Source organism: Schistocerca nitens, chromosome 9 (assembly GCF_023898315.1).
Source record: "Schistocerca nitens isolate TAMUIC-IGC-003100 chromosome 9, iqSchNite1.1, whole genome shotgun sequence".
NCBI lineage: Eukaryota > Metazoa > Arthropoda > Insecta > Orthoptera > Acrididae > Schistocerca > Schistocerca nitens.
This window is the reverse complement of record NC_064622.1, coordinates 352,965,186-353,253,543: the sequence shown is the minus strand read 5'-3', so window position 1 is coordinate 353,253,543 and position 288,358 is coordinate 352,965,186. Positions and strand designations below refer to the sequence as shown.

The 288,358-nt window shown below is 42.4% G+C and overlaps 3 protein-coding genes and 1 non-coding gene across 5 annotated transcripts; 2 read left to right on the top strand and 2 right to left on the bottom strand.

Annotated features, from left to right (window-relative positions):
* Window positions 1-22,433: 22,433 nt before the first annotated feature.
* Window positions 22,434-63,963, top strand: LOC126203884 (trypsin delta-like). Its single transcript, XM_049938266.1, has 2 exons — window positions 22,434-23,024; window positions 63,417-63,963. Exons 1-2 carry the CDS (start codon window positions 22,626-22,628, stop codon window positions 63,813-63,815), a joined length of 798 nt encoding a protein of 265 aa, XP_049794223.1. The 5' UTR covers window positions 22,434-22,625; the 3' UTR covers window positions 63,816-63,963.
* Window positions 63,964-89,177: 25,214 nt separating this feature from the next.
* On the bottom strand, window positions 89,178-247,688 carry LOC126203886 (uncharacterized). Of its 2 annotated transcripts, none has more exons than XM_049938268.1 (2): window positions 247,237-247,688; window positions 89,178-89,773 (listed from the first exon to the last, which is right to left on the bottom strand). In XM_049938268.1, exons 1-2 carry the CDS (start codon window positions 247,652-247,654, stop codon window positions 89,466-89,468), a joined length of 726 nt encoding a protein of 241 aa, XP_049794225.1. In that variant the 5' UTR covers window positions 247,655-247,688; the 3' UTR covers window positions 89,178-89,465. The 2 variants fall into 2 exon arrangements, with proteins under 2 accessions (XP_049794225.1, XP_049794226.1); XM_049938269.1 differs by having other exon boundaries at window positions 89,181-89,523; window positions 246,987-247,688.
* LOC126203885 (trypsin delta-like) lies at window positions 184,415-228,867 on the top strand. The gene is made up of 2 exons (XM_049938267.1): window positions 184,415-184,993; window positions 228,319-228,867. Exons 1-2 carry the CDS (start codon window positions 184,595-184,597, stop codon window positions 228,715-228,717), a joined length of 798 nt encoding a protein of 265 aa, XP_049794224.1. The 5' UTR covers window positions 184,415-184,594; the 3' UTR covers window positions 228,718-228,867.
* A 17,959-nt stretch (window positions 247,689-265,647) lies between the features above and the next one.
* On the bottom strand, window positions 265,648-265,719 carry Trnam-cau (transfer RNA methionine (anticodon CAU)). Its single transcript has one exon. It is a non-coding gene; the product is annotated as a tRNA-Met (tRNA).
* Window positions 265,720-288,358: the final 22,639 nt, after the last annotated feature.

The window sequence follows — 288,358 nt, the reverse complement described above, 5'->3', positions numbered from 1 at the left end:
ACCATGCCCGTGATAGGATGTAAGTATTAATCAGTTGGATTCGTTGATGGAGGTCGAGTCGTCGATCAGCGTGGCTCACGCAAAGTCCTCTGATGCGCGTGAGAAGCCGCCTCCACGTGAGTGTTAACATGCGCTGCGGACAGGCAGTCACCTCAAGGCCCAAGATACGTTGTTCCCCCACAACTCGGTACCATGGGCGTTCGATGGTCAATGATCGTGGTCCTAGCGGGATCAGCACCGTTTTGTTGGAATTTAACATGGCACCGGATGCTCGTTGAAACACGTATGTTGTGTGGCGGCGATGGCGAGGCATTGCAGAGTCTCTGACCAGAGAGCTATTTGTCGTTCCTAGTCTGCGCTTGACTGCGCGAGAGTGCAGTTCAGTTGCGAGGCAGTTGCGCTCGAGTTGCGAGACAGTGCAGTTGCGGTCGAGTCGTAGTAGAGTTCAGTTGCATGTAGGGAGTTAGCTGTTGTGTGAGGAGTCGGCGGGCGTCGACATGGCACTCTGGTCAAGATTCGGGACAAGGTATATATTGCGCACATTTGATAATGTAATGTAAATTAACTGTAACTAATTTGTTCAAGAATCGCCCCAATAATAATTTGCTTTCAAACCAAGCATTTTAACAAAAGAAACATTTTATTGAAAGAAATATTTCCCTTGGTATTCCTTAAAGAAAAGTTTCCCTTAAATTCAAAATTTTTGCAATGCATTTCCTTCGAGCTATGGCGAAAAATAAGAGCAGATGCAGTTTTACTGAGGTAAGAGTTTGAGTTTAATTATTGAACAGGGCCTAAAGATCGACATTTCGGTCTATTTGCATTTTTTATTGCGACTGAGATTTCATTATCATTGAATTGACTTTCATTTTTTGTGGGGAGTTTATACCTGGGTCAGATTGCTAATTTTTATTTAATTGTCATTGTCATTAAATTTATTTGCTGGAAGGTTACACTAGGTTCTATTCTCGTTAACATTCAAATATTGACTTTCAAATTTCTGTAGGGAGGTTACACTTGGCACCGTTTTCATTAACATTGTTCATCAAATTTCTGTGGGGAGGTTACACTTGGCGACATACAGTCCAGGATCGTATTTCGTTGAGAATCTTCTGAAACGTAGCCAGATATCTGCTCTTATTTGTTTAAATATAATTAGCATTTGGCGCAACGCTTTTACTAATTTTGTGACTTTCTTTCCTCAGGTCATCGGCAATTCGTTGCTCTGTTGTATTTGTGTTTGTTGCTTTTTGCATTGTGCTTATTTTATTTGTGAATAATTGTGACTATAGTAAAAATGCCGCGAAAGACTGTGAATAGTGTATCGCGAGGTATTATGAACGAAATAACCGACTTAAACAACTTCACCGATAGTACTTGTGACACGCAGTGTAATGATGACAATCCTGCGTTCACTGACAATCAGTGCGCGCCAACCATTAATAATGATGTAGACCTTAATGATGAACAAACGAACTCGATTGTGTCTTCTATTAATTTGACGACAATTGACGACGCGGGGCGCACTATTGTAATGAGCGCTGCCCAGCATAACACACCCGGTTTGGAAAATTCAAGTAACGCACAGACAAATTTTTCTAATGAGAATGGACAGTGTACGGAAAGTACGACGGATTTATTTAATTCGGAAATAGTGACTGACAGTGTACATTCGACTGGCAAACCTTTTTGTAAATCACAGAATAACCAAATGGTTACAGAAAGCGAGACAATTCCAGATCCACCATTAAACAGCACAGAGAATAGAAATGCTAATTTTGTGTCGGATCCAATTATGGCATTGTTGCTACAAATGAGTAAACAACTTAATGAAAATACCGAAGTTAACAAACAACTTAGTGAACAGGTCAAACAACAGAACGAAAAACAAGACAACCTTAATGAAAAATTAGACAACAATTCCAGACATCTTAATGAAAAACTAGACAATAATAACGAAGATGCCAAACAACTTAGTGAACAGGTCAGACAACAGAGTGAAGATAACAAACAAGATAACGAAAAACTCAAACAATAGTTTAATGAAAAATTAGACAGCAATTCGAGACAGCTTAGTGAACAAATTAGAGCCGTTGCCGAGCAGTGCCATGACACTAAGGAACAGTTACGCGTGGAAATTGAGGCCTGTTCAAAGAAAAGTAGCGAAGAAATTAGATCTGTTTCGCAAGAATTAAGGGATATGCAAACAGCTGCAACAGAAACACTTAGAGAGGAAATTAGCGGAGTCGCTAAACAATGCTCTGAAAAAGCTACACAATTACGCGACGAGTTTAAAGCAATGACGGTAGAACTTTCGCGCACAATGGACGCAAAGATAGACGTGAAATTCGAACAACAGAACACTCAGATTGACGAACGTTTTAATCTCCACATACAAAACAGTGATACGCGTTTCCGTAAATTTATTCAGGATCAAAATAAAGTAAAACGTCAAGTAATGGAAACAATCACAGCACAGAGACAAGAAGACAAACGTAAAATGTTTGCGAAGGCGAAGACATACGTAGACAACAATATCACTGCAGTGTCCGATGAAATTAATACCATCAAACAGTCGAACACAGAATTACGTGACGAAATTTCGGATCTTAAATCGAAAACAGACACATACCGAACAGATTTTCAAACAGTGACCGACAGACTCGAACAATTAGAACTAACACAGGATTGTGATGTCGTCAAAGCTGACGTTAAAAATCTGAACGAAACTACACGTAAATTGCAAAAACAGATTAATGCCTCAGATTCTAAAACCGATGATCAAGTTAAAATACTGACTGAAAAATGTGATGAATTGGCCAGTCGTATTGATATTAACGAAAGTACTAATGACAATAAATCAGACGATACTGCACAGATTTCGTTTAACCAAACACCTGAATTCCAAAATTTACAGCAGACAATTAACGAGATCGATTCATCTAATAACACGTTGCGTAGAAAGTTGTCAAGTTTACAACAAGAAGTAACAGAGATGAAAAGTATTTCAGTTAATAACACATCACAGCAGACGCCACTTTGCGAACATTTGTCAGACTCGCGCAGCGCGTATAATTTGGGTAATCTACAGAGGGTACGGGACTTAGATTCCGAACAACCACAGTTCAACAGATTCTCTTACAATCCTGAACCTGTTCCATCACACAGAGACGATAATTTCGATTACAAACATTTTCTGTCAGTAAGAAGATTTAAAGTGTTTAAGAATGACCGAACACAGATTCACTCACTGGATTGGATTCAACAATTTAGCTTTGCTTTTCCACCGACTTGGCCCGTAACACACAAACTTGAATTTATTTGCAGCTTTTTGAAAGGCGAACCGGCAACTCGAATGAGACCGATCGCGAGACAATGCTATTCGGTAGAAGAGTTTCAGAATGCTTTTCTATCAGCGTATTGGTCGAAGACGACACAGCGCGGAATTAAAGATCAGTTAATTAGTTTACCGAATTATGAGAACACAAATTTTCCCAGTGTCACGCAATTTTTTGAGCACATGGTGCAACAAAACCAGTACCTAAGTGAACCATACAGTGAATCTGCACTTATACAATTATGCATTTCTAAACTACCACGGTCATTAAGAGTGTCACTTCTAACGGGTCAGCAGAAGGAAAACACTTCAGCATTCAGAGATCTATTGCAGCTTTTAGAAGTGCAGCAATCGGATTATTCCTTCGTAAACAAAAAATTTTCGTATAATAACAAAGGTCAACAAACATACAGCAATTATGATCAGACACGTAATTTCAATAGGAAAGGTAACACGCTTTAGGAACGACAACCACCAGAACTTTAATAGCAGACAAAATTTTGACTATCAATATCGTCAAAATTTTCAGCAACAGGAACCACATTTTAGTAACAATAGACGTTTTTCACTACAACAGCATGAAAGTCACACGGTTAGCATACCAAACCAACAATGTAATGCACAAGGTCAACCCAACTTTAATGTTTCGCCGCGTGGACGTATAGTCCCTGATACAACAAATAGTAACGCACGGCAGCAAAGAAACAACTACGTACAGAAGACACAGTATTTTAATTCCAATCGCAATGCACCGTATAGGAATGATTATCACGACAGACGTAAAAACAATGAGCACAATTATCAGCGTACGTTTAATAACAGTAGGTCTACCAGCAGCAAAATGATCAGCAACAACATATTCTGATGAATGAACCCGACAGTAGGTATCATCCAGAGCGTAATACGTCTGGAAGAAATAATAGAACAGTTCAAATAGTCGAAATGCCACAGAATCGTCCTGACAATAATAACACGTCAGATAGAATTTGACTAGATACAGTACAGATCGCGTCTTGCAGTAACACAAGCGCTATTTTAGACACGCAGAATATTGTTCACGAAAATGTAATTACTTTTGACGATATCAGAGACACTCTTTTGCAGGAAAGACCAGTTGTTCAGAAAACTATTTCACATCCTGTCATCGAAATTAAAATTGGTTCATCGAAATTTTCAGCAGTAATCGATTCTGGATCACCTATGTCAGTTATAAATGAGGAGACATTCAACGAATGTAATACGTATCCTACATTACCATTAGGCAAAACGAAAGTGAAAGGAGCAGTATCGTGTAAAGGTGTAGACGTTACAGATGCATTTATCATTTTGTATTGCAGGTCACACATTTCATTCAAATTTTTGGATTGTTCCTTTATTGACAACAGACGTTATTTTAGGTACTAATTTTCTCGTACAACACGACGCAGTGGTTGATTTTCAAAATTCCTATTTAATGTTGAAGGATGAAAATGTGCAATTGGCTTTAGAGTTTCAGCATTCATTATCTGCGGAAGAACAAACAATTAACCGCACAGAGGTCATTTCCGCAACACGTAACATAGACTGTAATCCCACATTGTTCACAGACACGTACGTACATAACTATAATACTCCAGACGAAGCTGACTACGACGTAATGCAGATGATTTCTGATAAAGTTAAGCAAAGCAGTGCAAATACAGACGACGAACGAACGCAATTTACACAAAATTCTTTTACAGCAAGCTCCAGTTTTTGACAACATTCCTGGTACTATGTCCGGATTTATGTATGAATTTCAAGTCAAACAGCACGACACACTTAAAGCTAAGCATTATCCTATTCCATATATTCATAGAGAACAGGTTAAGAAAGAATTGCAGGATATGCTTGACCAAGGAATTATTGAACCGGCAGTTAGTCCGTACATAAACCCGCTACATATTGTTAAGAAAAAAGATGGCTCACTTCGCCTCGTACTTGATTCACGTCACATTAATGACATTATTATTAATGAAACAGATCGACCACAGACTTTAAACTACTACAGAAATTTCATGGTACGGCTATTTATTCTACATTAGATTTGAAATCGGGATTTTGGCAAATTCAGCTCCATCCGAATTGCAGAAAATACACAGCATTTCTCTGTTTTGGCGACTGTTATCAATTTTGCAAATTACCATTCGGCTTAACTATTTCTTCTGCAGCTTTTATTCGCGGTTTGAACACAATACTTCCGACAGGACTTAAGGACAGAATTACGACGTACGTAGACGACATTCTTATCGCAGAAGCTAACTGGACTGAACATAATCTGATTCTTGAACAACTGTTGCAAACTTTTCGTGCACAAGGACTCACAGTTAATCTCAGTAAATCGCATTTTGGCAAAACTTCTATAAAATTTCTTGGACACATAATTTCAGCAGAAGGCATTGCGCCTGATCCGGAAAAACTTCAGGCTCTACGTGACATTACTGTTCTTACAACGAAGAAACAACTACGCAGTTTTTTGGGCTTAATTAACTTTTTTCGCAAATTTATTCATCACTCTGCTTTAGACACACCTAGATTATGCCAATTAACAGGTAAAAACACTATTTGGTCATGGGATAAGCAAGCACATTCTGAATTTGTGAACTTGAAAGAAGCCTTGTTGAATGCTCCACTTTTATCGCACCCAGATCTCACCAGAAATTTTTCCATTGCCACCGACAGTTCCAACACAGCTTTAGGCGTAAACATTTTTCAGGAAATTGAAGGAGATGGCTCTACAGTAATTAAAAACATCGCATTTGCAAGTCGCATTCTGTCACCTGCTGAACGAAATTATTCCGTTACAGAATTGGAAACGTTATGTGTTGTATGGGCTTTTACGAGATTTCGACACTTTCTTTATGGCAGACATACCACCGTTTACACAGACCATAGAGCTATACAATTTTTACTTTCGGCTAAATTTACTCACGACAGTTAAGTAGATGGAAGCTTTATTTACAGGAATTTAATTTTACGATTGTTCACATTCCCGGCACACAAAATGTTGTAGAACATGCATTATCTCGTTCTCTCACCAACAATCAGCAAGACGTCGCAACCAACTTCTGCAAAGCAAATTTCAGCGTCATGTACATTCAGCAAGTTGCATTTGAAAATTTTATTTCGTCGTCATTACAGGACATAGCAAAAGAGCAAAATAAAGACAACGTGTGGAAAGAAATTAAACACCTTTGGCAAGATAAAAATAATGTTACGATTAGAAACCATTACACTGTACGCAATGACATTCTATTTCGCCGCTCTCATCCTGACAGCAACAATTGGTTATTATGCATTCCTGACGAACTGGTTAACAAATTAATATGGTATACTCATTTAAGTTACGCACATTACGGAGGCAGAAAATGTTTTCTTATACTGAGACAGAACTGTTATTTTACCAACATGGAAAAACGTATACGACGAGTTTTAGCGTCATGTAAAATTTGCCAGAAAGCTAAGTCAGACACCACTTCACACATTCCTCCATTATATCCCATTGTACCTGTTAAATTAAGACATATGGCCGCAGTAGACAATTTTGGTCCAATTCCGAGAACTAACAGAGGTTTTTGCTACGTTTTTGTCGCTGTTGAACTCACTTCAAAATTTGTTACTTTCACTCCGTTACGCGAAGCTACTGCTAAAACTGTTTCGAAAGCATTTGTAAAACATTTTCTATTTCATGTAGGGCATGTGGTGAAAGTAATTTCCGATAATGGATCACAATTTCGTTCTGCTATATGGACACGCATGTTACGAGCTAGAAACATTTCTCCGATCTATATATCCAAGTACCATGCTTCTTCGAACCCTTGTGAACGATTAATGAAAGAAATTGGTAAACTGTGTAGAATATACTGCCACAAAAGACATATTGATTGGGACACACACATATTCTCATTCCAAGATGTAATTAATTCCATTCCAAATGAATCCACTATGCTATCTCCGTCTGTTATACTGAAAAACGTTGAACCACCAAACAAAATTAAAGAATTAGTAAACTTTCCTACATCTCGTCGATTACGACACCACGAAATAATTGACATTGCGCTGAACAACATCAAACGTGCCGCAGAGCGCCGGAGAAGACAGCAAAAACAGGTTTGTACGCGCCGAGACTTTCACGTTGGACAGAAGATATTAGTACGAACACACTATTTATCCAATAAAATAAAAGGTAAGTGCAGTAAATTTGAACTTCTATACGCAGGTCCATATCGGATTCGCAGCATTCCTCACCCCAATGTTGTACACGTCGAAACTCTGAGAACCAGAAAATGGAAAGGAAACCACCACTTATCCAACATAAAACCCTTTATTGAGTGAACATACTTAACGATTTATCCCACTGTAATGCTATTTACTAATTTTTATGATCATTTATGCAATTATATTTATGTGACTAATTATTGATGACAATCGTATTTTTTCTTGGCAAGTGCCCGGCAAGGTAAGGTTAGCAGGTTGCTCTTCTTGTCGTTACACATCAGACCGTGCATATTTTCCAGATGAACTTACACATTTTATGACCACTTATGCAATTATATTTATGTGACTAATTATTGATGACTATCGTATTTTTTCTTGGCAAGTGCCCGGCAAGGTAAGGTTAGCAGGTCGCTCTTCTTGTCGTTACACATCAGACCGTGCATATTTTCCAGATGAACTTACACATTTTATGACCACTTATGCAATTATATTTATGTGACTAATTATTGATGACTATCGTATTTTTTCTTGGCAAGTGCCCGGCAAGGTAAGGTTAGCAGGTCGCTCTTCTTGTCGTTACACATCAGACTGTGCATATTTTTCTAGATGAACTTACGCATTTTATGAATTATGCAATTCTATGTAGTGACGTATTAATTTTATCAAATTCTCTCTCCATTAAAGTCTTTAATTCTCGCCTCTATTAACTACACTACATACAAGCTGAACACAACGAACGTCACATTTTGTCTTTTTTATGTACGATTGTTTTCATGTTTTGTTTGTATGCACTGTGAAATAGTTAAGGTATAACACACCATTTGACTTTGACATTTTTTGCCCTATGATATCTCAACATCGTGACTATTTTACATTTTTCTTTTTTTTTCTGCTGCATTGTGATATTCTCTGTACATTTTTGCCTCTGAACACTGTCTATGCCTTTGACATATTACGTTTTCTGTCATGTTATGCAGTGTGCTTAATTATGTCACCATTAACCAGTCATTATTTAGTGGGTATATGATTTAAATGCAAGGCATTAATCTTTGTTCATCAATTTCAGAAAGAAATGATACGTAAAGGACATAAATTAAACAAAAATCGGAATTTCACATACGGAATAAACGAAAGAAGATGCAAAAACCTTATGAGGAAGAGTAAATGGATCAGAATTAACAAGCATTAACAAGAATATACTATGCACATCGTAGAATAGCAGTCTTAACTAATTTTTTCTTTCAGAATACAAGGCGATTGATGCAGGCTGTCAGACAGAACTACACATCTTAGTTTTAGTGATGAAATATGCTAGAGATAAGGAATAGTTGTGTAATGAATAATGAAGTGATTTTTTTGCAGATGATAATGAATGCTGATGAAGAGTAATGATGAAGAATATGCTACTATGAATAATGAAGTTTTTCTTTACAGGTGATGATAATAATGAAGTTATGATAATATGGATAATGAAGTTTTTCTTTACAGATGAGGATGATGTTGAAGTTTATGTATTTATGCTATATAGTTATTTAAGTATTTGTTGCAGTTTGTTTTGACAGTATGTTTTATTTCGTATGGTATGATGACTGAAGGTTTTGGAAAGGACAGCTATGGAACACATTTTTAATACACATTTCACTACCTGTTAATTCGAAGTTCACTACTTTTCAGCATAGTCTGCGTTTCTTCTTTCAGCTCAATAATCCATCTTGTATTTTTTCAGGAGAAGCCTTTCATGATATTTACTAAACTCGTTACTTATTAAACCTATACTAGTACTTGCATTTTTTTACCCACTTGTGTCACAACCTTGCTACAGCTGACTCATGACGAATGACGTTACACATTTTTCATTTACAGGAACAACCCAGAAGCAAATTTTTTTCTTTTTCTCTTCTTGCTTTCCCTTATAATTACCCAAAGCAATATATTGCTAACAAACAACCACCAGTTCCAAATAATGCTACCCATTTAAGAGAGTTCTGAATAATACTGAATGATGAACAATGTTTTATACTATTCAATACTTGCTGGCCATTGAGTGCCAATAATTAATGTAACTAAATAAATTATTTTATTAATTATGCCATTAATTAGCTACTGTTTTCAATGATGACTTTTCATGTTTTGGTAACTGGCCAATGAGTGCCAATAATCTGTATAAATCAATGAATTATGTTAGTGCTATGCTAATAATTGACTCTCCTTTTCAATGATGACTTTTGATGAACATTATTCTGTCATACTAAATATGCTTTGTAACTGGCCAAGGATTGCCACTGTTTATTGTAATACGATTACCCATGATGCCAATAATTTAATTTTATGAACATTATTCTGTAATACTAAACACATGGTACAGAAATGTTCAATAACTGGGCTATGAATGCCGCAAACTACTAATGTAATTCCTAATCAAGACTAGTCTGTGACTTAATGTCCTTCACCTTCTGACCTAACTACCTGGAATTACTGTAATATCCATTTGTCCTGTCCATCCTCATGATCATGGAGCACTATATTTGGTTTTTGCACTAATTCTACGTTGGTGTGCCTTGTCAGAGCGTGGTGTTGACACGACATGCTGTCCACCATCGTGAGCGACGAAGACGTTATTATGGTCCCACTGTTTGGTGTACCTGATGTACTGCCAAAATGATAACAGGAAATATTACTACGACATTTCAGTGTCTTGGATACGCTGATAAATACTTCTGGGAAAAGAACTGCAAATTGTCTCACATGGTGTTGTACTCCTGTGGAAAGATATGGACTTTCAGTGCAGCTGCGTGCAACCTATGTGCTACAACCATGATGCAATCCTTCCTATCCCTTCCCTAATTCTTGTAAAATGAAAAAGTCATATACAGTGCGTGTGCACTTCCTTTCTTTTGTTAATAAGATCAGTTATCCTGAAATTACTAAAGACTTCTATAGTGCATGTGCACTTTATTACACTCCTTGATTTGTTTGTTTGTTGTAGGAAAATACTAGAGAGTACTACAGTCCGTGTGCACTTTCGTCATTTGTCAATATGATTTGTACTCATTAGGTTTATTTGTCGTAAAAATATTAGAGAGTTATTCAGTGCGTGTGCACTTTATGCCATTTGTACTCATTCGTATATATTTTGTGACTTTCCGATATGCTCTGTACTACAGTGCGTGTGTATTTTTGCCCTTTATTAATATATATTCTGATTTGCTGATATATTCTCAACTGCACTGCATGTGCACTTATGTCACTTGTCAAAATGATTTTTTTTTACCTTTGCGTTTTTTTTTTGTTATGAAAATGCTAAAGAGTTTTTCAGTGCATGTGCACTTATGTTATATGTTAATATGTTTTCTACTGAACTTCAGTGCCTGTGCACTTTTCTCATTTTTCAATATGATTTGTACTCATTCTGTATACTTTTTATGATTTCCTGATATGTTCAATACTTCAGTGCGTATGCACTTATGTCATTTGTTACTCATTGTATATACATTTCGTCATTTGCTGATATGTTCTCAACTGCAGTGCATGTGCACTCATGTCACTTGTCAACATGATTTTTTGGCATTCTGTTTATTTGTTCTGAAAATGCTAAAGAATTTTTCAGTGCGTGTGCACTTTTGTCATTTTTGTAACATGATTTCTACCCATTCTAAGTACAATTCTTTTGATTTGTTTTGAAGTACAGTATATGTGCACTCTTGTCATTTATATTGTATATACATTTTATGATTTGATGATTTTTTGCTATTACATTTATTTGTTGTGAAAACGTTGAAGAATTCTTCAGTGCTTGTACACTTATGTCATGTGTTAATATGTTTTGTGCTGAACGTCAGTAACTGTGCACTTATGTCATATGTTCTGTACTCATTGTCATTGTCTGAAATGTTTTGTACTCGGTGCATGTGCACCACATTTAATTCATGTACTACATCTGTATATATGCTGTAATTGTAAATTTAATTAGTTAACAAAAAATTTTGCCGCGCTTGGCAAGTCCAAATGACTCACCATCGCTGCCAAATTTTTGCCCCCCCCAGTGGAGGGTTATGAAACACGTATGTTGTGTGGCGGCGATGGCGAGGCATTGCAGAGTCTCTGACCAGAGAGCTATTTGTCGTTCCTAGTCTGCGCTTGACTGCGCGAGAGTGCAGTTCAGTTGCGAGGCAGTTGCGCTCGAGTTGCGAGACAGTGCAGTTGCGGTCGAGTCGTAGTAGAGTTCAGTTGCATGTAGGGAGTTAGCTGTTGTGTGAGACGTCGACATGGCACTCTGGTCAAGATTCAGGACAAGGTATATATTTTAAATAAGGTAACGAAGCAGCATTGCGCACATTTGATAATGTAATGTAAATTAACTGTAACTAATTTGTTCAAGAATCGCCCCAATAATAATTTGTTTTCAAACCAAGCATTTTAACAAAAGAAACATTTTATTGAAAGAAATATTTCCCTTGGTATTCCTTAAAGAAAAGTTTCCCTTAAATTCAAAATTTTTGCAATGCATTTCCTTCGAGCTATGGCGAAAAATAAGAGCAGATGCAGTTTTACTGAGGTAAGAGTTTGAGTTTAATTATTGAACAGGGCCTAAAGATCGACATTTCGGTCTATTTGCATTTTTTATTGTGACTGAGATTTCATTATCATTGAATTGACTTTCATTTTTGTGGGGAGCTTATACCTGGGTCAGATTGCTAATTTTTATTTAATTGTCATTGTCATTAAATTTATTTGCTGGAAGGTTACACTAGGTTCTATTCTCGTTAACATTCAAATATTGACTTTCAAATTTCTGTGGGGAGGTTACACTTGGCACCATTTTCATTAACATTGTTCATCAAATTTCTGTGGGGAGGTTACATCGTTCATAAACGTTGAGAACTCGGCGAACTGAATCGATGTCCCTAGCGTTTGCGACGAACACACCGACATCATCCGCGTATGCCGCACTGCGGAAGGTGACGCCTGGGAGAGCGACACCATCGACCATCCGTCCGATGTCACGCAGCATGGGGTCCAGCGCTAAAGCGAACAAATACATTGACAAGGGACACCCTTGTCGAACTGATCGTCTGATGGGAATTGGTCGTGATCTGCAGCCGTTCACAACGATTGTGGAATTTGCTCCATCCAAGAAGTGCCGGATGATTCTTATGAAGCGCTCGCCAAAACCCATCCGCGACATAACGGCCAGCAGGTAAGGGTGGGAGACCCTGTCAAAGGCACCGGCGAAATCTAGGGAGAGAATTGCAGCCGGGGTTCGAGTGTCGGCGGTGAGTAAGACAGCATCACGGTATATAGAAGCGGCGGTGAAGATGGTTCGATTCGAAACGCCACATGATTGAGTGGGGCAAAGTACCTTATTCATTACCTGTTTAAGACGAGAGGCCACGCTTCGTGCCACCAACTTATAATCAGTGTTAAGAACGGTGATAGGACGGAGGTCTTTAGCTTGACAGTGACTTGTGACCTTTGGGATAAGGGCAATACGTCCAGCTAGAAATTCGGCGGGTAGTTCGCAACCAGCAAAAATCTCCTCGCACATTTTGCAGAAGCGGTCTCCTAACAGGTCCCAGAATTGTTGGTAGAATTCATAAGGGAGACCGTCGGGGCCAGGTGATTTTTGTCCCGGACAGGCACGGAGGACAGATGTGAGGTCAGCGAGTTAGAGTGGCTCGGTTAAACAGTCGCGGTCTCGATGATCCAATGAAGTTGGGACCCCACCGATAAGTGCTCGTTGGGCGGCGACGTCTACCGCAACATCCTGGAAGAGGTGCGTATAATGGTCTGTTAGGTGTTTGAGAACTTCACGATGGTCTGTGAGGCGCGTACCATCGTCTGTTTTAAGGCGTAGAATGATGTTCTTCTTTGCATGATTCCTTTCAGAGGCAAGGTGATAGCTGGATGGCCTCTCGCCCTCAATCAGGGATGTGGAGCGGCACCTCACCACCATCCCCTCGGCCTTCTCCCGAGAGAAGCGAAGGATTGTCGCTTTAATTTTGTTGAGGCGCATGCGTAGCTGGTCATACCTGTCAGCAGGAAGGGTTAGTGCATCGTTTAGACATTGTTGATAGAAGTCTAATGTGCTACGCTTCCAGTGTGCGACTTCGCGACTATGTTGCTGGATACCACGTCGCAGCCGCGGCTTCGCACAGCGGAGCCACCAAACTACAGTGGTAGGGTACTTTGATGCAGTAGCGATGCAATCCCGCCATGTTTTCGTGACAAGAGTGCGTAGTTCGGGCGTTGGGAGATGTAGTGTATTCATCTTCCAATAGGTGCCCCGAGGAACCGGGGTTGGACCTGTGATATGCAAGGAGCAAGAGTACGCACAGTGGTCACTAAAGGCCACAGGAATGACTTGGACGGCACAAAGGGCAGGAGGCAAATCAGCAGAGACATAAACACGGTCAATACGGCTTGCTCCAGTGGGGTAGATGTGAGTAAATTGTGTGTAGGCGGGATGAAAGTGGCGCCACGTATCATTAAGGTCAGCCGCCTGAAGGAGTGAAGCGAGTGCTTCACACCTCATAGGCGTTGGGACCTGATCAGCATCGGCTACCACACAGTTAAAATCTCCGCCAAACACGATAAGACGACGAGCTGTCAAGAAAGGGGCGATATCTGACGTAAAAAGTGTTCTTCTGTCATGCCTGTGATTAGCTCCTGAAGGAGCATAGACGTTAATAAAAAGTACATCCCGAATGATAGACGCAAGAACGCGACCATTGGGTAGTTTTGTAACATTGGATGGAGTTAACTCTGATCTGTATAGCAAAGCAGTGCCCCGCCTGGCGTCAGGGTCGATGTTATATAGTGCCTCATAACCAACCAGGTCAGAGAGAAAGGGGGCACAAACCTCCTGGAGAAAAACCACATTAAATGCACCAAGGCGCAGAAAGTCCTTCAGAGAACGTAGTTTTACTGGGTTGGAGATGGAGTTGATATTTACTGTTAAAAGGGAGAGGGCTCCCGGCTGACGGTCAATTGCAGGCATGAGAAAACAACATAGAGAAAGTAACGTCAGATGAGGTCATGGTCGTATGTAAGCAGGTGCGTAAATATCGAAACTGTAACCCTGCTACTTCACCCCGGATGTTAAACACAAATACCAGACAGCTCATGTGGAAACGAGCCCACTCAATCACGCATTTCGTCGTCTTCGTCGTCAGCCCAGTTCAGTCTTCCCCCATCGGCGGGATAGTCCGAACCAGGCGGCGCAGACGGCTCAGTCGCAGCGGTATGTGAGAGGGTGCGAGTGCGCTGCAGCGGCTGTTCGCTACCCTGTTCATTTTTACGTTTTGCGGGAACTGCTCCCCGATCTCGTGATGAACTAATGAGTGCTTCTAATTGGCGAGCAGTTTTCCGCATACCGTCCGAGCGGTCAGCGGAAACAGAGCGTGTAACTGATGAGGCCTGAGATTCAGCTCAGCCTCACTGCTGCTCTCAGGAGGGGGACGTATGACGCCCTCCTCCTCCGCCTGCTGTTCTTGGCTCGCCTTCTTGCGCCTATGACGACGCCGTGGGGACTTAGCGTCATCTGCCGGTGGGGGTGGGGTAGCAAGAACTACCTCCATCTGTTCTACGGTGACAACATCACTAGTCGCCGCCGGCGGTACTGCCACTACGGGCGTCTGGTCCGAGACAATCTCAATAGGGCTGTCAACAGATGCACTAGGTACCGGTTTCACCTCTCCTGACGGACCCGGGGTCGATTCGTCAGTTCTCTCAGCGGTTCGGTGGGCAGCACCCGCCACAATCTCGCTGAGAAGAGGCACAAGGTTGTCACCATCAGTGCGTTCCCGCGGCAGTTGCACAGGGCGTCTGAGCGGGCATTCGACGCGTAGATGCTCCGTAGATTGACAGAGGGAGCATGTCTGTGGTTGCCCTATATAGGTAACCTGTGCCCTTGTACTGGCAATATTTAAATGACAGTATGTGCTGGCGGAGGTCCATACGAACACTACGGACTCCGCTGTTGCCCTGGAAACGGTAGGCACTGCCCCATTTTTCATTCGTGATGCTAAGCACCTTGCCATACCGCGACAGGACACGGCCGATTACTTCATTGGGACACTCAGGGGGTACGTTAAATACCCGCACAGTCCGTATCCCAAAGCCAGATGGCACTATATGCACTGTTCCGACTGTTCCATCGAAGTAGCGGAACGGATGTTCGCCCGCGAGTGCCAGGCCATACTTTTCGTATTTCTCTTGGTCGAGAAATTTCACGAATAACGAGAATAAGACAAAATCCAGTTGAAAGGTGTCGACGTCATTTTCCGGTACTTTCAGATCACCAAATATCCATTCCTGTATTTCAAAGGCCGTTGGCCGTCTCGCTGCTCTGTCGAATACGCATTGAATACTGTTCGACCGGTTCGACATATTCACCGTTAAAATATCAACGCTGCAAAAACCGAGAACAAACGAAAACGACCACGACCACGAAACGCGACTCGCGACCCGCTACAGAGCACAACGGACTGCTCCGACCGCGGGGTGCTTCTTAGCTGCGCTTCGTTGGCAGAACACTTAGAAGATGCGACAAGCCCACTAAAAAGCCTACATTACACTTGTCCATCCTCTGCTGGAACATTGCTGTGCGGTGTGGGATCGTTACCAGGTGGGATTGACGGAGGACATCGAAAAAGTGCAAAGAAGGGCAGCTCGTTTCGTGTTATCACGCAGTAGGGGTGAGAGTGTCACTGATATGATACGCGAGTTGGGGTGGCAGTCACTGAAACAAAGGCGGTTTCCTTGCGGCGAAATCCATTTACGAAATTTCAATCACCAACTTTCTCTTCCAAATGCGTATTTTGTTGACACCCACCTACGTAGGGAGGAATGATGATCATAATAAAACAAGAGAAATCAGAGCTCGAACGGAAGGTTTAGGTGTTCCTTTTTCCCACGCGCCATTCGAGAATAGTAGAGAAGTAGTATGAAAATGGTTCGATGAACTTTCTGCCAGGCACTTAAGTGTGAATTGCAGAGTAACCATGTAGATGTGGATTTAGATGAAGATGCAATTCAGTATTTTTTTCAAGGATATTTATTTACATTTAACAGTTTCATATAACAAGAGAAAACAAACTCATTTTAAAAGTAATTATATAGCCTACATTGAAGAGCCAAAGTTGCTGCAACACGACGTGGCATGGATTCACGTAATGTCTGATGTAGTATTGGAGGGAACTGACACCATGAATCCTGCAGGGCCGTCGAAAAATCTGTAAGAGTACGAGGGGATGGAGATCTCTTCTCAACAGCAAGGTGCAAGGCGTCCCAGATATGCTCGATAATGTTTGTGTCTGAGGAGTTTGGTTGCCGGCGGAAGTGTTCTAAACTCAGAAGCATGTTCCAGGAGCCACTCTGTAACAATTCTGGACGTGTGGGGTGTAGCATTGTCCTGCTGGAATTGTCCAAGATCGTCGGAATGCACAATGGACATCAATGGATGCAGATGATCAGACAGAATCGTTACTTACGGGTCACCTGTCAGAGTCGTATCTAGACGTATCAGGGGTCCCAGATCACACCAACTGCACGCGTCCCACACACAGAGGCTCCACCATCTTCAACAGTGCCCTGCTGACAATTGTATCCTCTCGATACAATTTGAAACGAGACTCATCCAGCCAGGCAACATGTTTGCAGTCATCAACAGTCCAATATCGGTGTTGACGGGCCCAGGCGAAGTGTAAAGCTTTGTGTAGTGCAGTCATCAAGGGTACACGAGTGGGCCTTCAGCTCCGAAAGCCCATATCGGTGATGTATCGTTGAATGGTTCGCACGCTGACATTTGTTGATGGCCAGAATTGAAATCTGCAGCAATTTGCGGAAGGGTTGCACTTCTGCCACGTTGAACGATTCTCTTCAATCGTCGATGGCCCTGATCTTGCAGGACTTTCTTCCGGCCGCAGCGATGTCGGAGATTTGATGTTTTACCGGATTCCTCCTATTGACGGTACACTCGTGGAATGGTCGTACTGGAAAATCCCCACTTCATCGCTACCTCGGAGATGCTGTGTTCCATCGCTCGTGCGCCGACTATAACACCACGTTCAAACTCACTTAAATCTTGAGAACCTTTCATTGTAGCAGTAGTAACCGATCTAACAACTGCTCCGTGCGCTAGTTGTCTTATATAGGTGTTGCCGACCGCAGCGCAGTGTTCTGTCTGCTCTTACATCTCTGTATTTGAATACTGATGCCTTCACCAGTTTCTTTGGCGCTTCAGTGTGCATTATAACACATTCACATTTCAGTCTGTTGCACGGAAATCTGCAAGAAATTGTCCATTGAGTTATTTTTTAGATGACACGTTTGTAGAATTCACATCATATTTCTTTTTTTTTGTGTGTGTGGGGTTGCATCTCAAAACATTATGGTAAGCTTTACACACTGGAATCTTGAGAAAATTCGCGTACGTAAGTCTGTATTTAGGATGATCAGTTACTTTCTCGTATTCATCCCTGAAGTATGCCAGGTACTGTAAGTTGTCCGTTAATTTAAATCTAAGAATGATATGAATTGTATGTACTATGATCTATGGCTCTGATTTTGGAAATGATTTCCATTTGGGTATCATGGCGTTAGAAACCAATATATTGCGTATGTCCATTCTATTAATCAGTCGAATCATGCCCCTTGCTGTGTGCAATATCGCGACAAATTTCTGACACTCAAAACGGTGTTCGATCGTGTCCTCCGAATTGCAATTTCCACGTGCGGATAACGGTTTTAAATGAATGGAGTAAAGCTTGCAGTTGGTCGCTAATGTCCGGTTTATCATTTTGTATCAAGTCGATCTGCCGCTTTTTGGTATTATTTTCATAAATTTTCCCACACGATTTTCCAGTTGAGCTGTGACAGTCGCAGCTCCCATTTATCAGGAATTGGTATTCCTTTGACAGCAATGGCCATGTAACGAACTTTCTCTTGTTTTAAGAGATCTGTCGGTCGTAGGTTTCATTGAGTTAATAATTTCGGTAAAAGTTCAATGAGTGTGGGATTCTGATAATATTAACTGGCGCTAGCTCTGATGTCGGGCGATATTTGTGAAACATTACAACAGTTGTCGAGTGTGGTCACTTTTCTCTTACACACTTAGTTCTGTTGACGAATACTGCCGTTTAGTCCCAGTTCATCCTTATTTAAGCTGAGGGTGGAGGTGTGAAGAGGAACCTAAATGATTTCATCCCTCCATATAAACCAGTATATCGCTTGTTCTATAGACTCCTTTTTTCTTTTTTTTTTTCCAACTGGAGGATATGAGCAAAGTATCACACTTTTGTGAGTATTAGTGTGTTGCACTGCTTGACTTTTTTTGTCATAGCATAGCTTAAGAGGTTGAGGCCGTTAGCTAATTATCTTGGCAGCCATCATTTTGAGGCTACATCCAATATTGGCCGAATCAAATGCAGTTTTCGAAGCTTTTAATGAGAAAATTAGATCTCGTAGTGGTGTCTGTTTTAGTTCTATTTAACGCAGCTATTACGTATTGCTCTTGTCTTTAAAGATTTTGATGTGTTTGTAAGGGATCCGTGAACCCACGAATATAGATATTAGTATCCGACACCCAGGTCGATAGCAGACAGGAGTCGATTGTCGAGCGCTGCAGGAGGCAGTGAGACGAGTGTTGAGTGAGAAGTGGTGCTGGAGAGACGGGCAAGAATGGTGGTCGAGTGAGTAGTAAACGGTAAATTCACCGGAGTATGACAAATGAGCGCGTCCCCCTGGTCGTTGTGGGGTGGACCCTAATCGATACCGATTCGAGAGTCATATGAAACCAAAAGTGACAAGTGCCGAATTACGTGTTTAGCGTCAACCGCGTCGGCCAGCAAAAACCATGGATTGCAGTGAGGATTGTTGTGAATGTTAACCATCATCATTGCGTGTGACGAACTACTTAAAATCAGCAACCAATAAAAAGATATAACCATAATTAAACGTGTAAGGCAAAGGTAGCAACTGCCTCAGAATTTGTGTGTTATTATAGAAAATACATATCAGTTTGTACATCGCAATCTTTATAGTCTTTAATAATAGACAAACTTTCAGTCATTAACAATTCCGTCTCAGAACAGCCGCACTTGACTGAAATATCCCAGAAACCACAGCAGAAAAACCGGTAGCCTTTCATCCATTAAGCACACGGTCATATAATCATAATAATTAACTGTTTGGCGGCTTCGGTAAATCACACGCAAAATCTAATAAAAGAATTTAAACGGGGGTGTTTCATGTTGCGGACAGGTTTTCTGTATTGAGCATTAGAATAGTTGAAACTGTAGTGGGTTATGAGAAGGGCGTTGCTTTTCAAAGTTGCTGCCTGTAACTATTGTAATTTATTTTGCCGTTTAAGGAGGTTATTATTCTATATGTTCTGCTAAATTAATGATATTCATTTTATATGTTTTAAAAGTTGGGTAATTCTGAACTTAAACTTTCAGGCAATTTTAACAGATTTTGTTTTTAAATTGAACATTCAAATTTCATTCCTCTGTAACTAAAACTTTAGGCGTTCTTAATTGATCTTTGTGGAGGTTCTGTCAAACGGTAGTAGTTGTTATTATTTATTTATGGTAAATAAATTGACGTTGGTTTTGTCGCTGTGTGCGGCCGTGAGAGATCAGTGATAGGCCGCCATTTGTGTAGACTTTCTGCCGTCCTGCTATCGCAGTCCGTTGCCCGGGATCTATGCGACTCACCAGCCTGTGACTGTGGAGTACCAGAAGAGAACGTCCGCCATATTATTGAGGAATGCCCCTTAAGAAAATACGCCGGACCTGTCTCTGAGGTTATATATGTGAAACCCTCTGCTTTGGAATGACTGTGCAATCTAGATATTGCGCTTTAAATACACTCCTGGAAATTGAAATAAGAACACCGTGAATTCATTGTCCCAGGAAGGGGAAACTTTATTGACACATTCCTGGGGTCAGATACATCACATGATCACACTGACAGAACCACAGGCACATAGACACAGGCAACAGAGCATGCACAATGTCGGCACTAGTACAGTGTATATCCACCTTTCGCAGCAATGCAGGCTGCTATTCTCCCATGGAGACGATCGTAGAGATGCTGGATGTAGTCCTGTGGAACGGCTTGCCATGCCATTTCCACCTGGCGCCTCAGTTGGACCAGCGTTCGTGCTGGACGTGCAGACCGCGTGAGACGACGCTTCATCCAGTCCCAAACATGCTCAATGGGGGACAGATCCGGAGATCTTGCTGGCCAGGGTAGTTGACTTACACCTTCTAGAGCACGTTGGGTGGCACGGGATACATGCGGACGTGCATTGTCCTGTTGGAACAGCAAGTTCCCTTGCCGGTCTAGGAATGGTAGAACGATGGGTTCGATGACGGTTTGGATGTACCGTGCACTATTCAGTGTCCCCTCGACGATCACCAGTGGTGTACGGCCAGTGTAGGAGATCGCTCCCCACACCATGATGCCGGGTGTTGGCCCTGTGTGCCTCGGTCGTATGCAGTCCTGATTGTGGCGCTCACCTGCACGGCGCCAAACACGCATACGACCATCATTGGCACCAAGGCAGAAGCGACTCTCATCGCTGAAGACGACACGTCTCCATTCGTCCCTCCATTCACGCCTGTCGCGACACCACTGGAGGCGGGCTGCACGATGTTGGGGCGTGAGCGGAAGACGGCCTAACGGTGTGCGGGACCGTAGCCCAGCTTCATGGAGACGGTTGCGAATGGTCCTCGCCGATACCCCAGGAGCAAAAGTGTCCCTAATTTGCTGGGAAGTGGCGGTGCGGTCCCCTACGGCACTGCGTAGGATCCTACGGTCTTGGCGTGCATCCGTGCGTCGCTACGGTCCGGTCCCAGGTCGACGGGCACGTGCACCTTCCGCCGACCACTGGCGACAACATCGATGTACTGTGGAGACCTCACGCCCCACGTGTTGAGCAATTCGGCGGTACGTCCAGTCGGCCTCCCGCGTGCCCACTATACGCCCTCGCTCAAAGTCCGTCAACTGCACATACGGTTCACGTCCACGCTGTCGCGGCATGCTACCAGTGTTAAAGACTGCGATGGAGCTCCGTATGCCACGGCAAACTGGCTGACACTGACGGCGGCGGTGCACAAATGCTGCGCAGCTAGCGCCATTCGACGGCCAACACCGCGGTTCCTGGTGTGTCCGCTGTGCCGTGCGTGTGATCATTGCTTGTACAGCCCTCTCGCAGTGTCCGGAGCAAGTATGGTGGGTCTGACACACCGGTGTCAATGTGTTCTTTTTTCCATTTCCAGGAGTGTATATGAATGAGTTTCTAGTCAGGTTTGCCAAGCTTTTAACGTGTAATTATTTTGTCTTGAGTGTTTGTACTTTATCCTTTTGTGCTATTGCTTGTTTTTTACACATGTACTATTTACACATTGTTTTGTTTTATACATTTCTTTTACATATTGTTGTACTTATATAAAATATTGTCGCTATATTGCCATACGCGAAATAAAATAAATAAATAAGTAAATTGACGTTGAAAATATATTTGTATTTAAATTGCGTCCAGAACCTTACCACTCCACCACCTAACTGCCCACCATCATCATTAAACTTCCGTTTATAAAATAGATGATACCTTGACATTAAAGAGAAGTTACGGGGAGTGGAAGATTAAAGCCTTCATTAAGTTGTCATTTACTAAATAAATGAAGTCCTTAATACCTTGACATTAAAGAGGAGAGCTGCAGTAAATAAAATATCAGTTATCTTCATGATATTTTGATTTATCTTATCGTAGTGATACGTAGGCCTTGATATTAGAAGGTTAAGTGACTAGTAGATAAGAATGAACACTTCATTGTGTTTTCATCCACCTACTTTAAGGTTGGTCGGTTTTTTGGAGATACGATCTTGTGATGTGTAAGCTTCTGTGTATGAGCGCAGTCATTATCAGCTCTGATAACTCCCAGCGGCCATTGTTCGAGCTCGATTGACATATTCCCGCACAGGAAACAAGGTTGAAGGCCAGCTCCATTTTCTGCATTTCGGCGTTATAAGAGCACGCGATGACATGAGCGTGCTGGATTCACCGGTCGTCGCCATGCTGCGCGCTGTGGTTGCCTTGCTCTGCCTGCAGGCGTGCGCGCTTGCGGCGCCCACAGGCGGGGCGCCGTGGTCCGCCAGCGGCCACGGACGCATCATCAACGGCACCGACGCCAGTATCGCCGACTTCCCGTGGATGGTGTCGCTGCAGCTGGCGGGCGACCACTGGTGCGGCGCCTCCGTCATCGGCGACAGCTGGGCGCTGACGGCCGCGCACTGCGTCTTCCGGCACGAGGTGGCCAACATGAGCATGAGGGCGGGCACGTCCACGCGGGGCAGCGGCGGGGTCGTCCTCAACGTCTCGCAGGCCATCATCCACGACGAGTTCAGCATCATTTCTGCCGAATACGACATCGCCGTTGTACAGGTGGGCCACTACATCTGCTGTTTCATAATACACTACTGGCCATTAAAATTGCTACACCAAGAAGAAATGCAGGTGATCAACGGGTATTCATGGGACAAATATATTATACTAGAACTGACATGTCATTACATTTTTACGCAATTTGGGTGCATAGATCCTGAGAAAATCAGTACCCAAAACAACCACCTCTGGCTGTAATAACGGCCTTGATACGCCTGGGCATTGAGTCAAACAGAGCTTGGATGGCGTGTACAGGTACAGCTGCCCATGCAGCTTCAAGACGGTACCACAGTTCATCAAGAGTAGTGACTGGCGTATTGTGACGAGCCAGTTGTTCGGCCACCATTGACCAGACGTTTTCAGTTGATGAGAGATCTGGAGAATGTGCCAGCCAGGGCAGCAGTCGAACATTTTCTGTATCCAGAAAGGCCCGTACAGGACTTGCAACATGTGGTCGTGCACTATTCTGCTGAAATTTAGGGTTACGCAGGGATCGAATGAAGGGTAGAGCCACGGGTCGTAACAAATCTCAAATCTAACGTCCACTGTTCAAAGTGCCGTTAATGGGAACAACACGTGACCGAGACACCAACCAATGACACCCCATACCATCACGCGCCAGGTGATGCGCCAGTATGGCGATGACGAATACACGCTTCCAATGTGCGTTCACCGCGACGTCGCCAAACACGGATGCGATCCTCTTTTTTTTTTGGTCATCAGTCTACTGACTGGTTTGATGCGGCCCGCCACGAATTCCTTTCCTGTGCTAACCTCTTCATCTCAGAGTAGCACTTGCAACCTACGTCCTCAATTATTTGCTTGACATATTCCAATCTCTGTCTTCCTCTACAGTTTTTGCCCTCTACAGCTCCCTCTAGTACCATGGAAGTCATTCCCTCATGTCTTAGCAGATGTCCTATCATCCTGTCCCTTCTCCTTATCAGCGTTTTCCACATATTCCTTTCCTCTACGATTCTGTGTAGAACCTCCTCATTCCTTACCTTATCAGTCCACCCAATTTTCAACATTCGTCTATAGCACCACATCTCAAATGCTTCGATTCTCTTCTATTCCGGTTTTCCCACAGTCCATGTTTCACTACCATACAATGCCTGTTCTCCAGACGTACATCCTCAGAAATTTCTTCCTCAAATTAAGGCCGGTATTTGATATTAGTAGATTTCTCTTGGCCAGAAACGCCTTTTTTGCCATAGCGACTCTGCTTTTGATGTCCTCCTTGCTCCGTCCATCATTGGTTATTTTACTGCCTAGGTAGCAGAATTCCTTAACTTCATTGACTTCGTGACCATCAATCCTGATGTTAAGTTTCTCGCTGTTCTCATTTCTACTACTTCTCATTACCTTCGTCTTTCTCCGATTTACTCTCAAACCATGCTGTGTACTCATTAGACTGTTCATTCCGTTCAGCAGATCATTTAATTCTTCTTCACTTTCACTCAGGATAGCAATGTCATCAGCGAATCGTATCATTGATATCCTTTCACCTTGTATTTTAATTCCACTCCTGAACCTTTCTTTTATTCCCATCATTGCTTCCTCGATGTACAGATTGAAGAGTAGGGGCGAAAGGCTGCAGCCTTGTCTTACACCCTTATTAATACGAGCACTTCGTTATTGATCGTCCACTCTTATTATTTCCTCTTGGTTGTTGTACATATTGTGTATGACCCGTCTCTCCCTATAGCTTACCCCTACTTTTTTCAGAATCTCGAACAGCTTGCACTATTTTATATTGTCGAACGCTTTTTCCAGGTCGACAAATCCTATGAAAGTGTCTTGATTTTTCTTTAGCCTTGCTTCCATTATTAACCGTAACGTCAGAATTGCCTCTCTCGTCCCATTACTTTTCCTAAAACCAAACTGATCGTCACATAGAGAATTCTCAATTTTCTTTTCCATTCTTCTGTATATTATTCTTGTAAGCAACTTCGATGCATGAGCTGTTAAGCTGATTGTGCGATAATTCTCGCACTTGTCAGCTCTTGCCGTCTTCGGAACTGTGTGGATGATGCTTTTCCGAAAGTCAGATGGTATGTCGCCAGACTCATATATTCTACACACCAACGTGAATAGTCGTTTTGTTGCCACTTCCCCCAATGATTTTAGAAATTCTGATGGAATGTTATCTATCCCTTCTGCCTTATTTGACCGTAAGTCCTCCAAAGCTCTTTTAAATTCCGATTCTAATACTGGATCCCCTCTCTCTCCTAAATCGACTCCTGTTTCTTCTTCTATCACATCAGACAAATCTTCACCCTCATAGAGGCTTTCAATGTATTCTTTCCACCTATCTGCTCTCTCCTCTGCATTTAACAGTGGAATTCCCGTTGCACTCTTAATGTTACCACCGTTGCCTTTAATGTCACCAAAGGTTGTTTTGACTTTCCTGTATGCTGAGTCTGTCCTTCCGACAATCATATCTTTTTCGATGTCTTCACATTTTTCCTGCAGCCATTTCTTCTTAGCTGCCCTGCACTTCCTATTTATTTCATTCCTCAGCGACTTGTACTTCTGTATTCCTGATTTTCCCGGAACATGTTTGTACTTCCTCCTTTCATCAATCAACTGAAGTATTTCTTCTGTTACTCATGGTTTCTTCGCAGCTACCTTCTTTGTATCTATGTTTTCCTTCCCAACTTCTGTGATGCGATCATCATGATGCTGTAAACAGAACCTGGATTCATCCGAAAAAATGAAGTTTTGCCGTTCGTTCACCCAGGTTCGTCGTTGAGTACACCTGTCTGTGATACAGCGCAAAGGGTAACCGCAGCCATGGTCTCCGAGCTGATAGTCCATGCTGCTGCAAACGAGGTCGAACTGTTCGTGCAGATGGTTGTTGTCTTGCAAACGTCCCCATCTGTTGACTCAGGGATCGAGACGTGGCTGCACGATCCATTACAGCCATGCGGATAAAACGCTTCTCATCTCGACTGCTAGTGATACGAGGCCGTTGGGATCCAGCACGGCCTTACTTATTACCCTCCTGAACCTACCGATTCCATATTCTGCTAACAGTCATTGGATGTCGACGGACGCGAGCAGCAATGTCGCGATACGATAAACCGCAATCGCGATAGGCTACAATCCGACCTTTATCAAAGTCGGAACGTGATGGTACGCATTTCTCCTCCTTACACGAGGCATCACAACAACGTTTCACCAGGCAACGCCGGTCAACTGCTGTTTGTGTATGAGAAATCGGTTGGAAACTTTCCTCATTTCAGCAGGTTGTAGGTGTCGCCACCGGCGCCAACCTTGTGTGAATGCTCTGAAAAGCTAATCATTTGCATATCACAGCATCTTCTTCGTTTCTGTTAAATTTCGCGTCTGTAGCACGTCATCTTCGTGGTGTAGCAGTTTTAATGGCCAGTAGTGTACACCCATTACACAACGCTGTTCGTTACGCTGATGTCCGCAGCTCTTGGTTTAGGGGCTAGTATTGCTGCCTCAGGATCACGGGGTCCCAGGTTCCCGGCTGGGTTGGGGATTTTCTCTGCCCGGGCACTGTGTGTTTGTGTTGTCCTCATCATTTCATGAACATCATCATTTGTGAGAGTGACTAGATTGGATTGTGAAAAGAAAATGGACTGTGTAAAAATTGGGACTGTGCACGCGCGCAGTTGAGCGCACGACAAGCCAAACATCATCATAATCATAATCATCATCATCATCATCATCATTAGGCTGAGGTGACAAAAGTCATGGGATAGCAATATACACATATGCAAATGGCTGTAGCATCGCATATATACCAAGCGAGGTGGCGCAGTGGTTAGCACACTGGACTCGTATTCGGGAGGACGACGGTTCAATTCTACGTCCGGCCATTGTGATTTAGGTTTTCTGTGATTTCCCTAAATCTCTCCATGCAAATGTCAGGATGGTTCCTTTGAAAGGGCACGGCCGACTTCCTTCCCCGTCCTTCCGTAATACGATGAGACCGATAATCTCGCTGTTTGGTCTCTTCCCCCCCTCCCCCCCCCCCACCCAAACAACCGAACCCCATCGCTTATACACTGTATAAAAGGACAGTGCATTCTACATCTACATCTACATCAACATCTACATTTATACTCCGCAAGCCACCCAACGGTGTGTGGCGGAGGGCACCTTACGTGCAACTGCTATTACCTCCCTTTTCTGTTCCAGTCGCGTATCGTTCGCGGGAAGAACGACTGCCGGAAAGCCTCCGTGCGCGCTCGAATCTCTCTAATTTTACATTCGTGATCTCCTCGGGAGTTATAAGTAGGGGGAAGCAATATATTCGATACCTCATCCAGTAACACACCCTCTCTAAACCTGGACAGCAAGCTACACCGCGATGCAGTGCGCCTCTCTTGCAGAGTCTGCCACTTGAGTTTGCTAAACATCTCCGTAACACTATCATGGTTACCAAATAACCCTGTGACGAAACGCGCCGCTCTTCTTTGGATCTTCTCTATCTCCTCTGTCAACCCGATCTGGCACGGATCCCATACTGGTGAGCAATACTCAAGCATAGGTCGAACGAGTGTTTTGTAAGCCACCTCCTTTGTTGATGGACTACATTTTCTAAGGACTCTCCCAATGAATCTCAACCTGGTACCCGCCTTACCAACAATTAATTTTATATGATCATTCCACTTCAAATCGTTCCGCACGCATACTCCCAGATATTTTACTGAAGTAACTGCATTGGCGAAGCTGACGTTTGTACTCAGATGATTCGTGCGAAAAGGTTCCCGACGGGATCATGAGCGTACGACGGGTACTAACAGACTTTGAAAGCACAATGGTAGTTGAAGCTAGACTGCTTGGGATATTCCACTTTGAAAATCGCCAGGGTATTCAATATTCCGAGATCCACAATGTCAAGAGCGTGACGAGAATACAATATTTCAGGCATTGCCTCCCACGGCGAACAACGAAATGGCCGTTAGCCTTCACTTAAGGACCGAGAGCAGCGGCGTTTGCGTCTAGTTGTCAGTCCTAAGTGACAAGCAACGCCGCGTGGAGTAACCGCAGAAATCAATTGGGACATACGACGAACGTATCCGTCAGGACGGTATGCTGGAATCTGGTGTTAATGGCTGCGACAGCAGACCACTGATGCTAGTGCCTTTGCTTGCAGCGACTCTCCTGGGCTCGTGACCGTATCGGTTGGACTCTAGACGACGGGAAAATTGTGGCCTGGTGATAGGAGTCCCGATTTCAATTGATGGTAGGCTGGCGCAGATCCCACGAAGTCATGGACCCAGGTTGTCAACAAGGCGCTTTACAAGCTGGTGGTGGCTCCATAATGGTGTGCACTGTGTGAACATGGAATAGACTGGGTCTTCTGGTCCATCTGAACCGTCCATTGACTGGAAATTTTTATGTTCGGCTACATGAAGACGATATGCTGTCATTCATGAACTTCATGTTCCCAAACACGTCACCGGTCCACAATTGTTCGCGACTTGTTTGGAGAACATCCTGGACAATTCGGTCTAATGATGTGGCCAGCCAGATCGCCCGACATGAATCCCATAGAACATTTATAAGACATAATCGAGAGGTCAGTTCGTGCACAGCTTTCAGTAACGGGTCCAGTACGTCTTGTACGAAGCTCAAGCATGTAGGATCAGTTAGCTTGAGTGGAAGGAGGTATGTCAGACGCTTTACCCATCTGAACTGAAACCGTCATAGTACGAAATCGGTTTGTTTCCAGACATGGGTTCCTATTCAAGATATTCTGTTCAAATGGTTCAAATGGCTCTGAGCACTATGGGACTCAACTGCTGAGGTCATTAGTCCCCTAGAACTTAGAACTAGTTAAACCTAACTAACCTAAGGACATCACAAACATCCATGCCCGAGGCAGGATTCGAATCTGCGACCGTAGCGGTCTTGCGGTTCCAGGCTGCAGCGCCTTTAACCGCACGGCCACTTTGGCCGGCAAGATATTCTGTATTCGCTCCCCTCTACAAGTCCTAGAAGTGGGTAACGGGAATTTCATAACAGCCTATGTAGCAAACATATTGAAACGCAACTGGCAAAATGATGTGGAGAAAGCGAATCTTGAGGAAAGTCAAGACAGAAAAAGATGGCGACTGAGGATAGAGAACCGGTGCCATCAGTAGATATCAGCAAGAAGAAGTAAAAGAATAAGTACTGAGAGGGATGGGGGTGGTGGGAAGGGGGAGGGAAGTCAAAAATATTACTGGGGCCCTTGGGCGCCATGTTAACTATCGCTTTTTGTTACCCTTAGCCGGCCGCGGTGGTCTCGCGGTTCTAGGCGCGCAGTCCGGAACCGTGCGACTGCTACGGTCGCAGGTTCGAATCCTGCCTCGGGCATGGCTGTGTGTGATGTCCTTAGGTTAGTTAGGTTTAAGTAGTTCTAAGTTCTAGGGGACTGATGACCACAGCAGTTGAGTCCCATAGTGCTCAGAGCCATTTTTTTGTTACCCTTATTGTGTTTAATTCTCGTTTTGGAATGTCCTTACAGCAGCTACACGTCTGCTCTTAACCTATACAGATTTTGCATGTACACAGAGAATGGAACTCTCTTAATACTGCTATTCTGATAATGCCACCCGAAATATTGATGGACCAAGGACTTTGAGGAAACCTAGACTTAAAATAATAGCGTGTAAGGGACATTGCTGACAGATTAATAAGACATCCTGAATAGATGGAAAGAGTAATTTATTGGAGATTCAGAAGACGATCTCACCATAAATGAGCAGCTACCGTCCAATAATGTACATCCAAGGACAGAAGAATCCAGCTTAAAGTAAATATTGAAGGTACTGACTATAAAATGGGGAGAAGGGAGCGAATCCACTGAACTACGAAGTTTATATGGTATCAAGAGAGAATTCGAAAAACTGAATGTACTGTGTCTAGTATTACCTACAAGCCAGCTCCATATGCAGAAGTATTCGGAGAACATTTGTGTGGATTCACGAATTATTGGTCAACAACAGATCATATTTGTCCTGAGGCAAATACATGAACAGAAATGAGAGAGTAAAACTGAGCTTCATAACCTCTACGTGGACTTCAGGCAGGCCATTGGGAGTGTTAACAAGGTTGCGATGATCCGTCCGGTCTCCCGCATGCCAGCCGGCCGCAAGCAACTGTGACTCCTGCAATGTTGGAACGTGCGGACACTCTCATTGGAGATGATCGATGGATCACAACCAAACGCCTAGTTGGTAGTTCTGGCACATTCGCCCACCAGTTGGGATACTCAAAAGTGTGTTCGTGCTGAGTTCCTCGCCGCCCAACAGAAGACCATGAAGAGCAACGAAGGACCATCTGTGAGGAACTGCCTGCGCGTTACGAGACCGATCGCGACAATTTTTGTCAAAGATCGTCTAAGGCGATGAAATACATGTTCACTACTTCGAACCGGAAACAAAACGGCAATCAATGGAGTAGCGGCACGACACCTCTCCTCCCAATAAAAAGTTGAAAGCCAGTCGGTAAAGCCACGATGACGGTCCTCTGGGACTCTGAAGAAGTCATTCTGTTTAATGTCATCCCTCTTGGTGCGACGATCAACTCAGAAATGTATTGTGCTACCCTCAAGAAACTGAATAATCGACTTCAGCGTGTTCATGGCCACAAAACTGCAGGCTCACTTCTCTACATCTACATCTACATACATACTCCGCAATCCACCATACGGTGCGTGGCGGAGGGTACCTCGTACCACAACTAGCATCTTCTCTCCCTGTTCCACTCCCAAACAGAACGAGGGAAAAATGACTGCCTATATGTCTCTGTACGAGCCCCAATCTCTCTTATCTTATCTTTGTGGTCTTTCTGCGAAATGTAAGTTGGCGGCAGTAAAAGTGTACTGCAGTCAGCCTCAAATGCTGGTTCTCTAAATTTCCTCAGTAGCGATTCACAAAAAGAACGCCTCCTTTCCTCTAGACTCCCACCCGAGTTCCTGAAGCATTTCCGTAACACTCGCGTGATGATCAAACCTACCAGTAACAAATCTAGCAGCCCGCCTCTGAATTGCTTCTATGTCCTCCCTCAATCCGACCTGATAGGGATCCCAAACGCTCGAGCAGTACTCAAGAATAGGTCGTATTAGTGTTTTATAAGCGGTCTCCTTTACAGATGAACCACATCTTCCCAAAATTCTACCAATGAACCGAAGACGCCTATCCGCCTTCCCCACAACCTCCATTACATGATTGTCCCACTTCATATCGCTCTGCAATGTTACGCCCAAATATTTAATCGACGCGACTGTGTCAAGCGCTACACTACTAATGGAGTATTCAAACATTACTGGATTCTTTTTCCTATTCATCTGCATTAATTTACATTTATCTATATTTACAGTTAGCTGCCATTCTTTCCTTTTGATGATAACGTAAGGCCTTACACAAGTGTGCCCACCCGAGATGAACTTACAGAACTTCATTGGACTGTTCTTCCTCATCAACACTATAGCCCGTATCTCGCACCTTTCGACTTCCATCTGTTTGGCCCAGCACTTTGCGGGGAGCAGTACGTAGATGAAGGGGAAGTTATTGACGCAGCAAGACGTTGCTTACACGTCGATCAGTGGAGTGGTACCATGTGCGCCTACAGGCCCTCCCAGTAATGTGGCATAAGGCCGTCGCATTGAACGGAGATTATGTTCAATAATAGGGTTTTGTAGCCAAAAGAGTGAGAAATAATATGGAGTATTGGAATCCTGAATAAAACTAACCCGTTCTCAGAAAAATAAGTGTTGTATATTTGAAACGGCAATAAAAACTAAACGAGCAGCGATAGAAATACACCGTTTGTTGCAATATGCTTGGGACAACAGTACATTTTCAGGCGGACAAACTTTCGAAATTACAGTAGTTACAATTTTCAACAACAGATGGCGCTGCAAGTGATGTGAAAGATATAGAAGACAACGCAGTCTGTGGGTGCGCCATTCTGTACGTCGTCTTTCTGCTGTAAGCGCGTGCTGTTCACAAAGTGCAAGTGTGCTGTAGACAACATGGTTTATTCCTTAGAACAGAGGATTTTTCTGGTGTTGGAATTCCACCTACTAGAACACAGTGTTGTTGCAACAAGACGAAGTTTTCAACGGAGGTTTAATGTAACCAAAGGACCGAAAAGCGATACAATAAAGGATCTGTTTGAAAAATTTCAACGGACTGGGAACGTGACGGATGAATGTGCTGGAAAGGTAGGGCGACCGCATACGGCAACCACAGAGGGCAACGCGCAGCTAGTGCAGCAGGTAATCCAACAGCGGCCTCGGGTTTCCGTTCGCCGTGTTGCAGCTGCGGTCCAAATGACGCCAACGTCCACGTATCGTCTCATGCGCCAGATTTTACACCTCTATCCATACAAAATTCAAACGCGGCAACCCCACAGCGCCGCTACCATTGCTGCACGAGAGACATTCGCTAACGATATAGTGCACAGGATTGATGACGGCGATATGCATGTGGGCAGCATTTGGTTTACTGACGAAGCTTATTTTTACCTGGACCGCTTCGTCAATAAACAGAACTGGCGCATATGGGGAACCAAAAAGCCCCATGTTGCAATCCCATCGTCCCTGCATCCTCAAAAAGTACTGGTCTGGGCCGCCATGTCTTCCAAAGGAATCATTGGCCCATTTTTCAGATCCGAAACGATTACTGCATCACGCTATCTGGACATTCTTCGTGAATTTGTGGCGGTACAAACTGCCTTAGACGACACTGCGAACACCTCGTGGTTTATGCAAGATGGTGCCCGGCCACATCGCACGGCCGACGTCTTTAATTTCCTGAATGAATATTTCGATGATCGTGTGATTGCTTTGGGCTATCCGAAACATACAGGAGGCGGCGTGGATTGGCCTCCCTATTCGCCAGACATGAACCCCTATGACTTCTTTCTGTGGGGACACTTGAAAGACCAGGTTTACCGCCAGAATCCAGAAACAATTGAACAGCTGAAGCAGTACATCTCATCTGCATGTGAAGCCATTCCGCCAGACACGTTGTCAAAGGTTTCGGGTAATTTCATTCAGAGACTGCGCCACATTATTGCTACGCATGGTGGATATGTGGAAAATATCGTACTATAGAGTTTCCCAGACCGCAGCGCCATCTGTTGTTGAAAATCGTAACTACTGTAATTTCGAAAGTTTGTCTGCCTGAAAATGTACTGTTGTCCCAAGCATATTGCAACAAACGGTGTATTTCTATCGCTGCTCGTTTAGTTTTTATTGCCGTTTCAAATATACCGGTCATTTTTGAAACACCCTGTATTTTGTCTAGAGCAATCGCCGAGCGAAGTGGCTAGGCGATAATACACTGAACTCGTATTTGGAAGGATGGCATTTCAAATCTACATCTACATCTACATCTACATGATTACTCTGCAATTCACATTTAAGTGCTTGGCAGAGGGTTCATCGAACCACAATCATACTATCTCTCTACCATTCCACGCCTGAACAGCGCGCGGGAAAAACGAACACCTAAACCTTTCTGTTCGAACTCTGATTTCTTTTATTTTATTTTGATGATCATTCCTACCTATGTAGGTTGGGCTCAACAAAATATTTTCGCATTCGGAAGAGAAAGTTGGTGACTGAAATTTCGTAAATAGATCTCGCCGCGACGAAAAACGTCTTTGCTTTAATGACTTCCATCCCAACTCGCGTATCATATCTGCCACACTCTCTCCCCTATTACGTGATAATACAAAACGAGCTGCCCTTTTTTGCACCCTTTCGATGTCCTCCGTCAATCCCACCTGGTAAGGATCCCACACCGCGCAGCAATATTCTAACAGAGGACGAACGAGTGTAGTGTAAGCTGTCTCTTTAGTGGACTTGTTGCATCTTCTAAGTGTCCTGCCAATGAAACGCAACCTTTGGCTCGCCTTCCCCACAATATTATCTATGTGGTCTTTCCAACTCAAGTTGTTCGTAATTTTAACCCCCAGGTACTTAGTTGAATTGACAGCCTTGAGAATTGTACTATTTATCGAGTAATCGAATTCCAACGGATGTGGATCACCTCACACTTTTCGTTATTTATCGTCAACTGCCACCTGCCACACCATATAGCAATCTTTTCTAAGTCGCTTTGTAACTGATACTGGTCTTCGGACGACCTTACTAGACGGTAAATTACAGCATCACCTGCGAACAACCTAAGAGAACTGCTCAGATTGTCACCCAGGTCATTTATATAGATCAGGAACAGCAGAGGTCCCAGGACGCTTCCCTGGGGAACACCTGATATCACTTCAATTTTACTCGATGATTTGCCGTCTATTACTACGAACTGCGACCTTCCTGACAGGAAATCACGAATCCAGTCGCACAACTGAGACGATACCCCATAGGCCCGCAGCTTGATTAGAAGTCGCTTGTGAAGAACGGTGTCAAAAGCTTTCCGGAAATCTAGAAATACGGAATCAACCTGAGATCCCCTGTCGATAGCGGCCATTACTTCGTGCGAATAAAGAGCTAGCTGCGTTGCACAAGAACGATGTTATCCGGCAATCTAAATATAGATTTCTTGTCGTTCCCTGAACTATTTTAGGCGAATGCTGTGATCTTTCCTTTGAAAAATATACGGACGATTGCGTGCTGTATAGTTCCTCTATCCGAGTTTGTGTTCCATCTCCAATGAACTCACTGTCGACTGGGCGTTAAACCACAGTCTCTCTTTCTCCCTCCCACCTCAACCTTCGTAATGACTCATGACAAATCCTGTCTCCAACCGACAAGCCGCCATCAACTGTCTTCCTACGTCCCATCTTGACTTTCGTTCTCACAATCACGTTCCATTTCCTCATTTTTTCCAGAGCTGACCATCTCAAGCGTGTCGAATACCACCAGTATAATCAAAGTGCAACATTAATGGCTAATTGACCCTTGCAGAAGATTTACATCTATACTTTGGGAACCATTGTGAAGTGCATGGCAGAGGGTACGTTCCACTATGCCAGTTATTAGGGCTTTTCTCCGTTCCAGTCACATGATGTTCTCCTCGCCGTGTCCGGCGACAGCGACTCCATCAGTCGTGCAGTCCGTATTGTGGCGGGATCGGATGTGGCTTGCAAAACCGAGCTTTGCTTTGAAGATCCGGTCGCACGAACTGCAATACAGTTGCCCAGTTGAGTTATACGCATAGATGTAATTAGGCTTGGGCTTAGATATGCGGAGATCATCGTCCAGGCGGATGTGCTCGAATTGTTCCACACTCTTGTGTACAGTTGACCGCCACTCTGGTCGGTGCAATGCAAGCTCCTCCCAACTTTTGCTCGGAATGCCACAGGCTGTGAGGTGGCGTTTGATGGTGTCTTTATATCGCAGGTGTTGGCCACCTTGCCGCCGCTTTCGACACGAGAGCTCTGAGTAGAACACCGCTTTGGGAAGTCTACTGTCGTCCATGCTTATGATATGGCCACTCCATCTCAGTTGGTGTTTCATTAAGAGAGCTTCAAAGCCAGGCAGTTTCACGCGACGCAAAATCTCCGTGTTTGGAACACGGTCTTCCCATTTCATGCGGAAAATTGATCTCAGACAGAGAAGATGAAAGGTGTCTAGCCTCCTAATGTCAGCTTTATAACAGCACCAGGTTTCAGTGCCGTAAAGTTGGTAATATTATTGCTTTGTAGACCGCAATTTTAGTTTGTAGTCTGAGATCATGTGATTTCCATGTGATTCAGTTTGCCGAAAACTGAGGCTGCATTGGCTATACGAACTGCAATTTCTGTTGTCGGGATGTTGTCGCTTCTAATTTGGCTGCCTAGATATTTAAAGTGTGACACGTTTTCCAAATGTTTGTTGTCCAACTTAATACTGCAGTCGTCTGTATTGGAACCCTTAAGTAGGTTCTTGAAGGACTTGCGTCTTGGTAATGCTTATGACTAAACAAAATCTTCTGCAGGAGTCATTTAGCGGGTTCATGTATGTTTGGAGAGATTCAGGAGTATTAGCCATCATACATACGTCATCTGCGTAAAGAATTTATAAGATAGATATTTTATTTAGGCGGCTTTTTGTTCTGAGGCGAGAGATGTTGTAGATAATTTTGTCTGTTCTCGAGTCAAGACCCATTTGGCCACTGCAGGCTTTGGTCGCATCTCTCGTAACGGCTGCGAAATAAAGTGAGAAGAGTGTGGGAGCCAGTACACAGCCTTGTTTTACACCGCATGTCAGGGGAAACTGGTCTGAAAGCTCCAGTCACATATTATTGTTTAAATGCCTCTATGAACGCTGTAATTCACCTAATCTTGTCTTTACTATCCATGTATGTACGGGGTTGTATATTCCTAAAATCATCATTGAAAATCGGTTCTCGAAATTTTGTTAGTACAGTTTCTCGGGTTAGTTTCCGTCTATCTATATCGGTTAAACACGACTGAACAACGCATATTGCCTTGTGATACGGCGTAATCACACGCTCGGTACGTGGCTGACTCGTGAAACTACAGAGAAAATGCGAAGGTGACACGTGAAAGAACAGAGAGATAAGTTTTCTCGTCTCTGATAGGCTTTCCTGGCGTCTAATTGGCTGAAAGGAGAACACCTGGACATCAACTTTCTGGTGTCACTTCAGCTCAATGGCTGTGGCATGGACATAGTGTAACAAAGCGTTTTTAATTCATGTGTAGTCATTGCTGTGCGATAATGACGAAATGTGGTGGCTCACATTGCACCACGGCAACAAAATACTCCGGCATCTCTAAAAATTACGAACGCGTTCAGCAGATTTAGAGAATCTTCGATTGTCGTACAGTCACAACGGGTGTAATCAGCGGACCAACGGCTGTGCGAGATCTTCTGCGAGAGAGACACAGCTATTACAGGTAGCTGGGTGAACAGACAGAACTTTTGTGACGTGTACCGTAAGTGAACACCTCCAACAACCGCTCCTTCGTGATATGTTAGGCTGTAACAACCAGTCCACATTGGCACCCTTCGAAAATAATTTCGAATGATAGTGCAACAATATCCCTAACAGCAACATATCAAGATAACCAGTTTTATTTGTGAATTTCATTCTGTATACATCAGCTGCAGTTGTTCTTGTTAATTATTCAGTAACCGATTTCGGTCTATACTGGATCATCGTCAGCCTACATAAAACATGATCAGCTGAGCATCACACAAAAGCCATATTTACAATGCGACCATGGCATATAACACTAACAAAAAATGAAAATTATGAAAATGAAATTGCAGTATGGCATTATTTGCTAGAAGATCCCATATGGGGTTGTTCGGCCTTTGTGTTGGCGATGAGATGGAGTGGTTAGGACAACGCAAACATCCATGACCCGCGCGAAGAAAATCGATCCAGCCAGGAATCAAACCGGGGGCACTGTGATCAAGAGGACTTGATGTTAGTCAGAAGACCACGAGCAGTGGACATGAAAACAATAAAATTAAGTCATGATTTTTACTGGCGCAACGTTCTCATAACGTTGTAAATATGCTATACAACTATTGTGAGAACATGCGACCATGTACATACGATTTTTGGCACGTTTTGAATGTGATGGGTAGCTTCTTCATTATACTCAGTTGATCATGTTTTACAACCTGAAGATGGTCCAGTATACGAAACAGGTTGCTGGGTAATAAATAACAAACAAGTGCATCTGCTACACCTAGAACCAAATTTCTTAAATATCCCATAGTTGTGAACGACCTCTTAGACAAATTACCACTACTCTTAGGTAATAAAAAATACGTTTTTTATTACCTAATTTTCCTCTGTTATTGTTCTCGTGCTATTGTACTCTTGGTTTCCAACATCCTCTGTTTGTAGCTCCTGTTTCAGTATGCTCTGATAATCACCGACTGTAGATCTGTCATTTGTTCTGTGTTACCTTTCTTTACTGCCATGTTATTTCCCTCAGTACCCGTGACAAATTTCTGCTTTATCTTTGTTCCTTCTATGTAGTAGTCAGATTCTGAATTAGCCACCCTGCAATAGTGCACATTTTACGTATCAGACGCCCAGCTCCTCAATACCAGTTTAACATACGCACTGCTACCTATCTTTACTTTCTTCTCTCTTTAAACTGCCTTCAACACATCTAAGATGAGCTCAGTGCAATGTTTCTAAATCACAAATCATAGTCACACATCAAAATATTCTCACATTTAATATTTAAGCAAAAATGTTGCCACCTGCTTTCCAGTCGAATACCGTCACATTGAGGAAAGCAAATTAGGAATGCGGGAGTTATATTTATTTTAAAGGATCACATAACTATAATCAGTGTAGGACAGGCGTTTAGTTCTGAGATTCAAATCAAGTCTGAAATTAGTAAGGCCTTTTTTTGTTACTTTAAATCTGGATGTTTACTACATGAAAATGACAGAAAAAATATTGCAACTACACTGACGGAAAAAAAATTCTAACACCAAAATAAAATAAATGTAGAATAATCAAATTTCGGTAATACATGTGTCTAGGTAACATATTTCAGTGATTAATACTGGCATAATACTAAGCGTGAGATAAGCCATTGCAAAAGCGAAATGCTCGTACATTAATAACCGGTGTAACCACCAGAAAGTTGAGTGTAAGCATACAAATGTGCATGCATTTTGCTGTGCAGGTACCAGATGTGAGTTTGTGGGATGGAGTTACATGCTTGTTCCACTTGGTCGGTCAGGACAGGGACGTTTAATGCAGTTTGTGCGAATGAAAATGTGTGTGAATTCCTAATGGACCGAACTGCTGACGTCATGGGCCCATAGGCTAACACACTACTTAAACTAACTGATGCTAAGAACAACACACACACACACATGCCCGAGGGAGGACTAGAACCCCCGGCGGGAGAGGCCTCGCAATCCGTGACATGGCGCCTCAAACCGCGCGACCCCAATCTGCGCAGCTGCTGTTTGTGGATGACGCTCGAGTTGTCCTCTGACGATGTCCCATACATGCTCGACTGGAGACAGATCTGTTGATCGAGTAAATCGAGGAAATGTGTCGAAACTCTGTAGTGCATGCTGTATTACAACAGCGGTATGTGGACGAACATTATCCTGTTGGAAAACACCCCTTGGAATGCTGTTCATGAATGGCAACACAACAGGTCGAATCACCAGAATGACTACAGGTTTGCAGTCAGAATGAGTGGAATAACCACGAGAGTGCTCCTGCAGTCATACGAAATTGCATCCCAGACCATAATTATAGATGTAGGTCAGGTGTGTCTAGCACGCAGACAGGTTGTTTGCACGCCCTCTACTGGCCGACTTCTAACCAACACACGGCCATCTCTGGCACCGAGGAAAACCAGCTTTCATCAGAAAACACAACAGACCTCCATCGTGCCCTCCAATGAGCTCTCGCTTGACACCACCGAAGTCACCAATGGCGGTGGGTTGTGGTCAGTGAAATGCTCGTTGCAGGGCGTCTGGCTCGGAGCCGTTCTTGAAGTAACCAATTTGTAACAGTGCGTTGTGCCACTATGATGCCAACTGCTGTTCATATTGCTGCTGCAGATGCAGTACGATACGGTAGAGCCACAGGCCGAACACGATGGTCTTCCCTCTCGGTATTGTATTGTATGTTAACCGGGGGCCTAGAAACGACGGAGAGGCCCCGTCCCCGCCGCAGCCGCAGTGGTCCACAACCCCACGACGAGTACCGCAGTCCACTTCACCCCTCCGCCACCCCACACCGAACCACTCTTTCAGGGTTATTGTGCGGTTCGGCCCCCGGTGGACCCCCCCCCCCCTCCCCCCAGGAAACGTCTCACACCAGACGAGTGTAACCCCTATGTTTGCGTGGAAGAGTAATGGTAATGTACGCGTACGTGGATAACTCGTTTGCGCAGCAATCGCCGACATAGTGTAGCTGAGGCGAAATAAGGGAAACCAGCCCGCATTCGCCGAGGCAGATGTAAAACCGCCTAAAAACCATCCACAGATAAGCCGGCTCACCGGACCTCGGCACAAGTCCGCCGGGCGGGTTCGTGCCGGCGACCAGGCGCTTTTTCCCAATCCGGAAAGCCGTGCATTAGAGCGCACTGCTAACCGGGTGGGGTTCCCTCTCGGTAGTGCCACGTCGTAGTTCGCAGCCCGGTGTTCTTGCGACCGTGCATTCTCGGGACTAGCACTGCCAGCAATGATGCACCTTTACTACATTCCGTTCACGTGTTTCTGTAATGCCGCAGAAGCAACATCCAGCTTCTTGTACCCCTATTATACGACTCCGTTGAAGCTCAGCGAGGTGCTGATAATGTTATCTTTGTCTTGTTAAAGGCATTCTTGATTAACATCGGCTCACAACGTCCACTATCAAAGGGAAGCATTACAGCGTTTATTTAAAGTAAACCTGATTTGCGTCCTCATATCTACATCTACATAGATACTCTGCAAATCACATTTAAGTGCCTGGCAGAGGGTTCATCGAACCACCTTTACAATTCTCTATTATTCCAATCTCGTATTGCGCGCGGAAAGAATGAACACCTATATCTTTCCGTACGAGCTCTGATTTCCCTTATTTTATCGTTCTGATCGTTCCTCCCTATGTGGGTCGGTGTCAACAAAATATTTTCGCATTCGGAGGAGAAAGTTGGTGATTGGAATTTCGTGAGAAGACTTCGTCGCAACGAAAAACGCCTTTCTTTTAATGATTTCCAGCCCAAATCCTGTATCATTTCTGTGACACTCTCTCCCATTTCGCCGGCCGCGGTGGTCTCGCGGTTCTAGGCGCGCAGTCCGGAACCATGCGACTGCTACGGTCGCAGGTTCGAATCCTGCCTCGGGCATGGATGTTTGTGCTGTCCTTAGGTTAGTTAGGTTTAAGTAGTTCTAAGTTCTAGGGGACTAATGACCACAGCAGTTGAGTCCCATAGTGCTCAGAGCCATTTGAACCATTCTCTCCCATTTCGCGATAATACGAAACGTGCTGCCTTTCTGTGAACTTTTTCGATGTACTCCGTCAGTCCTATCTGGTAAGGATCCCACATCGCGGACGAGTATTCTAAAAGAGGACGGACAAGCAATGTGTAGGCAGTCTGCTTAGTAGATCTGTTACATTTTCTAAGAATCCTGCCAATATAACGCAGTCTTTGGTTAGCTTTCCCCACAACATTTTCTATGTGTTCCCTCCAATTTAAGTTGTTCGTAATTGTAATACTAATGTATTTAGTTGAATTTACGGCTTTTAGATTAGACTGATTTATCGGGTAACCGAAGTTTAACGAGTTCCTTTTAGCACTCATGTGGATAACCTCACACTTTTCGTTATTTAGGGCGCTATTAGCGCACTATTATGCGATTGGCGCAAAATTTTAGTAGACATCAGGTGTAGAAACACGTCTACCAACTTTTATTTATCTCGCACAATTCCTTCTCGGTGTTGCGATTTTTTTTCAGTTAGTGTTAATGAAGATAGTCGCTCGTGACGTTGACTGAGAAACAACTCCAACTTAACAAGCGCGAAGTTGTCTAGAATAATGAATCACAAAGCTCTTTAAGGCTCAGTTTAATCATGAATGTTCCTCTACCAGTGAGATGACGCTCATCTACGTGGTAGGCTGCTTGGGAAACGCTATAAGCTTACCAACTCTGGGGGCTCGCAGATTCAAAGTTAACGAATCCAAGACCCGCTAAGTAATACAATGAATCGGGTAACTCAAGCTGCGTAGCAAGTCCTGCAAACTATGAGCTACCCAAAAAGTGGATAGCGCTGACGCAAACCGCAACAATTACTCAAAAATCAACAAACGTGCACCAGAAGGCGCCAGTCAGCACCGGATAGAGTCGGCTGAGTGGCGACAGAAAAAGGCTGCTCCTGCTGTCCCCTTGACCACAAGTACCCCAAACGGCTTCTGTGTGACAAGTGGCCAAAATTCTTCTCCTCTAACCCTAACTGCCGACTGCAGATGGAGGGGACGACACCGAGCCATTGTTACAGTGACAGCAAGAATTTAGGTTTATTTACGCGAATGCAGGGGACGCACGCCGAAATTTCCCATTCTCGTCTTACTGAATGCATTCTGAGCCTGCAGCCGCGGGCGACGCGGACATGTGCGTTTAGTTCTTTGCAGGGCCAGAGACAAACGCGTCGGATGTAACTTCAGCTCCGTTTTGTAAGTTGGAAGTTGCGGGCTTTCAAAATAAGTACGCATCCTGCGACTCAGAGTTGAAATATTGAAAGTTTGGGCTGGTTTCGTTGTCTATGGGCTGGGATACATAGTTGCCGTATTACAGGCCAAATACTGCTGAGTCTACAGTATACGATAAGAATATACACATGAATCGAATAGTCAAAGGTTTCTATCACTCGGGAGTTGCGAATTATGAAAGTATATAAATTTATAAATGAAAGATTGCAATTAAATAAAATCTGCAGGTACTATCTTAACGTCTTTTGAATACATTATGGGAGTGGCAGTGATTAATGTGTTACAGATATTTACTATTAAAAATAGTCTTGATCACGATTTATATTTATTTAGGTGACCGGTTTCGACCACTGCTGTGGTCATCTTCAGACCATTGAGCAGCAACCTCTTTCAGCTGGAGAATCACTACTGACTCTCCAGCTGAAAGAGGTTCCTACTCAATGGTCTGAAGATGACCACAGCAGTGGTCGAAACCGGTCACTTTAATAAATATAAATCGTAATCAAGACTGTTTTTAATAGTAAATACTATCTTAACGACTTTAAATGATGAGTACGATAGTAGAAGTACTTTTGAGAATGCGGTATAATTCTGCAAAACACTTACTGGTGTCGATTGTCCAGCAATTAAATAAAATATAAGTTGAATAACAGGGAAACAACAGATTCCTACTTCACGTAATTAGGTATGAACAACAACATATCTCGCGAGATATTCACTTCTGAACGCATACTATGTCTTCACTGCAGAAGCCACGGAAATCACACAAGAGCACAGGTCGGCACTCCGAAATATTTCTATCCTCCGCGACCACGCGCAAACTGGATTTGCATTTAAATAACTTGAAATTAAATAAATATTCCTACCGCTGGACCATAAACACGCTATAACACACATTATTAAATACATAAACAATTAAATAAACATATAATAAAAGAAAAGAAGCTAAAGGTAGGCCGGGAGCCTAATGTCTCCGTGCTTTCTGAAACACAGTAAATAATTGACCAGTTTCTTCATGAATAGCATATAGCGAATATTAACAAAGACATAGATGAATAAATATATTTATAAACATGCTGCTACAATTTTATCTTGTAACTGTGGAGTACTTATGAACTGACGCGATCGACAGTAATCGGCCACTTTGACCTCCAATAATTCATGTACTATTCAAGTTACATGCCTGTAATTCATATCAATTTAGGTTTACACTAATAGCTTTCTAAAGACACGGCGATCGACAAAATCTGGTGAAGCGTTTACATTTTTGAAATTCGTTGCTGGGTGTTACTTGTATAATTTACCGTCAGATACTAAACTTTAAACTAATAAAGATATTGAAAATCTGGTTACACCAACAGAATTATCGTGCAAATAATAATAATTTACATATTTCTTTTTTAGGTATCATGATTCATCTGGCTACTATTAATTTCTATACGAACTGTGAAATGTCTGCCATTAAGGCTTCACAAAGTCCGCCATCTTTGGCACTCCCGGCGTGTCTCCTTCATTGTCAAAAAGCACCGCCATCGTCACAGCGTAGTTCCCGGCCACGCGGCTGGACCACGCGCTGGGGCTACCTACTCCCCTCTCGTCCGGCTAACGTTTTCCACCACGTGTTTGCTGCCGGGGCCCGGCTTTGACGAGCGTCCTGTGAGGCCGCGACAAATTAGGATATTTTCAGGGCGCCACAATTCGCCCGTTAACTCATAAAGTCGCGATTTTCCCGTCGAATACTTTACTGTTGCTCCGCAACACCGTAAGCTGCTATTTTCCCGTCAAATCATTTTGTGTTGCTCTGGAACATCGAAGGCTGCTCTCTTCGCCGCTGGAACATCGGGAATCGCGTTTTTTGGGTCTTCCAATATAACTCACATTCTTACACAGATACCTTATTGTGGCAGCAGTTTTTTATGCATATTTCCGTGCTTGCGTGTGGAGCGCTGCTTCACGATAAACAACCCTCAGAAAATTTATCTATAAGTTTATTCTGCTTTTATAACGCTAAAGCGATTTTCACATTTCCTGCGTTATTTACGTTAAATATCAATTGAAATTCAACTGTAAAGTAAATTTTTCGTTTCCTTGTTACATTCCCATTATTCTGTCATTTCAACTACTCTGATTATCGAATAGAAAGGTCCCACGATATTGGATGTCAAAATCGGCAAATCACCTGCGGTTACAGGATTAACATGTTGTTGCGGTCTTCAGTTCTGAGACTGGTTTGATGCAGCTCTCCATGCTACTCTATCCTGTGCAAGCTTCTTCATCTCCGAGTACCTACTGCAACCTACATCCTTCTGAATCTGCTTAGTGTATTCATCTCTTGGTCTCCCTCTACGATTTTTACCCTCCACGCTGCCCTCCAATGCTAAATTTGTGATCCCTTGATGCCTCAAAACATGTCCTACCAACCGATCCCTTCTTCTAGTCAAGTTGTGCCACAAACTTCTCTTCTCCCCAATCCTATTCAATACCTCCTCATTAGTTACGTGATCTACCCAGCTTATCTTCAGCATTCTTCTGTAGCACCACATTTCGAAAGCTTCTATTCTCTTCTTGTCCAAACTGGTTATCGTCCTTGTTTCACTTCCATACATGGCTACACTCCATACAAATACTTTCAGAAACGACTTCCTGACACTTAAATCTATACTCGATGTTAACAAATTTCTCTTCTTCAGAAACGATTTCCTTGCCATTGCCAGTCTACATTTTATATCCTCTCTACTTCGACCATCATCAGTTATTTTGCTCCCTAAATAGCAAAACTCCTTTACTACTTTAAGTGTTTCATTTCCTAATCTAATCCCCTCAGCATTACCCGATTTAATTTGACTACATTCCATTATCCTCGTTTTGCTTTTGTTGATGTTCATCTTATATCCTCCTTTCAAGACACTGTCCATTCCGTTCAACTGCTCTTCAAGTCCTTTGCTGTCTCTGATAGAATTAACATGTAGGAATCAGAATTATATTAATATCTTCAGCTGACAACGGGCCTTGATATATATCATCGGGGACAGGTGAAAATGTGTGCCCCGACCAGGACTCGAACTCGGGATCTCCTGCTTACATGGCAGACGCTCTATCCATCTTTTTTTTTATCGTTGTGTTTGCTCTTGCGGACGTCACAGGGCATCCGTTTATTTGTTGATCCTTCTACTCATTTTTTTTATTACAGAGGCCAACCAGCTCTGAGCCACCGAGGGCACAGAGGATAGCGCGACAGCAGGGACTATCTCGCGCACGCCTCCCGCGAGGCCCACATTCTCACCTTGTCTGTCCACACACTACATTCGTAGTGTCCCACCCCAACACACTCATTACTCGTAGAAGACATTCTTACCAAGTCCCATCCGCACAGAAGAAGGTCATGGCCGGTGTTGCCAGAACTTTATACTTGTATGGATATGCTCCGAAAGAACAGACACAATATCCATTCAAGTATAACACGTAGGCGGCTGGTACTGGCTGCTAGGTGCTACCCATGTGTGACTCACTGATCGAGTCAAAAAAATGGCTCTGAGCACTATGGGACTTAACATCTAAGGTCATCAGTCCCCTAGAACTTAGAATTACTTAAACCTAACCTAAGGACATCACACACATCCATGCCCGAGGCAGGATTCGAACCTGCGACCGTAGCGGTCACGCGGCTCCAGACTGAAGCGCCTAGAACCGCACGGCCACACCGGCCGGCACTGGTCGAGTCCTTCACGCCTACAGACGGTGGCGGGCCAGACAATGAACATTCTCACGGTTGCCGAGTGCAGCCGTGTCGACCCGGTCTTGGACCTGCGTACAGTGAGGCGAATTCGGCACGCACAGTCATTATATTCCAGGCATTTTCAGTGGCCTAGCGGCAGCTGCCTTTAAAGGAGGAAACCGCATTCGCCGCCAAAACATATGGCAGGATCTTACCGCACCAGCTTCCGCGAACAGCTGTGCCCTTCCTCGGAGCCTCCTTGACGACGTCCTCTGATCAAGGCAGACGTTGTTCAGTGAAGCAAAGTAGGGCAAACCGTTATCACTAGTTTCATCCTATAGAATTTCGTTACCATAAATACGTTTGAAGTTCTCTTCCATTTCCAGTCTGGCAATCTAGTCACGAGAGACTATTTTGAAGGCTAGGTATTATATCTCGAGGCTCCTGCGGTTGATCATAAAAATAATACCTAAGTTAATAAAATATATGAACGAGATGCTTTGTATTTTCAAAATTATGTTCAGTTGTAAAATGTGTAGTGCTAACTGACACCACTGGCTAGTACACGCAGTTACCACCATGTACAACTTCAAAACATTATCCACTGCTTTTACAGTACTGGCCATTAAAATTGCTACACCAAGAAGAAATGCAGATGATAAACGGGTATTCATTGGAAAAATATATTATACTAGAACTGACATGTGATTACATTCTCACGCAATTTGGGTGCGTAGATCCTGAGAAATCAGTACCCAGAACAACCACCTCTGGCCGTAATAACGTCCTTGATACGCCTGGGCATTGAGTCAAACAGAGCGTGGATGACGTGTACAGGTACAGATGCCCATGCAGCTTCAACACGATACCACAGTTCATCAATAGTAGTGACTGGCGTATTGTGACGAGCCAGTTGCTTGGCCACCATTGACCAGACGTTTTCAATTGGTGAGAGATCTGGAGAATGTGTTAGCCAGGGCAGCAGTCGAACATTTTCTGTATCCAGAAAGGCCCGCACATGACCTGAAACATGCGGTCGTGCATTATCCTGCTGAAATGTAGGGTTTCGCACGGATCGAATGAAGGGTAGAGCCATGGGTCGTAACACATCTGAAATGTAACGTACACTGTTCAAAGTGCCGTCAATGCGAGCAAGAGGTGACCGAGACTTGTAACCAATGGCACCCCATACCATCAAGCCGGATAATACGCCAGTATGGCGATGACGAATACACGCTTCCAATGTGCGTTCACCGCGATGTCGCCAAACACGGATGCGACCATCATGATGCTGTAAACAGAACCTGGATTCATCCGAAAAAATGTTATTTTGCCATTCGTGCAACCAGGTTCGTCGTTGAGTACACCATCGCAGGCGCTCCTGTCTGTGATGCAGCGTCAAGGGTAACCGCAGCCATGGTCTCCGAGCTGATAGTCCATGCTGCTGCAGACGTCGTCGAACTGTTCGTGCAGATGGTTGTTGTCCTGCAAACGTCCCCATCTGTTGACTAAGGGATCGAGACGTGGTTGCACGATCCGTTACAGCCATGTGGATAAGATGCCTTTCATCTCCACTGCTAGTGATAGGAGGCCGTTGGGATCCAGCACGGTGTTCCGTATTACTCTCCTGAACCCACCGATTCCGTATTCTGCTAACAGTCATTGGATCTCGACCAACACGAGCAGCAATGTCGCGATACGATAAACCGCAATCGCAATAGGCTACAATCCGACCTTTATCAAAGTCGGAAACGTGATGTTACGCATTTCTCCTCCTTACACGAGGCATCACAACAACGTTTCACCAGGCAACGCCGGTCAACTGCTGTTTGTGTATGAGAAATCGGTTGGAAACTTTCCTCATGTCAGCTCGTTGTAGGTGTCGCCACCGGCGCCAACCTTGTGTGAATGCTCTGAAAAGCTAATCATTTGCATATCACAGCATCTTCTTCGTTTCTGTTAAATTTCGCGTCTGTAGCACGTCATCTTCGTGGTGTAGCAGTTTTAATGGCCAGTAGTGTAGTTGAAACCACCTGGTTTATTTTATATACGTAAGTTTTTAAGAAGTATAAAATAATAAATAAAATGATAATACATGTTGTCAATGCATCATACGTGTAAGGACGTTGCTGTAGATTGGTGTGACTTACACTGAAGCCAGCTGTGTTGTGATTGTAATCAGCGGCATCAGTGTGAAGAGTTCAGTAGGGACTACGAGCATATAAAATTCTCTTTAATGTTTTAACCTACATTTGTATCGTATTGTATGGAACTGGGAACCCAGAAACGACGGAGAGGTCCTCAGTGGTTGACAACCCCAGAACAGGCTACAGCAGTCCACTCACCCCACCGCCGTCCCACAGCGAAACCAGGGTTTTTGTGCGGTACGACCCCGATTGGATCCCCCCCCCCCCCCCCCGCCCCCCGGGGACGTCTCACACCAGAAGAATGTAACCCCAAATGTTTGCGTGGCAGAGTAATTATGGTATACGCATACGTGGAGACAGTGTTTGCGCAGCAATCACCGACAATGTAACTGAGGCGGAATGAAGGGAACCAGCCCCATTCGCTGAGACATATTAAAAACCTTCTTAAAAACCATCCACAGACTGGCCGGCACACCCGACCTCGACACTAATCCGCCGGGCGGATTCGTACCGGGGACGGGCACGCCTTCCTTTACTGCTATGTATTTTATGGCTGACTTACATTTAAAGATTATGCAACTGTACATTTAGTGGGTTCTAGGCGCTGCAGTCCGAAACGGCGCGACTGCTACGGTCGCAGGTTCAAAATCTGCCTCGGGCAGGGATGTGTGTGATGTCCTTAGGTTAGTTAGGTTTAAGTAGTTCTACGTTCTAGAGGACTGATGACTTCAGAAGTTAAGTCCCATAGTGTTCAGAGCCATTTTACATTTAATGAGGCATTCCGTTTCTAATATAGAGGACAAATAGCAATTACTGCACAGAATCGATAACAGCCGCCAAACGAATATTCTAGAAGAACTGGAAATTTACACACATTAGAAAAAATAATCCCTTATGCTCTTTTAAATGTAAAAAACTGGTTAGATCAATAAGAATTTAATCAAAAATTTTAAGACAGAAGGCACACAATATAACTGTTCCAATAGTCATATCAATACATCTGGCCTTAATTGTATAGTAATTCTATTAGCAACACTTTTTGTTTTGAGTCATCGGTCTTCTGACTGGTTTGATGCAGCCACGAATTCCCCTCCTGTGCCACCCTCTTCATCTCAGAGTAGCACTTGCAACCTGCGTCCTCAATTATTTGCTGGATGTATTCCAATCTGTATCTTCCTACACAGTTTTTGGCTTCTACAGCTCCCTCTAGTACCATAGAAGTCATTCCCTGATGTCTTAACAGATGTCCGTTCTATTTGTCGGTGTTTCCTTTCCTCTCCGATTCTGCGCAGATCCTCCTAATTCCTTACCTTATCAGTGCACCTAATTTTCAGAATTAGTCTGTAGCATATCTCAAATGCTTCGATTCTCTTCTGTTCCGGTTTTCCCACAGTCCATGTTTCACTACCATACAATGCTGTAATACAGACGAGCATTCTGAGAAATTTCTTCCTTAAATTAAAGCCTATGTTTGATACTAGTAGACTTCTCTTGGCCAGGAATGCCCTTTTTTCCAGTGCTATTCTGCTTTTGATGTTCTCCTTGCTCCTCTTCTATTTGGTTATTTTGCTGCCTCTGTAACAGAATTCCTTAACTTCATCAAATTTGTGACCATAAATCCCGAAGTTAAGTTTCTCGCTGTTCTCATTTCTGCTACCTCTCATTACTTTCGTCTTTCTACGATTTACAAGCATCCCATATTCTGTACTTATTAGATCGTTCGTTCCATTTAGCATATCATGTAATTCTTCTTCACTTTCACTCAGGATAGCAATGTCATCAGCGAATCGTATCATTAATATCCTTTTACCTTGAATTTTAATTCCACAGTTGAACCTTTCTTTTATTTCCATCACTGCTTATTTGATGTACAGGTTGAACACCAGGGGTGAAAGACTACACCCCTGTCTTACACCCTTATAATTCGAGCACTTCGTTCTTGGTCGTCCACTCTTATTATTCCATCTTGGCTCCTGTACATATTGTATATTCCTGTAGCTTACCCCTTTTTCTCTCAGTATTTCGAATGTCTTGCAACATTTTACATTGTCGAAAGCTTTTTCCGGGTCGACAAATCCAATGAAAGTGTCTTGATTTTTCTTTAGTCTTGCTTCCCTTATCAACCCCAAATTCGGAATTGTCTCTCGGGTATCTCTTTACCTTTTCTAAAGCCAAACTGATCGTCATCTAACGCATCCTCAATTTTCTTTTCCATTCTTCTGTATATTAACCTTCTTAGGAACATGGATGTATGGGCTGTTAAGCTGATTGTGCGATCTTTCTGGTACTTGTCAGCTCTTGTAGTCTTCGAAATTGTGTGGATGATAGTTTTCCGAAAGTCAAATGGCATGTCGCCAGACTCATACATTCCACACACCAACGTGAAGAGTGGGTTTGTTGCCACTTCCCCAAAGATTTTAGCAATTCTGATGGAATGTTATCTCTCCCTTCTGCCTTATTTGATATTCTTCAAAGCTGTCTTAAATTCTGATTCTAATACTGGGTCTCTTATCTCTTGTAAATCGACTCCTGTTTCATCTTCTATCACATCAGACAAATCTTCCCGTCATAGAGGCCTTCAATTTACCCTTTCCACCTATGCGCCCTCTCCTCTGCATTTAACAGTGGGATTCCCGTTGCACTCTTTATGCTGCCACCCTTGCTTTTAACATCACCGAAGGTTGTATTGACTTTCCTATATGCTTTGACTTTCCTATTGTCCTTCCGACAATCATTTCTTTTTCGATATCTTCACATTTTTCATGCAGCCGTTTCATCTTAGCTTCCCTGCACTTCCTATTTATTTCATTCCTGAGCGACTTGTATTTCTGTATTCTTGAATTTACTTTGAAATTTTTGTATTTCCTACTTTCATTGAGCAAATAAAGTATTTCTTCTGTTACCCATAGTTTCTTTGCAGTTACCTTCTTCCTACCCGGTGTTTTTCGTTCCAATCTCTGTGACTGCCCTTTTTAGAAATGTCTATTCCTCTTCAACTTTACTGCCTACTGAGCTATTCCTTATTGCCGTATCTACAGCTTTGTACAACTTGAAGCACGCCTCGTCATCCCTTAGCACTTCCGTATCTCACTTCTTGCGTATTGATTCTTCATTACTAATCGCAGCATCCTCGTCATCACTACTACATTGTGAACTGAGTCTAAATCTGCTCGTGGATACGCCTTACAATCCAATATCTGATTTTGATCACCTGATCTTTTCCAAGTATACCACCTCCTCTTGTGATTCTTGAACAAAGTATTCGCTATTACCAGCTGAAATTTATTACTGAACTCATCAGTCTTTCTCCTCTCATTCTTTCTCCCAAGGTCATATTTTCCTGTAACCTTTTCTTCTACTCCTTCCCCTACATCTGCATTCAAGTCCACCGTGACTGTTAGATTTTCATCTCCCTTTATGTACTGTATTATCCTTTCAGTATCCTCATATACTTTCTCTATCTCTTTATCTTCAGCCTACGATGTCGGCACGTATACCTGAACTGTCATTATCGGTGTTGGTTTGCTATCGATTCTGATAGAAACAACCCTATCACTGAACTGTTCACTGTAACACACTCTTTGTCCTACCTTTGTATTCATAACGAATTCCACTCCCGTTATACCATATTCTGCTGCTGTTGATACAGCTCTACATTCATCTGACCAGTAATTCTTGTCTTCTTTCAATTTCACTTCACTAACTCCTGCTATATCTAGATTGACCCTTTGCATTTCCATTTTTAGATTTTCTAGCTTCCCTACCACATTCAAACTTCTGACATTCCACACCCCGACTCGTAGACCGTTATCTTTTCGTTGATTATTCAATCTTTTTCTCATGGTCACCTCTCCCTTGGCAGGGCCCTCCCGGAGATCCGAATGGAGGCTATTCCGGAATCTTTTGCCAATAGGGAGATCATCCTGACACTTTTTCAGTTACAAGGCACATGTCTTGTGGGTACACGTTATATGTCTTTAATGCAGTGGTTTCCATTGCCTTCTGCATCCTCATGCCCTTTATCATTGCTGATTCTTACGCATTTAGGGGCAGTTTCCCATCCCAAGGACAAGAAAGTGTCCTTAACCTCTGTCCGCTCCTCCTCCCTCTTTGACAAGGCCGTTGAGAGAATGAGATTGACTAGTACATATTATCCAGCTAGCTGCTGATGTCTATCAAATAGTGGTAGCATTGTTTTTTTATTCTTTTTTTACATCTGCAAAAGTAATTGCTGTATCTGTAACGCGAAGTTACCCCACTGCACACAAGTTAAATTGGGCTTAGAAGCTTATTATTTCCAATGATCTGTTGTCATGTCTCTCTAGATAAGAGCTCTTATATGTCATAATATGAACAATTAGTGAGTTTAATTAGCTGATCACTTCATGAAACATGATCCGTATCTGTTACAACCTCCAGGTGGTCGTAGATTGCACGCAACTGCCGCTTTAGCGCGTTCATGTGAGATGCTGATATAACTATTTGTCCATGAAACTGAGTTTATTACTTCTGTTATCCTCCGTCCGACCAAAATGTGTCATGATGTCATCCTCAGCCCACAGGCGTCACTGTATGCGGAAACTGAGGGGAATGTGGTCAGCACACCGCTCTCCCGGTCATACGTAAGTTTCCGAGACCGGAGCCGCTACTTCTGAATCAAGTAGCTCCTCAGTTTGCCTCACAAGGGCTGAGTGCACCCCGCTTGCCAACAGCGCTCGGCAGACCGGATGGTTATCTGACGGGAACCGGTGTTACCACTGCGGCAAGGCCGTTGCCGTTACTTCTGTTATAGTATAATATATTTAGATAATTCGTATTTTATGTATCTGTACGACGTGTGCCATAAAAGCTACTGCACAACGGGGCAGTATACACATGAATGTGACTATAGCTCGTTTCACACTAGCGCCAACTAGTTCATGTAAGCATTTTGTTTTTTGTCACCGCAGCTGTGACTGTAACACGCGGAAATTCCTTTTAAATGTAACATATGGAACATCTGTTATGACTGTCACGTGTAAACGCCGACTACAGTTTTAACATGAATTTGTACAGTCCCTAGCATAGCATAGCAGTGATGTGACTCATTACAGAAAGCACAAATTGACTGACGACATAATATATATTACATCATGATGACAGCTAGGCTAACTGTAAAATTGTTAACCATTTACGTCTTTATGATATGTGCTTTTTGCAATGAGTCACAGTATTGTGTTACGGAGTACTTTAGTTTCCAGAGTATTATTTACAGTTTTATCACCTGACGATAATGACTTTATATTTCGCCTAACATGATGCTGTGAATACTTTTGTGTGAGTATGTGATATTCCATTGTGTGTGTTGGTGTTAACATTTACATCCGTTAACAGATTCGTGACAGTTTAAGCCTGTAACGTTATTCTATAACTACATCTACGTGATTACTCTGCTATTCACAATAAAGTGACTGGCAGAGGGTTTAGTGAACCACCTTCAAGCTGTCTCTCTACCGTTCCACTCTCGAACGGAGTGCGGAAAAAACGAGCACTTAAATTTTTCTTATTTTATCGTGATGATCATTTCTCCCCATGTAGGTGGGTGGCAATATGATGTTTTCGCCATCGGAGGAGAAAACTGGTGACTGATATTTCATGAGAAAATCCGGTCGCAACGAAAAACGCCTTTGTTTTAATGATTGCCACTCCAATTCACGTATCATGTCTGTGGCACTATCTCCCCTATTTCGCGATAATAGAAAACGAGCCGCCCTTCTTTGTACGTTTTCGACGTCATCTGTCAGTCCCACCTGATACGGATCCCACACCTTACAGCAATACTCCAGAACAGGGCGGGCAAGTGTAGTGTGAGAAGTCTGTTCCACCTTCTAAGTGTTCTGCCAATGAATCGCAGTCTTTGGTCGGCTCTACCCACAACATTATCTATGTGATCCTTCCAATTTAGGTTATTTGTAATTGTAATTCCTAAGTATTTAGTTGAATTTACAGCCTCCAGATTTTTGTGCCTTATCGTGTAATCGAAATTTAGCGGATTTCTTTTAGTACTCATGTGAATAACTTCACCTTTGTTTATTCAGGGTCAATTGCCACTTTTCACACCACACAGATATCTTATGTCAATCATTTTTCAATTCGTTTTGGTCATCTGACAACTTTATAAGATGGTAAATGACAGCATCATCTGCCAACAATCTAAGACGGCTACTGATATTGTCTTCTATGTCGTTAATATGGATCAGGAACAATGGAGGGCCTATATCACTTCCTTGGGGAACGCCGTATATTGCTTCTGTTTTACTCGATGACTTTCCGCCTAGTACTACGAACTGTGACCTTTCTGACATGAAATCACGAATCCAGTCGCACAACTGAGGCGATATTCCATAGGCACACAGTTTGGTTAGAAAACGCTTGTGAGAAACGGTGTCGAAAGCCTTCTGAAAATCTAAAAATATGAAGTCAATTTGACATCCTCTGTCGATAGCTCTCATCACTTCATGAGTATAAAGAGATAGTTGTATTCCACAAGAACGATATTTTATGAATCCGTGCTGACTGTGTCAGTAAATCGTGTTCTTCGAGGTACTTCAAAATGTTCGAATACAGTGTATGTTCCAAACCCCTATTGCAAATCGACGGTAGTGATATGGGCCTGTAATTCAACGGATTACTCCTACTTCCCCTTTTGGATATTGGTGTGATTTGAGCAACATTCCAGTCCTTAGGTGCGTATCTTTCTGTGAGCGAACGATTGTATATAATTTTTAAATATGGAGCTGTTGCATCTGCATACTTTGAAAGGAAACTGGCTGGTACACCATATGGACCGAAAGCCTTCCCTTTATTACACGATTTAAGCTGCTTTGCTACACCGAGGATAGCTACTTCTATGTTTCTCATCTTCGCAGGTGTTCTTGATTGGACTTCGAGAATATTTACATCGTCGTCTTTGGTGAAGGAATTTCGGAAAACCGCGTTTAATAGCTCTTCTTTGGTGGCACTGTCATCAGTGACTTCGCCGTTGTTATCGCGCAGTGAAGGTATTGATTGCGTCTTGCCACTGGTGTGCTTTATATACGATCAGAATCTCTTTGGGTTCTCTGACAGATTCAGAGTTTCGTTGTGGAAATTATTAAAAGCATCTCGCATTGAAGCACTCACTGTATTTCGAACTTCTGCAAAACTTTGCCAATCTTCGGGATTTTGCGTTCTTTTAAATTTGGCATGCTTTTTTCGTTAATTCTGAAACAGCGATCTGACCCGTTTTGTGTACCATGGGGCATCAGTACCATCAGTTATTAATTTATGTGGTATATATCTCTCAATTTTTCTGTCGATGATATCTCTTTGAAATCATTCCACATCTTTCTACGGTTACGTGATCAAATCGGAAAGAGTGGATACTGCCTCTTAAAAAGGCTTTAAGAGCATTTTATCACTTTTTTTTAAATAGATGTACTTTGCGTTTAAAGCGGTAATATAACATTTTTCAAACATATAAGAGATGTGGGGCACCACCTTCTCGAAATATACTGGCATGCATATTACCTTATTGTAAATTGTTCTTCACAAATTTTTTAGCACTGAAGATGGCCACACAGTGATCAAAATCTAGATATGCAATATACACCAATGTGACGGGATTGATGTACCGTTTACTATTTGAAGTGAATACAATAGCTGGGCACACCTGTTTACCGACTGAATCAAGTCTCACCAACTGCGACATGGTCGCGTATACAAACAGTGATCCAATACTGTCAAATGTTTTTTAATTCAGTCTTTGATCGCAATATGAATTCTTTAGACGATGACCGGTTTCATTCCGTAATGACCATCCTCAGATCTTTTTTACACAATGTCCTAAAGTGACTAGGCCATAATGGCATCGTCAAAACATATAAATATTGCCATTATGGCCTAATCACTTTAGGAAATGGTGTAAAAAAGATCTGAGGATGGTTATTACGGACTGAAACCGATCATCGTCTAAAGAATTCATATTTTGATCAAAGACAATTAAAAAACATTTGAATCAAGTCTGATAATGACAAAAAAACCATAAGTGCTCATGTGCTGTGTGGAGGACGAGGTAAGAGGCGTGTTTTTAAGTAAGTACCGTTTTGAATTTAAAAAAAGACGTGCTAAGATATCTCAATAATTTTATTTTTAGACGAAAGCCTGTACCTTAATCTACTTTTCTACATAATTTCTGTCAATATTGAGGCACTAGTTATAACGTTGTACCAGTTTTTGAATACCCTCCTCATAGAAGTCTGCCGCCTGACTTGTTAACCACTGCACCACCGCTGTTTTGACTTCGTCGTCGTCTTGAAGACGCTGACCGCCCAGGTATTTCTTCAAGTGGAGGAACACTGGGCGCAAGATCGGGGCTGAACGGATGATGATCTAGAGTTTCCCATCGAAAAGGTGTTATTAGATCTTTGGTCTGATTTTCCAGATGCGGACGGGCACTGTCTTGCAGCGAAACGATGCCCTTGCTCAACTTCCATGAACTGTTGCTTTGATTCTGGTGTGACGTAGGCCACCCATGTTTCATGGCCCGTAACAATGTGGCTAAAGAAATCATCACCGTCGTTGTGGTACCGCTCAAGGAAAGTCAATGCACTGCTTTGCGCACATCCGTCAACATTTTCGGTACGCAACGTGCGCACAATTTTCGGTAATTCAAGTGCTCGGTCACAATGCCATACAAAACACTACTGGAAACATTAGGAAAGTCATCCCGCAAGGAGGAAATCGTAAAGCGTCTGTTTTCTCTCACCTTATTGCCCACTTCGTGCGCTGAACTTTCATTAACGACCGAAGGACGCCCACTCCGTTGTTCATCATGCCCATCTTTTGCGGCCGTCTTTAAATGCTCTCACCCACTTTATTACCATTCCATCACTCATAATGTTTTCTCCGTAAACTGCACAGATCTCACGATGAATATCGATCGCTTTTATAGGCCTTTAGCACTAAGAAATCTTATAACAGCCCGTACTCCAGAGTCGGGCCGCGCGGGATTAGCCGAGCGTTCTTAGGCGTTGCAGTCATGGACTGTGCGGCTGGTCCCGGCGGAGGTTCGAGTTCTCCCTCTGGCATGAGTGTGTGTGTTTGTCTTCAGAATAATTTAGGTTAAGTAGTGTGTTAGCTTAGGGACTGATGACATTAGCAGTTAAGTCCCATAAGATATCACACACATCTGAGCATTTTTCACAGTCTGCGGAACTCACGATTATCGAAGGCATCTGAAACACTCAGTACACAACGTAAACGGAAAGTTCCAAACGATTGGAAAAGAGCACAGGTAGTCCCAGTTTTCAAGAAGGGTCGTCGAGCAGGTGCTCAAAACTATAGGCCTAAATCTCTGACATCGATCTGTTGTAGAATTTTAGAACATGTTTTTCGCTCTCGTATCATGTCATTTCTGGAAACCCAGAATCTACTCTGTAGGAATCAACGTGGATTTCGGAAACAACGATCGTGTGAGACCCAACTCGCTTTATTTGTTCATGAGACCCAGAAAATATTAAATACAGGCTGCCGGGTAGATGCTATTTTCCTTGACTTCCGGAAGGCGTTCGATACAGTTCCGCACTGTCGCCTGATAAAGAAAGTAAGAGCCTACGGAATATCAGACCAGCTGTGTGGCTGGATTGAAGAGTTTTTAGCAAACAGAGCACAGCATGTTGTTCTCAATGGAGAGACGTCTACAGACGTTAAAGTAACATGTGGCGTACTACAGGGGAGTGTTATGGGACCATTGCTTTTCAGAATATATATAAATGAACATAGCTGCTAAGGTTCTGAAGACGACGCTCATAGTAGCGTCTAAACCAGGTCAATTTTGACTTAATATTTGTGACTTAGTAGATAGTGTCGGAAGTTCCATGCGGCTTTTCGCGGATGATGCTGTAGTATACAGAGAAGTCGCAGCATTAGAAAATTGCAGAGAAATGCAGGAAGATCTGCAGCGGAGAGGCACTTGGTGCAGGGAGTGGCAACTGATCCTTAACATAGACAAATATAATGTATTGCGAATAAATAGAAAGAAGGATACTTTATTGTATGATTATATGATAGCGGAACAAACACTGGTAGCAGTTGCATCTGTAAAATATCTGGGAGTATGCATACGGAACGATTTTAAGTGGAATGATCATATAAAATCAATTGTTGTTAAGGCGGATGCCAGGTTGAGATTCATTGGGAGAGTCCTTAGAAAATGTAGTCCATTAACAAAGGAGGTGGCTTACAAAACACTCGTTCGACCTACACTTGAGTATTGCTCATCAGTGTGGGATCCGTACCAGGTCGGGTTGACAGAGGAGATAGAGAAGATCCAAAGAAGAGTGGCGCGTTTCGTCACAGGGTTATTTGGTAAGCGTGATAGCGTTACGGAGATGCTTAGCAAACTCAAGTGGCTGAGGCTCTCTGCATTGCGGTGTAGCTTGCTGTCCAGGTTTCGAGAGGGTGCTTTTCTGGATGAGGTATCGAATATATTGCATCCCCCTACTTATACCTCCCGAGGAGATCACGAATGTAAAATTAGAGAGATTCGAGCGCGCACGGAGGCTTTCCGGCAGTCGTTCTTCCCGCGAACCATACGCGACTGCAACAGAAAAGAGAGGTAATGACAGTGGCAGGTAAAGTGCCCTCCGCCACACACCGTTGGGTGGCTTGCGGAGTATAAATATAGATGTACATTGTTCACTTACTGCACTAAACTTTCATTAACGAGCGAAGGGCGCCCACTCCGTTGGTCAACATGCACATTTGTGCGGCCATCTTTAAGTGCTCTCACCCACTTTCGTACCATTCCATCACTCCTGTTTTCTCCGTAAACTGCACAATCTCACGATGAATATCGATCGCTATTATAGGCTTTTAGTACTAAGAAATCTTATAACAGCCCGTACTTCACAGTCGGCGGGACAAAAGATTATCCGAGGCATCTTGAACACTCAGTACACAACGTAAACTAGGAAGAATCAGACTAATGTCATCGGTGCGTAGATTAAGGTACAGGCTTTCATGTAAAAATTATTGAGATATCTTAGAACGTCTTTTTTTAATTTCAAAACGGTACTTACTTAAAAAACACGCCTCGTACCTTGTCCTTCATACAGCATATGAGCACTTACGGTTTTTTGTCATTATCAGACTTCATTCAAATGATTTTTATTTCAGTCTTTGATCACAATATGAATTCTTTAGACGATGACCGCTTTCAGTCCGTAATGACCATCCTCAGATCTTTTTTACACCTAAAGTGATCAGGCCATAATGGCATCGTCAAAACATATAAATATTGCCATTATGGCCTAATCACTTTAGGACATGGTGTATAAAAGATCTGAGGATGGTGATCAAAGACTGAAATAAAAAACATTTGACAGTATTGGATCACTGTTTGTATACGCGACCATGTAGCAGTTGGTGAGACTTGATTCAGTCGGGAAACAGCTGTGCTCAGTTATTGTATTCACTTCAAATAGTAAACGGCACATCAGTCCGTCACAATGGTGTATATTGCGTATCTAGATTTTGATCACTGTGTACATAAGGCTGGGAGAGCTACGGTAACTGAGTTGGTGGGTTAAACACAAAAGTAAACGCAAATCTCACCCTCATTTTCAGCAACCAGATTAGGTTAGGCGCAAATTGAGACGCGTATAGCACGTGTGACGTGACACGACACTACAGCGCGACACGCACGTGCCGCACGAGTCGCGCTGGTCCAGCGCATACTGCGGCGTGTACAATACTTCGCACGCGCCGACTGGCGACGCTCTGCGGTGACAGAACCGAAGCGCGCGAAACCTGTTATCTTTCTCAAACGATTTTACAGAAACTATTCACTGAAAATATATGATTTTTGCCTTACTTGTAGCGTTATATGTCAGCTTCGTGGTGAAGTGCCCATCACCTCGCTAATGACCATTCTTATTGTGATATACCGGGTGATCAAAAAGTCAGTATAAATTTGAAAACTGAATAAATTACGGAATAATGTAGATAGAGAGGTACAAGTTGACACACATGCTTGGAATGACGTGGGGTTTTAGTAGAACCCAAAAAATGCAAACGTTCAAAAAGTGTCCGATAGATGGCGCTTCATCTGATCAGAATAGCAATAATTAGCTTAACAAAGCAAGACAAAGCAAAGATTATGTTCTTTACAGGAAATCCTCAATATGTCCACCATCATTCCTCAACAATAGCTGTAGTCGAGGAGTAATGTTGTGAACAGCACTGTAAAGCATGTCCGGAGTTATGGTGAGGCATTGGCGTCGGATGTTGTCTTTCAGCATCCCTAGAGACGTCGGTCGATCTCGACACACTTGCGACTTCAGGTAACCCCAAAGCCAATAATCACACGGACTGAGGTCTGGAGACCTGGGAGGCCAAGCATGACGAAAGTGGCGGCTGAGCACACGATCATCACCAAACGACGCGCGCAAGAGATCTTTCACGCGTCTAGCAATATGGGGTGTTCCTTTTTTTTTGTTCTAATAAAACCCCATGTCATTCCAAGCATATGTGTCAATTTTTACCTCTCTATCTACATTATTCCGTTGTTTATTAAGTTTTCAAATTTATGCTGGCTTTTTGATCACCCGGTACACATTTTAGTAAGACACTAAGCAAAACTCAAAAAGTTTGCAACCAAAATTAGGGGTCGCTATGATTTTGCATTTCGTGCGTATTACACCATATGTTGCTGCGTATGAAATCTAGCTAACGTGCTGAATTTTTCTTTAGACTTGGGAGGAGGTCTCTATCTGCCTCCAATCTCGAGAAAATGGATCCCATGTAGTGCTCTCACTTCCGATCTCACGCCCTCGAGAATGAAATACTCGCAACATCTCTCATATCTCCTAAACCGCTCGAGACATCGAAACGTAAGTTTGGCGAATGATAGCAGTCAAGGAGGAGAGCGTTTTGGCAATTGTTAAATTTTTGTAACAGATCGTACAGATAGGCCAGCATACTAGGCAGCGAGAAGATAACCCTGTTTTTCTTTCCTGCCTTGATTCTTAGTCGTATGATTTTATAATATCGCTTGCTTCCTTATTCACTACCCTCTGTCCCTTCTTGCGATCTGAAAAACATCGCGGAGGCATATGATACAATTCCAGCGGCCAATGGCTCATCAGTTACTGAAGTATGCATTTTTCTTGACAGAAGAAAAACAATGCAAAACTATACAGATATACGAGGGCAGTTCAATAAGTAATGCAACACATTTTTTTTCTCGGCCAATTTTGGTTGAAAAAACCGCAAATTTCTTGTGGAATATTTTCAAACATTCCCGCTTCGTCTCCTATAGTTTCATTGACTTCCGACAGGTGGCAGCGCTGTACGGAGCTGTTAAAATGGCGTCTGTAACGGATGTGCGTTGCAAACAACGGGCAGTGATCGAGTTTCTTTTGGCGGAAAACCAGGGCATCTCAGATATTCATAGGCGCTTGCAGAATGTCTACGGTCATCTGGCAGTGGACAAAAGCACGGTGAGTCGTTGGGCAAAGCGTGTGTCATCATCGCCGCAAGGTGAAGCAAGACTGTCTGATCTCCCGCGTGCGGGCCGGCCGTGCACAGCTGTGACTCCTGCAATGGCGGAGCGTGCGAACACACTCGTTCGAGATGATCGACGGATCACCATCAAACAACTCAGTGCTCAACTTGACATCTCTGTTGGTAGTGCTGTCACAATTGTTCACCAGTTGGGATATTCAAAGGTTTGTTCCCGCTGGGTCCCTCGTTGTCTAACCGAACACCATAAAGAGCAAAGGAGAACCATCTGTGCGGAATTGCTTGCTCGTCATGTGGCTGAGGGTGACAATTTCTTGTGAAAGATTGTTACAGGCGATGAAACATGGGTTCATCACTTCGAACCTGAAACAAAACGGCAATCAATGGAGTGGTGCCACACCCACTCCCCTACCAAGAAAAAGTTTAAAGCCATACCCTCAGCCGGTAAAGTCATGGTTACAGTCTTCTGGGACGCTGAAGGGGTTATTCAGCCTCGGAGACGCTGTGTCCCATCGCTCGTGTGTCAACTATAAAACCACGTTCAAACTCATTTAATCTTCGTAATCTGCCATTGTAGCAGCAGTAACTAATCTAACAACGAGCCAGACAGTGGTTGTCTTATATAGGTGTTGCCGACCGCAGCGCCGTATTCTGCCTGTTTACGTAAGTCTGTATTTGAATACGCATAGCTACACCAGTTTCTCTGGCGCTTCAGCGTATATCAACAGCGAAAATGTAGTAAGCGATAAACTTCTTTCCTTTCATCATTTTGTGGGGAGCGACAGAAAGGAAAAGTTTTGTAAAGGTTTTAAATTACGCGTAAAGTTTGTTGGAAGTCACTAGGTGCTCTCATTCTGAAACAGTGGATGAATGAAGTCCAGGTATTTGCACGCCATCTATTACGCTGCCTCAAGAAAGACACATAGTTTTATTGCGTTAAACTTTTAAGATAAGACTGTGTGTGTTAATGAGTACATTATGTCCTTCCCCATGGTCAAACGATCAACTCTGAAGTGTACTGTGCTACTCTTCAGAAATTGAAGAAACGACTTCAGCGTGTTCGTAGGCACAAAAATCAGAACGAACTTCTCCTTCTTCATGACAACGCAAGACCTCACACAAGTCTTCGCACCCGAGAGGAGCTCACAAAACTTCATTGGACTGTTCTTCCTCATGCACCCTACAGCCCCGATCTCGCACCGTCGGATTTCCATATGTTTGGCCCAATGAAGGACGCAATCCGTGGGAGGCACTACGCGGATGATGAAGAAGTTATTGATGCAGTACGACGTTGGCTCCGACATCGACCAGTGGAATGGTACCGTGCAGGCATACAGGCCCTCATTTCAAGGTGGCGTAAGGCCGTAGCATTGAATGGAGATTACGTTGAAAAATAGTGTTGTGTAGCTAAAAGATTGGGGAATAGCCTGGTGTATTTCAATGCTGAATAAAACAACCCCTGTTTCAGAAAAAAATGTGTTGCATTACTTATTGAACTGCCCTCGTAAATAACAGAAAAGTGTAATTTACTATCGGAGAAAGCTGGAGCGTTTAAATGACGAAAAACGAAACACTACCCACAGGCAATAAAATTTAGTACACAGTGAGGCAAAATTTATCGTATGGGCAGTACTGCCACCGCTCATATGCGCCGTTCCGATGTGAGCATATGGCCGGGCTACTTTTCCGCTCCCCGCCTCAAATTTCCCACGGTGCTAGCGAGGCACGCGCGACGCGCGGCGCGAGAAACTGTGCCACAACCACAACGCCGCGCGACCTGGCGCAGGCGCGTGTCGCGTGCCAGTCGCGTCGCGTCGCAATTTGCGGGGTTATGTGTGCGACGCTTACGTTGTGCAGGTTTGCGAGCCCTTCCCGCTGGGCCCCACCGTGCAGCCCGTGGTCTTGCCCGCGGACGGCTACGACCCCCCGGCAGGGCTGCCGGTCACCGCCACCGGCTGGGGCTCCACCCGGGACGGCGGGGCGGCGGAGGAGCTGCAGAGCGCCGACCTCGAGGTGCTGCCGCGGTCCGAGTGCGAGGCGCGCCTGGGCGAAATCCACGAGGTGACGGCGAGCATGCTGTGCGCCGGCCACCCCAGCCGCGCCGTCTGCCACGGCGACTCTGGGAGCGCGCTCGTGCACGCCGGCACGCAGGTGGGCGTCGTCTCCTGGGGGAACCCCAGCTGCCTCAGCCCGGTCGCCGTCTACGGCAACGTGGCCAGCGCCAGGGCCTGGATCAGGGGCGCCACTGGAGTCTAGCGTGCCGCTTCCGCTCTCCAGCCCTTCGTGGCACGTTCCAGAGTTCAAACTGAAGTCCAGCTGTGTTGAATGGCTTTCTTTGTGTTTTTTTAAATAAATACTTATTTTCCGTATTGGACGATGTAAATCAAGGATATAAATCTATTAATAAAAAAAGGTAACTTTATTTTGTGAAGGCAATTCATGTAACTAAATGTCTAAAATCGTTACGCCCCAGTTACAGGTCCGCCTCTGAAGCGTAGCGGTAGCATTACTGCCTACCACGCAGGGGTCCCGGGTTCGATTCCCGGCAGGGGACTGGGTGTTGTGTGTCCCTCGTCATCACGGCTCGCCAGTCGCCGATGTGGCCCCACCTAAAAAGACTTGCGGTACGGCGGCCGAACTCCCCCAAATGGGGCCTCCCGGCCAACAATGCGATATGATCGCTTTATTTTTAGGTTGGCTTAGACAGCCACCAAAAATTTCATTTACGTTATTGAATTATTGACTGAATTTAAAAATTTGAAATGCTGTCGTAATCTACTCAAAAAGTAAACCTCCCAATTCCTTAAAGTAATTCTCATGAATAAAGCAGCTCCATACTTCTAATAACAGAGGCACGCCATTAAAATTGCTACACCACGAAGATGACGTGCCGCAGATGCGAAATTTAACCGACAGGAAGAAATGATTAGCTTTTCAGAGCATTCATACAAGGTTGGCGCCGGTGGCGACACCTACAACGTGCTGAAATGAGGAAAGTTTCCAACCGATTTCTCATATAAAACCGGCAGCTGACCGGCGTTGCTGATGAAACGTTGTTGAGATGCCTCCTGAAGGAGGAAAAACGCTTACCACACGAAATTCTCTTTCGTCCATTTTTTGACAATCACTCGATTTCCTTCCTTCACACGAATGCCAAACGCAAAGAAATAGACCAATATAGCTGAAACTTGGTGTGCGTTCTTTTCAAAGATGCTACTAACTAAACATGATCTCGATACGCGCTGGTGGTGCCATCTCTCGGACTTAGCACGGACTTTTCAAACGCCCCTCGTATGCCCTCCGCGAGGAGTCTACTGCAGCGTGCCACAGCATGATTGGCGTGGTACCATTTGCACTGATATTTGATGTGGGCACTCCAGTCGGACATTGCTATGTTACTGCGGAGGCAGCTACGTGCATGGGACAGGTCTGTGCATCCAAGAAGCTAGCGCTGCGCATATGAAGCTGGCCGGGGGCTGCGTGTGGCGGTAGGCACCGTGGTGTCGTCATGGATGATGCTACAGGTGTAACTCTCCTTCTGTTTTGAAACTCTGCAACTGGTTAGCCATCCAGGTACCCTTGGATAAACTTAACTCCTCTCACCATTCACTCTGCGAATATGATTTAGCCTCTTTATGTTGCTACAAAACCAGCAAACCGTTTTCGCTTGTTCCCATTTTTTTGATTGTACCCTACCATTTGAATAATGGTTAACGGCTTTATCGCCACTTCTCTCCACATTAATACACTATCCATAGTATGATGAACCCTAGATACTGTAACTTCCAAGAGCCATTTAGATACTCCCTATGTCTTTGTTCGTTCTAACCATCTTAACAATAATGTCTTTTCAGTTCCATTATCTTCACTGCAGTATGAACACTCTCTGCTATTATTATCTTGTATCACGCTTAACGCATTACAGATTTCAGACACTTGCCCTTTTCACTTCTCTATTTCCCTATGTTCTTCTACACGATTAGTGATTACTGTCATCTTCCCGTTTGGACACAGTACATGTCCATCCGCTTCAGTAGAAGCGTCTTTAATACATTCTAACAGTTCATTATGTATTTGGTCTTTTTGACCCACGCTCTCTTCGTGAATAACAATAATATTTGTATCAGTTTCCTTCTGAACTAAGTGTTTTATACTCCCAATCAACTTAGTGAAATTAAGAATATCCCGTTTCATCTGTAACTTTTCTTCTCTAGACTCGCGAATGCGATGATCTACCCTGGAATGCGTATTCGAAATCTGAGTGCTTAAGCTAGTTAGTTCAGAACTTGCCTTTAAAACCAGGTTTTATATTTCACGATTAGTTTCATCATTTCAGGTCTTTAAATCGGTTATCTCTATTCGAATACTGTCTAATTTCTGATTTATTTCTTCATTCGAGAGCTTTAAAATGATTAATTTATTAGTACTATCTAATTTCTACGATATTGCAATGCCTGTGTTATTCCGAATTACGATGTAAAGTTCCGTTGGACATGCACGCGTGTACGAAGGAACAGGCACTGTGGCGACTACAGCCGCCGGGAAATGTATGAAATGTATTCGCAATTGTGAGTATGGACTACCATCAGTTGTGTAATGGAATGCGGGCACGTGGCACGTGGTTGGCGAAATATGGACGTTTGGGTCATGGATGAGTCGTTCTCGGATAGCCAAATGGCTTCCATGCCCAGCGCCAGGAACCCTATGGCACGTAATATTTGTCACATTATGATGAGAAATCATACCCGGAATGTTGTGGAAAGCCGATATCCTATAGTCGCATGGACCTATGTCCTCATCGACACCTACGCTCGTGCGACCTGGTATCACGTTGTTAATGCCCGCCTGCTTAGGTGGGTGGCGCTGTGCTTGACGCTCATGCAAGGGAGCCCGGGTTTGATTCCCGGCTGGGTTGGAATTTTCTCCTCTCGTGGACTGGATTTTATGCTATCCTCGTCATCACTTCATCCTCATCATTGGCGCTCAAGTCGCCCAATGTGGCGTCGAATGAAATAAGACTTGCACATGGCGGCTGAACATCCTCGAATGGGGCCTCCCGGCTAACGATCCCATACGCTCATTTCCATTTTTGGTTCTTAATGGGAAATACATGACACAATTTCGTACACGCCATTAACATGGCAGATTCGCCGCTTTGCCCTCGTTGTCACACGCTTGGTACGGACGAACATCGACGTGTGGATCTTCTGCAGAGGTATGGCAGCTGATTCAGAAAATGCTTGTCCTCCTTCTACGTATGGTTCCCCATGCCATTACACCGAAGACACTTATGTTCCCAGATGAGACTTATTTCCCACGTACGAAGACCAACGTCGTGAACTGGATAAAAGGTCTCTCGATTTCTTATTTGTTCCATTAAGACGATAAGAGTGTTCTAGATTTTTGGACATTCTTGCAAGATCACTTTACTTTTCTCATGCACCATCCGAGGTACCTTGAGTACTCTGCCAAATTTTTGGTTGGTGCCTTCTTCGACTCCCCCCCCCCCCCCTGCAGTTGGGGCGCTCCGGCTATGAGAAGATGATTTCAGTGTGAGTGTGTAATACCAGGACTCGGTCCAGTGTACCGACAAAATGGAATATTCTTTGCGAAGACGTCGAACTTACCTGATTGTCTTAGGATTCGGAGTGCTTCAACCCCCAAGTTGGCGGGGCGCGGATGCCATTTTGTTTATTTTACCAGGAGGGTGTTTAAATTAAAAAAAAAAATGTGCAAATGGCTCTGAGCACTATGGGACTTAACATCTGAGGTCACCGGTCCCCTAGAGCTTAGAACTACTTAAACCTAACTAACCTAAGGACATCACACACGTCCATGCTCGAGTCAGGATTCGAACCAGCGACCGTAGCAGTCACGCGGTTCCGGACTGAAGCGCCTAGAACCGCTCGGCCACCGCGGCCGGTGGTGTTTTTAATTCCACTTTCGTTTTGTTATTGATGCTAATTGCACAGCACACTGGACTCGCATTCGGGAGGACGACGGTTCAATCCTGTCTCCGGCCATCCTGATTTAGGTTTTCCGTGATTTCCCTAAAATCGCTTCAGGCAAATGCCGGGATGGTTCCTTTGAAAGGGCACGGCCGATTTCCTTCCCCTTCCTTCCCTCACCCCGAGCTTACGCTCCGTCTCTAATGACCTCGTTGTCGACGGGACGTTAAACACTAATCTCCTCCTCCTCCTAATTGTACATCATTATTTTTCGCCTGGAGGGCATGCTATGCGATCTAAATAAATAAAAAAAGGGATATGATTTCTGCTTTGGAAAACAATGATGTTGAAGAAATATACTTATCAATGTTTTAAAAAATATTTTTAAAAATAAGGCGACCCCTCGCGATAAGCGGGAAATCCGTGTTCGACTCTCGGATAGGCACAAGTTTTTACTGTCGTCATTCCATTGTGCAGCTGATGGTCGTCCATATTCGCAACTGCGAATACATTTCATGTGCCTAATTCCTAGTTTATCGCTCTCTCCTACAAAGGCCATTGTTTCATATCCACTATACTGTCCGGACTACTATTAATTTAAAAGTCCGATCTTTTTATCATTATCACATACGGTTATAGTAACCCATAAGCCACACTGGCAAAGGTAAGTCTGTTTCTCCGACACAGTACGGTACACTTGTATTGTCTGTCAGTGTGAACTGCAATCACCCAGTAAGTTTCCACTGATGGAGAGCTGGCTAGTGGTGCAGACTGCAGCCCGCCGGTAGCTGTAGCGTCCTTCGTTTGTACTACCTGGTTAAGATGCGCAGGACTCGTTGCCAGCGAAGTCAGGTCGATGAAGGCGCCCAACAGGACGTGTCACTCGATGCTGGTGATGCGTGGGAGTTACCGCCAGGACGCGACGAGTCGGCGGCGGCCGTTCCCGGCTGCTGCTACGCAGTATGCTAAATTTCTCTATCAACAGCGCTGCGCTGCTACTGTACCACACGAACGCTGCGTATTGTGGTTCGTTACTCGCGACGTTGCTCGCCCTGCTGGTAGCACCAGGACACTGCGCACTGTAGCCGTTGTTCGTTGGCCAGACGACGAAACCGTGATCCTTCACTGGACTCAATCACTCTCCTCTCTAACTGTGCGTCAATCGACGTCGGTTCTTGCGTTTCGTGGTCACGGCCGCCACGAGTAGCTCCACGTGACCCTCTTTCTATTGTTTATTTTTTTTTTTACCATACAACACCGGTAATCAGTTACGCATGGTAATCCAGCCTAACCGTATCAGACTTTCTTCCCTGAGGGGTACGCGACAGTGAATCTGAATTACTTCAGTGAATTAATCAGATTAACTTTCTGCAGGTTCAATGTAGATAGAGACAAAATTTCAATAACTTGTACATCATCTGTTCCAAAAACTTCCGTACCTTCGAAAATTTAACAAAGTCAGTTTTTGTATCTGATCTTGACCTTCACGATATCGATTGCTGACTCATTCCACATACAGTCACGCGACACTCTCTGACGCATAAGTTTTTACCGTTTGATAGCTGTAGCGACACTAGCGTTCCAAGCGGTGGGAAAGCAAAGAGTCATATGTGTCGGGAGTATAATGTGTGCTCTTAATTATTTTCTGTTTAAGAAACGAGATAGTTGTTATATTTTTGCGTTCCGTGCGTTAGTAAATTACCAGGAGACAGGATTACCTTGAAATAAATATAAAAACAACCAAATCGCAGTGATTCAATGACATAAGTGACAACTTATTCACGCAGAAATACTTTCGAATACGTATATATTTTCAGCTTACTCCACTCAAAGCAAGAGAATATAAACACGTATTTCATGCATGAGAAGAATATATTTCTGTTGTTGTTTGCTGTTTTTATCATAGAAACTTTTCTTGTTATCTAAAAATTTTTGGGAGTCTAATGATTCGCCCATTTTTACACTTCACTCGATTTCCTAATACACGAATATTTTTGCAAGTGTAATTACTTTTGCTTCAAATGCGAATGTGCTGAAGATTCTTGCCGGTTGTGCCTTAGTTTTAGCAACAAGTGTGCAGTTGTGTTATTCTGTGTTGGGAAACAGTTTTATTACTTTTGATGACGTATTATTATCATACCTGTGTGGTTTTCCCTTAAGCTACTGGTGTGGTGGCTTATTTGGTACGTTAAATAATGTAGGTATTACATTCCATGTAAGTTTCCTAGGTTCCACATTCACTGATATGGCTAAAAGCGTAGCGAACAATAGTTTTCTGCAAAAAGACAGGTCTTTAGGTGTTAAATAGAAATTTTTTCCCAGAATCCTTAGGAGATTAAAGAATAAAAAATTTAGTGTCGTTTTTTAGTTATTGTCGATTTTTATTGCGCTATATACACTCCATATTGTAAAACAGATATTCGAAAAATATAAAAGAAACTGGTACACCTGCCTAATATCGTGTAGGGCCCCAGCGAGAACGCAGAGTTGCCTCAGCACGACGTGGCATGCACTCGGCAAATGTCTGAAGTAGTGCTGGAGGGAACTGACACCATGAATGCTGCAGGGCTATCCGTAAATGCGTGAGTACTAGGGGGTCGAGATCTCTTCTGAACAGCACGTTGCAAGGCATCCCAGATATGCTCAATACTGTTCGTGTCTGGGGAGTTTGGTTGGCGGCGGAAGTGTCTAAACTCAGAAGAGTGTTCCAGGAGCCACTCTGTAGCAGCTCTAGAGGTGTGGGGTGTCGCACTGTCCTGCTGGAATTGTCCAGGATGCTTATGTACTTGTCACTTGTCAGTGTCGTACCTAGACGTATCAGGGGTCTCATACCACTCCAAATGCACACGCCCCACACCATTACAGAGCCTCCATCGCTTGAACAGTCCCCTGCTGACATGCAGGGTCCATGGATTCATGAGGTTGCCTCCATACCTGTACACATCCATCCGCTCGATACAGTTTGAAACGAGACTCGTCCGACCAATCATCAACAGTCAAACGTCTGTGTTGACAAACGCAGGCGAAGTGTAAAGCTTTGTGTCATTCAGTCACCAAGTGTACACGAGTGGGCCTTCGGCTCCGAAAGCCCATATGGATGATGGTTCGCACGCTGACTCTTGCTGATGGCCCAGCATTGAAATCTGCGTCAATTTGGGGAAGGGTTGCACTTCTGTCACGTTGAATGATTCTCTTCAGTCGTCGATGGTCTTGCTCTTGCAGGACGTTTTTCCGGCCGCAGTGATGTCGGAGATTTGATGTTTTACCGGATTCCTGATATTCACGGTACGCTCGTGAAATTGTCGTAAGGGAAAATCAGCAGTTCATCGCTGCCTCGGAGACGCTGTGTCCCATAGCTCGTGTTCCAACTATAACACCACGTTCAAACTCATTTAATCTTCGTAATCTGCCATTGTAGCAGCAGTAACTAATCTAACAACGAGCCAGACAGTGGTTGTCTTATATACGTGTTGCCGACCGCAGCGCCGTATTCTGCCTGTTTACGTAAGTCTGAATTTGAATACGCATAGCTACATCAGTTTCTCTGGCGCTTCAGCGTATATCAACAGAGAAAATGTAGTAAGCGATAAACTTCTTTCCTTTCATCATTTTGTGGGGAGCGACAGAAAGGAAAAGTTTTGTAAAGGTTTTAAATTACGTGTTAAGTTTGTTGGAAGTCACTAGGTGCTCTCATTCTGAAACAGTGGATGAATGAAGTCCAGGTATTTGCACGCCATCTATTAAGCTGCCTCAAGAAAGACGCATAGTTTTATTGTGTTAAATTTTTAAGATAAGACTGTGTGTGTTAATGAGTACATTATGATAACATTTTAAATTCTCAAGTGTGGACCATAATTATGCGAGATATTGATACCAAATGTTTGTTTCCTCTGGATAAGCAACATGCAAGTGGTACAGAGATCCGGGTTCTGAGATAGTGGCCTAGAATTAAAGATAAAGTCTGTAATCTTAAAGGTTTAACACGTTAAGGCAAGTATTAAAGTTAGAAACTTTGTACATGTCTTGCAGCAGTATAACTGACAGGAGGCAAATTACCCAGACCGTATGGAACAACAGCACTTTGCGACTTCCAACAAACTTTGCACATTATTTCAAAGAATTTCTAAAAATTTTCTCGCTGGCACCCTCTTCAAAATAATGAAAGCAAAATAGTTTACTATATTCTAGCTGTTCACACAATAGTACTTCAGCATCAGGTATGATATTTTTCTTTATTACTTACTTGCTCCTAACTCTATTCTCAATACACTTTGTTGGCGGTGTCTACATATAGCACTGAATTTACTTTCAGAATAATATCACTGTGCAACACATAATTCGGGATATATGTTCTCATAAACATTGAACGTGTTTTAAACGTGGGAGTTCTATAAAGAATTAGAAGTTGGGTGGTCAAGAGACTCGCGTACGTAAACTCGAAAATGGCTGAATCTGATAACAATCTCAGACAGTACATACTGCTGTTGAAGGGGGGGAAATGACTGGTACATATGACAGTTATAATGCACTCAGAACATATCATTACGACACAGCTTTCGACTTCGTAGCAACTATGTATGGGACACGTAAATTTTCGATTACTTTCTTACAAGGATCTAGTTAACGAGTGGAAAAAGTTGAAGTATTAGACTAATCACATAGTCATCTACACTGCAGTTCGCTTAGAATTATTTAGATCCCTTTGAAATCCGGCAGTGACAGATCTATTCCACGTGGTGTGCAGTGTAAGACATATAAGACTGACAAAATACCGTTAGACTCCAAGAAGAATGTAATAATTTCAGTCCCAAAGAAAACAGTTTAATATGTCATGCTTGCAGGATATTTAAACGAATTATATACAGAAAACTGGGAAAAACCCCAGAGTGGTTAGTTAGGGTAATATAGGAACGTGCGAGGTAAAACTAGCCCTAGGAATTACTTTGGAAGAAAGAAGGAAAACAAACCTACTTCTGCAGCATTTGGAGACTTTTGACAATGGTGATTGGAATACAGTATTAGAAATCCTGAATGTAGCAGGGATAAAATACATCGAGCGAAAGATTATACACAACTTAGACAGTAGTTGAGAAGTGAAGGAGATCGGGTTGTAGGCTATTCCCGATGTTGTTCAGCTCGTACATTCAGCAGGCAGTAAAGGAAACCAAGGAGAAATGTGGAAAGATAAAACTAATAACAAGTTTAAAGTTTGCTGATGGCAACGTAATCCTTTCAGGGATGACAACGGATTCGAAAGAACAGTTCAAGAACATAGACACTGCCATGGAAAGAGGTTAGAAGATGAACATTAAGAAAAATTAAACAACAGCAATGAAAAGTAGTCGAATACTTACGGAATTTCCTTAGGAAATGAGACTGGAAGTAGTGGATGAGTTTTGCTGTTAGGGCATTAGAATAACTAATGATGGTCAAACTGAAGAGGATATAAAATGCAGACTAACAATAGTAAGTGAAGAATTTTTGAAAATGACAATGTTTGTTAACATAGGATATAAATTTGAATGTTATGAAGTCTTCTATGAAGGTGCTACAATTAGTCTCTAAAACGCATCCTACGCGAGATCGATGGGATTTAAGTCGGGGGAACGGGCAGACCCGTCCATTTGCCGAGTATCCTCCCCTTGAAAGAGCACCGCCACGAGCACAAGTCGATGAGGTCGCGCACTGTCGTCCATAGAAATGAATTCAGGGCCGGTGAAGCACTGAAAGGACGCACGAATGCTCTGGCTACATTATGTGTTACCATCTCTCAACATATGAGGGTACATAACGCAGTGACGAACGTTATCGAATGTGATCGTTTTGATGGCCCAGGTGGTATGGTGTGGGCAGGCAGAGTGTTGTGTTGGGGTACTGACCACATCTTTGAACGGTATACCCACCCATGAACGTTATTACAACACTGTACTCCTTCGCATTGTGTGTCTTGTCAGGGTTGCATTCGGACCTGACCTCTTTTTTATGGATGGCATTTCTACAACGTCTAATTTATCAGGAGTGAAACATTCCAGGGTGATGACAACTTAATAAGAAGTAGCTGCAACATCACAGAAACCTTGAGCACTAAGTATGGGGACGTAGCTAAACAAAATCGTCTTCAACCATAGATCATCTTTAAAGCGATACAGTGACTTAAGCACCTCAGAGTGTAGCACAACGAGAAATGATTTGGAAAAATTGAGAGGCACCCACTTGCCTTTCTCATACTGTGGCATCAAGCAGTCAGGCCTGCAAGATGGATGGTTTGCCAAGCGAGTGGGTTCTTCCTTAATTTATTGAGCAACATGAATTCTCGTATCTTACTATTTAGTTACAAATTATCCTCCTGCATGAATAATACGCAACGGAAACACGCATCTGACTATCAGTGATTTATAGAACTCTGACTGCACACTACGCACTGGCAATACCACACTTACTTTTTGTCTTTGATTTAACGGCTTTTATATAAATTCGGGACATTATGATAACATACAATTTAATGAAAAAGGCCACCAATCTCTTTCTATTCACTATTTGATTTATTCCTAAACACACAAATTCTACAACCTACAACAAAATTACAAGAGAAATTCCGCCCAGTGGGCATGGCTTTACGTTAGTGAATCTCTATACTATGGTCTCGTAATCTATTTACCGCAACAGTGCACTCCCTGGATCGGATGGTGGATCTTTTATTATACCTCACACTTCGCCTCTCACATTCATCCTCACGAAACTTTCCTCCAGATCGAGCGATACAGAAGGAACAAGCATAACCCACAAATCTTTCGAAACTACCTTGCTACTCCCATGCAAAACACACATACCCAAATTACAAGACATACACAACACAACAATATGAAATATTACACAACGAACGGTTACAACTTCATCACTTTCCGCTTTCCCACTTCAATCAATATCTATCCCAGTTTCACACGACACTGCCCCACTTTGTAATTTTACTTTCCTACTGTGAACTCTGGAGATAAATGCACATCTTCCTGTGCAATGCAAGCCAAGTGGCGTTGCTGGAAAAACGGCCGACTCACCTTGATTCTCTCTCAGAGTTTAAATTTAGTGTCACACGGAATGATATTTCTTAAATACTTCAACTTATGATACACACGCTATTTCTTAAATATTTCAGCTTATTGTACACACGCTATTAATTCTTAAATATTTCAGCTTATTGTACACACGCTAGTATCTCAACTTATAACTACACGTGGTCTCATTGTGACCGTTGGTTTACTACAATCCCCTTAAAATTACCTGCCTCACTTTGTAATTTTCCCCACAAAAGTTCCTAGGAAAGAGAAATGATTAGTTCTAACTACTCTTAAATATTCCACATCCATACCATGCCTCCACACTTTCATTACGGAGCACAACAAAAAACAGGTCTTTACAGCAGAAGGTTCAGCGCCAGAGTGCCGAAAACATGGCCGTATTCCGGTTCTCTCGCACCTCTGTCGAAGTGGGAGAAGCACCTTGCTACCTTATTGGTCAGCCCCATTTCAGACGCTCAAAAGCTCTGGTAACTTCCATCTCTTTGGTCTCACCAAAGGTAGCCAAAGGATCGACTCAAAGATGATCATATATTCCGATTCACTATCTGTGGTTAGCAGACGACCATACATTTATTCATTTCACAGATCTCACCAAACTGGATGTAGGGATTTATTTTGAGGGAGTGCACATGTGATCAATTAAATAAATAAATTGTCATTCTTTCCCACACTGGTATCCGGCTTCGCTGTATTAATTGAAATTGAGTTACTTTTACACAAAAAATGTGTTGTTCTGACAAGAATTTCGTACCTATTTTCAATGTTGGGCGGTACTGTACCCTTTCACCACCGGCTACCCATGCAGAAAAAAATGGCACGGTACTATCCTTGCAATGCGAGGGTAGTTCCGAACATTTTTTTAAGAAAACTGTATTAAAACAAACGTAGCAATTCATCAAAATAACCAGGAGGAGACCTTAGCCCCTGGTGACCTCAAATAGACGAACAAATTATTGGCAGTTGTTGCATTATTGTACTCTCCACAATCCGGAGTAACGTACACATACAAATATATAACAGTCCACATGACAAATAAAACATCACATCATAGCAATGAAAAAATAATATTGAGATAAAAATTTACTTTAGTTACTGGGATCTTCGTTATTTTTATGAGTAATGCAAATTTCAATAATTCTACAACAAATAAAAAAAGTACTAATTGTACTCGTGAAATTTTAAACAGCTCACCGTCCAAACACAGAGCAAGTAATCTGACATTCATAAATTGCGCTGTAAAAACCCTTACACAGCAAAGTCTAAATACAAAACAAAATCAACAAAAGAAAAAAAATTCGTACACTAGTTACACATAGAATGTCAGGCTCCATACCATTACTCTAAAATATACCTCAAACCTACAGAGAAATAAAAACTGAGAAGAAAAACAATGAAATATACCACAAGTTACATACTGGTTACGTAATATAGTTTGTCTAAGACATCATGTCATACCTCATTAACTATCATCACCTAAGCAATTGCCACAACTACTCGACAGTGAGTTTAGCCTTATCTTTGTCCATCAGTACAAATACCTGCTGCTGAGCTAGTCAGTTCATCAACTTTGATCAATACACGCAGTAAATAATTTAGCAATAAGTGCTTGAATCCACCAGTAGCTCTCTTATCTTACTCTACTGTTCATTTCTCTGTTGTCACACATATAGACGACAAGAACTTGCATTTCGACTAGCCTTCGTTACACTTTAATGTGAAATATCACCACTGTGATAATAAAAATAAGTGGCTTCAGTCAAAACACCAACAAGATTATTACTATGCACGACATCAAAATACATCAGTTAATTCCGATATTTGTTGTGCAATGCAAACTCTTGTCCCCTGTGACAATCTTACTGATCAATGCTACATGAACCGCTACGTTAGTATTATGCCACTGGCTTATAATTAGAGCATCATTGTACCAAATATTCTAATAAACATGCTACGTGAACTTGATAACCCAGAACAGACAAAAAACAAATACTAACTATTCTAAACACAAATATTAATAAAATACAATTACGCTTGCTGTCCCTTCAGGAATAAAACATATAAAAAAAAACATTTACACAATTGCAAATACATTATTCCCTATCTTGCGAGTCACACGGAAACATTTCATTCTGTGATTTTCTTGGGGTCAAAAAGTTGCTGATAGTTTTCCTAGAACCACTGTCTCGGTGTCAAAGCTCTCCCATGGTTACCCGGACGAAAGTCTTTGAGTCACTCAATTCGGCATTTTGAACACGCACTGAACAGTAAACTGTATCTCTCATTAAACACAAATGTCATAGTCACTCTCAGAGTACCATCCACACGAATCTGTTCGTCCAAAAAAAATGGCCCTACAACTACTATTACCCACGGTTCTGTCCTTTCAGTTCATGGTGTAATTAAAAGTCGTAAGTTTCAACAAACAGCACTTATTCCCGCGCCAGTTCAAGAAATGTCTCCTACTACAGACGCAAATGTCAATGTCCCACTCTAGTTTCTTGCCTTCATATAATAATTGTTCAGCATACGACAACTGTCCTCTAAGTATACCAAGTGTCCCACATGCAATTCACAAAGCACACTTAACAAGTCACTACCAAAAGTTTATGGATCCCACCGTTCAGTGGTCAAGACAAAACAAAACGATCGTCCTGTTTGCTAAAGACAAAATCTTTTCCACCACTCACAACGTGGAAACACCAGTCCTTCACTTTCCACATTATGGAAAGTCGCAGTCATCTTGTTTCACGGCTCCACAGTCCAGTACAAGTTAATAGCTGCAGGTAAAAAAAATATGCTCGCCGGGCTCTGCCGCGCCTCGTCCATTCAGCAGTAGCGCCGCTGCGCGCGCCGTTGAGCAGAAGAAACCACCCGCTGTTGCCTCCGCGGGATACCTTCCCCAGTCGTAAGGGTGGCGGAACTCATGAATGGCCAGTGATACGTGCGTGTCGCCCCAGGCCGTTGACCTGCTGTAGCGGGCGCGTGGAGTGTACCTCGTCCGATAGTGGAGTGGGGAGTGCCGCGGCTGTGTCGCCTGTCGCCATGGCGACGTCAGCTCGGCCCGTTTGCGGTATGGGCGTTACGACACCCAATTAGCCAGATCTTCCGTGCATCTCGCAACATTACAGACAAAAGGAAATTCTTACATTAAAATTATACACCCTAGTTTTCTACACATACAACATCAACATTTATCTCTTTTCTATAGACAGCCCACACTCGTGCTATTCATTGTACCTGTCGTCCCTCATACAAAGCATGAAAGTGTAAAAAAATAAAGAACAAAATGAATAAGAAACAATCTATACAACTCATAATTACAATACAAAATAGTAAACTACTCTAACATCCTATCACAGTGAAAATATTAGAAACTGTTGATTCTCAAGCTACAATATACAATGAACCTTTGTGCTTGTGACAGACTGAAATTGAAACCCCTTGAAAGTGTTCTAACAAAAAAATGAGAAAATAATCTACACAACTCTCAATTACCTACCACAGGTTATTAAATATTAAACTACTTTAACATCCTAACACAATAAACATTTTAGGAACTGGTGACTCTAAATCTACAACATATAATGCACCCTTGTGCTTGTGACAGACTGAAATCAGTATCTCTTCACATATTTTACATTTCATTATATATAGCAACGTTTCTAGGACACGTATGACAGATCCTGACCTGACATCGAGGTTCATCCCAACAAACAATAAAACACAATAATGTTTTAGTTATGGATCTGTAGCATCCCCTTTACAGGAGTGTGTGCATTGATCACACTACTCTACGACTCTCACTCACCAGACATCACATTTTCCCTCTCATTCAATCCATTGATACACTAACAGAATAGGTCTAGAAGTCAGCTATCCTTAACACCACCACACTCACTACAACATACCATACCTTTGCTCCCTTATACTCAACCACATAACACATGAAGCTGCTTCGGAGATAGCTTTCCAGTCTCCGAATTCGTCCTTTCACTCTGGCACCTCTCTCCATCGGCTTATCTCTGCATTCACTTTATGCTAAATATCAACTTAGAATCGCGACATTTCATCTAAGAACAAAAATACACAAATTAATCAACTTGCAAAATAACTGTACACATTATTGGTACCGTTTTGATTAGTTATACTGGTACCAGGCTTCAACAACAACAAAAAATATTATTTTTGCCAAATAGCATATTTTATGGTAAGAATTAGATCTACACTTATATTACATCTTACGTCAGTATTTCACAACGTTCACCATCTGGGTCTCATACTCCCTTTACGTCCTTTCACATTGTGCAGTTGTCCTCATCTCTTCATTCGTATTTCGGCTCTCCGTCCGTCCATTACTCCATCATTTCCTGGTCTTCCTTCATCATTGGCATCAATCTCTATTGCAGCATACACAGGCCTCTCTGTAACATACATCTAAGACATCTCCACATTATTCAATTCTACTCACCTTTATTTACCACTGTTTCATCACGTCGAATCTCTCTTTATTAATCCCCTTGCTTCACGTCGCTTCTCCTCATATACCACCTTTATCCACTACTATTTATCACGTCGCTTCTCTATCTACTATCTTTATTCACTCATTAATCATCACGTCGTTTCTGCTTGATCCTTATTCATACGACAAAAATACGTGCATACACCACTCTGTCGACTCCTGTTCATGACTCATTCGACCAGTCTGTTCTGTCATACTTCCTGACATCCCGCCTGAAAATTCTTATGTTCGATTTGACCCTGCACAACGTTACACACCACAATTAAATACACTGACTATCTACCATAAATTGCCTACTTTAGATCTATCCTTAACTTTTCCATAATTTGATGTTAGAAATGTGATGAAGCCTACGAGATTGTTTTCCCTTGATCGTCTCAATCAGTACAGCATTTTCATGTACAATCCGCCTCACTCTGAATGGTCCACTATACACAATAAAGAATTCGCTAGTTAGGAATCTGTGCTTACACGAAAATTAAATGTGTGCCGAGAATATACAAGCTGGGAGAATTGGGCAGCCCAAGTGTTAGAAACTTAGGTGCTAGTGGCCTCTTTCACTAACACCAGATTCCGAACAACCATACACAGCACTTCATTATAACTGTCACCACGACAATGACATACTATAGATCAGATGGCATCTAATTTAAAAACTTCGATCACAATGTTTACTTCTTACATTACGTGTTTAGCACCTGCCATAGTCAAATCACACTAATTAAACTGGACTCATTGGCATTATTACATAACATTTCTTTTACTTTACTGTTCGAAATAAAAATTTGCAAATTTTACTGAGATACCAGCCTAACAGATTCCATTACTGCCGTTTTATTCTCTGATCAGAAGTATGGTATTTTCATTCCTCATTTCTCTGTTGAGTTTGTCTGCTACATAGACAATTTTCAGTGCCAGCTGCATGTGTTTTAGAGCAAGATATTAAGGGCTGATATGTTGGATTAGTTTCTCCTATTCTTCAATCTATTACGACATGAAAGAAATACCCGGATTCCATGCTCTCCTGTCATTCAGATAGTTTCTACCCTCGACACTATCTGACCTGTCTCCGTTCACGATATTGCTCTCATTACCCAATCCTTGTAACAAGTGCTGAAATGACGCGGAATCGTCTAAGCCTCTGCCTGCCATCGCTATACCTCTGCTCAATTTCACTGGCAACTTAGTTATACAGATCCTAAAGAGCTCCCCAGGTTCGTATGTCACATTCAAATACCTGTTTCGTCTGAACATTTCCTGATAGCACGACACTGAATCCCTTATGCCACCTTCGTTACGATTTTGCATCATCAATATGCTTAGCGTAACCTGGTCCTGCTTACTTTTCGGCCTGAATTCATTTAAATAGCTACTACAGTCTTTAAGGTCTTCCTGCATTTTCGCTCTAGCCTCGTCTCTCAAATAGTTATACACAAACTTCGTTTTGCGGAGCAATCCCCTCGATGAAGGCAACGAATCTTGAAATTGAGACAGCCTTGGACTATACCCAGTTGGGTCTGCCACCTGTTTTATCTGACACAACCGTTCTTCTGACTCTGTGAATTCGTCTTTCTCTTTCTGCCTATTTTCGCTTTCTGAGTTTATCTCACTCTCCCTCTGCGATCTACCTGGTGGTGTTTCACCTTCGCTACTGCATGCTAATGGCCACTGTGCTAGCTCACTATGTTTCCTACTTATTTCTAATTGTGCCTCTTTAAACTGTAATGGTGGCTGTATCTCCTCCTGATCGGCACAAACCTCTCGCTGCGTACTGTCAGAACCTGTCTCGCCTCTTATACTGATCTTTTCTACATCTGCGCTAATCGTATTCATTCTGACCACTACCTCTTCGATTCGCTCATCCGGCAAAACGTCCCTACGTTCTGTAACATCGCTCTCTATTGCACTTATTCGTACCTCCAGATTATTGGCTTTTTCTTTTACGGCATCACATACTTGCTTCAACGCATCCAGATTCTTCTCCCCCTCATCTAACCGATTATTAACTGCGGGCAGACGCTCATCGATAACTGTGTGTAGCTTCCTCATTGCCTCTTTATTTCCCCTATCCATTGTTTCCAATCTCTCCTTAGTCTCCCTATCTCTCTCCTTATTATCTCTATTGATTGCTTCTAATCTTTCGTTATTTGCTTCCAATCCTTTCTTAGTCTCCCTACTCATTGCTTCCAATCTTTCTTTATTCTCTCTATCCATTCTCTGTAAAAACTGCATTAGCCCATCGTTATTTCCTACTTTCGACGCGCTCACCTCGTTCGCCTGAGAAACCGTAGCTTCGCTAAGGGTAGCTGCACTTTCACTCTCTACCTGACCGAGTCCCTGCTCGCCCGCGTCGTCTGGAAAGGCCCGCATTTGGGGACAAAGCCCGCTGCATAAAGGATCCCCTTGCAGCGGTCCACTGAACAATGCAGCCTCTTCGGAGTGCCTGCCGTCCCCACTCATTAACCCATCTACAGCTACTTCCCGCTGCACTGCTACGTTCACGCCAGAATCGTTATTCTCCATGGTGACTATACTTTTAGCCTGCGACCTAGTTACTACGGACATTACGCAAAAAAAATTATACCACGATCTTCCAGCCTTGTACGATATGGCAATTAAAAAAAATAAAAGATCCTCACCAATCCAGAAAGAAATTGCAAACAAAAAAAATTTTACTTCTTAGCGCTATCACAATACATTCCATAAAAAAAATTTTAACAGAATAATAATCCTGGCAACAATTATCCTAACAAGAAATAATCCTGGCAACAAACTTATCGTGACAAAAACGGAATCCTGGCATCAAAAAATATCCTAACAAAAGGAATTCCTGGCAACAAACGGAATCCTGGCATCAAAAAATATCCTAACAAAAGGAATTCCTGGCAACAAACGGAATCCTGGCAGGGTCGAAATTATGAGAGGCACCCACTTGCCTTTCTCATACTGTGGCATCAAGCAGTCAGGCCTGCAAGATGGATGGTTTGCCAAGCGAGTGGATTCTTCCTTAATTTATTGAGCAACATGAATTCTCGTATCTTACTATTTAGTTACAAATTGTCCTCCTGCATGAATAATACGCAACGGAAACACGCATCTGACTATCAGTGATTTATAGAACTCTGACTGCACACTACGCACTGGCAATACCACACTTACTTTTTGTCTTTGATTTAACGGCTTTTATATAAATTCGGGACATTATGATAACATACAATTTAATGAAAAAGGCCACCAATCTCTTTCTATTCACTATTTGATTTATTCCTAAACACACAAATTCTACAACCTACAACAAAATTACAAGAGAAATTCCGCCCAGTGGGCATGGCTTTACGTTAGTGAATCTCTATACTATGGTCTCGTAATCTATTTACCGCAACAGTGCACTCCCTGGATCGGATGGTGGATCTTTTATTATACCTCACACTTCGCCTCTCACATTCATCCTCACGAAACTTTCCTCCAGATCGAGCGATACAGAAGGAACAAGCATAACCCACAAATCTTTCGAAACTACCTTGCTACTCCCATGCAAAACACACATACCCAAATTACAAGACATACACAACACAACAATATGAAATATTACACAACGAACGGTTACAACTTCATCACTTTCCGCTTTCCCACTTCAATCAATATCTATCCCAGTTTCACACGACACTGCCCCACTTTGTAATTTTACTTTCCTACTGTGAACTCTGGAGATAAATGCACATCTTCCTGTGCAATGCAAGCCAAGTGGCGTTGCTGGAAAAACGGCCGACTCACCTTGATTCTCTCTCAGAGTTTAAATTTAGTGTCACACGGAATGATATTTCTTAAATACTTCAACTTATGATACACACGCTATTTCTTAAATATTTCAGCTTATTGTACACACGCTATTAATTCTTAAATATTTCAGCTTATTGTACACACGCTATTAATTCTTAAATATTTCAGCTTATTGTACACACGCTAGTATCTCAACTTATAACTACACATGGTCTCATTGTGACCGTTGGTTTACTACAATCCCCTTAAAATTACCTGCCTCACTTTGTAATTTTCCCCACAAAAGTTCCTAGGAAAGAGAAATGATTAGTTCTAACTACTCTTAAATATTCCACATCCATACCATGCCTCCACACTTTCATTACGGAGCACAACAAAAAACAGGTCTTTACAGCAGAAGGTTCAGCGCCAGAGTGCCGAAAACATGGCCGTATTCCGGTTCTCTCGCACCTCTGTCGAAGTGGGAGAAGCACCTTGCTACCTTATTGGTCAGCCCCATTTCAGACGCTCAAAAGCTCTGGTAACTTCCATCTCTTTGGTCTCACCAAAGGTAGCCAAAGGATCGACTCAAAGATGATCATATATTCCGATTCACTATCTGTGGTTAGCAGACGACCATACATTTATTCATTTCACAGATCTCACCAAACTGGATGTAGGGATTTATTTTGAGGGAGTGCACATGTGATCAATTAAATAAATAAATTGTCATTCTTTCCCACACTGGTATCCGGCTTCGCTGTATTAATTGAAATTGAGTTACTTTTACACAAAAAATGTGTTGTTCTGACAAGAATTTCGTACCTATTTTCAATGTTGGGCGGTACTGTACCCTTTCAAAATATTCGTTTTTTAAGTTGGTCGATAAAGCAGTCTTTGCCGTGGCATATGAAGATAATCGTAAACGTCGAGATATTACACTGATTTACGACGGCGACGGGCGACATGGGGCGCGAAAACTCATTTACTAGAAGTCAGCAATATTCATGGTGACTGGTTGCTGTGGATGTGATGATAGTTCGAACACGTTGCGTGAAACCGTGTACACAAGTCTGCTTGTATTATATACCTCCGAACTCTGTAGGTACCATTTCCACAACGAGTTTGTTCAAAGGCCCTTCAACGAGCCGCAATGATTTTCCTTGAATGTAAATAGTTTTCATATTTCACACATCCTACCGTCAATGTAAAGTGACGTGGTACCATATGGAGAAATTTAAGAATTCCGTATTCCCACCCAAGAACTCGTTTATTTATCAAACAAGAAGCAGGCAAGAGACTGGCCAACGGCAGATTTTGTAGGATCACGCTGCGAAACGTACATGTACTGGCTGAACACAGCCACTGGCAAGATAAATGTTACGAGAGACCACTCGAGTTTTCATCCATATTCAGCTGGAGTAGTACAGCTGTATCTTCATAGCATATCGGCATCGAAGGGAACTTATTATTCCTAGTAACTTTCTCATTCCTAACAGTCCACGTACAAACTCCGATCGCAACGTTGTTCTGAAGGAATTTAACATCTCGCCGGTCATGACGAGTCACTTTGTGTGCCTTTAGTCGATATCTCACTCTGAATTTGCTGCAGATAACTATCTGAGCTTCTTTAAGCTTTGTTTTATCACACTGGCTCAGTGGCTACGAAATCATCAAATTAGCAACGGTAACGGCTTTTATCAAAGTCCTTGATATCATCAGTAACAAGAACCTTGCTCTTTGTACTCTTCTGGCCGTGCGGCCCCTCCTGCCGAAGGTTCGAGTCCTCCCTCGGGCATGTGTGTGTGTTGTTCTTAGTATAAGTTAGTTTATGTTAGTTTAAATAGTGTATAACTCTAGGGACCGTTGAACTCAGCAGTTTGGTCCCTTAGACATTCACACACATTTGAACATTTGTACTCCAACATGGTGTTTTTCTCACTTCAAATATGGTTCAAATGGCTCTGAGCACTATGGGACTTAACTGCTGAGGCCATCAGTCCCCTAGAACTTAGAACTACTTGAACCTAACTAACCTAAGGACAACACACACATCCATGCCCGAGGCAGGATTAGAACCTGCGACCGTAGCGGTCGCGCGGTTCCAGACTGTAGCGCCTGGAACCGCTCGGCCACTCCGGCCGGCTTTTCTCACTTGACCTTTTCTGCCTACGTCTCATTCCTGATCTATTACACATGGAAACATTTAAATAGTTCTTTTTGCATTCACAGCACTAGATTTGCACCTGGTGGCCAAGTTTGTAACTAACTTTTCTCCACTATAAATCGATTTCGCATTAACGCATTAGAATGTTTACAAAGTTTCACTATCATACTGTAATTACAGCCCCGATTGGACCTCTCTGCAGACGCAAAATAATCTAGTAATTTGAGAAATTTGCTTGTCACTCAATAATGAACAAAAAATAAAAACGTACCTGGTCTAAAATTGTTTTATGTTGCTCGCACACTTGCGGCATGAAATACATTGCTGCAGACTGCCGACCAAATCTTAAATCTAATTGCCTGTCAGCAGCACATGTCAATAAAAGTTGGGCATTTGTTTGGACTTACGTAGTGAGGTACTCATCAAACATTCAGCCATTCAGGGCCCTCAGATTTGTTTGACAGTCGTTTGCTCAAGTTCACCAAACTGTGCTAGATGACTGTCGAATTTAGACAAGGGAGATAGCAGAGGTTATGAGCATAATTGAGGAATGTGTTTGTCACATACTGATTGTACATTTAGGAATGAGAAAACTGACCGCGCGCTGTGTGCCACAATTGCTCATTCTGTGACGCCTCACACCTGAGCGGGTGCCGTGGTGAAAATCCACGAACTGCGGTTTCAGCTGGGCAACCATCCTCCTTACTCACCTGATCGAGCTCCGACTTTTCTTTGTTCCCTCTGGTAAAAGTTTAACTCCGAGGACAGAAATTATCGTCGAATGAAGAGAGCATCACCTTCGCCTTAGGACGAATTAAAGCGAGGGCAGCATTTCTGAGAGAAGTGTATAGACTTACAAGGAGATTATGCTGAAAAATAAATATAAATTTGACGAAAAAATACGTTACTTTTTGTTAGGTGGGAAACTTTCCAGATTACGCTCCTACATGGATCAGCGATGTCTAATGCTGATAATAAAGTAATCATAGCAGTAAAAGCAAAAAATGTTACACTGACGGACTGATGGAAAATTCGGAAAACTTTTAAATTAGCATGCAGATAGTTCTGTCCGACAAACTTGTTAGTAATGTAACTGAAAAATCTGAAAAATTTAAGGTCACTCACTTAACTTCATATAGATGCTGTTGCAGTTGTAACACGAATTGTTTAAGTAGTCTTGCTTGCAACATACTGCCAAAATACTCAGGCGTTAGGATTTGCTGCTAACATGCATCTCCGTTAGACGTATGTTTCGCAGCATCTTGTGAGCTATCTAGGTCTTGACGGCTCATGTAATTTTATGTGATAGTTAGTGAAAATAAGAACTTACCTCGTCTGTTTACCTTCAAATGTGAACGTCAGCTTAGGCGACCACCTCCGTTGGGTAATAAACTTCTCGTTGGTATCCACAATGTCTTGAGATTCAGGATGTTTAAATGGTTTCAGTCTCTGAGTAACCGATACTGTTTCTATTTAATGCTAGAGTCAATTCAATGGCGGTTTACCCATAAAGTACAGTACCTGTTGCATATGCTGTGGGCGGCGTGCATTTTCGGTCAAAAATTTACCATTAGCAGTTATTTGGCGATAATATAACACTATTTAGGCTTATTTGCTCATCACTGCTCAGTTTTTCAAACAATAGAAGTAAGTATCATTTACATAAGAAATCATATTTTCTAACATTTCAAGAACACACTCGACGCCATGCTATGTCATTAACCCCCTTTTTAAGTATTGCAAATATTTTTCAAGATGGAGTTATATACATGTTCTCTTCCACTATTCTATACTGTGCACTATTTTGACCATTCTCTACGAAACATTTTGACGACAGTGATTTTTTGTTCACCTGAAAGTAATTTGTTGGCGTAACCTTCCACCAAATGGCGTAGACCGACACAGTTGAACAAACAGAGTACTGTCAAACCCTGGCATCTATTCGTTAGACTATCTCACAATTAGTGCTGGTTTTGGAACCTATTTTATTTCACTATCACTAATTTTCATCTTCCAGCACATTGTGTGTATACAGTCTGTATGTTTATCATCCAGGTTTCATGCATGTTTAATATTCCATCCACTAAAATACGTCTGTGTTCCCATTGTGTTGCACTGAATGTTGCAGTGTAAGGTGTCCAGCTTCCTGCACTAAGGATTACACAAATCAGGCTTTCACAGCTAAAATGTCACGACGTTTTACTGCGTGACACCGAATTATGGAGTGTGATACGAAAATTTTTCTGTCCTTAGGTCTACAGTTTAGGTCTAAAATGTGACGCATTGACAAAAACTGTTACAACTTGCGATCAACTGGCTTTTTACCGGTGGCTTCACCTGTGTATGCATATGTCACATGTATTGCACACACCTCCTCCTGACCCCTCTTTCTGTTCATCTCCTCACCCTTTCTCTATCGCTCTCCTCCTTACCCCTCTCGTCCCATGTCTGTCCACCTTCTAATCCCCCTCTATCTGTCCTTCTCCTCCATCCATCTCCTCTTTCCTCATCTATCTGTCCACCTCCTTTACCCCCATTTTGTCCATCTCCTCCTTACCCATCTCTCTGTTCATCTCCTACTCCTCTCTCTCTCTCTGTCCATCTGCTCCTCCCCTGTGTGTCCATTTCTTCCTTACCTACATCTCTTTATCTCCTCTTCCTCGTCTATCTGTCCAACTCCTTTATCCCCATTCTATCCACCTCCTCATCCATCTCTCTGTCCATCTCCACACACCCCTCTCTCTGTCCATCTACTCCTCTCTTCCCCATCCATCTGCTCCTCCCCTTTATCTCTTCATCCCCTCCTTCCTCCTCTATCTATCCATCTCCCCATTTTGCCTATCCATCTCCTCATCACCCATCTGTCCACCTCCTACTGCTCCTCCTCCCCCTGTCTGTCCATCTCGTCCTCCTCGCACTCACTCTCCATCTCTTCCTCCCCCTTCTTTCTACTCACTCGTGCCCGTCCAAACGCATACTGCTTGTAACACATTCCAGTACTTCCAACACTACAGACTGGTTTGGCAGTGCAGCCAAGACGTCAGTTATTAACAACACTTTTTACCCTCATTCTCAACTCACCTCCAAGAAATCGCAGTCAGATTAAAACTAATTCAATGAGTTTGGTAAATGCGGGGCGAATAATTAGTTTTGAATCTTTTAAACGATTTGCAAGAATCTCTTTACCAGAAATAATCAAGAGTTAGAATGAGTGATCTCTGACTAGGGAAGTATAACATCACCGAGTTATTGCTACTCTAAAAAACAAAGGAAATAAATTTATTATATGAAGAGCTATTTCGCATAATACTTATTTATTAGTAGAGCAAAAAAGGCTTTGATTGCTCTTGAACATATGTACAGTAAGTAAAATAAATCGTCTCATTTGCAAGATACAGCTGCTTATATATATAGCAAACCCGAAAAGAGATTATCATTCTGTTTCATAATTACAACACTTCGGAGGCATACAGTGTACAGTACATAACTTCTGAGGATGTAAGAATACGTTTTTTACTAAAGACTTCTTTGATACTCAATAGTATAAAAGCGATATTAGGGTGAATAATAAGAAAAAAAGTAAATTTTCCCAGCATGGGTGTATAATTTATGTACCAAGATAGTAGTAAACGCTTAGGCCAAAATCTGGTTATCTGGTTATTTTGCTGAAACAAACGTAGTATAAGCAATCTTAAGAGTGAGGAATGGATTGATTGTATATTTTTGTAGAAGTATTAGCTCCAATAAACTGGCAGCTTATGCAGACCCAAAATTGTAAGTATTGTTCCTGACTAATATATATATATATATATATATATATATATATATATATATATATATATATATATATATATATATATATATATTAGAGCAATACAGTGTCTTTGTAACGAAGAAAGCTATAAGAAAGGCGATCATGCTGGTTTATATTCCCCTAGTAAATAAATGACATTTGCTTGATGTATTTTTTATTTTACTTCTGGAGAATAAGTCATTAGTGAAGGATAGTTTTAGTAATGTAGCAGTCCGAGAAGTGTTGACTTGTTACTGAGATGATGATTCAAAAATCAAGGTACATGACGCTAGTTACTTTTGAAATAAATGAAATAACACTTTATTCGAGGTTTCTTTCAACTGTTTTACTGATATAAAATAATACAGTTAAAAAATATGAGTACATTTCGCTGAATAGGGACCCATGCGATTTTAAGCTATTCGTGGCTAGATTTATTAAATGTAGAAAAAATACGATTTTTGAACTGACTTTATTTGTATCGCTGTAACAAGATGTTGGGCTCGGGTAAGGAATATGCGAGGGGGAGGCTGTTAGTGGATTACTGTTTCGGGCAGACAGAGAGGAGGGCAAAGGAAAGGAAGGCAAACAGGGGAAGGCGACCTATACACGAGTGCGAGAGATTAAAAGAACATGAGAGCTGCCTACCACACTGGGCGGCAGAAAACCTGGCCGCGGCCCAGGCGGTGCGGATTTCTGCACCTGCCACGGCCCATGTCCAGCACTTCCGGGATCGTCTTAATGCCCGGCACGGAGAAGACACCACGTCGGATCCGGACGAGATTTCCGCCAGTTGACGAGTCCCCGTCTTGCTTGCGAGACGGGCGATCGACGTTGCCGTTGTCATCTTTGTGTGCGGAGTTAGCGTCCTCCCTCTGTGGTTCGTGCTCTCCAGGTGTAACTCCGATGTTATTTCCTGAGGGTCTCTCGTCGTCTGTCTTCTCAGCGTCACCTTCCAAGCGACGCGTGGCGAAGGAGAAGATAATCCTCCCAATCGGTGGTGAAAATGGCTTACGTTCGGCTTCTTTGTATTCTTCTTGAAACTCCACGACGCTACCAATAGACTCATCGGAAGATGAAACCGGTCTCCGGAAGTCCTTGCCTTCATTGTAGACAAACTCAGTTTTCGCCAGAATCGGTTCCTGCACTCCATTTGTTGCGGAAATTCCAGGAGGCGTTTTCTCCAGACCACCTGTCGCATCAAACCCGTAATCCTTTAGTCTTCCACTCTCTACAACAAGCTCGCTTCCTCTATTTTCCAAATCATTGGAGTCGATGCTCTTCTGCCGTAGGAGCCCGATATGAGCGATCTGTCTGCTCGAAGCAAGAGTGGTAAGGGGCAGTACACACAGCACGAACCGTGCAACTTGCATCTCGGACGTTAAACGGCAACTGAATTAGCTGAAGTCTGGCGCAGAGTCTGGTACTTCATCTGGCTGGAGATGGGATGCTGTTTATCAGACCTCATCCCGGAAAATGTCGGCTTCCTGTTTATGTGCATCACGCAACCGCAAGCCGTTGTGAATTTTATGTCAGGCGTCTGAATAAGCTTTATTTCTGCTTCTTGGAAGAAGTTTCGTTCTACTCTAGCAAGTAGAACTCATCACGCCGCTGTTAACACAGACAAAATAGAGACGCATTAATAATTTCGGAATTACATCGCGGAGTGCTACATCGGCGTTACAGTTTACACACGTATAAATGATTTTGTGATTGACGCCGAAAGCTGTGAGGAGCTATTTCCGGAAAATGCTTGTATCTGTAGGAAAGTTATCTCGTCTAATCGATCTCTGCTGGGGTTGTGTTCCTATTGCTTGTGGCGACATCGGCCTACACCTACGGATTAATTAAAGCTTTACCTCTCGTATAATTGAAGAAGAATTCTTCGTAACGGATAACATACAGTCGAACTTTGCTACCGATAGCGCTAAGATTTAAAAAGGTAGAAAGAAAATCGTTCAGGATGTTGATTCACATTGATCCTCACATATGATAAAAGATTTTGATACATCGCCTGGTTTATTAAGAGCTGGTCCACAGTCTATGCATATGATCAACGCACAGTTTAGAGCAAGAACAGTTACTTTCATGTGACCTCTACTAGGAAATGGAGGCAGGAAGGAAGAGAGACATTAGTTCGGATCTCTTCACTTGTTTCGAAACAAGCTGAGTGAGATTTTTGCAAATGTCTGAAGAAAAATATTATTTTTGGATCTGAAGATCGATCCATTTACCTCTTTGACCAATACACAGTAAATGGAAGTTATTAACAGTATATCACAGCCGCGTGGGGCACTGCAAGCACCACAGGGAACTTGGCGTAGGGAAAACTGCAGAATATCGCCAACTGAAGACTGGAAATGGGAAACGCTGAAATTGTTTCTCGCTCGCTTTCCTACAACCAAAAAGTAGTAGCACATTTCACTTCATTTCAGTTATTGTCAGTTTGAATATTTTGATCCAGTGCATTGTGATTAAAAGGAAAGGCAAGAGTAGAAACATTAACGACAATACTGAGCTAAGAAATCAAGGAAACCATATAAAAGCGAAGAAAGGGACAGCTGTTGCTCAGAACTGACAACCACAACGTGATGTAAGCTGATATCATTAGAATTTAACTACATATTGTGTAGCATAATGAAATATGAAACATATTCAAGGGTTAGAGTAAAAGTAAATGTGAAATGCTGGTACGTTAATAACCAGCGTAACCGCCACCATGCTGAACGCAAGCATGCAAACATGAATGAATTGCGTTGTGCAAGTGCCGGATGTCAGTTCGTGGGATGTCGTTCCATGCCTGTTGCACTTGGTCGGTCAATACATGGACGGCTAATGCTGTTTGCAGACGATGTTGGAGTTTTCGTCCGATGATGTCCTATATTTATTCGACGGAACAGATCTGGTGATCGAGCAGCACAGGATAACATATCGACACTTTGCACAGCATGTTGGATCACAACAGAGGTATGTGGGTGAGCGTTATCGAGTTGTAAAACATCCCATGCAACACTGTTCGTGATTGGCAGCACAAAAGACCGAAAGACCAGACTAACGTCCAGTTTCGCAGTCAGGGTGCGCGAGTGAACCACGAAAGTGCTCCTGCTGCCATAGAAATCGCACCCCAGACCATAATTCCAGGTATGGGTCCAACGTGTCTAGCATGAGGACAGGTTGGTTGCATGGCCTCAACTGGCCTTCTTCTGACCAACACACAATCATCACTGCCACAGAGGCAGGACCAGCTTTCATCAGAAAAAACAACAGACCACCACGTTGCCATGTTGTCCTCAATGAGCAGTCGCTCGACACCGCCGAAGTCGCAGATTGCGGTGTATGGGGTCAGCGGAGTGCACGCTACAGGGTGTCTGGCTCAGAACTGTCCTTGAAGCAACCGGTTTGTAACAGTTGGTTGTCTCTCTGTGGTGCCAACTGCTGCTGAATGGTCTTCCCCCTCGGTAGTGCCACGAGGTCGTCCGGAGCCCGGTTTCCTTGCGACCGTACATTCCCGCTACCACCGCCGCCAGCAATCATGTACCGCCGCTACATTCCTGCCAAATCTTTCTGCAATAGCGCAGAAGGCACATACAGCTTCTCGTAGCACTACTACACGACTTCGTTCAAACTCAGGGGGGTGTTAGTAATGGTGTTTGTTACCTTAAAGGCCTTCTTGACCAACATCAACTGACAATGTCTGATCTCTAAGGTAACTAACATTTACGACCGTTTCAGCGTGTATTTAAAGCAAACCTGATTTGTATCCTCATAGCGGCGCTACTGGTACGACATTTGAACAGACATTATATTTCAGCTGTAGCAACATGCCTACAAACTTCCGTTTATGCCGCACAACACCTTTTTTCCGTCAGTGTAAAGAAAAATATTGGGTGCTTTTAGGTTTCAAACTGCATGATCTTTCCATCCTATGAAACTTCCCCATCTTCTACTGACCAGCAAATTATGTGCTGGAAAGACGAAGGAGCTACTAGCCATGGTCGATTTTCTTTATTTGAAATACAGGGAATTTTGATTCTTGTTGTGTCAGTGATGTCATTACTGTATTCTTTGTTTCTGTTCAGAAAAAAACGAGGTAATTGAGCCGTGCGTGATTCGTATTTGTCCCATCTCTTATTTAACACCCAGTTTTTACCGTACTGTCGCCTCGTTATGTTAACTTTCAGTTACTGGTTTCACTGAGTTGCCGCCTTGCCTGCCCGTGAGCGGCAGCAGCAGCGCTTATCGATATAGGCCCTGCCGTATTATCTTTGCTGGACTGCTATTACTTCCTGGTCGTCGTGTGTGGTCTAACGGGTTGGAATTCGCCAGCAGTGCAGTTCGGATCGGGCAATGAAGTCAGTTGGAACGCGCCAGCAGTGGAGTTCGGACCTGGCAGTGTTTGAGTTGGCATGCGGCACAAGTTCAGTCGGGGCGCAGCAGCACTGAGTTCTGGGACGCCATGACTTGCCCGAGGGTTGCCGACATATATGATTGGGAGGATGCTAACAAGGGAACCTCCCCATCGCACCCCCCTCAGATTTAGTTATAAGTTGGTACAGGGATAGGCCTTGAAAAACTGAACACAGATCAATCGAGAAAACAGGAAGAAGTTGTGTGGAACTATGAAAAAAATAAGCAAAATATACAAACTGAGTAGTCCATGCCCAAGGTAGGCAACATCAATGAGAATGTTAGCTTACGAGCGCCGTGGTTAGCGTGAGCAGCTGTGGAACGACAGGTCCTTGGCTCAAATCTTCTCTTGGGTGAAAATTTTAATTTTTTATTTTCAGATAATTCAAAGTTCAAGCACTCACACATAATCAACTTCGCTCTCCAAAATTCCAGGACATGTTCAGATTTGCTTGGACATATACAGAATTTAACGGTCTACGCACACACACAATTTTTTTTTTTACTTTTACAAGTTTTTGAAGCCAGTGGCTCCTTCTTCTCACAGAAGAGTTAAAGTGGAAGGAAGAGGGGTGAAAGAAAAGGAATGCAGAGGTTTAGGGTAAGGGGTACAGTGAACCCCGGGTCAGACGAGACTTACTGGATGGGATGAGAAGGAGTCTTTCCTTCTCATCCCATTTGGTAAATCTCCCCAGACCCAGGGTTCTGGTTGACTTCTCTGCACTGTACCTAAACCTTTCCGTCTCTTTCCCCTCAGCTCTCTTCTGTCCCCTTGAACTCTTCTGCCTGAAGGCGGAGACATTTGCTTCAAAAGCTTGTGAAAGATAAACCTTTTGTGTGTGTGTTCTCCTGCCACCACCGCTTGATGAGTAGAATTTATATCTATCTGTTTAAATTATTTTGCAAATAACTAATTATTTTTTTGTTTTGATAATTTTCACTCTTTTAGTAGTAGTTTTCTACATAAATCATGACATTTGAAGTCTGAAAATGTAACTTTCATTTTCCATATTTCAAAGTTTAGTCCATATTTTTGTATCAGAATTGCATAAGTCCATATTTTCAACACATTATATAAAACTGATCTTTTTAAAGTGTAATAGCATTAAAAAATTCATTAAATGACACTTCAAAGTGAGATTCTTGGTCTCGGAATGGACGAGCCGAAAGCACAAATCGCACCATCTGAAGCAGCCTAGTCTTTCAGATAGCCTACAACCCTGTTAATGTTGTGGGAAGAGGGAAATAAGCAAAATCTCTTCAGGATAGCGAAGCACAGAAATTATGTTTTTGGGCAGTTTTTGACATGGTTTTCCACTGCTGTGAACATGCCCTTCCCTACCAGTCATTCCTGTAGTGAAACTGTCTCACCAAAGTTATAAGATTTCATGAAAGCATATTTATAAACACACTGTTATAAAATGTGACACTTGTTTGTAGTAATGAATGTGATATTAAATTAAGGCAGCTAAAACACAATTTCTTTCGATGACTAAGGTTGTTGGTACTCTTTGACATCTGTGAAACCTGTCAGTTGAAACTAGAGTACAAGGGCTTACTAAGAAGTTTAGAGACAGTGCCTCATATGCTGTTTTCGTTATAGATATGTTACGTGATTTCTGTTTCTACATATTTTCTGTTTTGTCATTCAATTATCTTTCATGTGGAACTCCAGTTAGACCTTACAATCAGGTTGGATAGTTCATGCCACCAACGTGCACAATAAGGCTTCAGCATTAAATGTTCCCTCACTGTTATACTCGAGTGTTTCAGTCAATGCGCAACATCTGATGCACACCTCCACAAGTATTTTGCTAGCCTTATGTATAACTTCACATCCATGTCATTTGCTGTTGATAACAATGATGTTTGCTGCTGTGCATCATTGTATTTTTTACACATCTATGTTCTTTCATGTACAAGCAACTGTTGTGTTTGAAATTGCAAAAATAGAGTGAAGATTTCCAAAGCAGTCTTTGAGTACAGACTGCAAAGTACTGTTCTGTAATACCTGTGAAAAGCTGTGTCAACTGAGCAACTTTTTTAATATCACAGTGCCTATCTACCTAAAAACACAGGTAGAAATTAAAAAGAGAATCAATTCAAACAACAGTTTTTTGATGATGCAACAGCCAGTGGGTCCCAAAGTTCTACCTTCTCGAAAGATATGTGTTATGCCATTGTATGTGCAGATATACCTGTATGGAAATTAAACAACCCATTTTTTAAAAAAGCATCCTAGAGAGATATTCAGGCAAACATATTCCTGATGAATCTACATTTAAAGCCGGCCGAAGTGGCCGTGCGGTTAAAGGCGCTGCAGTCTGGAACCGCACGACCGCTACGGTTGCAGGTTCGAATCCTGCCTCGGGCATGGATGTTTGTGATGTCCTTAGGTTAGTTAGGTTTAACTAGTTTTAAGTTCTAGGGGACTAATGACCTCAGCAGTTGAGTCCCATAGTGCTCAGAGCCATTTGAACCATTTTTTTTCTACATTTAAAAAAAACTATGTCGGCAGCATTTACAAGGATTGTACGGTGTCGATTCGAGACGTAATTCAGGATGGTCCTATATGGGTCACAATCGATGAGACTATGGCCACCCAAGGCAGTGCATTGGCATTGTAGTAATTGGATGACTATCTGAAGATAAATCAAGCAAATCCTTTCTGTTGGCATTTGAAGAACTTCCTAAATGTAACCAACAAACATTGTACCAATGCTGCACCCTATATGGTTAAAGCTGCAGCATTCCTGAATGTCTTATACATTAAAATGCTCTATGTAGTGTGTTTGGAATGCAGAAGAAATAGATTAGTTGAAAGCATAAGGATAAAGAAGAGAAGTTGATAGTTTAATATCAAATATGAAGAAAATATTTTTGAAAGCTACCAGTAGGCTCTCGAAATTTAAAGAGGTGTATCCCGATATTATTTTGCCACCAGAACCAATGCTGACAAGTTGAATACTATGTTGAGGATTTCTGTGACATTAAAACAATTATTTTTCAGTTTGAAGATGAGTCTGCTTGTATTTTGAATACGAAAGAACTTTCTGAAAATGATACTCTACAGAGTGATTTAGTGCACATCAAAAACAATTATTGTTTTTTGTTGCATCATATTAAGGGACTGGAAAACCCTTGAACATAATTGAAAGACAATGTAAAGATTGATACTAACATGTAGATTTTCATGGCCGTCCATGATCATGTCCATGACTACTGTCAGTAGCGAGCCAGTGGGTGTGTTGGACCTTCCATCGAGCTACGGACCCCCTTGAAGATGTCTCCTGCAGTCGGAGACGAAACGTTGGGAATTGACACAGAATTCATCAACCGACCACAGCAAAACAGCCCGGATAATTATAATGGACATAATGTAAAGATTATCAAAGGCATAAAAATGAAAATTAGCAAAGCAGAAGGATCCATTGCTGAGTTGGTAAAGGAAAAATTGAACTAGGCACTTGAGAAAAATAAAGGTCTTAATCTGCTGACAAAGTTAACAGTATGCTGTATGGAAGAATAGATGATGAACTTCATGTCCCATACTCAGTTCCAGAATTGTCCAAATTTAAGTTTGCTCCAGTCACATCCTGCAGTTTCAAAGATCTTTGTCAATACAATTCTTCTGTTCAAACAGAAATAGTTTTAATTTTGAAAAAAAAAGCGCATGAAACTGGAGAAGCATAAAATTGTTTGTTTTTGGTGTAATAAAGCGTGGTTTGTTTGAAAATTGTAGTTTTTTGTCTCCATAATTTTTCCATATTTTATATTTTTACGCCCATATTATAAGTACATATTTTGTCATTTTTTACTGCATGTTTAGCTGAACCCTACTGATGATATAACTAAGCGATGGAAAATCTGGGATGGAGTAATGACAGTATTACGAAAAGGATAGACTGCTACTCGCCACATAGTAGAGATGCCGAGTCACAGACAGGCACAACACACAGACTGCTAAACAAGTAAGGTTTTGGCCAAAAGACCTTCTTCTGAATTAGACTACACACACGCACACACACACACACACACAAACATACACACACACACACACACAACACACACACACACGACCAGTGTCTGTGGCTGCTGAGGCCAGACTACGAGCAACAATGCATGATGGGAGTAAGCAAGAGGCTGGAGGGGGGGGGGATATCAGGGTTTGGGGTGGGGGAGGGTGTAATGCTGCTTGTGGGCGTGGCCAGTAATGCGCTTGGGTTGCTAGGTGCAGTCGGGAGGTTAGACAGGGGCAGGAGCGGAAAAGGAGAGAAGTAAAAAGACTGTGGGAGTGTTGGTGGAATAGAAGGCTGTGCAGTGCTGGAGTGGGAACAAGGAAGGGGATAGCTGGGTGAAGTACAGTGACTAACGAAGATTGAGGCAAGGAGGGTTACAGGAATGTAGCCTATATTGCAGGGATAGTTCCCACCTGGGCAGTTTGGTGATGAGAAGGATCCAGATGGTACAGGTTGTGAAGCAGTCATTGAAATGAAGAACATTGTGCCGGGCAGTGTGCTCAACAACTGGATGGTCGAGCTGTTTCTTGGTCACAGTTTGTCAGTGTCCGTTCATGCAGACAGGCAGCTTGTTTGATGCAATGCCCATTTGGAATGCAGAATAATAGTTGCAGCATAGCTTGTAGATCGCAGGACTGGTTTCACAGGTAGACCTGCCATTGATGTGATAGGTGATAGTTGTGACTGGACTGGAGTAGATGGTGTTGGGAGGGTATATGGAACAGGTCTTACATCGAGGTCTATTACAGGGATCTGAGCTATGAGGCAAGGGGTTGGGAGCAGTGGTTGAATAGGGATGGACAAGGCTATTGTGTAGGTTTGGTGGGTGCTGGAATATCACTGTGAGAGGTGTGGGAAGGATAAGGTGGCTTGTTGGGTTAAGGAGGACCAGGTTAAGCAAATGGGGTTTTGAGGTTCTGGAGGAAAGTGGATAATCTGTCTGTCCTCACCCTTGCCCCAGACCACAAAGATGTCATTAGTGAATCTGAACCAGGTGAGGAGTTTGGGATTCTGAGTGAATGGGAAGGATTCCTCTAGATGACCTGCAGAGAGACTGGCATAGGATGGTGCCATGCAGCCAACCAATGCCACACTCTGGGTTTATTTGTAGGTGATACCCATTTGTGGTTGAGGATATAGTTGGCCATGGTGACCAGGAAGCAGGTTGTAGGTTTGGAATCCATTGGGCATTGGTACAGGTAGTGTTAGATAGTGGCAAAGGCCATGGGCATTAGGGATGATAGTGTAAAGAGAGGTTTTGTAAGTAGTGACAAGCAGGGCATCTTGTGGCAAAGGAACAGGAACTGTGGGGAGTCTGTGGAGGAAATGGTTTGTATCTTTTATATAGGAGGGTAGGTTGTGGGTAATAGGCTGAAGGTGTTGATCTATGAGAGCAGAGATTCTCTCGGTATGGGCATAGTAACTGGCCACAATGGGGCACTCTAGGTGGTTGGGTTTATGGACTTTAGGAATCATGTAGAAGATAGGAGTATGGGGAATTGTAGATCTGAGGAGAGAGGTGTAATCCAGGGAGAGGTTCTGGGATTGACATAGGGATTTGAGGAGAGACTGGAGATCCTGTTGGATTTCTGGAATGGGGTCACTGTGGCAGTGTTTGGATGTGAATGAATCTGACACCTACAAATCCTTCCATCAAGTAATCCTTGTGGTTCCAAGCAACACTAGTAGAGCCTGTGTCAGCAGGTAGGATTATAAGGTTGGGATCAGTTTTAGTAGGTGGATTGTGGTTCTTTCTGCAAATGTAAGGTTAGCTTGCATGTTGAGGGTTTTGAGGAACGACAATGAGGTTTGAGGTTAAGAAATTCTTGAAAGTTAACAGGAAGAGATTATTTTTATACAACCATATACTGCTCATCTTGTCATTCAGGGGTGATGTTTTCAAAACAGTTGTAAACGACGTTCGTGGTTCTTTCTGCAGGTGAAAGGCTAGCTTGCATGTTGAGGGATTTTAGGAATGACGAAGAGGTTCGTGGTTAAGAAACTCTGGAAAGTTATATAACAGTATACTTTTATATAACCGTATACTGTTTTTAAAGTAGTTGTAAGCAAAGACATCCCCAAATGAATCCTCTGTTAAAAACAGAAATTCTAGTGTCAGAATTTAAGGATTGTGTTTCAGACTGTTTTCACTTGTAGCTGTCAACATTCCACCTGTAAGTGTCATGCTTGTATAAGTCTATATGAATAGTTCTCTTCTTTGTGCTTAATTAAGGGTGTATTTTAAATTGTGTACCATTATAGTTTATTGGAGAAATGTTGCAAGTTTAAGTTTATCTTTACACCCGGTTCTCATCCATCAGCATGTTTTACAAGCACCAAACACAACTGTTTAGTAACTTTGACTGAAGTGCCCTTGACCTAATTTCACCTTAACTGTTGTGATCTTACTATGTTGTCACTTGCCAAATAACTGAACATGTAACTGAGTACTTACTAAGAATTAGTTCCTCTAATGCCAAGTAGCACATCAGATGAAAAGTTTCCTCCTGCAAACTCAATCAGCTGCTGCATTTTCAGCTTCCTCTCATTTTGTGTCCATGGGTTGGAGATCTTTTGCAATAGTTCATTTCCAATGTTACAAGGTGTTCTTCTGCTTCTGTATCCATCTGTTGGTTTCCACAACAATGCTTATTTGGAGATTCTTCCATCTTTCATGTAGTGAGCATGCCCAGCAAGCTTCAGTATTCTTTCAGCAATGATTTTGTGCAGGCTGTATAGACCACTTATTCTCAGCACTTCATCATATGAAATGTGGTTATAATAACTGACTTTCAAAATTATTAACAAACAACATTGGTGGAAAACATTGAGAGTGTGTGTGTTGAATTTACTGACATTTTCGAGGCCCCACATATGTTTGTGGCCATTGGTAGGATGGTGGAGGAGTACAACCAGAGTTTTGTGGACATACTTGAAGAGTTTATTAGCCATATGGATGATATTCATTGGAAGACTGCGAAAGCTTACTCATTTCTGCTGCTAAAATTGGCTTCTATATACCCACCATTACAGATAATATTGCTGAGATACGCAGATCAGTTAGCATCTTGTACTTTCTGTTCCGCTATAATTTGAGTAAATAGATATCCACCTTTTGTACACTTTGTGTTTGAGTTATAGTCATTTATTTTTGGCTGAACAGAACTGGCCATTCCACCCAGCTTGGTAATCATTATTTTTTTAAATTTCCACCAGAAGAACAGTATTATCAGAAAAATACAGATGTGGTAAGCCTAGATTACTTATTTCAGTTTATGCCCATGTTTGATTTGTCCTTAGTTTTTCTCATTATGGAATCTATGACTCGGGATAACACAGAAAATTCTGGGGAGATTCTTATTTTATTTTAAGAGAGTACAGAAAGCCACAAGACTAAAAAGAAATGAGTCTTCATCCATTATTGTAAATAGCAACCAATAGAGATCTTACATTAATACATACAGATTGTTTTCTTTAGTAGGATCTTTGTAAATCCAACACATTCCCTTAAACAAAAGTGTATGATATTTCACAAAACAGTTCTGACCATAGTCTCTGAATTAATAAAAGCAAACAAAAGATTTTAATTTCAATTAAACATCAACTTTTCTTTCAGTCTTTTAAAAGCACTACCCTGGAGAAATTTAGTTAGAATATCAGCAAGTTGTTCTCGAGTTTGGCAGTATTGTAAGTTAAACAAGCTGTGATTTAGTTCATCACTGCTGAAATGATACTTCACATCAACGTGCTTACTTCTTCTTGACGTTTGACTATATTTCATCATTGCTGTTGCGCATTGGTTGTCCACACAGAGTGTAATTTTCCTGTTTTTATTCAGCAGTTGTTCCATGAAACACTTCAGAACTTTCATCTCTTGACATTTGTGCTGCAGATACATATTCTGCTTCAGTAGTAGATAGTGCAACAACACACTGTTTCTTGCAGCACCAAGTGATTGGAACATTATTGTTCAGAAATACGTAACTTGTAGTGTTTTTTCTATCTTCCCTGTCACCTGTGAAATGTGCATCACAGTAAGCCAATTATTCTTGTACTTGTTTTTTCTGACAAGTTGAATATTTCAACCCCTGTCGCTGAATTTAGGTACCTTAAAGTACTCATCTGATTTTGGATATCTGAATGATTTGGATTACTCATTGATCTGCTTTCATAGTTTGCTATATATGCCAAGTCTAATCTGGTTTTACATGCTAAATACAAAAAACTGCTTATCACTTTACAATATGGAACATTTGACTTTGCTGCCCTGATTTCTTCAGTTTTTCCTTGCCATGAAATTGGAGTTGTCATAGTTTTTGAATATTTATTATATACATTTTCATCACTTCTTTAGCATATTTTTCTTGGTGAATATAAGTACTTTCTTTCATTCTTTTTATCTCAAGGCCAAGATAAATTGTCGGTTCTTCATCAGCTCTAATGTCAAAAATTTTCTCCACTTATTGCAAGACTTTTGCATTTGACAGACGTCTTCTCCAAATAGAAACCCATTGTCAATGTGTAATTTCTTCTCAGTATCTGATTTGTAGGTACAATAGTTGGATTTCAGTTGGATGGGTTTTTCATTCTTAAGAAACTAATTCAGTTTCTTATTCAGAGAAACTTAATTCAAACCATAAAGTGCCTTCTTGAGCAGGCTAATTTTCTCAGGTGCCTTGTATCCTTCTGGAAATCCCACGAAGACTTTTCTTTTACATCAAGATCAGTCAGGATTTCAGCTCGTGGGCAATACCTGATAAAGGTGTCATAGCACTCAGCTTTAATCCACATCTACCCCAACGCCATGACACAGTGTCTGAGCGTGAGGAGGGGGAAGACGGGGAAACTGTGAATGTGATGCTTTTAAATGGCAGAGGAATCACACTGCATACCACTTGGTTTTATATTCCACATTTCTCAACAACATAGATCACATACAAAATAAATTTTCAATATTATTTAATTATTTTTGGTGCACTGAATACATGATTTTTATATGGTACAAACTGTTGACATGTGAACAGTTTCACAGGTTTTCACACTCAAGTTGCCATGTAATCACGACTCATTTATGAGGGCAAATCAGAAAGTCTTTGCCCCTATTTTTTATGAGCCAAAGTAAGGTACATGCAGGTAATGGCAAATACACATCCTATTCCATGTACGTTACATTATTTTTTCACATAGTCCCCGCATTAGTTTATGTATTTGTTCCATCACAGCACTAAATTTGAGGTGCCCCTGTGGTAAAATTCATCCAGCTGACTATGAAACCATTGTTGGACTTATGTCTTGTGTTCATCATTACTTGTGGATCACTGCCCTGCCAGGAACTTCTCAAAAGTATGATTAATCACTAGTGGCGAGGTCTGGGCTGTGTGGTGGGTGGTCCAGAATCTCCCAGTGAAATGCTCAGAGATTTTCAGCAGTTCTGATTGCCATATGTTGTCTCGCATTCTCGTGGAGCAGAATCACATTGTCCACATTGAGAATCCATCAGTGCCTTCGTCTGATAGCAGCTCTCAGACACGACAGTGTGGAACGATAACTGTCAACATTGATTGTTGCATTTTGTGGCATGAAATCCAGTTGGAGTTGTCCACAGTTATACCAGGAGGCTATTAACATCACTTTCCCAAATGATGGCACCGTCTAGAAATTTCTTTGTCACAGGTGAATCCAGATGTTTACATACTGTGCTCTGCTGCTTGGATTCTGGCATGTAGTGCAGTATCCATGTTTCATCATCAGTAGCGGTGCAGTCCAGGAAATCTTCACCTTCCTTGGAATACCATTCCAGATGATTCAGTGAAGACATCATTCACTTGCCTTTCATCATGTCATCCAACAGCTGAGACACCCACCGAGATGAAACTTTCTGGTACCCTAAGGGCCATGAACGATGAAGTAAGCACTCCCATATGATATGCTGAACTCCCAGGAAATGTCCGTGATGTGCACATGCTGATCTTCTGTCACCATTGCATTTACAAGGGAAGTGTTGTCATCAGTCAGTGACGAACACGAGCTCGTGGACCGCTCATTGTCATTGAAGACTTTACGGACTGTGTCGAACTTACAACACCATGATCTCACAGTTCTCAGTCAGACAGTTTTCCCCATATGTGGGCTGAATTTCCTGTAGATCTCGAAGTGTGTTCATACCTTGCTTCATAGAAAATCAATCAAACTTTGTTGCTCTAATGCTGTGAATACGTGAAGCACAACCATCATCTTTAACAACTGACAGCAGTTCCATGCAGTGGAGTTACCAGCTGATAAGGCTTGCACAAACCAAGAAGGATCCAAAGCTGGGAATGAATATGTTGACTTTACATATACAGCCATAATTTGGCTAAAAAGGAGGGGCAAAGACTGTCTGATTTGCCCTCGTAGTTTCATAGTTTAAATAAGGTCTTTCACAGAAATTTGTTGATCAAAATATTGTAGCACGTTTGCAACCTCATTAAGGAGACTTTGGAAAACTACCTGAGGAAAGCAATGGAGATGTCATGGACACTTTTTACGTAAAAGAACTTGCCATTAAAATGGGAATTCCCTTGCAGGTCAATCAGTTACATCTGCATATGCTCAGAGGTGCTTTCCACTGGAATGCAAACGGCCAGCATGAGCTTAGGAAACTGAACTGTGCTCGTCAAAATATCTGAGGTCTGTAATCCATTCTGGATATTCTGATTTTCATTCCTGCTCTTCTTTTTCCATCATAAACTCAACAGTAGTGAGTTCAAATATCAAAACACTGTCCATGGTTGCAGTTTGACTTACCAACAATATTATGAAAAAGGAGGGGCAAAAAGGATAGTTGATACTCACCATATAGTGGAGATGCTGAGTCACAGATAGGTACAACAAAAAGACTGTCAGAAAATGAGCTTTTGGCCAACAAGGCCTTCATTGGATGTAGAACATGCACACACATCCACGCAAGCACAACTCAGACTCACATGCTCGCAGTCTCTGGCTGCTGAGGCCACATGGCCTCTTCTTTCTCTTGGTTTTTCTCTTTGTTCTTGTGGTTCTTTTCTTCTTTCATATAGTTCTTCAAAAATTTGGATTTCTACAGCTACATTTGTTCCTCCTTCTTTTGTTTCCTCATTTTTGTCTTCATATTGGTGAATACACTCAGCATCGCTTGCTTCAGAAAATTTTCCAATCTTAGGACGCCATATGAGATACCCATCCTACAAGAACACCTCATTCACCTCTTACATTCAGTTCTTTTAAATACCCAAGTTATTTTGTGAACACCAGAGATCCAAAAATATCCAGTCTTTACAAATTTGATCTTCTACCCTACCACATGTGAGCTGGAGTCACATCAACAGCTGTACAAGAACTTCTGTTCATGAGATAAGCTGCAGTCAGAACAGCAAAACCCCACATTTTGTTTCCGATTTTTGAATCAAACAATATGGCCCTTACTTTATTTGTGATATTAAGGTTTATTCTTTCTTCCTTACCATACAGTTGAGGAAATTATTTAATAATGTAGTCAATCATTATACCTTTCTTTTTACACCTTTCTTTGAAGTCAGTGCTTCTGTACTCTCCTCCTCTGTCACATTTTATTTTTTATGTCTTCAGATTGAAATGAGCTTAACTCTCATTTACATCTTTTCTGATGTGGTCTTCCATTTCATCTTTTGTGTGCAGAAGATAAACTTTTAAGAAATGTGTATAATGGACATGTTAAAAAATATCCTTCATTGAGATATGTTGTTGGGTGTACCTTACCACATTCATCAGTGTGAATAATCTCAAGAGATCTTGCTTGTTTCTCTGCAATGCACAGTGTTGAATTATTTTATTACTTGCTTTGCCATGACACATATTTACAAGGCATGTCCTCTTCCAACACAATTTTGTCTACACCTTTTAACAGTTCTGATATTTTCTTCAGGTAATTGAAATTCAGGCGTCATAGTTTTTTTGTGCTGCTGAATGGTTTTCTTCTTTTGTATCATTGGTGGTTATTTTTATGGTCACTTCTTATGTCAGTATGTGCAGTCCATTTTCTGATTTGTTGCCCTCCAAAATAACCTCTCCATCTTTCACAATCTTCATCTTTTCCTTGTCAAATATTGCCACTCATCCTTTTTCGGAAATGGCATTTGCTGGCAGTAAAATTTTTGACAATTCAGGGAGATGGGACACATTTTTCAACAACAGCTGTCGTGATGCAAACTCAGCAGCAAGATTAAAACACATGAACTTTCTATTTGCAATCTTAATTTTAGTATCTTTGCAGCTCTTGACATTTGAAATAATTTTCCTTTTCTGTGACATGTGCTCATTACTTCCACTGTCAACAACAAACTTTGTATCTATTTTATGAGTCTTACTCTCTTCTTTTACTGTCACAAATACTTCTAAAAGAAAAAATGTCTTTGATGATTTCTTCATCTTCTCACGTTCCCCTTTTTAGTAACATTTTTCAGTTGAATGTTTTTTATTTTATTTTAGATAGGGGTAGTTTGTTTGTTGCCCAACACTCTCCCAGATGGTATTTTCCACATGTAGAACACTGTATTTTGTTCATGTCACCACAATGCTTCTTTTTACGGTTGCTTGCATGGTGACCTGAACATCCACATCCAAAGCACTTTGCAGATTTATCGTTTTTCTTATTTTGACCTTTCTTCTTGTAATCTGTGGCTTTGAATGGAAAACATATTTCTTCTTTATTTTTATTCATTTTATCTTTTTCTTCTTCTTGAAGTCTTTATTTCAGGTTTCCCAATGCTTACTCCTCCTTACTAATGAGTCCCAAGCACTTCCAAAAGTTTGTATTTGTCAGGCAGTTTTGAGATCAGTGCTATTTTGTCAATATTCTGTGCCAGGCAGTAAGACATGAATGCTATGGTTTGCACTTTATCAATATTGGGCATTGTATCAAGAGTTCTGTTGTATTCAAAGTTATAGAACTCTCCGTGTACAGTATTGAGTCTTCTGTTGGTCTGTAGTCTTCTGATATATTTGTAACATTTCCTTAAACATTTCGCAGGTTAGAATGTGGGATTTAACATTGATATCTATGGTTCTCAAAATGTAATAATTTGCAAGTGTGTCTTTTTTTTTTTTTGCTTTTTCATGTTTCTTTATATTATCTGTAGCATATCAACCAAGGCCTTTTGCCATGAACATAGTAATTATTTCCAGGTCCCATAATGGAAAACTTGCAGTGTCTTGTAATTTTCATATATAAGACCTTTGTACCAACTATTCAAAAATGAAAATTACATGCTACCACAATAAAACAACAAATTTTTGCAAATTATTTTAAAGAAATTGCTTACAGACATATTTACACCAATGATGAACAATAGTTAAATATATTTGACAACAAAAGCATATGCAGGTTAATTAACAAATTTCCGTAAAATAATTATAATCTTCCTTATATCAAAGACCTTTGCAACAACTGCTCGAAAGTAACGTGCTTCTAAAATAGTATAAAACAGCTTGGATTTATTTTATGAGCATAACATGGAATCATAGGAACAATGACATAATGGCATAATTTACTACTAAAAACTCATCCATAAAGTAAATTATCATGTGCCTAGTATATCTACAGATATGACTTGTTCCTACATCAAAATCACAAGTGTAACTAATGTCTCTGTTCCTACATCAAAATCACAAGTGTAACTGTCTCTGATGTATAATGCTTTGGTTTTAGATACTTGGAAATGGCCTAAGGCCAAAATTATACAATGATACATGAAATAAAGAGAATGGCAGCTGAAGGCATCATGAAATCTTTCAAAAAATTATCATTTAATGTTGCTGAAAATGCATTCTCCTTCATAATTCACCTGTAAAGTGTTCTGTAATGTCCTATCCTTTTCACAATGATTTAGCTGATATAAAAGAGCCTTTTTGTATGGCACAGCTGTGTTATTATCTCTGCGCTGAGTAATATTACTTTACTTTTCCTGAATTTCCTCAGTTGCTTGTTTCTTTGATTCAAGGATAGTATTCCCCACAGATGTCCATAGAGTATCAAGCAATGAAGAATGCAATGTTTGCTTTTTTGAGGTAGATTCTGTGATGGATTTCATAGCAAATCAACTTGACTTTTCCATAGATTCGGAGAATATTATATATTGATACTCAGGTGTAAAATAATATTTCAAGATACAAAATTAATTGAACATTGGTGTACACTGAGAACTCTGAACAAGTGTTAGTAGTTTCCCATCTATTTAAATTTTACTTTAATAATGATGCTGTGATGTCTTATGTAGTATACAATTATTAATGACTTTTTCAATCTTTTGCAGATGATTGGTAATCCCAGCTTTCTGTGAAAGAAGAGGATATATAAAATACATAATATGTGACCTCTTGTCAATACAACTGCTATATTCTTTGTAGACAGGGAAGTGTTTATCTAGAGTGTGAATGTAAATAACAGCAAACCTTTGTTTTGTATTTTTATCAAGAGTAATTTAAACTGGTCTATGTTTAAGTAAAATCAAATCTGTTGTGAGCTCTCTTTAAGAGTGTTTCTTATTTGTACAGCACAATAGTCATTATTTTGTAGATGTCATTTTGCAAGCGTAGTTTTTAAGCTGTGTTTAGAAGACTTAAAACTGGGTTTAGTGTGAAATAAGCTTTGCCACATGAACTTCAGTATGTAAGGAGCAATCTGAGAGTAAGAAACTTGCAGATCTTGGTGTTGACTGGGCATTTTTTTTAGAAGTAAATGGGTATGAATACTCATTGGTCTAATATATAACACAGTCTCATAGGTTCCTAAGTGTCTGAGCTGATGGTCAGTTAATATTTACCCCACTATTCATTTTTCATTGGACCACTGACATCAGTTGAATATGTATATAATCTCAGTGATCCAAGTGCAGTTTCATAATTGAAATCAGGAGAATGATTTCCTAAATTAGCTTGTAGTTTGCCACTGTAAATAGACATCTAATAATGACAGTAATTTTGTGTTTCGTGTTATTTATTGTACAAATAATGTTTTAAATGCCTTTTATGTCTGTGTATTTGATGTCGGTCCTTCTTTGCTAATTTTCATTTTCCTGGAATTGTGATAAATGTTTTCAGCTCTTATTTGGTGTTAGTAGATGTTACACCTAATCCAGATACCATGTGATAAAGTTTAGTATACATGTATAGAATTTAAAAGACAAATATCTGTTAAGAATTAGAACTGTTATTTACTTTAAATTTTCAGAGACAATTAAAGGAGTTGTGTAAAAAAACTATATATAGACTATTGTTAGCACAGTGTATAATTGATAGTGTTGCATATATTTGAGAAAGCCAAATGTAATTGAAAAACATAAATGTTAAGCACATCTTATTTATTTGTGGTTGAATATACAATTGATCTCATTCTTTTATAGAAATACATGTTCTTTATATCAAGGAACACTGCTGACATTGTGATTAAAAAGTGCTGAAGTGCCATTTAAGAAGCTATAAAATACATGTATTCTTCTCAAGCATTACTAGAATCTGAGGAACCATCTAAAGCTCCAGTAATTAATGTCAAATGGAAGTCAGTAAAAGAAATTTTGTATAAAGAGATGACTCACTGTGGAGAAAACATTCAGAAAAATTGGACAGTTTCTTGCACAATTTTCGCAGCTTGAGATGCTGTTGGAAGCTAGAGCCCAACTAAGCTTTGTAAGTATAAAGTTATATTTTACTGATTTATATGTAGGCTTAAAGGAACATCTAGTTTTGGGCAGACTGTTAATTTTTTTTATTTCCTGTTTAATAGGTTAGAAATTTATCTTTCATTGATATCAGTGTTGATTACAGTTGACGGTAATTACACTAGAACACACATGTGCACAGTGATCAGTTAGTAAGCAAAGTTCCACATTGTTAGTCATAGTCCGCAGCTCGTGGTCGCACGGTAGCGTTCTCGCTTCCCGCGCCCGGGTTCCCGGGTTCGATTCCTGGTGGGGCCAGGGATTTTCTCTGCCTCGTGATGACTGGGTGTTGTGTGATGTCCTTAGGTTAGTTAGGTTTAAATAGTTCTAAGTTCTAGGGGACTGATGACCATAGATGTTACGTCCCATAGTGCTTAGAGCCATTTGAACCATTTTTTGTTAGTCATATCTAGAAAGGGATATCTAAATATTAGGTTGTTTGCAGTTTTGTAAAATGATTTCAAGTGAGTGCTAGTGTGATGCTTTCAAGACAATTGGGAGTTCATTATCTAATCCTTGCCTAGCTAAGTTACCAGTGACACATGCGCAGTACCCTCACTATTTTGGTAAACTCAAATTTATGTGATATGCCATTGTTTATACTTTAGGAGTGGAGGAGAATACTCACTGAAAAGCAAAAGCACTGAGTCGTGGACAGGCTCACACAAAAAAGAAAGAAAACTTGTTAGCTTTGGGAATAATCCTTTCTTGAGCTAGAGTACAGATACATACAGAAAACACATGTGCATGTACCCTTATCCACACATGTCTGTGCATCTACATGGCGCCATGCTGGACACATAAATTCATTATATTTTTTTCATAACTAGTAGATGCATTCTCAGTGCTGTAACGGTGAAATAGTATGCATCTGTTAATATGTGATAGGCCATGTGAAAGTGTTTTGGAGTGATATATAGGTGCCTTTTGCAGTGTGTCTTATTCACGTACTCTGTTAAGTAGTGAGTCCTTATTGGACTGATAAAATAAATGGTGGGCTTAATATACAAGATCAGTAATCATCAAGTGAGAGTTCTGCATCACTCTTATAATGATAATCTTTAACATTTTTATGTCAATTAAAAAGTCATGGAATTGGTAAAAAAGCTTCCTTTCAGTATTCCTCCTCTTCTTCATCCACACACTCTAGGCAGCTGGTCAAAACACTTGGGGAACTGTTTATCAAAAATGTCTTCAGTTGCTTCATTCACGGTGTATATGCCCCAGGACAACCGAGAAAAATGCAGGAACTTTTTCATCCAGGAGAAAACCTGGATTATTATTATTATTATTATTATTATTATTAGGATTCCAGAAATTTTTCACTGTTTGTTTTCTGTTAAATTTTTGTAATTTTTACTGTTAAGAACTGATATTCTAATAAAGAATTTTACTGTATCTCGCTACTGCAGAATAATGCTGCAGAAATAAAACATAAACGAGAGGAAAAACCAAAATAAAACTTAAGTTGCAAAAGGAAATGTGCCATTTACAACAACAAAACACAGTGAACACACAAGTGTCTACCAACAGCAAACTGTGTCAAAGGCTTCAGGATGAAGACTATGTAACATAACAACAAACAGCTTCCTGTGAGTGTGAAGTCACAACTGTTTACAGTATATTCATTTGAGCAGTTTCCAGGGCTCATGTGCGTATGCAGTTGAGTCGCGTATGAGCAGTAGCTTTTCCTGCTTCTGGCTACCTCAAAAATTTTTTTGGCACACCGAAGCTGCCAGATTCACACATGTGCAGAGCAGTGTGACTTGGAGTAGGGATGGGGGGTAGTTTCCTTGTGACCTGTGTCTGTCTAGTGATTTTGTTGTTTCTTCTTCATTTATAGCTCTCACATCAAATGAAAACAAAATGAACTGTGGCCAGGAGCTGTGAAGTGAATTAAAATACATTCACATAATTACGGAAAGCTAAAATGTGTATTGGTTTTGGTTTTCTGATTTTATTCTATTTCCACATTTTCAGCAATCAAACATTAATCGTCCTGCAGAACATTGAAGTTATTTTTGTCAGTCTGATAAAGAAATTTGGCTTTCTTTAATCTTTTCACAGAGGCAGTCTATTTATTTGAAACAAAGCCACACTATTGGCTACTTTCAGCTGTTCACGTAATTTCAAGTGCACATTTTAATCTTTTGCGCATATGGCATTATGCCATAATAAAGAACCTAATATGAGGTAATACAGTATTGATACACCGAGAAAATTTGCGTGCCGAAAAGCTTAATATCAGGTTGGGGCCTACTTCAGCCTGAATCTGAACATACATATGTGCACTTTAATCTGAATTATGTGTTTTAGTATGATTTATGAAATTCAATGCTTTTGCAGTGTCCTCTGATGTTGTTAAGTGTTTTTCTGTGGCGTAGTGAGAGACCTCTTAATGCTATATATGTATAACATATGGGCTTCCTGCCTCATTGTAGCTGTGCATGTGTGATAACACCTGTTTTCTGGTGCTCTCTGGCAACTGCTGAATAAACTTATTTCTAACAGGTCATGAGAAAATATTGTGAAGGGTGGTTTGGAAAGCCTTACTTTCAAAGTAAATTTTCTTTTACGCATGATGAATGATGTTACGTGTGAGATGGGCAATGAATTTCTTATATCACAGAGCATTTGACTCTCATTTAAAACTTGACACTTTGAGGACCAGCCACTTAGAAGAATTTTGTGCCCAGAAGACTGAACATTTATGACATTATTTAAAATTTTACTGGAACATTGGTGTGATGTATCTTAACATGTAACACATGCAAAGAAATACTAATAGTATATGTGAAAGCTTGTCTCTTCTTATAGCTACTCTGTGTATATTAATTTAAACCTTAACATTTTCTATTTGTGTGCTTGTGCTACTTAACAGTTGACTACATCACATGTCCTATGCTCTGAATATCTGCTGTCATCTGGCGGTGAGATCACATGACATGAACTATGATTGGCTCACAAAAGCATATCACAATATTGATTTCAATGCTTCAGAAACTAAGGTGCTGTGTTTGGTGGAATTCAAATTTATACTTTCATTATACAAAAATATGCAGTGTACATGTTGCTGCACATCAAAGATCCTTCCAAAAATGTGTTGTTCTTTTTTTTCTCTTAAGTTTCCTTTTCTAAAGTGCTAGGAAGAAGTTATACACCAATGTACAAAACCTTAACCATTCAAAGGATTTGTATGCCTCACAGTTCTGAGGGAAAGTATCCTCTCACTTAACACAGAAAAAGTGCATTTTTAACCGGGAATCCAAGAAAAATCCAAGCATTTTTTTCCTTGTCAGTGTATACACCTTGTTCATTGTATTTACTCTCTCTTCCTCAGAGTTCATGAAGCAGTCTTTCTTCAGTGTAGAACAATGATGGAAATTCCAGAATGGAACAATACATAAAATAAGGGTAAGGCAACCACTCACCTATAATGGACTGATAAGTGGAGCCTAGAAACATGTAACAGAAAATTCATATCAGATTTTAAGCTCTTACTCTGTTTTCTAGCAAAAGTACACACATTGACATTCATAACCACCCAGACACACACTCCCACAGCCGTGATGAGAAGTGTACTTCCCAGCCATGTGAACAAGTAGAATTCAGAAGTGGAACTCTACTTGGAGAGGATATTTCTAGTAATTTAACAAAAAGAGTGAAAATAGGATTGGGGTTTAATGTTGTGCCAATGGGTAGACATTAAAGATACGGCACAAGCAGGTAATGGACAAGGCATAGGGAGAAAAATTGGTCATGGCCTTTTCAAAGGGATCAGTGCAGTATTCTGTTTAGGGGAACCCAAATCTCATTAACCGGACAGGAATTCTGGTTCCCATTCTCTCAAATGTGAATTCAAAGCATTGACCATTGTGTCAATGTCCACTGGAGACACCTTGTACAATCTTATGGACTTTCACATGTGTTGAGATGCAGTGTCAGTCATTTGTCATCTGCTTTGCTCCAATGATTTGTGAAAGACACGTACTGGTCTTGTAGCCAGGCAGCCAAAGTGCAGGGTTGACTTAAATGAGACACAGACTCTTGTAATTTCTTTTTCCATATCCTCTTTTCTGTAAGTTTCTGTCAACAACAACATACATTAGTAAATGTTTCCATGTTGTTTAGTATGTGACTTTTTAAAATCCAAAACACATATGTTGCCTAAGCTGCATTCAAAATGTAAATAAAATGATCTACGCTTGAAGTGGCAGCAGGAGAACGCACATATAAAGCTATTGCAATCTGCTAGCTTCCAGAGCCAGTGGCTCCTCCTTGTGGCAGAAGTGTTGAAGTGGAAGGAAGAATTATGAAGGGAAAGGGTTGGTGGGGTGTAGGAAATGGGGAGAGTTCAGAAAAGTCACCCTGAACCCCGGGTCAGAGGAGACTTACTGGATGGGACGAGAAGGAAAGCTGTATACACTGCTCTCCACCATCTGAATGCCTTCTCTGTTTTGGGTGACAAATAGAGAACCTTAGAATTTTCATCAAATTTTGTGTTGAACTGACTAAATCTAATATAGAGACCTTGGATATCATCTATGAGATCTGCTAGAATTCAGATGATTTTAGGGCAGTTTAAGCAGTACAAGTAACTCCAGAATGCAGCCTGAAGTTCCTTGTGGCTGCCCACTTCCAGAGGATGTATGAAATATGGAAAACATGCTTGCCATGATGTACTGCTGCAGGAAGCTTTGTATTGTGAAAAATATTAATTCAAAACACTTGCACTACAATAAAATGACGTCAGTCTTAAGACTTTTTGGAAAAGACCTTTGCTCGGGTGTGTGAACTAATTTCATGTTCAGAGGGGTAGAAAGCCCTAGTAGCTAATGTTGTTCAGTTGTTTCAATTGTAGGTAGAACTGTGTAATGAAGTGGGCACAATTTTCTGGCTTCTCAGTGGGTATGTGAGCCATGTGATGATGAGGCAGAGGATATTTATTTCTGGACAAGATGGAGGATGTAGTGTTCATCTGTGAATGGGACTACAGATGAGGCTTCAGGGGATGGTCATCTTTCATCTGATTTTAGCATCCTTACTGATGTCACATTTTAATTTTTTTTTTGTATTGTATACTTTGCTTCCTTCCGTATTGCAGCCATAATTTTGGTTACTATTATCTTTCTGTATGATTGCATAATACTATATTTTGTGTGTCCTTTCCTAATTCTCACCAATATGTCTCTCTTCACATTCTCAACTTTTGAAAAAGATGTGAAACTCAGAAAACTTAAACAGTTATCTACTTTCACCAGAGCACTCATTTCATTGCTTGGAGGATTGTGATATGAAGACCAATTCTTTTTCATGATTTTAATTTGCTGATTTAAACTGGCAATCACAATATTTTTACTTTTACTGTCACTGGTGGCCAAATTTATTAACTCAAGACAACTTTGTTTGTTTTAGACCCTGTGGATCTAAATTGCTTGGGCTGCGAAAATGGTGATAGAAATCTTACTGTGCTGGAAGAATGCATGGACTATTAGATCCATTGATTTATTGATGGAAGTACACTCTTGTACTGTTGGAGACTGATGTATTTTGACACTGAAATTGTCCAGTATCATTGAATTTTCATTTGCCAAATACTTTCACTATGAAGAGATGTAAATAGCCATAATATAAAGTATATTCCACATCGGTGATTTTTTTATAAGAATTAAATCTTATACCTGATTACATTGTGTTACACCTACAGTTGAATGTGTATGAAATAATTGTACATTATTTATTGTAATTTTCTCTTGCCAAAATTTGATATTCCTTAAAGCCCTTTTCCATAAGGCATTAAAAGAAAGGAGCTTCAAACCGATGTAAAATTAACCTGGTTATTTCAGAAAAAACATTTGTATTTTCATATGTAAAATAACAACATAAATACAAGACTATCAAAATAGAAGGCAATAATAATTTTTTGTAATGTTTTGAAGTTTAACATTGGTATGACAGTAAATAATGAAGATTAACAAAAATTACATTCCTGGAACATCGGTCTAAGAATGTATCAAGAATTGACTATTACATGTAGAAAAGAAAATTACTTTTAAAATATGAATGTATTTTCAATGAAGGTTGAATGTTTTGTGAGATGCTTAGGGGCCTACATACATAATTACTGTATTCTTGTCATTAATATGAGCTGCCAAGCAAATGTATTACTACTACTATTATTATTACTGATATTAGTTGGAAAAATCTTTTTTCCTGAAGTTGTTTATTTTTGTTACTGAATTTTGATCTGTTTCTTTTGAATTTCTGCTAATTTAAGTCATGAGGAAATATAACAATTTTGTAATTTATGTACTTTATGTACTCCGTGGAACAATGCTTTGAGAAGATAAGAAAGAAACTACCTTGTGTTGTAAAAGTCATGGCTGAAACATAAAAACTTCATACAGAGATTGGTATTTATTACTTTCTTTATTATTATCAAAATTGTGACTTTTCATGCTTTTCCGACAGTCCTGTTGCAAATACGCTTCTCGAGTTTGCCGTCAGATCGTATTGTGTAACTCGCACAATATTTCATTGATGCAACTGCTTGACATCATCAGGTGGTGGTAGCTGCTGCTGTCACTGCTTCAGAGCGTGATTGATGACAATCATGTGGTGGCGTCAGAATGTATCATGTTGGGAGCAGGCAATATGCATACGCAGGAAGACACTTGTAGTTTGAGGAAAGCGGCGCTCCTGCTGCCCCCTACTCGGAGCTGCAGAAAGGCCATCCGTGCGTGCGCTATGGGCAATGACTGTGCTGCTGGACGCTCCTGCAGTAAAAGTCTGAACTAAACCTCAGTTGCGCATTGCATCACTTGATGAATCAGAAGTTCTTGTTTTCCCTGTTGTATTTAATGGTAGCCAGTTCTGGATTCCAGGTGAGTGCTTAGTTGAAAACCTGCATCCCTGTTGATAAGATTGTCCACTTTACAGATATGTATGGCCTCCATAGCAACACAGTCTGAGAAAGATGACACTGGGAATAAAATTTCCATCTGTTCATAAAGTATGGGATGTCCCGTGTCCAGGCACTGCTCCGCTACCGCTGATTTATCAGGTTGCCCCAGGCATGTATGACGATGATGTTTGACACAATGTTCTTACACGGTTCGGCATGCCTGTCCAATATAAGATTTTCCACATTGGCATGGGATTTTATACACACCACATTTCCTAAGGCCAAGGTTGTCTTTGACCGAGCACAAGAAATTCCTCAATTTTGCTGTTGGCTGAAAAACACACTTGATAACGTGCTTTTTGAGGATACTTTCTATTTTTGAAGACATGCCACCAAAATAGGGCAAGAGCGCAGTTGTAGTGGGTGCCTCTGCATCTTCATTTACATCCCTGCTTCGAGTCTGCTTAGAACAGAATGCACGGTGTATCTGCCTGTCGGAATAGCCATTCTGTTGCAGTACCGTTCTCAGGTGTTGTAGCTCACCAGGTAGACTGTCGGCATCTGAGACTATATGTGCTCTATGCACCAAACAGCGTAGGACACTACCACATTGCACAGGATGATGGCAATTTGTGGCCTGTAAATATAGCTCTGTATGAGTTGATCTGCGAGATGGACGCTTTGTCCCAGTATACCATCAGTTTTTCTTCTAAGATGTCCAGGAATGGTAAGATGCCATCCTTTTCTACTAAGATTTTAAACTGTATATTGGGATGGAGTGAGTTCAGATGCTGGAGAAAAACAAGTAATATCTCTATTCCATGGGGCCACACCAAAAAAGTGTTGTTTACATACTGCGAGAAACAAGAAGGTTTGAGACTTGCCGACTACAGTGCTTTTTCCTCAAAGTCTTCCATAAAAGAGTTGGCCACCATGAGAGACAGAGGACTTCCCATGATGACACTGTCCACTTGTTCAAAATAGTTGTCACTGAATATGAAATATGTTGAGGTAAGCACATGTTTAAATAATGCCACAATGTCTCTCTCAAACTGGCTGCTGATAAGCAGAGGACTCGTAGGATGCCTGAAGACACTTAAGCTACAAGTGTTGGATATTTTGGTTAGTTTTGATGTTATATCTTCATTTACAAAATTACCTCTGTAGGAATCATTAGAGCTTATCAGCAGCCAGTTTGAGAGAGACATTGTGGCATTATTTGAACATGTGCTTACCTCAGTTTACTTCTTATTCAATAACCAGTATTTTGAACAAGTGGACGGTATCGCCACGGGAAGTCCTCTGTCTCTCACGGTGGCCAACTGTTTTATGGAAGATTTTGAGGTCGGCAAGTCTCAAACCTTATTGTGTCTGGCAGTGTGTAGACGATACATTTGTGGTGTGGCCCCACAGAATAGAGGCATTACCTGTGTTTCTCCGGCATCAGAACTCACTCCGTCCCAATATACAGTTTAAAATCTTAGTGGAAAAGGATGGCATCTTACCATTCCTGGACATCTTAGAAGAAAAACTGATGGTATACTGCGACAAAGCGTTCATCTCACAAATCAACTCATACAGAGCTATATTTGCAGGCCACAAATTGCCATCATCCTGTGCAATGTGGTAGTGTCCTACACTGTTTGGTGCATATAGCACATATAGTCTCAGATGCCGACAGTCTACCTGGTGAGCTACAACACCTGAGAACGTTACTGCAACAGAATGGCTATTCCGACAGGCAGATACAACGTGCATTCTGTTCTAAGCAGACTCGAAGCAGGGATGTAAATGAAGATGCAGAGGCACCCACTACAACTGCGCCCTTGTCCTATTTTGGTGGCATGTCTTCAAAAATAGAAAGAATCCTCAAAAAGCACGTTATCAAGTGTGTTTTTCAGCCAACAGCAAAATTGAGGAATTTCTTGTGCTCAGTCAAAGACAACCTTGGCCTTAGGAAATGTGGCATGTAAAACATCCCATGCCAACACAGAAAATCTTATATTGGACAGACATGCCAAACTGTGCAAGAACGTTGCGTTGAACATCATCATCATACACACTGGGACAACCTGATAAATCAGCAGTAGCGGAGCATTGCCTGGACACGGGACATTGCATGCTTTATGAACAGATGAAAATTTTATCCCTAGTGTCATCTTTCTGGGACTGTGTTGTTAAGGAGGCCATACATATCCATTCGGCGGACAATCTTATCAACAGGGATGCAGGTTTTCAACTAAGCACTACCTGTATTCTGGCACTGGCTACCATTAAATCGCAACAGGGAAAACAAGAACTTCCAATTCATCAAGTGACACAATGCGTAACTGAGATGTAGTTCAGACTTAAAGCGCAGGAGCATCCAGCAGCACAGTCATTGCCCATAGTGCATGCATGGATGGCCTTTCTGCGGCTCTGAGCAGGGAGCACCAGGAGCGACGCTTTCCTCCAACTATGAGCGTCTTCCTGCACTCACGTATTACCTGCTCCCAGCATGATAAATTCCGAGGCCGCTGTACGATTATCGTCAGTCGTGCCCTGCAGCAGTGACAGCAGCAGCTACCACCACCTGATGATGTCGAGCAGTTACATCGATGAAATATTGTGTGAGTTACACAATACGATCCAGCAGAAAACCCAAGAAGTGTATTTGTATTATCAAAATTCTAATAATAATTATTAGTGTTACTATAAAAACATACAATGGTAAATGCTATACATGAAGTAGGCATATTCAGGATTTTGTCATGCAACATTTGTTTTTAAATTGGTAATTTCGTCAGCACTAACACGAAGTTACATTCTACAGCACAGTCTCTGGTATTATGCTACTCATTGACAGTCAGATGTAGCACAGAACAACATCTGTTTACCAACAGCTGTAACCAGAACAGCTGTGGAGCCAGATCAGATGACATAGGGTTTCGTTTAAAGCAGTGACCATGCTTTTTGCAGGAATAATCATTTCTGGGTTTTGGAAACATATTTTAAAGCGACTGCTAAGTTGACTGATTTAAAAACATCAATGTTGATTTCCTTCCCCATACTTCTTCAGTGCATTATTACATCCTGTCTGTAATGGTCACATCATAAATGGGATGTTAAAGTCTTAACCTTTTGATCTGTTCTTTGCTGGAAGAAAAAATGTACAGATGTAAGAAAAAATGAAATATTTGTCTGAACTCTGATACACAAGCAAGTTGTGTGTGTGTGTGTGTGTGTGTGTGTGTGTGTGTGAGGGGGAGGGGGGGAGGAGGGAGGGGAGGTAGTTGGATGGAACAGTGGGTTTTTGGAAACAGAATAATAAGTAGAAGATGAAGACCATAATGTTGAAGAAATTGTAGGTAAAATTAGCTGTAACACATTACTAATCTTCCTAAGTCATTTGACAGCTTGTAAATACTGAGATCATTTTGTGTGGAAACAAATGTTTCAGAATGCATTAGCTTTTCACAAGTGAAGTGGAACCTGCATAAAACATTACAGGTGCATGCTTTCTGTCATACGACTATAACTTCCTATGGAATATAGTTATTAGGTCTCTCGAGTGGCATAAACATAGATCCTTACTCCATGCTAACAGCTCGTACCTGTGTGAGCTAACATTTCCCTATTCGGTACCCCATTTGTGTCACAGTATCTTTAAATTTGTGTTTTGTTGCTATCTTGTTTTGAAAATTTCAGTCACAGAGACTAAACTTATTTCTTTCTTTTTTTATCAATAACACCTCAGTTTGAATCAGGATAGAGGTCAGATTTAGACCTGAACTTTTCATGTGAAAAACCAGGAGAAACTAAGGAAGTGCAGCTGATCCTCAGTTATAATTATAAATGATGTTTTACTGCAGCACTTGATATTTACTACATACGAGGGCTGTTTATTTTTATTTATTTTTTTTTCCACCTCCAATTGGCTGTAAATAAAAGAAAAATGCACAGAAAATAATAATTTTATTACCAAAAGTACAGTAAAGTCTTAACTTATTTTTCTACATAATCGCCAAAACGATTGAGGCACTTGTCATACCGTGACACAAGCTTTTCGATGCCTTCCTCGAAGGATGTTGCCGCCAGTGAGGACAGCTAAGTCTTGATGGCATCCTGAAGTTCTTCATTAGTAGCGAAGTGCTGCCCACCTAACCATGACGTCAGTTCTTGGAAAAGGTGATAATCACTTGGTGCTAGGTCCGGGCTGTACGGTGGATGTTCAAAAACTTCCCTTTTAAACTTTCTGAGGAGGTTTTTTGTCATGTTGGCACTGTGTGGTCGGGCATTGTCACGGATCAAAACAATGCCAGATGAAAGCATTCCTCTGCGTTTGTTTTGAATGGCTCTGCGGAGATGACGTAAAGTTTCACAATAAACTTCCTTGGTTATCGTCGTAGCTTGCTCCATAAAGTCCACCAGCAGCACTCCTTTATGGTCCCAAAACACAGTGCCCATTGTTTTTATTTTCGTCAGTGAATGTTTAAACTTTTTTGGCTTGCTTGGGGAAGCTGTTTGCATCCACTGCTTTGATTGTTCCTTTGTTTCAGGATTGTCATAGAGGACCCACATTTCATCGCCAGTAACAATCGACTTCAAAAAAACGTTTCCCTCATTGGCATAACGTGTGAGAAACGATAATGCTGACGCCATCCTTTGCGTTTTGTGGTCGGTACTCAGCATTTTTGGGATCCAACGTGCACACAATTTTTGATAGCCTAGGTCTTGAGTCACAATTGTGTACAAAGCAGACCTTGAAATGTCTGGAAATTCATCAGACAGTTCGCTAATTGTAAACCTTCATTTGCATCTCACCGCCTGATCAACACGCTCAACGAAGCCTACAGTGGCAACAGACTTGTGACCTTGTCCACCTTCATCATGGACGTCTGTTCGTCCTTCTTTAAATTTTCGACACCATTCCCGAACACTACCATCACTCATAACATTATTACCATACACGTTGCTCATTCTGCAATGGATTTCCACAGCACTACATCCTTCTGCTTGCAGAAAACCGATTACACTTCGTAACTCACATTTGGCGGGAGCATCGAGCTTAGCAGCCATGTTTACACGGGCGTAGCTCGGCTATGACTGACACACGACAGCTGAAAACGGCAGAGGTTGTGATGGGGGAGCTGCGCAATTGCATGATGCGCAGGTCTGGCCCCTCCCTACCCCTTACTTGCTTAGATGGACGATCGGAGGTTGAAAGAAAAACAGCCCTCGTATTTTTTAACATGTAGAAACTGAAACATGTGCACTGACCTCAATCACTTGTTAATTTTTATGCACTATAGCCAATACAGTGGCACTGCATGATGCAGTGATAAGGCTGCAGTAAACTGGAGTGTGTTTGTTAAAAACATGTAACTCCACAATTGTGTAGTAACCTATATGATAATGGAGTAAAACCAAGCACAAAATAAGACTGTCGAATTGACTTTGAAAATAGATACTGATGGTCATGTATAAAATGAATGAAATGTGGGCAGAAACAAACTGACAAGCTGATTGAAAAATTCTATTCAGCTTGTTTACCATTGAGAAAATTTTTTTCAGTTTATTAACTACAAACAAATTTTAAAGGGTACCTCAGTAGTACGTTTGTTTCCCAGTCCTATTGTCATCTTTGGAGGGTGTATAATCTTCTAATAAGTGACTGGAAAAAAATTACAGTTTTGTAAGTTTTGGGCATGAAAACATCTTTAAAAACAATATTAAATGCTTTCTCAGAAGATAACTTACGACAAAAATATATTAAATATAATGTAAATCAGTGACCATGAGGCAGTATCAGCAGCAATGATTTCCAAGGTACAAATGTCAACTAAAGGAAGTAATATTTTTATGTTCAGTAAATTAGATAAAGCAGCAGTAGTGTCATATTTCAGTAACAACTTCAAACTTTTAGCTCAGAACAGGAGAGAATAATTGACTGAACACTACATCTATAACATCAAAAGTGCAGTGCATGCATGGAACCTTCAACAACTACCGTAGCAAAATCTTGTTAAAAGATCTCTGACAAAACCCAAAGAAATGTAAAATATAAAAGCACCAGACTTAGAGCTTGGGTGACACAGGACCTGAAATTGAGGGTAGCAAAGTAGATAGAGGAATGCTAAAATGTACATAAAATATTCCTTTACAAAGGATCCAGGAGTACTGGCCCAGTTTAATTCTCATATCACTGTAGAGACGAATGCTACAGATATTAGCATCAGTAGTGTTCAGAAACAGCTAAAATCAATAAACTTGAACAAGATCTCAGGACCTGATGTAACCATTGTCAAATTCTGTACAGAAGATGCAACTGAGCTCTTCTTTCGACCATAATATATTATATATTCCTCAAACAAAGAACTGCACCCATAGGTAATGCCCATATATAAGAAGAGTGGTAGAAGTGGACTGCAAAGCTGTTGTCCAATAATGTAATACCAATTTGTTGTATAATCTTACAACGGAAACTCTCAATCACACTCCCCTCAGATTTAGTGGTAAGGTGGCCTGTTAAAAACTGAAGCATGAAAACAGGAAGAAAATGTACTGAACTGTGTGTGTGTGGGGGGGGGGAACAGGAACAGTGAATGGTGCAAGTGTAAGAAGTGGAGTATTGAACGAAAATTAATTGTCGTGTTAAGTGGTCATGGTGCTGGATTGCAAAGCGGACAAGCCGTGTTCAAAACTCCCTCCTGCCATTTATTTGTTTTTCACAACATTATGAACTGTCCATCCTCTCATTGAAAAGTTTGTTCTCTTTCTGTTGTCGTGGCAGCTGCCATACTATACATTTGCTATAAAATATGAGTCATGTGGTAGGAATATGTTACTGTCACAAGTAAACATGATGAATAGTGAGAACAGGCAAGATACCACACAGACATCTCACAGAAATGAAAACAACAAATAAATGGGTATGGACTATGTTACAACAAAAGAATTCGAGAGTCAAAACTTCCAAAATGGAACGCAACTTAAGCAACATTAAAAATTTATGTTTTGAAAGAGCACGGAGAGACTGTGTGATTGCAGAACTGTTGCATTCATTTGTTGCAGCTTATGTGACAAAACTATTATGTTGTCATCATTTCCTTGGGAGTGATCACATTCTCATTCATAGGAAAATCCTAAATCAGGCAAGGAGGCATTTCTGACTCACCATGCGTACAAATTAGGTGTGTCAGTAAGATATTCCTATCATATGACACACGTACTGCCACTAATGCCATATATGACACATCAGACATGGTTTTTGATGGAGGATTCAGTTGTTTGTTATTAAACACTTGTGGTTCCCATTCATGAGCCACTTCCTTTTGGCTGCTAACAGACTAGTTGGGCAGAATCAACTGTCATTATAGGTCCCTATCTTACACCTTGCTGTTGCAAACAGACATTACACCACGACTCAGACACAAATTTGAGATAAGCGAACAGTGGAAAATAATAATAATAATAATAATAATAATACTGGGCATGAGGGAGGCTTGAACATGGGTTTCCTGCTTGGCATGCTTGGGAGTTTAACACAGTGCCACTTTACCAGGACACCATTGCTGTTTCAGACTGCACTATATTTTACTTCTTGTCCTTGGACCATTCACTGTTCCTATTTTGCTTTTGTTTTCATAGTTCATTACACCTTCTTCCTGTCTCCATGCTTTATTTGTGTTCAGTTGTTGACAGGCTGTCCACTTCGCCCTCTTACCACTAAATCCAAGGGGGAAGTTTCCCTTCTTAGAATATATTCTGAGCTCAAACATAGTAAGATGTCTTAAAACAGAATGATGTCCTTCATGCCAACCAGCTTTTTCCAAAAATATCAGTAATGCAAAACACGATTCTAGCTTTTCTCAGAAGGTATCCTGAAAGCTAAGTATGAATCAAGGCAATCTGGTGCATAGAGTATTTTTGTTTTGTTTTGAAAAGCATTTGGCACAATAGTACACAAACTCTTATTAATGAAAGGTCTATTATATGAGATATCCAATGACATTTGTGATGTATGTTATCTTGGATGCTGAGTGATTGACAGATGTAGAAATAACCTCAGTCATGCCTCAGGGAAGCAGAAAACAGGTCCTTTGTTGTTAATTTGTGTTTTAATGACCATACAGCCTCTTTCAAGATGGCGCACTTATCTAGAATGAAGATATGCCTTAAAAACGATGCTCATACATTTAGTCAGTACCCAACAAGATTTCTAAATGGTGTAAGGATTGACAACTACTGTGGCTTTAATTCTTCGTTAATATAAAAAGATAAAAAGAGAAAAAGATAAAAAGATGCTCATACATTTAGTCAGTACCCAACAAGATTTCTAAATGGTGTAAGGATTGACAACTACTGTGGCTTTAATTCTTCGTTAATATAAAAAGTGTGCATTTCACAAAAAGCAAAAGTGAAGTGTCCTGTGGTTACAGTATCATGAGCTACAAATAGGATCAGTCAAATATACAAATACCTGGTTGCAACAATTTATAGGGATATGAAATAGAATAATCACATCAGTAAAATAGGTGGCGGACTTCAGTTCATTGGTAGGGTACTCCAGAAAATGCTGTCAGTCTACAAAGAAGATTGCTTCCAAAACTCTCATTCCGTCTTTCCTAGAATATTGCTGAAGTATGTAGGATCCACACCAAATAGGAATAATTGTTGATAGTGTGTGTATGTAATGAGTGGCAGTACAGATGACGACAGGTTTGCTTGACTTACAGGAGTGTGTGACTGAAATGGTAATAAACTTTAACTGACAGCAACCTAAAGACAGACTGTCCCAGGAAAGCAAACATGGACAGTTCCAAGAACAACAGTCAAGTGACACATGGAAACATACACTGCACCTCTCTACATACCATTCCCTATGGGACCATGAGGACTAGATTATACTAATTACAGTATACACAAGAATTTAAGGAGTCATTCTTGCTACCATCCACATGAAAATGGAATGGAAAGAAACATTACATGTCCTACAGTGGGAAGTATCTGTTGCAGTGCACTTCACAGTGGTTTGCAGATTATGGATGCAGATGGAGATTTAGATGTAAAAACAGAAATAGAAAACAAAAATGGCATATGTTATGTTTTTCAAAAAAATGGTTCAAATGGCTCTGAGCACTATGGGACTCAACTTCTAAGGTCATTAGTCCCCTAGAACTTAGAACTAGTTAAACCTAACTAACCTAAGGACATCACACACATCCCTGCCCGAGGCAGGATTCGAACCTGCGACCGTAGCGGTCTCGCGGTTCCAGACTGCAGCGCCTAGAACCGAACGGCCACTTCGGCCGGCTATGTTTTTCACTTTTGGCCTTTTTTTAGGTGTATTTTTCTGAGATAATATACAAACAGTGATATAGTATTTGTTCAACAGAAATAAAAAAAAAACAAAAACATAGTTTACAGTCATTGAGTAATAAACGTGCAAAAGAATTTAAAAAAAGTCATTATCTTCATATCTCACACCAATTTATTTTTATGGCATTTGCTATTAATGAGGCTAGTTATCAGTCAGTGCCTGAATATTATGATTTTCATAGGTTTGTGTAATTTGGTAACATATTCTTTTACTGATGTATGTGTATGCTAACTAACACACTTCGTCACCATAGTACATCAAGTGTGCACATATAAGTGTGATTCTGTGACTAGAGCTGTTGCAGCGTAGTATCATGTACTGTGAATGTTCATGTTCTTATGGGGGCTGTGGGAACGAATAGAAGTGAAAGGGGTACTCCCAGTGACTAAAACACAGTTGCATTGGTAAAAACTGGGAATGTTGGGGATAGGTAGAAATCAAGTGTGTAATTACATCAACAGTGTTCTTTGTACCATGTAAGGTAGTTAGGAGACCGTACTTGGATTTAGGAGGAACAGAGTTGAAATCTCTATCCATAATGTCATACTTAGATTTTCTAGGTTCAACTTAAATTACATCTCATGAATGCCAGAATTGTTCTTTCAAAAAGTCAATGATCAGAAACCTACCCAATCTTTGTTCAATATGAACCCATTGTTCATCTGTATTGAGTTCGTTGTTAAAGTGGCATTAAGCTCAAACTTTTTATGTTTTGTTAATTGTCATTCTACCCAACATGTTGTCACTAATGAAAATTTGTGCCAGACTGCTTTATCAAGTAGAACTGAATTAAAACCAATGAAATGAAAGCATTGATGGGAGAAGAAATAAGTAAATGTGCAAAGACAGGAAACAATATTAACAAAAATCATCGAGAAACAGTCAAACTTCCTGCAGTGTACTAAATTTGTTGTAACTAATGAAGATACAGAAATCATAGGTGAAAATTCCAGTGACAATTGAAGTTATAGTCCATCTTGGTTGCATACTCATGTAACCCAGTGAGTGAGGCAAGCAGAAAATCTGGGTTTGAATCACAGTATGGTACAAATTTTCAATTCTCATGGCATTCACAGAAAGCTCCTTGTCACTTCCAATGTCAGACATCCTTCATCTGATCTAACACTACTAAGAATTTCCTACTGCAGTGCTTGTCTCAGTAAAATAATGTAAGGTGACAATAATTATTCCTGTGATAAGTGACATGTTGACTAAACACTATTTTACTTTGGTGGCCAAACTTCTAGTGAAATCAGAATTATGGCCATCTGAATGAGAATAGGTCCCTCCTTAGACTAAGTGAATTGTTGTGTTCATTACTGAGCAAGGTGATAATTAGTGGAAGGGGCAGAAATAATAATATGGAGAGGAGACAGTGAGTATAGATTGAATGAAGTGCGGGTCATAGGGTTGTAATGTTAGGGATGGAGGTGGGAATGGGACATGGGATAGCACTGATTGAAGCCAGATGCATTGTGGGATTGAAGTGTGGCACCGATGAGGTCGACACCAGTATCGATCTGAGTATTGTCTTTGAACTAAGCTAAACATTATCTTTGTGCAGTTCCACCATCCCTTCATCCAGTGCTCATGACACAAGCTCCGCCATTCCCTGCCACCTGGTGAAATGTGTCCACCTCTCGCCCAACATCGACCTGGGCATGTTTCGTGTGTTTACCACGCCCTCCGGAAACATCGTCATCGTCATTCCATTCCTCCTGCAAACCACCGGCCTACCTGTCGCTGCACAACCAGCACGCCCAGTACAACGACCGGCGTGCTTCAGCGACTTCCAGGTTCAGTCGCCGGATCTTCCTTCACGACATCTACCCACACAGCTACCCAATGACGCTGTCGAGCTGACCGTGGTCCGGCTCCCATGGACCACCCCTGCTGACACCATAGTCACCCCCCCTCCCCCCACCGGCCTCTCAAGAGTACTCCGTACTGCGGGAGGGGGGGGGGGGCTATGTGGCACCGATGAGGTCGACACCAGTATTGATCTGAGTATCGTCTTTGAACTAAGCTAAACATTATCATTGTGCAGTTCCACCATCCAGTTCTTTGTAATCCTTGCTTGTGTGAAGAAGTGAATAAATTAACTGCTGACAACAAGGTGTTGTTTGGTGTAACTGACCCGAGCATCCACCTCAGAAGGATGTGCTGTAATGACAATTTCCAGTTCACTTTTATATGATTGAGAGAAGCCGTGGGAGAGGGAAATCAGCCACTGATTAGATTAGATTAGATTAGATTAGATTAATACTAGTTCCATGGATCATGAATACGATATTTTGTAATGATGTGGAACGAGTCGAATTTTCCAATACATGACAGAATTAGGTTAATTTAACAACATACTTAAGTTAATATAACAACTTTATTTTATTGTGTTTTTTTGTTTTTCTTTATTTTTTATTTTTATTTTTTTTATTTTTTTTAAAAAAAATTTTTTTCTTAATTTATATCTAAAAATTCCTCTATGGAGTAGAAGGAGTTGTCATTCAGAAATTCTTTTAATTTCTTCTTAAATACTTGTTGGTTATCTGTCAGACTTTTGATACTATTTGGTAAGTGACCAAAGACTTTAGTGCCAGTATAATTCACCCCTTTCTGTGCCAAAGTTAGATTTAATCTTGAATAGTGAAGATCATCCTTTCTCCTAGTATTGTAGTTATGCACACTAATTTCAGAGGGAGAAGTGGGTGAGATTTCAATTGTATCAAATTGCATAGGTATGGCCTCTTCGATTAACAGCCTAGCATCTTCTAATGAACACCTGGATCCTACTATATCCACAACATTTAGAAAATGATTATTAAAAATATTTTCAACTTCTGACTTTTTGTTCGTAAAGTTTGTTGTGTTCAACAATGTGTCTGGCCACTAAGTGCTCAACTCTGCCTTGAATACAGTTTGATGGTGGTCATTCATTTTGTTATTTAATAACAGTCCAGCAGAAAATGTTCTCATTTCTGAAAGCTGCAGTGATGGGTTCCTAGCTTCCACCACTAAGCATCTTCATCTCTGTGTGTTGGATGTTGTCCACCATTGTCTTTGGTCAATGCAGCTAAAATTCTGCTGAGAGTGTTGTATAGAAGACTATATGACAAGCTACATTCACATTCTGGGCATTATGAAGGTCTATTATTCTGATTACACGCTTTTGTGCAATAAATACTTTATTCCTCAGTGATGAATTACCCCAAAATATGATGCCATATGAAAGCAATGAGTGAAAATAGGCGTAGTAAGCTAATTTACTAAGATGTTTATCACCAAAATTTGCAATGACCCTTATTGCATAAGTAGCTGAACTCAAACGTTTCAGCAGATCATCAACGTGTTTCTTCCAATTTAATCTCTCATCAATGAACACACCTAAAAATTTGCAATATTCTACCTTAGCTATATGCTTCTGATTGAGGTCTATATTTATTAATGGCGTCATACCATTCACTGTACAGAACTGTATGTACTGTGTCTTATCAAAATTCAGTGAGTCCGTTTACAAGGAACCACTTAGTAATTTTCTGAAAGACAGTATTGACAATTTCATCAGTTAATTCTTGTTTGTCAGGTGTGATTACTATACTTGTATCATCAGCAAAGAGAACTAACTTTGCCTCTTCATGAATATAGAATGGCAAGTCATTAATATATAATAAGAACAACAAAGGGCCCAAGACTGACCCTTGTGGAACCCCATTCTTGATAGTTCCCCAGTTTGAGGAATGTGCTGATCTTTGCATGTTACGAGAACTACTTATTTCAACTTTCTGCACTCTTCCAGTTAGGTACGAATTAAACCATTTGTGCACTGTCCCACTCATGCCACAATACTTGAGCTTGTCTAGCAGAATTTCATGATTTACACAATCAAAAGCCTTTGAGAGATCACAAAAAATCCCAATGGGTGGTGTTCGGTTATTCAGATCATTCAAAATTTGACTGGTGAAAGCATATATGGCATTTTCTGTTGAAAAACCTTTCTGGAAACCAAACTGACATTTTGTTAGTACTTCATTTTTACAGATATGTGAAGTTACTCTTGAATACATTACTTTCTCAAAAAGTTTGGATAAAGCTGTTAGAAGGGAGATTGGACGGTAATTGTTGACATCAGATCTATCCCCCTTTTTATGCAAAGGTATAACAATAGCATACTTCAGTCTATCAGGGAAAATGCCCTGTTCCAGAGAGCTATTACACAGGTGGCTGAGAATCTTACTTATCTGTTGAGAACAAGCTTTTAGTATTTTGCTGGAAATGCCATCAATTCCATGTGAGTTTTTGCTTTTAAGCAAGTTTATTATTTTCCTAATTTCAGAGGGAGAAGTGGGTGAGATTTCAATTGTATCAAATTGCATAGGTATGGCCTCTTCCATTAACAGCCTAGCATCTTCTAATGAACACCTGGATCCTCCTATATCCACAACATTTAGAAAATGATTATTAAAAATATTTTCAACTTCTGACTTTTTGTTCGTAGTTTGTTGTGTTCAACAATGTGTCTGGCCACTAAGTGCTCAACTCTGCCTTGAATATAGTTTGATGGTGGTCATTCATTTTGTTATTTAATAACAGTCCAGCAGAAAATGTTCTCATTTCTGAAAGGTGCAGTGGTGGGTTCCTAGCTTCCACCACTAAGCATCTTCATCTCTGTGTGTTGGATGCTGTCCACCATTGTCTTTGGTCAATGCAGCTAAAATTCTGCTGAGAGTGTTGTATAGAAGACTATATGACAAGCTACATTCACATTCTGGACATTATGAAGGTCTCCTTGCGTATTACAAAATGCAACCATGATTTCATCAAAACACTTTCTTCGTCTCCTAAAATGATGCTTGGGCAATTACTTTGTCTTTGGCTATGCTGTATGTTTTACATCTCATATTTTGAAGGATTAAAATTAGATTTTGGTGTTATTTAGTAATTTATTATGGTAAAACATTTAGTAAACATGTTAGAGAGCTTGTCACCATATTTCCGAATGGTATATGTCACAGCCTTCCATGAAATTAGATTTTTTGCGCGTAGGACTAAAATCAGTAGCTACCTATCTACTTAGCATGGTATTTTAGCAAAGTTCATGTTTTTGTAGCGATTTAGACATGAAAATAACATGGGGGCATTTTCATTTGTGACTCCACAGTCATATTTTAGGCATCAGTTTTGATTGATATTTGTGTGTGTGTGTGTGTGAGAGAGAGAGAGAGAGAGAGAGAGAGAGAGAGAGAGACTAAACGTAAACATTGCATTTTTGTCTTGCTGACGTATTTTTGCAGACATTTTAGGCACTCAATTAACATATCAACAGTTGCCAAGCATAATTTCCTTTGTAGAACAATGTAGATGTAGAAATGTTTGAGTGCACATTGTGGCTTACACCAAGTACAGGGTTAAAAATGGAATGTCAACTGTCTGCTTAGCATGTTATTTTTTGGCCACAGATGTTTTGCAACAATTTAGCCATGGAAATAACAAAGGGACATAATTTGAGAATTCACAGTTGTGTTTTTGCGTACATTTTGACAGACATTTGTGTGTGTGTGTGTGTGTGTTTGAGAGAGAGAGAGAGAGAGAGAGAGAGAGAGAGAGAGAGAGCGATTCATTTCGACACTGTGACACTTGACATTAACATTGCATTTTTTTGCTACCATGTGTTGACGATAATGAGAAACACACACATGAAGATTCAGTTGATTTATTTCGCATTTTGAAGTCTTGTAGGATATGTATTTTTAATTCGTTGATTAAATTGCAAAAGTGAATTTTGGTTTTTGACTGTTTATGTTTTATACTTGTTCCCATATTCCACAATGATGCTACATAGTTTCCAGTAAAATCGGAATTTACTGATGAGATAAGACACCTTTTGAAGTAAACATTTTTAGTGAAATACGTGTGTGTGTTTGCTCATTTTTTGACATGAAAATACTGTAAATTGCACGAGTGTTGTCAATATCTTTGCGTTTTCGAATATGATGCAAAAAAATTCTTATTTTTTAGATGTTTTTAACATGACCCCAATTTGCGCAACTTAGGTAAAGCTTACCGATTTTCATAAGTAATACAAGTGGTTTGAACACTTTTGAATATGGCTGAGATAGCAACAGTGGAGCTACTCGGAGTTTGACTGAAGAATTTTTTGAGAATATGCATTTGTTGCAGAATCATGTACTGGAAAAACCGAAAGAGAAGAGAATCGAATCATTTGAGATGTGGTACTACAGAAGGATGTTGAAGGTTAGATTTAGTGATGAAATGGGAATGTTCTCCGCAAAACTGGCAAAGAAATTAACATGTGGGAACACTGAAGATAAGAAGCACCTGAATGATAGAACATTCGTCAAGACATCAGGGAATAGCTGGGTCATCGTTGTGGAGGATCGACCAGGAACCTGCCTTTCGGTATTCGGGACAAATTCGACATATTCTCGCCCACAAACATAAAACTTGAAGTTGCCATGCTACTGCTTCGCCATTCTCCGCCGAGTGTCAGCCACGTATTGTTACATTCGCGGCTGGGGCGCCTGCTACACGGCTGCTGTTGAAACATCAAGGATCGTAACGCCGCAGCTCAGCACGAGATAGATTCGCAGTTTGGAATTTCATGCAAACAGTCCTAACAGAACTGGTTCAAGAAATGGCTCTGAGCACTATGGGACTTAACATCTGTGGTCATCAGTCCCCTAGAACTTAGAACTACTTAAACCTAACTAACCTAAGGACATCACACACATCCATGCCCGAGGCAGGATTCGAACCTGCGATCGTAGCAGTCGCGCGGTTCCGGACTGAGCGCCTAGAACCGCTAGACCACAACAGAACTGGGACACACGGCGTAGACAGATGGGAACAGGTGATATCTGGTCATAGGTTACAAGCAGAGTGTCACCATGGAGTGTCTAGAACAACTTAGAACAAGTTGCGAGTTGCTTGTAGACAACACAGACTTGCATGGTGCAGGGCCAGAGAAAACTGGAACATGGAGTGGCGTTCTGTGGTCCTCAGGGATGAGCATCATTCCTGTTCCTGGGCCTGAGCTCGATTCCAACATGTTCACAGACGAACTGTTGAATGGTCACAGGAGGCATTGATTTTCGATACACATATCTCTCCAATTCCTGGAATCATGTTGTAGGAAGTTAACCGATATAAAAACGAGACTAATCCGGTAAGCGTTGGAGGAAGTTGGTTGGTTTGGGGGATCAAAGGGACCAGACTGCTACGGTCATCGGTCCCTGTTGGAGGAAGGTTGAATGCTCAGTAGTATGTGTAAAGGATGGTAAAACTTGTTGTTATACCCTTCATGGCCAAGGTAGCAAATGGCATATTGCACTAAGATAATGCAAGACCTCAAACTGCAGTTTATCCCACAAAAGTCTTGAAGAATGTACGGATACTTGACTGTCCTCATGATCCCCTGATTTGCTAACCACGGAGCATGTCTTGGATGTGATGGGAAGACATACTTTCATACCAGCATCCATACAGTAATCTTCGTGAACTGACACAGAACGTGTTTCAAACGTGGGTAGGCAATCTTCGAAGTGACAGTCGGGGCCTGTGTATTTTCATATTACAACAGACACAAGAGCGTATTCATGCCTTTGATGGTCCCATATCATACTGATGCTAAAGATGGATATCAGTTATGAGTGGAATGAAAGTTTAATTATCTCCATAAAGATTGGTCAGTATCGGACTAATGCTTCATGATGCAACAGTTTCTGCTTCCTAATAGGAAATGAAGGTGGTGTACTCGTCGCAGCGTGCAAATCAGTCAAGACAGAAATTAGAGCTGCATGGTAGATTGTTTGAGCAAGACTCAGTGTCAAAGTTGGGCACAGATTTACAGTAATATTCTTCTACCGACGCCAAGACACCACCATATGGAACCGAGAACTTTAGGGGAAACCTTAGCTTGATATTATAAACGTAGGCCTACCTTTATTTATCTATTTTATTTTAAACATCTAGTTCCGTTGGACCAAATTGAGGAGCAAATCTCCAAGGTCATGGAACGTGTCAGTACATAAAATTACAATTTAAAAGTAATAACAGATAAAATAAAATGTTTATGAACCCAAAAAAGAATGCCGTAAGTTTATGTAAATGCAGTCATCAATATAACACAGTAATCAGCTCAATTTTTCAAGGAAGTCTAAGACCGAATAGGCGGCGTGACGCATGAGGAAATTCTTCAGTTTAGATTTGAAAGTACGTGGATTACTTCTAAGATTTTTGAATTCTTGTGGTAGCTTATTGAAAATGGGTGCAGAAATATACTACAACTTTCTGCACGAGAGTCAAGGAAGTACGATCCAAATACAGATTGGATTTCTACCTAGTATTAAGTGAGAAAAAGCTGCTAATTCTTGAGAATAAGCTGATATTGTTAACAAGAAGCGAAAGTGAAGAATATATTATATATTGAGAGGTCAATACCAGAATATCCAGTCTAATAAACAGAGGTCGACAAGAGGTTGGTGAACTTACACCACTTCCCGAACCACCCGTTTCTGAGCCAAACATATCCTTTGAGAATGGGAAGAGTTACCCCAAAATATTATACCGTACGTCATAAGTGAATGAAAATAAAGCAAAGTAGACTAATTTTCGTATCGAACAATCACTTGCTTCAGATACCATTCAAATAGTAAAAATGGCAGCATTATGTGTTTGAACAAGATCCTGAATGCATGCTTTCCTGAATGTATGCTGAACACCTAGAAATTTCAACTATACAGTTTCAGTAATCATGCGCCCATTCTCTGAAATTAAAACGTCAGGTTTTATTGAAGTGTATGTTAGAAACTGTAAAACTGAGTGTCACTGTGACTTAGCGTTAGTTTATTTTCTACAAGCCATGAGCGTATGTCATGAATTGCATTATTTGAAACAGAGTCAATGTTGCACACAACATCCTTTACTACCAAACTAGTTCCATCAGCAAACATAAATATTTTCGAGTTACCTGTAATACTAGAGGGCATATCATTTATACAGGGTGGTCCATTGATCGTGACCGGGCCAAATATCTCACGAAATAAGCGTCAAACGAAAAAACTACAATGGACGAAATTTGTCTAGCTTGAAGAGGGAAACCAGATGGCGCTATGGTTGGCCCGCTAGATGGCGCTGCCATAGGTCAAACGGATATCAACTGCGTTTTTTCTAAATAGGAACCCCCATTTTTTAATACATATTCGTGTAGTACGTAAAGAAATATGAATGTTTTAGTTGGACCACTTTCTTCGCTTTGTGATAGATGGCGCTGTAATAGTCACAAACATATGGCTCACAATTTTAGACGAACAGTTGGTAACAGGTAGGTTTTTTAAATTAAAATACAGAATGCAGGTACGTTTGAACATTTCATTTCGGTTGTTCCAATGTGTTACATGTACCTTTGTGAACTTACTATTTCTGAGAACGCGCGCTATTACAGCATGATTACCTGTAAATATCATATTAATGCAATAAATGCTCAAAATGATGTCCGTCAACTTCATTGCGTTTGGCAATACATTCCTCTAAACAACGAGTAGTTCGCCTTCCGTAATGTTCGCACATGCATCGACAATGCGCTGACGCATATTGTCAGGCGTTGTCGGTGGATCATGATAGCAAATATCCTTCAACTTTCCCCACAGAAAGAAATGCGGGGACGTCAGATCTGGTGAACGTGCGGGCCATGGTATGGTGCTTCGACGACCAATCCACCTGTCATGAAATATGCTATTCAATACCGCTTCAACCACACGCGAGCTATGTGCCAGACATCCATCATGTTGGAAGTACATCGCCATTCTGTCATGCAGTGAAAAATCTTGTAGTAACATCGGTAGAACATTACGTAGGAAATCAGCATACATTGCACAATTTAGATTGCCATCGACAAAATGGAGGCCAATTATCCTTCCTCCCATAACGCTGCACCATACATGAACCCGCCAAGGTCGCTAATGTTCCACTTGTTGCAGCCATCGTGGATTTTCCATTGCCCAATAGTGCATATTATGCTGGTTTACGTTACCGCTGTTGGTGAATGACGCTTCGTCTCTAAATAGAACGCGTACAAAAAATCTGTCATCGTCCCTTAATTCCTCTTGTGCCCAGTGGCAGAACTACACGACATTCAAAGTCGTCGCCATGCGATTCCTGGTGCATAGAAATATGGTACGGGCGCAGTCGATGTTGATGTAGCATTCTCAACACCGACATTTTTGAGATTCCAGATTCTAGCGCAATTTGTATGCTACTGATGTGTGGATTAGCCGCGACAGCAGCTAAAACACCTACTTGGGCATCATCATTTGTTGCAGGTCGTGGTTGACGTTTCACATGTGGCTGAACACTTCCTGTTTCCTTAAATAACGCAACTATCCGACGAACGGTCCGGACACTTGGATGATGTCGTACTTGGATGACCTATGGCAGCGCCATCTAGCAGGCCAACCATAGCGCCCTCTGGTTTCCCCCTTCAAGCTAGACAAGTTTCGTTCTTTGTAGTTTTTTTGTTTGATGCTTATTTCTTGAGATATTTGGCCCGGTCACTATCAAAAAAATGGCTCTGAGCACTATGGGACTCAACTGCTGAGGTCATAAGTCCCCTAGAACTTAGAACTACTTAAACCTAACTAACCTAAGGACAACACACACATCCATGCCCGAGGCAGGATTCGAACCTGCGACCGTAGCGGTCGCGCGGTTCCAGACTGTAGCGCCAGAACCGCTCGGCCACCAGCGGCCGGCCGGTCACTATCAATGGACGACCCTGTATAAATAAGGAACAGAAGTGGTCCTAGCACTGATCGCTGGGGCACCCCCTATTTGCTGTTCCCACTCAGACCACACATCATAGCCATTCTCAACACTGTGAATAATGGCCTTTTGCTGTTTGTTGTTAAAGTAAGAGGTAAACCAATTGTGAGCTACTCCCTCTATTCGATAATGGTCCAACTTCTGGAGCCATATTTTGTGATCAATACAATCAAACGCCTTAGTTAAATCAAAAAAGATGTGTAGCGTTCGAAACCTTTTGTTTAATATATCCAGTACCTCACAGAGAAAAGATAATGTAGCATTTTCAGTTGTTAGAACGCTTCTAAAACTGAACTGTAAGTGTGATATCAAATTATGTGAAATAAAATGATCAATTATCCTTATGTACACAGACTTTTCCATAACTTTAGCAAACATTGATGGCATAGAAATAGGTCTAAAATTTTCTGCATTAGCCCTTTCTCCCTTTTCATTAAGCGGCTTTACTACTTAGAATCGTTCAGGAAACTGACCATTCCTTAAGGGAAAAATTACGAATATGGCTAAGTACAGTACTAGTACGTGCAGCACAGTAATTTACTATTCTGCTAGGCACTCCATCAAATCCATGAGAGCCCTTAGTCTTCAGTGGTTTAATTATTTACTCAATCTCCCCCTTATCAGTATTACAGAGGAGTATTTCAGACATCAGTGTCAGAAAGGCATTTGGTAAGAGTGTTATATGATTCCCTGTAGAAACTAAATTTTTATTTAATTCAGCAGCAGTGCTCAGAAAATGATTGTTAAATACTGTGCTTGTATCTGATTTATCAGTAACAGAAACTGACTTAATAAAGTCGACCTTGTGCTGCTGACCAGACACTTCCTTCACAATTTACCATATGGTTTTAATTTTAACCTGTGAATTAGCTATTCTGTTTGTGTACTCACATATTCTTTGCCTTCCTAATAACATTTTTAAGCACCTTCCAATACTGTTTGTAATGGGCTACTGTAACTTGATTGTGACTACTTCTAACATTTTAATATAATTCCCACTTTGTTCTACATGATATCCTTATCGTACTAGTCAGCCACCCAGGCTGCCTTTTACTCCCAGTATCCTGTTCAGAATGTTCTAATGGGAAGCACTCTATAGCGTGAAAATTTCATTCTAGAAACATCCCCCAGGCTGTGGCTAAGCCATGTCTCCGCAATATCCTTTCTTTCAGGAGTGCTAGTTCTGCAAGGTTCGCAGGAGAGCTTCTGTAAAGTTTGGAAGGTAGGAGGCGGGGTACTGGCAGAAGTAAATTTGTGAGGACGAGGCGTGAGTCGTGCTTGGGTAGCTCAGTTGGTAGAGCACTTGCCCGCGAAAGGCAAAGGTCCCGAGTTCGAGTCTCGGTCCGGCACACAGTTTTAATCTGCCAGGAAGTATCATATCAGCGCGCGCTCCGCTATAGAGTGAAAATTTCATTCTAGAAACATCCCCCAGGCTGTGGTTAAGCCATGTCTCCGCAATATCCTTTCTTTCAGGAGTGCTAGTTCTGCAAGGTTTGCAGGAGAGCTTCTGTAAAGTTTGGAAGGTAGGAGGCGGGGTACTGGCAGAAGTAAATTTGTGAGGACGGGGCGTGAGTCGTGCTTGGGTAGCTCAGTTGGTAGAGCACTTGCCCGCGAAAGGCAAAGGTCCCGAGTTCGAGTCTCGGTCCGGCACACAGTTTTAATCTGCCAGGAAGTTTCAGTCCGAGAAGAATTCATCAGTGGAATACGCCGAGAAAGACTGAAATTACATATATCTTCCAAGATGGCAACAAAGTTTTCACAATGGCTGCATGCATTCATTCCACGCTTTGACACTGAGGCATCCTATAGCAACTCTGCTAGCCAATTAAGTCACTCGATCTTAATCCCGCTGAAAACTTTTGGACATTCTGGAACAACAAATGAAACATAGCAATTAACGTCAGCTCAGTTTGGTAGTTCTGTGTGATCTAATCATCAATGAGTGTTTACAGTGTGTCAAATACGGTATATCTGAAGAAACTTGTGGACTCTCTTCCTCACCAAACTAAGGCCATTACAAAGACTAGAGACGATGTTACACTGTAGTAACATGATGTCTCCTGTGATTGAGGGGTACTTCTTGTCCGTGATGCTTATACTTCACCCCATACATACTGCCTAGCAAAACATGAAGCATCCAGAATACGTGGTTGGATGTGAATGCGACTTTGTACAAGTACACTCCATTGGATTACGAGTAACTGATTAGAAGTGCAGTCCTCTGTGACAGGCAGAATGGCCACCAGTGTGTGTTGAACCGTGGTACTACCCAGTTCCTTAGAAAATCAAAAATAAAATCTCACCACAGTTATTTAAAGGAAATGGGAAGTCCGGGTCACTGCTGATGGACAAGCTTGTGATTGTTTTACAATTTTAATTTGACTCAAAACAGACTTTATTATAAACTTCAATTCGGACATTTGCCCTCTTACTGATGCAATATACAAATCTTCACTTTGATTGAATTACAGAAACACGAGTAAGAATCATATTATTTTGCGTCCGGTACCAAAATTATTGATAGTAGGGACGGTGAATAATCAATCACAAACAATCGTTCTTGGTTAACCATGTCTCAAGAGACTAATAACACTATAGACTTCCAACCAAAGTTACAGAGCAACGTAATACCACAGTTTCATAAAGAACAAAGAGATCTTAAAGATTAATGAAACTGAAGTGCCCACATATAGGTTCACAGTGAAACTTGCTTATACTAAAAATACAAAGTGGGCCAACCAAGGTCGCAAAACTTTCACACAGGAATAATAACAAGTTGCACGTTCATTAAAGATAGACAAATGATTAACACAAGTGTTAAATAAGAAGGGCTAGTAATAACTCAACCAATAAAATGACTTACAGAAACGCCAATATTAACAAGGTGGCCTCATTTAACGGACATAATGACACAGAATGATTCCAAAATTGCACTTAAGAGAACAGCGATAAGGCCCACAGCAGTGTTTGGAAGCAACAACGCTACGGCCGGTAGGCAATATGAGCGTTCACTCCCCACGGCTTGTGCACAGGGTCACATAGCAGGCGGTGTATATTTATATATAATCCGACAGACCCCACAATGAGCGGTCCTGACAAGAATCCATAACCGCGCCGACGCAAGGGAACGAACAGTCTTAACAAATGGCCTGCAGTACAAATAGATTACAATGAAAACACTCAAATCACAAAAATGGCTCTGAGCACTATGGGACTTAACATCGGAGGTCATCAGTCCCCTAGAACTTAGAACTACTTACACCGAACTAAACTAAGGACATCACACACATCCATGCCCGAGTCACGATGCGAACGTGCAACCGTAGCAGACTAAAGCGCCTAGAACCGCTCGGCCACATCGGCCGGCGTCAAATCACAGCCACACTGGAATATATAATAAGCACGCCCCCAAATTCTTAAGGAGCAATACTCTCACATTACCCGTCTCCAAGTAAATTAGCCGAAAACTTAGAGATCACTTCCTGTTGCCTTTAAGGCACTTTCAACATTATATAAACATACAAAATGCTGCCGTGACAAATGATTAAACCATTAACTCTACGGTTGCGGGCAAGTACACAACCGCAGTCAGTCTCAAAGCGGACAATATGTCCAAAAACAAGTTAAAATTTGCACGAAAACCACTTAAAACACTCACTCCATGGATGATTAAAAACGGAATGAGGAACATCAGCCTTCTTAAAATAGCCACTGGAACCAAGTTCAGAATTATCTCCGGCAGTTTCAGCAATCTTCTTAGTTAAACACAGAATAAAAGTCATACGTAACTTGGAGCTTGCAAATTACGAGCTGGGAAGCTGTTCAGCGTGAGACGACGAACCCACCACAATTTTGCACGTCAAGGCGCCCAATGATCAGCACCGTACATCCGGCACGCCAAAAGACAAGGGCGGCGAGCACGGCGAGGCCCATGCACCACAGTTAGGGACGCCGGTTTGTTTTCAACACAAGTTGGCTCGTTGAACGCCGACCGGAGAACCACTCGTCACAGGCCGGCCGGTGTGGCCGTGCGGTACTAGGCGCTTGAGTCTGGAACCGCGTGACCGCTACGGTCGCAGGTTCGAATCCTGCCTCGGGCATGGATGTGTGAGATGTCCTTAGGTTAGTTAGGTTTAAGTAGTTCTAAGTTCTAGGGGACTGATGACCACAGATGTTAAGTCCCATAGTGCTCAGAGCCATTTGAACCATTTGAACCATCACGTTCACCCGGAAAACCCGCCGTGGGAGCAGTCAAAGATAGCAGGACATCCGAATATCGATATCAGCGATGCAAGTCGAACACCTTAGCACCGCCGCCACGGCTCATGCATTAGTGTTGCTCGTGTTTAGTGTGTTAAGGTATATAGGGTGGGTGAACAGCGTCAGGTGTCGAGTGATCACTGTAAAAGACATACCCGTGTGAGTCAGCATTACAGCAACAGACGAAGTTTCAAAGGGAACTCACGGTGGATCTCCATTTGGCTTGCTGGGTCGAATCGTGCAACATCCAGATTTGTATGGTTTTCGGACGTGACAGTGCCCTGATTTTGGACTGCGTGGGAGCAAAAGGGCAGGCATGACTGTCGCCAAGTTTCCGGTCAAACACATCTGACCACTAGAAGCAAGGACTGGCGTATTGTGTACCAAGCACATCACATCACATCACATCTGTGCTGTCATTCGAGAATAAGTGCTGGAGTCCCTGCAACATTCTGCGTCATCCCATATCATTGGCCACAAACTAATAACAGCTGGACTAGGTAATTACCGTTCCATGCGTAGGATGCTGGTAACTTCACAAGCGGCTGCGCTTTCAGTGGTTGCATTACCGGGAATCGTGGCTTGCTGATGAGTGTACAACTGTGAATGGCAGTTCTGTGCTGATACAGATGACCACTGTCGGCGAGTAATGTGTCAGCCTGGGTAGAGGTCCCATTCTTTCAACATGTTGGAGTGACGCAGCGGTGTTACTCTTGATGTCTTGTGTGGAGAGTCCTGAGGTCACGGCTGGTAGTGACTGAGGGAACTCGGACGGAGCAACGGTACATCACGGACATGCTGCCTCCTCATGCGTCACGTCTGCATGGCAGTATCGCGGTGCCATTTTTCAGCAGGACAATCCTCGTCCATACATGGCACACATCTATCAACTGCTTGCATGATATTGAGATAATCCTGTGGCCAGATCCCCTGATCTGTCCCAGCTACAATATGTGTGGGACCTGTAACTGCGAGCGACCACTACGGTCGCAGGTTCGAATCCTGCCTCGGGCATTGATGTGTGTGATGTCCTTAGGTTAGTTAGGTTTAATTAGTTCTACGTTCTAGGCGACTGATGCCCTCAGAAGTTAAGTCGCATAGTGCTCAGAGCCAACCTGTAACTGCCTCTCACGTGAAAGGTAAGTTGTTTTAATTTGACTGAGATGTAATGATTCATGAGAGAAGTCGTTATTTCACCCTGAAGCCAGTTATTGTATGGAGATCTGTGTTGAAACTTTCCTTTCAGAGACAAAGTAACTTAGATGAACTGCTTTTATTATTATTATTAATCATTTAACTACTGCTTTGATTTAATTATTATTATTATTATTATTATTATTACTGATTCAAGGAATTAGTTCTTTAGTATTCAGTCTCGCTAAGAAAAGAGTATAGGTCTTTGGAATGAATAAATAACTAAACAGATCTTACTAGACGAAGTTTATGTTCAGGGCACTGTGCATGGTAGAATAATTTACGCAATGCACAACTTATTTATGCCGCCGAGAAATTAAGTTTATTGGTTTATTATTCTCGCACAAAATCAGAAAATGACTTTCAATTAAAGATGGCTGTCTCGCAACAATGCCTTCTCTCTTAAGCTGTAAAATACTCGTCCATACTCATTAAGATCATAAGCTAGACTATATCTTTTCACAATAGTTAACATCGAAGCAAAGCTCTCATAGTTCAACGAATAGAGAGAGCGTCAGCCAAAATGCCGCTTTCTCGCAGTCAGTTGCATGCGAGTAAGCTTCAAATAATACACTACTGGCCATTTAAATTGCTATGTAAATGTTGTGCATCAGACGCGTAATGACAGTTGACTGGCGTTACCTGGCGAAACGCTGATGTGATGCCTCGCGTCTGGAGAAGAAACACGGGCCATCCCGCTACCGACTACAAAGATGACGTGCTACAGACGCGAAACAGCAGTTGACCGTTGCCTGGTGAAACGTTGTTGTGATGCCTCGTGTAAGGAGAAGTGCGTACCATCACGTTACCGACTTTGATGAAAGATTGTAGCCCATCGCGATTGCGGCTTATCGCATCACGACATTGCTGCTCTCGTTGATCGAGATCCAATGACTCTTAGCGGAATATGGACTCGGTGGTGAAAATAATGTGCTTCAGACGCGAAATGGCAGTTGACCGGCGTTGCCCGGCGAAACGCTGCTGTGATGTCTCGCGTTAGGAGAAGAAACACGTACCCTCACGCTACCGACTACGAAGATGACGTGCTACAGACGCGAAACAGCAGTTGACCGCTGCCTGGTGAAACGTTGTTGTGATGCCTCGTGTAAGGAGGAGAAGTGCGTACCATCACGTTACCGACTTTGATAAAGGTTAGATTGTAGCCCATCGCGATTGCGGCTTATCGTATCGCGACATGTCTGCTCGCGTTGATCGAGATCCAATGACTCTTAGCAGAATATGGACTCGGTGGGTTCAGGAGGGTAATACGGAACGCCGTGTTGGATCCCAACGGCCTCGCATCACTAGCACTCGAGATGACAGAGATCTTATCCGCATGGCTGTAACGGATCGTGCAGCCAGGTCTCGATCCCTGAGTCAACAGATGGGGACGTTTGCAAGAGAACAACCATCTGCACGAACAGTTCGACGACGTTTGCAGCAGCTCTGAGACCATGGCTGCGGTTACCCTTGACGCTGCATCACAGAGAGGAGCACCTGCGATGGCGTACTCAACGACCAACCTGGGTGCACGAATGGCAGAACGTAATTTTTTCGGATGAATCTAGGTTTGGATGGTCGCATCTGTGTTTGGCGATATCGCGGTGAACGCACATTGGAAGCGTGTATTCGTCGTCAAGATACTGGCGTATCACCCGGCGTGATGGTATGGGGTGCCATTGGTTACACGTCTCGGTCACCTCTTGTTCGCATTGACGGCACTTTGAACGGTGGACGTTACATTTCAGATGTGCTACGACCCGTGGCTCTGCCCTTCATTCGATCCCTGCGAAACCCTACATTTCAGCAGGATAATGCAAGATCGCATGTAGCAGGTCTTGTACGGGCCTTTCTGGATACAAAAAATGGTTCAAATGGCTCTGAGCTCTATGGGACTTAACTTCTGAGGTCATCAGTCCCCTAGAACTTAAAACTACTTAAACCAAACTAACCTAAGGACATCACACACGTCCATGCCCGAGGCAGGATTCGAACCTGCGACCGTAGCGGTCGCGCGGTTCCAGACTGTAGCGCCTAAACCCTCTCGGCCACTCCGGCCGACTTTCTGAATACAGAAAATGTTCGACTGCTGCCCTGGCCAGCACATTCTCCAGATCTCTCACCAATTGAAAACGTCTGGTCAATGGTGGTCGAGCAACTGGCTCGTCACAATGCGCCAGTCACTACTATTGATGAACTGTGGTACCGTCTTGAAGCTGCATGGGCAGCTGTACCTGTACGCGTCAGCTCTGTTTGACTCAATGCCCAGGCGTATCAAGGCCGTTATTACGGCCAGAGGTGGTTGTTCTGGGTACTGATTACTCAGGATGTATACACCCAAATTGCGTGATAATATAATCACATGCCAGTTCTAGTATAATTTATTTGTGCAATGACTACCTGTTTGCCGTGCGGGATTAGCCGAGCGGTCTAAGGCGCTGCAGTCATGGACTGTGCGGCTGGTCCCGGCGGAGGTTCGAGTCCTCCCTCGGGCATGGGTGTGTGTATGTTTGTCCTTAGGATAATTTAGGTTAAGTAGTGTGTAAGCTTAGGGACTGATGATCTTAGCAGTTAAGTCCCATAAGATTTCACGCACATTTGAACATTTGACTACCTGTTTATCATCTGCATTTCCTCTTGGTGTAGCAATTTTAATGGCCAGTAGTGTATCTTGTTCGGCAACGTACTATATATTCCCGCTTAACTCATACCGCAACAGACCTGCTTGGACGTCAATATCATCCCAGTACTCAGGATATCAAGGACCGTTCACGACGGTTGTGGACGAGCTTGTGTCAGGATAAGATAGGGAGTGCCACGTCATACTGAGAATTAGCTCATACTGCGAAGTTCTTTCTAAGTTGACATAACCTGTGAACTCGTGAAGTTTCATTTCCACTCCTCCCTCTTCTCTGAGTCCTTCGCATTTTTTGTCAAGCAATGTACATCACATGAAAGCACAATGACGGGAAAGAAGAGAGAGAAGATTTCGGACGGACGGTGATAGAATGTCGTTTTTGCCAAAACCATTCGTGCATGGGACAGAAAAAGGGGAAAATGATTGAATCTCCAGAAGTATCCTCCGCCATACACCCTGAGATGACTTGCGGAGTGCGGACATACGTAGCGACTTCAGAAAGTACGTTACGCGCATCGTCCCACGCTAAGACCATTGCACAACAAAAGTGGTGCAGTGTCAGGACAGAGTACATGTTCATGGTTTCCTGCAGAAACAGTTCCGTGGTGGTGTGGACAGCACGTGTGAAGTCGTCGACATGAGGTACTAAAAGGCATCCTCTAGATTTCGGTTATACGATGAATCACACAAATCTAGAGGCTGTAAATGCAACTAAATACTTAGGGAATTCAATAAGAAATAACTTAATTTGGAACGACCACATAGGTAAAGTTGTGGCGAAAACAAACTAAAGACTGCGATTTATTAGTAGAACAATTAAAAAAATGAAGCAGGTCTAGAAGACAGACTGCTTACATTACGTTTGTCCGCCCTCTTCTGGAGTATTACTGTGTGGTGTGGGATCTGCATCAGACAGGATTGACGGAGGACATCGAAAAAGTTCAAAGAAAGGGAACTCGTTTTGTATTATCACGAAATGAAGGAAAGGGTGTCACTTATACGCTATTTGGTGTGGCAATCGTTAAAACAAAGACGTTTATCATTGCGGCGATATCTTCTCATGAAATTTCAATTAGCGACTTTCTCCTCCAAACGCGAAAATATTTTGTTGGCGCCCACCTATACAGGGAGAAATGATCATCAAAATAAAATAACAGAAATCACAGCTCTCACGGAAATATGTAAGAGTTCCCTTTTCCCGTGCGTCGTTCGAGATTGGTACAGTTGCGAAATAGCTTGGAGGTTGGTCGATGAACTGTGAGCTGCAGAGTAATCATGTAGATGTAGATGTGCATCACAGTTTGCGAGTGAAATTGCGCCACAATTGAAAACGTACTTCAAAGTTGAAGTACGCGTGACAGTAAGATTCTTGTGGGCCATACATCGAAATCGAACGAGATTCAACGTGAAATTCTGGTGGCATACGAATCAAATGCAGTGCAGTTTGGCAAAGGTCGCACTAACGTGGGTGAACGGTAATGGGGAAGGAAGGCAATCAACATCGACCTCGGACGTCGATGTCCAGTCAATCTTTTTGGCAAGCTGAAGGAACTCCTGCGGGGGAAGCGCGCGGAGTGGTCGCGCAGTTAGGGGCGCCATATCACTGATTGCGCGGCCTCTCCCGCCGGAGGTTCGAGTCCTCCCTCGGGAATGGGTGTGTGTGTTGTTCTTAGCATAAGTTATTTTAAGTAGTGTGTAAGTCTAGGGACCGATGACCTCAGCAGCCTTAGGAATTCACACACAATTCATCTCAACTTGAGGGAGGGTGAGGGGGAGAGGGGGGGGGAGAGGGGTAAGGGTGCAAAGAAATTTCCCAACGATGACTTTCACAGTAAGCAAGAAGCGGAATTCTATCGTCGAAGAAGAATTAAACATTTGGTAGAACGTAACGACCGGTTTTCTCCCTCGCTCTTTGTTTTCACTGACTTGGTGATGATTGTGTTTAAAAATAATGTCTTGTATCTGTCACGCCTTGAAGTGCATTGCAGCGTTCAATAAAAGTTACTTGGTGTGACATGGTAATGTGTAACTCACTTTTTAAATTGTCTCGTCGACGTATCCGTGTATTACGAAAAAAATGGTTCACATGGCTCTGAGCACTATGGGACTTAACTTCTGAGGTCATCAGTCGCCTAGAACTTAGAACTAATTAAACCTAACCTAAGGACATCACACACATCCATGCCCGAGACAGGATTCGAACCTGCGACCGTAGCGGTCGCCCGGTTCCAGACTGTAACGCCTAGAACCGCACGGCCACTCCGGCCGGCGGTTTATTACGGATGACAGTGATGAGTACTTTTGAATCGTCCTACTGTGTTTGTACTGTTAGGGTTAAAAACTGGGAGAGAACTGGGAAGAGGTGCTGGTACGTTGCCTACTCTTCTCGAAAGGAACTGATCTGTCGGCCACATGTAAGTTATCGCTACACTCTGCCCAGTCGCATTAATATGGACACCTGTCACAAGGCTGAATATGATCCCCAAGGATAGATCATACTTGTGTTAACCCATTGTGCCTTCCAGAATGACGAGATCACACACGGAATGCCACAAAAACATTCCCTAGATCATAAAGTTCCCTGCACCAGACTGGTTCCTTCCGACTATTGTTGCAGGATGTTTGCTTTCAGACGTTTCACGCCGACGATCATCTGTCCGATGAAATATGAAGCGTGATTCATCTGAAAAGGCCACCTTCAGCCCCGACAAGCTTTATATGCCTTCCACTGCTAGTGTTGATACCTGCCGTCTGGTTATTGCAAGTTGTCGTCGAGCCTAGGCGGTGGTCACATTAACGTGACTGGGTCGAGTGTGTTACGATTAATATCAACAACAGAGGTACCCAGCACGTAGTCTGAAATGTGAGTAAGGGTGTCAAAACAAAGTCTCAGTTCCCATCCAAATACCAGATCCTGTTGCAGATCTAATTTTTATTTATCTTAAAACTTGCTACGAGAGAAAGCTGGAATGAACGTTGCGGGAAATATGCCATCTTTCAAATGGTTCAAATGGCTCTGAGCACTATGGGACTTAACATCTGAGGCCATCAGTCCCCTAGAATTTAGAACTACTTAAACCTAACTAACCTAAGGACATCACACACATCCATGCCCGAGGCAGGATTCGAACCTGCGACCGTAGCGGTAGCGCGGTTCCAGACTGAAGCGCCTAGAACCGGCGGGCTATGTAACCTTTGAAAATACCACTTTAATGTCGTTTGTTTTCGCTACCTGAAATGTAGACCGCTGCTGCACCCGAGTGCATTAGCGACCTCGGTTACGTAGGTATGTTGTTGTAACTGAAGTATAAAGTAAATAACATTTTCAATACCTTGACCCTCAACTGGAGAATAGTGAGGTACGTTCAAAATAAAGTGAGCCGTGGTACAGGTGCTATCGATTACTGTCTCTGTGGAGTTATGGTCTTTGAGAACTAGGGGGCAGCGACATGCGAGTCGGTTGTATGACGGCGTGAGCATGCGTTCTCTAGAACGCACTCGCGTACCACCAACCCCAATGGCCTTGCTCTATGTAGACTGGAACAGGAATTGATTTGAAAGTCTGGAGTCCCATAGAGCCGACCAATATTTCGCCAACTTCTGGGTGATATTGCCATCACCTACAAGCTTGGTGTGGACCCTCGGTTCGAGACGGTCAGCGAATTATCATCGGATTATAGCGCTGTCCTGGCAACGCTATCGCGAAAGAGATGTCAGATGTCAGTCTTGCCATGTCTACCTGGAAACTAACAGGACCCAATTCCAGCGTTAGTTGAACAGCAATGTTGTTCCTGCTTCGGAGGTGCAGACACCGCCCCAAATCGATTACGCTGTGGATTACCTCGCACGCAAAATTCGGAAAGCTTACAAGCTATCCTCTTTCACTGTAATGGAGGACCACCGGACCTCCGATACACTACCTCCCTTGTTTGAAGAGCTTGGTCATGCAAACTGTAGCAATGGACGAGAAACTCGGCTTACCACTGACTGTTACATAGAGTGGACAGGCAGGCGTATGATTTTGGAACAGAGTATGGAGTCGTGGGAGGACATGATGTCTTCCTTCCTTATACAGACCAGGGAAGAATGGAAGTTGGTCAAGAATTTACAGGCTGATCTCACTCCTAGGGGGGTAAGAACGTGTACAGGATCATCACGGTGGACGACCATCTGCAAGCACGTTTAACGCCGCCCAGCGAAGTAAGGGCTGTTACGAGAAAACTGAATGGGAATAACGTGCCTGGTGTGAACAAGATTGCCAACCTACGCCTGAAGCATTGCCTCCTAAACTCTTGGTGCTCCTCGTGAGAATTTATAAGGGATTTTCCGTCGACTTGGAAGATTGCTAAGGTGGTCCCTCTCCCCAAGGCGTGGAAGTATTGACGCTTGCTACCAACTATCGACCTGTCAGTTTTCTTAGCAGCTTGGGCAGAACGTTCGAGAAGGTCTATTTACCCGCCATTTCGAGCCTCTTATTGCAGCAGAAGACAAGGTTCGAGTGGAGCAGTATGGTTTCTCCTACTTGAAGGAAACTGTAACACGTAACTTGAATGTGACTAAAGCCACTGCTGCATTCCTTTTAGATATCGCTCGTTCTGCTTCTACATCTTTGCCTACTGCCGCGATCCGTCTCTGTCTAGTCGCCGGGTAGCGCTTCGGTAGCCTGTTAGTTGAGTCTTTGGTTGTAGTTGCTTGGCCGACTTGTTGACCACATCCGAGTTAGTGGGTCGCAGTCAGGGCGAGAGACAGGTAAGAGGCAAGTGTGACACACGGCGGAATGTTCACGGAGCTTATGAGCGCACGGTTCTCTAAGAGGTCGGTTGTCGCTAGAGTTGTGTGGTCGGCAATACCTGGGCCTAATGTCGACGCAGCTGATTTACCCGGCATTACGGACGCATAGGTGCTGTTATGGGTGTAAGAGTGCTGTGCATTTTCTGATGCCGTCTGCTCTGCTCTTGTGGGCCGCCATGTGTGTTAGTGACCACTGAGATCGAAATTGAGTCTGATTTGTATTGGAAGTTGTTGCTTCTCCGACTGGTGTAGCGACTATAAAATTGCCTACGGCTGTGGCCTTACGAGCTATCGTAGCGTTTGGAGGCGCTGGTCCGGGGTATTTTTGGTTATCCACCTCTGTGACGTTACGGCCTCCCGGTTCAGTACGGCATTCCTCATGTTTTCTATCTTGTAGCAATCGGGCGTAATTTACCCAGTACTGCCCATTATTGTAAACCATGATGTTCATACCTGGCCTGCCGTACCTGCCGCTGCCATGGTTTCCCTGTCTGAAGTTTGGTTCTTAACGTAATAGTTTTAATACTGTTGCAATGCTCAGTTGTTAAAAGGTCTTTTATTATTTTTCCACGTCCGTATCTTGAATACGCCCAAGAGCCTTCCCTGATAGAGCTAATATGTTTTCGGAATTTGTGGTTCACTTGGGCCAGTGTTACAATTTGTTTTTCTATTTATAAATATTGAACCTATCTGTGTCTTGTTTACCTGTAAATCTGAATTAAGGACTTTCCATTTTAATGCATGTTTGAAAAATGCTCTATATTTATGGTGGTAAGATAAAATAGGGGAATTCAGAAGAAATGTGTTGTTGGCAGGCAGCTGAATTATGAGTTATCTGTGCATTAAAGTACTGTTGAATTCTTGTGATTTTTTTCTCTGAGAGGTCACAGTTCGTAGTGATAGACGGTAAATCATCGAGTAGAACAGAAGTGATATCTGGCGTTCCGCAAATTAGTGTCATAGGTCCTCTGCTGTTCCTGATTTACATAAATGACCTAAGTAATAATCTGAGCAGCCCCCTTAGATTGTTTGCAGATCGCGCTGTAATTTTGTAACCTCCCCACAACAAATTCTAAAAAAATATATATTTATTAGTAATGGAGCCACAGCTAAGTGTGACCTTCCCACAGAAATTTTAAAAACAATATTTATTAGAAATGGTGCCACAGCTAAGTATAAACTCGCCACAAGAATATTAATGGCAAAGACAATTAAATGAAAGCTCGCTATCTGACTCAAGTACAAGTTCCCATTAAATAATGAACGCTAATCCCATGATAATGAAACTGTAATGATAACCTAAACTCAATTCAACCGAAAAGTCGGTGTTTGCCCTGTGCGAAACGAGAATAAATTTCTTACCTTAGTGAAACTGCATGTCAAAATTCTGCTCTTATTGTTCTCTGCCGCTTGCATGAAAAGCATTGGAAGTACCTTTTAAAAATCTTTGTTAAAAGGAAATGGAAGGAAATTTGAATGATTGTCTCAAAAATTGCTTTTAAATCAAAATTATTATTGGGGGCGATTTTTGAAAGTTAAATTACAATGAGTGTTCGTTACATTATCTGATGAGCGCAAGCTGCATGATTATTTATTTAAATAAATTATACCTCGTCCTGAATCTCGACCATTGCGATGCCGACGCCCGCCGACTGCTCTCCGCTACTGCTAGCAACCGACTCCAAGCACTACTGAGGACTGACTACTGCAGACTGACTGACTGCTCGCTACTGCGAGTCGAGCGCAACTGCTCTGGTCAGAGATTCTACAATGTCTCAGCATCGCTGCCGCACAACATACGTGTTTCATAACCCTCCACTGGGGGGGCAAAAATTTGGCAGCGATGGTGAGTCATTTGGACTTGCCATCGTAACAAATTTTTCTTTTAATTAACAAAATATTTAGATGTATCACATGAATTAAATGTTGTGCGCATGCACCAATTACAAAACATTACAGACAAGACAAAATATAAGTACAAAACAAATCAGGAAAAATGTATATACAAATTATTTGACAGATAACAAAGTGTACACACACTGAAAAATTCTTTAGCAGTTTCATAACAGGCAAAAAAAAAAAAAAAAAATCATGTTGACAAGTGTCATGAGTGCACATGCACTGCAGTGGAGAACATATCAGTAAAAGACGAAATGTATATACAAGAGTAACAAATGACATAAATCATAAAAGGTATACAGAATGAACACAAATCATATCGAAAATTGAGAAGAGTGCACAGGCACTGTAGTTCAGTTGAAAACATATTCACATAAGTGCACATGCACTGAAAACTTTTGAACATTTTTATAACAAATAAACGCAAGTGTACAAAAAATCATCAAATCACAAAAAGTATATACAATATAGATGACAAGAGTGCACACATACTGCACTTCAAAACAAATCGAAAATGTCTTTAGTATTTTGACAACAAATGGCAAAAATCATGTCGACAAGTGACACAAGTGTACTCGCACTAGAGTTCAACAAATCGAGAAAAAATGTATATGCCATGAACATAAATGGTGTTAGTAAAAAAATGATTTTCACTATTAGGATAGGAAAAGAAGGATTGCATCATGGTTGTAGCACTTTAGTTTGCACATAGCTGCACTGAAAGTCCATATCTTTCCACAGAATCACAACTAAGTGATACAATCTGCAGTTCCGTTCCCAGAAGTATTTATCAGCGTATCAAGACAGTGAAACGTCGTAGTAGTATTCCATACTATCATTTGGCAGTATACCAGGTACACCAAACAGTGGGACCAGAATAATGTCTTCATCGCTTACGGTGGTGGACAGCATGTCGTGTCAACACCACGCTCTTAAGAGGCGGCACACAGTGCTCCATAACAAAGTCTTGATTAGTGATTACATAAGTAGTTTCTTCGCCTACAGTGGTGGACAGCATGTCGTGTCAACATCACGCTTTTAAGAGGCGGCACACCAACGTAGAATTAGTGCAAAAACCAAATATAGTGCTCCATGATAATGAGGATGGACAAGACAAATGGATGTTACAATAATTTCAGGTAGTTAGGTCAGAAGGTGAAGTACATTAACTAACACACAAGTCTTGATTAGTGATTACATAAGTAGTTTGCGGTATCCATACTCTAGTCATTGAACATTTCTGTACCATGAATGTAGTATTACAGAAAAATGTTCATTAATTAATTTACAGACAAGAGTGGCAATCAATGGCCATCAAGTATTGAGTATTACAAAACATTTTTCCTCATTCAAATGACATATTTACAAATAATTATTGGCACTCAGTGGCCTAGCAACTTTCGATTAGTACAAAATATTTATCATCATTCAGTATTAATATGGGAAGTCATCATTGAAAACACTAACAAAACGTTAAGTTACATTAATTATTGGCACTCAGTGGCCAGCAAGTATTGAATAGTATAAAACATTATTCATCATTCAGTATTCTTCATATCATTAAGAAATCATTATTAAAAATCAGTTAATTACAGTCATAGCCTTAATAATCATGGGCATAATAAGTAATTACATTAATTATGGGCACTCAGTGGCCAGCAAGTATTGAATAGTACAAAACATTATTCATCATTCAGTATTCTTCATATCATTAAGAAATCATTATTAGAAAAATCAGTTAATTACAGTCATAGCATTAATAAGCATGAGCATTATAAGTTACATTAATTATGGGCACTCAGTGGCCAGCAAGTATTGAATAGTATAAAACATTATTAGCATTAATAAGCATGGGCATAATAAGTACTCTCATTACAATAGATAGTAGCAATTATGTTTAGGTATCATTAAGAAGTCATTATTCAAGTGACATACTATTCAGAGCTGATCAGTGTTATTCAGAATTATCATAAACTAGTGACATTATCTGGGACTGTTAATACATTTTGTTTTTTCTGCTAGCAATGCATTGCTTTGGGTAATTATAAGGGAAAGCAAGAAGAAATAAGAGAAAAAATTGCTTCTAGGTTGTTCCTATAAATGAAAAGATTGTGTAACGTCATTCGTCATGAGTCAGCTGTAGCAAGGTTATCACATTTATAAATGATAGCCACAAGTGGGTAAGAAAAATGCAAGTACTAGAACAGGTATAATAAGTAACAAGTTTAGTAACTATCATAAAAAGCTTCTCCTGAAAGAAAAATACAAAATGGATTATTGAACTGAAAGAAGAAACGCAGACTATGCTGAAAAGTAGTGAACTTCGAATTAACAGGTAGTGAAATGTGTATAAAAAATGTGTTCCATAGCTGTCCTTTCCAAAACCTTCAGTCATCCTACTACGCAATATAACACCTGCTGTCAAAGTAAACTGCAACAAATACTTAAATAACTACATAGCATAAATACATAACTTCAACATTATCCTCATCTGTAAAGAAAAACTTCATTATTCATATCATCATAACTCCATCATTATCATCACCTGTAAACAAAAACTTCATTATTCATAGTACCATATTCTTCATCATTGTTCATTATCAGCATTCATTATCATCTGCAAAAATCATTTCATTATTCATCACACAACTATTCCTAATCCCTAGCATATTTCATCACTTAAAACTAAAATGTGTAGTTCTGTCTGACAGCTTGCATCAATCGCTTTGTATTCTGAAAGAAAAAATTAGTTAAGACTGCTATTCTGCGATGTGTATAATATATTCTGGTTAATGCTTGTTAATTCTGATCCATTTACTCGTCCTCATTAGCTTATTGCATCTTCTTTCGTTTATTCCATAGGTGAAATTCCCACTTCTGTTTAATTCATTTCCTGTACGCATCATTTATTTCTGAAATTGATGAACAAAGATTAATGTCTTGCATTTAAATCATATACCCATTAAATAGTGACTGGTTAATGGTGACTCAATTAAGCATACAACATAACATGACAGAAAACGTAATATCTCAAAGCACAGACAGTGTTTAAAGGCAAAAAGTGTACAGAGAATATCGTAATGCAGCAGCAAAAAAGGAAAATGTAAAACAGTCACGATGTTGAGATATCACAAGGCAAAATGTCAAAGTCAAATGGTGTGTGTTATACCTTAACTAGTTCACAGTGCATACAAACAAAACATAAAAACAATCGTACATACATAAGAAAGACAAAATGTGACATTCGTTGTGTTCAGCTTATATGTAGTGTAGTTAATAGATGCGATAATTAAAGACTTCAATGGAGAGAGAATTTGATAAAATTAATGCGTCATTATAGAGAATTGCATAATTATTCATAAAATGCGTAAGTTCATCTGAAAAAATGCACGGTCTAGTGTGTAACGACAAGAAGAGCGACCTTGTAACCTTACCTTGCCGGGCACTTGCCAAGAAAAAATACGATAATCATCAGTAATTAGTCATGTGAATATAATTGCATAAGTGGTCATAAAATGTGTAAGTTCATCTGGAAAATATGCACGGTCTGATGTGTAGCGACAAGAAGAGCGACCTGCTAACCTTACCTTGCCGGGCACTTGCCAAGAAAAAATACGATAATCATCAGTAATTAGTCATGTGAATATAATTGCATAAGTGGTCATAAAATGTGTAAACGGCCTCATAGCATGTTACATCGTAAAGTGGTTTCATTCGATAAAGGGTTTAATGTTTAACACATGATGGTTGCCTTTCGATTTTCTGGTTCTCAGAGTTTCGACGTGTACAACATTGGGGTGAGGAATGCTGCGAATCCGATATGGACCTGCGTATAGAAGTTCAAATTTACTGCACTTACCTTTTAATTTGCTGGATAAATAGTGTGTACGTACTAATATCTTCTGTCCAACGTGAAAGTCTCGGTGTCTACAAACCTGTTTTTGCTGTCTTCTCCGGCGCTCTGCGGCACGTTTGATGTTGTTCAGCGCAATGTCAATTATTTCGTGGTGTCGTAATCGACGAGATGTAGGAAAATTTACTAACTCTTTGATTTTGTTGGGTGGTTCAACGTTTTTCAGTATAACAGACGGAGGTAGCATAGTGGATTCATTTGGAATGGAATTAATTACATCTTGGAATGAGTGTATGTGTGTGTCCCAATTAACATGTCTTTTGTGGCAGTATATTCTACACAGTTTACCAATTTCTTTCATTAATCGTTCACAAGGGTTCGAAGAAGCGTGGTACTTGGATATATAAATCGGAGAAATGTTTCTAGCTCGTAACATGCGTGTCCATATAGCAGAACGAAATTGTGATCCATTATCTGAAATTACTTTCATCACATGCCCTACATGAAATAAGAAATGCTTTACAAATGCTTTCGAAACAGTTTTAGCAGTAGCTTTGCGTAACGGAGTGAAGGTAACAAATTTTGAAGTGAGTTCAACAGCGACAAAGATGTAGCAAAAACCTCTGTTAGTTCTCGGAATTGGACCAAAAATGTCTACTGCGGCCATATGTCTTAATTTAACAGGTACAATGGGGTATAATGGAGCAATATGTGAAGTGGTGTCAGACTTAGCTTTCTGGCAAATTTTGCATGACGCTAAAACTCGTCGTATACGTTTTTCCATGTTTGAAAAATAACAGTTCTGTCTCAGTATAAGAAAACATTTTCTGGCTCCGTAATGTGCATAACTTAAATGAGTGTACCAGATTAATTTGTTAACAAGTTCGTCCGGAATGCATAATAACCAATTGCTGCTGTCTGGATGAGTGCGGCGAAACAGAATGTCATTGCGTACAGTGTAGTGGTTCCTAATCGTAACATTATTCTTATCTTGCCAAAGGTGTTTAATTTCTTTCCACACATTGTCTTTGCTTTGCTCTCGTGCTATGTCTTGTAATGACGATGAAATAAAATTTTCAAATGCAACTTGCTGAATGTACATGACACTGAAATTTGCTTTGCAGAAGTTGGTTGCGACGTCTTGCTGATTGTTGATGAGAGAACGGGATAATGCGTCTGCTATAACATTTTGTGTTCCGGGAATGTGAACTATTGTAAAATCAAATTCCTGTAAATAAAGTTTCCATCTGCTCAACCTGTCGTGAGTGAATTTTGCCGAAAGTAAGAATTGTATAGCTCTGTGATCTGTGTAAACGGTGGTATGTCTGCCATAAAGAAAGTGTCTAAATCTCGTAAAAGCCCATACAACACATAACGTTTCCAATTCTGTGACGGAATAATTTCGTTCAGCAGGTGAGAGAATGCGACTTGCAAATGCGATGTTTTTAATTACTGTTGTACCATCTTCTTCAATTTCCTGAAAAATATGTACGCCTAAAGCTGTGTTGGAACTGTCGGTGGCAATAGAAAAATTTCTGCTAAGATCTGGGTGCGATAAAAGTGGAGCATTCAACAAAGCATCTTTCAGGTTCACGAATTCAGAATGTGCTTGTTTATCCCAAGACCAAATAGTGTTTTTACCTGTTAATTGGCATAATCTAGGCGTGTCTAAAGCAGAGTGATGAATAAATTTACGAAAAAAGTTAATTAAGCCCAAAAAACTGCGTAATTGTTTCTTTGTTGTAGGAACAGTAATGTCACGTAGAGCTTGAAGTTTTTCTGGATCAGGCGCAATGCCTTCAGCTGAAATTACGTGTCCAAGAAATTTTATAGAAGTTTTACCAAAATGCGATTTACTGAGGTTAACTGTAAGTCCTTGTGCATGGAAAGTTTGCAATAGTCGTTCTAAAATCAGATTATGTTCAGACCAGTTAGCTTCTGCAATAAGAATGTCGTCTACGTACGTCGTAATTCTGTCTTTAAGTTCTGTCGGAAGTATTGTGTTCAAACCGCGAATAAAAGCAGCAGAAGAAATAGTTAGGCCGAACGGTAATTTACAAAATTGATAACAGTCACCAAAACAGAGAAAAGCTGTATACTTTCTGCAATTCGGATGAAGTTGTATTTGCCAAAATCCCGATTTCAAATCTAATGTGGAATAAATAGCTGTACCGTGAAATTTCTGTAGTAGTTCTTCTAATGTCTGTGGTCGATCTGTTTCATTAATAATAATGTCATTAATGTGACGTGAATCAAGTACAAGGCGAAGTGAGCCATCTTTTTTCTTAACAATATGCAGCGGGTTTATGTACGGGCTAACTGCTGGTTCAATAATTCCTTGATCGAGCATATCCTGCAATTCTTTTTTAACTTGTTCTCTGTGGATATATGGAATGGGATAATGCTTTGCTTTAAATGTGTCGTGCTGTTTGACTTGAAATTCGTACATAAAGCCGGACATAGTACCAGGAATGTTGTCGAAAACTGGAGCTTGTTGTAAAAGAATTTTATGTAATTGCGTTCGTTCGTCGTCTGTATTTGCACTGCTTTGTTTAACCTTATCGGAAATCATTTGCATTACGTCGTAGTCAGTTTCGTCTGGAGTATTATAGTTGTGTACGTACGTGTCGGTGAACAATGCGGAATTACAGTTTATGTTACGTGTTGCGGAAATGACCTCTGTGCAGTTAATTGTTTGTTCTTCTGCAGATAGTGAATGTTGAAATTCTAAAGCTAATTGCACATTTTCATCTTTTAACATTAAATAAGAATTTTGGAAATCGACCACTGCATCGTGTTGTACGAGAAAATTAGTACCTAAAATTACGTCTGTTGTCAATAAAGGAACAATCCAAAAATTTGAGTGAAAAATATGACCTCCAATACAAAATGATAAATGCGTCTGTAATTTTACATCCACTCCTTTACTCGATACTGCTCCTTTCACTTTCGTTTTGCCTAAAGGAAATGTAGGATAAATATTCTCTTTGTTGCACTCGTTAAAAGTTTCCTCATTAATGACTGACATAGGTGAGCCAGAATCAATTACTGCTGAAAATTTCGATGAACCTATTTTAATTTCGATGACAGGATGTGAAATAATTTTCTGAACAACTGGTCTTTCCTGCAAAAGTGTGTCTCTGATGTCGTCAAAAGTAATTACATTTTCATGAACAACATTCTGCGTGTTAAAAGTAGTGCTTGTATTATTGGAAGATGCGTCCTGTACAGTATCTAGTCAGATTCTATCTGACGTGTTATTACTATCATCACGAGGATGTTGTGGCATTTCTACAATTTGAACAGTTCTATTACTTCTTCCAGACGTATTACGCTCTGGATGATACCTACTGTCGGGTTCATTCATGAGAATAGGTTCTTGTGGATAATTTTGCTGTTGGTATGACCGACTGTTGTTAGATGTACGCTGAAAACTATCGTCATTATTTTTACGTCTATCGCAATAGTCATTCCTATACGGTGCATTGCGATTGGAATTGAAAAACTGTCTTCTCTGTACGTAGTTATTCCTTTGCTGCCGTGCGTTACCATTTGTTGTATCAGGGACTATACGTGCACGCGGCGAAACATTAAAGCCTGGTTGACCTTGTGCATTCCATTGTTGGTTAGGCATGTTAACCGGTTGACTTTCATGCTGTTGTGGTGGAAAACGTCTATTGTTACCAAAATGTGATTCCTGTTGCCCATAATTTTGGCGATATTGATAATCAGAATTTTGCCTGTTATTAAAGCTTTGGTGGTTTTCATTCCTAAAACGTCTGTTACTTTTCCTATTAAAATTACGTGTCTGATCATAATTGCTATACGAAAAATTTTTGTTTACGAAAGAATAATCTGATTGCTGCACTTCTAAAAGCTGCAATAGATCTCTGAATGCTGAAATATTTTCTTTTTGTTGACCTGTTAAGAGTGACACTCTTAATGACCGTGGTAATTTAGAGATACATAATTGAATGAGGGCGGATTCACTGTACGGTTCACTTAGGTACTGGTTCTGTTGCACCATGTGCTCAAAAAATTGCGTCACACTCGGAAAATTGGTGTTCTCATAATTTGGTAAGCTAATTAACTGATCTTTAATTCCGCGCTGTGTCGTTTTTGACCAATACGCAGATAGAAACGCATTCTGAAACTCTTCCACTGAATAACATTGCCTCGCGATCGGCCTCATACGAGTTGCCGGTTCGCCTTCCAAAAAGCTGCAAATAAATTCAAGTTTATGCGTTACAGGCCAAGTCGGTGGAAAAGCAAAGCTAAATTGTTGTATCCAATCTAGCGGGTGAATCTGTGTTCTGTCGTTTTTAAACACTTTAAACTTTCTCACTGACAGAAAATGTTTGTAATCGAAATTATCGTCTCTGTGTGATGGAACAGGTTCAGGATTGTAAGAGAATCTATTGAACTGTGGTTGTTCGGCCTCTAAGTCTCGTACTCTCTGTAGATTACCCAAATTATACGCGTTGCGCGAGTCTGGCAAATGTTCGAAAAGTGGCGTCTGCTGTGATGTGTTATTAACTGAAATGTTTTTTATCTGTGTTACCTCCTGCTGTAAACTTGACAATTTTCTATGCAAGGTGTTATTAGACGAATCAATCTCATTAATCGTCTGCTGTAAATTTTGAAATTCCGGTGTTTGATTAAATGAAACCGGTGTAGTATCGTCTGATTTATTGTCATTAGTACTTTCGATGACGTCAATACGACTGGCCAATTCTTCACATTTTTCAGTCAGTATTTTAACCTGATCATCGGTTTTAGTGTCAGTGGCCTTAATCTGTTTTTGCAATTTACTTGTAGTTTCGTTCAGTTTTGTAACATCGGAATCCTGTGTTAATTCTAATTGTTCGAGTCTGTCGGTCACTGTTTGAAAGTCGGTTGTGTATGTGTCTGTTTTCAATTTCAGATCAGAAATTTCGTCACGTAATTCTGTGTTTGACTGTTCGATGGTATTAATTTTATCCGACACTGTAGCAATATTGTTGTCTACATACGTTTTTGCCTTCGCAAACATTTTACGTTTGTCTTCCTGTCTCTGAGCAGTGATTGTTTCCATGACTTGACGTTTTACTTGATTTTGATCTTCAATAAATTTGCGGAAACGCGTATCACTGTTCTGTATGTGAAGACTAAGGCGTTCGTTAATCTGTGTGTTCTGTTGTTCGAACTTCGCATCAATCTTTTCATCCACTGTGCGCGAAAGTTCTGCTGTCATTGTTTTAAACTCGTCGCGTAATTGTGTAGCTTTTTCAGAGCATTGTTTAGCGACTGTACTGATTTCCGCTCTTAGTGTTTCTGTTGTGGCTGTTTGCATTTCCCTTAATTCTTGAGCAACAGTTCTAATCTCTTCGCTACTTTTTCGCGAACAAGCCTCGATTTCCTCGCGTAACTGTTCCTTAGTGTCATGGCACTGCGCGGCAACGGCTCTAATTTGTTCACTTAACTGTCTGGAATTGTTATCTAATTTTTCATTTAACTGTCTGGAATTGTTATCTAATTTTTCATTTAACTGTCTGGAATTGTTATCTAATTTTTCATTAAGCTTGTCTTGTTTTTCGTTCTGTTGTTTGACCTGTTCACTAAGTTGCTTGAAATTTACATCATTGTTATCTAATTTTTCATTAAACTGTTTGGAAGTGTTGTCTTGTTTTTCAAGAACTTGTAGCAATAATGCCATCAATTGATCCGAGGTAACATTACCTACTTTATTCACTGTGCTGTTTAATGGTGGATCTAAAATTGTCTCGCTTTCTGTAGCCATTTGGTTATTCTGAGATTCACAAAAGGGTTTGTCAGTCGGATGTACACTGTCAGACATTATTTCGGAATTAAATAAATCCGTCGTACTTTCTGTGTCCCGTTCATTTTCATTTGAAATATTTGCCTGAACGTTACTTGAATTTAGTGAACCGGTCGTGTTAGGCTGGGCAGCGCTCATTACAATAGAGCTCCCCGCGTCATCGATTGTCGTCAAACCAACAGAGGACATAACCAAGTTCGTTTGTTCATCATTAAGACAAAAGTCATCATTAGTGGTTGGAACGCACTGACTGTTAGTGAACGCAGGATTGTCATCATTACACTGCGTGTCACTTGTCCTATCGGTAGAGTTGTTCGAATCGGTGATTTCATTCACAATACCTCGCGATACACTATTCACAGTCTTTCGCGGCATTTTTACAACAGACAAAATATTCACAAAAGAAATAATCACAATGCAAAAACAACACACAAATTCAACAGAGCAACGAATTGCCGTTGACCTGTAGAAAGAAAGTCACAAGATTAGTAAAAGCGTTGCGCAAATTATAATTATATTTAAGCAATAAGAGCAGATATCTGACTGTTTTTCAAAAGATTCTCTACGAAATACGATCCTGGACCGGGTGTCGCCAAGTGTAACCTCCCCACAACAAATTCTAAAAAAATATATATTTATTAGTAATGGAGCCACAGCTAAGTGTGACCTTCCCACAGAAATTTTAAAAACAATATTTATTAGAAATGGTGCCACAGCTAAGTATAAACTCGCCACAAGAATATTAATGGCAAAGACAATTAAATGAAAGCTCGCTATCTGACTCAAGTACAAGTTCCCATTAAATAATGAACGCTAATCCCATGATAATGAAACTGTAATGATAACCTAAACTCAATTCAACCGAAAAGTCGGTGTTTGCCCTGTGCGAAACGAGAATAAATTTCTTACCTTAGTGAAACTGCATGTCAAAATTCTGCTCTTATTGTTCTCTGCCGCTTGCATGAAAAGCATTGGAAGTACCTTTTAAAAATCTTTGTTAAAAGGAAATGGAAGGAAATTTGAATGATTGTCTCAAAAATTGCTTTTAAATCAAAATTATTATTGGGGGCGATTTTTGAAAGTTAAATTACAATGAGTGTTCGTTACATTATCTGATGAGCGCAAGCTGCATGATTATTTATTTAAATAAATTATACCTCGTCCTGAATCTCGACCATTGCGATGCCGACGCCCGCCGACTGCTCTCCGCTACTGCTAGCAACCGACTCCAAGCACTACTGAGGACTGACTACTGCAGACTGACTGACTGCTCGCTACTGCGAGTCGAGCGCAACTGCTCTGGTCAGAGATTCTACAATGTCTCAGCATCGCTGCCGCACAACATACGTGTTTCAATTTACAGTCTAGTAAAATCATCAGACGATCAATTCCAATTGCAAAATGATCTAGAGAGAATTTCTGTATCGTGCGAAAAGTGGCAATTGGCACTAAACTAAGAAAATGGCGAGGTCATCCACATGGGTAATAAAAGAAATCTGATACATTTTGGCTATATGATAAATCGCACAAATCTAAGGGCTGTCAATTCGACTAAATACCTAGGAATTACAATTACGAGCAACTTAATTTGGAAAGACCACATAGTATTGTGGGGGTAGCGAAACAAAGACTGCGCTTTTTTTTTTTTTTTTCTTGGGCCTCCTTCCTCCCCTATAGCCCTACCTTTTCCTCTCCAAAAATGCCGCCATCCTCTAGTGTCGACGCAGCACACAAAGCAGGGTGCTGTTAATAGCAAGACTTATTGCCATAAACCAAAAATAAAAGCGGAGGCATACTCTGCTATGCCTCAGGAAGCGACGACACACTACTCAGGAATACACCTCTCTCTGCAGGTGTGAAGCAAGTGATGAGTTTAGAAACTAAAAAGGAAGAAAGAAATAAAGACAGAAATGAAGGCAAAATAAAAAACAGGGACGGCAGCACACACAAATGAAAACGAAACTGGCGAGATAATCCCATCGCCCATAGAATTAACGAAGTAATAATCCTCTAGGATAGATTACGTGTTTTCTAATTTCCCAATAATTTTCCATACAAGGTTCACACAATTCCCATGTTACCTATTGTCATATCATTAGTATCATAGAACAGTCTACTCTAGTGATGCCCAGAAGGCCAATGTCAAATCTTGGGTATAGGCAAGTCAAGGGTAGTTTGAAAGTCCGAGTGACATAGCTCCAGGGGTAAACTCAGGCAATTCCTGGACGAGGTGCCTTAGTCAACCCGGAACACCTTTTGATAACCATGAACCATCGCAACTTTCAGAAATCTTGCAAAGGTAGTGGCATATTTCCGGTCAGATTCCGCCAGGCGATGCTGGCTCCACAGGTAGTTCATGAAAGAGACAGCATCGGTGAGGGAAAGGTCATAGATCGTGAAAATGGTGTGGCCCAAGAGCCACACCATTGCGTTACGTCGCGTTCGGGGGTTGGTCTGAATATCAGGGGCGAGGAACCAGTCGATTGACACATTGTCTGGTGTCGTCCCACCGATCAGCGCTAATAGCACACGTGCAAGGTCCCACACTTCTGTGACGTGAGGGCATAAGAGACGGTGCTCTCTGGTGTCTACGTCACCACATCGGCCGCAAGCAGCCGAGGGCCGTAGGCGGATGGCCGCCAGTCGATGATTAGTGGGTATTAAATTGTTTACGACACGATACCATAGCGCTGAAACTTCCGTGGGAAGGGCTGGGTTGTTGATATTAGCCCAAGCTTGGTGCCAGATGACCGACGGTCGTCTGTCCTCTAATTTATGTGGTGTGGGCTGGCCTCGAAGTGCCTGGTAAAGGCGCTTCGACGTGCGTGCCTTGTCAGTGGCCACTGTTAGGACGTAACTTTGATTGAGGTAATAGTCCTTGACTGTCGTCATCCGGAACGGAATATGTGTCAAACATACTGGTGCACGCGCCGATTGTGGGCAATAACGGTCGAAAAGAACCGCTGTTGTCCCACCTGGGTCAGTTTCACGCAAAGTGGCGATACGATGAATCAGGAGGGCCGCACATTTGCGGGGAAAGTCAATGAGTCCAAGGCCACCATCGACCTTTGGCAGTGTATAAGTCTGTGCATCAACTTTGAACAGTGCATGCCGCCACAAAAGCCAATATACGGTTTGTGAGATGGCTCTGCCAGTTTGTTTCGGTAGCGTAAGGAGTTGTGCTACATACCATGCCCGTGATAGGATGTAAGTATTAATCAGTTGGATTCGTTGATGGAGGTCGAGTCGTCGATCAGCGTGGCTCACGCAAAGTCCTCTGATGCGCGTGAGAAGCCGCCTCCACGTGAGTGTTAACATGCGCTGCGGACAGGCAGTCACCTCAAGGCCCAAGATACGTTGTTCCCCCACAACTCGGTACCATGGGCGTTCGATGGTCAATGATCGTGGTCCTAGCGGGATCAGCACCGTTTTGTTGGAATTTAACATGGCACCGGATGCTCGTTGAAACACGTATGTTGTGTGGCGGCGATGGCGAGGCATTGCAGAGTCTCTGACCAGAGAGCTATTTGTCGTTCCTAGTCTGCGCTTGACTGCGCGAGAGTGCAGTTCAGTTGCGAGGCAGTTGCGCTCGAGTTGCGAGACAGTGCAGTTGCGGTCGAGTCGTAGTAGAGTTCAGTTGCATGTAGGGAGTTAGCTGTTGTGTGAGGAGTCGGCGGGCGTCGACATGGCACTCTGGTCAAGATTCGGGACAAGGTATATATTGCGCACATTTGATAATGTAATGTAAATTAACTGTAACTAATTTGTTCAAGAATCGCCCCAATAATAATTTGCTTTCAAACCAAGCATTTTAACAAAAGAAACATTTTATTGAAAGAAATATTTCCCTTGGTATTCCTTAAAGAAAAGTTTCCCTTAAATTCAAAATTTTTGCAATGCATTTCCTTCGAGCTATGGCGAAAAATAAGAGCAGATGCAGTTTTACTGAGGTAAGAGTTTGAGTTTAATTATTGAACAGGGCCTAAAGATCGACATTTCGGTCTATTTGCATTTTTTATTGCGACTGAGATTTCATTATCATTGAATTGACTTTCATTTTTTGTGGGGAGTTTATACCTGGGTCAGATTGCTAATTTTTATTTAATTGTCATTGTCATTAAATTTATTTGCTGGAAGGTTACACTAGGTTCTATTCTCGTTAACATTCAAATATTGACTTTCAAATTTCTGTAGGGAGGTTACACTTGGCACCATTTTCATTAACATTGTTCATCAAATTTCTGTGGGGAGGTTACACTTGGCGACATACAGTCCAGGATCGTATTTCGTTGAGAATCTTCTGAAACGTAGCCAGATATCTGCTCTTATTTGTTTAGATATAATTAGCATTTGGCGCAACGCTTTTACTAATTTTGTGACTTTCTTTCCTCAGATCATCGGCAATTCGTTGCTCTGTTGTATTTGTGTTTGTTGCTTTTTGCATTGTGCTTATTTTATTTGTGAATAATTGTGACTATAGTAAAAATGCCGCGAAAGACTGTGAATAGTGTATCGCGAGGTATTATGAACGAAATAACCGACTTAAACAACTTCACCGATAGTACTTGTGACACGCAGTGTAATGATGACAATCCTGCGTTCACTGACAATCAGTGCGCGCCAACCATTAAAAATGATGTAGACCTTAATGATGAACAAACGAACTCGATTGTGTCTTCTATTAATTTGACGACAATTGACGACGCGGGGCGCACTATTGTAATGAGCGCTGCCCAGCATAACACACCCGGTTTGGAAAATTCAAGTAACGCACAGACAAATTTTTCTAATGAGAATGGACAGTGTACGGAAAGTACGACGGATTTATTTAATTCGGAAATAGTGACTGACAGTGTACATTCGACTGGCAAACCTTTTTGTAAATCACAGAATAACCAATTGGTCGAAGACGACACAGCGCGGAATTAAAGATCAGTTAATTAGTTTACCGAATTATGAGAACACAAATTTTCCCGGTGTCACGCAATTTTTTGAGCACATGGTGCAACAAAACCAGTACCTAAGTGAACCATACAGTGAATCTGCACTTATACAATTATGCATTTCTAAACTACCACGGTCATTAAGAGTGTCACTTCTAACGGGTCAGCAGAAGGAAAACACTTCAGCATTCAGAGATCTATTGCAGCTTTTAGAAGTGCAGCAATCGGATTATTCCTTCGTAAACAAAAAATTTTCGTATAATAACAAAGGTCAACAAACATACAGCAATTATGATCAGACACGTAATTTCAATAGGAAAGGTAACACGCTTTAGGAACGACAACCACCAGAACTTTAATAGCAGACAAAATTTTGACTATCAATATCGTCAAAATTTTCAGCAACAGGAACCACATTTTAGTAACAATAGACGTTTTTCACTACAACAGCATGAAAGTCACACGGTTAGCATACCAAACCAACAATGTAATGCACAAGGTCAACCCAACTTTAATGTTTCGCCGCGTGGACGTATAGTCCCTGATACAACAAATAGTAACGCACGGCAGCAAAGAAACAACTACGTACAGAAGACACAGTATTTTAATTCCAATCGCAATGCACCGTATAGGAATGATTATCACGACAGACGTAAAAACAATGAGCACAATTATCAGCGTACGTTTAATAACAGTAGGTCTACCAGCAGCAAAATGATCAGCAACAACATATTCTGATGAATGAACCCGACAGTAGGTATCATCCAGAGCGTAATACGTCTGGAAGAAATAATAGAACAGTTCAAATAGTCGAAATGCCACAGAATCGTCCTGACAATAATAACACGTCAGATAGAATTTGACTAGATACAGTACAGATCGCGTCTTGCAGTAACACAAGCGCTATTTTAGACACGCAGAATATTGTTCACGAAAATGTAATTACTTTTGACGATATCAGAGACACTCTTTTGCAGGAAAGACCAGTTGTTCAGAAAACTATTTCACATCCTGTCATCGAAATTAAAATTGGTTCATCGAAATTTTCAGCAGTAATCGATTCTGGATCACCTATGTCAGTTATAAATGAGGAGACATTCAACGAATGTAATACGTATCCTACATTACCATTAGGCAAAACGAAAGTGAAAGGAGCAGTATCGTGTAAAGGTGTAGACGTTAAATTACAGATGCATTTATCATTTTGTATTGCAGGTCACACATTTCATTCAAATTTTTGGATTGTTCCTTTATTGACAACAGACGTTATTTTAGGTACTAATTTTCTCGTACAACACGACGCAGTGGTTGATTTTCAAAATTCCTATTTAATGTTGAAGGATGAAAATGTGCAATTGGCTTTAGAGTTTCAGCATTCATTATCTGCGGAAGAACAAACAATTAACCGCACAGAGGTCATTTCCGCAACACGTAACATAGACTGTAATCCCACATTGTTCACAGACACGTACGTACATAACTATAATACTCCAGACGAAGCTGACTACGACGTAATGCAGATGATTTCTGATAAAGTTAAACAAAGCAGTGCAAATACAGACGACGAACGCACTCAACTACACAAAATTCTTTTACAGCAAGCTCCAGTTTTTGACAATGTTCCTGGTACGATGTCCGGTTTTATGTATGAATTTCAAGTCAAACAGCACGACACATTTAAAGCAAAGCATTATCCCATTCCATATATCCATAGAGAACAAGTTAAGAAAGAATTGCAAGATATGCTCGAGCAAGGAATTATTGAACCGGCAGTTAGTCCGTACATAAACCCGCTACATATTGTTAAGAAAAAAGATGGCTCACTTCGCCTCGTACTTGATTCACGTCACATTAATGACATTATTATTAATGAAACAGATCGACCACAGACTTTAAACTACTACAGAAATTTCATGGTACGGCTATTTATTCTACATTAGATTTGAAATCGGGATTTTGGCAAATTCAGCTCCATCCGAATTGCAGAAAATACACAGCATTTCTCTGTTTTGGCGACTGTTATCAATTTTGCAAATTACCATTCGGCTTAACTATTTCTTCTGCAGCTTTTATTCGCGGTTTGAACACAATACTTCCGACAGGACTTAAGGACAGAATTACGACGTACGTAGACGACATTCTTATCGCAGAAGCTAACTGGACTGAACATAATCTGATTCTTGAACAACTGTTGCAAACTTTTCGTGCACAAGGACTCACAGTTAATCTCAGTAAATCGCATTTTGGCAAAACTTCTATAAAATTTCTTGGACACATAATTTCAGCAGAAGGCATTGCGCCTGATCCGGAAAAACTTCAGGCTCTACGTGACATTACTGTTCTTACAACGAAGAAACAACTACGCAGTTTTTTGGGCTTAATTAACTTTTTTCGCAAATTTATTCATCACTCTGCTTTAGACACACCTAGATTATGCCAATTAACAGGTAAAAACACTATTTGGTCATGGGATAAGCAAGCACATTCTGAATTTGTGAACTTGAAAGAAGCCTTGTTGAATGCTCCACTTTTATCGCACCCAGATCTCACCAGAAATTTTTCCATTGCCACCGACAGTTCCAACACAGCTTTAGGCGTAAACATTTTTCAGGAAATTGAAGGAGATGGCTCTACAGTAATTAAAAACATCGCATTTGCAAGTCGCATTCTGTCACCTGCTGAACGAAATTATTCCGTTACAGAATTGGAAACGTTATGTGTTGTATGGGCTTTTACGAGATTTCGACACTTTCTTTATGGCAGACATACCACCGTTTACACAGACCATAGAGCTATACAATTTTTACTTTCGGCTAAATTTACTCACGACAGTTAAGTAGATGGAAGCTTTATTTACAGGAATTTAATTTTACGATTGTTCACATTCCCGGCACACAAAATGTTGTAGAACATGCATTATCTCGTTCTCTCACCAACAATCAGCAAGACGTCGCAACCAACTTCTGCAAAGCAAATTTCAGCGTCATGTACATTCAGCAAGTTGCATTTGAAAATTTTATTTCGTCGTCATTACAGGACATAGCAAAAGAGCAAAATAAAGACAACGTGTGGAAAGAAATTAAACACCTTTGGCAAGATAAAAATAATGTTACGATTAGAAACCATTACACTGTACGCAATGACATTCTATTTCGCCGCTCTCATCCTGACAGCAACAATTGGTTATTATGCATTCCTGACGAACTGGTTAACAAATTAATATGGTATACTCATTTAAGTTACGCACATTACGGAGGCAGAAAATGTTTTCTTATACTGAGACAGAACTGTTATTTTACCAACATGGAGAAACGTATACGACGAGTTTTAGCGTCATGTAAAATTTGCCAGAAAGCTAAGTCAGACACCACTTCACACATTCCTCCATTATATCCCATTGTACCTGTTAAATTAAGACATATGGCCGCAGTAGACAATTTTGGTCCAATTCCGAGAACTAACAGAGGTTTTTGCTACGTTTTTGTCGCTGTTGAACTCACTTCAAAATTTGTTACTTTCACTCCGTTACGCGAAGCTACTGCTAAAACTGTTTCGAAAGCATTTGTAAAACATTTTCTATTTCATGTAGGGCATGTGGTGAAAGTAATTTCCGATAATGGATCACAATTTCGTTCTGCTATATGGACACGCATGTTACGAGCTAGAAACATTTCTCCGATCTATATATCCAAGTACCATGCTTCTTCGAACCCTTGTGAACGATTAATGAAAGAAATTGGTAAACTGTGTAGAATATACTGCCACAAAAGACATATTGATTGGGACACACACATATTCTCATTCCAAGATGTAATTAATTCCATTCCAAATGAATCCACTATGCTATCTCCGTCTGTTATACTGAAAAACGTTGAACCACCAAACAAAATTAAAGAATTAGTAAACTTTCCTACATCTCGTCGATTACGACACCACGAAATAATTGACATTGCGCTGAACAACATCAAACGTGCCGCAGAGCGCCGGAGAAGACAGCAAAAACAGGTTTGTACGCGCCGAGACTTTCACGTTGGACAGAAGATATTAGTACGAACACACTATTTATCCAATAAAATAAAAGGTAAGTGCAGTAAATTTGAACTTCTATACGCAGGTCCATATCGGATTCGCAGCATTCCTCACCCCAATGTTGTACACGTCGAAACTCTGAGAACCAGAAAATGGAAAGGAAACCACCACTTATCCAACATAAAACCCTTTATTGAGTGAACATACTTAACGATTTATCCCACTGTAATGCTATTTACTAATTTTTATGATCATTTATGCAATTATATTTATGTGACTAATTATTGATGACAATCGTATTTTTTCTTGGCAAGTGCCCGGCAAGGTAAGGTTAGCAGGTTGCTCTTCTTGTCGTTACACATCAGACCGTGCATATTTTCCAGATGAACTTACACATTTTATGACCACTTATGCAATTATATTTATGTGACTAATTATTGATGACTATCGTATTTTTTCTTGGCAAGTGCCCGGCAAGGTAAGGTTAGCAGGTCGCTCTTCTTGTCGTTACACATCAGACCGTGCATATTTTCCAGATGAACTTACACATTTTATGACCACTTATGCAATTATATTTATGTGACTAATTATTGATGACTATCGTATTTTTTCTTGGCAAGTGCCCGGCAAGGTAAGGTTAGCAGGTCGCTCTTCTTGTCGTTACACATCAGACTGTGCATATTTTTCTAGATGAACTTACGCATTTTATGAATTATGCAATTCTATGTAGTGACGTATTAATTTTATCAAATTCTCTCTCCATTAAAGTCTTTAATTCTCGCCTCTATTAACTACACTACATACAAGCTGAACACAACGAACGTCACATTTTGTCTTTTTTATGTACGATTGTTTTCATGTTTTGTTTGTATGCACTGTGAAATAGTTAAGGTATAACACACCATTTGACTTTGACATTTTTTGCCCTATGATATCTCAACATCGTGACTATTTTACATTTTTCTTTTTTTTTCTGCTGCATTGTGATATTCTCTGTACATTTTTGCCTCTGAACACTGTCTATGCCTTTGACATATTACGTTTTCTGTCATGTTATGCAGTGTGCTTAATTATGTCACCATTAACCAGTCATTATTTAGTGGGTATATGATTTAAATGCAAGGCATTAATCTTTGTTCATCAATTTCAGAAAGAAATGATACGTAAAGGACATAAATTAAACAAAAATCGGAATTTCACATACGGAATAAACGAAAGAAGATGCAAAAACCTTATGAGGAAGAGTAAATGGATCAGAATTAACAAGCATTAACAAGAATATACTATGCACATCGTAGAATAGCAGTCTTAACTAATTTTTTCTTTCAGAATACAAGGCGATTGATGCAGGCTGTCAGACAGAACTACACATCTTAGTTTTAGTGATGAAATATGCTAGAGATAAGGAATAGTTGTGTAATGAATAATGAAGTGATTTTTTTTGCAGATGATAATGAATGCTGATGAAGAGTAATGATGAAGAATATGCTACTATGAATAATGAAGTTTTTCTTTACAGGTGATGATAATAATGAAGTTATGATAATATGGATAATGAAGTTTTTCTTTACAGATGAGGATGATGTTGAAGTTTATGTATTTATGCTATATAGTTATTTAAGTATTTGTTGCAGTTTGTTTTGACAGTATGTTTTATTTCGTATGGTATGATGACTGAAGGTTTTGGAAAGGACAGCTATGGAACACATTTTTAATACACATTTCACTACCTGTTAATTCGAAGTTCACTACTTTTCAGCATAGTCTGCGTTTCTTCTTTCAGCTCAATAATCCATCTTGTATTTTTTCAGGAGAAGCCTTTCATGATATTTACTAAACTCGTTACTTATTAAACCTATACTAGTACTTGCATTTTTTTACCCACTTGTGTCACAAACTTGCTACAGCTGACTCATGACGAATGACGTTACACATTTTTCATTTACAGGAACAACCCAGAAGCAAATTTTTTTCTTTTTCTCTTCTTGCTTTCCCTTATAATTACCCAAAGCAATATATTGCTAACAAACAACCACCAGTTCCAAATAATGCTACCCATTTAAGAGAGTTCTGAATAATACTGAATGATGAACAATGTTTTATACTATTCAATACTTGCTGGCCATTGAGTGCCAATAATTAATGTAACTAAATAAATTATTTTATTAATTATGCCATTAATTAGCTACTGTTTTCAATGATGACTTTTCATGTTTTGGTAACTGGCCAATGAGTGCCAATAATCTGTATAAATCAATGAATTACGTTAGTGCTATGCTAATAATTGACTCTCCTTTTCAATGATGACTTTTGATGAACATTATTCTGTCATACTAAATATGCTTTGTAACTGGCCAAGGATTGCCACTGTTTATTGTAATACGATTACCCATGATGCCAATAATTTAATTTTATGAACATTATTCTGTAATACTAAACACATGGTACAGAAATGTTCAATAACTGGGCTATGAATGCCGCAAACTACTAATGTAATTCCTAATCAAGACTAGTCTGTGACTTAATGTCCTTCACCTTCTGACCTAACTACCTGGAATTACTGTAATATCCATTTGTCCTGTCCATCCTCATGATCATGGAGCACTATATTTGGTTTTTGCACTAATTCTACGTTGGTGTGCCTTGTCAGAGCGTGGTGTTGACACGACATGCTGTCCACCATCGTGAGCGACGAAGACGTTATTATGGTCCCACTGTTTGGTGTACCTGATGTACTGCCAAAATGATAACAGGAAATATTACTACGACATTTCAGTGTCTTGGATACGCTGATAAATACTTCTGGGAAAAGAACTGCAAATTGTCTCACATGGTGTTGTACTCCTGTGGAAAGATATGGACTTTCAGTGCAGCTGCGTGCAACCTAAGTGCTACAACCATGATGCAATCCTTCCTATCCCTTCCCTAATTCTTGTAAAATGAAAAAGTCATATACAGTGCGTGTGCACTTCCTTTCTTTTGTTAATAAGATCAGTTATCCTGAATGTACTAAAGACTTCTATAGTGCATGTGCACTTTATTACACTCCTTGATTTGTTTGTTTGTTGTAGGAAAATACTAGAGAGTACTACAGTCCGTGTGCACTTTCGTCATTTGTCAATATGATTTGTACTCATTAGGTTTATTTGTCGTAAAAATATTAGAGAGTTATTCAGTGCGTGTGCACTTTATGCCATTTGTACTCATTCGTATATATTTTGTGACTTTCCGATATGCTCTGTACTACAGTGCGTGTGTATTTTTGCCCTTTATTAATATATATTCTGATTTGCTGATATATTCTCAACTGCACTGCATGTGCACTTATGTCACTTGTCAAAATGATTTTTTTTTTACCTTTGCGTTTTTTTTGTTATGAAAATGCTAAAGAGTTTTTCAGTGCGTGTGCACTTATGTTATATGTTAATATGTTTTCTACTGAACTTCAGTGCCTGTGCACTTTTCTCATTTTTCAATATGATTTGTACTCATTCTGTATACTTTTTATGATTTCCTGATATGTTCAATACTTCAGTGCGTATGCACTTATGTCATTTGTTACTCATTGTATATACATTTCGTCATTTGCTGATATGTTCTCAACTGCAGTGCATGTGCACTCATGTCACTTGTCAACATGATTTTTTGGCATTCTGTTTATTTGTTCTGAAAATGCTAAAGAATTTTTCAGTGCGTGTGCACTTTTGTCATTTTTGTAACATGATTTCTACCCATTCTAAGTACAATTCTTTTGATTTGTTTTGAAGTACAGTATATGTGCACTCTTGTCATTTATATTGTATATACATTTTATGATTTGATGATTTTTTGCTATTACATTTATTTGTTGTGAAAACGTTGAAGAATTCTTCAGTGCTTGTACACTTATGTCATGTGTTAATATGTTTTGTGCTGAACGTCAGTAACTGTGCACTTATGTCATATGTTCTGTACTCATTGTCATTGTCTGAAATGTTTTGTACTCGGTGCATGTGCACCACATTTAATTCATGTACTACATCTGTATATATGCTGTAATTGTAAATTTAATTAGTTAACAAAAAATTTTGCCGCGCTTGGCAAGTCCAAATGACTCACCATCGCTGCCAAATTTTTGCCCCCCCCAGTGGAGGGTTATGAAACACGTATGTTGTGTGGCGGCGATGGCGAGGCATTGCAGAGTCTCTGACCAGAGAGCTATTTGTCGTTCCTAGTCTGCGCTTGACTGCGCGAGAGTGCAGTTCAGTTGCGAGGCAGTTGCGCTCGAGTTGCGAGACAGTGCAGTTGCGGTCGAGTCGTAGTAGAGTTCAGTTGCATGTAGGGAGTTAGCTGTTGTGTGAGGAGTCGGCGGGCGTCGACATGGCACTCTGGTCAAGATTCGGGACAAGGTATATATTGCGCACATTTGATAATGTAATGTAAATTAACTGTAACTAATTTGTTCAAGAATCGCCCCAATAATAATTTGTTTTCAAACCAAGCATTTTAACAAAAGAAACATTTTATTGAAAGAAATATTTCCCTTGGTATTCCTTAAAGAAAAGTTTCCCTTAAATTCAAAATTTTTGCAATGCATTTCCTTAGAGCTATGGCGAAAAATAAGAGCAGATGCAGTTTTACTGAGGTAAGAGTTTGAGTTTAATTATTGAACAGGGCCTAAAGATCGACATTTCGGTCTATTTGCATTTTTTATTGTGACTGAGATTTCATTATCATTGAATTGACTTTCATTTTTGTGGGGAGCTTATACCTGGGTCAGATTGCTAATTTTTATTTAATTGTCATTGTCATTAAATTTATTTGCTGGAAGGTTACACTAGGTTCTATTCTCGTTAACATTCAAATATTGACTTTCAAATTTCTGTGGGGAGGTTACACTTGGCACCATTTTCATTAACATTGTTCATCAAATTTCTGTGGGGAGGTTACATCGTTCATAAACGTTGAGAACTCGGCGAACTGAATCGATGTCCCTAGCGTTTGCGACGAACACACCGACATCATCCGCGTATGCCGCACTGCGGAAGGTGACGCCTGGGAGAGCGACACCATCGACCATCCGTCCGATGTCACGCAGCATGGGGTCCAGCGCTAAAGCGAACAAATACATTGACAAGGGACACCCTTGTCGAACTGATCGTCTGATGGGAATTGGTCGTGATCTGCAGCCGTTCACAACGATTGTGGAATTTGCTCCATCCAAGAAGTGCCGGATGATTCTTATGAAGCGCTCGCCAAAACCCATCCGCGACATAACGGCCAGCAGGTAAGGGTGGGAGACCCTGTCAAAGGCACCGGCGAAATCTAGGGAGAGAATTGCAGCCGGGGTTCGAGTGTCGGCGGTGAGTAAGACAGCATCACGGTATATAGAAGCGGCGGTGAAGATGGTTCGATTCGAAACGCCACATGATTGAGTGGGGCAAAGTACCTTATTCATTACCTGTTTAAGACGAGAGGCCACGCTTCGTGCCACCAACTTATAATCAGTGTTAAGAACGGTGATAGGACGGAGGTCTTTAGCTTGACAGTGACTTGTGACCTTTGGGATAAGGGCAATACGTCCAGCTAGAAATTCGGCGGGTAGTTCGCAACCAGCAAAAATCTCCTCGCACATTTTGCAGAAGCGGTCTCCTAACAGGTCCCAGAATTGTTGGTAGAATTCATAAGGGAGACCGTCGGGGCCAGGTGATTTTTGTCCCGGACAGGCACGGAGGACAGATGTGAGGTCAGCGAGTTAGAGTGGCTCGGTTAAACAGTCGCGGTCTCGATGATCCAATGAAGTTGGGACCCCACCGATAAGTGCTCGTTGGGCGGCGACGTCTACCGCAACATCCTGGAAGAGGTGCGTATAATGGTCTGTTAGGTGTTTGAGAACTTCACGATGGTCTGTGAGGCGCGTACCATCGTCTGTTTTAAGGCGTAGAATGATGTTCTTCTTTGCATGATTCCTTTCAGAGGCAAGGTGATAGCTGGATGGCCTCTCGCCCTCAATCAGGGATGTGGAGCGGCACCTCACCACCATCCCCTCGGCCTTCTCCCGAGAGAAGCGAAGGATTGTCGCTTTAATTTTGTTGAGGCGCATGCGTAGCTGGTCATACCTGTCAGCAGGAAGGGTTAGTGCATCGTTTAGACATTGTTGATAGAAGTCTAATGTGCTACGCTTCCAGTGTGCGACTTCGCGACTATGTTGCTGGATACCACGTCGCAGCCGCGGCTTCGCACAGCGGAGCCACCAAACTACAGTGGTAGGGTACTTTGATGCAGTAGCGATGCAATCCCGCCATGTTTTCGTGACAAGAGTGCGTAGTTCGGGCGTTGGGAGATGTAGTGTATTCATCTTCCAATAGGTGCCCCGAGGAACCGGGGTTGGACCTGTGATATGCAAGGAGCAAGAGTACGCACAGTGGTCACTAAAGGCCACAGGAATGACTTGGACGGCACAAAGGGCAGGAGGCAAATCAGCAGAGACATAAACACGGTCAATACGGCTTGCTCCAGTGGGGTAGATGTGAGTAAATTGTGTGTAGGCGGGATGAAAGTGGCGCCACGTATCATTAAGGTCAGCCGCCTGAAGGAGTGAAGCGAGTGCTTCACACCTCATAGGCGTTGGGACCTGATCAGCATCGGCTACCACACAGTTAAAATCTCCGCCAAACACGATAAGACGACGAGCTGTCAAGAAAGGGGCGATATCTGACGTAAAAAGTGTTCTTCTGTCATGCCTGTGATTAGCTCCTGAAGGAGCATAGACGTTAATAAAAAGTACATCCCGAATGATAGACGCAAGAACGCGACCATTGGGTAGTTTTGTAACATTGGATGGAGTTAACTCTGATCTGTATAGCAAAGCAGTGCCCCGCCTGGCGTCAGGGTCGATGTTATATAGTGCCTCATAACCAACCAGGTCAGAGAGAAAGGGGGCACAAACCTCCTGGAGAAAAACCACATTAAATGCACCAAGGCGCAGAAAGTCCTTCAGAGAACGTAGTTTTACTGGGTTGGAGATGGAGTTGATATTTACTGTTAAAAGGGAGAGGGCTCCCGGCTGACGGTCAATTGCAGGCATGAGAAAACAACATAGAGAAAGTAACGTCAGATGAGGTCATGGTCGTATGTAAGCAGGTGCGTAAATATCGAAACTGTAACCCTGCTACTTCACCCCGGATGTTAAACACAAATACCAGACAGCTCATGTGGAAACGAGCCCACTCAATCACGCATTTCGTCGTCTTCGTCGTCAGCCCAGTTCAGTCTTCCCCCATCGGCGGGATAGTCCGAACCAGGCGGCGCAGACGGCTCAGTCGCAGCGGTATGTGAGAGGGTGCGAGTGCGCTGCAGCGGCTGTTCGCTACCCTGTTCATTTTTACGTTTTGCGGGAACTGCTCCCCGATCTCGTGATGAACTAATGAGTGCTTCTAATTGGCGAGCAGTTTTCCGCATACCGTCCGAGCGGTCAGCGGAAACAGAGCGTGTAACTGATGAGGCCTGAGATTCAGCTCAGCCTCACTGCTGCTCTCAGGAGGGGGACGTATGACGCCCTCCTCCTCCGCCTGCTGTTCTTGGCTCGCCTTCTTGCGCCTATGACGACGCCGTGGGGACTTAGCGTCATCTGCCGGTGGGGGTGGGGTAGCAAGAACTACCTCCATCTGTTCTACGGTGACAACATCACTAGTCGCCGCCGGCGGTACTGCCACTACGGGCGTCTGGTCCGAGACAATCTCAATAGGGCTGTCAACAGATGCACTAGGTACCGGTTTCACCTCTCCTGACGGACCCGGGGTCGATTCGTCAGTTCTCTCAGCGGTTCGGTGGGCAGCACCCGCCACAATCTCGCTGAGAAGAGGCACAAGGTTGTCACCATCAGTGCGTTCCCGCGGCAGTTGCACAGGGCGTCTGAGCGGGCATTCGACGCGTAGATGCTCCGTAGATTGACAGAGGGAGCATGTCTGTGGTTGCCCTATATAGGTAACCTGTGCCCTTGTACTGGCAATATTTAAATGACAGTATGTGCTGGCGGAGGTCCATACGAACACTACGGACTCCGCTGTTGCCCTGGAAACGGTAGGCACTGCCCCATTTTTCATTCGTGATGCTAAGCACCTTGCCATACCGCGACAGGACACGGCCGATTACTTCATTGGGACACTCAGGGGGTACGTTAAATACCCGCACAGTCCGTATCCCAAAGCCAGATGGCACTATATGCACTGTTCCGACTGTTCCATCGAAGTAGCGGAACGGATGTTCGCCCGCGAGTGCCAGGCCATACTTTTCGTATTTCTCTTGGTCGAGAAATTTCACGAATAACGAGAATAAGACAAAATCCAGTTGAAAGGTGTCGACGTCATTTTCCGGTACTTTCAGATCACCAAATATCCATTCCTGTATTTCAAAGGCCGTTGGCCGTCTCGCTGCTCTGTCGAATACGCATTGAATACTGTTCGACCGGTTCGACATATTCACCGTTAAAATATCAACGCTGCAAAAACCGAGAACAAACGAAAACGACCACGACCACGAAACGCGACTCGCGACCCGCTACAGAGCACAACGGACTGCTCCGACCGCGGGGTGCTTCTTAGCTGCGCTTCGTTGGCAGAACACTTAGAAGATGCGACAAGCCCACTAAAAAGCCTACATTACACTTGTCCATCCTCTGCTGGAACATTGCTGTGCGGTGTGGGATCGTTACCAGGTGGGATTGACGGAGGACATCGAAAAAGTGCAAAGAAGGGCAGCTCGTTTCGTGTTATCACGCAGTAGGGGTGAGAGTGTCACTGATATGATACGCGAGTTGGGGTGGCAGTCACTGAAACAAAGGCGGTTTCCTTGCGGCGAAATCCATTTACGAAATTTCAATCACCAACTTTCTCTTCCAAATGCGTATTTTGTTGACACCCACCTACGTAGGGAGGAATGATGATCATAATAAAACAAGAGAAATCAGAGCTCGAACGGAAGGTTTAGGTGTTCCTTTTTCCCACGCGCCATTCGAGAATAGTAGAGAAGTAGTATGAAAATGGTTCGATGAACTTTCTGCCAGGCACTTAAGTGTGAATTGCAGAGTAACCATGTAGATGTGGATTTAGATGAAGATGCAATTCAGTATTTTTTTCAAGGATATTTATTTACATTTAACAGTTTCATATAACAAGAGAAAACAAACTCATTTTAAAAGTAATTATATAGCCTACATTGAAGAGCCAAAGTTGCTGCAACACGACGTGGCATGGATTCACGTAATGTCTGATGTAGTATTGGAGGGAACTGACACCATGAATCCTGCAGGGCCGTCGAAAAATCTGTAAGAGTACGAGGGGATGGAGATCTCTTCTCAACAGCAAGGTGCAAGGCGTCCCAGATATGCTCGATAATGTTTGTGTCTGAGGAGTTTGGTTGCCGGCGGAAGTGTTCTAAACTCAGAAGCATGTTCCAGGAGCCACTCTGTAACAATTCTGGACGTGTGGGGTGTAGCATTGTCCTGCTGGAATTGTCCAAGATCGTCGGAATGCACAATGGACATCAATGGATGCAGATGATCAGACAGAATCGTTACTTACGGGTCACCTGTCAGAGTCGTATCTAGACGTATCAGGGGTCCCAGATCACACCAACTGCACGCGTCCCACACACAGAGGCTCCACCATCTTCAACAGTGCCCTGCTGACAATTGTATCCTCTCGATACAATTTGAAACGAGACTCATCCAGCCAGGCAACATGTTTGCAGTCATCAACAGTCCAATATCGGTGTTGACGGGCCCAGGCGAAGTGTAAAGCTTTGTGTAGTGCAGTCATCAAGGGTACACGAGTGGGCCTTCAGCTCCGAAAGCCCATATCGGTGATGTATCGTTGAATGGTTCGCACGCTGACATTTGTTGATGGCCAGAATTGAAATCTGCAGCAATTTGCGGAAGGGTTGTACTTCTGCCACGTTGAACGATTCTCTTCAATCGTCGATGGCCCTGATCTTGCAGGACTTTCTTCCGGCCGCAGCGATGTCGGAGATTTGATGTTTTACCGGATTCCTCCTATTGACGGTACACTCGTGGAATGGTCGTACTGGAAAATCCCCACTTCATCGCTACCTCGGAGATGCTGTGTTCCATCGCTCGTGCGCCGACTATAACACCACGTTCAAACTCACTTAAATCTTGAGAACCTTTCATTGTAGCAGTAGTAACCGATCTAACAACTGCTCCGTGCGCTAGTTGTCTTATATAGGTGTTGCCGACCGCAGCGCAGTGTTCTGTCTGCTCTTACATCTCTGTATTTGAATACTGATGCCTTCACCAGTTTCTTTGGCGCTTCAGTGTGCATTATAACACATTCACATTTCAGTCTGTTGCACGGAAATCTGCAAGAAATTGTCCATTGAGTTATTTTTTAGATGACACGTTTGTAGAATTCACATCATATTTCTTTTTTTTGTGTGTGTGGGGTTGCATCTCAAAACATTATGGTAAGCTTTACACACTGGAATCTTGAGAAAATTCGCGTACGTAAGTCTGTATTTAGGATGATCAGTTACTTTCTCGTATTCATCCCTGAAGTATGCCAGGTACTGTAAGTTGTCCGTTAATTTAAATCTAAGAATGATATGAATTGTATGTACTATGATCTATGGCTCTGATTTTGGAAATGATTTCCATTTGGGTATCATGGCGTTAGAAACCAATATATTGCGTATGTCCATTCTATTAATCAGTCGAATCATGCCCCTTGCTGTGTGCAATATCGCGACAAATTTCTGACACTCAAAACGGTGTTCGATCGTGTCCTCCGAATTGCAATTTCCACGTGCGGATAACGGTTTTAAATGAATGGAGTAAAGCTTGCAGTTGGTCGCTAATGTCCGGTTTATCATTTTGTATCAAGTCGATCTGCCGCTTTTTGGTATTATTTTCATAAATTTTCCCACACGATTTTCCAGTTGAGCTGTGACAGTCGCAGCTCCCATTTATCAGGAATTGGTATTCCTTTGACAGCAATGGCCATGTAACGAACTTTCTCTTGTTTTAAGAGATCTGTTGGTCGTAGGTTTCATTGAGTTAATAATTTCGGTAAAAGTTCAATGAGTGTGGGATTCTGATAATATTAACTGGCGCTAGCTCTGATGTCGGGCGATATTTGTGAAACATTACAACAGTTGTCGAGTGTGGTCACTTTTCTCTTACACACTTAGTTCTGTTGACGAATACTGCCGTTTAGTCCCAGTTCATCCTTATTTAAGCTGAGGGTGGAGGTGTGAAGAGGAACCTAAATGATTTCATCCCTCCATATAAACCAGTATATCGCTTGTTCTATAGACTCCTTTTTTCTTTTTTTTTTTTCCAACTGGAGGATATGAGCAAAGTATCACACTTTTGTGAGTATTAGTGTGTTGCACTGCTTGACTTTTTTTGTCATAGCATAGCTTAAGAGGTTGAGGCCGTTAGCTAATTATCTTGGCAGCCATCATTTTGAGGCTACATCCAATATTGGCCGAATCAAATGCAGTTTTCGAAGCTTTTAATGAGAAAATTAGATCTCGTAGTGGTGTCTGTTTTAGTTCTATTTAACGCAGCTATTACGTATTGCTCTTGTCTTTAAAGATTTTGATGTGTTTGTAAGGGATCCGTGAACCCACGAATATAGATATTAGTATCCGACACCCAGGTCGATAGCAGACAGGAGTCGATTGTCGAGCGCTGCAGGAGGCAGTGAGACGAGTGTTGAGTGAGAAGTGGTGCTGGAGAGACGGGCAAGAATGGTGGTCGAGTGAGTAGTAAACGGTAAATTCACCGGAGTATGACAAATGAGCGCGTCCCCCTGGTCGTTGTGGGGTGGACCCTAATCGATACCGATTCGAGAGTCATATGAAACCAAAAGTGACAAGTGCCGAATTACGTGTTTAGCGTCAACCGCGTCGGCCAGCAAAAACCATGGATTGCAGTGAGGATTGTTGTGAATGTTAACCATCATCATTGCGTGTGACGAACTACTTAAAATCAGCAACCAATAAAAAGATATAACCATAATTAAACGTGTAAGGCAAAGGTAGCAACTGCCTCAGAATTTGTGTGTTATTATAGAAAATACATATCAGTTTGTACATCGCAATCTTTATAGTCTTTAATAATAGACAAACTTTCAGTCATTAACAATTCCGTCTCAGAACAGCCGCACTTGACTGAAATATCCCAGAAACCACAGCAGAAAAACCGGTAGCCTTTCATCCATTAAGCACACGGTCATATAATCATAATAATTAACTGTTTGGCGGCTTCGGTAAATCACACGCAAAATCTAATAAAAGAATTTAAACGGGGGTGTTTCATGTTGCGGACAGGTTTTCTGTATTGAGCATTAGAATAGTTGAAACTGTAGTGGGTTATGAGAAGGGCGTTGCTTTTCAAAGTTGCTGCCTGTAACTATTGTAATTTATTTTGCCGTTTAAGGAGGTTATTATTCTATATGTTCTGCTAAATTAATGATATTCATTTTATATGTTTTAAAAGTTGGGTAATTCTGAACTTAAACTTTAAGGCAATTTTAACAGATTTTGTTTTTAAATTGAACATTCAAATTTCATTCCTCTGTAACTAAAACTTTAGGCGTTCTTAATTGATCTTTGTGGAGGTTCTGTCAAACGGTAGTAGTTGTTATTATTTATTTATGGTAAATAAATTGACGTTGGTTTTGTCGCTGTGTGCGGCCGTGAGAGATCAGTGATAGGCCGCCATTTGTGTAGACTTTCTGCCGTCCTGCTATCGCAGTCCGTTGCCCGGGATCTATGCGACTCACCAGCCTGTGACTGTGGAGCACCGGAAGAGAACGTCCGCCATATTATTGAGGAATGCCCCTTAAGAAAATACGCCGGACCTGTCTCTGAGGTTATATATGTGAAACCCTCTGCTTTGGAATGACTGTGCAATCTAGATATTGCGCTTTAAATACACTCCTGGAAATTGAAATAAGAACACCGTGAATTCATTGTCCCAGGAAGGGGAAACTTTATTGACACATTCCTGGGGTCAGATACATCACATGATCACACTGACAGAACCACAGGCACATAGACACAGGCAACAGAGCATGCACAATGTCGGCACTAGTACAGTGTATATCCACCTTTCGCAGCAATGCAGGCTGCTATTCTCCCATGGAGACGATCGTAGAGATGCTGGATGTAGTCCTGTGGAACGGCTTGCCATGCCATTTCCACCTGGCGCCTCAGTTGGACCAGCGTTCGTGCTGGACGTGCAGACCGCGTGAGACGACGCTTCATCCAGTCCCAAACATGCTCAATGGGGGACAGATCCGGAGATCTTGCTGGCCAGGGTAGTTGACTTACACCTTCTAGAGCACGTTGGGTGGCACGGGATACATGCGGACGTGCATTGTCCTGTTGGAACAGCAAGTTCCCTTGCCGGTCTAGGAATGGTAGAACGATGGGTTCGATGACGGTTTGGATGTACCGTGCACTATTCAGTGTCCCCTCGACGATCACCAGTGGTGTACGGCCAGTGTAGGAGATCGCTCCCCACACCATGATGCCGGGTGTTGGCCCTGTGTGCCTCGGTCGTATGCAGTCCTGATTGTGGCGCTCACCTGCACGGCGCCAAACACGCATACGACCATCATTGGCACCAAGGCAGAAGCGACTCTCATCGCTGAAGACGACACGTCTCCATTCGTCCCTCCATTCACGCCTGTCGCGACACCACTGGAGGCGGGCTGCACGATGTTGGGGCGTGAGCGGAAGACGGCCTAACGGTGTGCGGGACTGTAGCCCAGCTTCATGGAGACGGTTGCGAATGGTCCTCGCCGATACCCCAGGAGCAAAAGTGTCCCTAATTTGCTGGGAAGTGGCGGTGCGGTCCCCTACGGCACTGCGTAGGATCCTACGGTCTTGGCGTGCATCCGTGCGTCGCTACGGTCCGGTCCCAGGTCGACGGGCACGTGCACCTTCCGCCGACCACTGGCGACAACATCGATGTACTGTGGAGACCTCACGCCCCACGTGTTGAGCAATTCGGCGGTACGTCCACCCGGCCTCCCGCATGCCCACTATACGCCCTCGCTCAAAGTCCGTCAGCTGCACATACGGTTCACGTCCACGCTGTCGCGGCATGCTACCAGTGTTAAAGACTGCGATGGAGCTCCGTATGCAACGGCAAACTGGCTGACACTGACGGCGGCGGTGCACAAATGCTGCGCATCTAGCGCCATTCGACGGCCAACACCGCGGTTCCTGGTGTGTCCGCTGTGCCGTGCGTGTGATCATTGCTTGTACAGTCCTCTCGCAGTGTCCGGAGCAAGTATGGTGGGTCTGACACACCGGTGTCAATGTGTTCTTTTTTCCATTTCCAGGAGTGTATATGAATGAGTTTCTAGTCAGGTTTGCCAAGCTTTTAACGTGTAATTATTTTGTCTTGAGTGTTTGTACTTTATTCTTTTGTGCTATTGCTTGTTTTTTACACATGTACTATCTACACATTGTTTTGTTTTATACATTTCTTTTACATATTGTTGTACTTATATAAAATATTGTCGCTATATTGCCATACGGAAAATAAAATAAATAAATAAGTAAATTGACGTTGAAAATATATTTGTATTTAAATTGCGTCCAGAACCTTACCACTCCACCACCTAACTGCCCACCATCATCATTAAACTTCCGTTTATAAAATAGTTGATACCTTGACATTAAAGAGAAGTTACGGGGAGTGGAAGATTAAAGCCTTCATTAAGTTGTCATTTACTAAATAAATGAAGTCCTTGACATTAAAGAGGAGAGCTGCAGTAAATAAAATATCAGTTATCTTCATGATATTTTGATTTATCTTATCGTAGTGATACGTAGGCCTTGATATTAAAAGGTTAAGTGACTAGTAGATAAGAATGAACACTTCATTGTGTTTTCATCCACCTACTTTAAGGTTGGTCGGTTTTTTGGAGATACGATCTTGTGATCTGTAAGCTTCTGTGTATGAGCGCAGTCATTATCAGCTCTGATAACTCCTCGCGGCCATTGTTCGAGCTCGATTGACATATTCCCGCACAGGAAACAAGGTTGAAGGCCAGCTCCATTTTCTGCATTTCGGCGTTATAAGAGCACGCGATGACATGAGCGTGCTGGATTCACCGGTCGTCGCCATGCTGCGCGCTGTGGTTGCCTTGCTCTGCCTGCAGGCGTGCGCGCTTGCGGCGCCCACAGGCGGGGCGCCGTGGTCCGCCAGCGGCCACGGACGCATCATCAACGGCACCGACGCCAGTATCGCCGACTTCCCGTGGATGGTGTCGCTGCAGCTGGATGGCGACCACTGGTGCGGCGCCTCCGTCATCGGCGACAGCTGGGCGCTGACGGCCGCGCACTGCGTCTTCCGGCACGAGGTGGCCAACATGAGCATGAGGGCGGGCACGTCCACGCGGGGCAGCGGCGGGGTCGTCCTCAACGTCTCGCAGGCCATCATCCACGACGAGTTCAGCAACATTTCTGCCGAATACGACATCGCCGTTGTACAGGTGGGCCACTACATCTGCTGTTTCATAATACACTACTGGCCATTAAAATTGCTACACCAAGAAGAAATGCAGGTGATCAACGGGTATTCATGGGACAAATATATTATACTAGAACTGACATGTCATTACATTTTTACGCAATTTGGGTGCATAGATCCTGAGAAAATCAGTACCCAAAACAACCACCTCTGGCTGTAATAACGGCCTTGATACGCCTGGGCATTGAGTCAAACAGAGCTTGGATGGCGTGTACAGGTACAGCTGCCCATGCAGCTTCAAGACGGTACCACAGTTCATCAAGAGTAGTGACTGGCGTATTGTGACGAGCCAGTTGTTCGGCCACCATTGACCAGACGTTTTCAGTTGATGAGAGATCTGGAGAATGTGCCAGCCAGGGCAGCAGTCGAACATTTTCTGTATCCAGAAAGGCCCGTACAGGACTTGCAACATGTGGTCGTGCACTATTCTGCTGAAATTTAGGGTTACGCAGGGATCGAATGAAGGGTAGAGCCACGGGTCGTAACAAATCTCAAATCTAACGTCCACTGTTCAAAGTGCCGTTAATGGGAACAACACGTGACCGAGACACCAACCAATGACACCCCATACCATCACGCGCCAGGTGATGCGCCAGTATGGCGATGACGAATACACGCTTCCAATGTGCGTTCACCGCGACGTCGCCAAACACGGATGCGATCCTCTTTTTTTTTTGGTCATCAGTCTACTGACTGGTTTGATGCGGCCCGCCACGAATTCCTTTCCTGTGCTAACCTCTTCATCTCAGAGTAGCACTTGCAACCTACGTCCTCAATTATTTGCTTGACATATTCCAATCTCTGTCTTCCTCTACAGTTTTTGCCCTCTACAGCTCCCTCTAGTACCATGGAAGTCATTCCCTCATGTCTTAGCAGATGTCCTATCATCCTGTCCCTTCTCCTTATCAGCGTTTTCCACATATTCCTTTCCTCTACGATTCTGTGTAGAACCTCCTCATTCCTTACCTTATCAGTCCACCCAATTTTCAACATTCGTCTATAGCACCACATCTCAAATGCTTCGATTCTCTTCTGTTCCGGTTTTCCCACAGTCCATGTTTCACTACCATACAATGCCTGTTCTCCAGACGTACATCCTCAGAAATTTCTTCCTCAAATTAAGGCCGGTATTTGATATTAGTAGATTTCTCTTGGCCAGAAACGCCTTTTTTGCCATAGCGACTCTGCTTTTGATGTCCTCCTTGCTCCGTCCATCATTGGTTATTTTACTGCCTAGGTAGCAGAATTCCTTAACTTCATTGACTTCGTGACCATCAATCCTGATGTTAAGTTTCTCGCTGTTCTCATTTCTACTACTTCTCATTACCTTCGTCTTTCTCCGATTTACTCTCAAACCATGCTGTGTACTCATTAGACTGTTCATTCCGTTCAGCAGATCATTTAATTCTTCTTCACTTTCACTCAGGATAGCAATGTCATCAGCGAATCGTATCATTGATATCCTTTCACCTTGTATTTTAATTCCACTCCTGAACCTTTCTTTTATTCCCATCATTGCTTCCTCGATGTACAGATTGAAGAGTAGGGGCGAAAGGCTGCAGCCTTGTCTTACACCCTTATTAATACGAGCACTTCGTTATTGATCGTCCACTCTTATTATTTCCTCTTGGTTGTTGTACATATTGTGTATGACCCGTCTCTCCCTATAGCTTACCCCTACTTTTTTCAGAATCTCGAACAGCTTGCACTATTTTATATTGTCGAACGCTTTTTCCAGGTCGACAAATCCTATGAAAGTGTCTTGATTTTTCTTTAGCCTTGCTTCCATTATTAACCGTAACGTCAGAATTGCCTCTCTCGTCCCATTACTTTTCCTAAAACCAAACTGATCGTCACATAGAGAATTCTCAATTTTCTTTTCCATTCTTCTGTATATTATTCTTGTAAGCAACTTCGATGCATGAGCTGTTAAGCTGATTGTGCGATAATTCTCGCACTTGTCAGCTCTTGCCGTCTTCGGAACTGTGTGGATGATGCTTTTCCGAAAGTCAGATGGTATGTCGCCAGACTCATATATTCTACACACCAACGTGAATAGTCGTTTTGTTGCCACTTCCCCCAATGATTTTAGAAATTCTGATGGAATGTTATCTATCCCTTCTGCCTTATTTGACCGTAAGTCCTCCAAAGCTCTTTTAAATTCCGATTCTAATACTGGATCCCCTCTCTCTCCTAAATCGACTCCTGTTTCTTCTTCTATCACATCAGACAAATCTTCACCCTCATAGAGGCTTTCAATGTATTCTTTCCACCTATCTGCTCTCTCCTCTGCATTTAACAGTGGAATTCCCGTTGCACTCTTAATGTTACCACCGTTGCCTTTAATGTCACCAAAGGTTGTTTTGACTTTCCTGTATGCTGAGTCTGTCCTTCCGACAATCATATCTTTTTCGATGTCTTCACATTTTTCCTGCAGCCATTTCTTCTTAGCTGCCCTGCACTTCCTATTTATTTCATTCCTCAGCGACTTGTACTTCTGTATTCCTGATTTTCCCGGAACATGTTTGTACTTCCTCCTTTCATCAATCAACTGAAGTATTTCTTCTGTTACTCATGGTTTCTTCGCAGCTACCTTCTTTGTATCTATGTTTTCCTTCCCAACTTCTGTGATGCGATCATCATGATGCTGTAAACAGAACCTGGATTCATCCGAAAAAATGAAGTTTTGCCGTTCGTTCACCCAGGTTCGTCGTTGAGTACACCTGTCTGTGATACAGCGCAAAGGGTAACCGCAGCCATGGTCTCCGAGCTGATAGTCCATGCTGCTGCAAACGAGGTCGAACTGTTCGTGCAGATGGTTGTTGTCTTGCAAACGTCCCCATCTGTTGACTCAGGGATCGAGACGTGGCTGCACGATCCATTACAGCCATGCGGATAAAACGCTTCTCATCTCGACTGCTAGTGATACGAGGCCGTTGGGATCCAGCACGGCCTTACTTATTACCCTCCTGAACCTACCGATTCCATATTCTGCTAACAGTCATTGGATGTCGACGGACGCGAGCAGCAATGTCGCGATACGATAAACCGCAATCGCGATAGGCTACAATCCGACCTTTATCAAAGTCGGAACGTGATGGTACGCATTTCTCCTCCTTACACGAGGCATCACAACAACGTTTCACCAGGCAACGCCGGTCAACTGCTGTTTGTGTATGAGAAATCGGTTGGAAACTTTCCTCATTTCAGCAGGTTGTAGGTGTCGCCACCGGCGCCAACCTTGTGTGAATGCTCTGAAAAGCTAATCATTTGCATATCACAGCATCTTCTTCGTTTCTGTTAAATTTCGCGTCTGTAGCACGTCATCTTCGTGGTGTAGCAGTTTTAATGGCCAGTAGTGTACACCCATTACACAACGCTGTTCGTTACGCTGATGTCCGCAGCTCTTGGTTTAGGGGCTAGTATTGCTGCCTCAGGATCACGGGGTCCCAGGTTCCCGGCTGGGTTGGGGATTTTCTCTGCCCGGGCACTGTGTGTTTGTGTTGTCCTCATCATTTCATGAACATCATCATTTGTGAGAGTGACTAGATTGGATTGTGAAAAGAAAATGGACTGTGTAAAAATTGGGACTGTGCACGCGCGCAGTTGAGCGCACGACAAGCCAAACATCATCATAATCATAATCATCATCATCATCATCATCATTAGGCTGAGGTGACAAAAGTCATGGGATAGCAATATACACATATGCAAATGGCTGTAGCATCGCATATATACCAAGCGAGGTGGCGCAGTGGTTAGCACACTGGACTCGTATTCGGGAGGACGACGGTTCAATTCTACGTCCGGCCATTGTGATTTAGGTTTTCTGTGATTTCCCTAAATCTCTCCATGCAAATGTCAGGATGGTTCCTTTGAAAGGGCACGGCCGACTTCCTTCCCCGTCCTTCCGTAATACGATGAGACCGATAATCTCGCTGTTTGGTCTCTTCCCCCCCTCCCCCCCCCCACCCAAACAACCGAACCCCATCGCTTATACACTGTATAAAAGGACAGTGCATTCTACATCTACATCTACATCAACATCTACATTTATACTCCGCAAGCCACCCAACGGTGTGTGGCGGAGGGCACCTTACGTGCAACTGCTATTACCTCCCTTTTCTGTTCCAGTCGCGTATCGTTCGCGGGAAGAACGACTGCCGGAAAGCCTCCGTGCGCGCTCGAATCTCTCTAATTTTACATTCGTGATCTCCTCGGGAGTTATAAGTAGGGGGAAGCAATATATTCGATACCTCATCCAGTAACACACCCTCTCTAAACCTGGACAGCAAGCTACACCGCGATGCAGTGCGCCTCTCTTGCAGAGTCTGCCACTTGAGTTTGCTAAACATCTCCGTAACACTATCATGGTTACCAAATAACCCTGTGACGAAACGCGCCGCTCTTCTTTGGATCTTCTCTATCTCCTCTGTCAACCCGATCTGGCACGGATCCCATACTGGTGAGCAATACTCAAGCATAGGTCGAACGAGTGTTTTGTAAGCCACCTCCTTTGTTGATGGACTACATTTTCTAAGGACTCTCCCAATGAATCTCAACCTGGTACCCGCCTTACCAACAATTAATTTTATATGATCATTCCACTTCAAATCGTTCCGCACGCATACTCCCAGATATTTTACTGAAGTAACTGCATTGGCGAAGCTGACCTTTGTACTCAGATGATTCGTGCGAAAAGGTTCCCGACGGGATCATGAGCGTACGACGGGTACTAACAGACTTTGAAAGCACAATGGTAGTTGAAGCTAGACTGCTTGGGATATTCCACTTTGAAAATCGCCAGGGTATTCAATATTCCGAGATCCACAATGTCAAGAGCGTGACGAGAATACAATATTTCAGGCATTGCCTCCCACGGCGAACAACGAAATGGCCGTTAGCCTTCACTTAAGGACCGAGAGCAGCGGCGTTTGCGTCTAGTTGTCAGTCCTAAGTGACAAGCAACGCCGCGTGGAGTAACCGCAGAAATCAATTGGGACATACGACGAACGTATCCGTCAGGACGGTATGCTGGAATCTGGTGTTAATGGCTGCGACAGCAGACCACTGATGCTAGTGCCTTTGCTTGCAGCGACTCTCCTGGGCTCGTGACCGTATCGGTTGGACTCTAGACGACGGGAAAATTGTGGCCTGGTGATAGGAGTCCCGATTTCAATTGATGGTAGGCTGGCGCAGATCCCACGAAGTCATGGACCCAGGTTGTCAACAAGGCGCTTTACAAGCTGGTGGTGGCTCCATAATGGTGTGCACTGTGTTAACATGGAATAGACTGGGTCTTCTGGTCCATCTGAACCGTCCATTGACTGGAAATTTTTATGTTCGGCTACATGAAGACGATATGCTGTCATTCATGAACTTCATGTTCCCAAACACGTCACCGGTCCACAATTGTTCGCGACTTGTTTGGAGAACATCCTGGACAATTCGGTCTAATGATGTGGCCAGCCAGATCGCCCGACATGAATCCCATAGAACATTTATAAGACATAATCGAGAGGTCAGTTCGTGCACAGCTTTCAGTAACGGGTCCAGTACGTCTTGTACGAAGCTCAAGCATGTAGGATCAGTTAGCTTGAGTGGAAGGAGGTATGTCAGACGCTTTACCCATCTGAACTGAAACCGTCATAGTACGAAATCGGTTTGTTTCCAGACATGGGTTCCTATTCAAGATATTCTGTTCAAATGGTTCAAATGGCTCTGAGCACTATGGGACTCAACTGCTGAGGTCATTAGTCCCCTAGAACTTAGAACTAGTTAAACCTAACTAACCTAAGGACATCACAAACATCCATGCCCGAGGCAGGATTCGAATCTGCGACCGTAGCGGTCTTGCGGTTCCAGGCTGCAGCACCTTTAACCGCACGGCCACTTTGGCCGGCAAGATATTCTGTATTCGCTCCCCTCTACAAGTCCTAGAAGTGGGTAACGGGAATTTCATAACAGCCTATGTAGCAAACATATTGAAACGCAACTGGCAAAATGATGTGGAGAAAGCGAATCTTGAGGAAAGTCAAGACAGAAAAAGATGGCGACTGAGGATAGAGAACCGGTGCCATCAGTAGATATCAGCAAGAAGAAGTAAAAGAATAAGTACTGAGAGGGATGGGGGTGGTGGGAAGGGGGAGGGAAGTCAAAAATATTACTGGGGCCCTTGGGCGCCATGTTAACTATCGCTTTTTGTTACCCTTAGCCGGCCGCGGTGGTCTCGCGGTTCTAGGCGCGCAGTCCGGAACCGTGCGACTGCTACGGTCGCAGGTTCGAATCCTGCCTCGGGCATGGCTGTGTGTGATGTCCTTAGGTTAGTTAGGTTTAAGTAGTTCTAAGTTCTAGGGGACTGATGACCACAGCAGTTGAGTCCCATAGTGCTCAGAGCCATTTTTTTGTTACCCTTATTGTGTTTAATTCTCTTTTTGGAATGTCCTTACAGCAGCTACACGTCTGCTCTTAACCTATACAGATTTTGCATGTACACAGAGAATGGAACTCTCTTAATACTGCTATTCTGATAATGCCACCCGAAATATTGATGGACCAAGGACTTTGAGGAAACCTAGACTTAAAATAATAGCGTGTAAGGGACATTGCTGACAGATTAATAAGACATCCTGAATAGATGGAAAGAGTAATTTATTGGAGATTCAGAAGACTATCTCACCATAAATGAGCAGCTACCGTCCAATAATGTACATCCAAGGACAGAAGAATCCAGCTTAAAGTAAATATTGAAGGTACTGACTATAAAATGGGGAGAAGGGAGCGAATCCACTGAACTACGAAGTTTATATGGTATCAAGAGAGAATTCGAAAAACTGAATGTACTGTGTCTAGTATTACCTACAAGCCAGCTCCATATGCAGAAGTATTCGGAGAACATTTGTGTGGATTCACGAATTATTGGTCAACAACAGATCATATTTGTCCTGAGGCAAATACATGAACAGAAATGAGAGAGTAAAACTGAGCTTCATAACCTCTACGTGGACTTCAGGCAGGCCATTGGGAGTGTTAACAAGGTTGCGATGATCCGTCCGGTCTCCCGCATGCCAGCCGGCCGCAAGCAACTGTGACTCCTGCAATGTTGGAACGTGCGGACACTCTCATTGGAGATGATCGATGGATCACAACCAAACGCCTAGTTGGTAGTTCTGGCACATTCGCCCACCAGTTGGGATACTCAAAAGTGTGTTCGTGCTGAGTTCCTCGCCGCCCAACAGAAGACCATGAAGAGCAACGAAGGACCATCTGTGAGGAACTGCCTGCGCGTTACGAGACCGATCGCGACAATTTTTGTCAAAGATCGTCTAAGGCGATGAAATACATGTTCACTACTTCGAACCGGAAACAAAACGGCAATCAATGGAGTAGCGGCACGACACCTCTCCTCCCAATAAAAAGTTGAAAGCCAGTCGGTAAAGCCACGATGACGGTCCTCTGGGACTCTGAAGAAGTCATTCTGGAAGGATGGCATTTCAAATCTACATCTACATCTACATCTACATGATTACTCTGCAATTCACATTTAAGTGCTTGGCAGAGGGTTCATCGAACCACAATCATACTATCTCTCTACCATTCCACGCCTGAACAGCGCGCGGGAAAAACGAACACCTAAACCTTTCTGTTCGAACTCTGATTTCTTTTATTTTATTTTGATGATCATTCCTACCTATGTAGGTTGGGCTCAACAAAATATTTTCGCATTCGGAAGAGAAAGTTGGTGACTGAAATTTCGTAAATAGATCTCGCCGCGACGAAAAACGTCTTTGCTTTAATGACTTCCATCCCAAATCGCGTATCATATCTGCCACACTCTCTCCCCTATTACGTGATAATACAAAACGAGCTGCCCTTTTTTGCACCCTTTCGATGTCCTCCGTCAATCCCACCTGGTAAGGATCCCACACCGCGCAGCAATATTCTAACAGAGGACGAACGAGTGTAGTGTAAGCTGTCTCTTTAGTGGACTTGTTGCATCTTCTAAGTGTCCTGCCAATGAAACGCAACCTTTGGCTCGCCTTCCCCACAATATTATCTATGTGGTCTTTCCAACTCAAGTTGTTCGTAATTTTAACCCCCAGGTACTTAGTTGAATTGACAGCCTTGAGAATTGTACTATTTATCGAGTAATCGAATTCCAACGGATGTGGATCACCTCACACTTTTCGTTATTTATCGTCAACTGCCACCTGCCACACCATATAGCAATCTTTTCTAAGTAAAAGTGTACTGCAGTCAGCCTCAAATGCTGGTTCTCTAAATTTCCTCAGTAGCGATTCACAAAAAGAACGCCTCCTTTCCTCTAGACTCCCACCCGAGTTCCTGAAGCATTTCCGTAACACTCGCGTGATGATCAAACCTACCAGTAACAAATCTAGCAGCCCGCCTCTGAATTGCTTCTATGTCCTCCCTCAATCCGACCTGATAGGGATCCCAAACGCTCGAGCAGTACTCAAGAATAGGTCGTATTAGTGTTTTATAAGCGGTCTCCTTTACAGATGAACCACATCTTCCCAAAATTCTACCAATGAACCGAAGACGCCTATCCGCCTTCCCCACAACCTCCATTACATGATTGTCCCACTTCATATCGCTCTGCAATGTTACGCCCAAATATTTAATCGACGCGACTGTGTCAAGCGCTACACTACTAATGGAGTATTCAAACATTACTGGATTCTTTTTCCTATTCATCTGCATTAATTTACATTTATCTATATTTACAGTTAGCTGCCATTCTTTCCTTTTGATGATAACGTAAGGCCTTACACAAGTGTGCCCACCCGAGATGAACTTACAGAACTTCATTGGACTGTTCTTCCTCATCAACACTATAGCCCGTATCTCGCACCTTTCGACTTCCATCTGTTTGGCCCAGCACTTTGCGGGGAGCAGTACGTAGATGAAGGGGAAGTTATTGACGCAGCAAGACGTTGCTTACACGTCGATCAGTGGAGTGGTACCATGTGCGCCTACAGGCCCTCCCAGTAATGTGGCATAAGGCCGTCGCATTGAACGGAGATTATGTTCAATAATAGGGTTTTGTAGCCAAAAGAGTGAGAAATAATATGGAGTATTGGAATCCTGAATAAAACTAACCCGTTCTCAGAAAAATAAGTGTTGTATATTTGAAACGGCAATAAAAACTAAACGAGCAGCGATAGAAATACACCGTTTGTTGCAATATGCTTGGGACAACAGTACATTTTCAGGCGGACAAACTTTCGAAATTACAGTAGTTACAATTTTCAACAACAGATGGCGCTGCAAGTGATGTGAAAGATATAGAAGACAACGCAGTCTGTGGGTGCGCCATTCTGTACGTCGTATTTCTGCTGTAAGCGCGTGCTGTTCACAAAGTGCAAGTGTGCTGTAGACAACATGGTTTATTCCTTAGAACAGAGGATTTTTCTGGTGTTGGAATTCCACCTACTAGAACACAGTGTTGTTGCAACAAGACGAAGTTTTCAACGGAGGTTTAATGTAACCAAAGGACCGAAAAGCGATACAATAAAGGATCTGTTTGAAAAATTTCAACGGACTGGGAACGTGACGGATGAATGTGCTGGAAAGGTAGGGCGACCGCATACGGCAACCACAGAGGGCAACGCGCAGCTAGTGCAGCAGGTAATCCAACAGCGGCCTCGGGTTTCCGTTCGCCGTGTTGCAGCTGCGGTCCAAATGACGCCAACGTCCACGTATCGTCTCATGCGCCAGATTTTACACCTCTATCCATACAAAATTCAAACGCGGCAACCCCTCAGCGCCGCTACCATTGCTGCACGAGAGACATTCGCTAACGATATAGTGCACAGGATTGATGACGGCGATATGCATGTGGGCAGCATTTGGTTTACTGACGAAGCTTATTTTTACCTGGACCGCTTCGTCAATAAACAGAACTGGCGCATATGGGGAACCAAAAAGCCCCATGTTGCAATCCCATCGTCCCTGCATCCTCAAAAAGTACTGGTCTGGGCCGCCATGTCTTCCAAAGGAATCATTGGCCCATTTTTCAGATCCGAAACGATTACTGCATCACGCTATCTGGACATTCTTCGTGAATTTGTGGCGGTACAAACTGCCTTAGACGACACTGCGAACACCTCGTGGTTTATGCAAGATGGTGCCCGGCCACATCGCACGGCCGACGTCTTTAATTTCCTGAATGAATATTTCGATGATCGTGTGATTGCTTTGGGCTATCCGAAACATACAGGAGGCGGCGTGGATTGGCCTCCCTATTCGCCAGACATGAACCCCTATGACTTCTTTCTGTGGGGACACTTGAAAGACCAGGTTTACCGCCAGAATCCAGAAACAATTGAACAGCTGAAGCAGTACATCTCATCTGCATGTGAAGCCATTCCGCCAGACACGTTGTCAAAGGTTTCGGGTAATTTCATTCAGAGACTGCGCCACATTATTGCTACGCATGGTGGATATGTGGAAAATATCGTACTATAGAGTTTCCCAGACCGCAGCGCCATCTGTTGTTGAAAATCGTAACTACTGTAATTTCGAAAGTTTGTCTGCCTGAAAATGTACTGTTGTCCCAAGCATATTGCAACAAACGGTGTATTTCTATCGCTGCTCGTTTAGTTTTTATTGCCGTTTCAAATATACCGGTCATTTTTGAAACACCCTGTATTTTGTCTAGAGCAATCGCCGAGCGAAGTGGCTAGGCGATAATACACTGAACTCGTATTTGGAAGGATGGCATTTCAAATCTACATCTACATCTACATCTACATGATTACTCTGCAATTCACATTTAAGTGCTTGGCAGAGGGTTCATCGAACCACAATCATACTATCTCTCTACCATTCCACGCCTGAACAGCGCGCGGGAAAAACGAACACCTAAACCTTTCTGTTCGAACTCTGATTTCTTTTATTTTATTTTGATGATCATTCCTACCTATGTAGGTTGGGCTCAACAAAATATTTTCGCATTCGGAAGAGAAAGTTGGTGACTGAAATTTCGTAAATAGATCTCGCCGCGACGAAAAACGTCTTTGCTTTAATGACTTCCATCCCAACTCGCGTATCATATCTGCCACACTCTCTCCCCTATTACGTGATAATACAAAACGAGCTGCCCTTTTTTGCACCCTTTCGATGTCCTCCGTCAATCCCACCTGGTAAGGATCCCACACCGCGCAGCAATATTCTAACAGAGGACGAACGAGTGTAGTGTAAGCTGTCTCTTTAGTGGACTTGTTGCATCTTCTAAGTGTCCTGCCAATGAAACGCAACCTTTGGCTCGCCTTCCCCACAATATTATCTATGTGGTCTTTCCAACTCAAGTTGTTCGTAATTTTAACCCCCAGGTACTTAGTTGAATTGACAGCCTTGAGAATTGTACTATTTATCGAGTAATCGAATTCCAACGGATGTGGATCACCTCACACTTTTCGTTATTTATCGTCAACTGCCACCTGCCACACCATATAGCAATCTTTTCTAAGTAAAAGTGTACTGCAGTCAGCCTCAAATGCTGGTTCTCTAAATTTCCTCAGTAGCGATTCACAAAAAGAACGCCTCCTTTCCTCTAGACTCCCACCCGAGTTCCTGAAGCATTTCCGTAACACTCGCGTGATGATCAAACCTACCAGTAACAAATCTAGCAGCCCGCCTCTGAATTGCTTCTATGTCCTCCCTCAATCCGACCTGATAGGGATCCCAAACGCTCGAGCAGTACTCAAGAATAGGTCGTATTAGTGTTTTATAAGCGGTCTCCTTTACAGATGAACCACATCTTCCCAAAATTCTACCAATGAACCGAAGACGCCTATCCGCCTTCCCCACAACCTCCATTACATGATTGTCCCACTTCATATCGCTCTGCAATGTTACGCCCAAATATTTAATCGACGCGACTGTGTCAAGCGCTACACTACTAATGGAGTATTCAAACATTACTGGATTCTTTTTCCTATTCATCTGCATTAATTTACATTTATCTATATTTACAGTTAGCTGCCATTCTTTCCTTTTGATGATAACGTAAGGCCTTACACAAGTGTGCCCACCCGAGATGAACTTACAGAACTTCATTGGACTGTTCTTCCTCATCAACACTATAGCCCGTATCTCGCACCTTTCGACTTCCATCTGTTTGGCCCAGCACTTTGCGGGGAGCAGTACGTAGATGAAGGGGAAGTTATTGACGCAGCAAGACGTTGCTTACACGTCGATCAGTGGAGTGGTACCATGTGCGCCTACAGGCCCTCCCAGTAATGTGGCATAAGGCCGTCGCATTGAACGGAGATTATGTTCAATAATAGGGTTTTGTAGCCAAAAGAGTGAGAAATAATATGGAGTATTGGAATCCTGAATAAAACTAACCCGTTCTCAGAAAAATAAGTGTTGTATATTTGAAACGGCAATAAAAACTAAACGAGCAGCGATAGAAATACACCGTTTGTTGCAATATGCTTGGGACAACAGTACATTTTCAGGCGGACAAACTTTCGAAATTACAGTAGTTACAATTTTCAACAACAGATGGCGCTGCAAGTGATGTGAAAGATATAGAAGACAACGCAGTCTGTGGGTGCGCCATTCTGTACGTCGTATTTCTGCTGTAAGCGCGTGCTGTTCACAAAGTGCAAGTGTGCTGTAGACAACATGGTTTATTCCTTAGAACAGAGGATTTTTCTGGTGTTGGAATTCCACCTACTAGAACACAGTGTTGTTGCAACAAGACGAAGTTTTCAACGGAGGTTTAATGTAACCAAAGGACCGAAAAGCGATACAATAAAGGATCTGTTTGAAAAATTTCAACGGACTGGGAACGTGACGGATGAATGTGCTGGAAAGGTAGGGCGACCGCATACGGCAACCACAGAGGGCAACGCGCAGCTAGTGCAGCAGGTAATCCAACAGCGGCCTCGGGTTTCCGTTCGCCGTGTTGCAGCTGCGGTCCAAATGACGCCAACGTCCACGTATCGTCTCATGCGCCAGATTTTACACCTCTATCCATACAAAATTCAAACGCGGCAACCCCTCAGCGCCGCTACCATTGCTGCACGAGAGACATTCGCTAACGATATAGTGCACAGGATTGATGACGGCGATATGCATGTGGGCAGCATTTGGTTTACTGACGAAGCTTATTTTTACCTGGACCGCTTCGTCAATAAACAGAACTGGCGCATATGGGGAACCAAAAAGCCCCATGTTGCAATCCCATCGTCCCTGCATCCTCAAAAAGTACTGGTCTGGGCCGCCATGTCTTCCAAAGGAATCATTGGCCCATTTTTCAGATCCGAAACGATTACTGCATCACGCTATCTGGACATTCTTCGTGAATTTGTGGCGGTACAAACTGCCTTAGACGACACTGCGAACACCTCGTGGTTTATGCAAGATGGTGCCCGGCCACATCGCACGGCCGACGTCTTTAATTTCCTGAATGAATATTTCGATGATCGTGTGATTGCTTTGGGCTATCCGAAACATACAGGAGGCGGCGTGGATTGGCCTCCCTATTCGCCAGACATGAACCCCTATGACTTCTTTCTGTGGGGACACTTGAAAGACCAGGTTTACCGCCAGAATCCAGAAACAATTGAACAGCTGAAGCAGTACATCTCATCTGCATGTGAAGCCATTCCGCCAGACACGTTGTCAAAGGTTTCGGGTAATTTCATTCAGAGACTGCGCCACATTATTGCTACGCATGGTGGATATGTGGAAAATATCGTACTATAGAGTTTCCCAGACCGCAGCGCCATCTGTTGTTGAAAATGACCTTACTAGACGGTAAATTACAGCATCACCTGCGAACAACCTAAGAGAACTGCTCAGATTGTCACCCAGGTCATTTATATAGATCAGGAACAGCAGAGGTCCCAGGACGCTTCCCTGGGGAACACCTGATATCACTTCAATTTTACTCGATGATTTGCCGTCTATTACTACGAACTGCGACCTTCCTGACAGGAAATCACGAATCCAGTCGCACAACTGAGACGATACCCCATAGGCCCGCAGCTTGATTAGAAGTCGCTTGTGAAGAACGGTGTCAAAAGCTTTCCGGAAATCTAGAAATACGGAATCAACCTGAGATCCCCTGTCGATAGCGGCCATTACTTCGTGCGAATAAAGAGCTAGCTGCGTTGCACAAGAACGATGTTATCCGGCAATCTAAATATAGATTTCTTGTCGTTCCCTGAACTATTTTAGGCGAATGCTGTGATCTTTCCTTTGAAAAATATACGGACGATTGCGTGCTGTATAGTTCCTCTATCCGAGTTTGTGTTCCATCTCCAATGAACTCACTGTCGACTGGGCGTTAAACCACAGTCTCTCTTTCTCCCTCCCACCTCAACCTTCGTAATGACTCATGACAAATCCTGTCTCCAACCGACAAGCCGCCATCAACTGTCTTCCTACGTCCCATCTTGACTTTCGTTCTCACAATCACGTTCCATTTCCTCATTTTTTCCAGAGCTGACCATCTCAAGCGTGTCGAATACCACCAGTATAATCAAAGTGCAACATTAATGGCTAATTGACCCTTGCAGAAGATTTACATCTATACTTTGGGAACCATTGTGAAGTGCATGGCAGAGGGTACGTTCCACTATGCCAGTTATTAGGGCTTTTCTCCGTTCCAGTCACATGATGTTCTCCTCGCCGTGTCCGGCGACAGCGACTCCATCAGTCGTGCAGTCCGTATTGTGGCGGGATCGGATGTGGCTTGCAAAACCGAGCTTTGCTTTGAAGATCCGGTCGCACGAACTGCAATACAGTTGCCCAGTTGAGTTATACGCATAGATGTAATTAGGCTTGGGCTTAGATATGCGGAGATCATCGTCCAGGCGGATGTGCTCGAATTGTTCCACACTCTTGTGTACAGTTGACCGCCACTCTGGTCGGTGCAATGCAAGCTCCTCCCAACTTTTGCTCGGAATGCCACAGGCTGTGAGGTGGCGTTTGATGGTGTCTTTATATCGCAGGTGTTGGCCACCTTGGCGCCGCTTTCGACACGAGAGCTCTGAGTAGAACACCGCTTTGGGAAGTCTACTGTCGTCCATGCTTATGATATGGCCACTCCATCTCAGTTGGTGTTTCATTAAGAGAGCTTCAAAGCCAGGCAGTTTCACGCGACGCAAAATCTCCGTGTTTGGAACACGGTCTTCCCATTTCATGCGGAAAATTGATCTCAGACAGAGAAGATGAAAGGTGTCTAGCCTCCTAATGTCAGCTTTATAACAGCACCAGGTTTCAGTGCCGTAAAGTTGGTAATATTATTGCTTTGTAGACCGCAATTTTAGTTTGTAGTCTGAGATCATGTGATTTCCATGTGATTCAGTTTGCCGAAAACTGAGGCTGCATTGGCTATACGAACTGCAATTTCTGTTGTCGGGATGTTGTCGCTTCTAATTTGGCTGCCTAGATATTTAAAGTGTGACACGTTTTCCAAATGTTTGTTGTCCAACTTAATACTGCAGTCGTCTGTATTGGAACCCTTAAGTAGGTTCTTGAAGGACTTGCGTCTTGGTAATGCTTATGACTAAACAAAATCTTCTGCAGGAGTCATTTAGCGGTTTCATGTATGTTTGGAGAGATTCAGGAGTATTAGCCATCATACATACGTCATCTGCGTAAAGAATTTATAAGATAGATATTTTATTTAGGCGGCTTTTTGTTCTGAGGCGAGAGATGTTGTAGATAATTTTGTCTGTTCTCGAGTCAAGACCCATTTGGCCACTGCAGGCTTTGGTCGCATCTCTCGTAACAGCTGCGAAATAAAGTGAGAAGAGTGTGGGAGCCAGTACACAGCCTTGTTTTACACCGCATGTCAGGGGAAACTGGCCTGAAAGCTCCAGTCACATATTATTGTTTAAATGCCTCTATGAACGCTGTAATTCACCTAATCTTGTCTTTACTATCCATGTATGTACGGGGTTGTATATTCCTAAAATCATCATTGAAAATCGGTTCTCGAAATTTTGTTAGTACAGTTTCTCGGGTTAGTTTCCGTCTATCTATATCGGTTAAACACGACTGAACAACGCATATTGCCTTGTGATACGGCGTAATCACACGCTCGGTACGTGGCTGACTCGTGAAACTACAGAGAAAATGCGAAGGTGACACGTGAAAGAACAGAGAGATAAGTTTTCTCGTCTCTGATAGGCTTTCCTGGCGTCTAATTGGCTGAAAGGAGAACACCTGGACATCAACTTTCTGGTGTCACTTCAGCTCAATGGCTGTGGCATGGACATAGTGTAACAAAGCGTTTTTAATTCATGTGTAGTCATTGCTGTGCGATAATGACGAAGTGTGGTGGCTCACATTGCACCACGGCAACAAAATACTCCGGCATCTCTAAAAATTACGAACGCGTTCAGCAGATTTAGAGAATCTTCGATTGTCGTACAGTCACAACGGGTGTAATCAGCGGACCAACGGCTGTGCGAGATCTTCTGCGAGAGAGACACAGCTATTACAGCTAGCTGGGTGAACAGACAGAACTTTTGTGACGTGTACCGTAAGTGAACACCTCCAACAACCGCTCCTTCGTGATATGTTAGGCTGTAACAACCAGTCCACATTGGCACCCTTCGAAAATAATTTCGAATGATAGTGCAACAATATCCCTAACAGCAACATATCAAGATAACCAGTTTTATTTGTGAATTTCATTCTGTATACATCAGCTGCAGTTGTTCTTGTTAATTATTCAGTAACCGATTTCGGTCTATACTGGATCATCGTCAGCCTACATAAAACATGATCAGCTGAGCATCACACAAAAGCCATATTTACAATGCGACCATGGCATATAACACTAACAAAAAATGAAAATTATGAAAATGAAATTGCAGTATGGCATTATTTGCTAGAAGATCCCATATGGGGTTGTTCGGCCTTTGTGTTGGCGATGAGATGGAGTGGTTAGGACAACGCAAACATCCATGACCCGCGCGAAGAAAATCGATCCAGCCAGGAATCAAACCGGGGGCACTGTGATCAAGAGGACTTGATGTTAGTCAGAAGACCACGAGCAGTGGACATGAAAACAATAAAATTAAGTCATGATTTTTACTGGCGCAACGTTCTCATAACGTTGTAAATATGCTATACAACTATTGTGAGAACATGCGACCATGTACATACGATTTTTGGCACGTTTTGAATGTGATGGGTAGCTTCTTCATTATACTCAGTTGATCATGTTTTACAACCTGAAGATGGTCCAGTATACGAAACAGGTTGCTGGGTAATAAATAACAAACAAGTGCATCTGCTACACCTAGAACCAAATTTCTTAAATATCCCATAGTTGTGAACGACCTCTTAGACAAATTACCACTACTCTTAGGTAATAAAAAATACGTTTTTTATTACCTAATTTTCCTCTGTTATTGTTCTCGTGCTATTGTACTCTTGGTTTCCAACATCCTCTGTTTGTAGCTCCTGTTTCAGTATGCTCTGATAATCACCGACTGTAGATCTGTCATTTGTTCTGTGTTACCTTTCTTTACTGCCATGTTATTTCCCTCAGTACCCGTGACAAATTTCTGCTTTATCTTTGTTCCTTCTATGTAGTAGTCAGATTCTGAATTAGCCACCCTGCAATAGTGCACATTTTACGTATCAGACGCCCAGCTCCTCAATACCAGTTTAACATACGCACTGCTACCTATCTTTACTTTCTTCTCTCTTTAAACTGCCTTCAACACATCTAAGATGAGCTCAGTGCAATGTTTCTAAATCACAAATCATAGTCACACATCAAAATATTCTCACATTTAATATTTAAGCAAAAATGTTGCCACCTGCTTTCCAGTCGAATACCGTCACATTGAGGAAAGCAAATTAGGAATGCGGGAGTTATATTTATTTTAAAGGATCACATAACTATAATCAGTGTAGGACAGGCGTTTAGTTCTGAGATTCAAATCAAGTCTGAAATTAGTAAGGCCTTTTTTTGTTACTTTAAATCTGGATGTTTACTACATGAAAATGACAGAAAAAATATTGCAACTACACTGACGGAAAAAAAATTCTAACACCAAAATAAAATAAATGTAGAATAATCAAATTTCGGTAATACATGTGTCTAGGTAACATATTTCAGTGATTAATACTGGCATAATACTAAGCGTGAGATAAGCCATTGCAAAAGCGAAATGCTCGTACATTAATAACCGGTGTAACCACCAGAAAGTTGAGTGTAAGCATACAAATGTGCATGCATTTTGCTGTGCAGGTACCAGATGTGAGTTTGTGGGATGGAGTTACATGCTTGTTCCACTTGGTCGGTCAGGACAGGGACGTTTAATGCAGTTTGTGCGAATGAAAATGTGTGTGAATTCCTAATGGACCGAACTGCTGACGTCATGGGCCCATAGGCTAACACACTACTTAAACTAACTGATGCTAAGAACAACACACACACACACATTCCCGAGGGAGGACTAGAACCCCCGGCGGGAGAGGCCTCGCAATCCGTGACATGGCGCCTCAAACCGCGCGACCCCAATCTGCGCAGCTGCTGTTTGTGGATGACGCTCGAGTTGTCCTCTGACGATGTCCCATACATGCTCGACTGGAGACAGATCTGTTGATCGAGTAAATCGAGGAAATGTGTCGAAACTCTGTAGTGCATGCTGTATTACAACAGCGGTATGTGGACGAACATTATCCTGTTGGAAAACACCCCTTGGAATGCTGTTCATGAATGGCAACACAACAGGTCGAATCACCAGAATGACTACAGGTTTGCAGTCAGAATGAGTGGAATAACCACGAGAGTGCTCCTGCAGTCATACGAAATTGCATCCCAGACCATAATTATAGATGTAGGTCAGGTGAGTCTAGCACGCAGACAGGTTGTTTGCACGCCCTCTACTGGCCGACTTCTAACCAACACACGGCCATCTCTGGCACCGAGGAAAACCAGCTTTCATCAGAAAACACAACAGACCTCCATCGTGCCCTCCAATGAGCTCTCGCTTGACACCACCGAAGTCACCAATGGCGGTGGGTTGTGGTCAGTGAAATGCTCGTTGCAGGGCGTCTGGCTCGGAGCCGTTCTTGAAGTAACCAATTTGTAACAGTGCGTTGTGCCACTATGATGCCAACTGCTGTTCATATTGCTGCTGCAGATGCAGTACGATACGGTAGAGCCACAGGCCGAACACGATGGTCTTCCCTCTCGGTATTGTATTGTATGTTAACCGGGGGCCTAGAAACGACGGAGAGGCCCCGTCCCCGCCGCAGCCGCAGTGGTCCACAACCCCACGACGAGTACCGCAGTCCACTTCACCCCTCCGCCACCCCACACCGAACCACTCTTTCAGGGTTATTGTGCGGTTCGGCCCCCGGTGGACCCCCCCCCCCCCCCTCCCCCCAGGAAACGTCTCACACCAGACGAGTGTAACCCCTATGTTTGCGTGGAAGAGTAATGGTAGTGTACGCGTACGTGGATAACTCGTTTGCGCAGCAATCGCCGACATAGTGTAGCTGAGGCGAAATAAGGGAAACCAGCCCGCATTCGCCGAGGCAGATGTAAAACCGCCTAAAAACCATCCACAGATAAGCCGGCTCACCGGACCTCGGCACAAGTCCGCCGGGCGGGTTCGTGCCGGCGACCAGGCGCTTTTTCCCAATCCGGAAAGCCGTGCATTAGAGCGCACTGCTAACCGGGTGGGGTTCCCTCTCGGTAGTGCCACGTCGTAGTTCGCAGCCCGGTGTTCTTGCGACCGTGCATTCTCGGGACTAGCACTGCCAGCAATGATGCACCTTTACTACATTCCGTTCACGTGTTTCTGTAATGCCGCAGAAGCAACATCCAGCTTCTTGTACCCCTATTATACGACTCCGTTGAAGCTCAGCGAGGTGCTGATAATGTTATCTTTGTCTTGTTAAAGGCATTCTTGATTAACATCGGCTCACAACGTCCACTATCAAAGGGAAGCATTACAGCGTTTATTTAAAGTAAACCTGATTTGCGTCCTCATATCTACATCTACATAGATACTCTGCAAATCACATTTAAGTGCCTGGCAGAGGGTTCATCGAACCACCTTTACAATTCTCTATTATTCCAATCTCGTATTGCGCGCGGAAAGAATGAACACCTATATCTTTCCGTACGAGCTCTGATTTCCCTTATTTTATCGTTCTGATCGTTCCTCCCTATGTGGGTCGGTGTCAACAAAATATTTTCGCATTCGGAGGAGAAAGTTGGTGATTGGAATTTCGTGAGAAGACTTCGTCGCAACGAAAAACGCCTTTCTTTTAATGATTTCCAGCCCAAATCCTGTATCATTTCTGTGACACTCTCTCCCATTTCGCCGGCCGCGGTGGTCTCGCGGTTCTAGGCGCGCAGTCCGGAACCATGCGACTGCTACGGTCGCAGGTTCGAATCCTGCCTCGGGCATGGATGTTTGTGATGTCGTTAGGTTAGTTAGGTTTAAGTAGTTCTAAGTTCTAGGGGACTAATGACCACAGCAGTTGAATCCCATAGTGCTCAGAACCATTTGAACCATTCTCTCCCATTTCGCGATAATACGAAACGTGCTGCCTTTCTGTGAACTTTTTCGATGTACTCCGTCAGTCCTATCTGGTAAGGATCCCACATCGCGGACGAGTATTCTAAAAGAGGACGGACAAGCAATGTGTAGGCAGTCTGCTTAGTAGATCTGTTACATTTTCTAAGAATCCTGCCAATATAACGCAGTCTTTGGTTAGCTTTCCCCACAACATTTTCTATGTGTTCCCTCCAATTTAAGTTGTTCGTAATTGTAATACTAATGTATTTAGTTGAATTTACGGCTTTTAGATTAGACTGATTTATCGGGTAACCGAAGTTTAACGAGTTCCTTTTAGCACTCATGTGGATAACCTCACACTTTTCGTTATTTAGGGCGCTATTAGCGCACTATTATGCGATTGGCGCAAAATTTTAGTAGACATCAGGTGTAGAAACACGTCTACCAACTTTTATTTATCTCGCACAATTCCTTCTCGGTGTTGCGATTTTTTTTCAGTTAGTGTTAATGAAGATAGTCGCTCGTGACGTTGACTGAGAAACAACTCCAACTTAACAAGCGCGAAGTTGTCTAGAATAATGAATCACAAAGCTCTTTAAGGCTCAGTTTAATCATGAATGTTCCTCTACCAGTGAGATGACGCTCATCTACGTGGTAGGCTGCTTGGGAAACGCTATAAGCTTACCAACTCTGGGGGCTCGCAGATTCAAAGTTAACGAATCCAAGACCCGCTAAGTAATACAATGAATCGGGTAACTCAAGCTGCGTAGCAAGTCCTGCAAACTATGAGCTACCCAAAAAGTGGATAGCGCTGACGCAAAACGCAACAATTACTCAAAAATCAACAAACGTGCACCAGAAGGCGCCAGTCAGCACCGGATAGAGTCGGCTGAGTGGCGACAGAAAAAGGCTGCTCCTGCTGTCCCCTTGACCACAAGTACCCCAAACGGCTTCTGTGTGACAAGTGGCCAAAATTCTTCTCCTCTAACCCTAACTGCCGACTGCAGATGGAGGGGACGACACCGAGCCATTGTTACAGTGACAGCAAGAATTTAGGTTTATTTACGCGAATGCAGGGGACGCACGCCGAAATTTCCCATTCTCGTCTTACTGAATGCATTCTGAGCCTGCAGCCGCGGGCGACGCGGACATGTGCGTTTAGTTCTTTGCAGGGCCAGAGACAAACGCGTCGGATGTAACTTCAGCTCCGTTTTGTAAGTTGGAAGTTGCGGGCTTTCAAAATAAGTACGCATCCTGCGACTCAGAGTTGAAATATTGAAAGTTTGGGCTGGTTTCGTTGTCTATGGGCTGGGATACATAGTTGCCGTATTACAGGCCAAATACTGCTGAGTCTACAGTATACGATAAGAATATACACATGAATCGAATAGTCAAAGGTTTCTATCACTCGGGAGTTGCGAATTATGAAAGTATATAAATTTATAAATGAAAGATTGCAATTAAATAAAATCTGCAGGTACTATCTTAACGTCTTTTGAATACATTATGGGAGTGGCAGTGATTAATGTGTTACAGATATTTACTATTAAAAATAGTCTTGATCACGATTTATATTTATTTAGGTGACCGGTTTCGACCACTGCTGTGGTCATCTTCAGACCATTGAGCAGCAACCTCTTTCAGCTGGAGAATCACTACTGACTCTCCAGCTGAAAGAGGTTCCTACTCAATGGTCTGAAGATGACCACAGCAGTGGTCGAAACCGGTCACTTTAATAAATATAAATCGTAATCAAGACTGTTTTTAATAGTAAATACTATCTTAACGACTTTAAATGATGAGTACGATAGTAGAAGTACTTTTGAGAATGCGGTATAATTCTGCAAAACACTTACTGGTGTCGATTGTCCAGCAATTAAATAAAATATAAGTTGAATAACAGGGAAACAACAGATTCCTACTTCACGTAATTAGGTATGAACAACAACATATCTCGCGAGATATTCACTTCTGAACGCATACTATGTCTTCACTGCAGAAGCCACGGAAATCACACAAGAGCACAGGTCGGCACTCCGAAATATTTCTATCCTCCGCGACCACGCGCAAACTGGATTTGCATTTAAATAACTTGAAATTAAATAAATATTCCTACCGCTGGACCATAAACACGCTATAACACACATTATTAAATACATAAACAATTAAATAAACATATAATAAAAGAAAAGAAGCTAAAGGTAGGCCGGGAGCCTAATGTCTCCGTGCTTTCTGAAACACAGTAAATAATTGACCAGTTTCTTCATGAATAGCATATAGCGAATATTAACAAAGACATAGATGAATAAATATATTTATAAACATGCTGCTACAATTTTATCTTGTAACTGTGGAGTACTTATGAACTGACGCGATCGACAGTAATCGGCCACTTTGACCTCCAATAATTCATGTACTATTCAAGTTACATGCCTGTAATTCATATCAATTTAGGTTTACACTAATAGCTTTCTAAAGACACGGCGATCGACAAAATCTGGTGAAGCGTTTACATTTTTGAAATTCGTTGCTGGGTGTTACTTGTATAATTTACCGTCAGATACTAAACTTTAAACTAATAAAGATATTGAAAATCTGGTTACACCAACAGAATTATCGTGCAAATAATAATAATTTACATATTTCTTTTTTAGGTATCATGATTCATCTGGCTACTATTAATTTCTATACGAACTGTGAAATGTCTGCCATTAAGGCTTCACAAAGTCCGCCATCTTTGGCACTCCCGGCGTGTCTCCTTCATTGTCAAAAAGCACCGCCATCGTCACAGCGTAGTTCCCGGCCACGCGGCTGGACCACGCGCTGGGGCTACCTACTCCCCTCTCGTCCGGCTAACGTTTTCCACCACGTGTTTGCTGCCGGGGCCCGGCTTTGACGAGCGTCCTGTGAGGCCGCGACAAATTAGGATATTTTCAGGGCGCCACAATTCGCCCGTTAACTCATAAAGTCGCGATTTTCCCGTCGAATACTTTACTGTTGCTCCGCAACACCGTAAGCTGCTATTTTCCCGTCAAATCATTTTGTGTTGCTCTGGAACATCGAAGGCTGCTCTCTTCGCCGCTGGAACATCGGGAATCGCGTTTTTTGGGTCTTCCAATATAACTCACATTCTTACACAGATACCTTATTGTGGCAGCAGTTTTTTATGCATATTTCCGTGCTTGCGTGTGGAGCGCTGCTTCACGATAAACAACCCTCAGAAAATTTATCTATAAGTTTATTCTGCTTTTATAACGCTAAAGCGATTTTCACATTTCCTGCGTTATTTACGTTAAATATCAATTGAAATTCAACTGTAAAGTAAATTTTTCGTTTCCTTGTTACATTCCCATTATTCTGTCATTTCAACTACTCTGATTATCGAATAGAAAGGTCCCACGATATTGGATGTCAAAATCGGCAAATCACCTGCGGTTACAGGATTAACATGTTGTTGCGGTCTTCAGTTCTGAGACTGGTTTGATGCAGCTCTCCATGCTACTCTATCCTGTGCAAGCTTCTTCATCTCCGAGTACCTACTGCAACCTACATCCTTCTGAATCTGCTTAGTGTATTCATCTCTTGGTCTCCCTCTACGATTTTTACCCTCCACGCTGCCCTCCAATGCTAAATTTGTGATCCCTTGATGCCTCAAAACATGTCCTACCAACCGATCCCTTCTTCTAGTCAAGTTGTGCCACAAACTTCTCTTCTCCCCAATCCTATTCAATACCTCCTCATTAGTTACGTGATCTACCCAGCTTATCTTCAGCATTCTTCTGTAGCACCACATTTCGAAAGCTTCTATTCTCTTCTTGTCCAAACTGGTTATCGTCCTTGTTTCACTTCCATACATGGCTACACTCCATACAAATACTTTCAGAAACGACTTCCTGACACTTAAATCTATACTCGATATTAACAAATTTCTCTTCTTCAGAAACGATTTCCTTGCCATTGCCAGTCTACATTTTATATCCTCTCTACTTCGACCATCATCAGTTATTTTGCTCCCTAAATAGCAAAACTCCTTTACTACTTTAAGTGTCTCATTTCCTAATCTAATCCCCTCAGCATTACCCGATTTAATTTGACTACATTCCATTATCCTCGTTTTGCTTTTGTTGATGTTCATCTTATATCCTCCTTTCAAGACACTGTCCATTCCGTTCAACTGCTCTTCAAGTCCTTTGCTGTCTCTGATAGAATTAACATGTAGGAATCAGAATTATATTAATATCTTCAGCTGACAACGGGCCTTGATATATATCATCGGGGACAGGTGAAAATGTGTGCCCCGACCAGGACTCGAACTCGGGATCTCCTGCTTACATGGCAGACGCTCTATCCATCTTTTTTTTATCGTTGTGTTTGCTCTTGCGGACGTCACAGGGCATCCGTTTAAGTTCATTTGTTGATCCTTCTACTCATTTTTTTTATTACAGAGGCCAACCAGCTCTGAGCCACCGAGGGCACAGAGGATAGCGCGACAGCAGGGACTATCTCGCGCACGCCTCCCGCGAGGCCCACATTCTCACCTTGTCTGTCCACACACTACATTCGTAGTGTCCCACCCCAACACACTCATTACTCGTAGAAGACATTCTTACCAAGTCCCATCCGCACAGAAGAAGGTCATGGCCGGTGTTGCCAGAACTTTATACTTGTATGGATATGCTCCGAAAGAACAGACACAATATCCATTCAAGTATAACACGTAGGCGGCTGGTACTGGCTGCTAGGTGCTACCCATGTGTGACTCACTGATCGAGTCAAAAAAATGGCTCTGAGCACTATGGGACTTAACATCTAAGGTCATCAGTCCCCTAGAACTTAGAATTACTTAAACCTAACCTAAGGACATCACACACATCCATGCCCGAGGCAGGATTCGAACCTGCGACCGTAGCGGTCACGCGGCTCCAGACTGAAGCGCCTAGAACCGCACGGCCACACCGGCCGGCACTGGTCGAGTCCTTCACGCCTACAGACGGTGGCGGGCCAGACAATGAACATTCTCACGGTTGCCGAGTGCAGCCGTGTCGACCCGGTCTTGGACCTGCGTACAGTGAGGCGAATTCGGCACGCACAGTCATTATATTCCAGGCATTTTCAGTGGCCTAGCGGCAGCTGCCTTTAAAGGAGGAAACCGCATTCGCCGCCAAAACATATGGCAGGATCTTACCGCACCAGCTTCCGCGAACAGCTGTGCCCTTCCTCGGAGCCTCCTTGACGACGTCCTCTGATCAAGGCAGACGTTGTTCAGTGAAGCAAAGTAGGGCAAACCGTTATCACTAGTTTCATCCTATAGAATTTCGTTACCATAAATACGTTTGAAGTTCTCTTCCATTTCCAGTCTGGCAATCTAGTCACGAGAGACTATTTTGAAGGCTAGGTATTATATCTCGAGGCTCCTGCGGTTGATCATAAAAATAATACCTAAGTTAATAAAATATATGAACGAGATGCTTTGTATTTTCAAAATTATGTTCAGTTGTAAAATGTGTAGTGCTAACTGACACCACTGGCTAGTACACGCAGTTACCACCATGTACAACTTCAAAACATTATCCACTGCTTTTACAGTACTGGCCATTAAAATTGCTACACCAAGAAGAAATGCAGATGATAAACGGGTATTCATTGGAAAAATATATTATACTAGAACTGACATGTGATTACATTCTCACGCAATTTGGGTGCGTATATCCTGAGAAATCAGTACCCAGAACAACCACCTCTGGCCGTAATAACGGCCTTGATACGCCTGGGCATTGAGTCAAACAGAGCGTGGATGACGTGTACAGGTACAGATGCCCATGCAGCTTCAACACGATACCACAGTTCATCAATAGTAGTGACTGGCGTATTGTGACGAGCCAGTTGCTTGGCCACCATTGACCAGACGTTTTCAATTGTTGAGAGATCTGGAGAATGTGTTAGCCAGGGCAGCAGTCGAACATTTTCTGTATCCAGAAAGGCCCGCACATGACCTGAAACATGCGGTCGTGCATTATCCTGCTGAAATGTAGGGTTTCGCACGGATCGAATGAAGGGTAGAGCCATGGGTCGTAACACATCTGAAATGTAACGTACACTGTTCAAAGTGCCGTCAATGCGAGCAAGAGGTGACCGAGACTTGTAACCAATGGCACCCCATACCATCAAGCCGGATAATACGCCAGTATGGCGATGACGAATACACGCTTCCAATGTGCGTTCACCGCGATGTCGCCAAACACGGATGCGACCATCATGATGCTGTAAACAGAACCTGGATTCATCCGAAAAAATGTTATTTTGCCATTCGTGCAACCAGGTTCGTCGTTGAGTACACCATCGCAGGCGCTCCTGTCTGTGATGCAGCGTCAAGGGTAACCGCAGCCATGGTCTCCGAGCTGATAGTCCATGCTGCTGCAGACGTCGTCGAACTGTTCGTGCAGATGGTTGTTGTCCTGCAAACGTCCCCATCTGTTGACTAAGGGATCGAGACGTGGTTGCACGATCCGTTACAGCCATGTGGATAAGATGCCTGTCATCTCCATTGGTAGTGATAGGAGGCCGTTGGGATCCAGCACGGTGTTCCGTATTACTCTCCTGAACCCACCGATTCCGTATTCTGCTAACAGCCATTGGATCTCGACCAACACGAGCAGGAATGTCGCGATACGATAAACCGCAATCGCGATAGGCTACAATCCGACCTTTATCAAAGTCGGAAACGTGATGTTACGCATTTCTCCTCCTTACACGAGGCATCACAACAACGTTTCACCAGGCAACGCCGGTCAACTGCTGTTTGTGTATGAGAAATCGGTTGGAAACTTTCCTCATGTCAGCTCGTTGTAGGTGTCGCCACCGGCGCCAACCTTGTGTGAATGCTCTGAAAAGCTAATCATTTGCATATCACAGCATCTTCTTCGTTTGTGTTAAATTTCGCGTCTGTAGCACGTCATCTTCGTGGTGTAGCAGTTTTAATGGCCAGTAGTGTAGTTGAAACCACCTGGTTTATTTTATATACGTAAGTTTTTAAGAAGTATAAAATAATAAATAAAATGATAATACATGTTGTCAATGCATCATACGTGTAAGGACGTTGCTGTAGATTGGTGTGACTTACACTGAAGCCAGCTGTGTTGTGATTGTAATCAGCGACATCAGTGTGAAGAGTTCAGTAGGGACTACGAGCATATAAAATTCTCTTTAATGTTTTAACCTACACTTGTATCGTATTCTATGGAACTGGGAACCCAGAAACGACGGAGAGGTCCTCAGTGGTTGACAACCCCAGAACAGGCTACAGCAGTCCACTCACCCCACCGCCGTCCCACAGCGAAACCAGGGTTTTTGTGCGGTACGACCCCGATTGGATCCCCCCCCCCCCCCCCCCCCGCCCCCCGGGGACGTCTCACACCAGAAGAATGTAACCCCAAATGTTTGCGTGGCAGAGTAATTATGGTATACGCATACGTGGAGACAGTGTTTGCGCAGCAATCGCCGACATAATGTAACTGAGGCGGAATGAAGGGAACCAGCCCCATTCGCTGAGACATATTAAAAACCTTCTTAAAAACCATCCACAGACTGGCCGGCACACCCGACCTCGACACTAATCCGCCGGGCGGATTCGTACCGGGGACGGGCATGCCTTCCTTTACTGCTATGTATTTTATGGCTGACTTACGTTTAAAGATTATGCAACTGTACATTTAGTGGGTTCTAGGCGCTGCAGTCCGAAACGGCGCGACTGCTACGGTCGCAGGTTCAAAATCTGCCTCGGGCAGGGATGTGTGTGATGTCCTTAGGTTAGTTAGGTTTAAGTAGTTCTAAGTTCTAGAGGACTGATGACCTCAGAAGTTAAGTCCCATAGTGTTCAGAGCCATTTTACATTTAATAAGGCATTCCGTTTCTAATATAGAGGACAAATAGCAATTACTGCACAGAATCGATAACAGCCGCCAAACGAATATTCTAGAAGAACTGGAAATTTACACACATTAGAAAAAATAATCCCTTATGCTCTTTTAAATGTAAAAAAACTTGTTAGATCAATAAGAATTTAATCAAAAATTTTAAGACAGACTGCACACAATATAACTGTTCCAATAGTCATATCAATACATCTGGCCTTAATTGTATAGTAATTCTATTAGCAACACTTTTTGTTTTGAGTCATCGGTCTTCTGACTGGTTTGATGCAGCCACGAATTCCCCTCCTGTGCCACCCTCTTCATCTCAGAGTAGCACTTGCAACCTGCGTCCTCAATTATTTGCTGGATGTATTCCAATCTGTATCTTCCTACACAGTTTTTGGCTTCTACAGCTCCCTCTAGTACCATAGAAGTCATTCCCTGATGTCTTAACAGATGTCCGTTCTATTTGTCGGTGTTTCCTTTCCTCTCCGATTCTGCGCAGATCCTTCTAATTCCTTACCTTATCAGTCCATCTAATTTTCAGAATTAGTCTGTAGCATATCTCAAATGCTTCGATTCTCTTCTGTTCCGGTTTTCCCACAGTCCATGTTTCACTACCATACAATGCTGTAATACAGACGAGCATTCTGAGAAATTTCTTCCTTAAATTAAAGCCTATGTTTGATACTAGTAGACTTCTCTTGGCCAGGAATGCCCTTTTTTCCAGTGCTATTCTGCTTTTGATGTTCTCCTTGCTCCTCCTCTATTTGGTTATTTTGCTGCCTCTGTAACAGAATTCCTTAACTTCATCAAATTTGTGACCATAAATCTCGAAGTTAAGTTTCTCGCTGTTCTCATTTCTGCTACCTCTCATTACTTTCGTCTTTCTACGATTTACAAGCATCCCATGTTCTGTACTTATTAGATCGTTCGTTCCATTTAGCATATCATGTAATTCTTCTTCACTTTCACTCAGGATAGCAATATCAGCGAATCGTATCATTAATATCCTTTTACCTTGAATTTTAATTCCATATTTGAACCTTTCTTTTATTTCCATCACTGCTTATTTGATGTACAGGTTGAACACCAGGGGTGAAAGACTACACCCCTGTCTTACACCCTTATAATTCGAGCACTTCGTTCTTGGTCGTCCACTCTTATTATTCCATCTTGGCTCCTGTACATATTGTATATTCCTATAGCTTACCCCTTTTTCTCTCAGTATTTCGAATGTCTTGCAACATTTTACATTGTCGAAAGCTTTTTCCGGGTCGACAAATCCAATGAAAGTGTCTTGATTTTTCCTTAGTCTTGCTTCCCTTATCAACCCCAAATTCGGAATTGTCTCTCGGGTATCTCTTTACCTTTTCTAAAGCCAAACTGATCGTCATCTAACGCATCCTCAATTTTCTTTTCCATTCTTCTGTATATTAACCTTCTTAGGAACATGGATGTATGGGCTGTTAAGCTGATTGTGCGATCTTTCTGGTACTTGTCAGCTCTTGTAGTCTTCGAAATTGTGTGGATGATAGTTTTCCGAAAGTCAGATGGCATGTCGCCAGACTCATACATTCCACACACCAACGTGAAGAGTGGGTTTGTTGCCACTTCCCCAAAGATTTTAGCAATTCTGATGGAATGTTATCTCTCCCTTCTGCCTTATTTGATATTCTTCAAAGCTGTCTTAAATTCTGATTCTAATACTGGGTCTCTTATCTCTTGTAAATCGACTCCTGTTTCATCTTCTATCACATCAGACAAATCTTCCCGTCATAGAGGCCTTCAATTTACCCTTTCCACCTATGCGCCCTCTCCTCTGCATTTAACAGTGGGATTCTCGTTGCACTCTTTATGCTGCCACCCTTGCTTTTAACATCACCGAAGGTTGTATTGACTTTCCTATATGCTTTGACTTTCCTATTGTCCTTCCGACAATCATTTCTTTTTCGATATCTTCAATTTTTCATGCAGCCGTTTCATCTTAGCTTCCCTGCACTTCCTATTTATTTCATTCCTGAGCGACTTGTATTTCTATATTCTTGAATTTACTTTGAAATTTTTGTATTTCCTACTTTCATTGAGCAAATAAGGTATTTCTTCTGTTACCCATGGTTTCTTTGCAGTTACCTTCTTCCTACCCGGTGTTTTTCGTTCCAATCTCTGTGACTGCCCTTTTTAGAGATGTCTATTCCTCTTCAACTCTACTGCCTACTGAGCTATTCCTTATTGCCGTATCTACAGCTTTGTACAACTTGAAGCACGCCTCGTCATCCCTTAGTACTTCCGTATCTCACTTCTTGCGTATTGATTCTTCATTACTAATCGCAGCATCCTCGTCATCACTACTACATTGTGAACTGAGTCTAAATCTGCTCGTGGATACGCCTTACAATCCAATATCTGATTTTGATCACCTGATCTTTTCCAAGTATACCACCTCCTCTTGTGATTCTTGAACAAAGTATTCGCTATTACCAGCTGAAATTTATTACTGAACTCATCAGTCATTCTCCTCTCATTCTTTCTCCCAAGGTCATATTTTCCTGTAACCTTTTCTTCTACTCCTTCCCCTACATCTGCATTCAAGTCCACCGTGACTGTTAGATTTTCATCTCCCTTTATGTACTGTATTATCCTTTCAGTATCCTCATATACTTTCTCTATCTCTTTATCTTCAGCCTACGATGTCGGCACGTATACCTGAACTGTCATTATCGGTGTTGGTTTGCTATCGATTCTGATAAAAACAACCCTATCACTGAACTGTTCACTGTAACACACTCTTTGTCCTACCTTTCTATTCATAACGAATTCCACTCCCGTTATACCATATTCTGCTGCTGTTGATACAGCTCTACATTCATCTGACCAGTAATTCTTGTCTTCTTTCAATTTCACTTCACTGACTCCTGCTATATCTAGATTGACCCTTTGCATTTCCATTTTTAGATTTTCTAGCTTCCCTACCACATTCAAACTTCTGACATTCCACACCCCGACTCGTAGACCGTTATCTTTTCGTTGATTATTCAATCTTTTTCTCATGGCCACCTCTCCCTTGGCAGGGCCCTCCCGGAGATCCGAATGGAGGCTATTCCGGAATCTTTTGCCAATAGAGAGATCATCCTGACACTTTTTCAGTTACAAGGCACATGTCTTGTGGGTACACGTTATATTTCTTTAATGCAGTGGTTTCCATTGCCTTCTGCATCCTCATGCCCTTTATCATTGCTGATTCTTACGCATTTAGGGGCAGTTTCCCATCCCAAGGACAAGAAAGTGTCCTTAACCTCTGTCCGCTCCTCCTCCCTCTTTGACAAGGCCGTTGAGAGAATGAGATTGACTAGTACATATTATCCAGCTAGCTGCTGATGTCTATCAAATAGTGGTAGCATTGTTTTTTATTCTTTTTTTACATCTGCAAAAGTAATTGCTGTATCTGTAACGCGAAGTTACCCCACTGCACACAAGTTAAATTGGGCTTAGAAGCTTATTATGTCCAATGATCTGTTGTCATGTCTCTCTAGATAAGAGCTCTTATATGTCATAATATGAACAATTAGTGAGTTTAATTAGCTGATCACTTCATGAAACATGATCCGTATCTGTTACAACCTCCAGGTGGTCGTAGATTGCACGCAACTGCCGCTTTAGCGCGTTTATGTGAGATGCTGATATAACTATTTGTCCATGAAACTGAGTTTATTACTTCTGTTATCCTCCGTCCGACCAAAATGTGTCATGATGTCATCCTCAGCCCACAGGCGTCACTGTATGCGGATACTGAGGGGTATGTGGTCAGCACACCGCTCTCCCGGTCATACGTAAGTTTCCGAGACCTGAGCCGCTACTTCTGAATCAAGTAGCTCCTCAGTTTGCCTCACAAGGGCTGAGTGCACCCCGCTTGCCAACAGCGCTCGGCAGACCAGATGGTTATCTGACGGGAACCGGTGTTACCACTGCGGCAAGGCCGTTGCCGTTACTTCTGTTATAGTATAATATATTTAGATAATTCGTATTTTATGTATCTGTACGACGTGTGCCATAAAAGCTACTGCACAACGGGGCAGTATACACATGAATGTGACTATAGCTCGTTTCACACTAGCGCCAACTAGTTCATGTAAGCCATTAATCCCATGTATTTTGTTTTTTGTCACCGCAGCTGTGACTGTAACACGCGGAAATTCCTTTTAAATGTAACATATGGAACATCTGTTATGACTGTCACGTGTAAACGCCGACTACAGTTTTAACATGAATTTGTACAGTCCCTAGCATAGCATAGCAGTGATGTGACTCATTACAGAAAGCACAAATTGACTGACGACATAATATATATTACAGCATGATGACAGGTAGGCTAACTGTAAAATTGTTAACCATTTACGTCTTTATGATATGTGCTTTTTGCAATGAGTCACAGTATTGTGTTACGGAGTACTTTAGTTTCCAGAGTATTATTTACAGTTTTATCACCTGACGATAATTATTTTATATTTCGCCTAACATGATGCTGTGAATACTTTTGTGTGAGTATGTGATATTCCATTGTGCGTGTTGGTGTTAACATTTACATCCGTTAACAGATTCGTGACAGTTTAAGCCTGTAATGTTATTCTATAACTACATCTACGTGATTACTCTGTTATTCACAATAAAGTGACTGGCAGAGGGTTTAGTGAACCACCTTCAAGCTGTCTCTCTACCGTTCCACTCTCGAACGGAGTGCGGAAAAAACGAGCACTTAAATTTTTCTTATTTTATCGTGATGATCATTTCTCCCCATGTAGGTGGGTGCCAATATGATGTTTTCGCCATCGGAGGAGAAAACTGGTGACTGATATTTCATGAGAAAATCCGGTCGCAACGAAAAACGCCTTTGTTTTAATGATTGCCACTCCAATTCACGTATCATGTCTGTGGCACTATCTCCCCTATTTCGCGATAATAGAAAACGAGCCGCCCTTCTTTGTACGTTTTCGACGTCATCTGTCAGTCCCACCTGATACGGATCCCACACCTCACAGCAATACTCCAGAACAGGGCGGGCAAGTGTAGTGTAAGCAGTCTGTTCCACCTTCTAAGTGTTCTGCCAATGAATCGCAGTCTTTGGTTGGCTCTACCCACAACATTATCTATGTGATCCTTCCAATTTAGGTTATTTGTAATCGTAATTCCTAAGTATTTAGTTGAATTTACAGCCTCCAGATTTTTGTGACTTATCGTGTAATCGAAATTTAGCGGACTTCTTTTAGTACTCATGTGAATAAGTTCACCTTTGTTTATTCAGGGTCAATTGCCACTTTTCACACCACACAGATATCTTATGTCAATCATTTTGCAATTCGTTTTGGTCATCTGACAACTTTATAAGACGGTAAATGACAGCATCATCTGCCAACAATCTAAGACGGCTACTGATATTGTCTTCTATGTCGTTAATATGGATCAGGAACAATGGAGGGCCTATATCACTTCCTTGGGGAACGCCGTATATTGCTTCTGTTTTACTCGATGACTTTCCGCCTAGTACTACGAACTGTGACCTTTCTGACATGAAATCACGAATCCAGTCGCACAACTGAGGCGATATTCCATAGGCACACAGTTTGGTTAGAAAACGCTTGTGAGAAACGGTGTCGAAAGCCTTCTGAAAATCTAAAAATATGAAGTCAATTTGACATCCTCTGTCGATAGCTCTCATCACTTCATGAGTATAAAGAGATAGTTGTATTCCACAAGAACGATATTTTATGAATCCGTGCTGACTGTGTCAGTAAATCGTGTTCTTCGAGGTACTTCAAAATGTTCGAATACAGTGTATGTTCCAAACCCCTATTGCAAATCGACGGTAGTGATATGGGCCTGTAATTCAACGTATTACTCCTACTTCCCCTTTTGGATATTGGTGTGATTTGAGCAACATTCCAGTCCTTAGGTGCGTATCTTTCTGTGAGCGAACGATTGTATATAATTTTTAAATATGGAGCTGTTGCATCTGCATACTTTGAAAGGAAACTGGCTGGTACACCATATGGACCGAAAGCCTTCCCTTTATTACGCGATTTAAGCTGCTTTGCTACACCGAGGATAGCTACTTCTATGTTTCTCATCTTCGCAGGTGTTCTTGATTGGACTTCGAGAATATTTACATCGTCGTCTTTGGTGAAGGAATTTCGGAAAACCGCGTTTAATAGCTCTTCTTTGGTGGCACTGTCATCAGTGACTTCGCCGTTGTTATCGCGCAGTGAAGGTGTTGATTGCGTCTTGCCACTGGTGTGCTTTATATACGATCAGAATCTCTTTGGGTTCTCTGACAGATTCAGAGTTTCGTTGTGGAAATTATTAAAAGCATCTCGCATTGAAGCACTCACTATATTTCGAACTTCTGCAAAACTTTGCCAATCTTCGGGATTTTGCGTTCTTTTAAATTTGGCATGCTTTTTTCGTTAATTCTGAAACAGCGATCTGACCCGTTTTGTGTACCATGGGGCATCAGTACCATCAGTTATTAATTTATGTGGTATATATCTCTCAATTTTTCTGTCGATGATATCTCTTTGAAATCATTCCACATCTTTCTACGGTTACGTGATCAAATCGGAAAGAGTGGATACTGCCTCTTAAAAAGGCTTTAAGAGCATTTTATCACTTTTTTTTAAATAGATGTACTTTGCGTTTAAAGCGGTAATATAACATTTTTCAAACATATAAGAGATGTGGGGCACCACCTTCTGGAAATATACTGGCATGCATATTACCTTATTGTAAATTGTTCTTCACAAATTTTTTAGCACTGAAGATGGCCACACAGTGATCAAAATCTAGATATGCAATATACACCAATGTGACGGGATTGATGTACCGTTTACTATTTGAAGTGAATACAATAGCTGGGCACACCTGTTTACCGACTGAATCAAGTCTCACCAACTGCGACATGGTCGCGTATACAAACAGTGATCCAATACTGTCAAATGTTTTTTAATTCAGTCTTTGATCGCAATATGAATTCTTTAGACGATGACCGGTTTCATTACGTAATGACCATCCTCAGATCTTTTTTACACAATGTCCTAAGCCGGCCGAAGTGGCCGTGCGGTTAAAGGCGCTGCAGTCTGGAACCGCAGGACCGCTACGGTCGCAGGTTCGACTCCTGCCTCGGGCATGGATGTTTGTGATGTCCTTAGGTTAGTTAGGTTTAACTAGTTCTAAGTTATAGGGGACTAATGACCTCAGCAGTTGAGTCCCATAGTGCTCAGAGCCATTTGAACCATTTTGAACAATGTCCTAAAGTGACTAGGCCATAATGGCATCGTCAAAACATATAAATATTGCCATTATGGCCTAATCACTTTAGGAAATGGTGTAAAAAAGATCTGAGGATGGTCATTACGGACTGAAACCGATCATCGTCTAAAGAATTCATATTTTGATCAAAGACAATTAAAAAACATTTGAATCAAGTCTGATAATGACAAAAAAACCATAAGTGCTCATGTGCTGTGTGGAGGACGAGGTAAGAGGCGTGTTTTTAAGTAAGTACCGTTTTGAATTTAAAAAAAGACGTGCTAAGATATCTCAATAATTTTATTTTTAGACGAAAGCCTGTAACTTAATCTACTTTTCTACATAATTTCCGTCAATATTGAGGCACTAGTTATAACGTTGTACCAGTTTTTGAATACCCTCCTCATAGAAGTCTGCCGCCTGACTTGTTAACCACTGCACCACCGCTGTTTTGACTTCGTCGTCGTCTTGAAGACGCTGACCGCCCAGGTATTTCTTCAAGTGGAGGAACACTGGGCGCAAGATCGGGGCTGAACGGATGATGATCTAGAGTTTCCCATCGAAAAGGTGTTATTAGATCTTTGGTCTGATTTTCCAGCTGCGGACGGGCACTGTCTTGCAGCGAAACGATGCCCTTGCTCAACTTCCATGAATTGTTGCTTTGATTCTGGTGTGACGTAGGCCACCCATGTTTCATGGCCCGTAACAATGTGGCTTAAGAAATCATCACCGTCGTTGTGGTACCGCTCAAGGAAAGTCAATGCACTGCTTTGCGCACATCCGTCAACATTTTCGGTACGCAACGTGCGCACAATTTTCGGTAATTCAAGTGCTCGGTCACAATGCCATACAAAACACTACTGGAAACATTAGGAAAGTCATCCCGCAAGGAGGAAATCGTAAAGCGTCTGTTTTCTCTCACCTTATTGCCCACTTCGTGCGCTGAACTTTCATTAACGACCGAAGGATGCCCACTCCGTTGTTCATCATGCCCATCTTTTGCGGCCGTCTTTAAATGCTCTCACCCACTTTATTACCATTCCATCACTCATAATGTTTTCTCCGTAAACTGCACAGATCTCACGATGAATATCGATCGCTTTTATAGGCCTTTAGCACTAAGAAATCTTATAACAGCCCGTACTCCAGAGTCGGGCCGCGCGGGATTAGCCGAGCGTTCTTAGGCGTTGCAGTCATGGACTGTGCGGCTGGTCCCGGCGGAGGTTCGAGTTCTCCCTCTGGCATGAGTGTGTGTGTTTGTCTTCAGAATAATTTAGGTTAAGTAGTGTGTTAGCTTAGGGACTGATGACATTAGCAGTTAAGTCCCATAAGATATCACACACATCTGAGCATTTTTCACAGTCTGCGGAACTCACGATTATCGAAGGCATCTGAAACACTCAGTACACAACGTAAACGGAAAGTTCCAAACAATTGGAAAAGAGCACAGGTAGTCCCAGTTTTCAAGAAGGGTCGTCGAGCAGGTGCTCAAAACTATAGGCCTAAATCTCTGACATCGATCTGTTGTAGAATTTTAGAACATGTTTTTCGCTCTCGTATCATGTCATTTCTGGAAACCCAGAATCTACTCTGTAGGAATCAACGTGGATTTCGGAAACAACGATCGTGTGAGACCCAACTCGCTTTATTTGTTCATGAGACCCAGAAAATATTAAATACAGGCTGCCGGGTAGATGCTATTTTCCTTGACTTCCGGAAGGCGTTCGATACAGTTCCGCACTGTCGCCTGATAAAGAAAGTAAGAGCCTACGGAATATCAGACCAGCTGTGTGGCTGGATTGAAGAGTTTTTAGCAAACAGAGCACAGCATGTTGTTCTCAATGGAGAGACGTCTACAGACGTTAAAGTAACATGTGGCGTACTACAGGGGAGTGTTATGGGACCATTGCTTTTCAGAATATATATAAATGAACATAGCTGCTAAGGTTCTGAAGACGACGCTCATAGTAGCGTCGAAACCAGGTCAATTTTGACTTAATATTTGTGACTTAGTAGATAGTGTCGGAAGTTCCATGCGGCTTTTCGCGGATGATGCTGTAGTATACAGAGAAGTCGCAGCATTAGAAAATTGCAGAGAAATGCAGGAAGATCTGCAGCGGAGAGGCACTTGGTGCAGGGAGTGGCAACTGATCCTTAACATAGACAAATATAATGTATTGCGAATAAATAGAAAGAAGGATACTTTATTGTATGATTATATGATAGCGGAACAAACACTGGTAGCAGTTGCATCTGTAAAATATCTGGGAGTATGCATACGGAACGATTTTAAGTGGAATGATCATATAAAATCAATTGTTGTTAAGGCGGATGCCAGGTTGAGATTCATTGGGAGAGTCCTTAGAAAATGTAGTCCATTAACAAAGGAGGTGGCTTACAAAACACTCGTTCGACCTACACTTGAGTATTGCTCATCAGTGTGGGATCCGTACCAGGTCGGGTTGACAGAGGAGATAGAGAAGATCCAAAGAAGAGTGGCGCGTTTCGTCACAGGGTTATTTGGTAAGCGTGATAGCGTTACGGAGATGCTTAGCAAACTCAAGTGGCTGAGGCTCTCTGCATTGCGGTGTAGCTTGCTGTCCAGGTTTCGAGAGGGTGCGTTTCTGGATGAGGTATCGAATATATTGCATCCCCCTACTTATACCTCCCGAGGAGATCACGAATGTAAAATTAGAGAGATTCGAGCGCGCACGGAGGCTTTCCGGCAGTCGTTCTTCCCGCGAACCATACGCGACTGCAACAGAAAAGAGAGGTAATGACAGTGGCAGGTAAAGTGCCCTCCGCCACACACCGCTGGGTGGCTTGCGGAGTATAAATATAGATGTACATTGTTCACTTACTGCACTAAACTTTCATTAACGAGCGAAGGGCGCCCACTCCGTTGGTCAACATGCACATTTGTGCGGCCATCTTTAAGTGCTCTCACCCACTTTCGTACCATTCCATCACTCCTGTTTTCTCCGTAAACTGCACAATCTCACGATGAATATCGATCGCTATTATAGGCTTTTAGTACTAAGAAATCTTATAACAGCCCGTACTTCACAGTCGGCGGGACAAAAGATTATCCGAGGCATCTTGAACACTCAGTACACAACGTAAACTAGGAAGAATCAGACTAATGTCATCGGTGCGTAGATTAAGGTACAGGCTTTCATGTAAAAATTATTGAGATATCTTAGAACGTCTTTTTTTAATTTCAAAACGGTACTTACTTAAAAAACACGCCTCGTACCTTGTCCTTCATACAGCATATGAGCACTTACGGTTTTTTGTCATTATCAGACTTCATTCAAATGATTTTTATTTCAGTCTTTGATCACAATATGAATTCTTTAGACGATGACCGCTTTCAGTCCGTAATGACCATCCTCAGATCTTTTTTACACCTAAAGTGATCAGGCCATAATGGCATCGTCAAAACATATAAATATTGCCATTATGGCCTAATCACTTTAGGACATGGTGTATAAAAGATCTGAGGATGGTGATCGAAGACTGAAATAAAAAACATTTGACAGTATTGGATCACTGTTTGTATACGCGACCATGTAGCAGTTGGTGAGACTTGATTCAGTCGGGAAACAGCTGTGCTCAGTTATTGTATTCACTTCAAATAGTAAACGGCACATCAGTCCGTCACAATGGTGTATATTGCGTATCTAGATTTTGATCACTGTGTACATAAGGCTGGGAGAGCTACGGTAACTGAGTTGGTGGGTTAAAGACAAAAGTAAACGCAAATCTCACCCTCATTTTCAGCAACCAGATTAGGTTAGGCGCAAATTGAGACGCGTATAGCACGTGTGACGTGACACGACACTACAGCGCGACACGCACGTGCCGCACGAGTCGCGCTGGTCCAGCGCATACTGCGGCGTGTACAATACTTCGCACGCGCCGACTGGCGACGCTCTGCGGTGACAGAACCGAAGCGCGCGCAACCTGTTATCTTTCTCAAACGATTTTACAGAAACTATTCACTGAAAATATATGATTTTTGCCTTACTTGTAGCGTTATATGTCAGCTTCGTGGTGAAGTGCCCATCACCTCGCTAATGACCATTCTTATTGTGATATACTGGGTGATCAAAAAGTCAGTATAAATTTGAAAACTGAATAAATCACGGAATAATGTAGATAGAGAAGTACAAATTGACACATATGCTTGGAATGACGTGGGGTTTTAGTAGAACCCAAAAAATGCAAACGTTCAAAAAGTGTCCGATAGATGGCGCTTCATCTGATCAGAATAGCAATAATTAGCATAACAAAGCAAGACAAAGCAAAGATTATGTTCTTTACAGGAAATCCTCAATATGTCTACCATCATTCCTCAACAATAGCTGTAGTCGAGGAGTAATGTTGTGAACAGCACTGTAAAGCATGTCCGGAGTTATGGTGAGGCATTGGCGTCGGATGTTGTCTTTCAGCATCCCTAGAGACGTCGGTCGATCTCGACACACTTGCGACTTCAGGTAACCCCAAAGCCAATAATCACACGGACTGAGGTCTGGAGACCTGGGAGGCCAAGCATGACGAAAGTGGCGGCTGAGCACACGATCATCACCAAACGACGCGCGCAAGAGATCTTTCACGCGTCTAGCAATATGGGGTGTTCCTTTTTTTTTTTGTTCTAATAAAACCCCATGTCATTCCAAGCATTTGTGTCAATTTTTACCTCTCTATCTACATTATTCCGTTGTTTATTAAGTTTTCAAATTTATGCTGGCTTTTTGATCACCCGGTACACATTTTAGTAAGACACTAAGCAAAACTCAAAAAGTTTGCAACCAAAATTAGGGGTCGATATGATTTTGCATTTCGTGCGTATTACACCATATGTTGCTGCGTATGAAATCTAGCTAACATGCTGAATTTTTCTTTAGACTTGGGAGGAGGTCTCTATCTGCCTCCAATCTCGACAAAATGGATCCCATGTAGCGCTCTCACTTCCGATCTCACGCCCTCGAGAATGAAATACTCGCAACATCTCTCATATCTCCTAAACCGCTCGAGACATCGAAACGTAAGTTTGGCGAATGATAGCAGTCAAGGAGGAGAGCGTTTTGGCAATTGTTAAATTTTTGTAACAGATCGTACAGATAGGCCAGCATACTAGGCAGCGAGAAGATAACCCTGTTTTTCTTTCCTGCCTTGATTCTTAATCGTATGATTTTATAATATCGCTTGCTTCCTTATTCATTACCCTCTGTCCCTTCTTGCGATCTGAAAAACATCGCGGAGGCATATGATACAATTCCAGCGGCCAATGGCTCATCAGTTACTGAAGTATGCATTTTTCTTGACAGAAGAAAAACAATGCAAAACTATACAGATATACGAGGGCAGTTCAATAAGTAATGTAACACATTTTTTTTCTCGGCCAATTTTGGTTGAAAAAACCGGAAATTTCTTGTGGAATATTTTCAAACATTCCCGCTTCGTCTCCTATAGTTTCATTGACTTCCGACAGGTGGCAGCGCTGTACGGAGCTGTTAAAATGGCGTCTGTAACGGATGTGCGTTGCAAACAATGGGCAGTGATCGAGTTTCTTTTGGCGGAAAACCAGGGCATCTCAGATATTCATAGGCGCTTGCAGAATGTCTACGGTGATCTGGCAGTGGACAAAAGCACGGTGAGTCGTTGGGCAAAGCGTGTGTCATCATCGCCGCAAGGTCAAGCAAGACTGTCTGATCTCCCGCGTGCGGGCCGGCCGTGCACAGCTGTGACTCCTGCAATGGCGGAGCGTGCGAACACACTCGTTCGAGATGATCGACGGATCACCATCAAACAACTCAGTGCTCAACTTGACATCTCTGTTGGTAGTGCTGTCACAATTGTTCACCAGTTGGGATATTCAAAGGTTTGTTCCCGCTGGGTCCCTCGTTGTCTAACCGAACACCATAAAGAGCAAAGGAGAACCAACTGTGCAGAATTGCTTGCTCGTCATGTGGCTGAGGGTGACAATTTCTTGTCAAAGATTGTTACAGGCGATGAAACATGGGTTCATCACTTCGAACCTGAAACAAAACGGCAATCAATGGAGTGGTGCCACACCCACTCCCCTACCAAGAAAAAGTTTAAAGCCATACCCTCAGCCGGTAAAGTCATGGTTACAGTCTTCTGGGACGCTGAAGGGGTTATTCAGCCTCGGAGACGCTGTGTCCCATCGCTCGTGTGCCAACTATAACACCACGTTCAAACTCATTTAATCTTCGTAATCTGCCATTGTAGCAGCAGTAACTAATCTAACAACGAGCCAGACAGTGGTTGTCTTATATAGGTGTTGCCGACCGCAGCGCCGTATTCTGCCTGTTTACGTAAGTCTGTATTTGAATACGCATAGCTACACCAGTTTCTCTGGCGCTTCAGCGTATATCAACAGCGAAAATGTAGTAAGCGATAAACTTCTTTCCTTTCATCATTTTGTGGGGAGCGACAGAAAGGAAAAGTTTTGTAAAGGTTTTAAATTACGTGTAAAGTTTGTTGGAAGTCACTAGGTGCTCTCATTCTGAAACAGTGGATGAATGAAGTCCAGGTATTTGCACGCCATCTATTACGCTGCCTCAAGAAAGACACATAGTTTTATTGCGTTAAACTTTTAAGATAAGACTGTGTGTGTTAATGAGTACATTATGTCCTTCCCCATGGTCAAACGATCAACTCTGAAGTGTACTGTGCTACTCTTCAGAAATTGAAGAAACGACTTCAGCGTGTTCGTAGGCACAAAAATCAGAACGAACTTCTCCTTCTTCATGACAACGCAAGACCTCACACAAGTCTTCGCACCCGAGAGGAGCTCACAAAACTTCATTGGACTGTTCTTCCTCATGCACCCTACAGCCCCGATCTCGCACCGTCGGATTTCCATATGTTTGGCCCAATGAAGGACGCAATCCGTGGGAGGCACTACGCGGATGATGAAGAAGTTATTGATGCAGTACGACGTTGGCTCCGACATCGACCAGTGGAATGGTACCGTGCAGGCATACAGGCCCTCATTTCAAGGTGGCGTAAGGCCGTAGCATTGAATGGAGATTACGTTGAAAAATAGTGTTGTGTAGCTAAAAGATTGGGGAATAACCTGGTGTATTTCAATGCTGAATAAAACAACCCCTGTTTCAGAAAAAAATGTGTTGCATTACTTATTGAACTGCCCTCGTAAATAACAGAAAAGTGTAATTTACTATCGGAGAAAGCTGGAGCGTTTAAATGACGAAAAACGAAACACTACCCACAGGCAATAAAATTTAGTACACAGTGAGGCAAAATTTATCGTATGGGCAGTACTGCCACCGCTCATATGCGCCGTTCCGATGTGAGCATATGGCCGGGCTACTTTTCCGCTCCCCGCCTCAAATTTCCCACGGTGCTAGCGAGGCACGCGCGACGCGCGGCGCGAGAAACTGTGCCACAACCACAACGCCGCGCGACCTGGCGCAGGCGCGTGTCGCGTGCCAGTCGCGTCGCGTCGCAATTTGCGGGGTTATGTGTGCGACGCTTACGTTGTGCAGGTTTGCGAGCCCTTCCCGCTGGGCCCCACCGTGCAGCCCGTGGTCTTGCCCGCGGACGGCTACGACCCCCCGGCAGGGCTGCCGGTCACCGCCACCGGCTGGGGCTCCACCCGGGACGGCGGGGCGGCGGAGGAGCTGCAGAGCGCCGACCTCGAGGTGCTGCCGCGGTCCGAGTGCGAGGCGCGCCTGGGCGAAATCCACGAGGTGACGGCGAGCATGCTGTGCGCCGGCCACCCCAGCCGCGCCGTCTGCCACGGCGACTCTGGGAGCGCGCTCGTGCACGCCGGCACGCAGGTGGGCGTCGTCTCCTGGGGGAACCCCAGCTGCCTCAGCCCGGTCGCCGTCTACGGCAATGTGGCCAGCGCCAGGGCCTGGATCAGGGGCGCCACTGGAGTCTAGCGTGCCGCTTCCGCTCTCCAGCCCTTCGTGGCACGTTCCAGAGTTCAAACTGAAGTCCAGCTGTGTTGAATGGCTTTCTTTGTGTTTTTTTAAATAAATACTTATTTTCCGTATTGGACGATGTAAATCAAGGATATAAATCTATTAATAAAAAAAGGTAACTTTATTTTGTGAAGGCAATTCATGTAACTAAATGTCTAAAATCGTTACGCCCCAGTTACAGGTCCGCCTCTGAAGCGTAGCGGTAGCATTACTGCCTACCACGCAGGGGTCCCGGGTTCGATTCCCGGCAGGGGACTGGGTGTTGTGTGTCCCTCGTCATCACGGCTCGCCAGTCGCCGATGTGGCCCCACCTAAAAAGACTTGCGGTACGGCGGCCGAACTCCCCCAAATGGGGCCTCCCGGCCAACAATGCGATATGATCGCTTTATTTTTAGGTTGGCTTAGACAGCCACCAAAAATTTCATTTACGTTATTGAATTATTGACTGAATTTAAAAATTTGAAATGCTGTCGTAATCTACTCAAAAAGTAAACCTCCCAATTCCTTAAAGTAATTGTCATGAATAAAGCAGCTCCATACTTCTAATAACAGAGGCACGCCATTAAAATTGCTACACCACGAAGATGACGTGCCGCAGATGCGAAATTTAACCGACAGGAAGAAATGATTAGCTTTTCAGAGCATTCATACAAGGTTGGCGCCGGTGGCGACACCTACAACGTGCTGAAATGAGTTTCCAACCGATTTCTCATATAAAACCGGCAGCTGACCGGCGTTGCTGATGAAACGTTGTTGAGATGCCTCCTGAAGGAAGAAAAACGCTTACCACACGAAATTCTCTTTCGTCCATTTTTTGACAATCACTCGATTTCCTTCCTTCACACGAATGCCAAACGCAAAGAAATAGACCAATATAGCTGAAACTTGGTGTGCGTTCTTTTCAAAGATGCTACTAACTAAACATGATCTCGATACGCGCTGGTGGTGCCATCTCTCGGACTTAGCACGGACTTTTCAAACGCCCCTCGTATGCCCTCCGCGAGGAGGCACACAGCATGATTGGCGTGGTGCCATTTGCACTGATATTTGATGTGGGCACTGCAGTCGGACATTGCTATGTTACTGCGGAGGCAGCTACGTGCATGGGCCAGGTCTGTGTCATCCAAGAAGCTAGCGCTGCGCATATGAAGCTGGCCGGGGGCTGCGTGTGGCGGTAGGCACCGCGGTGTGGTCATGGATGATGTTACAGGTGTAATTCTCCTTCTGTTTTGAAACTCTGCAACTGGTTAGCCATCCAGGTACCCTTAGATAAACTTAACTCCTCTCACCATTCACTCTGCGAATATGATTTAGCCTCTTTATGTTGCTACAAAACCAGCAAACCGTTTTCGCTTGTTCCCATTTTTTTGATTGTACCCTACCATTTGAATAATGCTTAACGGCTTTATCGCCACTTCTCTCCACATTAATACACTATCCATAGTATGATGAACCCTAGATACTGTAACTTCCAAAAGCCATTTAGATACTTCCTATGTCTTTGTTCGTTCTAACCATCTTAACAATAATGTCTTTTCAGTTCCATTATCTTCACTGCAGTATGAACACTCTCTGCTATTATTATCTTGTATCACGCTTAACGCATTACAGATTTCAGACACTTGCCCTTTTCACTTCTCTATTTCCCTATGTTCTTCTACACGATTAGTGATTACTGTCATCTTCCCGTTTGGACACAGTACATGTCCATCCGCTTCAGTAGAAGCGTCTTTAATACATTCTAACAGTTCATTATGTATTTGGTCTTTTTGACCCACGATCTCTTCGTGAATAACAATAATATTTGTATCAGTTTCCTTCTGAACCAAGTGTTTTATACTCCCAATCAACTTAGTGAAATTAAGAATATCCCGTTTCATCTGTAACTTTTCTTCTCTAGACTCGCGAATGCGATGGTCTACCCTGGAATGCGTATTCGAAATCTGAGTGCTTAAGCTAGTTAGTTCAGAACTTGCCTTTAAAACCAGGTTTTATATTTCACGATTAGTTTCATCATTTCAGGTCTTTAAATCGGTTATCTCTATTCGAATACTGTCTAATTTCTGATTTATTTCTTCATTCGAGAGCTTTAAAATGATTAATTTATTAGTACTATCTAATTTCTACGATATTGCAATGCCTGTGTTATTCCGAATTATGATGTAAAGTTCCGTTGGACATGCACGCGTGTACGAAGGAACAGGCACTGTGGCGACTACAGCCGCCGGGAAATGTATGAAATGTATTCGCAATTGTGAGTATGGACTACCATCAGTTGTGTAATGGAATGCGGGCACGTGGCACGTGGTTCACGAAATATGGACGTTTGGGTCATGGATGAGTCGTTCTCGGATAGCCAAATGGCTTCCATGCCCAGCGCCAGGAATCCTATGGCACGTAATATTTATCACATTATGATGAGAAATCATACCCGGAATGTTGTGGAAAGCCGATATCCTATAGTCGCATCGACCTATGTCCTCATCGACACCTACGCTCGTGCGACCTGGTATCACGTTGTTAATGCCCGCCTGCTTAGGTGGGTGGCGCTGTGCTTGGCGCTCATGCAAGGGGGCCCGGGTTTGATTCCCGGCTGGGTTGGAATTTTCTCCTCTCGTGGACTGGGTTTTATGCTATCCTCGTCATCACTTCATCCTCATCATTGGCGCTCAAGTCGCCCAATGTGGCGTCGAATGAAATAAGACTTGCACATGGCGGCTGAACATCCTCGAATGGGGCCTCCCGGCTAACGATGCCATACGCTCATTTCCATTTTTGGTTCTTAATGGGAAATACATGACACAATTTCGTACACGCCATTAACATGGCAGATTCGCCGCTTTGCCCTCGTTGTCACACGCTTGGTACGGATGAACATCGACGTGTGGATCTTCTGCAGAGGTATGGCAGCTGATTCAGAAAATGCTTGTCCTCCTTCTACGTATGGTTCCCCATGCCATTACACCGAAGACACTTATGTTCCCAGATGAGACTTATTTCCCACGTACGAAGACCAACGTGGTGAACTGGATAAAAGGTCTCTCGATTTCTTATTTGTTCCATTAAGACGATAAGAGTGTTCTAGATTTTTGGACATTCTTGCAAGATCAATTTACTTTTCTCATGCACCATCCGAGGTACCTTGAGTACTCTGCCAACTTTTTGGTTCGTGCCTTCTTCGACTCCCCCCCCCCCCCCCCCCCTGCAGTTGGGGCGCTCCGGCTATGAGAAGATGATTTCAGTGTGAGTGTGTAATACCAGGACTCGGTCCAGTGTACCGACAAAATGGAATATTCTTTGCGAAGACGTCGAACTTACCTGATTGTCTTAGGATTCGGAGTGCTTCAACCCCCAAGTTGGCGGGGCGCGGATGCCATTTTGTTTATTTTACCAGGAGGGTGTTTAAATTAAAAAAAAAAAATGTGCAAATGGCTCTGAGCACTATGGGACTTAACATCTGAGGTCACCGGTCCCCTAGAGCTTAGAACTACTTAAACCTAACTAACCTAAGGACATCACACACGTCCATGCTCGAGTCAGGATTCGAACCAGCGACCGTAGCAGTCTCGCGGTTCCGGACTGAAGCGCCTAGAACCGCTCGGCCACCGCGGCCGGTGGTGTTTTTAATTCCACTTTCGTTTTGTTATTGATGCTAATTGCACAGCACACTGGACTCGCATTCGGGAGGACGACGGTTCAATCCTGTCTCCGGCCATCCTGATTTAGGTTTTCCGTGATTTCCCTAAAATCGCTTCAGGCAAATGCCGGGATGGTTCCTTTGAAAGGGCACGGCCGATTTCCTTCCCCTTCCTTCCCTCACCCCGAGCTTGCGCTCCGTCTCTAATGACCTCGTTGTCGACGGGACGTTAAACACTAATCTCCTCCTCCTCCTCCTAATTGCACATCATTATTTTTCGCCTGGAGGGCATGCTATGCGATCTAAATAAATAAAAAAAGGGATATGATTTCTGCTTTGGAAAAAAATGATGTTGAAGAAATATACTTATTAATGTTTTAAAAAATATTTTTAAAAATAAGGCGACCCCTCGCGATAAGCGGGAAATCCGTGTTCGACTCTCGGATAGGCACAAGTTTTTACTGTCGTCATTCCATTGTGCAGCTGATGGTCGTCCATATTCGCAACTGCGAATACATTTCATGTGCCTAGTTCCTAGTTTATCGCTCTCTCCTACAAAGGCCATTGTTTCATATCCACTATACTGTCCGGACTACTATTAATTTAAAAGTCAGATCTTTTTATCATTATCACATACGGTTATAGTAACCCATAAGCCACACCGGCAAATGTAAGTCTGTTTCTCCGACACAGTACGGTACACTTGTATTGTCTGTCAGTGTGAACTGCAATCACCCAGTAAGTTTCCACTGATGGAGAGCTGGCTAGTGGTGCAGACTGCAGCCCGCCGGTAGCTGTAGCGTCCTTCGTTTGTACTACCTGGTTAGGATGCGCAGGACTCGTTGCCAGCGAAGTCAGGTCGATGAAGGCGCCCAACAGGACGTGTCACTCGATGCTGGTGATGCGTGGGAGTTACCGCCAGGACGCGACGAGTCGCCGGCGGCCCTTCCCGGCTGCTGCTACCCAGTATGTCAAATTTCTCTATCAACAGCGCTGCGCTGCTACTGTACCACACGAACGCTGCGTATTGCGGTTCGTTACTCGCGACGTTGCTCGCCCTGCTGGTAGCACCAGGACACTGCGCACTGTAGCCGTTGTTCGTTGGCCAGACGACGAAACCGTGATCCTTCACTGGACTCAATCACTCTCCTCTCAAACTGTGCGTCAATCGACGTCGGTTCTTGCGTTTCGTGGTCACGGCCGCCGCGAGTAGCTCCACGTGACCCTCTTTCTATTGTTTATTTTTTTTTTTACCATACAACACCGGTAATCAGTTACGCATGGTAATCCAGCCTAACCGTATCAGACTTTCTTCCCTGAGGGGTACGCGACAGTGAATCTGAATTACTTCAGTGAATCAATCAGATTAACTTTCTGCAGGTTCAATGTAGATAGAGACAAAATTTCAATAACTTGTACATCATCTGTTCCAAAAACTTCCGTACCTTCGAAAATTTAGCAGTCAGTTTTTGTATCTGATCTTGACCTTCACGATATCGATTGCTGACTCATTCCAAACCCAGTCCAAATACATACAGTCACGCGACACTCTCTGACGCATAAGTTTTTACCGTTTGATAGCTGTAGCGACACTAGCGCTCCAAGCGGTGGGAAAGCAAAGAGTCATATGTGTCGGGAGTATAATGTGTGCTCTTAATTATTTTCTGTTTAATAAACGAGATAGTTGTTATATTTTTGCGTTCCGTGCGTTAGTAAATTACCAAGAGACAGGATTACCTTGAAATAAATATAAAAACAACCAAATCACAGTGATTCAGTGACATAAGTGACAACTTATTCACGCAGAAATACTTTCGAATACGTATATATTTTCATCTTACTCCACTGAAAGCAAGAGAATATAAACACGTATTTCATGCATGAGAAGAATATATTTCTGTTGTTTGCTGTTTTTATCATAGATACTTTTCTTGTTATCTAAAAATTTTTGGGAGTCTAATGATTCGCCCATTTTTACACTTCACTCGATTTCCTAATACACGAATATTTTTGCAAGTGTAATTACTTTTGCTTCAAATGCGAATGTGCTGAAGATTCTTGCCGGTTGTGGCTTAGTTTTAGCAACAAGTGTGCAGTTGTGTTCTTCTGTGTTGGGAAACAGTTTTATTACTTTTGATGACGTATTATTATCATACCTGTGTGGTTTTCCCTTAAGCTACTGGTGTGGTGGCTTATTTGGTACGTTAAATAATGTAGGTATTACATTCCATGTAAGTTTCCTAGGTTCCACATTCACTGATATGGCTAAAAGCGTAGCGAACAATAGTTTTCTGCAAAAAGACAGGTCTTTAGGTGTTAAATAGAAATGTTTTCCCAGAATCCTTAGGAGATTAAAGAATAACAAATTTAGTGTCGTTTTTTAGTTATTGTCGATTTTTATTGCGCTATATACACTCCATATTGTAGAACAGATATTCGAAATCAATATAAAAGAAACTGCTACACCTGCCGAATATCGTGTAGGGCCCCAGCGAGCACGCAAAATTGCGTCAGCACGACGTGGCATGCACTCGGCAAATGTCTGAAGCAGTGCTGGAGGGAACAGACACCATCAATGCTACAGGGCTATCCGTAAATCCGTGAGTACTAGGGGGTCGAGATCTCTTCTGAACAGCACGTTGCAAGGCATCCCAGATACGCTCAATAATGTTCGTGTCTGGGGAGTTTGGTTGGCGGCGGAAGTGTCTAAACTCAGAAGAGTGTTCCAGGAGCCACTCTGTAGCAGCTCTAGAGGTGTGGGGTGTCGCACTGTCCTGCTGGAATTGTCCAGGATGCTTATGTACTTGTCACTTGTCAGTGTCGTACCTAGACGTATCAGGGGTCTCATACCACTCCAAATGCACACGCCCCACACCATTACAGAGCCTCCATCGCTTGAACAGTCCCCTGCTGACATGCAGGGTCCATGGATTCATGAGGTTGCCTCCATACCTGTACACATCCATCCGCTCGATACAGTTTGAAACGAGACTCGTCCGACCAATCATCAACAGTCAAACGTCTGTGTTGACAAACGCAGGCGAAGTGTAAAGCTTTGTGTCATTCAGTCACCAAGTGTACACGAGTGGGCCTTCGGCTCCGAAAGCCCATATGGATGATGGTACGCATGCTGACTCTTGTCGATGGCCCAGCATTGAAATCTGCGTCAATTTGGGGAAGGGTTGCACTTCTGTCACGTTGAATGATTCTCTTCAGTCGTCGATGGTCTTGCTCTTGCAGGACGTTTTTCCGGCCGCAGTGATGTCGGAGATTTGATGTTTTACCGGATTCCTGATATTCACGGTACGCTCGTGAAATTGTCGTAAGGGAAAATCAGCAGTTCATCGCTGCCTCGGAGACGCTGTGTCCCATCGCTCGTGTGCCAACTATAACACCACGTTCAAACTCATTTAATCTTCGTAATCTGCCATTGTAGCAGCAGTAACTAATCTAACAATGAGCCAGACAGTGGTTGTCTTATGTAGGTGTTGCCGACCGCAGCGCCGTATTCTGCCTGTTTACGTAAGTCTGTATTTGAATACGCATAGCTACACCAGTTTCTCTGGCGCTTCAGCGTATATCAGCAGCGAAAATGTAGTAAGCGATAAACTTCTTTCCTTTCATCATTTTGTGGGGAGCGACAGAAAGTTTTGTAAAGGTTTTAAATTACGTGTAAAGTTTGTTGGAAGTCACTAGGTGCTCTCATTCTGAAACAGTGGATGAATGAAGTCCAGGTATTTGCACGCCATCTATTAAGCTGCCTCAAGAAAGACACATAGTTTTGTTGTGTTAAACTTTTAAGATAAGACTGTGTGTGTTAATGAGTACATTATGATAACATTTTAAATTCTTAACTGTGGACCATAATTATGCGAGATATTGATACCAAATGTTTGTTTCCTCTGGATAAGCAACATGCAAGTGGTACAGAGATCCGGGTTCTGAGATAGTGGCCTAGAATTAAAGATAAAGTCTGTAATCTTAAAGGTTTAACACGTTAAGGCAAGTATTAAAGTTAGAAACTTTGTACATGTCTTGCAGCAGTATAACTGACAGGAGGCAAATTACCCAGACCGTATGGAACAACAGCACTTTGCGACTTCCAACAAACTTTGCACATTATTTCAAAGAATTTCTAAAAATTTTCTCGCTGACACCCTCTCTAAAATAATGAAAGCAAAATAGTTTACTATATTCTAGCTGTTCACACAATAGTACTTCAGCATCAGGTATGATATTTTTCTTTATTACTTATTTGCTCCTAACTCTATTCGCGATACACTTTCTTGGCAGTGTCTACACTCCTGGAAATGGAAAAAAGAACACATTGACACTGGTGTGTCAGACCCACCATACTTGCTCCGGACACTGCCGAGAGGGCTGTACAAGCAATGATCACACGCACGGCACAGCAGACACACCAGGAACCGCGGTGTTGGCCGTCGAATGGCGCTAGCTGCGCAGCATTTGTGCACCGCCGTCGTCAGTGTCAGCCAGTTTGCCGTGGCATACGGAGCTCCATCGCAGTCTTTAACACTGGTAGCATGCCGCGACAGCGTGGACGTGAACCGTATGTGCAGTTGACGGACTTTGAGCGAGGGCGTATAGTGGGCATGCGGGAGGCCGGGTGGACGTACCGCAGAATTTCTCAACACGTGGGGCGTGAGGTCTCCACAGTACATCGATGTTGTCGCCAGTGGTCGGCGGAAGGTGCACGTGCCCGTCGACCTGGGACCGGACCGCAGCGACGCACGGATGCACGCCAAGACCGTAGGATCCTACGCAGTGGCGTAGGGGACCGCACCGCCACTTCCCAGCAAATTAGGGACACTGTTGCTCCTGGGGTATCGGTGAGGACGATTCGCAACCATCTCCATGAAGCTGGGCTACGGTCCTGCACACCGTTAGGCCGTCTTCCGACCACGCCCCAACATCGTGCAGCCCGCCTCCAGTGGTGTCGTGACAGGCGTGAATGGAGGGACGAATGGAGACGTGTCGTCTTCAGCGATGAGAGTCGCTTCTGCCTTGGTGCCAATGATGGTCGTATGCGTGTTTGGCGCTGTGCAGGTGAGCGCCACAATCAGGACTGCATACGACCGAGGCACACAGGGCCAACACCCGGCATCATGGTGTGGGGAGCAATCTCCTACACTGGCCGTACACCACTGGTGATCGTCAAGGGGACACTGAATAGTGCACGGTACATCCAAACCGTCATCGAACCCATCGTTCTACCATTCCTAGACCGGCAAGGGAACTTGCTGTTCCAACAGGACAATGCACGTCCGCATGTATCCCGTGCCACCCAACGTGCTCTAGAAGGTGTAAGTCAACTACCCTGGCCAGCAAGATCTCCGGATCTGTCCCCCATTGAGCATGTTTGGGACTGGATGAAGCGTCGTCTCACGCGGTCTGCACGTCCAGCACGAACGCTGGTCCAACTGAGGCGCCAGGTGGAAATGGCATGGCAAGCCGTTCCACAGGACTACATCCAGCATCTCTACGATCGTCTCCATGGGAGAATAGCAGCCTGCATTGCTGCGAAAGGTGGATATACACTGTACTAGTGCCGACATTGTGCATGCTCTGTTGCCTGTGTCTATGTGCCTGTGGTTCTGTCAGTGTGATCATGTGATGTATCTGACCCCAGGAATGTGTCAATAAAGTTTCCCCTTCCTGGGACAATGAATTCACGGTGTTCTTATTTCAATTTCCAGGAGTGTACATATAGCACTGAATTTACTTTCAGAATAATATCACTGTGCAACACATAATTCGGGATATATGTTCTCATAAACATTGAACATGTTTTAAACGTGGGAGTTCTATAAAGAATTAGAAGTTGGGTGGTCACTAGTTCTCATTAAGAGACTCGCGTACGCAAACTCGAAAATGGCTGAAACTGATAACAATCTCAGACAGTACATACTGCTGTTGAAGGGGGGAAGTGACTGGAACATATGACAGTTATAATGCACTCAGAACATATCATTACGACACAGCTTTCGACTTCGTAGCAACTATGTGTGGGACACAATTGTAAATTTTCGATTACTTTCTTACAAGGATCTAGTTAACGAGTGGAAAAAGTTGAAGTATTATACTAATCACATAGTCATCTACACTGCAATTCGCTTAGAATTATTTAGATCCCTTTGAAATCCGGCCGTGACAGATCTATTCCACGTGGTGTGCAGTGTAAGACATATAAGACTGACAAAATACCGTTAGACTCCAAGAAGAATGTAATAATTTCAGTCCCAAAGAAAACAGTTTAATATGTCATGCTTGCAGGATATTTAAACGAATTATATATAGAAAACTGGAAAAAACCCCAGAGTGGTTAGTTAGGGTAATATAGGAAAGCGCGAGGTAAAACTAGCCCTAGGAATTACTTTGGAAGAAAGAAGGAAAACAAACCTACTTCTGCAGCATTTGGAGACTTTTGACAATGGTGATTGGAATACAGTATTAGAAATCCTGAATGTAGCAGGGATAATATACATCGAGCGAAAGATTATACACAACTTACACAGTAATTGAGAAGTGAAGGAGATCGGGTTGTAGGCTATTCCCGATAGTGTTCAGCTCGTACATTCAGCAGGATGTAAAGGAAACCAAGGAGAAATGTGGAAAGATAAAACTAATAACAAGTTTAAAGTTTACTGATGACAACGTAATCCTTTCAGGGATGACAACGGATTCGAAAGAACGGTTCAAGAACATAGATACTTCCATGGAAAGAGGTTAGAAGATGAACATTAAGAAAAATTAAACAACAGCAATGAAAGGTAGTCGAATACTTACGGAATTTCCTTAGGAAATGAGACTGGAAGTAGTAGATGAGTTTTGCTGTTAGGGCATTAGAATAACTAATGATGGTCAAACTGAAGAGGATATAAAATGCAGACTAACAATAGTAAGTGAAGAATTTTTGAAAATGACAAAGTTTGTTAACATAGGATATAAATTTGAATGTTATGAAGTCTTCTATGAAGGTGCTACAACAAGTGTCTAAAACGCATCCTACGCGAGACCGATGGGATTTAAGTCGGGGGAACGGGCAGACCCGTCCATTTGCCGAGTATCCTCCCCTTCAAAGAGCACCGCCACGAGCACAAGTCGATGAGGTCGCGCACTGTCGTCCATAGAAATGAATTCAGGGCCGGTGAAGCACTGAAAAGACGCACGAATGCTCTGGCTACATTACGTGTTACCGTCTCTCAACATATGAGGGTACATAACGCAGTGACGAACGTTATCGAATGTGATCGTTTTGATGGCCCAGGTGGTATGGTGTGGGGAGGCAGAGTGTTGCGTTGGGGTACTGACCTCCACATCTTTGAACACGGTATACCCACCCATGAATGTTATTACGACACTGTACTCCTTCGCCATGTGTGTCTTGTCAGGGTTGCATTCGGACCTGACCTCTTTTTTATGGATGGCATTTCTACAATGTCTAATTTATCAGGAGTGAAACATTCCAGGGTGATGACAACTTAATGAAGTAATAAGAAGTAACTGCAACATCACAGAAACCTTGAGCACTAACAAGGGAACCTCCCCATCGCACCCCCCTCAGATTTTGTTGTAAGTTGGCACAGTGGATAGGCCTTGAGAAACTGGACACAGATCAATCGAGAAAACAGGAAGAAGTTGTGTGAAACTACGAAAAAAATAAGCAATATATACGAACTGAGTAGTCCATGCGCAATATAAGAAACATTAAGGAGATTGCGAGCTCACGAGCGCCATGGTCCCGTGGTTAGCGTGAGCAGCTCCGGAATGAGAGGTCCTTGGTTCAATTCTTCCATCGAGTGAAAATTTTACTTTCTTTATTCTCGCAAAGCTATGATCCGTCCGTTCGTTCATTGACGTCTCTGTTCACTGTAATAAATTTAGTGCCTGTGTTTTGCCACCGCGCCGCAAAACCGTGCGATAAGTAGACGAAAGGATGTGCCTCTCCAATGGGCACCGAAAACATTTGCTCGCAAGGTCATAGGTCAACCGATTCTTCCACAGGACAACACGTCTGATACATTCTATACGACACTGGTGACGGCATATGCGTCACCTGACAGGAATATGTTGTCGACCCATCTAACTTGTACACTTGGCGAATGGGTAAAAAGATTCTTCTACCTTGCTCGATTTAGGTTTTCTTGTGGATGTGATAATCACTCCCAAAAAAGCGATGAAAACATAAGAGTCTGTAACATGAACTGCAACAAATGAATGCAACAGTTTCACAGTCGCACAGTTTTCCCTGTGCTCTGTCAAAACATGTTTTTAACGTTTTCAAATTTTACCGTGTGTAGACCGTCAAATCCTGCATGTGTCCAAGCAAATCTGAACATGTCCTGGAATTTTGGAGAGTGAAGTTGATTATGTGTGAGTGCCTAAACTTTGATAATTGTCTGAAAATAAAAAGTTTTCACCCGACCGAGGCTTGAACCTACGACCTTTCGCTTCGCAGCTGCTCACGCTGACCACAGGACCACAGCGCTTCAGAGTTCATTGTGTCCTTGATGTTGCCTATATTGTGCATGGAGTACTCAATTTGTATATTTTGCTTATTTTTTTCATAGTTCCACACAACTTCTTCCTGTTTTCTCGATTGATCTGTGTTCAGTTTTTCAAGGCCTATCCACTGTGCCAACTTGTAATTAAATCTGAGGGGGGTGAGACGGGGAGGTTCCCTTGTAAGTATGGGGACGTAGCTAACCAAAATCGTCTTCAACCATAGATCATCTTTAAAGCGATACAGTGACTTAAGCACCTCAGAATGTAGCACAACGAGAAATGATTTGGAAAAATATTCGTTTTTTAAGTTGGTCGATAAAGCAATCTTTGCCGTGCATATGAAGATAATCGTAAACGTCGAGATATTACATTGATTCACGACGGCGACGGGCGACATGGGGCGCGAAAACTCATTTACTAGAAGTCAGCAATATTCCTGGTGACTGGTTGCTGTGGATGTGATGATAGTTCGAACACGTTGCGTGAAACCGTGTACACAAGTCTGCTTGTATTATACACCTCCGAACTCTGTAGGTACCATTTCCACAACGAGTTTGTTCAAAGGCCCTTCAACGAGCAGCAATGATTTTCCTTGAATGTAAATACTTTTCATATTTCACACATCCTACCTTCAATGTAAAGTGACGTGGTACTATATGGAGAAATTTAACAATTCCGTATTCCCACCCAAGAATTCGTTTAACATTTATCGAACAAGAAGCAGGCAAGAGACTGGCCAACGGCAGATTTTGTAGGATCACGCTGCGAAACGTACATGTACTGGCTGAACACAGCCACTGGCAAGATAAATGTTACGAGAGACCACTCGAGGTTTCATCCATATTCAGCTGGAGTAGTACAGCTGTATCTTCACAGCATATCGGCATCGAAGGGAACTTATTATTCCTGGTAACTTTCTCATTCCTAACAGTCCACGTACAAACTCCGATCGCAACGTTGTTCTGAAGGAATTTAACATCTCGCCGGTCATGACGAGTCACTTTGTGTGCCTTTAGTCGATATCTCACTCTGAATTTGCTGCAGATAACTATCTGAGCTTCTTTAAGCTTAGTTTTATCACACTGGCTCAGTGGCTACGAAATCATAAAATTAGCAACGGTAACGGCTTTTATCAAAGTCCTTGATATCATCAGTAACCTTGCTCTTTGTACTCTACTGGCCGTGCGGCCCCTCCTGCCGAAGGTTCGAGTCCTCCCTCGGGCATGGGTGTGTGTGTGTGTGTGTGTTGTTCTTAGTATAAGTTAGTTTATGTTAGTTTAAATAGTGTATAACTCTAGGGACCGATGAACTCAGCAGTTTGGTCCCTTAGACATTCACACACATTTGAACATTTGTACTCCAACATGGTGTTTTTCTCACTTCAAAAATGGTTCAAATGGCTCTGAGCACTATGGGACTTAACTGCTGAGGTCATCAGTGCCCTAGAACTTAGAACTACTTAAACCTAACTAACCTAAGGACAACACACACATCCATGCCCGAGGCAGGATTAGAACCTGCGACCGTAGCGGTCACGCGGTTCCAGACTGTAGCGCCTGGAACCGCTCGGCCACTCCGGCCGGCTTTTCTCACTTGATTGACCTTTTCTGCCTACGTCTCATTCCTGATCTATTACACATGGAAACATTTAAATAGTTCTTTTTGCATTCACAGCATTAGATTTGCACCTGGTGGCCAAGTTTGCAACTAACTTTTCTCCACTATAAATCGATTTCGCATTAACGCATTAGAATGTTTACAAAGTTTCACTATCATACTGTAATTACAGCCACGATTATATCTCTCTGGAGACGCAAAATAATCTAGTAATTTGAAAAATTTGCTTTTCACTCAATAATGAACAAAAAATAAAAACGTACGTGGTCTAAAATTGTTTTATGTTGCTCGCACACTTGCGGCATGAAATACATTGCTGCAGACTGCCGACCAAATGTTAAATCTAATTGCCTGTCAGCAGCACATGTCAATAAAAGTTGGGGCATTTGTTTGGGCTTACGTAGTGAGGTACTCATCTAACATTCAGCCATTTAGGGCCCTCAGATTTGTTTGACAGTCGTTTACTCAAGTTCACCAAACTGTGCTAGATGACTGTCGAATTTAGACAAGGGAGATAGCAGAGGTTATGAGCATAATTGAGGAATGTGTTTGTCACATACTGATTGTACATTTAGGAATGAGAAAACTGACCGCGCGCTGGGTGTCACAATTGCTCATTCTGTGACGCCTCACACCTGAGCGGGTGCCTTGGCGAAAATCCACGAACTGCGGTTTCAGCTGGGCGACCATCCTCCTTACTCACCTGACCGAGCTCCAAGCGACTTTTCTTTGTTCCCTCTGGTAAAAGTTTAACTCCGAGAACAGAAATTACCGTCGAATTAAGAGAGCATCACCTTCGCCTTAGGACGAATTAAAGCGAGGGCAGCATTTCTGAGAGAAGTGTTTAGACTTACAAGGAGATTATGCTGAAAAATAAATATAAATTTGACGAAAAAATACGTTACTTTTTTGTTAGGTGGGAAACTTTCCAGATTACGCTCCTACATGGATCAGCGATGTCTAATGCTGCTACAGCACAGAGTGTGATTCGACTGATAATAAAGTAATCATAGCAGTAAAAGCAAAAAATGTTACACTGACGGACTGATGGAAAATTCGGAAATCTTTTAAATTAGCATGCAGGTAGTTCTGTCCGACAAACTTATTAGTAATGTAACTGAAAAATCTGAAAAATTTAAGGTCACTCACTTAACTTCATATAGATGCTGTTGCAGTTGTAACACGAATTGTTTAAGTAGTCTTGCATGCAACATACTGCCAAAATACTCAGGCGTTAGGATTTGCTGCTAACATGCATCTCCGTTAGACGTATGTTCGCAGCATCTTGTGAGCTATCTAGGTCTTGACAGCTCATTTAATTTTATGTGATAGTTAGTGAAAATGAGAGCTTACCTCGTCTGTTTACCTTCAAATGTGAACGTCAGCTTAGGCGACCACCTCCTTTTGGTAATAAACTTCTCGTTGGTATCCACAATGTCTTGAGATTCAGGATGTTTAAATGGTTTCACTCCCTGAGTAACCGATACTGTTTCTATTTAAGGCTAGAGTCAATTCAATGGCGGTTTACCCATAAAGTACAGTACCTGTTGCATATACTGCGGGCGGCGTGCATTTTCGGTAAAAAATTTACCATTAGCAGTTATTTGTCGATGATATAACACTATTTAGGCTTATTTGCTCATCACTGCTCAGTTTTTCAAACACTAGAAGTAAGTATCATTTACATAAGAAATCATATTTTCTAACATTTCAAGAACACACTCAACGCCATGCTATGTCATTAACCCCCTTTTTAAGTATTGCAAACATTTTTTCCAAATGGGGTTATATACATGTTCTCTTCCACTATTCTATACTGTGCACTATTTTGACCATTCTCTACGGCACATTTTGACGACAGTGATTTTTTGTTCACCTGAAAGTAATTTGTTGGCGTAACCTTCCACCAAATGGCGTAGACCGACACAGTTGAACAAACAGAGTACTGTCAAACCCTGGCATCTATTCGTTAGACGTATGGTTAGTGTTAATCTATCTCACAATTAGTGCTGGTTTTGGAACCTATTTTATTTCGCTATCACTAATTTTCATCTTCCAGCACATTGTGTGTATACAGTCTGTATGTTTATCATCCAGGTTTCATGCACGTTTAATATTCCATCCATTAAAATACGTCTGTGTTCTCATTGTGTTGCACTGAATGTTGCAGTGTAAGGTGTCCAGCTACCTGCACTAAGGATTACACAAATCAGGCTTTCACAGCTAAAATGTCACGACGTTTTACTGCGTGACACCGAATTATGGAGTGTGATACGAAAATTTTTCTGTCCTTAGGTCTACAGTTTAGGTCTAAAATGTGACGCATTGACAAAAACTGTTACAACTTATGATCAACTGGCTTTTTACCGGTGGCTTCACCTGTGTATGCATATGTCACATGTATTGCACACACCTCCTCCTGACCCCTCTTTCTGTTCATCTCCTCACCCTTTCTCTATCGCTCTCCTCCTTACCCCTCTCGTCCCATGTCTGTCCACCTTCTAATCCCCCTCTATCTGTCCTTCTCCTCCATCCATCTCCTGTTTCCTCATCTATCTGTCCACCTCCTTTACCCCATTCTGTCCATCTCCTCCTTACCCATCTCTCTGTTCATCTCCTCTTCCTCGTCTATCTGTCCAACTCCTTTATCCCCATTCTATCCGCCTCCTCCTCATCCATCTCTCTGTCCATCTCCACACACCCCTCTCTCTGTCCATCTACTCCTCTCTTCCCCATCCATCTGCTCCTCCACTTTATCTCTTCATTCCCCCCTTCCTCCTCTATCTATCCATCTCCCCATTTTGCCTATCCATCTCCTCATCACCCATTTGTCCACCTCCTACTGTTCCTCCTCCCCCTGTCTGTCCATCTCGTCCTCCTCGCACTCACTCTCCATCTCTTCCTCCCCCTTCTTTCTACTCACTCGTGCCCGTCCAAACGCATACTGCTTGGAACACATTCCCGTACTTCCAACACTACAGACTGGTTCAGCAGTGCAGCCAAGACGTCAGTTATTAACAACACTTTATACCCTCATTCTCAACTCACCTCCAAGAAATCGCAGTCAGATTAAAACTAATTCAATGAGTTTGGTAAATGCAGGGCGAATAATTAGTTTTGAATCTTTTAAACTATTTGCAAGAATCTCTTTACCAGAAATAATCAAAAGTTAGAATGAGTGATCTCTGACTATTGAAGTATAACATCACCGAGTTATTGCTACTCTAAAAAACAAAAGAAATATATTTATTATATGAAGAGCTATTTCGCATAATACTTATTTATTAGTAGAGCAAAAAAGGCTTTGATTGCTCTTGAACATATGTACAGTAACTAAAATAAATCGTTTCATTTACAAGATACAGCTGCTTATATATATAGCAAACCCGAAAAGAGATTATCATTCTGTTTCATAATTACAACACTTCGGAGGCATACAGTGTACAGTACATAACTTCTGAGGATGTAAGAATACGTTTTTATTAAAGACTTCTTTGATACTCAATAGTATAAAAGCGATATTAGGGTGAATAATAAGAAAAAAAGTAAATTTTCCCAGCATGGGTGTATAATTTATGTACCAAGATAGTAGTAAACGCTTAGGCCAAAATCTGGTTATCTGGTTATTTTGCTGAAACAAACGCAGTATAAGCAATCTTAAGAGTGAGGAATGGATTGATTGTATATTTTTGTAGAAGTATTAGCTCCAATAAACTGGCAGCTTATGCAGACCCAAAATTGTAAGTATTGTTCCTGACTATATATATATATATATATATATATATATATATATATATATATATATATATATTAGAGCAATACAGTGTCTTTGTAACGAAGAAAGCTATAAGAAAGGCGATCATGCTGGTTTATATTCCCCTAGTAAATAAATGACATTTGTTTGATGTATGTTTTATTTTACTTCTGGAGAATAAGTCATTAGTGAAGGATAGTTTTAGTAATGTAGCAGTCCGAGAAGTGTTGACTTGTTACTGAGATGATGATTCAAAAGTCAAGGACGCTAGTTACTTTTGAAATAAATGAAATAACACTTTATTCGAGGTTTCTTTCAACTGTTTTACTGATATAAAATAATACAGTTAAAAAATATGAGTACATTTCGCTGAATAGGGACCCATGCGATTTTAAGCTATTCGTGGCTAGATTTATTAAATGTAGAAAAAATACGATTTTGTCTGAAGTATTTTGAACTGACTTTATTTGTATCGCTGTAACAAGATGTTGGGCTCGGGTAAGGAATATGCGAGGGGGAGGCTGTTAGTGGATTACTGTTTCGGGCAGACAGAGAGGAGGGCAAAGGAAAGGAAGGCAAACAGGGGAAGGCGACCTATACACGAGTGCGAGAGTTTAAAAGAACATGAGAGCTGCCTACCACACTGGGCGGCAGAAAACCTGGCCGCGGCCCAGGCGGTGCGGATTTCTGCACCTGCCACGGCCCAAGTCCAGCACTTCCGGGATCGTCTTAATGCCCGGAACGGAGAAGACGCCACGCCGGATCCGGAAGAGATTTCCGCCAGTTGACGAGTCCCCATCTTGCTTGCGAGACGGGTGATCGACGTTGCCGTTGTCATCTTTGTGTGCGGAGTTAGCGTCCTCCCTCTGTGGTTCGTGCTCTCCAGGTGTAACTCCGATGTTATTTCCTGAGGGTCTCTCGTCGTCTGTCCTCTCAGCGTCACCTTCCAAGCGACGCGTGGCGAAGGAGAAGATAGTCCTCCCAATCGGTGGTGATAATGGCTTACGTTCGGCTTCTTTGTATTCTTGAAACTCCTCGTCGCTACCAATAGACTCATCGGAAGATGAAACCGGTCTCCGGAAGTCCTTGCCTTCATTGTAGACAAACTCAGTTTTCGCCAGAATCGGTTCCTGCACTCCATTTGTTGCGGAAATTCCAGGAGGCGTTTTCTCCAGACCACCTGTAGCATCAAACCCGTAATCCTTCAGTCGTCCACTCTCTACAACAAGCTCGCTTCCTCTATTTTCCAAATCATTGGAGTCGATGCTCTTCTGCCGTAGGAGCCCGATATGAGCGATCTGTCTGCTCGAAGCAAGAGTGGTAAGGGGCAGTACAAACAGCACGAACCGTGCAACTTGCATCTCGGGCGTTAAACGGCAACTGAATTAGCTGAAGTCTGGCGCAGAGTCTGGTACTTCATCTGGCTGGAGATGGGATGCTGTTTATCAGACCTCATCCCGGAAAATGTCGGCTTCCTGTTTATGTGCATCACGCAACCGCAACCGTTGTGAATTTTATGTCAGGCGTCTGAATAAGCTTTATTTCTGCTTCTTAGAAGAAGTTTCGTTCTACTCTAGCAAGTAGAAATCACGCCGCTGTTAACACAGACAAAATAGAGACGCATTAATAATTTCGGAATTACATCGCGGAGTGCTACATCGGCGTTACAGTTTACACACGTATAAATGATTTTGTGGTTGACGCCGAAAGCTGTGAGGAGCTATTTCCGGAAAATGCTTGTATCTGTAGGAAAGTTATCTCGTCTAATCGATCTCTGCTGGGGTTGTGTTCCTACTGCTTGTGGCGACATCGGCCTACACCTACGGATTAATTAAAGCTTTACCTCTCGTATAATTGAAGAAGAATTCTTCGTAACGGATAACATACAGTCGAACTTTGCTACCGATAGCGCTAAGATTTAAAAAGGTAGAAAGAAAATCGTTCAGGATGTTGATTCACATTGATCCTCACATATGATAAAAGATTTTGATACATCGCCTGGTTTATTAAGAGCTGGTCCACAGTCTATGCATATGATCAACGCACAGTTTAGAGCAAGAACAGTTACTTTCATGTGACCTCTACTAGGAAATGGAGGCAGGAAGGAAGAGAGACATTAGTTAGGATCTCTTCACTTGTTTCGAAACAAGCTGAGTGAGATTTTTGCAAATGTCTGAAGAAAAATATTATTTTTGGATCTGAAGATCGATCCATTTACCTCATTGACCAATACACAGTAAATGGAAGTTATTAACAGTAGATCACAGCCTCCTGGGGCACTGCAAGCACCACAGGGAACTTGGCGTAGGGAAAACTGCAGAATATCGCCAACTGAAGACTGGAAATGGGAAACGCTGAAATTGTTTCTCGCTCGCGTTCCTACAACCAAAAAGTAGTAGCACATTTCACTTCATTTCAGTTATTGTCAGTTTGAATATTTTGATCCAGTGCATTGTGATGGAAAGGCAAGAGTAGAAACATTATCGACAATACTGAGCTAAGAAATCAAGGAAACCATATAAAAGCGAAGAAAGGGACAGCTGTTGCTCAGAACTGACAACCACAACGTGAGGTAAGCTGATATCATTAGAATTTAACTACATATTGTGTAGCATAATGAAATATGAAACATATTCAAGGGTTAGAGTAAAAGTAAATGTGAAATGCTGGTACGTTAATAACCAGCGTAACCGCCACCATGCTGAACGCAAGCATGCAAACATGAATGAATTGCGTTGTGCAAGTGCCGGATGTCAGTTCGTGGGATGTCGTTCCATGCCTGTTGCACTTGGTCGGTCAATACATGGACGGTTAATGCTGTTTGCAGACGATGTTGAAGTTTTCGTCCGATGATGTCCTATATTTATTCGACGGAACAGATCTGGTGATCGAGCAGCACAGGATAACATATCGACACTTTGCACAGCATGTTGGATTACAACAGAGGTATGTGGGTGAGCGTTATCGAGTTGTAAAACATCCCATGCAACGCTGTTCGTGAATGGCAGCACAAAAGACCGAAACACCAGACTAACGTCCAGTTTCGTAGTCAGGGTGCGCGAGTGAACCACGAAAGTGCTCCTGCTGCCATAGAAATCGCACCCCAGACCATAATTTCAGGTATGGGTCCAACGTGTCTAGCACGAGGACAGGTTGGCTGCATGGCCTCAACTGGCCTTCTTCTGACCAACACACAATCATCACTGCCACAGAGGCAGGACCAGCTTTCATCAGAAAAAACAACAGACCACCACGTTGCCATGTTGTCCTCAATGAGCAGTCGCTTGGCACCGCCGAAGTCGCAGATTGCGGTGTATGGGGTCAGCAGAGTGCACGCTACAGGGTGTCTGGCTCAGAACTGTCCTTGAAGCAACCGGTTTGTAACAGTTGGTTGTCTCAGTGTGGTGCCAACCGCTGCTGAATGGTATTCCCCCTCGGTAGTGCCACGAGGTCGTCCGGAGCCCGGTTTCCTTGCGACCGTACATTCCCGTTACCACCGCCGCCAGCAATCATGTACCGCCGCTACATTCCTGCCAAATCTTTCTGCAATAGCGCAGAAGGCACATACAGCTTCTCGTAGCACTACTACACGACTTCGTTCAAACTCAGGGGGGTGTTAGTAATGGTGTTTGTTACCTTAAAGGCCTTCTTGACCAACATCAACTGACAATGTCTGATCTCTAAGGTAACTATTTACGACCGTTTCAGCGTGTATTTAAAGCAAACCTGATTTGTATCCTCATAGTGGCGCTACTGGTATGACATTTGAACAGACATTATACAGGGTGATTCAAAAAGAATACCACAACTTTAGGAATTGAAAACTCTGCAACGACAAAAGGCAGAGCTAAGCACTATCTGTCGGCGAATTAAGGGAGCTATAAAGTTTCATTTAGTTGTACATTTGTTCGCTTGAGGCGCTGTTGACTAGGCGTCAGCGTCAGTTGATGCTAAGATGGCGGCCGCTCAACAGAAAGCTTTTTGTGTTATTGAGTACGGCAGAAGTGAATCGACGACAGTTGTTCAGCGTGCATTTCGAACGAAGTATGGTGTTAAACCTCCTGATAGGTGGTGTATTAAACATTGGTATAAACCTGAACGTCAACTACCCGAGGCGATGGATCGGCCGCCAGGCAGCCCGTGACAGAGCACTTCATCACTGGCCTCCAAGAAGCCCTGATCTTACCCCCTGCGATTTTTTCTTATGGGGGTATGTTAAGGATATGGTGTTTCGGCCACCTCTCCCAGCCACCATTGATGATTTGAAACGAGAAATAACAGCAGCTATCCAAACTGTTACGCCTGATATGCTACAGAGAGTGTGGAACGGAGTATCGGGTTGATATTGCTCGAGTGTCTGGAGGGGGCCATGTTGAACATCTCTGAACTTGTTTTTGAGTGAAAAAAAACCTTTTTAAATACTCTTTGTAATGACGTATAACAGAAGGTTATATTATGTTTCTTTCATTAAATACACATTTTTAAAGTTGTGGTATTCTTTTTGAATCACCTTGTATTTCAGCTGTAGCAACATGCCTACAAACTTCCGTTTATGCCGCACAACACCTTTTTTCCGTCAGTGTAAAGAAAAATATTGGGTGCTTTTAGGTTTCAAACTGCATGATCTTTCCATCCTATGAAACTTCCCCATCTTCTACTGACCAGCAAATTATGTGCTGGAAAGACGAAGGAGCTACTAGCCATGGTCGATTTTCTTTATTTGAAATACAGGGAATTTTGATTCTTGTTGTGTCAGTGATGTCATTACTGTATTCTTTGTTTCTGTTCAGAAAAAAACGAGGTAATTGAGCCGTGCGTGATTCGTATTTGTCCCATCTCTTATTTAACACCCAGTTTTTACCGTACTGTCGCCTCGTTATGTTAACTTTCAGTTACTGGTGTCACTGAGTAGCCGCCTTGCCTGCCCGTGAGCGGCAGCAGCAGCGCTTATCGATATAGGCCCTGCCGTATTATCTTTGCTGGACTGCTATTACTTCCTGGTCGTCGTGTGTGGTCTAACGGGTTGGAATTCGCCAGCAGTGCAGTTGGGATCGGGCAATGAAGTCAGTTGGAACGCGCCAGCAGTGGAGTTCGGACCTGGCAGTGTTTGAGTTGGCATGCGGCACAAGTTCAGTCGGGGCGCAGCAGCACTGAGTTCTGGGGCGCCATGACTTGCCCGAGGGTTGCCGACATATATGATTGGGAGGATGCTAACAAGGGAACCTCCCCATCGCACCCCCCTCAGATTTAGTTATAAGTTGGTACAGGGATAGGCCTTGAAAAACTGAACACAGATCAATCGAGAAAACAGGAAGAAGGTGTGTGGAACTATGAAAAAAATAAGCAAAATATACAAACTGAGTAGTCCATGCCCAAGGTAGGCAACATCAATGAGAATGTTAGCTTACGAGCGCCGTGGTTAGCGTGAGCAGCTGTGGAACGACAGGTCCTTGGCTCAAATCTTCTCTCGGGTGAAAATTTTAATTTTTTATTTTCAGATAATTATCAAAGTTCAAGCACTCACACATAATCAACTTCGCTCTCCAAAATTCCAGGACATGTTCAGATTTGCTTGGACATATACAGAATTTAACGGTCTACGCACGGAAACATTTGAAAACGTAAAAAACATGTTTTGACAGAGCACAGGGAAAACTGTGCGACTCTGAAACTGTTGCATTCATTTGATGCAGTTTATGTGACAAACTCTTGTGTTTTCATCACTTTTTTTGAAGTGATTATCACATCCATAAGAAAACCTAAATTGGGCAAGGTAGAAGAATCTTTTTACCCATTCGCCAAGTGTGCAAGTTAGGTGGATCGACAACATATTCCTGTCATGTGACGCACATGCCGTCACCAGTGTCATAAAGAATATATCAGACGTGTTTTCCTGTGGAGGAATCGGTTGACCTATGACCTTGCGATCAAATGTTTTCGGTTCCTATTGGAGAGGCACGTCCTTTCGTCTACTAATCGCACGGTTTTGCGGTGCGGTCGCAAAACTCTGACACTAAACTTATTACAGTGAACAGAGACGTCAATGAATGAACGGTCAGATCGTAACTTCGCGAAAATAAAGAAAGTATTCACTCGAGGGTGGACTCGAACCAGTTGCACACTCTAACCACGAGACCACGGCGCTCATCAGCCATCATTGTCCTTTATGTTGCCTATCTTACACATGGACTACTCAGTTTGTATATTTTGCTTATTTTTTCATAGTTCCACACAACTTCTTCCTGTTTTCTCGATTGATCTGTGTTCAGTTTTTCAAGGCCTATCCACTGTATCAATTTATACCTAAATCTGAGGGGGGTGCAATGGGGAGGTTCCCTTGTAAGTTCACCAGACTTGGATACGATGTGACGTCATTATGACGTATACACGCTACATCGAAAACGATAGAAACCGTATATCGACTATTCGACCTTTGTGAACTTTCGAGAGATTGTGACAGGGTAGCGCTGTGCTCTGCGCCATTCGTTTAAATGTGTTTTGCGCTCCTTGCGTTTAAATCGTGTATTGTACTGTGTTTGTGTCCTGTGCGTTGTTTTTCGTTTGCTCGTCTCTAATTATGTGTTCAGCATTCGAGAAACTAATGAGAGGAAAGCTTACCATCATGGAATGCTTTGACACTATCATACCACCATGGAATGCTTTGACACTGCATTCAATCATTTCATACGTCAATCAGTACTAGACACTAACCTTTGGTTACGATTACATTGAGAAATGCACTTCCCCTCGTATTTCATCTCCGGTCGACGATTTTTCTTCAACAATGCCTCATATTTTTCTTTTTTAGTTCGAAATTCAATCATTCTACACATCAGTCATTACTGGACACTAAGGTACCTGTCTCTGCGGTCCGAGTGTAAAATTACTTGGAATTATGGTTGATAAAAGACTATCTTGGGATGGACATATAAATTACTTAGCTAACAAACTTGCACGAGTTCTCTTTCAGCTATATAAATTAAGAAAAAGTCAGCAAGAGTATGCTGCTACAATCTAATATGTACTCACAAGACCACTTGTATGAAACCATACTAAAATGTTGATAGTAAATAAATATTATTTTCGGCGTAAGCATTCAATACAACAATCACACAATCTAATCTGGTCGGGACATAAGAAGACTTCACTTTTTTACGTGGTGTTTTCAAGGCCACGGTCAGGAATATTTCTACTAGTATCCAGCTCTTTTATTTTGGCGAAATACATATACGCTGCCACACTGAGCTGTTTTCCGAATCGCACGTGTCAAAACAAACCACTTGCTGACGACAGTTTAGAATCTCGAACGTTCGTAAAAGTCGATAGGTGTGTTAATCGACTAAAGCGTATATACGTCATAATGACGTCACATCATATCCAGGTTGGGTGAACTTAGCATCCTCCATATGATTGGAGTGGGGACGACTTTGGTTGGTCGTCGGTCGGTCGTCTTGCCGGACGACGTGTATTTGGCCGGCGATCGCTTTTGGGTTGCCCGTGTGTGCCGACTCGTGATTCGTCCCTGTTATTGTACAGGCACTGCCGTTAGCATTGTCTAGTTCTTCGTGCAAGTGTTCGTGAAGCTGTGTGTAGTATGTGTGATTTTGACTGACAAGTTATTTTAAATGTTGTCAGCGTACTGGCTCTGTCGAGTCGGTCGGTTGGCGTGGAGCAGTGAGAAATTCTTGGCGCTGCGTAGTTTGGCCGGGGCCCGCTGGCGGTCTCTACGCGGTGTCGGAGAGTGTGGCGCTGTTCCCATTGCTACGAGGTCCGTGGCTCACCGACCATGGACACGAAACTTGAGTTTTGATTTAACCTACCATCAAGTCAAGACTATCCACATTGTGTCGTTTGGCGAGCAACAACGTGGTTTTCAAGTGGGAAAATTCTAGCCACCCTCCGGTGTAGTTTTACTAAATTAGGTTATTTGAATTGAAATACACCAGCGGAATCTTCTGTCTTGTGGCCGTTGACGTTCCGGTTACCTGCCCTGGGCGTTGACGTACATTTCAGGCAGTGTAGTTTCCTCATCGTGTTGTTGCTGTCCAGCACGGTGCGTAGTTTGACAGCTCCGTGTACGATTGGTTGTGGGCGCCAATATCTTCGACGTCGTTCCGTTGAACTCCCTGTTGTGCCCTGGTCGGGTGAGTGGAAGTTATCTTGTCGGTGGGTCCGCTGATTGTCGTTCGGTTGTCGTCGTTGGCCCGACTGCCTGTCTCACGAAAGCGAGCGTTAGTGTTTGAATTACAGGCCGACCCTCGAACATCTGGGCGCCCTTGTGTGGACTACCTTATTCTTTTTAAAATTTATTCCTGTTGTTGGGACTTGCATGGCTTCTAGCCGGTTTTGTGTTTTAATTTAGAGTTGTTTTACTCTTAAGGCCTTCAGCCTAGTTTAAGGTACTGTTTCACGTAAGCCCTTTGGCATTAAAAAATTACTTTTTGAATTTTTAAGCCTTAGGCCTTCAGCCGATTTGAATTTAACTTGTTTACTTCAACCTACTGCATTTTTAAGTCTTCGGCCTTCTTGTTTGTTCTTAAGGCCTTCAGCCTAAATTAAAGAACTGTTTCACGTAAGGACTTTGGTATTTAAATAAATTAATGTTTTAGAGTGTTCTGCCTTCAGGCGATTTGAATTTAACTTGTTTACTTCAGCCTAACTAAAGAACTGTTCTAAGATAAGGCTTGCCTTTTAAATTTCTGATTATGTTTGCTTTTTAAGTTACTGGCCTTCAGCCGTTTTTAAATTATCACTTCGGAAGCCTTTTGACATGAATCACTTGCCAGCATTTCATAGCTCTGCCAATGCACTGCCCTTTTATACACTGTGTACTCGATACTACCGCCACCTGTATATCTGCATATCGCTATTCCATGACTTTTGTCACCTCAGTATCACATAGCACGATTTTAGTGTTTCGGTTGTTTGTTCACATACCATACTGATTACAGAAAATCCTCTATATTTTATTGAGGACCTTCTCTAGATCTCCTTTCGTCTGCATCACCACAACAATACCATCTGCGTAATGCAACTTATCTAAGATCTGCGTAGTAATTTTCATAACCACCCTAGTAGTTTCGCGAACTTGATCTTCGGCTTTCAGCAGGTAAGCATTAATTCTAATTTTCTAAATTTTGCTTCCTTTTACAGATGAGACTTCCTAATCATAGCCATTTCGTACGTATAGATGCTATCACTCGTTTGTATTTGAAACGTTCTTTCTTCCGTACTCTGAACATCTCATGCTAGACAGCATATTAAATGCCTTTTTTTTGGACGAGAAAGCCAATTTAATTTTCTCTGTTTGCTTTTCTATAAGGGGGGTTAGTGTCAGAATCGTCTCGCAACTTGTTGCTGATCCGCTTCTGAATCCAGTCTGACAGTCACTCAGCGTATCATCCACCTTCCGTTCAGTCTCTTCAGAATTATCGTTATGACAATTTCTGTTGCATGTGATATTAAGGTTCGGTACTGTTTTTATTTTGTAGTTTGCCGCATTCTTCGATATAGGAACCATGAGGTATTTCTGGAAGTCTATTGGTATACCTAATTTATAGATGGAACTCGTCAGTTTCAGAAGCGTCATTTTTATTTTTATATTTTTTAAATATCTAAACTTATTACAGTTTTGCAACGTTTTTTCTGTCAGATGTTACAAATGTGAAACTATTGTAATTTGTATATCTTCGATAAGAGTGGTTGGTAAAGCGAATCTGCCATGGATTCTTCCTGTTTTCTCACAGTTCAGCGTTCAGCGTTTACCGTTCCCAGTCAACGATTCGTGATGAGTCTGGTGCCTTAAGTAGAACGAAAATAAGCGCATGTACCGTAAATAGCCGAAGAGTTCCATTATTGTTGGATTGCGATAAATCACTGAAATCAGTAACAGCAGCGGGACATATGGGAATAACCATCTGAAGCTAACGAACAAGAAATAACCGCGTTTAGTAGTTGTAAGAAAAGCATGTATACAACATTCTTCCATGTTTCTTCAACGAAGTTTAGCAATGATTGAATTGTGCTCTATGCAAAATTCTAACACACGGTACCCTTTTCCTTCCTTTCCTCCTTCTTCTGCTATTTCTCTTTCTCTTCATTTTCCTATAACCGAATTCCAATCGCTCAACACATTTAAGTATTCATCTCCCTTAACAATTTGAATGATTACTTTTATTTCATCATATATTCTTTATGTCTTCATCTGCAGAGCTAGTAGACGTTTAAACTTGTACCACAAGGCTGGATGTGGACTTCCTGTCTTACCTATGAGACCCAAATTCTATAGTGATGAACAAATTTTCATTGCTATCTCCTGTTTTGGATTGAACTTCATCACTGCCACTTCTTATGTCTGCAGTTTCAATTCGATCTTTCCAGTTTACGGTTGTGAAATTCCTTTCGAATGTCCTATTTCGGACTTTTTTTCCTGCTCCCACTTAAAGTCCATCTTTGGCCGTTCTGTGTGAGAGTAGAACGGATACAGGAATTAAAGGAGCACATGCAGTGGAAGACGTAAGTCTTCTTCGCGGTAGTAGCTGATATAAAGCCTAAGACATTTGAGAAATGATACATGTTCAAGGATCTAGCCAGTAACAACAATTTTACAGCTGTCTAGTTATTTTCGATAGGAAGCCAACATTTCCTTTCCTCACGGCACATTAAGGTTTCATTTTCCAGATGATCTGTATAAAATGAAGACACACTTGTACAGTTTATGTTCTTCATCCTGGTTGATTGTCACCTCATAGGCGAGGAACGGTCAGTTAATGTAACATTTTCTGTTTACAGTAACCCTTGAAGGACTACCAGGCATCACTTGATGTATCCTAAACACACACAAAAAAAAATCCTCTGATCTTACAACGTATAGTTTTATATGCAATAAAGAAAACTTAACACACAGCAGCTAAGTGCTTCTAACGAAGTTTCAGACTGAAACCTGAAACAAAACAAAAATGCGCTCAGTACGCAGTACTTAAGAGATACCTTCGAACACAAAAAGGAGTACTCACATTGTGATACAACACGTTCATAGCACTGTCCATCATCTATATAAATATTACTGTTAGAAAGAAATTTTTAGTACAAACCTAATCTCATACTGTTTGTCTTCTGCTTTTCGTTTAAGATCTCATTTGTGCTGTAAGTCTCCAAAAAAAAAAAAAAAAAGAAGTGGGATTAAGATTTAAGAAGGATAGTGATGTCCATATCTACAGCACAAGAGGAAAAACTGATCTTTATTACCCGTTATTAAAACTGCCAGTGGCTTAGGAAAGAATTCAATATCGAACACCAAAAATTTTCATCACTTATCCAATAGCATAAAGCGTTTGACAGGTAGAAAAACCAGTTTTAAATCTAATCTAAATTTCTCTATTCCATGGACGAATTTTTATTTCAAACTGGTTCAAATGTGTGTGAAATCTTATGGGACTTAATTACTAAGGTCATCAGTCCCCAAGCCTACACACTACTGAACCTAAATTATCCTAAGGACAAACACACACACTATAGCGTCCCCAGTGCTATATTACGAAAAGACTTACAAACAGTATTTATAAAGAAGACATTAAAAAAATTGAATAATATATTTTTATCATGTAACCGTAAAATAATAATTTCTCTGTGCAGGTTTAGATTGCAAAGAATAATTTATGACAAAATGATCTAAAGAGACAAGATACGCTCTTTTGTTAATTTTTTAGTCGTCTTCTCTTCCTCTTATGTCTTGTGTATAGACGGACATCTTGCGAGTGCTGGCAAATGTAAGCATATTTGTTGTATGAGTTAGGCAGATAATACACTCCTGGAAATGGAAAAAAGAACACATTGACACCGGTGTGTCAGACCCACCATACTTGCTCCGGACACTGCGAGAGGGCTGTACAAGCAATGATCACACGCACGGCACAGCGGACACACCAGGAACCGCGGTGTTGGCCGTCGAATGGCGCTAGCTGCGCAGCATTTGTGCACCGCCGCCGTCAGTGTCAGCCAGTTTGCCGTGGCATACGGAGCTCCATCGCAGTCTTTAACACTGGTAGCATGCCGCGACAGCGTGGACGTGAACCGTATGTGCAGACGTGCCCGTCGACCTGGGACCGGACCGCAGCGACGCACGGATGCACGCCAAGACCGTAGGATCCTACGCAGTGCCGTAGGGGACCGCACCGCCACTTCCCAGCAAATTAGGGACACTGTTGCTCCTGGGGTATCGGCGAGGACCATTCGCAACCGTCTCCATGAAGCTGGGCTACGGTCCCGCACACCGTTAGGCCGTCTTCCGCTCACGCCCCAACATCGTGCAGCCCGCCTCCAGTGGTGTCGCGACAGGCGTGAATGGAGGGACGAATGGAGACGTGTCGTCTTCAGCGATGAGAGTCGCTTCTGCCTTGGTGCCAATGATGGTCGTATGCGTGTTTGGCGCCGTGCAGGTGAGCGCTACAATCAGGACTGCATACGACCGAGGCACACAGGGCCAACACCCGGCATCATGGTGTGGGGAGCGATCTCCTACACTGGCCGTACACCACTGGTGATCGTCGAGGGGACACTGAATAGTGCACGGTACATCCAAACCGTCATCGAACCCATCGTTCTACCATTCCTAGACCGGCAAGGGAACATGCTGTTCCAACAGGACAATGCACGTCCGCATGTATCCCGTGCCACCCAACGTGCTCTAGAAGGTGTAAGTCAACTACCCTGGCCAGCAAGATCTCCGGATCTGTCCCCCATTGAGCATGTTTGGGACTGGATGAAGCGTCGTCTCACGCGGTCTGCACGTCCAGCACGAACGCTGGTCCAACTGAGGCGCCAGGTGGAAATGGCATGGCAAGCCGTTCCACAGGACTACATCCAGCATCTCTACGATCGTCTCCATGGGAGAATAGCAGCCTGCATTGCTGCGAAAGGTGGATATACACTGTACTAGTGCCGACATTGTGCATGCTCTGTTGCCTGTGTCTATGTGCCTGTGGTTCTGTCAGTGTGATCATGTGATGTATCTGACCCCAGGAATGTGTCAATAAAGTTTCCCCTTCCTGGGACAATGAATTCACGGTGTTCTTATTTCAATTTCCAGGAGTGTATATTAATTGAATATTATTGTGCACTTTTAATTTGTAAGAGGAGATCCCGATTTCATGTCCGCCTTCCTTGAATTAACCTGCATTCAAGTAATTTACAGTTCAACAATCGCAGTGGCCGATGCAGCCAACGACGCCATTACGTGGCAATATTAACTTTTGAAAAATTAGCGGAAGCGAAATACTCGCCCGCTATTAACGTAATATTAATTTTTCTTCACAGCCGCACGAAGTTGCAGAAATACGTAGCTTTAAGATTCTTATTTTCAGTACCATAGCCGAGAGCCAGAGCCAGGACTCCGACTACAATACAATGGTTAACGGAGGTAAGAAAAATACTCTCGCGGGTGTGTGGGCCGCAATTGTAATTAATAACTAAAGATTTCTTGCTTTAAAGTGAACTGACTAGCCGAGGAAATTAATATGAAAAGTTTATTACATTGTTCAACTTATATACTCATGTTTTAAAAGATTCAGCGAGTCTAACATTCATTAACGTAACAAATAATTTGAGATTAATATTGTTAAAAAGGAGAACTTCAGAAAAGCATTTAATCGTAAATTAAACTTAAATGAAATATCATTTTTATTAAGGCCCACCACGTAAGTCGGCAACAATCAAAAATAATAACAATAATAGTATATTAAATTAGGACGGCCGACGGACGCGAGAACACCCATGCCCGAGGGAGGACTCGAACCTCCGCCGGGACCAGCCGCACAGTCCATGACTGGAGCGCCACAGACCGCTTGGCTAATCCCGCGCGGCTTCAAACTGGTAGCCTGAAAAAAATCGTACTTTTGAAGTGTAGTTTCATGAATAGGACTACAAAGTTTAGACGCACGGAGTGGCCGCGCGGTTTGAGGCGTCATATCACGGACTGCGCTGCTCCTTCCGCCGGAGGTTCGAGTCCTCCCTTGGGCATGAGCGTGTGTGTTGTTCTTAGCATAAGTTTAAGTAGTGTGTAAGTCTAGGGACCGATGACATAAGCAGTTTTGTCCCTTAGGAATTCACACACATTTGAACTACAAAGTTATGTATTAATTAATATTAATACTGATCATGTATACATGTCCTGCAAATAGACTCGTTCCGCAGCGTTTCAATGAAAGAATTGTTCAACTGTTCAGATGTTCTATGGAACAAGTAACTATACGACACTCATAATAAAAATACAAAGGCAGCTACATCAAAGTTTCTTTTAAAAAGATCCCGCGAGGTATCCTAGACATAAGATCGAAGATCTAGCAAACATACAACGCGCGATCTATATCTACATCCGCATCTAAATTTAAAACCGCAAGCTATCTTTCGGAATGTGTCGGAGGCAGCGACAGGTGCCACCACTGCGTCACTTGCCCCTGTCTCTGATCCATGCGCAAATAGTGTGTTGGAATAACCGCTGTCGGCAAGCGTCCTTATGAGTCATAATATCATTGATTTTTCTTGTCGAGGCTATTTTACAAGAGGTATGTGGAAGGAAGTAATACGTTGCGCCACTCTTCTTGGAGCATACTGTGTGTCAGGTTAACAGTAAACCTCTCTGTGATGCACAGCGTCTCCTTTTAACATCTGGCCCCGGAGTTTGTTGATAATAAAAGAACCCTTGAGGAAAAACACCATCTTCTTTGCATTGTCTTTATCTCTCCTGTTAATTCACCATTATAGGAATCCCAGGCTGACATTAATGTTCAAGCATGTGTCGTGAGAGCATTTTGTAAGACGCTTTTCAATAGCTGAAGTACATTTCCTTAGCATTCTTCTTCTGACGTTTCTCTTGTTACATACGAACGTTCAAGATTGATTATTTAATGGTAAGACAGATTTTGAAATCATATTTTCAACTGTAAAACATTTTCAGGAGCAGACGTAGCCGCTGACCATAATTTATTGGCTATGAACTGCAGGTTAAAACTGTGGAAACTGTATAGTGAGAAGAAATTATGAGACACGGATGGTTTGAAGGAATCGCAGCTTGTTAAGAGTTTCTAAGAAAGTATTATGCAAATATTGATCGAAGCAAAGGAAAAGAAGTCAATGAAGGCTGAGTAGCTTTGAAAGCTGGTATAATGAAGGCAGGTGAGGAACAGCTCAGCAAAGAGATGACACTTAATGGAAACCCTTGGATAACACACGAGTTATTGAATGTAATTGATGAAAGGAGAATATATAAACGTACAGAAAGTGAAGCGGGAAAAATATGAATCAGACGAATAAAAGTTGAAGAAGCATGCATGATTATCAGAAAGATACATTCCACCAAAAGAAGAACTGAAAGGAGCTATGGCGAGAAGAGAAGCACTTGTACACATATTAAGATTTCTGATGACAAACCACTTCGAAGAAAAGAAGGAAAGCCTCAAAGTTGAATAGAATATGTAGAATGGGGTATACAAAGTAAACGAACGTGAAGATAATACTACGAGAAATCAAGAGAAAGTAGGCGAAGATGATACGGGAGATACGGGGCCGTGGGAAGACCTCGTAAAGACCTAATATGAACAAAACAGTTGGAGCACGCTACTACATTTCATCAGAATTATCGATATCTTTGGGAGAACAAACCACGACAAAACTTTTTGTTTCTGTTCGGATCCACAGCCTCTAAATAAACACATCAAAAATAGTTTTGCATCACCCCGGTTCACAGAACTCATGAAGATAGACGTTGACTGTGGATATTGTGTCACAGAGACAGTCCCTTTGACTGTTCAGAGATTTCACTAAGCCCGCCCAAAGACGTAAACAACCGTGCATGAGCAGCGCCTATTAGACATTTCATCAGGAAGGAGGTACACGGCTCGTGTTGTCTGTAGTTCAACAGTGCCTAGACGGTCAATACCTCGGTTCGATCATGTCCGCATTGTTACTTTGTGCCAGGAAGGACGCTCAACAAGGGAAGTGTCCAGACGTCTCGGAATATACCAGAGCGATGTTGTTCGGACATGGAGGAGATACAGAGAGACAGCAACTGTCGATGACATGCCTCGCTGAGGCCGCCCAAGGGCTACTACTGCAGTAGAAGACCGCTACCATCATCTTGTGGTGCAGTTCTTCTTGTTGTCTTCGTGCTTGCTAAGAAAATGGGATGAGGAGTTCCGCCTTATGCAAGACACCTTTTTTCTTTTGTTTCACCCATACTTTTGTGCTATCATCAGTGGGTTCTATTTTTATTTTTAACTGTAAATTTGTTGTTAACATATTAACATTTTCGTCGTTTACAACATTATGTAAAAGTTGCATTTATAACTTAATTGGCGGAAAGTAACATACCTTACATTATATTATTGTCCTCTTGTTTTGGTAGCTGTTATGCTACACGATATACAACATGTCATCTGCAAACAGCAAAACGTATTTTTTTTTCTATTTGTTATGTATTTACGAACGGAAATAAGACTGTATCACGTTTTCTTTCTGTAACTTACAGTTTTGAAGTTGTGGTACGTTTTCCTGTTTTGTCGGCGAAGTAAATGGGCTTACTTGTTTGCCTGTGTTCGTGTGGTAATGCAGTTTTTCGATTACTCAAAACGTTGGCGGAGTTTTCGCTGCCATTACGTGTTGTTGTGGCTGTGTGGCGTTCATTTGTTTCGTAGCGTGTTCTGCTGGCTGAGGCGCGCGAGTTTGAATTGTATTTGGTGTTAGTTGTGTGTGGTTTATGTGGGTTTGCCTGTGTGTGATGAGTACTGGGGCAGAGTGTGTGTGTGTGTGTGTGAGAGAGAGAGAGAGAGAGAGAGAGAGAGAGAGAGAGAGACTGAAAGAAAAAATAAAGAAAGAAAGAAAAGAGAGAGGATTTGTGTGTGTGTGTGTGTGTGTGTGTGTGTGTGTGTGTGTTTTACTTGTATAGTTCTTCTATTGTGGCGAAGAGAGTTTTGTTGCACAGTGATGTTTATTCATTGAGTACTTTCTTTCCTTGGGCTATTGATTTTTGGATATGGTAGTTATCTTCTATAGTTAATTTTTGGTATAGGCTGCTGCTAGTTTTTAGGATGTGAAGGTCAGTTTCAATGTTTGTTGGGTGGCGGTTGTGTGCTACCAGGTGGTCTGCAAATGTTGAGTGTGTGCTATTGCTTTTCAGTGCTCTGAGGTGTTCATTATATCTGGTTCTGAAGGTCCTGCATGTTTGGCCCACATATACAGATTGACAGCAGTTGCAAGTAAGTTGGTAGATGCCAGACTGGCTGTATTTGTCAGTGTTGGTGGTAATTCTTCCAAGTCTGCTCTGTATTGTGTTGTTGGTTCTGTATGCTGAGTCCTTGTTTCTTTAGTATATTACCCACCCTGTGTGTGACTTTGTTGTTGTAAGTCATTATGTGCCATTTGTTGCTTACAGTCTGCCGATTTGTTGTGTGATGAGTTGTGTTTGTATGTGTGTGTGTTTCATGGTTATGTGCTGTTTGTTTTTGTATTTTATGGTTTATTTTGTCTACTCTCTTTGCATCATATCCATTCTCCTGTGCAATTTGTTTTATTGTGTTCAGTTATTGTGTGTAGTCATGCTTATTCATGGGCATTTTGTTCAGCCTGTGAAGTAAATATCTGAAGCTGGCTTCTTTGTGGGTTATGGGGTGATTGGATTGGTTATGAATAATGGTGCTGGTGAGTGTGGGTTTTCTGTAGATTGTGAATTCATGTTTGTTGTTTCTCTTGTGTATAGTGAGATCTAAGAAATTAAGTTTTTCATCTGTTTGTGTTTCTATGGTGAATTGTATTTGTGGGTGAATCCGCTACCTACGGATTATGGCTCGGAGGAACCCTGACGGCAAAGCCACCATGTTGAATAATGCTTTCCGTGCAGCCACAGGAAGTCGTGTTACGACTCAGAACTGTGCGCAACAGGCTGCAATATGCACAACTTCACTTCCGACGTCCATGGCGATGTCCATCTTTGCAACCACGACATCATGCAGCACGGTATAGATGGGCCCAACAACATGTCGAATGGGCCGCTCAGAATTGGCATTATGTTCTCTTCACCGATGAGTGTCGTATATGCCTTCAACCAGACAATCGTCGGAGAAAACCTGTTCAGGCTGAACGCCTTAGACACACTGTCCAGCCAGTGCAGCAAGGTGCAGGTTCCCTGCTGTTTTGGGATGGCATTATGTGGGGCCGACGTACGCCGCTGGTGGTCATGGAAGGCCCGTAACGGCTGCACGATACGTGAAAGCCACCTTTCGACCTATAGTGCAACCATATCGGCAGCATATTGGCGAGGCATTCGTCTTCATGGATGACAATGTGCGCGCCCATCGTGCACATCTTGTGTTTGACTTCCTTCAGGATAATGACTTCGCTCGAATAGAGTAGCCAGCATGTTCACCAGACATGAACCCTATCGAACATGCCTGGGATAGACTGAAAAGGGCTGTTTATGGACGACGTGACTCACCAATCATTCTGAGGGATCTACGCCGAATCGCCGCTGAGGAGTGGGACAATCTGGACCATCAGTGTCTTGATGAACTTGTGGATAGTATGCCACGACGAACACAGGCATGCATCAATGCAAGAGGACGTGTTACTGGGTATTAGAGGTGTGTACAGCAATCTGGACCACCACCTCTGATGGTCTCTCTGTATGGTGGTACAACATCCAATGTGTGGTTTTCATGAGCAATAAAAAGGGCGGAAATTATATTTGTTGATCTCTATTCCACTTTTCTGTACAGATTCCCAAACTCTCGGAACCGAGGTGATGCAAAACGTTTTCTGATGTTTGTACTTTACAAAAGAATATATGATCCGGTGTAGGTATAACGTGAACAATGTTTATTGAAATACAGCGGTTAACTAATTTCGACCATAAGTCATTTACCAGAACCTGCAAAAACTAACATGCAAGAGCACTGCATTGTCTGCATACTTCGCCATGTATAAATAATACAGTAGACAACTCACATTAATAAACCACACTACAGTCCAAAAATCCTACTTAAATATTGTAATTATCAGATTAGTTTACTTTACAGGCACAAAACCAGACGTCATAATCCATAATTACATTAGGATTGAATGCACATCAAAAACGTTTCAACACTACATGTGACGTATTTTTAATATTACTCCAAGTACCGCAGCTTGACAACTAAGAACACCTGTTACGATGTTGTCAAAGGTACACATGCATCCAAACATTGCAGAACTGTCGACAGCAAATATAAAAGTCGCAATAAATACGCACTTCATTCCACACTCTATGCTTAATAATCAAGATCGATTCAAATAAATAGAAAAAAATAAAATAAAAAAAAAAATATATTAGCAGAGCGTGGTTTCGATCCACGGACCTCTGGGTTATGGGCCCAGCACGCTTCCACTGCGCCACTCTGCTGTCTGCAGAGACGCCGCCTTGTCTTGACATAAGATCAAGCACTTCGTGAGTTGTGTTTGCGTCCGTTTCGCACGCCTAAATCGAGTATATTGCTGGCGTGCCAGAGTTAGTTGTGTATGGTATATCAGGTAATCACTTAAGGGCATACAAACAGACGTAATAAAATATTTTATATAGTACATTAAAGTAATATATGAAATAAGCACAATTTACATGAAATATTGAAAAATGAGGAATGTATTAATTGCTGGCCTGCCAGACTTAATGAATGTCTTATATCGTAGGTCATCAGCACCTGAATGATACGTGTAGACGCACGGAGACCAAACTTTGACATTTTTTTACAGGAGAATAATCCACAAAAGTACAAATTCCACAAATATTTTGAAATTATAATATCAATGTCGGGCCAGCAGAATTCCATTACGGAGGACAATTTATAAATACCAGCATGTGTCTTTATGTCCGCTGTATATTTCGCCAAAATGGATAAGTAGCGATACTAAGCATCAAAGAGAGAATTTCTGCAAATATAATCGACTTTCATTTTGAGGCACACCTTATCGGACATATAAGAATACCAACATATTCCTCATGTATATGCATCTTAGATTAAGTAAATAAATAGTAACACATCACATTATTTTAAAGACTGTATGGAACCAAGGAGCAAAGACAGGAAACGTCACGTGGACTATTTTCGTTGTCATTCACCAAGTGAAAAATAAACAAATACAGATCGCTCAGTAAAAGAAACAGAGCGCCAATTTCAGTAGCATTCAATACTATATACAAAACAAATACATAGAAAGTACTAAATCTTTTTAAAATCTATCAAGCCATGTAAAATGCAAGGTAGAGCATAAACAAACGGTGCTTGCGATAAGAAATGTAGGGACTAATACTGGGCACATTATGTACTTCATGACTAAGTATATTGTGTTCATCATAAAATAAAATGAACTAAACACCTGAGGGGCCATAATATCGAGTCAAGATGACACTAAAAACGAAAATGAATGTTTATGAAACAGAAGGATCGGAACAAAGAGTATGAGGCAGCATAAAAGTAAAGATATCATCTAAATATTAAGTACGCAAAAATTAACATCATACTTTTTAAAGAGATAGTCTGCGAAAATAGGAATCAACGTTCATTGCAACATGCATTATTGAACACATGGAGATGTTAACACATTCTACTCAGAATCATGACTATCAAAAATTATTTCACCTGGCATGTAAATGTATGATATAGGCGAAATACCCTCTGAATTCAACGCGAATGTAGCAATTTCAATTCGAAATAAGGCAGTTGTTTGTAGTTATTAATAAACCACAACCATCCGTTTAATGAGTCATGTTCGCAAATACTGACACGAATTATTAAGGGAAGAATTAAAAGACTTTTGTAAACCAAGTTTGGGTTCCGAAGAAATGTAGAAACACACCAGCAAATAGTAATCCCACGACTTATCTTAAAAGATAGAGACTGCTGAAAGGCAACCACATTCCTGTAGCGCTTGTAGACTTACAGAAAGTTTTTCACAATTCTGACAGGAACAGATATTACGAAATTACGAATGTACCCAGGATAAAGTAAAGAGCGTTATCTATTATCTACAACTTGCGTAGAAAGCGGTATGCGATTAAGTGTCGAAGGTCATGAAAGGGAGAAGTGTTTCAGAAGAATGCGGAGCGAGTTGTAGCGTACCGTCAATGTTATTCATTCTGTACATGGAGTAAAGAAAAACCAAGGAGAGATTTGGACAGGAAATTAAAGTTCAGGGAGAAGAAGTAAAATCTTTGAGTTTTCTCAGTGAGGCTGTAATCTGTTACAGACAGCTAAGGAGTTCGAAGTTTAGTTGAACGAAGTGGATAGTGTCCTCAAAAGAGGTTATAAGTTGAACACCGACAAAAGTAAAACGGGGGTAATGGAATGCAGTCGAATTAAATTAGGCAATGCTGTGTGAATTAGATAAGGAAGCTGAAGAATTTTGCTATTTGGGTTGCAAATAAACTGCTGCGGCAAAAGTAGGGAGAATATAACATCCAGATTGGGAATTGCAGAAAAATTATTTCTGAAAAAGTAAAATTTGTCAGCGTAGAGTGTGCATGCCAGTGACAGGACGTTTTTACTGAAGGTACATGTCTGGAATGTAGGCTAGATGTTAATGTGATAGTGTAAGATACGTGACCGATAAATAGCTGTTGAATTATGATGCTATGGAACAAAATAGAAAATTAGTTGAGTAGAACATTTTGACACAATCTGACTAAAATACTGAATCAGTTGATATGACACATCATGGGGCATCAAGGAATCCTGAATTTGGTTGTAAAGGGATGTATGTGGGAGGAGACCTGGTGGGGTGGGGGTAGGGAAGGGGGGGAGAAAGGGGGGGGCAGTAAAAATTATAGAGGAGGAGCTTGCATGACTGGAGTAAACATGTTCAAATGGGTGTTGTGGGTTGTGGTAGTTATGAAGACTAAGACGGAGATCTGCATCAAACCAGTCATCAGACTAAAGAGAAAAGTAGTACTATTTCTGCTACTACTACTACAACATACACTGTGCAACACAATTTAATCGTAACTTTTTAGAAACCTCGTAATTGTCTCTCATTACGACACTAAAGGCATCTTTGAGCCAAATTCGAACTTCTGTGTCTTCATCTGTAATGGATCTATGCGCCGTCGCCCTCGGGCTTCTGTGGCGCTTCAAACAGCAAGGTATCTGCCCATGCGAAAAAAAAAAGACCACATCTCAGAAGTTCATGTGACGTAGTTGAGTGGTTAGCGTGACGGATTGCCGTCCTACGGGCCCGGGTTCGATTCCCGGGTGGATCGGGGATTTTCTCCGCTCAGGGACTGGGTGTTGTGCTGTCTTCATCATCATTTCATCCCCACACGGCACGGGTCGCCCAATGTGGCGTCGAATGTAGTAAGACCTGCACCAAGGCGGCCGGACCTGCCCCGCAAGGGGCCTCCCGGCCAATGACGCCAAACGCTCATTTCCATTTCCATGTGACGTATAAGGTAGGTTAATTTCACCATAAATCTACCCAACGCCGCCGTGGACATTGGAGATCGTCCTCCCCCCCCCACCCACTTCCTTTCCCTTTTCTCTACATCTCATATACGTGATTGCTCTGCTATTCACAATAAAGTTCCTGGCAGAGGGTTCAATGAACCACCTTCAAGCTGTCTCTCTACCGTTCCAATCTAGAACGACGCGCAGGAAAAACGAGATCTTAAATTTTTCTGTACGAGCCGTGATTTCTCTTATTTTATCGCGATGATCATTCCTCCCTTTGTAGGTGGGTGACAACAGAATGTTTTCGCAATCGGAGGAGAAAACTGGTGATTGAAATTTCAAGAGAAGATCCCGTCGCAACGAAAAACGCCTTTGTTTTACTGATTGCCACTCCAATTCACGTATCATGTCTGTAGAACTATCTCCCCCATTTCGCGATAATACAAAACGAGCCGCCCTTCTTTGTACTTTTTCAATGTCATCCGTCAGTCTCACCTGATGCAGATCCCACACTACACAGCAATACTCCAGACTAAGGTGGACAAGCGTGGTGTAAGCATTCTCTTTAGTAGACCTGTTTCACCATTTTTCTGCCAATGAAGCGCAGTCTTTGATTTGCTCTACCCACAATATTATCTATGTGATCGTTCCAGTTTAGGTTATCTGTAATTGTATTTCTTAAGTATTTGGTTGAATTTACAACATTCAGATTTGTGTGACTTACCGCGTAATCGAAATTTAGTGGATTTCTTTTAGTACTCATGTGAATAACTTCATACTTTTCTCTATTCAGGTTCAATTATCACTTTTCACACCATACAGATATCTTATTTAAATCATTTTGCAATTTCCTTTTGGTCATCTGACGACTTTACAAGACAGTAAATGACAGCATCATCTGCAAACAATCTAAGACGGCTACTAAGATTGTCTCCTATGTCGTTAATATAGATCATGAGCAATAGAGGGCCCTATAACACTTCCTTGGGGAACGCCGGATATTACTTCTGTTTTACTCGATGACTTTCCGTCTATTACTACGAACTGTGACCTTTCTGAGAGGAAATCACGAATCCAGTCGCACAACTGGGCACGCAGTTTCGTTACAAGACGTTTGTGAGGAACGGTGTCGAAAGCCTTCTGGAAATCTAAAAATATGGAATCAATTTGACATCTCCTGTCGATAGCATTCGTTCCTTCATGAGTATAAAGAGCTAGTTGTGTTTCGCAAGAACGATATTTTCTGAATCCGTGCTGACTATGTGTTAAAAAATCGTTTTCTTCGAGGTACTTCAAAATGTTCGAATACAGTATATGTTCCAAACCCCTATTGCAAATCGACGGTAGTGATATGGGCCTGTAATTCGACGGATTACTCCTACTTCCCTTTTTTGCTATTGGTGTGACTTGATCATTTTTCCAGTCTTTAGGTATGTATTTTTCAGGGAGCGAGCGGTAGTATATAATTGCTAAATATGGAGCTATTGTATCAGCATGCTCTGAGAGGAACCTGACTGGTATACAGTCTGGACCAGAAGCCTTGCCTTTATTAAGTGATTTAAGCTGCTTCGTTACTCCGAGGATATCTATGTTTCTCATCTTGGCAGTTGTTCTTGATTGGAATTCAGGAATATTTACTCTTTCTTTTTTGTTGAAGGAGTTTCGGAAAACTGTGTTTAATAACTCTGCTTTAGTAGCACTGTCATCAGTGACTTCACCGTTGTTATCGCGCCGTGAAGGTATTGATTGCGTCTTGCTACGGGTGTGATTTATGTATGACCAGAATCTCTTTGGGTTTTCTGCCAGATTTCGTGACAGAGTTTCGTTATGGAAATTATTAAAAGCATCTCGCATTGAAGTACGCGCTATGTTTCTAACTTCTGTAAAACTTTGCCAACCTTGTGGATTTAGCTTCCTTTTATATTTGGCATGCTTTTTTCACTGCTTCTGCATTAGCGATCTGACCAGTATTGTGTAGCATAGGGGATCAGTACCATCACTTACTAATTTATGTGGTATATATCTCTCAATTGCTGTCGATACTATCTCTCTGAAATCATTCCGCAACTTTTCTACGCTTACATGACCAGATCGGAAGGAGTGAAGACTGTCTCTTAAAACGGCGTTAAGAGCATTTTTATCAGCTTTTTTAAATAGATATACTTTGCGTTTCTTTTTGGTGGTTGTTGCTGTTATGGCATTCAGCCTAGCAGCAACTACTTTCTGATCGCTAATCCCTGTATTCGTCACGATACACACTGTTTTTGCCCAGGATTATTTGTTGCTAAGAGGTCAAGTATGCTTTCGCAAACATTTACGCTTCGAGTGGGCTCATGAACTAATTGTTCAAAATAATTTTCTGAGAAAGCATTCAGTACAATTTCGGATGACGTTTTATGCCTGCCGCCGGCTTTAAACGTATAATTTTTCCAGCGTATCGAGGGTAGATTGAAGTCACCACCGACTATAACTGTATGAGTGGTGTACCAATTGTAAATGAGACTCAAGTTTTCTTTGAACTGTTCAGCAGCTATATCTTCTGAGTCGGGCGTCGGTAAAACGACCCAATTAATAGTTTAGTCCGATTGTCAAGTAGAAACTCCCAAAAGGCAAACTACTTCTAACAGCAATAAATACTCCTCCACCAACTGCATTTAATCTATCCTTTCTGAACACTATCATTTGAAAAAAAAATCGCCTGAACTTATTATAGGCTTTAGCCAGCTTTCTGTACCTATAACAATTTGAGGTTCAGTGCTTTCTACACTGCTGGCCACCGTAAATGCAACACCTTGAAGGAAGCATCTGAATCAAGTGAAATTTACACCATGAGTTTGCAGCGATGAGATATGCAACTGATTAGAATTTCAGAGCAGACGCACATCACGCGCGCCTGTGGCGCCACCTCATAGCGCCATTTAAGGGTTGGCGATTTCGACGAGTGTACGTTTGGCATGTGTGTTTACCATGTGGTTGTTTCACAATACGATCAGTTATGCCTCGTAGACAACAGCGAACATCTTTTGATCAAGTATCCAAGTTCGACAGAGGAAGGATAGTGGCTTACTGAGATTGTGGATTATCATACAGAGAAATCGCTAGTCGTGTTGGACGAAACCAAACAACTGTAATGCGGATATGTGACCGTTGGATGCAGGAGGGTACGACGGACCGACGTGGTCGATCGCATTCACCTCGGTGCACCACTGCACGTGCTGATAGGCAAATTGTGCGCATGGCAGTGACGGATCGCTCAGTGACATCCCGAACCATAGCACAGCACATTGCGTCTGTAACGCATCATCCAGTGTCTACGCGTACCATTCGACGCCATTTACAGCAGAGTGGTCTGTCCGCAAGACGTCCATTGCTTCGTCTACCATTGACGCAGAACCACAGACGTCTCCGTCGCCAATGGTGTGATGACAGACGGATATGGACGGCAGAATGGAATGACGTTGTCTTTACTGACGAGGCACGCTTCTGTCTGCAGCACCACGATGGTCGGATTCGAGTGTGGAGACACCGTGGAGAAAGGATGCTGGACAGCTGCATTATGCACCGCCACACTGGTCTTGCACCGGGTATTATGGTATGGGGCGGTATTGGATATTACTCTCGCACGCCTCTAGTACACATTGCCGGTACTTTAAATAGCCGGCGCTACATATCCGAGGTGCTGGAGCCAGTTGTCCTTCCTTACCTTCAGGGCTCGGCCACAGCCATATTTCAACAGGATAATGCGCGACCACACGTGGCACGCATTGTCCAAAGGTTCTTCGTCAGTAACCAGATTGAATTGCTTCCCTGGCCGGCTCGCTCTCCGGATGTTTCGCCGATAGAAAACATGTGGTCCATGGTTGCTCAACGAGTGACCCAGATTACATCCCCAGCTGCCACACCAGATGATCTTTGGCAACGTGTGGAAGCTGCTTGGGCTGCTGTACCCCAGGAACACATCCAACGTCTCTTTGACTCAATGCCGAGACGTGTGGCAGCGGTGATCTCCAACAATGGCAGCTACTCTGGCAACTGATTCTGGCAGGAACCACATGTCACAGACGTCTGTAAACGTAATCATTTGATACTTGGTCAACATGTTATCTACAAAATAAATTTTGTTGTGCTACCTCTTGTCTTTCTTGGTGTTGCATTTACGGTGGCCAGCAGTGTATTAGGGCTTGGAGCTCGGGTTCTTTCCCACCACAGCTACGATAATTTACAACTACAATACCGACCGTTTCTACAACTAACTTACTGTGTTTTACCTGTCATCTTGTAGACGGACGCCCTTTCTGTGGCTCCCCGAGACACTAACCTAAAGAACCACCCAGTCCCTTAGCCTCCGCTACCCGTGTAGCCGCTTCCTGTGTGTAGTGGACCCCTGACATACTGAGCGGAACCCGTAAACTCACCACCCGATGGCGCAAGTCAAGGAACCTGAGCCTACACGATCACAGAACCGCCTAAGCCTCTACTCGGCTCTGCACCAAAGGACCACAGTCAGTTTTATCGACGATGCTGCAGATGGTGACCTCCGCCTTAATCTCGCAAGCAAGAATGGTAGTCTTTACCATTTCCGCTAACCACCCAAAACCAGAGAGAATCTCCTCCGATCCAGAGCGGAACACGTCATTAGTACCGACATGAGCCACCACCTGCAGTTGGCTGCACCCTGTACTCTTCAAGTTTTTCACTGCCTGCCAGACATTGGAATGATCTCCCACTCAACCACGGGTGAGGGGTCAACCTCAGTGCAGGCAGTACCCGGGGCAGCCACAGCAGTGGACCGATCGGGGAACACGTGGGATGTGCTCGACGTCCGTTGCATCCCTGCGTCCGACCCCTCACAGTGATGCCCCTTCGCAGCAGCCACAAGATGTGTGACGGAAGCCAACGCATCCTGGAGCTGTGAGCGAAGAGTCGCTAACTCCGCCCGCACAGCAACCACATTTCACCGCTTCTTTCGACGCCTTTGCGATGGAGGTCGCACCAGTGACGCCCAGAGTTAAAATAACGCTGTTTTCTTCTTTGTGGCCGAAGGAAAAAAACACTTCAGACACACCACCGCTGAACATCGACACGAAACGACCTCAGATGGCGGCATAAAGGGCGTCAGTGAAACCACCCCTACCTTGGTGCTGAAACACGTATGTATTCATTACCAGCGATGGCGAGGCATGACAGAATCTCTGATGAGAGAGTTATTTATCGCTGCTAGTCTGCGCTTGACCGCGCGAGTGTTCAGTTGCGAGTTGTACTCTGTCTGTAGTAGAGGTCGGATACAGTTGTGTGTGGCGAGTCGGCAGAGGGAGTAGACAGTTGGGTAGTTGTACTCAGTCAGTGCTAGTGTGTAGCGAGTCGGCACGCGTCCGCGGTGTGCTCTGCCCACGAGTCTGGTCAGGAATGTGGTGGACGATATGTATATTATAGTAGAAGGTAATGAAGCAGCATTGCGCTCAGCTAATAACGTATGTTAACTGTAATTAATTTATTCAAAAATGCCCTAATAATAATTTTTCTATAAAGTAAATGTTTTAAAGAAAAAGTTTCATTTCAATTTAAAGAATATTTCCTATGCATTTCCTCCAAGAATCAGAATTAAATATAGGCCAGCATTGTACGGAGCTGTGCCGAAAAATAAGAGCAGATATAGACGCAGTTTTACTGAGGTAAGAATTTATCAGGTTTAATTATTTCACAGGGCCGAAGGTCAGCGTTGCTGCCCTTATATGATTTATCAGGTTTAATTAGTTCTGTTAGGAAGTTACATTTCCCATATGGTTCATTATTTAATCAATATTATCGTGTGGGTTTATGATCAATTATTATTCTTTAATTTTGCAAGGAGGTAACGCTTCGCTCATTTTTATTATTCACTTTTGTGGGAAGACAACATTTGGCACACATTTTTATAATCATTGACTTTCAAATTTCTTGCGGGGAGGTTACACTTGGCGACATCCGGACCAGGATCGTATTTCTTTGTGAATCTTCTGATAAGTAGTCAGATATCTGCTCTTATTTACTTAAATGTAATTAGCACTTGGCGCAACGCTTTTACTAACATTGTCACTTTTTCCACAGATCATCGGCAATTTGTTGCTCTTTGTTGTATAGTGTTTTTTTTTTTAACAAAATCTTTATTCTTCAACAATAATATTTATACATCCAAAACCCACCTCCTTAGTTAATTAGTGGGTCATTAATTGCAGCTGTTATTTACAATTTTGCAGCTAGTTACAATATATTCAGTAAGTTGTGAGCTACAGCTAATCTACATTCAATGGGCAGCTATGTAATTGTCTATTTTTAACTTAAGTTTATAACTAGACCTACATTCTACTTCCTGCAGCGTCACAGATGTGTCAGCGTTGTATAAACCTACTTAATTGCCTTGCCCATCAAGCTAATCCTGATGGGCGTGCCCCTGACACCGGGCAGGCTGGATGTTAATCGCTGCAGGTTCCTAATCTAGATTTCTAATCTAATTCCTACTAACTAGTTCTAGCCTACGTCATTTTCAGTGTATTGACGATACCGGGTTGTTCATATTTCCCACCCCCCCTAGTCCCGTGCATGGCGGATTCCAAACTAAGGGTCGGCCTATCCACGCACAGGCGGAATGGGAGTGGGCACATTAGTCATTATCAGTATTATTCAGTCTTGTTCCCTCATGTACTCCCTCAATACCTTTTGTGATACCTCGTTGGCAAGTGTGTCTATTATTCGGAAGGTGTCTTCTTGTCTTATTAGGTTGTAAGTGTCGTGGTTTGGTAGTTGGTCCCGTAGTGCAGAGGCAACATCATTGAAGAGGGGGCACTCGTAAATCACATGATCGGGAGTGCCCTCCGGTTCACCACATTCACACGCAGGTGTGGCCCTTTTCCCAAACCGGCATAAGTATGCCGGGTAAGGTCCATGTCCAGTGAGGAAATGGATTAGCCCTCTGGTGGGTTCAAAGTACATCATTCCTAGTCGTTCCCTAATGCTTGGTATTATCTCATGCGTCCTACGCCCTGTTTCATCCGCATCCCACAGCTCTTGCCATAGTTGTGCTCCTCTTTGACGAATCTCACCCTTGTCCCTTGCCCCAGTACCCAAGATCTCCTCTATTTTTGTTATGTTTCCCTTTTTGTCCAAAACCATGCAGCTTGCTCCCTTATTTTGATGTCTAGGGGGCAAAGCCCCATTATGACTAGTAGTGCTCCCCCCGATGTAGTTCTGTAAGCACCTACCGATCTAAGAATCATGTTCCTTTGAACCCTTCTTACTGTCATGGCGGGCACCACCCTCGTGAGCCTGTGTGCCCAGACTCCCGATCCGTAACCCACTATTGATTGATGTTAATATGCTATTATGGTAAAGTTCTATAAGGTGTGGTGGGAGATGGAATCTTCTGTGTCCTATAGATATAAGGTTATTCAATGTTTGAAGGGCTTTTTGGGTTACGGTTTCGATGTGCTTCCCGAAGTTCCACTTCTCATCAATGATGATGCCCAGGTATCGTGCGTCACGTCTCCGAAGAACCGGCAAGCGGTTGATTCGTACTGTTGGGTTACGTATTAGTTGTCCTTTTAGTAGTAAGTAAGTGGACTTGCTTGGTGACACCGTCATTTTGGTGTTTTGGCACCATAGCTGTAGCTTGTTTAAGGCAGTCTCTATCTTAGGTTCAATGTCTTCGCGGCTACGGCCGCCAACCAGCAGGAGGAGGTCATCTGCATAGGCTATCACCTCTAGCACTTCTTCACTTTGTTGTAGGGTGTCTAGTAGAGGCTCCATATGGATGTCCCAGAACAGGGGCCCTAGCACGGATCCCTGGGGACAGCCCTTTGTTATAACTTTTCCAATTCGCTTGCTAGAAGATGATAGCCAGACCTCCCGTTCTTCACAATAGCTCCTCAGACAACCATATAGCGGCCCTGGACACTCTTTCTCCCGCAAGCAGGAGAAGAGCGAAGGCCACCACAGGTTGTCGAAGGCGCCACTGATGTCAACCATGATGCCCACCACGTACTTGTGTGGGGTAGAGCTACAGACCTCAGCAGCCAGGGCGATTGCATCAGATGTCGATCGCCCAGGCCTAAAGCCAAACTGCCTGTCGCTCACCCCACACAGCACCCTGTGTGCAGCCAGTCTGTTAGCTAGTAGCTTTTCTAATATTTTTCCCAGTATGCTGATTAGACAGATTGGTCTATAGGATTTTACGTTTGTAGGATCCTTGTCTAGCCCTTTCCGAATGATGACTACGTTTGCGGACTTCCACACCCTTGGAATTTTTTGCTGTGCCAAGCACTCATTGTACAAGTGAGTGAGTGGTGCAATTAGCTGGGGAGCTAGGAATTGCACCACCTCAGCTACAATGCCGTCCGGCCCGGGAGCTTTACCTGTCTTCAGTGATTTTATGTGGGCAGCCACCTCTTCCTCCGAGAAAGGGTAGACTGCCGTATTGTTGGTATATTCATTAAGGTTGTCTTGTCTTAGTAGTTGTTGCTGGTCAGATTCCCCATCCGCGCTATCATCAGGCAGCAGGGACCGGAGGAGGACCTCAGCAGTTTCCTCCCAAGATTCCGTCATCCTGTCCCCGTGCCTGACTGTCGATAATTCCAGTGGAGAGCGGATCTTTTCTCGTACAAGTTTATATGGTGTACCCCAGGGGTCCAATGCCAATTGGCTCTGGACAAAGTTTTCCCAGCTTTGTATCCTGACAGCCTGGAGTTCCTTCTGAAAACGAAGTTTGGCCTCCCGATACTGCAACAGCCATCTTTGCCGTTCTGGCCAGACGACACTGCGCTGGTAATACCTTCTCAGCCTTCTAACAGACTGGCGCATATTCTCCAGTTCAGGCGACCATGGCGATGGAGAGGCTGCAATGGCCTTCCTCCTGGTCGGTACAGCAGCTTTCACCGCGCTAGTTATAGCATTGGTCAGTTCTTCTGCTCGGTCGTTTACGTCTATGTCAGAGTCTGCTTCACCTTCTGGCAAGGCAGGAATGACGCACTCCCTGGCTAGTCGTTCCCAATCGGCCCTTCTGTAATTGAACTGCATTTCCCACCCTATGGCCCAGCTGAACCCTTTTCCACCTACGATGAATGTGATTAAATTATGGTCACTTGTGGTGGCGTTTTCTTCTACTTTCCACCCTTGTATCATGTTAATTGCATTAGGGGTGGCTAAGGTTATATCAATATTCGTACCTGGTCCTCCTCCCGCCACATAGGTTGGAGGATTCCCTGGTTTGTTAGCTATCAGTAGATGTGACGCCATGATGAAATCCTCTACTTTCTCTCCATTGAGGTCCCTTGTGCTGCTGTGCCACAGGGGGGATTTTGCATTGATATCAGCCGTGATTATCATCCTTCGTCCCTGCAATGCCGTGGTTACTGTTGCGAGATGGTCAATATGCGTTTCAATGTTATCTCCGTACTGAAAGTACATGTTAATTAGTATGATTGTTTCACGGGGAGATAGCAATTCCACGACATTACAGTGACTGTTAGTGAATTGTGATAGTGTAGTCACTTTCAGGGCTTTGTTCGTAATAATTATTGCCGCTTTCGGGTTATCTCCTTGGCTGATTACCTGCCACGTCGCGGCTGTAAATGTAATCTTTCCGTCCAGGGAGTACGGCTCTTGTAGACAGAGCACATCCAGCCTCCTCTCCTCCACTTCCCTTCGCAGCTCCTGCATTACAAGTCTACTGTTGTGCGTGTTAAGTTGGCCAATGGTAGCTTGTGTCATCTATGGAAAATATGTATGTATGTGGTCTTCTGGCCATTTTTTGCTCCAGTCATACGTGATACGTCCATTAGCCAGAACTGACTGTTCGTATATGTCGTTTAGGTCAAACTTTTCTCCACGTCTCTCAAAGACTTTCTTTAGTAAGTCTCGCAGGGCTCCGAAGTCAGTGGGGAGATTCACTGACTTAAGCTGTATTCTGTCTACAGCCTCCATTACCGAGAAGGTGACTCTTCTACCATATCCGTGCCCCACGCGGACCACATGTCGTAAGGCAGTGGTCAAGGTAGCCGGCTGCTCCAATCTCGCTAATTGCATGGTGAACTCTAAGTTTGGATAGATCCGAATCGGATCTATTGGCGGTAATTTCACCACTGGAGTGTCTTGAGAGCTTGTTATTGTGCTTTCTTGCACAGGCTTTCTGTTCTTTATGGTTACTTCCTTTTGCTGAGACCTCAGGTTCAGGATGCCTTCGCCGTTGCTGATGTTCAATCGGCTTTACTTCCCTGCTGAGAGAGGAGGGGGTAGCCGTAGGGATAGTATCTGTCTGGATACATTTATCTAATTTTGGTGGATCTGTCTGGATACATTTATCTATTTTTGGTGAATCTGTTTGGATGCATTTGTCAATCATTTCAGGTGTCGGGTCCCTCGAGAGAGACTTTATAAATTCTTTAAATCTGTTTGCCCTAAAGGCATCCCTCCTCCTTTTACTAGGGGATTTTCGCTTTGGCATCCTGTTCTGTTTTACGTACTCAGCCATAGTCTGTTCTAGATATGAGTCTTTGTTCTAGGGCAATTTCGTCCTGAGGCTCCGCAGCTTTTCTTACCACGTCTTTTGCAGGGAATGCATACGCTTGCGGCTCTGCAATCTTTACGTGCGTGACCATCTTCGCCACATCTGGAGCAAGCCGACCCCCTGGTGCAATGCCTCAGAATGTGGTCCAGGTCTCCGCAGTTGTGGCAACGAGGTACCACGATATAATCCCTAATATTGATGGCATGGAAGCCAACATATAGTCTGCCCATTGTTATAATTTGCTTCCACATTGCAGCTGTGACCTCGGCGACGTGATGTACAACATCACGATCGCGAGGTCCCGTTTTAAATCTTAGCTTGAATGAGTCCTTAAATTCATTTTCGTTCATGTGATCAAAATTTTGGTCCTTTATGCTTTGGTATAGTTCTTCATTCGTTATTATTGATGGTACATCGTATAGGATGACCAGTGGGTTTCTTTTTCTCGGCGGTTCACACTTGACTACCGAGTTTAGTTTCGGATTCTTTAACAATTTCTCTTTATCCTCTTCCGTAGCCACCTCTACAATCACCGAGTTTCTGCTGGGTTTTACTCTGTTTATTCTAATTTTGTCTTTTGCCGGGTCAATACTTTTTGTCAACAGTTCTTGTATTTTTTTAACGCTTGTGTCTTGGCCTGGTAAAGTTCTAAGAAAGACCGCCGTGTCTGACCGCTTGGTTACCTTGGCGATCGTTTCTTTTGTGGTTTGTGGCTTTGGCGGTGCTTGCGCGACCACCCCAGCCCAGGTCTTTGTTGGTTGCTTTCTCAATCGATCATTTTCTTTTTGCAACTCTTCCACACGGCCTTCGAGCTTGGCGTGGGCGATGGCCCATGCAGCCAGCTCGTTCTTAATGATGGACAAAGCCGCCTGGCTTATTTTTCCATTTTTGATGTTCTGCTCCAAGAGCAGCGTGAGACGTGCATGTCTTTGCGTGACTGTTTCATCTTCTGCTAGTCCCGTCTCGTCCTGAGGAGAGGGATCAAGCATCGCAGATGCTCGCTTGAGCGCACTCGATTCACTTGTCTCAGTTGTAGCCATCTTTATTGACAAGTGAAAAATAGGGTGGGAGCCCGTCTCTTGCCCCGGACCGGCTCCTCTGGCATGGGGGGGGGGGGGGGGGGACTTCTGCAGCTCACCCACCGACCCCGCCCCTAGGTCAAGGGCACTCCAGAGCTGCCGGGTTCCGCGCGCCGTCGCCAGCGCACTGGTCCCCATCGATGGCCCCGTCGTCGACGATTTCACACGACGCTCCTCGGCAACTGCACCCCGCACTCCGGAGAGGCGGATGCACCCCTCGCCCTTCGCCGCCTACTTGCCCGAGCTTCCACCAGAAGGCCGAGGACCCACTCCTACTCAGGTGGTGGGTCGGTCCCCCAGTCGTTCAGCGGTCTGGGCCCATCTAACCTAGCCCAGGCGATGTCACCACCTCCTGGGTTTGGCAGAACACGCCCCGGTTGCCCAGGGGCGCGGCGAAGCACCCTTGCCGATTCGCGCCGTGATCCCACGCCGACAAACGAGGTCGCCGGCATGCAGAGCACCTGATGGTCTGTACCCTGCGAACAGAAAGGGACTGGTGTTCTGTCCCTCGACACAGCTCCCCCTGTGCCACGCACCCTTCGCTTTCGCATCGGGTTGGGTCGCAGCTCTCCCTTTTGTCGCAAGGCAAAATGCCAAGCTTAACGTCTGGCACCACGGGAAGGCGGAAAGAGCCACTTGGGAAGGAGAGGCTATGAGAGACGCATCACTTCCCCTGTGAGGACTGCCACGGCACACCCGACTGGAAAGCGATACGCCCCAGTGCGAGCTTCCGTGCCTTACGGCGCGCCGGTAACGGGCAGGCCCGCACCGAAACGCGCCGTCAAGTGACTGACCTCACGCCAGACTGTTGTATAGTGTTTGTTGGATTTTGCATTGTCTTTGTTCTATTTGTGAATAATTGTGATTTGTGTAAAAATGCCGCGAAAAACTGTTAATAGTACATCGCGAGGTATAATGAGTGGAATAACCGAGTTAAACAACTTGACCGATAGTACTTGCGACATGCAGTATAATGATGACAATCCTCCATTTGCAGACAATCAGTGTGTACCGACCACTAATGTTGATTTTGATCCTAGTGATGAACAGACAAATTCAATTATGTCGTCTGTTAATCTAACGACAGTTGATGACGCGGGGCGTTCTGTTGCAATGAGCGCTGCCCAGCTTGACACACCCGGTTTGCAGGAGTTACGTGACGAACAGATAAATTTTTCTAATGAAAATGAACAGTGTAATCAGAGTACGATAGATTTATTTAATTCCAGTGTAGTGACTAACAGTGCACATCCGATTAGCAAACAAATTCAAGAATCACAGAATATCCAAATGGATACACAAAACGTGACAATTGCAGGTACACCATCAAACAGCACAGAGAATAGAAATGCTAATTTTGGCTCGGATCAAATGATGGCATTATTGCTACAACTTCTTGAATCAAACAAACAAAATAATGAAGATAACAAACAATTTAGGGAAAGTTTGAAATAACAGAATGAAAGACAAGACGAGAATCACAAACAACTTAGTGAAAATCTCAAACAGCAACTTAATGAAAATAACGAAAATCTCAAACAACAACTTAATGAAAATAACGAAAATCTCAAACAACAGCTTAATGAAAAATTAGACAACAATTCCAGACAGTTAAATGAAAAATTAGACAACAATTCTAGACAGCTTAGTGAACAGATTACAGCCGTTGTCGCGCAGTGTCATGATACTAAAGAACAATTACGTAAGGAAATTGAGGCTTGTGCTAGGAAAAGTAGCGAAGAAATTAGATCTGTTGCTCAAGAATTAAGGGATATGCAAACAGCTACAACAAAAACACTTAGAGACGATATTAGTGCAGTCGGTAAACAATGCTCTGAAAAAGCAACACAGTTACGCGACGAGTTTAAATTAATGACAACAGAACTTTCGCGCATACTGGATGCAAAAGTAGACGCGAAATTAGACCAACAGAATAGTCAAATTGACGAACGTTTTAATCACCACCTACAAAACAGTGATACGCGTTTCCGTAAATTTATACAGGAACAGAATAAAGTAAAACGATAAGTCATGGAAACAATTACTGCACAGAGACAGGAAGACAAACGTAAATTGTTTACGAAAGCAAAAACATACGTAGACAACAATATTGCTACAGTATCGGACAAAATTAATACCATCGAACAGTTGAACACCGAATTGCGTGATGAAATTTCTGATCTTAAATCAAAAACAGATACACACACAGTAGGTTTTCAAACAGTGACCGACAGACTCAAACAATTAGAACTAACACAGGATTCCAACGTCATCAAAGCTGACGTTAAAAAATTGAACGAAACCACACGTAAAATACAAAAACAGATTAATGCCTCTGACACTAAAACCGATGATCAGGTAAAAATACTGACTGAAAAATATGATGAATTGGCCAGTCGTATTGAGGTTATCGAAAGTAATAATGACAGCAAATCAGACGATACTGCACCGATTTTGTTTAACCAAACACCTGAATTTCAAAATCTACAGCAGACAATCAATGAGATAGATTCGTCTAATAACACATTACGTAGAAAATTGTCAAGTTTACAGCAAGAGGTAACAGAGATAAAAAATATTTCAGTTAATAACACGTCACAGCAGACGCCACTTTGCGAACATTTGTCAGATTCACGCAGCGTGTATAATTTGGGTAATTTACAGAGGGTACGCGCTTTAGATTCCGAACAGTCACAGACAAATAGATTCTCATACAATCCTGAACCTGTTCCGACATACAGAGACGATAATTTTGATTACAAACATTTTCTATCAGTGAGAAAATTTAAAGTATTTAAAAATGACAGATTCACCGCGAAAGGCAAAGGTCCTGAGTTCGAGTCTCGGTCGGGCACACAGTTTTAATCTGCCAGGAAGTTTCATATCAGCGCACACTCCGCTGCAGAGTGAAAATCTCATTCTGGAAACATCCCCCAGGCTGTGGCTAAGCCATGTCTCCGCAGTATCCTTTCTTTCAGGAGTGCTAGTTCTGCAAGTTTCGCAGGAGAGCTTCTGTAAAGTTTGGAAGGTAGGAGACGAGATACTGGCAGAAGTAAAGCTGTGAGGACCGGGCGTGAGTCGTGCTTCGGTAGCTCAGATGGTAGAGCACTTGCCTGCAAAAGGCAAAGGTCCCGAGTTCGAGTCTCGGTCGGGCACACAGTTTTAATCTGCCAGGAAGTTTCAAATATTTTTCAAATAATAACCAAGGCCAACAAACTTTCAGTAATTACGATCAGGCACGTAATTTCAATAGCAAAGCCAACAGACGCTTTAGGATCGACAACCACCAGAACTTTAATAACAGACACAATTTTAATTATTAATATCGTCAAAATTATCAGCAACAGGAACCACATTTCGGTAACAATAGACGTTTTTCCCACCAACAGCAACAAAACCAACCGGTTAGCATACCTAACCAACAATGCAGTCTACAAGGTCAACCAAGCTTTAATGTTTCGCCGCGTGCACGTATAGTCCCAGCTACAACAAATAGTAACGCACGCCTGCAAGGAAATAACTACGTACAGAAAACACAATATTTCAATTCCTATCGCAATGCACCGTATAGGAATGACTATCACGACAGATGTAAAAATAATGAGCAAAATTTTCAGCGTACATCTAATAACAGTCGGTCTTACCAACATCAAAATCATCCGCAAGAACATATTCTCATGAATGAACCAGATAGTAGATATCATCCAGAACGTAATACGTCTGGAAGAAATAACAGAACAGTTCAAATAGTGGAAATGCCACAGCATCTTGCCGAAAATAATAACACGTCAGATATGATTTGACTAGATACAGTACAGGTCGCATCTTCCAGTAACACAAGCACTACTTTAGACACGCAGAATGTTGTTCACGAAAATGTAATTACTTTTGACGACATTCGAGACACTCTTTTGCAGGAAAGACCAGTTGTTCAGAAAACCATTTCACATCCTGTCATCGAAATTAAAATTGGTTCATCGAAATTTTCAGCAGTAATCGATTCTGGATCACCTATGTCAGTTATAAATGAAGAAACTTTCAACGAGTGTAACAAAGAGAATACCTATCCTACGTTACCATTAGGCAAAACGAAAGTGAAAGGAGCAGTATCGAGTAAAGGAGTAGACGTTAAATTACAGACACATTTATCATTTTGCATTGCAGGTCACACATTTCACTCAAATTTTTGGATTGTTCCTTTATTAACAACAGACGTTATTTTAGGTACTAATTTTCTGGTACAACACGACGCAGTTATTGATTTTCAAAATTCCTATTTAATGTTGAAGGATGAAAATGTGCAATTGGCTTTAGAATTTCAGCACTCATTATCTGCAGAAGAACAAACAATTAATCGGACAGAGGTCATTTCCGTATCACGTAGCATAGACTGTAATTCCACATTGTTCACAGATACGTACGTACATAACTATAATACTCCAGACGAAGCTCACTATGACGTAATACAGATGATTTCTGATAAAGTTAAACAAAGCAGTGCAAATACAGACGACGAACGCACTCAACTACACAAAATTCTTTTACATCAAGCTCCAGTTTTTGACAATGTTCCTGGTACGATGTCCGGTTTTATGTATGAATTTCAAGTCAAACAGCACGACACATTTAAAGCAAAGCATTATCCCATTCCATATATCCATAGAGAACAAGTTAAGAAAGAATTGCAAGATATGCTCGAGCAAGGAATTATTGAACCGGCAGTTAGTCCGTACATAAACCCACTCCATATTGTTAAGAAAAAAGATGGTTCACTTTGCCTCGTACTTGATTCGCGTCACATCAATGACATAATTATTAATGAAACAGATCGACCACAGACACTAGAAGAACTACTACAGAAATCTCACGGTACTGCTATTTATTCTACATTAGATCTGAAATCGGGATTTTGGCAAATTCAGCTCCATCCGAACTGCAGAAAGTACACAACATTTCTCTGTTTTGGTGACTGTTCTCAATTTTGTAAATTACCGTTCGGCTTAACAATTTCTTCAGCAGCTTTTATTCGCGGTTTGAATACAATACTTCCGACTGAACTTAAAGACAGAATTACAACGTAAGTAGACGACATTCTTATTGCAGAAGCTAACTGGTCTGAACACAATCTGATTCTTGAACAACTGTTGCAAACTTTTCGTGCACAAGGACTCACAGTTAATCTCAGTAAATCGCATTTTGGTAAAACCTCCATAAAATGTCTTGGACACGTAATTTCAGCAGAAGGCATTGCGCCTGATCCGGAAAAACTTCAAGCTTTACGTGACATTACTGTTCCTATGACGAAGAAACAACTACGCAGCTTTTTGGGTCTAATTAACTTTTTTCGTAAATTTATTCATTACTCTGCTTTAGACACCCCCAGATTATGTCAATTGACAGGTGAAAACACTATTTGGTCCTGGGATAAGCAATCACATTCTGAATTTATGAACCTGAAACATGCTTTGTTGAATGCACCACTTTTATCGCACCCAGATCTTACCAGAAACTTTTCCATTGCCACCGACAGTTCTAACACCGCTTTAGGCGTACATATTTTTCAGGAAATTGAAGAAGATGGCTGTACTGTAATTAAAAACATAGCATTTGCAAGTCGCATTCTATCACCTGCTGAGCGAAATTATTCTGTTACAGAACTTGAAACATTATGTGTTGTTTGGGCTTTTACGAGATTTAGGCATTTTCTTTATGGAAGACATACTACCGTTTACACAGACCACAGAGCAATACAATTTTTACTTTCGGCTAAATTTACACACGACAGATTAAGCAGATGGAAACTTTATCTACAGGAATTTAATTTTACAATAGTTCACATTCCCGGCACACAAAATGTTGTAGCAGACGCACTGTCTCGTTCTCTCGGCAACAATCAGCAAGACATCGCAACCAACTTCTGCAAAGTAAATTTCAGCGTCATGTACATTCAACAAGTTGCATTTGAAAATTTCATTTCGTCGTCATTACAGGACATAGCACAAGAGCAAAGTAAAGACAATGTGTGGAAAGAGATTAAACACCTCTGGAAAGATAGGAATAATGTTACGATTAGAAACCATTACATTGTACGCAATAATATTCTGTTTCGCCGCTATCATCCTGACAGCAACGATTGGTTATTATGCATTCCTGACGAGCTTGTTAACAAATTAATCTGGTATACTCATTTAAGTTACGCACATTACGGAGCTAGAAAATGTTTTCTTATACTGAGACAGAACTGTTATTTTGCCAACATGGAGAAACCTATACGACGAGTTTTAGCGTCATGTAAAATCTGCCAGAAAGCTAAATCAAATACGACTTCACATATTCCTCCATTACATCCCATTGTACATGTTAAATTAAGACACATGGCCGCTGTAGACATTTTTGGTCCGATTCCCAGAACTAATAGAGGTTTTTGCTACATCTTTGTCGCTGTTGAACACACTTCAAAATTTGTTACCTTCACTCCATTACGCAAAGCTACTGCTAAAACTGTTTCGAAAGCATTTGTAAAACATTTTCTATTTCATGTAGGGCATGTGTTGAAAGTAATTTCCGACAATGGATCACAGTTTCGATCTGCTATATGGACACGTATGTTACGAGCTAGAAACATTTCTCCGATATATACACTCCTGGAAATGGAAAAAAGAACACATTGACACCGGTGTGTCAGACCCACCATACTTGCTCCGGACACTGCGAGAGGGCTGTACAAGCAATGATCACACGCACGGCACAGCGGACACACCAGGAACCGCGGTGTTGGCCGTTGAATGGCGCTAGCTGCGCAGCATTTGTGCACCGCCGCCGTCAGTGTCAGCCAGTTTGCCGTGGCATACGGAGCTCCATCGCAGTCTTTAACACTGGTAGCATGCCGCGACAGCGTGGACGTGAACCGTATGTGCAGTTGACGGACTTTGAACGAGGGCGTATAGTGGGCATGCGGGAGGCCGGGTGGACGTACCGCCGAATTGCTCAACACGTGGGGCGTGAGGTCTCCACAGTACATTGATGTTGTCGCCAGTGGTCGGCGGAAGGTGCACGTGCCCGTCGACCTGGGACCGGACCGCAGCGACGCACGGATGCACGCCAAGACCGTAGGATCCTACGCAGTGCCGTAGGGGACCGCACCGCCACTTCCCAGCAAATTAGGGACACTGTTGCTCCTGGGGTATCGGCGAGGACCATTCGCAACCGTCTCCATGAAGCTGGGCTACGGTCCCGCACACCGTTAGGCCGTCTTCCGCTCACGCCCCAACATCGTGCAGCCCGCCTCCAGTGGTGTCGCGACAGGCGTGAATGGAGGGACGAATGGAGACGTGTCGTCTTCAGCGATGAGAGTCGCTTCTGTCTTGGTGCCAATGATGGTCGTATGCGTGTTTGGCGCCGTGCAGGTGAGCGTCACAATCAGGACTGCATACGACCGAGGCACACAGGGCTAACACCCGGCATCATGGTGTGGGGAGCGATCTCCTACACTGGCCGTACACCACTGGTGATCGTCGAGGGGACACTGAATAGTGCACGGTACATCCAAACCGTCATCGAACCCATCGTTCTACCATTCCTAGACCGGCAAGGGAACTTGCTGTTCCAACAGGACAATGCACGTCCGCATGTATCCCGTGCCACCCAACGTGCTCTAGAAGGTGTAAGTCAACTACCCTGGCCAGCAAGATCTCCGGATCTGTCCCCCATTGAGCATGTTTGGGACTGGATGAAGCGTCGTCTCACGCGGTCTGCACGTCCAGCACGAACGCTGGTCCAACTGAGGCGCCAGGTGGAAATGGCATGGCAAGCCGTTCCACAGGACTACATCCAGCATCTCTACGATCGTCTCCATGGGAGAATAGCAGCCTGCATTGCTGCGAAAGGTGGATATACACTGTACTAGTGCCGACATTGTGCATGCTCTGTTGCCTGTGTCTACGTGCCTGTGGTTCTGTCAGTGTGATCATGTGATGTATCTGACCC

What these genes read in the sequence shown, in the direction of transcription:
- LOC126203884 (XM_049938266.1), top strand. Translation starts at nt 22,626, where the DNA reads ATGAGCGTGCTGGATTCACCGGTCGTCGCCATGCTGCGCGCTGTGGTT. An exon ending in ACGACATCGCCGTTGTACAG is followed by an intron (nt 23,025 to 63,416) that starts GTGGGCCACTAC and finishes TACGTTGTGCAG; the next exon opens with GTTTGCGAGCCCTTCCCGCT.
- LOC126203885 (XM_049938267.1), top strand. Translation starts at nt 184,595, where the DNA reads ATGAGCGTGCTGGATTCACCGGTCGTCGCCATGCTGCGCGCTGTGGTT. An exon ending in ACGACATCGCCGTTGTACAG is followed by an intron (nt 184,994 to 228,318) that starts GTGGGCCACTAC and finishes TACGTTGTGCAG; the next exon opens with GTTTGCGAGCCCTTCCCGCT.
- LOC126203886 (XM_049938268.1), bottom strand. Translation starts at nt 247,654, where the DNA reads ATGCAAGTTGCACGGTTCGTGCTGTTTGTACTGCCCCTTACCACTCTT. An exon ending in CGCCACGCGTCGCTTGGAAG is followed by an intron (nt 89,774 to 247,236) that starts GTGACGCTGAGA and finishes GTCGCTTGGAAG; the next exon opens with GTGACGCTGAGAAGACAGAC.